Source organism: Apus apus, chromosome 2 (assembly GCF_020740795.1).
Source record: "Apus apus isolate bApuApu2 chromosome 2, bApuApu2.pri.cur, whole genome shotgun sequence".
NCBI classification, from domain to species: domain Eukaryota; kingdom Metazoa; phylum Chordata; class Aves; order Apodiformes; family Apodidae; genus Apus; species Apus apus.
Window position 1 is genome coordinate 123,056,834 of NC_067283.1, and position 288,358 is coordinate 123,345,191.

At 39.2% G+C, this 288,358-nt stretch overlaps 1 protein-coding gene across 9 annotated transcripts; it reads right to left on the bottom strand.

Moving 5' to 3' along the window:
* Positions 1-87,791: 87,791 nt before the first annotated feature.
* On the bottom strand, positions 87,792-235,445 carry EYA1 (EYA transcriptional coactivator and phosphatase 1). 9 transcript variants are annotated; one of them, XM_051611626.1, is made up of 19 exons: positions 234,948-235,445; positions 171,909-171,958; positions 170,484-170,611; positions 168,557-168,619; positions 157,943-158,023; positions 155,977-156,046; positions 155,462-155,604; positions 151,143-151,265; positions 144,581-144,663; positions 143,973-144,159; positions 132,716-132,858; positions 131,565-131,648; positions 125,497-125,586; positions 101,355-101,413; positions 101,009-101,169; positions 100,684-100,798; positions 100,273-100,394; positions 98,210-98,310; positions 87,792-89,998 (listed from the first exon to the last, which is right to left on the bottom strand). In XM_051611626.1, the coding sequence occupies exons 1-19, from the start codon at positions 234,978-234,980 to the stop codon at positions 89,918-89,920; spliced, it is 1,917 nt and encodes a 638-aa protein (XP_051467586.1). In that variant the 5' UTR covers positions 234,981-235,445; the 3' UTR covers positions 87,792-89,917. The 9 variants fall into 9 exon arrangements, with proteins under 9 accessions (XP_051467586.1, XP_051467584.1, XP_051467585.1 ...); XM_051611624.1 differs by having other exon boundaries at positions 151,143-151,280; XM_051611625.1 differs by having other exon boundaries at positions 155,462-155,607.
* Between the last annotated feature and the right edge of the window lie 52,913 nt (positions 235,446-288,358).

Sequence of the window (288,358 nt, forward strand, 5' to 3'; positions counted from 1 at the left end):
CATGCATCTCCCATTTGGCTGTTTGTTACAGTCTTTGTTTTCCAATCCTTACACTCTGGGGTGAGATATGCTGCTCCCATACCCTTTAATTTGCTCTGTTTCTCTTCACATCCTTTCTTGCTATCATCCCAGCCTCCTGCTTCCACCTGATCCCTGTTCAACCCCAGACCCCATATTTCCTTGCACAACCTCCCAGACTCACTTTCACACTGCTTCTTCAGCGTCCCTGGGATTTCCCCAGCTTGTATCCTTACATGCCTTTCAATGATTTCCTCACTCTAAGCAATTTTGTACCTAATTTGAATGTTTTTATATTACTAAGTAGCCTGCTTTCAAAGAGAAGAGAAATCACTTTCTATAGCTGTAGATACGAGTTCACAGATGTGATCTAGATGTGAATTCAATGATGTTCAATCTCTCTCTTGCCTCTCAGGCTTTTTATTAGCTCAAAGGTGTAACATGAATGATACATGGCTTCTGCATGAGTGGCATTCATGCCTTCTGGCACAGTTTCTGATTATTTCAGGTGAATTGTGGTAGGAGAAACTCTTTACACATCCAGAAAAATGCAAGAATCAGAATATAGCTACTGTGGAAAAGGTTGCCTTACAGGGAAGTCTGCAGTCCACTTAAGGTGTGCAATTCACTGTGGCAACTTGATTCCCAATATTCCATGTATCTTGTTGGAAAAAATTATTGCTTACATTTGGTTTATTAGCTTGGAGCTCTCATGCAAAAATTTATCATCCAACAATTTAATCACATGTTCTTCCTTTTCTTTATCCTAAACCATCCTGGTGGTGGAGTGGCTCTCTTCCTCAGTCTTCATTAACTCATGATGTGCTGGAGTAGATGTAGCTTTTCTGGCAACTTAGGTGGCAGATTTAGTGTTGGTGTGAATGATGAACTCTTGCATAGCTGTGCTTTCTGATCTACCACAAAATTCTTGCTGAAAATCACAGAATCAGAGAATGTTTTGGATTGGATGGGACCTTAAAGATCACCTAGTTCCAACCCCCCTGCACAGGCAGGGACACCTCCCACTAGATCAGGTTGCTCCAAGCCCTATCTGACTTGGCCTTGAAGACATCCAGGAACAGGGCATCCACAACTTCTCTTGGCAACCTGTGCCTGCGTCTCACCTTCCTTACAGGAAAGAATTTCTTCCTAGTGTCTAATCTAAATCTCCCCTCTTTCAGTTTAAAGCCACTACCCCTTGTCCTATCGCTACATACCCTTGTAAAAAGTCTCTCCCCAGCTTTTTTGTAGGTCCCTTCATGTATAGCAAAGCCACCACAATGACTGACTTAAGAGGACTAAACAAAAAAGCATTAATTTAAAGTATTTCCATTGGATGCTTTGTAATCTAGGTACTGTCTTATGGTTCCTTCCACAGATTTATTTGGAAAGGCAGAAGAGAGGGAATGGGTAAAGTTAATGCTAGGGTATTTCAAGAGGTGTGATTATAGTTTTGGGTGCTAGTCTTGTGTGCAAGGTTTCCCTTAGTAGTTTGTACCAGCTTTGTATAAATCACTCAAAGAAAAAATAAGTTGGATATTGGGAACTGAACTGCAGGAACAAGCCACAGCTCTTTGTATCTGCAATTATAATAGCAGTGTCAAGTAAAGAGCATGACTGCAGCCAGGAAAGTAAAAGGATGTTTTGCATGTCTGAGCAAATTTATCTTCTGTAGCTAAAGGGCTTCAGAAAACCTGTTATAGCTAGAATATGGAGTTGAGTAGTCTCAATATGAAAGATATTATAAATTTTGCGTTAGAAATCCTGATTCTCTTCTGTGTCCTGAAAAGTATACATGTTTGAAACATCAGCATGGACTACTGTCATATTTTGGACTGCTTTTAACATAACTCAGTAACATAACATGAATCACAGAAGTAATGTCTTTGGTTGTGCATATCATTGTCATTCAGCCAGAAAGATTTCAGTGGACTAAATGGATGCTTTATGTGTGACACTCTGAAGAATTATGAATCAGTCAAGCTTAACCTTGGGGGCCCAGGAAGATACAGAAACATTGTCTTACAGAAAACAAAATGGTAAGCAATAAAGTAATGAGAAGCAGTAATAAAAAATAATGAATAATAAAATTATATGAAGCAGTCAGAACAGATTGCCAAAAGCAGATTGAACCAAAGCTAGCTCCAAATCTAATTTTCTTCCTTGTTGAATAAGTAGTGTGATGGATAGGCAGGAAACAATAATAGTGACATATTTTGCCTTTAGGAAAGTTTTAAAAATACAGTCTCCATGTGCTATATCCATAAAGAATGGGAAAATAGTATTTTGACTATCCTAGGTCAAAGCTAGGTCAGGATCAGGAGATGCAGAATTGCTTGAAAATGTGTACTCAAACAGTAATTGTTTCTGATTTTCTCTAAGTAGGGTTCTGCAAGAATTGTCTCCAGCCGGTATCATTCAACACTTTCAGTATAGACTCGGCTGGTAGATTAGAGAACAAGTTTCCAAAATATGCAGATAGCAAAAAGCTGTGAAGGGTTTCCAGCAGACCAGCAGAAAGGATCAGCATTTGAAAGGATGAGAAAGTTAGAAATAAATTAGTTGGACTGATTGAATTCCATATGCAAAGAATGCAAAGAAAAGAAAAAAATAAGATCTCTTCTAGGTGCAGAATGATTGGTTGAGCCAGTAATAAACAAGCAAGCAAAATAAGAGCCAAAGGGAACTGTGGTTCTGTTGTTAATGTCAAAAACATTCTAGCTAGAACTTAAGAAAAGATATTTTATTTGGGTTTTATAAGGCTTCATCTGGATCCTTGTTTCTGTATTAGCATACCTCCTTCCAAAAAGGTGCACAAAAATTAGAGACAGTCAAAAATGGAAACGGCAAAAGAACTGTATAAAACATAACCCACAGGAGACAATAAGTTGATTAACAAAGATGTATCAAGGAGGTATGAAAAGATTAACTACATCTATAGAAGCCCAAGTGTCACCTGCTGGGGCTAGTCTAGATGTAAATTTGAACCTGCTCCACAGTAGTAGTTGCTAGACAATATCTGGGGCTCCTCCATTTCTGTGTTACACAGTTATGGAGAAGGAATTGATTCAATTTAAAGCAGCATTTCTCATGTTTTCCTTCTTCATGCTCTCTGAGCTGTGGATTCAAGAACCTGGGGGCAGGTCTAGGCATGCATTAGAGTTAATGGATGTTTACATTAAGAGTTATGTCTTTGCACTTGAGGTATTCAAAAACAGATGAAATCAGAAAAAGGGCCCCAGTGGTGCTAAAGGAATTTGGATGCATGTCTGTGTCCTGTAAAAGCAGCCAGATCTTCCCTAAAAAGCCAAAACCATAAGTTAGGGCTACTATTCAGCCGTAACTAGTCTATTAAGTGTTGAAAATTGTTACCTTGCCCACATTGCTGTGGGTTTTGGCACTTTCAGAAGAAAAGAACATCATTCTCAATTAATGGCCTGATGCACAGAGAATCTAGCAGTAGGTCAAGCTGTTGCAAGACTCATCTGTATTCCTGTGGAGGAGAGATGGACTGAGATGTGTTTTTACAGTTTCTGTAGTCATTGGAAACACAGCTGCTGTTTAGATGTGTGTACAGTGTGGTGTGGACTTACTGGACAGGCTGAAAAGTTGTGGGTCACATGAAGTTAGTTTGGTCAGAAGTGCCTGTGAGGTGAGTTGGTAGGAAGTGCAGAACCATGGAAACCACAGCATTTCCAGCATGCTGTGATTGCTCTTTCGCTGTGCTCGTGTGTATGGGCCGCTAGCAAAATGAACCTGATTTTTTTTTGAGGATGAAGGAAGGTAGTTGTTGGATACTGCGTCTGACATTTGGCTTGGAGTCCTCAGGGAGGTCTTGGGAGAATCTTTTCTGAATTACGGGTTCTGTGATGAAGACCATGTATCTCCTTAATACCTCATTTGTGATGGTGGAGAGCACAGGGCAAGTAGCACAAAAGAAAGACAGAACTGTGACCTGATTCTTAAACTGATTTTCTTGTCTGTTGTCACTGCATATCTTGATGGATGGACAAAAGAAGCCTTGTCCAGTTTGGTCCTGTATAAAGGAAATACACAATATAGCATTTGTGTGGCTGCAGGAAAACTAGGCTTTGATTTCTAATTGTAGTTAGTTTGATACCTTTTTTCTTTTTAATTAAAAAAACCCAAGTGTAACAATCAAAAAGATAAGCATGTGGTATTACATTTTATTAGTGTTAATGAATTTTTCCATGAAGTCAGTAATTTCACTAATGATGAAAATACTCACCAGCCCTTGTTAGATCACTATTGAGAACAAAGTATTAATAGATCAAATGATTGCCAGAGAATGCACATTCATTTTCAAGCAAAATATTATGCTTCCCCTCTGCCTTATTCAGAGTGTAAAGTAGTGAGATGTACAGACAAAAAGTTTGATTGTGGTTGTTATTCGTCACTCTACTAATTTTGATTCAGAAGTGAAAATTGCAGTGTTACTTCATTAACTTACAGCTTGTGCTGGGATAACCTAATGCCAGCTACCCGGGTGATCTTGTCTTCGTGTGTCACTGAAGAGTACAAATAGAACAGATCAGGTCTTTTGCAATATGTTCAAAGGTTTATATCCCTTCAATTCTATTTTTTTTTTCCTTTTTTTTTTCCTTGCTGAAGTCCAGGTGTCCTTGTCCCATCAGCCAGAAATTGCTGTTCAGTGCAGGCATATTTGGCTCACACTCACCCTGCTGTCTACATGTCTCTGACACAATCCCCTCCCCTCCCACACACAGTCCCTCCACACTCTGCAGCAACTGCAAAGCCTCTAGTACAAAAATTCCCAAAGCTTTAAAAGCTTTAAAAACTACCATGTGCTCTTGAAAGAGATCAGGAGTCACTGAGAATTTTGTCAATGCACCAGGCGGTTCTTAGTGGAAAGGAATTTGTAAAATGAAGTTATCTGTGAAGATAATTTCCTAGGATAATTCCTCAGAGTTGCCCCCATTTCCAGAGAAACGCAAACTCCCTTTCCCTGCATAATCCTCAGTAGTCTCTGCCAATCCCATTTAAGCAAAAAGTCTTTAAAATTTAGTTGTCCCTTTCCCAAAGATTTTGTGTTCAGGTAGTAAGTAATGTCTCTGCTACTAGTGCTTAGTTTTATCAACATAATACTAGCACAGTTGCAACTGTGCAGACTTCACTCTTCTTTTCACTCCATGTACCTGATGAAGCATTTAACCATAGGCAGTAATTGGTTGCATTAATGCACTAGGCAGGATCCTCAATGAAGTGTGAAATAGATTCCTGTGACAAGTTACATTTCAGTGTGACAAAAAATAAAAAAATCATAAAGATTTGTGAATAAAATAATAAGTAATTTTGGAGAGACAAGATGGCACATTGTACAGGGGCCTAATTTATAAATCATCTTGGTATGTCCTAAGCTAATCTTGGCTTTCAGTGTCTCTCAAGATTTGCCTTTTACTTAAAATTTCTCAAGTTTTACCATTTCCTTACGATTTTTTTGAGTTTTACCTGTTACTTATAATTTCCAGATGGGTGCCTACAGTGAGTCCAAGTCTTCAAAATCATGCTTCTTATGTCCTCCACATCCCATTCCCTTCAAAATGGTAAGCGTGTTTTGCATAAAACAGATGCTTTCCTTTTTAAAAAAGTTTGTTAGAAGAGAATAGACCTCAGGATCAAGGGAATTAGGTAAGCTGTGCAATTACCAGAAAATACATGCTCCAGTGCAACTGGAAAGCACCATCTGGGATGTTTCAGACTGTAACAGTTATGCAAAAATCCACTTGTTGAAAGAAACAGACACTGCGTGGGCATTTAATCATCTCACTTTCTTATATAAAAGGAAATCCCTGAACTCTTTTAGAATATCAGCTTTGGGTATAATTAGCCTGGTGATGATAATGTGCTTCACAAATAGTAGTGGGTTTTTTGAAAGATTTCAAGTATCTGAGAAGCACATTTATGAGCTGATGTTATCTCTCGCCACCGTCACTCAGTGACTTCAGCAAAATGGACCTGCAGAGACAATTTCACCTTAGCTACTCTGTAAGTTATCAAAAGCAAAGCACAAGACTGGTCAGAGTGTCTCTAAGATGCATCAGAAAGTTTAATTTGGGCCATGTTTTTTTATTTTGTACTACAATGCCTACCTGCAGAGTCCTGATCCCATGCTACAGGACATTCTGCTCTAGTTCATGGAACAAACTTTAGCAGAGGTATTTTCAGTAGCGTGTGGAAACAGCTGCAAGATATACCCATATCTTCACAATGAAAGCAGCATCTCACCACACCCTGATCAGGTGTCAGCCCAGTTTCCTGCTGCACTTTTTTGAAGGAAAATTAATTTTCTTATGGATACTCTTTTTCATGGGCTCATTGTTCCTCAGACCGGGAGCCCAAGCAGAGCCTTAAGTGCTATGATGTTGCTGTTCACTTTAATTGCCACATAGCACGTAGCAGGGGCTGAGCATGCACGGAGGTTTGAGAGTCTGGCTGTAGCACAGGGGCTATATTGAAGACACTGAACTGATACGGCACATGTTCTTACACTGTACTGAAGGCAGACATGAACTAATGCTGTTTTAGAAGTTATGTAATGGTTGAGCTCTCCTAGTATGTCCTAGATTCAGCTGGTTTTGGGTCTGTGCTAACATGGCCCCATAGCAAGCTTATTTTGGCCACTGTACCCTGTAGACATCTATATTACTATGGTGGCAACATTTCTGAGGGCAGAGTCATTAATCAACCTATTTTTTACTCACAGATTATCAACATCTCTCCAGAAAAAGTTTCTTCAGGTGTCAAAAATGGTTCATGGAATAAGTTGTGACGCTTCCACTCACATGCAATGCAAAATTTCGGACATCGAGATGCTGCGCATGTACAACAGTTAGCATTGTTTGAAGTCCTCTTCATTCTAAGGCCCTTCCAAACCTGAACCATGGTGGTACAAGTTAACTGGAAACCTAAACCAACCAGTATCTAACCAGTACCAGAAGGAAGCCTTTACCACAGGCACAGGCTTGCTGACGGGAATATTGTCTTGTTCCTCAGAAATAAAACTTTTAAAACAGTCCATGAAGGCACAAGAAGGTGTTTGAAATGTGTCTATATATACCTCTAAGCTCTCCACCATTTCTGCTCTAACACCTCCTTTGATATAAAATTTGCCCTAATGTGACTGTGGTCATTTGCGATGCAGTTACCAGCACAATTACATCCACATTAGGAGAAGCTTGAATACCAGTAAGGAAATCCCAATGTGCTCATTGCCTAAATCTCACTCATGCAATATAAACTGAAGTCTAAAGTTTCTATTGCATTATTGTGGAGTAAGGACAGTAGCTGGCATAATATCTTTTAGTGGTTGAACATAAAAGGGAATTTACACAACCAGTTCAGGCAGCCTGGGTCCCCCTTTTCAGGTGTGAAACATGAATCTAAAGCATATGAGCAGCTAGAGCAAAGGCAGCTTGTTACACAATGTCTGTCTTTGTTAGAAACACAAGCCAGTCTTACTGGAACCTGAAGTTTTGCCATCTAGATGACTTTAATCAAACCAACAGATGTTAATCAGCTGGCACTGCTTTGTTCACATGGTGTGTTATGTGCTGCTTCTGGGGAAAAGGACTTAAAAGAGAAAGCAAATCACAGATGTCCTAAGCTCTAAACCCTGGGAGCAGATAATGAACTACACTGGAACTGCTTGTATGCGTGTCCCTTACAAAATGCTCAGAAATTAGTGTGCCTCCCTTTTGCTTATCGCACAAGCCACAAGCCATGCTGTTGTGTGTGATTACTCTCACAGCGCCATCCCACCTAAACTCAACTCCTAGTCCAAAAGGTATTCTGCTGTTTCTGAACAGGTCTTATTTTACTGGTGTGTGTAAAACTGCACACTTCCTTGGAAGCCAATAAATATTGAGTCTTTTAAGTCACAGGAGTAATGTTGCCTGCCCTCTGTTATTCATTAGACTCTCTTGCTGCAGTGGGACTTTCGAAACCCAGCTAAAAGTTTAGCTACCCAACATTGCTGAAATGGAAAGAAATTTTCATTAATATTTTTACTTGCTTTGGAAAAAAAAAATGGAGCTTGTTTTTTGAAGCAGGAGATTACAGGAGGATTGCCTTCTGGCAATAATGATACTTTTCTTTGGCAAGATAATATTATCCTTTTCTGCTACTTTTGTATTTCAGTTTTTGAATTTTGTACACCATTATTTATTGCTATGTAAGAAGAGAAAGAAGAGTGAAGTTTGACATGATCAAAGAGTCCTGACTCAGCACAGCGCATGCAAGCCATTTCTGTTCAAGTATTCAGTCATTAATTATCACAAGACTAGACTGGTCCATCTAGAACAAGAGAAAAAATCAGAGGAATCATGGATAAAAAGGAAGCATTGATTAAAAATGCAGTTACAGCACAACTAGAAGGCACATCACTCATTTGAGAGCTCATGTGAGAGAGTGAAGAATGGTTGAGTGTGCAGACTGAGATAATCTGCTAGGGCATGGTTTCCTTGGCTTTTCCCTGATTCAGCTGTCGTGATATCTGACGGACTTTGATATTAGCAGTACTGTTGACCCACCAAATGCTCTGTCTTACTGAGATCTGGAATTGATTCTAACCAGGAAACACTGCATGGTCTCCAGAGAAATGGATCTTGTCTTGGGGTATTCCAGGCTCCCTTGCACGAGGAGCTAGGTTGGAAGCAAGTATTCACAGGATGTAGTGAACAAAATTGTTTGCTATGTATGTGACTGAACCTACGGAGCCTTTCTATCACAGTGCAAAACTCAATCTAAAAAGCTATATGAAGATGTAAGAAATATTGGAAGAGTCTAATAGAAATGTAACTTGAATCAACATTAGACCATGTCAAACTTCAAGATATTGTAAGGACCTACTCTGAATCAGCTTCAGTATTTGACCCACTACAAAACAACAGGCTATGCTTGTCCTTAGCAAGGAGGACCAGAGAGTAGTTTAGTACTAATTATGCCTCATGTTTCAGATTTTACATAAGAGCTCAGAGTTTGCAAGAATTCTGGCAAACATATGGTTGGAGGTGTCTTGACAGGACAAGTCTCCAACCGAAGTCCTGGGAAGGTGTCTAGCAGAGACTCACGAGTTGTCGAGTAACAGCATTTCACTGCAGCATCTTTTTATAAGGCTGATTGGCTTGTCCAGAGGTAACACTTTACACACTGACAGGAAAGGCCAACAGGGGAAAAAGGAGCTCACAAGTGGTATCTGTGGGCAGAGTAGCATTCCTCATTTATGTCCAGGAGTATTTTGCCTCTCTCTAAATTGAAGTACTTAACTGGTAAATCTAAACCAGGATGTTTGCCTAACTCTAGCTGCATAACCACTGGGCAAAGATTTCCAGTGTCTGTCCTCCATCCACTCTTTGGGCAACCTAATACTTTAGATGTTTAATGTTAGGTAGCTTAAACTTCCCAGTAATAACTGGTGTTGTTTTAATAATTATTTTTTTTTTCTCAGGAACAAAGAAAGCAGAAATATGGGCAAATATGTTTCTCAAGCACTGAACACAGTCATCCTAAGTATCATAATTCTGAACAGCTGGTTTAACAAAAGAAAGTCTTACATGTCTGGGTCAAAGTGGGGGTTTCTGACTTTTGTACAGTTTTTGCCAAGATCAAAAAGTTAGTTCACCTGTCATGCCAGTTTTACCTTTCTGAGTGTAACATTCTGTTTGGAGCTGGTTAACAAACCACTGTTTGTTAACCACTGGTTAACAAACCCACTCAGAACTGCTGGGATGTCTGACACTGACCTTCCAACACTTAATTCATAATCACAGCAGCAGAATTAAAGGATGGGATGTTGCTGGGAGACTTCCATTGGATCCAGACTCAAGAGAAAAAAGTTACGCAGGCAAAATTTGTGGCTATACAGGTGCATTTATTTTTGGAGGTTGCCTTTCTTCCCAAATTATCCAACAACCACAAGAGCACATGAATCAAGTTCTTTTGGTTGCCTATTCACAGTTTAGTGTCATTTCTGGTATCAGAGTTACTGACTTGTCAAAGTAACTTAATGGAAAATTAACAGGGATTCCAGCTCTTGCTGTGGCTCTGGCTCTAGCTTATGAACAACGCAATCCAAACCACGGCAAACAACCACTAGTCACTTCTTATTACAGAGAGTAGACATTTAAGTTGCAGAAATCTTACATCTTGTGGTGCTGTCTGGAAAGCAGAGACCATGATTTGTGGGACAATCCCGAGAAAAAGTGAAGATTGTGGGATCTACTACTGTGCATGTTATTTGAGAGTTAGTTCAGGAGAAGAATTAAAAACTGAGAAGATTACAGCCCTCCAACCCTTATGTCTGGCTCTTCTTCTCTGTCATATATCTCAAGAGAGAAAAAAGAAAAGAGAGAATATAAGGGAACAGCTGGCTTGGCAGTCCCACCTTGGCTTCTGCCGTGTTGTATTTTGCATTTTAGATTGGCTTCTGTGCTAGGAGATCACATCTGTTATTTGTATTCTAATGAATATTTTTGTTCCTTCCTGAGCATATGTTTTATCTTCTGTTCCCTCATTCGTTTTATCAGTTTTATAATAAAAACAAAACCTAAAACAATAATAAACATCTGAAATTGCATATGATGTACATAATGTACATATAGAGATTGATTTCTGTTTTTCATCTTTCTTTTATGCAAAGGAAGCTTGAGGATTTTGTCAGAAATAGCTTTTCCTCCATTATTTTTTAAATCAACAGTTTAGATCCAGTTCTCTTTTCCCTGAAAATCTGAACAGTAATTTCTAAATCTTTAAACAGATCTGGACAATGGAATTAACTGAAGCCATTGGATATTTTTGTTAAGATGACAGAAACAAAATTATGATTTTTTAATAAATAATTTGACAAAATTACTTGCAAGAAAAAAATACTTAAAACCCCCCACCTTACTCCTTCAGTTCAGTAATGAAAAGATTCATGACAATAGTAATAAGCGTGTTTGAGTTAATTAGAAATTATTTTTGATTCACAGCACTTGAATGTCTTTTTCTGCTCACTTTTCATATTCACCCCTGTAACTACTCTAGTTCTTACTGAAGTCCATGGGAAAATAATTTTCAATCTGTGCCAAAGTTAGTGAAGTAAATTAAGTACAAAAATCTCTGGGGCAGCAGAATTTTTGTCAAAATTTATCATTAATGTTAAGAAACCTATCAACTGCTTCTGGCAATTGAAGGCATGACTGAGATAGTGTAGGTCGCTGTTGCTTGAATTGCCTTCAGCCCAGCTGCACTTCTTTAACAGATCTTTTTCCTCTTTGTTTTTATTTTTCTCTTCATTGTGCGGCTGATGCTTAGAAACTCAGCATGAAAGATCCTAAAGAGGTCTGACCCTGCTTTCCCACAAAGACCATGCACATTCATATATACTACAATAATAATTTCTCTTTCACAATGAACCCTGCTGAAGGACAAATTAACACAAAAGGAAAAAATAAACCCAAGATCCAATATAATAATTATGAGAATGAATCACCAGAGGAATTAGGCACAGACATGTTTTGCAGAATCAACCTAGATATTGGAGATCTGAAAAGGCAAATACAATATTCACACACAGAGTAGAGAAGGTGAGCTCCTGTGTGGCCACACTTTAAGAGAGCTGGAGTGATGCAATCCAGAGCTGTTCCTATGACGATCTTGAATTTGCAACAAATCTTTGTAACCAGTTGCACTGCGAATCAACAGCTGGTGATGGATTAATGGAATATTTTCTCAATGGTTTTCTCTTCTTTTTGCCTAGATTGAAAACTATACCATACAGATGGCCTATATACAGAACTCCTTCACACAGACATATTGTCTCTCCCTCCTATGGCAAAAAAAAGCAACCTACATCCTACACATTAAGCAAAACCACTGGCAAAAAAACTAGCTAATTGTTCTGGCAATTTCATAGCCTTCCTCCAAATGACAACATAAGTGCCTGTAGGGTAAAAGGAAATCTAACTTTGAAGGCAATGTGGTCCCTCAGTAATTTCCTCACTCATTTACTATTCATCTTCCTATTTTGAAACCTGACATAGCATGGATCTCAAAGTAGAGCTTTATACCTCTGTATCGAGAGTCACTATTATATTAGGTGGTATCCTGGCAGCAACCTGCTGTCTCAATTTTCTGCCATTTAGGTGGAAAATCTCAGCCCCAAGTAGATTGACTCTTTTTTTAGCAAAGCAGGACTTTATAGAATAGAATCATAGAATGCATTGGATCTCTAAAGGTCATCTAATCCAACCACCCTGCAGTAAGCAGGGACCTCTTTAACAAGGGAGATTATACATCTACCTAGAGCAGAGGTATCAGTTCTAGAGGTACAGCGGTAGGTTTGTGGGCTGGGAAAGATGATGGGGGAAGGGTTTTTTCTAACCACATGTAAGCCAGCTATGCAAAAATTACATTGAGAAGGAAAAAATGCATCTGGAAAATTGCAGCAATTTAAAGCACAGTATTTTAGTGCAAGTTCAGGGGGATAGCACGGGTATAGTGACATTTATCAATAGTTACAACATAGAGTTCCAAGAAGAAGAAAAGGAACAATCTAATCTCTGTCCTTGGCATGATAATTTGCCTTTTACTTTCTGCATTTTCATATATTAGTTTGAAAAGCAGAGGACCAAAACAATCAGCAACAGATGTTCCGTACAATCAACATGGTACATGAATTCAGTTAGCATGCAAATTGTCATCCCTGAGCTATTCATGTGGATTGCTGGGAAAACAGGCAGCCTGTCTTGCACAAATAGATAGAAGGGTTTTGATTAAAATGTCTGTATTCAATCACATATTTAATCACCATCCCCTTTTTTATCTCAGCTAGGATGACTGGTAGCTATTATGACAAAAATTTGAAAATGTGCATGATGCACAGTGGCACCCAGGAGCCTGATAGGTGGTCTGTGCTTGATCAAAGTGATCAAAGCTTTGTCCTGTGTCTCCCTCTGCTCCACCTCACCACAACAACTTCAAATACACAAAATACGACTTATGGGAGGGTATGCTATACTTTCTCGCTCTTAGGCTAGTGTGTTACAAACTGCACCATAGTTTTTCAGTGAAACCAATAAATTATGTTTTTTTCTCCTTATAAGTAACAACAGATGACTGTGTTGTCTACTCAGAAATGGGTTCTCAGGGGTATTCAGAAGAACAGAGACTTCTAACCACATAAATGGTGGGTGAATCCTAAGAAAAAATTGAATGTGTCCTAAAAAGAGCTTATTCAAACCATTCTGAATCCTAAGAGTCAGATAACAGTCATCCTTGCACTATCCTGGCACTCGCTTTCTATTTGTGGGTGGCTGACAGAAGGACAGAGAAAAGTAGTAGGAAAAACTATAATTGTTATTTCTTCTTTTAAAATCTTAGAAGTGAGTTAGTTAGAATTTTGGCCAGGATATATATTGCTTATTCAATGAATGAGGTACAGCACAGTACTAAAATGATGAAGAAAGAAAAGCAAGCTTAGTTTAAAGAAAATTTCAGGACGTGACCAAACTGAGATTATTTACAAATATGGCCAATATAAGCAGAATTTTTCTAAGTCTAGAGAAATTAGCAACCAGACCCAAAAGGTTAATATAGGGGCTTGTGAATATTCACCCTATCAAAGCAGAGGAGAAAATAATCAGAAAAAGACAATTAACTGAAGAAACCTGGGTAGCAGAAATGTCAAGGAACAGACCTGAAGTAAAAGGAAGTGGTTCTGCATCTGCTGAAACCTGCACAAGTGAACACAAGGTCACAATACTGGCTATACTCAGGCCATGTTTAGAAATATGCAAAATGGGAAGATTAACAAGGATTCATAGTTTTGAGAAACAAATGGTGTCTGAGATTATCATCCTTCACTGGGGTTCTGTGCTGACCTTGATTAGCTCTGCTTCTGCTGAAATACGCTTTCATAGGCAAAGGGGCAAGAGAGGTACAGTGAATTTTACTTTCAGAGGATGAAGCTGGGTGGATGGCTTTTGAGAATTAAGCCTTTTCAAATAGAACATCTGATAATTCCTGTGTCCTTTCAATGTGCCTTGAGCTATGACAACCCAGTCTCTCTCTGGAGTACCAAAACAATACCCATGTGTCTTCCATTACAGAACACTAAGTGACAGAAAACTTCAAATATGGGATAAAGAAGAGAGATGGCAAGTAAATAAATGAAGAATCATGACAGTGCCCACTAGATGTGCTATTACACAGCTGATGTTCTATAAAGACAGTGTTCACTCTGGTTTTGTAACAGCTCTGTTGGCAATGGGAGGCTCATGTTGTTACTTAGAAATGAAAGGCTGTAGCTGAGCCATTTAGATTAAGAAGAAAGGCCAAGTGCCATAACAAGAAAGGCAGCATATGTCAGTGGATCAGATGCAATTTGTATATTTTAACATTGAAACATTCTGTCCTGATTAAAGCTTAATTGGCCAAAACACTGACTCCGCAGACTTCTTGGCTACAATGAACACAAATATTTTAAAGCACAGTTCTTGATTAAAACAGTGACTGTGTACCATGACTAAAAGCACTAATATTTAAACAATAAGGAAAGGAATGAAGATATAAAATGTTCCCAAGTTACCCAACTAGAATTGCAATGATAATGATTCTGCAATTGGTCACTTTAAGTTAAAAAAGAAAATAAAAAAATCCTTCATTAAAACAAGGAGAATTTAAGCACTCATATTTTTTGGTTTTAAATTGGTTGTCAGGTGGCCTTGTTGCTTTTGAAAGCCACTTCTAAATTTATTTTTCATTCTTTTTATTTTTCAGGCAATTTCTATAGCTGCCTGTGTCTTCCAATATTGGGGGACAACTTTCTGGAGAACAAAACTGAAGAACGAAATCTCAGCTGCTGACAAAATGTCTTGGAGAAGAAAAAATTGCCTTTACTTCCTCGAAGTATAGCTTTAGAAAGCATTATGTTGTTCATTTACCCACATGACCAACCCTCTACTACTCCTACATTTGGTACAGGGCATTTTGGACTACATGGTAGAAGGCAGAGACAGGAGGCTAACAGAGAAGCTAGCAGCCATTACTCACAAAAGCTAGTCAATTTTCTAAGCCTTTCCATCTATTTCCATCAAGAACTGTGTTAGCAGCCTTTTCCCCCCAAGTGGTATGGCAGGACTTAGCAGTTTCTCCCAGAGGCCCAGAAAATGATGCAATCTACATTCTAATTTGAGTCTTATTCACAAGAATGAGTCACAATGTTAATTTCAGATTATATGTGAAGTTTTGCATCCTCCTTTTTCCAGAAGAATTGCTCATTTTGCAGGAGAAGGTCTCATTTTCTGGCAGGTCCCTGTAGTAGAGAGCTACATGGCTGTTGGCCTGAAGTGTCGATACCACTGAAGTAGCTCTCGTAGCACAGAAATTCAAAAGTAAGTCTGCCTAGTCACATATGTAATATGTGAAAGACAAAAGTTGTTGCTAGATATTTCATGAAAAAGAACTAATAGTAAAGAAGCATTGCAGCCTGCTGACCATTCACAGAATCATAGAATGGTTTGGGTTGGAAGGGATCTTGAATATCACCTAGTTCCAACTCCCTTGCACGTTCAGGGACACCTCCCACTAGACCAGGTTGCTCAAAGCCCAGTACAACCTACCCTTGAACACCTCCAAGGAGGTGTTACAACATACCTAGTCTAAGGCAATAGCTCTTCATTAATCCTTTGATTTTTTTACATCTAAATTCCAGGCAGAACCCAAGACACGTATAGTAGCAATTAAGTTGCAGGAACAGAATATAATTAATCTCTTTGCTGGGTCAAGAAACCTTGCTGCCATTTTCACAAAGTACATTGGACAGTCATATGTTATTGTAAGTACTTTCTTCTAGTTTGGGTAGAAGAAAAGAAGAAAATAAATACTCATTTATACAAAAGCATGATTGGAAAGTAAGAAAAACTTCTACACAGCCCAGGAATTTGCAAATGCATTCTAAAATGCATTAAAAAAAGAAATAAAAATCTTCCTCCAAAGTCTCCAAAGCCTAATTCTGCAATTTCCATTGTTCAGAATTTGAAATAAAAGATGTTAACACATACTCCATTGTTAGATTAAAATGGCAACAACTCATTTTCAAAGCAGTAAGTTTGAATGTGATACCATGGCTTGTAAAGGTTTTTGAGTAACCATTTCATCTACAAAAACACAAATCCCCAAAACCAAACCATTGTAGACAGGAACTTTCTATAAAAGTAATATTTGACAACTACTGAACAAAAATGCTTACCATGAGACACTACCATCTGTTTACTATGTTAAACATACAGTTCTCTGTGTTTTTTATTAGATTTTTCCTTTAACAAGGCAGACAGAGGAGCTGACATATACAGCAAACCCTTTTACTGCAAAAAAACGTGTACATGATGCAGGAAAGGAATGGCATGATATTTGGGGAAGATTACAAATTCTTTCTCTTGGTGCTGCTCAGAGACAGTACAGTTATATTTGCTCCAATCCTGTGGCAGTGGATGTAAAAGTCCTAGGAGTTGGCTGTGCTTGCCTACAGTAATCTGTTACATTTCTGGCCTGGCACAGGTTCCATCTGTCTCACCACAGCAAACTGTCTATCAGTCCAGAGCCAGCAGAATAGATGTCTAGAAGCTATACTGCACTTTTCCTCCACAGTGCTAATTCCCTTTGTGTTGTCAGTAGCTCGTGGCAATTACAGCAGATCAGAGTCTCTGCTGGGGAAGGGGCTGGCACTCTGTGATCTCAAATAGAGAGAATATAAAAGGTATTACCAAAGCTCTCTTAAAGTGCAATTTTCAGCTGCAGATGCTGACGTAGGCCTTGACTTTTATTGTTGCCTATTCTGCAGTTATTCTTGCATCCAACAGCTGGAGCAGCCCTAAGCAAACACACAGCATGGGGGCAGAGCTCATGTCAGCTGACAAAAACCATTGCTGGGAATAGGTTCAACTGACAGCATCAGCCCTGCTCTTCTCAGCAGTTGCTCCTTCATCACTTACAGGAGCATGTTTGCTGTATCCTCAAAGACCCAAATACAGACTGGCTCTTTACTCTCCACCACAATGTGCAATGACCCCTGTGTTCTCATCAGCTCAGTATAGACCGCATTAATTTGTTTGCTTACTAGTAGAAAGGGAAGGAAAGCTCATACTGTCCAAGACAATCATTGAAGGATCACTGCATTTAGTAAGTTAAAGATAGAAGGTTTTTACTTTCATCTACTGCCATATCTAGTGTAATTATATTTGCACAAGTCTGATTTACTGTTTGCTGTGTCCCTCAAATATCTCTTATTAGTATCATGTTTGCTGCATTGCTCTGTAGTGCCTCATGCATATGTCATCTTCCTCCTTTGCTTTCTACTTGTTTTGAAGAGACTTGAGTAGGCTTCTTTCAGCGCTGGTAATATGTTATCAACACAGAAATACTGTTTGGAAGCAGAACTCCCCTCAAGCTCTACATTTCTTATGCCAAATCCAGAAAACAGCATGTAATTAGCACTCTTCCTGGTCTCATTAATCCTCTGGGCTTGACTCCCACATACATTATACCTGAACCAAAACCCACCTTCTGTCACCAGCTTTAAATCCTAGTGGCATATGAGTTCTTTGGTCAATATATATCTCAGGCAACATGAAGCCTTCTGAAACCAGCACAAGTTTCTTCAAGATCCACTGCACAACATTACCATTACCCAAGCAAGACTAGCTTACTGGTGGGTATTTTAGACAGGCTATTTCTATTTCAGAAGTATTTATAAGGAAGTTATCAAGTCCAAAGTGTTGGAACATCCTGGATTTCCTCAGAGTCAAAAGGATTTCTTGGCAAAAGTTCAGAAATTATGATGCAAAATCCCAAGAGATCTGTAAATAAATAACTTAAGATTCTTTCATCTGTTTGTTCCTGGTCTTTTAAAGGTATGCTTGGAATACATCTCAGAGACAGTCTTTAAAGCCATAAAGGTTCAAAAGTCACTGCTTCTTTTAAACAATGGTTGAGAGTCTCAAATCATCATCTGACCTAATAAGCAGAGCACTGTAAAAAGGGACACAGGTTGTCACAAAGAGAAAGAAACCCACAGAATTTAGCAACTACATAGTGAATTAAAATATTAGCTTAATTTGGTTTGAATGGGGAAAATATAGATTAATCTGATTGCCAGTTTTCATTCATTGGTAGCTGATTATTTATGCACTTAGAGTATCTGAACTTCAAGTAACTATAGTTTAAATAATGATAACATATTCATTTAGCTGGAAAATGTGACTAAAGTTTTCTTCCAGTATACAGAGCCTGTGTTCTCTAATTTTTCTAGCATTAAGGAGCTCTTTTGTCTTTTGTGATGCACTGAAACATACGTTAAAAGCCTGTGTCATCCATTTTTAATTTTCTGTAAAATAGGGACTTTCAGTTATAGGTCCTCAAAAGCTGCAAAGAAAAAATAGTTTATTGGTGTTGACTTTTCATATCTCAATTAAGTAATAAAACACTGTTTCAGGGCACAATGTGATACCATTTCCCCTGGCTGCTTATTGCATTTCTGTAGCTGGTCAACTCTTTACATTTTACCTCCTTAATCACTTATCTTCTTTATGGTGTGGTCAGAAGAATTACACTGTTTTTCAGATGTTTTAAAATGTGTGTTGATAGGCTCCAAATAGCGATTTAGGTGGAAAACATTCACTAATTGACCTGTTACAAGCTTCCTCCTCAGCTCCCCTTGGTCTGGAGACTGAAGGGCAGAGTGCATCTTAAAAAGCTGCATTTTTATGACATGCTAAATCAGCATTTGGCAAATGGGGTCCTTACTCTGTACCTTCAATGTGGAAAGGTCGCAGTACAGTGCTGCTGCTGATTTATGCCGTGGCTCCATGGACAGCAACAACTTCTTATCACAAAGCAGGAACATGATCTCTGCTGGGTGTTCAAAAATATGTCTCATTTGGATGACTATGGGAGTGTCAATCAGTCTCCCTTTTTGCTTGTCCTTCTAAAGATTTTTTGCACATCTTGTGGATGTATTAGAAAGAGAGTTTACAGTAAACTTGATCTATTAGTAGGATTAGGCCAGGTCGGTATTCCTAGGATCTTTCTGTCTACCCTTTTTAAAAATGGGTATAACATTTCCCATTTTCCAGTCAACAGGAACTTTGCCTGACTGCCATGACTTTTCAGACATCATGGAGAGTGGCTTGGCAACTACATCAGCCAAATCCCTCAGGACTCTGGGATGCATCTCATTGGGTCCCATGGACTTATGTATATTCAGGTTCTTCAGGTGGTCCTGAAACTTATCTTCACTTACAGTGGGAGGGACTTCCTCCCCCTGGTGCCTGTCCCTAGGTCCTTAAACTCAGGAGGTGTGAAGAGAGGGATAGCCAGTGAAGACCAAGGCAAAAAAGTCATTGAGAACCTTAGCCTTCTCCTCATCTGTTGTTACTAGTTTGCCATCTGTGCTCATCAGTGGGGGACACTTTCTTTACCCTTCCTTTTCTGATACTTGTAGAAGCCTTTTTTGCTATTATTTGTATCCCTTGCCAAGTTCAGCTGCAGCCACACCTTGGCCTTCCTGACTCCCCACCTGCAGGACCAGGCAGTATCCCTGTACTCTTCCCAAGATACCGGTCCCTGTCTGAACTGCTTGTGCAGTTCCTTCTTCCTTTTTAATTTGGCCAGCAGGTCTTGACTCAGCCATGCTGGTCTCTTCCCTCCCTTACTTGATTTCTTGCAACTGGGGATTGAGAGCTCTTGTGCTCTATGGAAGCAACCTTAAAGGTCTGCCAGCTGTATTCTGCTCCCTTGTCCCTGAGCACTGTTTCCCAAGAGGTCCTACTGACTAGCTCCTTGAAGAGGTGGAAGTTTGATTTCCTAAAATTCAGAGTCCTGACTACACTCCTCATCTGACTCATATCTCTGTGGACTGTCCACTCCACCACTCCACCAGTGCATGGTCACTGCAGCCCAGGCTGCCTCCTATCTTGACATCCCTGATGAGCATTTGTGCATTGGTGACCATCAGGTCCAGTGCTGCATCATCTTGGGTAGGGCTATCTATTTCCTGGCTTAGAAATTGTCCTCAAGGCACTCCAGGAGTCTCCTGGGCTGCCTACAGCTTGCCATGTTACTTTTCCAGCAGATGTTGGGGTGGTTAAAATCTGCCATCAGGACAAGAGCCTATGAGCATGATGCCTCCTGGAGCTGGAGTAATAATGCTTCATTGATAGGCTCCCCTTGGTCAGGTGGCCTGTAGTAGACACCAACCACAAGGGTCCCCTTGTTGTTTTGGTCCCTGATTCTTACGCACAAGCTTTTGAATTCCTCTTGGCTATTATTTAGGGACATCTCCTCACACTTGATTCATTTCTTGACACAGAGGGCAACACCTTTGCCCCTCCTTCCTCACCTGTCCCTTCTGAACAGCTTGTAGCAATCGATAGCCACACTTCAGTCTCAGGAGTCATCCCACCAAGTTTCAGTAATGGCCACTAAGTCATAGCCTTCCAGCAACGTGGTAGCTTCCAACTCCCCTAATTTGTTCCCCATGCTTTGCATTTGTGTAAAGGCACTTCAGATGGGCTGTTGACCTTGTCATCTTTTTAGAGGAACACCCCTTAGTTTCCTTGAGGTGTTTCATTTCCCTGTGTGCTTTTGAGGGCTGCTAGGCCACCTGATTTTCAAAAATACTAGCACTTTGCCCTGCAGGTCCTGAGATATTACACCCCATCACCTCTCTAACAAGCCCAGTTACATCCCCACCCCCCTTCTAATCTAGATCAAAGCCCTCTCGATGGACCTTGCTAACTCTCGCCCTCTTGTCACCCCAAGGCTCATCTATAGTGGGCCTGGTTTTATCCTCTTTCCCTTCAAACCTAGCTAGTATGTTGGCATTTGTATTAGTTTTGTTGTTTCAGTATATTTGTTTTCATTTCAACCCATGGGACTCCTCTCTTTTTCCTGATTCTGCTTCTCAGCTGGAGAGGAATCACTTGGTAATATAGCAATGGCTGCAGTTTAGCCCCAGACACAAGCTCAGTGTAGACACACACCCACATGCCCTTCCAGCAAAGCAATGACTTATCTGAGCAATGACCAGAAGACACCAGTTGTACCAGCAATCACAATGTGTTAGAAATGGAAACAGTAGACCTGTGCAGGAAGGACTAAGGTAGCTGTAGCTAATGGGCCATTTGTGAAGTGCAGTGATACTTGCTTAGTGGTGGACACATTTTTTTTTATTATTTTCCTGGAAAACCAGTTGCTTCCGGCATTCCAATCCTTTTGTCTCACTGTTATTAAGGCTCCTTGCACAAAAGGCAATGGCCTACTGGCCAAGTCCCTTGCACAGCTTCCGCAGCAGCCTGCCCTATGCACCAGTGTGTACGACCAGGGCTTGGGCAGAAGAGATGGTGGTGGCATACAAAACTCCTTCCAACATTTTTGCCTCTGCTAGGAATGTCTTGCTGATATCCATACTGGTATCATGTTTGTGTGCAGACACGATTAAGCTGAGATAAATGCAAGGATGTGTCTATAACTCTTTGCCTATCTGGCGAAGATATCACTAGACCAGATCCTATTCCTAATCAAATAGCCAGCAAAAATTTGAAGTGCACGGGCAACCTAATCTTCTACAAAAGACTGCAATGTCACTGACCTTGTTCTTTTGTGTGACCAAGCTAAACATAGGAAGGCTGAATTAAGACAAAATATAAGTTTCTGTGTAACTTGTTACATCTGATTGACAACGTCTCTTTAAAATAATAACTTTAGCTCCACTGGTATGATTTTTTTTTTTTTTTTTTTTCCCTGCATGGAAGATCTAAGTTTTAGCTGCTGCAGTTTCTGGGACAGAGAAGAGAGCTCTTCAGAACTTAAAAGGTTGCATTTAAATTTATTTCTTACTTCACACTGTGGTTACCTGGCTTGAATCTTCTTTTATTAATTTTTGCTAAGGGCAATTAGCTTCCATTCTGTCATTCTTAAATAAGCATATTCAGAGCACATGAAAAATCTCTGCTCAGTTCCAAGCTTTCCAAATGTGAGAGTGCTCAGATCTAGGGATTTGACTTTGTGCACATTTCTAGGGTATAGAGTGGTATTTATTACCAAAAGCTTTTATTGCAAAACTTCTTTCTAGTATTTTATCTATAAAGCAAAGTATCTGTGATTTAAAAGCAATATTTCCACAGTTTTTTCATCTGGGAGACCTAAAAAATTTTGGCTGAATAAGAAGAGAACCACCAGACAAGGTGTATAAAAGAGAAAATTGCTTTATTTAGAGAAAGGACTGGTTTATATTAGTCAGCTCTGAGAGTAAAAAATTATAATTTCCTACATAAAATAAGTAGAGTTCCTCCTTTGTGTTCTGTTATACCCACTGTTGTCTCTTCAGTGTTATTGGAAAGATCTCTCTAAGCACTGTGGCTGCTACAGAGCTGCCTCCTTTTCCTAAAATACCTTCCAGATCACTTAGAAGTGCATCATGCAATCAAAATAGATGTACTTACCCTGTGCTTGCAGATTTTTCCATTTAAAAGGAAAATGTCCCCGTATGTATGCATGCTCAAAGTCAGAGACTAAAAAGCCTGGCTCCTGTCTTAAGAACCCTTAAGGTAAATAGTTGTTATTTTTAAACAGACCTGGCCTTCGTAGAGACTGCTGAATTCCCAAAGAAAACTCATTAAAACCTCTGCCAAAGCTTTTTTGTGACCTCTAGCTGCTTCCTGAATCACCTCAGACTCTGCTAACACATGGGGTATTATCTGCCTCTCTAGCAGATTTGTAAAAAGCATCACTTTTTCTCTTATTCAATGCTGATCACAAGACTGAGTACAAAAAATAAGAGATAACCAGTAAAACTGAACACCTATTACTCTTTCTTCTCTCCTCAGATACTGCTCTCTCATTCTGACTGAGCTGTATTTCCAGTGAGCCAACACAGAACTCTTTGGTCAAGTTGGTAGAATGGACTTAAGAAAAAACATCAAAACCTATATTAATAATCCTCTTTGTTTCAGCTCATTTCCTTTGAGGTCAGAAGTTAGTAAGAGATCCAAGAAGCTGGCTTAGACAGTCTTTAAAGGTTTAAAGGTTCCCCAAATTACTTTAATTGGGTCAATTTCAGTTTGTTGTCAGCCAGGAAAAAACCAAACAAGACCCAAAGACCAGAATATGACAACTAGAGATTCATGTAAAGACAACTGGCTGAGGATGACAGAAACATGAATTTCAAAATAATGATGGTGAAAGACTTAATTTTTTTTATTTTCCTTTTTATTTTCTTCTTCCCCCCCCCCCCCCCGAAATAAAATAAGCTAATGGAAGAGTGAGGTAAGTTCTTGGCCAGATTTTAGGTTCAAATTTTCTCCTTATATAGCTGAAGCTTATGAAACCACACATCTGTCTTTGGGTAATGGGGTAAAATAAGTGTACACTGAATGCTGACAAAGCCAGGTTAGTTTATTTTCACAAAATATTATGTGAGACTGCTCTTGCTTGTATGGAAATGTCAGTAAATAACCTTCCTGCAAGTTTTATACTTTCTTCCTATTCTCCTTAAAATAAAAGTACTTTCAAGGTTCTGCCTTTCAAATTCTTTAATATTATCACATCAAAATAACATGCCAAGAAATTTATATTGTCCCCAATTTTGAGTAGCAAACGAGGCAATATTTATTACCTGATACATTTGTTATTCTGTCCATCTGCTCTTGCACATATAAACTAGCCATAAAAATCAAGTAGATTTTCTAAGGTGAATGGAAGATTTTAAGGCCTGCTTACCCTCATACACCTTTAAAAAATTATTTATTTCCAGAGTTCCAAACATAAAAATCCTAATTAAAATCCAGTCTCCAAAAACACAACTGCCAAGGTGGCAATGACAAGCAGAATGAAGTGGGAATAAAAGTTACAATGAGATTAAATACTGCATAAGAAAAAGGCAGGGGGAAAGGTATTTCTAAGTGCCAAAGTACCTGCCAAGTAACAGAGTATCCCTCAGCTGTGTTGAATTTGAACTATTTCCCATTGTATCACATCATCCATTTCTAGGCCACCTATAATTTTTGAGTTGGCTTGTGAAATAAAACACACAACAACAATTCAGTAAAATTGAGTAATTCCATGGAAACATTTTCAGTTCCTTTCCTCTTCCTTTTCCCTCCCTGTTCTCCCTTAGAAAACAGGGAAACAAAATAAATTTAGAACTGTGTTTTCCAGCAAAATGGTTTAGCAATGAATATCAGGTTTTAAAGACCTGTCACCTGCATTTCTTTCTTTAGGTTCACAGAATTATATTTACCACAGTAGTTGCAATAGTTGCCATTTGAAGCCCAAAAAAATCACAGTAGAATCAGATTGCAGAGCATTAAACCCATAGGCTTTTAAAGGTGGTCAGCACAGAGGGCTGAATGCTGAAATATTTATTACCAGCAAAACTTCGTATCTACTAAAGTATTTTTGTTAGATTTGAAGTATTTTTCAATTTTTATGGTGAACAAAAGGATTATTTCTACGACTTGTTCCTTCTATTCCTTTTACCCTTGTTTGGGTCTTTATGTATTCTCATAATAATAGCTCTGGAGGCTGAATTACTTCCAGTGGCTGTGGACTGCAGATAATTCAACAGAAGTGTTGAAAGAGGTTAAATGCTGAGAACCATACAAGTGGGAAAAGAAAGAAAAACATTTCTTCTTTGGGAGCCTGTAATTAGCTCTCCTTTAATAGGTGCTCACCTGATAGTTATTCTGATGGTTTGGCACTACTGTTTGAGAAGCTACAGGGCAGTGATTTGTTTCAGTCTGGGGAGATTTTAGCCTGGAAAGCAGTGAGTCATGGGATGGTGGAGAGAGGGTGGAAGGGAATTTGTTCTTACACTAGTATCAGAGTGCAGTGCTTTCTGGTCATGCTCTTATCTGGAAGCATGACTATATGGCAGAGGCTCAGCTCAGAGCCATGAAAACCTTCACACACATTTGGAGTGTGGGTTGAAGAGGGAGCTGATGCACAGTGCTGCTGCTGTGATCTTCCAGCTGAACAGCCCCCATGCATGCCGTTCCTAGATAGCTCTCATCCTGCTGGGCTATTATCTGCCTGTAACTTAATACACACATTAGTGAGAGATGAGTTTTCAGGAGGGACTTGAAGGAAGGGAAAGGTTACAGGCTTGAAGGGACTTCCCAGGCATAAGGTCTGGCACTGGCCCTCTGGTTCATTGCTCTTTGTACCTGCAGCAGACATGCACAGAGGCTGGAAAACGGAGATGGAGAACTTTTTTGTCAGATGAAGAAAAGATGTACATCAGTGAATCACTATGGCTGTCTTTTCAGCAGCAGCTCCTGGCTCCTGCTCCACCAAGGCTGGACTGAAATTGCTCCCAGCCTCTCTGCACCTTGATAGCATTTCCTGAGTGTGAGTAGCAACTCAGTTGAGCTCACCTTCAAGTAGGCATAGACTGGCAGAGTAGTACAGATGGGCAAAATAAATGGCATCAGGTGAAAACAGGCTATTGTCCACTCTAGAAAAGACTGATTTTTGGATTCCCAGTCATTGCAGGGTGTTGCAAGTTGAGTGGCGCATCTCACCTATACTACTGCAATCTCAACGGGGCCAGTGCCTTTGTTGTGGGCAGGGAAAGCAAGCCCCTCCAATCTTATATTACTTTAAGTGCCTGAGTAATTGCTATTTGTTTGGGCCAAGAGGAATCATAATTCGGAACAGAGCAACTGTCTTGTTACTATTAGTTTTCTCTCTCTTTTTGTTGTTGTTGTTTTCAACTAAAAAAGCGTTTGCACAGAAAGTGGCATGTGTAAGAGTCGTGGCTGCCAACCAAAGGAGGGAAAGAAGGGTGTACCTATGCAATTCTTGACAGCACTGAAATAGAAATAGCTAATCACACCTTTTTGTTTGTTTGAGTGCTTTTTTGTTTGTTTGTTTGTTTTGTTTGTTTGTTTGTTTTGTTAAATGTATAACTGAGTCATACAGCTTCTTAGCTGCAACCAGCCCACATTAAGGAACTAAGTATTTTACTGCTGTCTCTTTGTTTCAGATTGTTTCATTTATCCCCATCTCCTTTCTTCCCCCAACACAGGGTGCAGCTCATGAGAACATTCAAAGACTGGAAGGGAGGAAACCAGCACCGAAAACATAACTGTCCCATTAACAGGAGCAATGTAATAAGGACACTAAGTGTTTGGGAAAGGCTGAATTTATTATCCTACACTATCATTTCCCTTTTCCAGAAAGGAATCTCCAAGGATCACACTGGAATCGTTGGCAGTTTACTGGATTTTTGTGTCTGTTTTAATGTAAAAAAAAAAAAAAAAAAAAAAAAGTTAAATAAATACTTTTATTCTGCATTTGCTCTAGTTTTTGATTAATTGGTGAGGCATTTATATTTGCTAACTTGATTAGGCTTACTGTCCTGACCAGGAGAAACTAGAGCTTGGGGCTGGAAGGATGGTGTCTATCCAGCTCAGGCTGATCCATTAAAAAAAAAAAAAGAAAAAAAAATCTTCTGCTCTACTTAAAATGAGAAAGCTCCAAGATGTTGAAAAGCATTTTTTTTTTTCAAATAATCAAAAGATATTTTGCTGTACTGTTTCTCATTTCACAGAAGCATGACATAGTAATGAAAGAATTTTGTCAGTTACAGTATTTTTTAAAAATATAGTTATTTTATTAATAATATGCAATTATTTGGGAAAAAATATAAAGAAAACTCTTTAGTTTTTACTAAAAACATAAAATATAATTGAATTCCTGTATTTAATTTAAAGTTATTGTGTGAATTGAAACACTTTGGGAAATTATTATTAATAATATCTTAAAAGCTTACTAATAATACTTCTACACAACACTGGAGTGGAGGTCAGGTAGTTTCAATATTCTCCATATTTGAATAATGCCATGAGGGTAGAAGGATGAGCTCTTGATACAGACAACTTCATGGAGAAAGGTGATTTCCCAAAATATGAATCCAAATCCCTTTTTTGCAACCAACAACTGGACAATACAGGCTGTACTAGTAACATGCAAAATACAGTAACCTGAGGGAAAATGTATTAGGCTTTAAATTGCCAGTTCTTGTCAAGGCAGTGTAAACTGTATACTAAAACAAAAATAACACTTGCAATTTAGATCGTGAATATCAATTTAATTACTTTAACTTAGCTGTTTTTCAAAGGTAATATCACTTCCACTGGTTGAGGATAAGATTAATATCCATGCAGCTGTTTGATTTCAGAAATTTACTATAGGCATATAACTATTTAGTATTAAACAGGATCATTTTGGGAATAGAGATTATGGCATGTGGGGTCAAGGAGCAAGAGAATCTGAACCTGAACTCTACTTCTGCAGTTAGAAGTCAGGAAGAAAATGGAATCCAGGGTTTTAATACAAAGCACTAATGCCTCAATAGTTTTTAAAACTGCAAATGCAATTTTTAATTCTTGGATGGACATTGCATGTTATGTTAAAGCAATTTACCCTTACACACCATGCTCTATATTGTCACTTGATGCATCTTTATTGGTTCTCCAGGTATTAAAGGGTACAATATGTTTTCATTTCATTAATCTTCTCTCAGGGGGCAGTGACGAGTTCATCCAACTCTTTGCTCTCAAGACTAAAAATTCTTTTCAATTAAGAAATCATCTCCATGGATGGTGCTGGCATTAGCAGCAGCCCATTCTGTCTACAGCAACAAATATTGAGATATTTCAGGAATTACTCTATAAATCACTGAACATGGAATGATCTGCAGGATTTAAAAAAAAAAAAAAAAAAAAAAAAGGCTACCAAAAGTTAAGATGATGAGAATCTGGCCCATATGGTTTATTGTCTTTTCAATGTATCAGTTTCATCAGTGTGTCTGGACAATTTAATTGCACGTTAAGGTGAAATATAGTGAAAAATTTAACAAAGCTATCGACTGTAAATATGTTATCCAAAACATGGTGATAATAGAAATGGTTTAAACTCAGTGAAAATTCACTGTTAAAGGGGATTAAAGAGACCATTTATTGAATAGGATGGATTTCTTCCAACCCCCTATGTTCAGAAAGCATGCAATGCGTGAATAATTCATCCAGAAATTCTATCGTGAAGTTGTATCAGTTTCCACAGTAAAACCTGGCTGTGGAGGAGGAAAATACATCAACATCTGTGACAGGCCCTATGAAGAGACAGTTGCAAAGCCTTTCAGGCACCAGGAGCAAACCAAAATATAATAAATTCACCAAGTGTCAAATTTGTGTCGGCTGAATAATGACACCATATGTCTGGGTTGCTGTGTCACTGCAGGCTGCCCCACAAAAGCAGCCCCTACGCGTCCCATTCTCACCAGCCCCCTCCCCAGGCCTCCCCCCCAGCTTTATAAAGTGTGCGTCGGCAAGGGAAGTGCTCCAGCTACTGTTTTCCACCCAGAAGATGGATAGAGAACCACTTGATAAATATGGCTCTTGGCTGTCCTTTTAAAGAGGAGCTCAACCATGTTTCTTCAACCTCATCTTGAGCTAGGTGAAATGGTTACTTCCAGTCCAAATCCAGCTCTCTAATTTATTGTGCAATGAAACAGAGGCATCCATCCCCACCAGGATGGCTCCAGAAGAGGCAGGCTTTTCTCAGCCTGAAGGGCATGAAACAAAGCTTAAAACTGCAGCCAGAGCTGGCTGATTGGGCTGGTGGCAAATCATTGCTCCCCTGCAGGAGAGGCTCTTTCTTGGATGTAGTGATCTTCCCTGCAGTGAATAAAGCAAATAAATTCTGGTCGGGTGCTTGTGCCCCAGAAAAAGGTGCTGACTGCACTGTTCCTACTGTCTGATCCCTGCTGGCAACTGCTAGACAAATAAAATGGGAAAGGAAAGGGGTGGGGGTGGAGGGAACAGAAAGTTTTATGTGTTAATTTGGGTTTGCTCTACATTGAAAAGCGGAGACAAAGAGAGAGGGTTCAGTATTTCCATGGACTGTCAGTGCTGATAGGTGAAATCACTCCACATGACATATTTGACTCAAATCTGTGTAAAAGCACCTGAACATGTCTCCAAGTTCTGGTTCAAAATTCAGTTTTTACAAACTACCTCACAAGCTGCTAACTCGTGTTTTGTTTCAGAAAGCTCTAGTTTTGTCATCAAGAGCCTCCCTACTCTAACACTGTGATTGCTGTTCCTGTTCCCACAGCCAGCTCACGCTTGCTGGTAGCTTTTGCAATTTTGTGTTTCTTAAAATTCATTTTAAGAGCTGGAATTAAAAGATTTTTTCAAGCATTGTGAAGATGATCCAGAGAAAACAATTAGAGACCTCATTATTGCAGAACAGCTAGCATATTACATAGGCTGATGACAGAGATGGTTATGAGCTCTTCAGAGGATATCAACAAGTCTTATCCTCTCTTGCAAAATAGAAGAATATTAAACAAATAAAATGTGAGGCAGTTAGAATCAAACTTTAACTTCAGCAAAACTAAATAAGTGTAAACCTGTGCAGCAGGAAAGAGAAAAGCTAATAGGAAATTTTGCTGCCCAGCAAAATTCTGTATTTTCTGACATCTGGTCAATAAAAAATGATACATAAATCCCTAAAATACACTTGTTCTGAAGAAAAGGAAACAAAGTAGAAAAAAGCAAAAAAGAAACACCCACTAGAACCAGTGAATTCTACTGTGGGTTGTTCAGTTACAGACATCTATCTGTCATCATTTCTTTTATGAACATCAGAAACAGTGACAAGTCTGTCAAGAAAAGGAGAGGAAAATGAAACCGTGTCCTTAAAATAGAGGGAAAATAGATCATATAAGTATATCTGCCTTTGTATATTTTTATCTGCAAGCTGTCAAGCTAACATACACATGGAAAATGAAAACCAGAATGCCCTCTAAGGGGGTCATTGAAATGGGGCAGACAAAGTCATACCAGAATTGTTTTGGGTTGTACTTTTTACTCATTTAATGAAGAACTAGAGAGATCTCAAAAATTTCTGGCTGCAAAAAAACAAAGAGAGATTTTATATTTTGTTGAAGATGAAATTATAATTTGCAATGAATAACATTTTGGACAAAATAGACTCTTGCTGGTTATTGAAGGAATGGCAGATTGCTATTTGCTTTTGTTGACTTTTTTTTTTTTTAATATGACTAATCAGAGACAATAAAGAACTATCTTACTAAGAAACTATTGGACCAATTTCCTTTATAAATAATTAAATGGAATTCTTGTAAAAATTTTCTGGGATGTCCTGTAGAAAAAGTGCTAAGTTTAGGAGACAGAAGGTGAAGAGGTATGGTTAGTGAATTCTAGCAAGTTACAAACCACTCTGCTCTGTACCCAGCAGGCCATTTGAATGACGTACCTCTTAGAAATGTGAGTAAATGTCAGGTTGAATAGTGAAAGACTAAACCAGTGTATTTTATAATCTCATTTTCACAGAGCAGTTGTGTGGATATGTAAAAAGAGATGTCAGGTTTTGTCACAGTGATTTGAAATACTGCAGGTGAGGCATCATGAATATCTATACACTTGAAGAATCAATTTGATCTGTGTAAGCTTTACTACAGGCAGGGCTTACAGCTTGATTTCATTAAGTCATTCTCTCTGTAAAACTTGACTATGAAATGGACACAGTAGCAGTTTTGAATACAAATAGTTAATGTTTCAGCTTGAACCAATTTAACGCCTGATAATTTTGGGTTTGACACCAGAAGTAGTGATTTCTTCTTAGACCCTTCATCTGTCTTCTGCAAGCCTCACTCAGCTGTACCTGGTCCTTTCCTGCTCCCTTGATTTGCTTCTTTCTCTTTTTTTAGCTCTCACCTCAGTTCCTACAAGAACTTCTAATTTTTTTCTCCTAGTGCTTCTGCTCACACTGAGATGTTGAAGGTTAACAGCTTCTCCCAGACCACCTCATTATTGTCCCTCTCCTCCTTGGCTTGGTCTCCAGAGAAGGTAAAGCCTCAGCTGCAACAACAGCATCAAGGTTCATTCGGTGTCTGCAGTGCTGGGGTCCTGAGCATGACAGAAGCCTTTAGAGTAACATGTAACATATTTCAAAGGAGTGGTGAAAACTGAAGAAAAAGCAATACTATTGTCTAACTATAAAAAAAAATCTCAAAATAGCCAAATAGAGTGAGTGTTTCTTCTAAGCTATTGCTACTGAATTTTTTTGAACACAGTCATAAAAGCAGAGCTGGTATGAGGGAACCTGCTGCTCTCTGGTAGAGTAGAAACACTTGGAGATATATGGGGAAATGTATCTGTGAAAGTGACCTTTACCCCTGGAACAAAGTGCTTTTTGATGCGTAAATCTCAAGGAGAGAGAGGCAGAAGGGGCTTTAGCTGCTGGTTGGACTCTTTTTTCAGTAATAGTGGGACCAGACGGTAAAAAAAGCCTGAGAGATGGTTACTTAAGAGGTACTAAAAAGACCTTTGAAGGAGAGAGAGTCCTCAAAAAGGCTGAAGAAATCTCAGGTTGATGACTGGCAGGATCACTATGCTATATTTAGCTGAGGAAAATGACTAACAGATCCACTACATTTGCATCATTATTTATTTATTTATTTGAGAACAGATGTATTCTAACTCCCCCATGACAACAACAGGCTGGTCTGTATCCTTTTCAACTGTTTCTTGGTTTTATACAGCTACAGGGTATTCTGCAGAAACCATGGGAATTTTACAGGGTTGAGATAGAGCTTTGTGAAAGTGCTTATACATCTCCACAAATATTTCAAAATTCAGAACCTCAGGGGACTCACTTTGCATTTAAATCTGATATATGAAATTTTGTGAGCATGAGATTCTGAGTAAAAGTGATCCATTTTCTTCAGTGGGCTGTGTACAAAGAAAAGCCACTGCACACATCTTAGTGGCCCCGGTAGCTGATTGTCTAATTTACAAAGGCTCTTTACTATTGCATCCCCAATCCTTGTGTAACAAATCAGATATAGCTGCAGCTTTCTGGGAACTGCATCATTGCTTTTATTCCCTGTCAAATTCCTCACAGGCTTTCAAAACTGATGCAGACAGTCTTACTCATTTTGACTGCATTGAGGCTTTATTTTTGTGCATGCTCAGATGTTTGCAAAGAGTTAACAGTAGTACTGGAGACATTGGCATTAGCTTCAGTTCACTACTGACTTGCCTGAATGTCTGTTGTGAGGTGGAGGTTCTACATAAATAGACAAGAAAACAAATGAAAATACCAGTAAGTTGAATGCCAGCATTTTTCTTTGCTTGGCACTAAATAAAACGAGCATGGAAATATGATGGTAATGGAATGTATTATGCAGTCATCTCAAGTGAAATATAAGAGTTCCCTGGCTATATAAGTCAAGGGAATTACAGAAGTTAGTGGCCTAGAGCAAAGGGGTTTAATCCAGCCAGAGAGGCTTTAGACCCTTGATGCCACAGATGATTGTCTGGACACTATCTTCCACCTTAAAAAGTCATGTAAATGGAATGTGAAAATACTCTAAATTTTTCAGTAAATCAAACATTGAGCTCCAAATTAATAAACCATCTTGTATACCCTTGCCTATCAGAAATTCTTCCTGAGCTTTTGTTAGAGTATTTCCTGGTTTTGCTTCTGTATACTTCCCTGAGGTTTTTGTTTCTTGCTTTGTCCTAAATTGCAATTTGCCTCATAGAATCATAAAATCATTTAGATTGGAAAAGATACTTAAGAGCATCTTGTTGCTCTTCAAGTTTATTCCACTTTTCAGTCTAGATTGTAAATATTACCCTCCCATCTCCAGATTATTGGATTACTCATAGGGAGTGTCAATGAACTATTACAGACTTTATAAGCTAAACAACAAAAAATCAGGTTTTTAAACCTATTCTCATTATTACATGTCAAGAAAGCCAAGATTATGTTTACATGAATATGTAATGATATTATTACAAAAAATAAGCAGAGTGTATGTATATTGAACTTACAGATGCCATATTAGTGAATCTAAATAACTTAAAATAAATATTCAGAGCACTGTCCAGCTGAACACCTCCCCGCCAAACTTTTTCCTTGTATATTGTCAAAGAAATCCAAATATCTTTCAAGGATCTTCCACAAATTAGACTTTACTTTTTGGTTTTAAGTAGATGTTTTAAGTCTTTGATGAAGAGTTGACCTCTGTTTTACCTGTAGCAAGAACACAAAACCTGTGTGGACCAGAATTCACCTCTAGGCATCAAACCTGTAGCCTCAAAAACCACTAAATGAGCTTCTTTTTCTTTCACACATCCCTTCTACATAGCAAAATATTTAAAGTGATGCCAGAAACATAAAGAAGATGAGCTACCTCATAAACTCTTGGCTACCAGTGCTCACCCTGGAGTCACAAGCCCATTGTTTACCTTTTCTTTTGAAGCCTGGGAAAAAATATATCAAAGTATTTCAGGCTGCCAGAATTTTGCACACACAGACACTGGCATTGTGACAGGAAACCCAGATGAGAAAAGATGTCTAGGCTTAAATATCACACTCTCCCCTGAGCTCTTCTTGGGAACTTGAAAGCTAACCTGTTTCAGGGTAATGATTATAAAATCTTGCACAGAAATGGAAGTACTGTAGGAAGTAACCTACCCTTATATTTTTTTTTTTTCTGTGAACCTGCTGGTCCTGACAGCACCTGGCATTTCATCACCCAAACTGCAATGGGAGAAGACCTGAAATGGGCTATTTTGCTTTCCTGTCCATGTTCATTTCTTCCTTATGGTCTGCAATTGTCCAGTGGAGGAGACACCATCAGTTTGCAGCATATATTTTGCTCCATAGCAGGGAAAGTGAGTAATTTTCTGGGGTCATGTATTGATTTGCCAAATAGGCACAGATCCATTTGATATGGAAAGTTGTGGTACAACTCATAACAAACTGTATAGCTCTGCTAACATCAGTTCTAGCTATAGCAATGTAATTTTTTTCAGGATGACATTTCCTTTTCCTCTAACCTACCAAATACTGCTTTTTGCTCTCTTCTCTTTTGCCTGTCCCCAATTAAATATTCCACTTTTCTGGGGGAAACCTTCTGCTGCAAGTAAGTGCCTTTTGATCCCATAGAACTTGTGCATTTCAGAGAGTACATCACATGCCTTCAGATACTCATGCATATAACAGTCTTGTACTCCAGCCCTCCTGCAGGATTAGAAAAGCTAATTATGTAGTTCAAGTCAACAATTAAACAACTCCTTTTTCCCAGTGTAAATAATGGCAAAAGAAGACAAGCTCCCTGAAATAAAAATGCAGTATTTCCTGTACCAGTTTCATGTATCAGAAGTTTTCCACTGGATGACAATGTTGAGATGTCCAAGACATAAATAATAGCTGAGTTTAATCCTTTGTATGTTCCAAGTACATGTGGTGTGTCATCTGGCTGAATGGAGGAACAATTCTGGCTTATTTTGAAAATTATTCTACCACAGCTTAGAAATACCCTTGTACAGAAGAGGAAAGAAAAAGGCATCCCACCAACTCACACATTTCTGTTCCAAAGCACCAATCCTTTATCTCAGCAGGTTCCTTCACAAATACGGGAACTGGGCAGTGGCTCTAGCTTCCTCAGGTTGGCTTCCAAGGATATTTCAGTTGTTGCCCTTTTTTTTAAAAGCTGACTGACACAATTCACTTGGCTCTTTCTTATATAGGCTATGTAGTCTTTGGGCACCAGAAAAGTTGCAGCCACATAGGGAAACAATAGCAAAATAAAAGGATAAGGCATAACAAGGTAATAATAACCTTCCACGTCATGCATATCGCATTCATTTGCCCTGAAGCCTGCCTTAACATTTCTTCAGGACATCACCCTGTCATGCTGTATAATAAGGTGATACCTTCTCCCATCATTCCATGGGATTTCTTTTTACTTAAACAATATAGCATCTTTATATTCCAGTTGTTCCCACCGAAACCCATTTCAATAGTATATTGGAGATTAAACTGTTCCAAGATGTTGGCAAGTACCAACCAAAATTCCAGTAACGCAGTTTTATCATCAAGATCCTCTGTTTGAGCAATCTCTTTGCTCCGGGCTATATTCCAGCAACACCCTTCTCCGTTGTCCTAGTAGCAGAAATAGAAACTGTGAACATGAAAAACCCCTGGAGACCAAGTCCCTCTGAGCAACCAGTTCCTTGTTCTATAAGGAATCAGTGTTTGCAGATGTTGTTCCTGTGAGGACACCTGTACAAATTGCATATGTCTCCTCATACCCATTGATCTGCCTGTGAAGGTGTATCCCAGCCACAAACAAGGGTTTTTTTTATTTTATTATGAAGAACCCTTGTAAAAACATGTATCATTTTTATTAGAATTTGATCTGATACAGGTACATTTTGTCTGATACAGGTAAAAATAAATCTACAGGTAGCTGCAAAGGACTATTATTTCTGCTAGCCCATAATTTTTTTGTGTGTCAGAGACTGATTCATCTTGCTCTTCAGTATTCTTATTTCCAGCATCCCTCCACTTCTGCTTCAAATATGAGCTGAGTTTCAAAGTGCAGTTCAAGTAACTGTTGTGCCATTTTAGAACCATTTTTATTTTTACAGGTTCTCAACACAGTCAGGGAGTAAATCCTGTTTTCCTCTTCTATCCCAAACCTCATAATAGTTTTGGTAACATGGAAATAGACCTCTGTAGTATAGCCCCGTAGAACTTAAAGTTTGAGTTTGAGTGTAGGGTTAACCAAGTCTACAGTGCTCACATTTTCTCTTGTCATGTGGAAATGTGGAAATTCCCTCTATGTTGAACATGCACCTGAGGGAGGTGAACTCTTTCTGAAAGAGCTCACATTTCTTTGGATCTCATTTGCAACTGACAAGCTTAGTGTTATCACAACTATCTATGAGGTCATCAGTTCATACTGGAAGTGGTCAGTGTGCACCGAAGTCTCAGCACACACATATGCATGGAGGAGACACTGGGAAATAACTTTGCTGTTACTGTTGTAGAGGTCCTAGGAGAATCACACAAGCTAAACCCAGAACTCTCACCTTGACAACGCTCCTGTTTCCAAATTTTTTATCCAGTTCCACCTGCTAAAAGACATCTTTAAGAACATGTTTGAAAATATGTAGGTGAAGCTGTTAACTCTCAGCCTAACTCACCTAGGTGACAACAGGTAGGATCTTTAAGATACGCTGAGTTATTTAAAAGCCAACCAGTTCTGGTCTTGGTTTAAGAGGGTTTTTTTGGATAAATGGCACTGCTAGTGAGACCAAAAAACTGGTTAAAAGCACAGTTGTGCTTGTTTAATACCAAAAAATTTGTTCTTCAAAATGGTAACCACAAAGATGTCTATATGATTGTACCTGATCTTGCTTTAACCCACCAAATAAAACCCACATCTCTGTAGTGTTTGGAGAACAGTCTCCTTTTCCTCATGCTTTCAAATATTTTTATTGCACTCCATTTAAATGTACAGCAATGCCTGAAACTGCTCCAATAAAAACTCAGAGTCTACAATCTCTCCTTATCCTGTAGCGTTTTCCTGGAGCCAACAGTTACTGGAATTACACATCTTGCCACCGTAGACCTGGTTTTTATCTGTTGCTGTTTTTTTAGAAATATTTATTCACTGAGCACAAAGTAGACCCTACTTCAAGCCCACAGCAGTGCTAGCTGCTAGAAATTCCATCCACATTTGTTTACTTCCAAGCTGTTACTCTGGTGCAATGGAAAGGATAACTGCATTCAGCATCAACCAGACAAGCTCCTGTGTGCAATTCAACTTCAGCAAAGCGGTTATTCCAACCAAACTACATGGTTTTGGGGTTCTCATAGTGCTTTTATCAGCAGAAGTTACAAAACTACATATGTGATTAAAAGAGTTTCCTAAAGAATTTAAGGTTTAATTTACGAATATGCCTCAACCTTGACTGAATTTTAGTGAATGGTTTAGTAATATTGCCAAGTTAAACTTTGTATTATTTGCATATTTACCTATTCCATTGATGTTCAGAAAAACTTTACTTCAAATTATCCCAATTTACACCCTTTTTTCCTCACTTGTTCTCAACATATCTTGGTGTAGCTTTTATCTACCTATGTCCATCATGGAAACAATATGGACCATGCTCAAACCCTATTATTAGAATTATTATTAGATTTGTTCTCTTTCTTTTGCAGTATTTAGCAAAAGCAACAAAGTAATCTCTGAATAAAAATGGTTAAAGGGCCCTTTCCTGGCTCAGGAAATATTTGAACTTGCTGAGCTAATAGCTCACAATGATTGAGCTATAACAAAACCACTTCATCCCTGAGACAACAGAAATTTTGAGATAAACTCTGGAAACAAATCAAGGATTTTTGTGGGGAAACTGATGTGGTCCTGTGGAGCAAGAAGACTTGTAGGAAATGTCTTTGAAATCAAAGTTTATGAATCACTAGTGTCTATAAAAATTGCATGCAGATGTTATAAAGTGCTCTTTCTGTTTTTATTGCCAAGAAGGTAAACTGGAAACACAGTAGATGTAAAACAAAGGCACAAAAGGCTGATCAGTGTTATATATGCAGAGGAGAAGACCTGTTATTTTTATTATCCATATTTTGTGTTGATGCACCTGCAGCTGCTATCAAGATACAGATAGAACAAGCTACCTCCTGATTCAGGTTAACCCCTTGGCGTATGTGCTGTGCTCTACCATTTGCTCATATATACAATTAAAAAAAGTTCCCATCAGCATCTCCTGATCCTCTCCAAAACATCAATCTACTTTGTTAGAACAGCATTGAAACCTCTTAAATGTTTACACTGCTTTGTGACTTTCTCCGATTGGTAATTTTGCCTCCTTACAATTAAGTACTTCCCCATGTTTGGGAAAACTGTACCACATTCTTTTAGCCTTTTCCTGGAAACAAAAGCCAAGCAGTAAAAACTTTAAGAAATCATTACAGAAGGCAGGGATCATGCCTGTTTTCCAGCCGTGCCTCTACCACTTATACGGAGATTGAAACACAATGGAGAAGTCCTTATCTAGGTATAGCAATACTTAAACCCTAAGTTACCTGGCAACACTAAGTTTGGGAGTGCTGAAGCAGTGCAATGAGTCTGCAATATGCACCTCTGTTGCCATTTGCTAGACGAGCTGGCAGTTATGGAGTGCCAGGAACATTGATATTGTCCACAAATGTCAGAAAATGTCTTTCTATAAAATCTAATTCTCCAGAGCTAGTCTAGCATCCCTGCCTGATTACTTTAAGCAAGCCTAAAGATATTTCTTCAGTTGGCTATAACAGATCTTAACTTTTCTCAGTTTTCTGGGCCACTTATTTTCTCCTGAGATCTTGACTTTGAGTTTAAAAAAAACCATGGGAACATATTTTTCATGACAACATCACTGAGAACAAAGGCATATTGGTTTCATAGTCACAAAAAGTATTTTTCTACAGCAGAAAGGAGGAAGGGGAGGAGAGGTGTGTTTGCTTTGCTTTGCCCCTCACATGGATGGTTGGGTACATCTGAAAACAAAATCTTACTGGGAAATAATTCACTGAGTTTAAGTAAGTGATGAAACAGCATGATGTATAGACTTAAACAAATTGTTAAGGCATGTGAGCATAATGCTTCAAATATGTAACAGGACATTAAGAAATCTGGACTTCTTACCAAATAAAAAATATGGTATATATTACTAAACCACTCCCCTGAGCATCTGTAACAAAGATATTGCTTTAAGACTCTCATTTTGACTGACGCCACTGAATGTTGTGCTATACAAAGGCGAAGAAGTTAAGCTCAGCATTTCCTGTCCTCAGTTATTTTTAGAAAACTGAGGTGCTGCATACATCTGTGGAACTGCTGTGTCTATACAAGGGACTTTGTGCCAGCCTGCTGTAATACTGCCTTCAGAGGGAGCTGAAGGCAAGGGTCAAAGCAGGTGGTGGTGTCAGAGAGGCCTCCAGCTGGCATGAAGTGTGAGTGAAGAGTGCACAGGGTGACGGCAGCAATGGTGGTCATGCAGAACCCAGGAGCACAGACCCTTTTTTTCTTTGTTGGTCTTCGTTTCCACTGACTGAAGAAGCAGAGTTTGGAAGAGCCTGGGCTGTTTTCCAAGACCATTTTAGTGAACTGTGTGAAACAGTAATAGTTTCACATTTGCTTTGCTTGCACTATCTACTTCATCTTCTTAATGCTGAAACATGGTGCTAAATTTGGAAATAAAAGACAGGGCACAAAAAGAAGTACTATAGCATGAGTCAAACTGGAACAAATTGCCTCAGCTTTAAGAAAAGGTCACCTACCATATAAAGTTCATTATGATTGTAGAAGGAAATAATTTACAGAGCAACAAGTGAGACAAAGGTCTCTGGGACTTGGAGTCTAAAGAAAGATATACCTCTCACAGTGAGGGATAGCAGCTACCCTATGGGTGTAAAAATATAGTGTCCATACAGGCTGAAGTACACATGGGTTTCATTCTCATCTCACCAGGTATGATTCTACCTATTTTCTACAGCTTTTCCACCCCTGTGACTCTTTATGGCTGAACTTGTGAGGCTTGTGATTCCTTTAACCTGCACCCCATCACCAAGTTGTCATAACTACTTGAAATGAAGTTACCCTGATTGGTTTTCATCCATAACCTGAGGCATGATACTTTTCCCACCCTCAGTTAAGAGGCAGATTTTCCATGTGTGATGGAAGACAATGACTGCTAACACAATCAGCCTAACAACCCCTGCACTGAACACTTACCTAAACAACTCATTTTACTCTTCAGTTTACAGTGGTTCACCACTATTTTCCAAAAAAGCTGTCAAAATAGACCTGCAGCCCTATTTGTTTTGCACAATAGAGCATATAATTTTCTTATTTCACACAATATGGTTGCTTTGTTTGTCTGGGTCTTCCTAGTATGCTCCAAGAACTACATGTATACTCTTACACATGACCAGTTTTGTTCCTGAATCCTGGTTACATGAATGTGTGCTGAAAATTAGCCCCTCCGAAGATGTAAATCTTCCTGCTAATTCTTTTGATTTCTTCTTGTTATAGTCAGAGCCCAAGAATTAATTTCTGCTATTACAGTGTGTCACCTTCAGCTACAGTTTGAATCCAACGAAAGGCTCTACAAAATGTATTGAGAAGGGATTTTCCTTCCATAGAGGAAAAAGGTAAGTCATTCCCAAACTCCAGTCATGACTACATTATCTGGTGTTGGCAGTGACTCAGAGACAATCTACAAACAAAATTATAATCACTGCACCTTCAGTTTCCATAGGTCTGACCAGAAAGGATTTTTCTCCCAGACCTTATCTCATTTAATCTTGCTTCCTTTGTCTTCATCTTTTCACTGTCTACTTCATACTTAATTTCTCACGCTTCTTTCTGATTCATTTTCTCAATCACTGCTTTGGTTTCCCATTCCAATTACTATCCACCTGTTAATAACAGTAGGTGCAAGAAAATTCCAAGTGAATCAGACTTGGCTCAGATTTTAGGATTTTTTTCCTCCTCTTCTAAATAAAGCTTAAATAGTAATTGGAGTCTGAAGTACAGCTACTAAAATCTGAGTGAATGAATTTTGGCTCTTACATCTGTATTTTGGCATCTAAATAAAAGTGGTTATTCAATGTTTTTAATGTCTGCAGCTGAAGTGTTAGGTGTTGCATGTAGACATTCATTTATACAATATTTTTACCCACAAAATGTAGACATTTATGGTGGTTACAGTCTTCTATAAAGGACAACTAATCTTGTCTAGAAATAAATGCATCATACCAGTAAAGTTTATGTTCTAGGCTGATCTTTCTTTCCTTTCCACCAACATAATAAATATTTTTTAAAATAATTCCAGTGTTTTTTTAGAAATTCCAATGCTGATATTTGAGGCTAAAATGAACCTGTATCTTCAGTTAAGAATCAGACACTATTTGAAGAAACCCCCGTGACAGTCTGAATCAGATTGCTGCCAACATAGACATATTCCAGAACAAAGCTACCACAATCTCCTGGAGTCTTGGACCCATCCAAGCTTGGTCATGGTATGTTAGCAAATGCCTAAGAAAGTTGATGTAAATCAGTGTGCAGAGAAAGATGCCTGGACTCCAAACATGTTTGGGTCTTCCTTCCTTTATTACTGTTTGTTTGAGAAGGAAGGAGAAGTGAAGACCATGGCCACCTAGCAGAGACCAGAGTCACTGCAGAGGCTGACCTCATGATTTAATGGCAGATTCATAAGATCGAGACCTACTGACTCGTGCCACCATTCTGCTGCAGAGTGGATCTTGCTCCTCCTAAACCTCCACTGTGCTCTTACCCCTATAACTTCAGCTTGAGAGCATTTGGTCCACAGTGTCAGCTACTTGCCTTTGTCTCTTTTTATCCCCAGGATGAGAGGAATTTAAACAGAAACAATGGAGGTCTAGTGATTTAAGGAAAAGGTTGCAAAGAACGTTCAATTTCTTTGCATTTTTAACATTTCTTAAAGACTTCAGCATAGGTACACATGCAGCCGTAGCCTGAAAAATAATCTCAATAATGCCACATTTCTCATGTTTAATTAAGGTGTTTCTTAGTCAAGATAGTGACATAAGAGTTCAAAAGGAGCTGCAAGATCCTAATCAATAATAATCCCCATTCCAAAGAGTATACAGAAATTTTGGAAATTACTATGAAGAGAACTATTGGTCTTTCTAATCCATCCTTTTTCTTTGGACTGCTGTTCATTAGACATGCCCTAAAGTGTTCTCCACTCATTGCTGTTCCACTCCACACTGTTTGAATCTTCATCTTTTGTTAGACTTTTCAATATCCTAATTATGTCTTTAAGTGAAAAATCTCTCACTAAACCCCAACTTAACCTCCTTCTCATTTCTCATTTCAAGTCACAGTGGAAAGAAGACAATGACCATTACAGAGTTTGCCCTTTATTATATGACATTTACTACATTTAAGTTTTCCTGTCAGCACCATTTTTCAGACTACAGACATTCAATCTCTGCAAAAGAAGCAATGGATGTAATATAGCCAAAGGCAATCACAGTGAGGGAGCTTCAACAAGCATCTTCAGAGAAGCTATACATCTGGAATTTTCTTTATCTCAAAGCTAATTATTTATTTATTAATTATTTTATTCTTTTAGACCAGCTAGAGGAAAAAGAAAAACAAAAACATAATTAGTACCAATGTCTATGTGGGTTTTGTAGCGCTATTTGTGAACTGGGAGTTTTGGTTCCTAGATACAATATCTATCTTTGAACTCTGGGTCAAGATATTGGGGGGGGGGAAGGTAGACAAATTGCTTTTTTCCCCCTTAAAAATGATGAAGAACTTCCTTATACAATTTAAATGGCATGTACATGCTGGTATGTGAAAGATTGTCTCCCCACATGCGTTTTTATTTGTAAACCTCCTGTCAGCATGCTTCAATGAATTCTGAATGGTCTTATCTCTGCCTCAAGGGGAAAAAGTCAGTTGTCTTTATAATCCTGTGTTTTAGGATGTTTTAAAGGCTGATCTAGTCTATGAGGAAGAAGCATTCTGTGGCATTTACCTTAGTCTGAGCCCCAGTGATGGCTGCATTGATAGTAGATGTTGGAAATTGATGGAGATCCTTTTTGGGCTCAGCACCTGTGAAAAGCTGGGTATGAGAAGAAGGCTAATATCTACTCAGGTCTTCTCCTGAAATGGGTTTGCAACATGCAGCCAAAAATATTCAGACCATGGAAAAGCATAGCATTTAAAATGTTAATGGCTGGAAGCAGGAACGTTGAACACTTCCAAAAAACATGTTGCATTTGAAACAAAGAACTGCCTCTCTACAGCTCTACTGGCAAGGGACTAACCTTCAGTACTTTTCTCTTTTGTGCATGCCATCAGATGCAAAGTGTAGACAAGGGATTGGTAGGTGACAGCCTCAAGAATATTTAAATGAAATAGGGAAGGATCAATTAAATTCCTAAATGCTATGAGATGCCAGTTTAATCAGTTTCCTTAGAACACTGCACCACAAAATGCTACAATCAAATCACTTTTTCATCACTACTATCAGTATTTTGACAGCTGTAACCTCTTTAATTGTCTGGACTTATTTTGAGCAGGGGTCTGGCTGACATGGACACTACTCTTAATGAAGTAAATATGTTACCCTGTGCTGAGAAAACCTCATCATTCTGCATATTTACATAGACCTCTTGTCCATGTAGTCAGTCCATGTTAGATCCTGTGCACTTACTTAGGCCCTGGACGAGGTGTATGGTTATATTGTATTTTTGCTTTTATAGAAACCATGGTTTCTGAAACAGCAGATGTAAGCTGATAGGTACATTCCCCAGCTGGCATACTTAGATGATGTTCCATCTCACAAGTTCATCTTAGGACCAGCTCTAATATCTAACAGTATAAAAATCTTAAACCATCATACAAAACTAGACGACAAATGCTTGGTCTTCTTCCACAAGCTGGCAAAGGGAAAGATGCAGCTTTCTAAGCAGTCTGTCCTGGATATCTCACCAGTCTGGACATTTCCCAAGCATGTTACGCAAGCTAAAAACATTTGTTCTTGCTCTGTTCTGATCCTTATGATGTAAATGTATCATAAGCCTCTTACTAGATCCCAGGAGAGAAACTCTTTCTGTTTCCCAAAACCAGGAGAGGAGCCTTTCTTTAAAGAGCAGCCAGCAGACAAGCCACATGGGACTTGAGCAGGTGACCTCTTATGTGCTTTGGCAAACACAGCCTCCTAGCATCCTTCCCCATACAGGGCTAAAAGCTCTTAGGATGGTTAAGTGTTTTGAAAGACGTGTCTGTGACTCTCTCTGTTGTAACAATACTAGGCTAATAAGATAGGTGTAACTAAAACATTAGAAAGTTTTAACCATTGTCCAAGAAAAAGCTGTGTGGGTTCAGAAGCCCAAGTGGTGCACTGAGGCTTAAGTAACTCTGACTGCCTTAAGATGACTGGCCTTGATGAATGGCATCCTTAGTAATTTGCCCTAATTTTTATTGTAGGTTGTTTTAAAAAGAGTAATACGAAATCATAATAAGAGCAAATATCTGTTGCTTAATACTTAAAATAAGAAATGTTTTTACTATTTGTTGTCTTTGAAGGATGGAGTTGTATGTGGTCACAGGCAACAAAATCTGAAAGATGCCCAAATAGATAGGCTCAATATGCCCTCAGTGTTTGAACATACTCAGATTTTTGAAAGGCAATACAGAGAAACAAAAGTACAGTCTTATTTGAGACACAGACATCTGAACTCAACAGTCATTCTCAAAGGTGGCTTTCGCACCCCTCCTTGATACCACAGAACCAACCAAACTGTCAGTGGGGCCCCAGAAAAGTAGTTCATGTTGGTTTAGTTTGTCACGGACAAAGACAATGTAGCCCTGACATGACCCACAGCCCAAAGTGACCCAGGGAGGTGATGGAAGAAGGCAGAAGTAGGACAACTGCCCTGTACAGCAGGATGGCCACAGTTTTCTCATAGCACAGGTGCAATTATCCCTGCCACACTCCATCACAAGAAACAGGCACATGGCCCCCTGTCAGCTCATATGCTGGGCCACAGCCAAAAAGACATGCATGGTGTTGGGCTAGAGCCCAGCACCACAGCCAGCCTCTGGCTCCTGAAGCTCACAGACCTGGTGCAGTTGATGGAAAGAAGGTCCAGATGTGTGAGCTGGATGCATAAAATGTGTGAGCTGCCATGTTTCCAAGGTCCCAGCCCTATTAATCCACACTGTGTAAATACCTCAGTAAATCCACCCCAACCATGGTAGTCCAAACCTTCTTCCATTAGCACTGATTGCCCCAGATCTTGGCTGCCCTGGCAGCACGGGCAAGCTTTTAGGTGCTGACTGCACCACACACTCACCTCATCCTCCCTGCATGTCAATTGGAAGCAGCTCCCAGGGAGAAGTTCAGCCACCACATCCTTGGACCATCGAGCTGCCTCTGCATGCAGCCCTGCTTGAATTTGTTCTGTACCTGTGACCATGCTGAGCTCACTTCAGTCAAGCAGTTAGAGGACCCATCCATGGTCTTGGAAAACAAAAGTGACCTACATATCTCTTGAGGACAGCATGGAGTTGAGTTCTTAACCAAAAAACATGAGCATAACTTCTGCCCGTCAAAACCTCTTGATATTAATCCTAAACACAAATAATATTCAAACAGAAGTTTTAACTTTGTCTCAGGAACCAGCAAATCCTGTACTTTAATCCTACCATCCTATTCAGTTGTTAGATGACTCTGGTACACTCTACTAATAAAATACAGAAAATACATGTTTTATTTTCCTAACTAGTAAAATCACAAGGGTTATTTTCTAATGTTTATAGATTTATTTATACTATATAAAGGTGATTAAACTCACACATTTATGTCTCTCTTTGAAGTCAATTTTGCTGCTAACTTAGGGGAAGGATTATGTCATAAAGAAACTTTATTTTTATGTATTTAGATTGCCAGCAGATAAACAATAGTGTGTATTTGGACTTTTTATATGTATTACTATTTTTTTAAATTAAAATCTGCAGGTTAGAAAATGGTTTTTCTTCTGAAAGCTTCTCTGTCTGTTGTCATAGATCTGTCCTGCTATTTTTTATGCAGCAATAGCTATACTGTCACACAAAATCACACATTTAAAATACACAATATAGATTTTTCTTTATATTACTGTATATTATATTCTCTTCATTATAGCAATACATCTCTTCCTCCCATGACTCTCAAGAGAATGTGAACTGTGTGTTGTGATCTGAAAGACTTGCATAATACATTTGCCTGGAGCTTTCATTATTAATACACCTCTTAGATAACTGACATTCATTTGAGACCACTGGATTCTGAAACTTCCATGACCTTGCAGCATTAACTCAAGATTCATGGTCTCCAATCAAATGGATCCATCAAATAAAATATTTTTATTATGAGGTCTCAAAAGTTACTAAGCTGACAGCAAAACGGACACAACAAAATTAGATTGAAATACGTCTCTCTAGAAAAATAAGCTTTTATACACCGGTTTACAATATTATTTTTTTAATTTCAATTAATGCGAAACAATGATTTAAGTTCTCTGCAATTAAAGCTTCTGGCATAGTGCTAGTATTGTAAAATAAAAAATAAGTATTAGCTTAATTATATTGTAATTGTAGTCAAATTTGCCTAGGATTTTCAGGAGTATTTGAACAATCAAACTAAGATCACAGGTTTTTTACAGTAGCATTGGTCTTTGACAGCTATAATACGTCAGTCAGTACAACTGTTACATGAGACTCTGGTAGGGATAAGTATTGGATTTGTTTTATGTCAAGGCTTTCTTCAGATTTTTCCATAGACTATCTGCTGAATGGTTTTTCTTTTTAACCTGTCCCAAAATTCTCCTGTGTTTTGAGTCACTTACTCTAAGCTCTTTGTTCCTCTGTTTCTGCCATCTGGAGAAGCAAAATCTGAGAGGAAGAGATGCTTGCAGAAAAATCTCAGCCCCACTGCAGACAATGCCAGAACCCCCTTGGTTTTTGGGGTCCAGAACATAACCCTCAGCAATGTGCAGCTGACAGCAAGTTTGGAAAACTGCCCATTGGTGTTCTTTCCACCACTGAAGTAAATGTTTGTACCACAAAGCATGCTACTAGGGAGGGTGTTTCTTGAACCCTCCTAAGATACTCAAGTATCTGTAGTACACGATATAGGTAAGAGACCCCGAGTTAATTCCTCTTGGCATAGCTGCATTTTGAACTGTCTAAGCCTCATCCCCTTGCCCTCATGACCAACTTGTCCCTCACAGAGTTTCTACTAATTGAGGAGAGCATGAAGTCCTACTCAGAGCCCTGGGAGAATTTCATCCGTGAAAGTTCCATACGTGTGTGATAAATCAGAACAGCTGATGAAAAGCACAGATGTTTTTGCCATGTAGTTAAGAGGAGATCTTAGGGAATAGAATAGGGAACAGAGCCTTTAGGCCAACACAGTGCGGACATACTGGTTCACAGGAGCTCTTTTAAAAAGCTGTGCTAGTAGAAGATGCATAAACTCCAGACCATGTCCCAGCTACATGGCTAGTCCTGAAATCCTTGCAGTGGTGTCATATTGCCCTCTCTGAAGGATGTATTTCTGTTTGAGGGAGGTGATGTAGCATGTTTTCAGAAAAACAAGTTCATAATTTTTTTTTCAATACACTATTTTTAATATTAGGCAAAGGTTAACGTTTAGACTGATCAAGGTACTGCAAAATACAGACTACTCACAGAGATATTTGTGTACATAAGCTCTCTGAATTTTCCTTTGAAAGCAAATCACCCCCCTCAAATGCAAATAAGAAGGTTTCATCTGATGGGTCAATTTAGGAACCTAATTTAAGTGATTTGAATATATGCCTGGGAGTATCTTTTTCCACTGACTACAGAAAAAGTCCAGGGTAATTGTCTGGGATAAATTATTCACTAAAGTTAGGTTCCTGAACTTAGATAGTATGAGTGTCTCTATTGCCCATCTTTTATCTTAGCCTACCAAAGGTGGGCAGCCAACAGCTGGGGATGCACAAACTTAAACAACCACATATGTTCAGAGTGAAAAAAGCAAGCCAAAATATTTACAAAGGACATGATCATATTTTAAATAAAAATTCTTTTAAAAACATTTTGAATATTTGCTCTACTGGGAATTATTTCTTCACACTCCCTAGAGAAGAACATTGCTTTTAGAAACTGTACTTATTTCGACTTAGTCAGGACAGAAAATAGCTTGGGATTAACCCAAAACAGGATGACACCTGAGAAGGTTTAATGTGTTCTTGAATGTCTGGAAACCCTTCAAAAGAGTTAGGGTACTATCGAAGCAACACAGAAATACTGAGGAAGAACAACACCAGCTCCTTCTCAGGGGTGTTTGTGGTGAATGACAGATCTGTGTGTGGTCACTGGTGGCCCCTCTGCCACAGAGGCTGAGATGCCACGGCTTACAGCTGTCACGGAGGCTCAGGCTAAGGAGTGAGGGTGCAAAGAAATGTCAGGTATCATTCACAGTCCTGGACACACCATTCCTGAAAACTGCAGGCTGTGGCACTGATCTGAGGGTGCTGACCAGGATGGGATATAAAGGGCCTCTTCTTGTTCCAGTGGAGAATAAACTACCAGGCCTATTTGCCTAACTTTGGAGAAGAGCCAGGGCTTTATCCCATGGGAAATAAATTATACGCATAAAATATGAGGCATTGGGTAACGTAATTAGCTCAATTTAGATGCACTATTGACATGACACTAGTGCTTATTACTAATGAATACGCTACTAGTGAATCATTAATAATGGGAGTATCTAGCTACCGTGCTTATGAATGCTTTATTGTGGAAAGGTGGAAAGTTCATTTAAGCTGTTGGATTTTGTGAGCCAGTTGTTTGCTTCACTTTTGACCTTTTCAATCGGCTGTTCTGAACTAGCTTTGGGAACAAAAGGAAAGAACGTGAATTGAGTTCTGAAGGAAATTGGGTGTCAAGGGTAATGACCATGTTTTAAACACCTTCACAGGATTTTTCTGTACCACACTTCCAGTTAAGTGCCAGGGAAGGTGGGCAGAGGGCACAGAAATCTGGAAATAACTATGAGTAAGAAACAAATCAGCCATGAGCAGACCTAGCAGAAGTTATGCTGGAAGGAGAACATTTAGAGTGGAGAAGGAGACATTTTCAGAAGGGATTTGCAAAGGTGCAAAGCTGCAGAGGTGTGGAAGTATGAAATAAGATGGCTCTAGGGATTTGCCTGGCTACATGGGCCATATCCCAAGCTTCACTAAGGCTCTCATCCTAGATACTGTATCTACACAAACAGCTGCACTTGTAGGAATGGGGACTTTGAGCTGGGACACTCCAAGGGCGAGCTGACTAACTTTGGGTGTAAGGAAGGGCTCAGGCTTGTCCACACCTTGAGCAAGTTCGTTAAAATTCAGCTGTGATTTCTGGCACCAGAGGGTTAATTGCAATCCTTGGCCTGGCACACTAGTGGCTTTGGGGCAGCTCTAGTTTGTAAGGCAGAGCTCAGGAAGAGCTAGAAGCCTTCACAGCAGTGCCTGGTGCAGGGCAGACAAAATAGCTCCAGCTTGTCTCAGGAGAGCACCAGCACCACCAGCAAACCTGATCCATCACAGCCTGATGTTTCACTGCTCACCATAGACCAGATAGACCCACATCGCTAGATTTGGGGAGTGATCCATGTTCCAAGCATCTCTCAGGACTTGCTGCTATATCCCAGATTAGCTGCTACTATATGAAATAAATCAGGGGCTCCAGGTGCATCAAAACTGCATGGATAACAAGCTTTCTATTGGACACATTAGCTGGAGCTTCACCCAAACAGAAATATTTTACAACCTGTTTGGAATCTGAGAAGTAGGATGCAGAGATCTGGTATCTCATGACAAACTGGCTCAGCTTCGGGTTTTGAAGCAATTCAACAGATGAGATTTTGCAAACCTTGCATCACCCCTTGTTGTGCCCTTGCTAACTGCCTGAAGCTTTGCTAGTATCAGTATTTCCCATGCAAAAAAAGAAAAAAATTGTTTGCCTTATAGAAAATAAATATTTGAATCAAAAGTTTAATTAAAATTTGCAATTAGAAAAAAAAAGAAGGTATAATTTCTCTGAATTTTTGGGGTATTTAATGTTATTGTATCAGTTCAGAGCCCGGGGCACTGAACAAGCACCCACAGAGACTCTTCACATGTGACCACATTGCAGCCTCCTAGAGCAATTCAGCATTTTCAATCCAGTCCCAAAATCTATCCTGGATTTCCCAGTTCTATTTTCCTAGGTACTTCCATAGCACTCAAGACAAAGTTTCCTGTGAATAGGTCTCAAGTAGAATGTCAGAGGAATAGAAATTGTATAAATAACATCTTAAAAAGAAGAGCTGTTTCCCACAGCTACTTACTTAATGGAAAATCTCCCTTTGACAGGGATGCCCTAGGCACAATAGCTCTGAGCAAGATGCCTTGTAGAAGCTTTTGTTTTACATAGCTCCACATTTTCTTAAATTTCCAGCTGAAAAGCAAACAACTCTGTCATGAAGGCAAAATTTACATTTATCTTTCAATATGTGCCTTGTTTTTTCCCCTGAGACTCACCAATTTAAAACTAAATCACATTTGTTTGGGGATAAACACTTTATGAGTTTGCAGTCACATTTTGTTCTGAATTCCTAAGTATGGATCTAATTTTTGCAAGTAGGATTGTGTCTCTGCTGTCAACTCACCACCCAAAAGGACAAACTGGTCAGTATGTTTCATGACCTTGACATTCACCTCTGAACTCACTTCACTAGTCTGCAGAATCAAACCCAAAATAAAAGTATTCAGAATTGCTTGGCCTTTTCTGCTCACACCCTGCCCAGCCCCTTTTGCATCAGTTTTTCTTCTATTTCTTAATCCAGATTACTCATAATCTGGATTAGTGAGCCATAAGAATCCACTAACCCCTGATGCACCAGATTGTATTGAACTATTTTGATAAAGGTGTCAGGCTTTTAAACACAGTGGACTCAAAAATCACACAGTATTTATGATTTATGCACTGAGAATGGTTCCTCTTGTAGAGATCATTTGCTTATGAGTAAAACAACTTCTAGAAAGACTATCCTGTTAAAAAAAAAAATGGAACCAGAAGAGAACATGCGCTGTATTGTTATTCACACATTATGTATTAGTTTGGCACAATGTATGAATTTGTAAAGCAAAATAAATAGACTTTAGGAAGCAAGCATTACTTGTAAACTAGACGATTTCTATGTGTGCTCTCCTGGGCCGTCTTTCTTTCTTGAATTACAGTATCTTGGAGGACGCTGCAAGTGATTCCCAGCTCAAAAGACAGCCACAGAGGGTACAGTAATTCTCCTGGAAGTCAGAATTTAGTTTTTTTTGTGGCATACTGTACATCAGGCAGAGTTGCAATATGGACTGCAGCTGATAAAAATGGGAGTCTTCCTTTCCCTATAAACTGTATGAGTATTTGCTAGCACTTGGTATGGCTTTCCTTAGCAGACTATTCCTGTGTGAACATGCAAGAAAATGTCCCAAGTCTCCAATCAGATAAGGGTGTATGGAGTCTGAAACCCAACAAGGCTCTGCACTAACTACAGCCCAGTATCCACCCCACAGTGGCTCAGATTTCAGAATCAATGCTCTAATTATCCCAAACTTGAAAAGTATGCTAAAAAAATGTTTTTTGCCAAACAGAAGAGAAGGAAATGGAAAAGCCATTTCCAGTGTGAACAGACATGTCTATGCCATAAAGACAATTGGAGTTAGTTTCAACAGAGTTGTCAACTGTCACTGTCAGCCCTGGGAGTGTTTAATCATTGCAGTAGTGATATATCCTTCAGTATGGGAGGTGCTATTAAGGTGTTGTATTTCCTTCTAAAAGCTTCTAACAATCTCCTTTCTCAGAATGACTGCCCTGGTATTATATAGTCAGTAGTTAGGAGCAAGCACAGCATTTACCATCCAGTGTTCAGATTTTCAGTGGATATTTTGTGCCACTTGGGTCATGGAAAGGTTTGACACACAAGGAAGCCTGTGTGTCCCTGATTTTGCCCGAGTGTTTTTTTCCAGACATCTTGCCTTCCTAATTTCGGTTCTTATTTATCCAAGTTCTGCTGCCTACATGCCAAATATTTCCACCTCATGCACACAGATGAGCTGCACAGCATGTGCACAGTAAATCCAATACTTCTGTGTCACAGTAGACCTACTGCACATGTGCACATACTATATGTATACTAAATGTGCAGAGGGTCTGGTGCTTATTTAAAACAGTGTGGTCCTGTAGGCAGCACTTTGCAGCCCATGCACATATATTTCTTCATGGTCAGCTCTTGACTAGGGTATGCCTTCCTCCTTCTCTCATCCTGCTGTCAACAGGGGGACAATTTTCGTAAAAGCTGGTTCCATTCTGGAGCCCCATGGAGGATGGTCTGTTGTATGCTGATCTCTTGTGACAGCCCAGCTACAAATACAGCTTGGAAGGGCTGTGGAGACTGTTTTGGACTTCTATAAAAACTTGGGTGTCTGAACATGAGCTTCAGAAAAATCTGGGCCCAACAGCAGATCTGGAAGCATTTGAAAATCTGGATTGCATTGTGTGTTCTTCCATCTGCTCAGCAATATGCTTTGAACTGAAAACTAAATAATAGTATTGGAATTGGATTGATTTCAGACCACATTTCAGCTCTTAAACAGCACCAGCTGAGCAGTCACCTGGGGGAGGTGACTCTCCTGGATTGCCACCTTGCCACGACAATACCTGTTGCATGGCATCGATGGCTTTGTAGAAAGTCCTACAGTATCACCCGACTCATCTTTGCAGACCCCCTTATCTCTAGCAATTAATCTCTAGCAAAAGAAAAGAGTATTTAAATAATTTGGATATATATAACTGTACAGTAATTATGTAGAGGAGCTGAGAAATATCCACCAAACTGACAAATGCAATGAACATCAAAGCTCAGTTTACTAAATTTGGAAAATAATTGACTACTGGCTGATTTCAGAGCTGTGCTCATCATGTTAAATTTCAGTACAAGGCACATAAATGTTCACACCTCTCCATAAAAATCTTCAGGTTTTGTAACCATATGCTGAAAGGTGGACCAGGCTACTGACAGCAGAATTTGTTTGCAGCCATAAGTAGTTCTAAAAGGTTTCCTATAGGAGACAGTTTACTACCCACAACACCTGTACAAATCACAGACACGTATTTTTCAATTGTTCCCTGAATATCTCACATACTGCAGAATCCAGTGTCTGTATTGAGGATACAGTAAGTTGTAAATTAGTACTTAATAATCTTGTGAAAAGAGAAAGACTTCCCCTCTCACATTTTTGGGAAGTCTTTTGTAGCTGGTTACTGTGGTGGTGATAGTATAAAATTCTATGCATGCAAATAAATACATTAATATATTTTGAGAGGCAGCTGCAATTATTCAGTAGATTTCTCATTTAGATTTGCATTGGTGAATATTCTTAATATAGTGAAAGGTGAATATTAAGGCAGGTAAGTGTCTCAGAGTTTTATATTTGAGAACTTTTATAGATTTATTCATAACTTCAAAAATCTAGGAAGTTTCATGAACCTTCCATCCTCTCACTTGCCCCTCATCTTTGCCAACATCTTGTGCTGTTTACCACTCATGGTAATTCACCCCCAGTGGACGAGATGGATTCCTAACTAAGAGGAAGCCTATGTCATGGTTTTTGCAATAGAATAACATTCTTCCAGTCTTCAGAAAAACACAGGTGAACTCACAGAGTTTAGTGAGGTCTATTTCTGCAGTGACTGGTTAATAATGCAATTGCTCTCCGGCTTATTTTTCTTGTGGTGTAGCCTAGCTCCATGGGAAACACAGTCTTCAATCAACTGAAGCTGACTTACAGCCTAATTTATAGCAACTTTCTTATTGTCAGTATTCACTATTCCCTCTGCTCTTCATCCCTCTCTTATTTTAAGCACTCCTCAGCAACTGAAAAATTGCGTAATATTTGTCTTTAAGCTAAACTCTCAAACATTTCATGTTCAAATGGATTTGAATTAGGGGAAAATGAGTTCATACAGGCCAGTAAACACGGCTGCCCTGCAGAAGTGCCTGCAATTACCCATGATAATTGTTTGCATACTATCTCTACTGTAACTCTACAGTGATATATTTACTGCCTGTTCTGGCAGAGATACAACAGTGCTATGTGGGCAAGTACATGACAGACATTCCTGTGTTTGCAATTATGGTTACTTGCACATACCAGATAAGCTGAAGCATGGCACAAGTGCCTGTGTGTGTCTTCAGTCTAAATCTGTACACTTGCTCTAAACTTTCACCAGTCTGGCAGGAGAATTTCTTGCATTCACCCTTTCCTCTTCAGCATGTAGAGTTTTATTAAATGACAAAAGTGATGAAATGTGGAGAACATCTTCTGCACATCTCATACAAATCAAGAGGCCAAATTTTTACCCATGTGAGCAGTTCAATTAATTTCAATGAGATAACTTTTATGGGCATAGTTGAAAAATATTAGAAAAAAAAGAGACTTGAGTATTTTATTGCATTTGTTATGAATGAATATGACATGGCTGCAAAACTGGGAAGTGAACTTAGTGAAACTGTTAAGTACCAAAAAGGATACTCCTATGGAAATCTTGGTTCCAATGAAATTAATGGGAAACCTGATGTATAGGACAAGCATCAGAAAAATGGTGTATAACCACAAGAATTTTCAGGCATATGCTCCTAGTTAAACAGTTGAGAAATTTTACTTCTTACATAAAATCTCTTCTTAAGAATATTTGTGTCAGTTTAGAACTCAAATAATTTGAAGAGCTCTTCATTTCAACAGATCACCTTTCACATGATGGGTTCTCTTATTTGTGGTGGAATACTAAAATTTGTTTACACTTCAGAACATAATTGTGTTCTGTGTGAAGCATTGTAGGTGAATTGGGAGTATGTGGTATTTTTTTCTAATTAAAGCCAGACTTTTGCTTAATTGCTTCTGAGTAAGGATTTTAAAACTTGGGTCTGACAGATTTTGCATTCATGATAATTTTATTGTGGCAAAGAAATTAGATTCAGTCTTATGAAGCTACATTCACTGCAACATGGGAAAACAAAACTAGGCCAAGACAACTTCATCTTTGCAACTGCTGGAAACCTCTTGTGAAACTTAGTTGTCTCGGGAACATTTTGAAATAATCTCTGAATGCCTGTTTCCAGGCTGAGCTGGAAGCTGGAATGGTGGATCAGAGTTGCTCCTGGATTTTCCAGCTATATCCCTTGTCTTCAACTGGGGCCTCTGCAGAAAGGGATTTGGTTTAGGAAAAACATGTGATATTCATATGTGTTAGAGTCTATAGAAAAAAAAGAAAAAAGAAAAAAGACTGCCATGCTTTTTATGTATAAATGCATTCCGAAAAGTGTTTGAGTTCTCCTTTCAATAACCAGCTAGAAAATATTTACAATTATTTCAAGTTTCCCGTACTCTAAACAAATTCACTCATTAAAACCAACTGAGTAATAAAAACAAACATTTCCAACCATGTAAACCAAATGCAAAAATCTGCCTGTCATTTGTGAAAATGGTTTTGATTTGTGTATATCTAAATTAGTGGAGTTATTATTTTCCCTCAGTACCACTGATGTGGTTTTACATAAAGAGTTTAATAAAATAGGTGGCATAGCAAAATGCAAAATAATGTTTCAGGGATGTTATTTTCACCTAACAATATTGAGAGAAATAGGCAGTAGGCACTGTGGACTATTTTGAAGATATGCTCTGTACCATCTTTTATGAGAAGAAATCCAGGGGTACAGTGATAAATGCTTGGTGACAAATGTTTAATTACATAAATAACATAAACTGTGGTCTGATACTCTGCCTTTTTGAAGTTCTGGCACAGCTTCATAGTGATAGAAAAGGGCTGTCAGCCCATTCATGGACTTCTGCTCTCCCTGGCCAAACAAACATTCTCCCTTTCCAGAGCAGCTTCGCTTCCAGGGACAGAGGGGAAACACCAGTGAGCAGGATTTGCTCCAATTCTGCTATCTTGATCCAAATTAAAATTACAGTTTAGAGGACAGCCTCTGATTGCCTCTTTATAGACTAGAATGTATTTATCTGTGATTATATTTACTGTGCTTTGAAGGAGACTTACATATGGTTTCTGCTACAAAAAAGTGTTTTTGGAAAATGTGTAAAATATCATAGCCTGTGAGACGAGCAAATCCTTTTCTCCTTCCACAGCACCAGAGACTTCCAGCCAAGTTAATACCCAATTGCATATGTCTGCAGTAAATCTTCACCTTCTTCAACACCTCCACATGATTTGCTGTCTCTGGGTGTACTGACACCTTTTCTCATGTGAGAACTTTATGGCTTGATAACCATAAAGGGACAGCTGGCTCAGCAGAGTGGTTACTACTTACTCTCACCTCCTAGTTAGTAGAAGTTTAAATATATAGAGAAGCATGTACAATTCTCACTTGTAAACTGATCTGTGGGAAATGTTTCTTTATGTATAAGCTTATTACTTTGGGGATACGTGTCTTACATCAGCAGTGGCTTTGTATGTCCCATTGTAATAAAATAGCTATTAACAATGACTCAGTCTGAACACCCCTGAATTCTGAAAGAGGCTGGGTGTCACCTTCAACCTGAACCAATGAGTCAGGCCTGTTTCCAGCTTCAGTTGCCTCTGTGCATGCTGTACAGAAAAATCAAAGGCATAGGTAATTATTTGGAAAAAACATCTAAACTGCCTGCGTTGGAAGTACTTTCATGGTTGCTTTTATAAATGAGGGAAAGATCAAGGCATTAAAAAGTTCCCTTCATTTTTCTCTCCTCCTTTGTCAGTGATGTGCTGATGATTAATTTTGGAGGTGATGTGTTAAGAGCTCCATTGGTGTGGGGCTGGGATTCCCTGTAGTTTCCTGTCTGCAGGAGCAGCAAGTCTGTCTCGTACTTTACGGACCAGGCAGACCTGCAAGGACAGTGACTAATTACCTTCATTTATCATGATTCCAGGCACCCTTTCAGGTAATCTGATTGAAATCTCCTACTTGTCAGTGGCTCAGGAGTCATCAGTTCAAAGGACAAGCACAGAAAATTACCGAGGTTTTGGTACCCATTATTGCTCTGGATGTTGAGGCACTTAATTACTATAACACAGAGGGAATAAACTGCATATGTGTCAATTGTTAATGGAACATAAGTCCTCAGCATTGCCTTTAGAAATCCTAAATTCAACAATAAATTCGGCTTTGTGTTTCCTGCTCCCTCATGTCCCTGGGATGGGAAAGAATAGACACTACAGGAGAACTGTTTCCAGGTTGCTGGGAAAAGATAAGAGAGTAAGCAAGAGCACCAGCATGTCTGACCTGGGCAACCTGTTGCTTTTGCACTACTTTCCTTTAGCTTTCCAGCATCATTAAGGCACCCCATGTATTGCCTTTCCCACAGGGGAAGAAGTGGGGACCAGACACTGCCTCTTGTCAATGAGTTGCTGCCAGAGCTTTTTCTTCCCACACATTGCTGAAGAGACGTCCTGGCCACAAGGAAGGTGTTTAGTAGGGCCATAAAAATTGCCCTTCCTCTCCTCTGGTGAGGAGCACCTGCAACACATGCAGAGGACAGAGACAGTGGCTGGAGAGCATCCACTATGGCTTCCTTGGCATAAGAAAGGCTTTTCCCTGTTGCTTTCAGCTGACTGAAATCTGGAGAATCTTTTAGGAAAAAAAGAGTTGGCAGTAATGAGATGGAATACCTAGAAGTGGCAGCTGCCTTGTTTCTCAGAAGTCAGAAATCCCACCACCTGTATCTGCAACTGCAAGGACATCCCATAGTACGATGACAAAAACCTGACTTTGCTTGACAGTTTCTATGATAAAAATTCCTTGCCTGTCTTGACATTGTTTTGAGAAGTTTCTCAAAGATTACCTTTTTCTGCCAAATTAGTGGTACCTCTCGAAGCTCTTGCCAGCATGTTTTCTCTTCAGTTCAAGATGTGAAAATATTATTCTTTACTTTTACACACTGCTTTATTGAATTCTCCCCAATTCACGGGGTGTGCCTTAAGTTATGTAATAAGAAATGCCCAATTATTTCACTAAAATTTTAAGCCTCATGCTCCTCCTTTGTTAAAAGTCGCAATGCTCTACCCAGACCCATGGACTCCTTAGTAGGTTTTTTTCCCCTAACTGAATGAAACGTTACCTTGCAATTCCAAACACTTAAGAAACATGTTTATGTACTTTATGAGAGACCAGATTCACTTGTGCAGGAGACACCTTCCCTTCCTCTGTTCTTAACACCTTTGTTACCATTTTCAAAATTTACCCAAGACATAAGTTAATCTTCAGTTAGGGAGAGTTGCATTTTATTGTGCTCATTGTCTCTACCATTTATCAGAAATTTTCCTCTTGAAATCCCGTATTTTGGGCACAAAAATGTTATTCATGGAAAGATGCCAGTTTTCAGGCATGAAAATGAAACAGTACAAAATATTTTTTCCCAATTTCAATATTCCACAAGAGAAAAAAATCTCAATACAATTAATTATTGTTTAGACAGAGATTTTATTTTCCTATTGGGTAAATTCCTGGAACAGAAAATAATGAATTGGTCCACTGACTTAAGATCCAAAATTTCCTTCATTTAATGTTCTAGAGCTCTGCTAAATGTATTTTCAGCCAGATCAGTAGCAGTGTAAGTCTCTGGTTTTGCTAGTCATATGCTGTATGGTATTCTGTTACCTCAATGATATATTTTGAATCCCACACACATTCGTTACTGTACAGTGGGCAAGCACTTTCCTTTTGGCTTTGCTCGCTTAGATATTTCCTTACACTTGACTGATATCCTCAAATACTCTGTTTGTTAAATACATATATATAATTTAATAATACATTCCAAGAATAATTTCTTAAAGCATCAGGTACTTGGAAATTTTGCAGAGCAAAGCCAGTGCATACTTGCACACATTTCATGACCATTTGCCAACATATATTGTATTTTCCTTGACCCATTCCTTGCTTTTACAGCTTAAAGCAGAGCTTTCCTGAAATAACAGTTTCCTTTCAGGATCATCTCATATTTTGGAATGTAATCACTTGAACTACTGCAGAGTTCTGTACCTACAATCAGAACATGAGTCCAGTCAAGAATCAGAGCTCAGAGTCTCCCAAACTCTGGGTCTTACACTTCGCAGATTTTCCGTTCACTGAGTGGATAGGAAGTGTTATTGTCAATACAGTCCAACATTCCCTTGCAATTATTCTAATCTAATGCAATTTATATTAAGACTTTACAGTTCCTAAGCTTTTATATAAGAAAGAAAAATTGCAACATCATTCACACTACTGATACGCCTCAGAATGCTGACAGGAATGTAACATCAATAGAAACCAATGAAAAAATTCAGAGTGAGAAAGCCTGTGGTGTGTAATTAATTCTACAATTTATTTAGAGAGATATTTTACTATGATCTGTTCTGCTTTCTCTTCGATACAGATATAACTCCTAAAAAAATCTTGAAGTGAGATGATCAGTAACAAGGAAAAATAATCAATGTGCAACATGAGACTGTAGTAAAAGTCTTTTCCAAACCTGTGCTTTACCTAACTTAATTAACTTTTCTTGAATGTCACTAGAATATCTACAGTTTCTGGACTATACATTTATAATAGTATGCAGTAGGAACAGAAAGTAGAAGGCTTTTTGGGTGATTTTATGGACTACTAGAAGTTTCTTTGATTTTAAAAGGCACTCAGATCCTGCTAACCTCCTTGTCATTTCAGAAACTGTTCCATATAATTGTGTGACATCTCATGCACAGTGTTATCCCCCAGTTGCATCAAGGAAGCTTTATACTGGATATTAGGAAACATTAATTCACTGAAATAGCTATCAAGCATTGAAACAGGCTGCCCAGGAAAGTGGTGGAGTCATCATCCCTTGAAGTATTTAACAGATGTGTAGATGTGGAGCTTAGGGTTGCGGTTGGTTGGTGGACTTGGCAGTGCTGGGTTAATGGTTGGAATTGATGATCTTAAACGTCTTTTCTAACAGAAGTTATTCTATTATCCTATGCTCAGTGGGGTAACAGGTCTTTTGCTTATCTGGCTATGCAGGAAAGTTCAGCTCTGGAAGGAGAGATGCCTTAAAACTGAATCACTACTGCTGCTTGTAGACATGATTCTTAAAGTGAATACATTTAGTCTGATTTCAGAGTCCTAACAGGCAGAAAGGGAAGGTGAACTCATGGCTTTCATGTAAGAAAATGCCTGTAGTAGTGCTATTCAGGGCTTGGGTGGAGGTCAAAGAGGCAAGGCTGAGGTTTTATTTATATTTTTTTAGCAGAGGCCCAGGGCAGTTTTCCTGAAGGATGCTCAGCAAGAAGAATTGTGTCTATTGTAGCTAGGATGACCCAGGTGAGTGCCACATTTTGTTTTCCTGGCAAGAAACAGTGATAGCTCATCACATGTGCTGCCCCAGGAAGGATAAGAGGCACAGGTTGGGAAGGTGGGAGGCAGCATGTGCCCAGGTCTGGGATGCAGCCTGAGAATCCCACTCAGGGACCACCAACTATGCAGCTCTGGCAGGCAGCAAGGTAAAATATCCTGGAGACACAGACAGTCACTGACAGTTTGGTTTAGATTCATCTGTCTGGATGATCTTTTGGGCAATTAGCTGTGCCTCATGAGTAATCCACAAATATACCTCTTATAACCCAGGGGCCTGTGATTAAAAACTATAAAATTATTTCTTCAGGCTGGAAAAGGAAAGCTTGAAGCCATATGAACATCTGCAGAGACTGTGTTTCAGGGCACAGATCACGTTAGTAATCATTGATGTGTTACCTTTAGGTATCGCAAGAACATTTTCCATAATAGAGAAAAAAGAGCAAGGTTAACTTTTTAGTGCTGGGAAATCATCAAGAAAAAAAATAAATCAGCAAATACCTGTAAACACTCCTAGTCTGCAAGTGAGATATCCCAAAGCCACCTGTTGGATGTAAAAAAGCACAGCTATGAGAGAGTTCCACTCAAATTACAGTGTAAAAAATAAAGTATGAGTCTGTGACTGACTGTACCCTTTTACCATTGCCAAACAGCCCCTGAAAAGTAAATTTATTTGACATGACAGTATGATATGTGCTGTTATTCAAACACATCCTTTTTTCTTGCTGAGAATATTTTTTCAAGAGGTTGTTCATCCAGTTGAAATGATTTTAAGATTATGAACCATGAGCCATCTCTAGGTTAACAGCAGATTTATGATTGTGACAGGCAAATAAAGCTTTCAGTGCATCCTACTATCCCTGAAACCAGTCTGCAACTGAGATGGTCCCTTCACTGCAGTGGAGCAATGCTGGAGCAGACTTTCATCAGCAACTCCTGTTGCTCAGCCTCTGTGGCTATGTAGGTCCCCACTGATGTAGTGGGGACTCCGTGATGGTGGGCTGATCCCAAGGAGTTACTGCTGCAGGAAGCAGACCTCCTAATATAACAAGTACAGTCTGAGCAATTCCTTGGGAGAGTTCTTAGCACTCCTTTAGCTTCTGGTAAATTTTTTAAGGGTTCACAGAACAGTTGAGGTTGGAAGCGACGTCTATAGAGATCACCAAGTCCAACCCTTGCCCTACACATGTAGTCAGACTTCGCTTTAGCTTTCTGTATATATCTGCTTTGAGATGCTTTGAATCAAATAATATAGAAGAAATATATAACAGCTATTAAAATCAACCAAAAGTGTTAAATATCTGCTCTGAGATGCTTTGGTTCACCAGCTGAACAGCTCACCCACCGTAAACAAATGACAATTCATTATACATTTTGGGAACTCAAGATGATCTGAAAGACTTGACTTTTAGTTTTTGCAGGCATGAAGAACATATACACTCAGAAGAAGACTGGCTTCTTTCATGGAAGAAGGTCATTGAGGCCTGAGGCAAAGATACACCAAAGCATGGGCAGGACATCAAATACAGGAGCACTTCCAATGACTTCAGTGGGACTGCTCCTAAGCAGAAGGTAAAACCAACAGTTAAATGCTTTCCTGGGTTTGGGCTTTACCTCACACAGATTTTTAAGGCATGATTTCAGAGATATGGTTCATTTTTTTAAGCATTAAACAATACTTCATGCTATTGCAGGCTAACGCAACAAGACAGGTTCACTTTATACACTAAATTAAAAAATAAATCTGTCCTCAGTTTTCACCTGAAGTTGACATTTTCCTTGCTCTCTTTGTGTATAAATTGCAAAGTGGTAGCCTAAGGGAGGGCGTTTGAAGAATTCTGTGTTTATAAATGGTATATATTATATTTTATATATGTAGGCAGCAGCTATAGTCTCCATTCTTAGGCCTGAGGGGAAGGCAATGATTTCCTGCATCATGGAGCCACAGCTCCTGTCTGTAAGCAGGTACACAAAGCTCCCTTTAACTGGCTCGAAAGGAGCGGTGAGATGAAACATGCCCACTGATGGTTAACAGATCTGTCCCTCAAGACTCCTTTTCTCCAAACATGGCATTTGTTTACACTCAGCTAAAGCTTTTAGCATTTTTGGGCCTATAAGAGGATTTGGCTGGTAGCCCTGCTGTTGATTGTCATATTCCCTAGCTAGAAATGTCAGTTACTACTTCTCTTTCTTCTTCCCTTCATTAAACTTTTTGTATGTTTTCTCTACCATTCCCAGGAATTAGCGATGACATCTGCCATTTACATATTACTGTAGTTCTTCCAGGGGATGCAAGTGCACACAGAGCTCACAGCTTTTAACCCACTAGGGATTCAGGGGAGCAGGAGTGATGTAATATCATCTGAATATTATTTGTGGTATATTGTGTATAGAAAAATCTAGTGTGAAAATAAGAGCTGTTCAGCTGGAACTGAATACACACATAGCTTTTCTTTCATGAGCTACCACTTGGCATTTTCCCTGCAGAAGACAGAAAGATATTTCTGGAAATCTGTCACAGTATGACTAACTGGAATGTCTTGCAGTTAAAATTGTTTAATCCACTCTTTTATTACCATGTGGCACTGAGTTGTCAATGTGGACACACAGCTGATTTCTCAGATTTGTCATTGCGGGACCCTCATGAGGTCATCACTTCATGCTTACTGTCTGAGAAACTACCATGGGCTTTCTCTGTGTTTTTCCTGTGCTAACATACAGGAGAGAAACCCTCTCCCCTTTTCTTTAGGAAAGAAGTCCTCAGTAATATACAGAACACTCTGTTGTGCAGGGCCACGGCAGAGTTCTCAAGCCCATAGAATGAAAGTTTCAGTCATGGTCAGATGATGTAGCCCAGCTGGAGCTGATTGACATCTGATGCTTTCTACCCAGCATCACTCTGTCCAGCCATTTTTTCCCCCTAGCTAATTCACAAACCCAAAGTAAAGTTCACTGACAACTAGCTACTCTAACAGAACTGAGGAAGCAACAGCCTCAGGGAGGAGGGTAGGAGCAAGCGGTTGGGCATAAGTGGCATTTTACTTAGTTCACTTATCACAGCTGCCTTCAGCTTGTTGCAGCAATGAGCTGGAGGAAGGAAGTTCATCTGTCTGAGGTGGTTTCAGAGCAACTCATCTGACTCTGCCTCCCTGGGTGATGGTGAAAGTCTGGATTAGGGCAACCAGGCTATATGGATTGGTCTAAAATATCCAGGTGTTCAAGCCATTATTTTGTCCAGATTTTAGTAACACCGGGGAACATCCTCCAATGGTTTCAGGTAGGATGTGTCTTCCTCCTTGTTATGAGCCTTAGACCCCTTTATTCACTTCAAATGTGCAACGGGACAGGAAACTTTCTGCCCATTGTGCTCCCTGACATGTTTGCTATTCCCATTATAGCCATTAATCCTGTGTTTAAAGGCCAGCTGCCCTATCCCAGATGACTAGACTATCTTTCTAATCTCAGATGGTTGAAACTGGGGAAATTAATTGCATTTTTAAAGGATAAATATGGCTGGTTTTAAGCTGGTTGGCTCAGAGAATGTTAGCAAGTAGCTACAGCAGCAGGGAGCTCAGCTCAGGCTGCAATATTTGCCTTTATAAAAATTTTGTTCAATACTAAGGCCAACACTCAATTCAAGCAAGGCTGCTTACACAGCAGTATCCAGGAGCTACTCAAAACCTAAAGCTGTATTACACATTTTACCTGTGTAGTAATGAAACATGCATGATCTTATTCCCTGTCAGCCCCAAATGAGATTCCAGATAGTCTTTGACAAAGATCCTGCCCTAGAAGGCTGACATTTATTAAAAGACCCACAGTAATCCCAGTTGAATTTGAGGCTAGCACTTGGTTTCTATGTATCATGAATTAGAAACTGGGATGGTTCCTCCTGACACTACAGGTTTCATTTTACTCTTTGTAGAGAAATTCCTTCTTTTCAACCCACAGACCTGAAAAGTATTTCAAAGCCTGGCCTGTTCATGTGATAGTTTGGTAACTCCTCAAGAACTGGTGAATTTTAAAAGTGACACTGTTCCACACTTTCAATTCCTGAAGTATATTTCAGAGCCACTCTGATTGTTTCCATTTTGCGCCACTTCTGGAATTTCAGAGATAATTTATTTGATCTTACCTGGTAAAACCATGTAACTATATTTCTAATAATTTAACCAGGTCAGCTGAACATCTTCTGTGTCAGCATGAACACTACAAAGGGAAAATCCTTCTGACAAAGTCTTTATAGAAAATGTCCTACAGGAACTTGCACAAACTGTAAGTAAATGCTTACTTTTCTCCAACACATTTGTGTATTCCTGGTGATTTTGTTGTTGGTTTGGCTTTGTTGTTGTGCTTGTTGTTTTTCAGCAAAGCAGTCCCTTTAAGAAAAATTCTATAACTGATTTTGAATTGCAAACTGTAATGTACGTGCCAGGCTGTACATCCTTCTGTTATCCTCTGGATAGTCCAGTGAAATCTCTGCTAGACACTGTGTGCAGCACAGCCCAGCTGCTGTGGGATTCGGTTTCATTAGCTACTTCCTTCTTCTCTGTGCTGCTGCTGGGACCCTCAGCTACCCTCCTTCCCTTCCTTCAGTTCACTCCCCCCTCGTTTATTCTCAATAGAGTCATATACTGTAAGGTACATCAGCTCTGGTGTCTTTTCTAAACAGTTTTCTAAAGAACTGGTACCCTATAAGCAGGCACAGATGAATGTATCTAGTTTCACAAAAGTATACATAAATTGATTGGGAAGGGGGAAAATTTAGACAATAGTCTCAGGGCCAGCAGGTAGCAGGGCTGCATTTGTAGCTTGCACATCAGGAAATTATTTACATGGCCTGAAAGTGCAGAAGAGCACTGACAGAGAAGAGAAGGGACTGCCATAATTTTGAAGCATGGATGCACTTTCTATGAAAATAAGGGCATATGCTGAAAGAAAGGCTTATCCTGCTCTCTGAGATGCTCTGCAAAGGTTATAAGTTGTATTGTTTCAAAGATTGTAATTTGGCTTCCTGTACATCCAACAGTAAGCTGTTTGTGGATATTTGCCAACTTGAGGTAAGGGTGTTGCACTCTTACCTGTTTAGAGCAGAGGCTCTTCAGTGCAGATGGTCTTTCTTCATGATTGTACAGTATTAAATCCAATGGAAGTGGGTGGCTTGTCAATGCTATATTATAAGAACAGTAATGTTACAGATATAACAGCTTACAGCTGACTAGGAATTTTGTCCTTTTACATTATTACTATTGTTCTTAAAATGTCACCTTTCAAGCTAGATTAGACTCCTGAAGGAGTGTTCAATTTTGTTTTGCAGTAGCTCATTTGTTCTTTTCTCATTAGTTTACAAAACACGATATATTAATTTTTAATTGCACAAAATAGTTTTTGGTTTTATAACAAATATTAACACTTCTTTCTTTTTTCCAATACCTGTAATTTCTAAGTGTTTATTGGATAAAGATTTTAATTTGACACACAAATAGTTCCATGGTCTGAAATATTCCAGCATTTCTACAACCCAGTTAAAGTCCATTTTCTTTTGTCCTGATTATCACAGTTAAGTATATGCAGCTTTTGCAGAAAGCACAAAGTGACTGTTCTCCTCAGTCTGCCTCTCAATTTTCTCCTGCTTCTGTGTGTGCTTGTGTAAGTAACCTGAGATGAGTATTCAGCCTCTGAGGCTACAACCATTCTAGCAAATTAAAAAGTGGCAAGGAATGTTCCCAGGTACTGGGCTTCAATTGTCTGTACTTCTAAATTTTTAAAAAGGTCCCAGGAATAGTTTTGGCTCATGTCAAACAGCACTCTCCTGGACAATACCCAGGCCTGGTCTGAGGGCTAGCCAGGTAAAGAAAGTCTTCCTAGTGGGCAACCTGAATGATGGGACCCTGATTTGGAGGGCAAGACTGTGATGTTGTGAACCCAAATGCCAGTTGCACTCGCTGCCAGGGAGTGGTGGTTCCAAGCACATCTAGTTTATTAGTTCAGGAACAATCTGAGTGGTATTAGAGTACCTCTACCTCTTTGTTATTTGAAGGGACATACAAAATATCCCTCTCGTTTCAAAGGAACTGTTCATGGAGCCACAGAAACTTTGATGTACCAAGATACTTAACCAAGTAAGTAGTTCTGTGACAGTCATCAGTGTAACTCATATGCCTGAGATCAGCTCCATCCTCATCACATCTCTGGGTTGAAGCCTAAAGTATGTGAGCTTTGAGCTGTCTGGCCTCAGTGAATTTGGTCTCTTGTTACATCATGAGAAGTATCTGAGGAGAAACAAGACAAATTCAACCCAAATTCAGAAAGAAGACTTTTTTTAGTACAAGACCTCTCTTATACTGAAATAATCAGTTTCTGGCCACTTGTACAGCTGCTTTAGATCCAACTTGCACAGTGTAGAAACAAAAAAGGCATCAGGTGATGCCTTATGTCACCTGTCTCAGTAGACTGATGAGACTACCCATATTGTCTTCCAAAATAGCATCTTCAAAATTGCTTAGGGATGCGGCCCAAATAGATAAAGGTTAACATGGCTAACTCAAAAGTGACAGGTGTCATTCACATCTTAAATGAGAAAACAGAAAATTTAGTACATTTGTCACTGATGACAATAAAGCTTTTTTTCACTTAATTTTAATCACCTGAATGCTAGATCTCTGATTTAACCTGCTTAGGTTTTCTTTGCGAAACTATTCTAAAGAGAAGTTTGAGTAGCTCAAAGAGTAATCTTAAAATGAAAGATTTCTGAACGTGCCTTGAGGCTGTTGTCCATTAAGGATGTGATTTTTACATAGCTAGAAATTAATCTTACTTTAAATCCTTACATGAGGATTTGGATATCTTTCTGAAAAACAGATGCATTTCAGTTAGAAACAAAGGCTCTGGAGTTACTCTGTGAAACTCTGTGTTCTCTGCTCATATTAGAGGAACTTAAACAGTACCTCTGAGTTTAAAAGTTATTTGTCAATGAAATTTTGCAAAGAGATGGCATGCATGGAGTGAAACAAGCAAGACATATAAGTAGGCATACCATACACACAGATGGCTCCGCATGTTTGTGTCTAAGAGAATCCAAAGACACATATTCAGCTTTTGATGGGGTATCATTCAGGATTGGACAGCCCTTGAGCCAAACGGTTCAGCTGACAATGTTGTTGTGAATGTGGGTTGTGGTTGCCTTTGTTGCTGCTTGTAAGAAGTGTCAGCAGAAACTTTGCCATAATGCAAAGGGATTCCTGGGTAGATAATTGAGCTTTGACGGTAATTTATTCACATGGAAGTCTGGACATGGTGACAACTCTTGCAGACTCAGGGTAGCCAAATAGTCACTGCAATAAGTAAGCAATAAAGCTTTGACCAAGAAATAGGATTAATTAGAAACATGTATGAGAAAACTGACATAAGATTTAAAAAGATAAACATTTTTTTTTACCACCTTTGCCATTTATCAACAATGACAAATCTCGAAAAGTGAACTGTAAATCTTCAGTGTCGCCAGAAGTGGAGACATGAAATCCAGGGAAACAAACCTGTATAACCTATAGGGCAGTCTGTTGGTCAGGGCCAAAGGCAAAAGGCTGCTATGCAGGGAGGGCAGAAGGAATACTTATGTCAGGAAAAAACAGCTAAGAAAATACTAGTTTGGCTTTTTATTGAGACAAGAGGAAGCATAAATTGTCGCGGGCTAATGTGACACCCTTGTGAGGACCAGGTTGGTGGCCAGCCTCAGCACCATGCAGCTTGTCTTCTGATGTTCTTCCATTGTGTGTACCTGCAACAGTTCCCATAACACTAGTTAGGACAGGAAAGGACTTGGTAGGATGCACAGAGGTTGCTGGAATTACCCTTCAGAGTAACAGGATAATCAGTCTCGTCTGATACAGTAACAAGTGGACAGAAAATAGTCTGAGCGTGAAAGAACAGCCCTGCCAGAGCTGTATAGCTTGTTTATAAATAGCCAGACACATGGACTTCTAGTACTTACAAAGACATTTTATGTCTCCTTCTGCTTTGGATGAAAAACCTGCAACTTTTTAGAAAAACAGACCAGTGTTTCAGTCAGAAGAGAATTTCCTAAATGCAGAGAGCACAACAGCCTCAAAGTGTGAAACATGAAAGTTAGTTGCTGCTTCTCTTCTAGCCCTTCCCCTGACAATTTGTCATGTCTGATTGAGGCTGGCTGATTTTATAGTGCAGATGACAGGTCTAGGCAGGCAGCGCTGCTTGTACAGTAGGACGAGGAGGGAAGCCCAGGCAAATCTGTGCCAGCTCATGAAGTTAAAACAATTTTGCATATAAAAAGGAAACCATAACTAATTAACACCAGGCAGGTGGTCCAGCTAGCAAACTAAAATCCACACTAGGTCACAAGGGAATACAGGACTTGGCAGATGAAAATGTAACTGAAATAATCTCCTGAGGCCAGCCGAGTGAGAGCAGAGCCAACTACCCTCATGAAAAAAATATGCCTGTGCCAGTCGTTTCTGGGAAAAACAAGCCAAGGACAAATGACTGCAGCTCTCAGAATGAACATGATTGCATTTAGTCTTCAGGGCTTTTTTTTCTAAAGGGTTCTTTTGTTTAACTCCAATCTTATTTGGTCAGATTCACAGCAAGGTGAAAATCAGAGCTCATGCTGCTTTAAGAATATCAGCAGGGAAGAAGATTTTGGGGGATATCAAATATTAAAATGAACAGGAGGGTGTGAAAATTTATGTTAAATTTAGGTGGGACTTGGAGGAAGCAATAGACACTGCTGAGTTACAAAAGCAAAAAGCAGATACCAGCAAAGTACAGAGCTGGCTATATATCAACTACAGTATCAGGGATCGTGGCTGTTTCCAAAAAGTGTTTGAGGGGGAGGTTTTGTTTGGAGGAAAGAAATTAAGAAAGTGAGATTTGTGAGGTAAAAGCCTCTGCTCTTACACTGAAAAGAAGGACTGATCAAATACAGGTACAATGCCTTAAACCTTACCATGAGTAGCATATGGACTTTGAGAAACTAAACACCCAGATCACATTTTCAGCTGGTGACCCTTAGGGATACAGAAATTATTCCCTCCCCTCAAGATCCTGAAATGTAATTTTGTGACATACCTAAACATAAGAGCAGACTGATGGGGATTTATCTGCACACTAGAGAAATATTTGATAGGTTTTGACTTTTAAAAGCTTATGAAAGCTTGCAAATATATAATGTAACAGTATGTGCAAAGCCCCAGCTTTCTCTGCTGTTGCAGGTAGATGATTCCAGCTAGTTCACTATACTCGTCGTAAGAGTATGTGCAGCTCTCATGAGAAAAACTTCAGCTGTGCATTTAATGCATACTAAAATATAGCCTGTAAGGTCAATTGACTGTAGTTGAATGGAGTCTTTTGGCAAGCAATTCAATGAAGAGCTAATTGTAATCAGTGAGCAGGAAAAGCAGCTCTTTAGCTTTAATCAGCCTCATAGTGCCATTTATGCCTATTACTATAAACACTATTATGGTAATTCTAGAACAATTCATGTTCATACTTTACTAAGATTGTGATTGTTCTCCTTTACACTGTAATGCTCATGTGCAGTCCCTGACATATGTATACCATTATACATGTCTAAAATTCAAATGGCCAAGCCTTTAGCTCATCAATACTGGTGTAACCTACTGATGCCAGGTGAAGCTCATATACTTGCATGGTTGATGAGAAGCTTAACATGAGCCCTCAATGTGTGCTTGCATCCCAGAAAGCCAACTGCATCCTGGGCTGCATCAAAAGAAGGTTGGCCAGCAGGTCGAGGAAGGCAATTCTCTCCTTCTGTTCCACTCTTGTGAGACACCACCTGGAGTACTGTGTCCTGTTCTGGAGTCCCCAACACAGGAAAGACATGGAATGGTTGGGGGGAGTCCAGGGAAGGGACAATGATCAGAGGGCCTGAGCACCTCTCTTACTAAAACAGGCTGAGAGAGTTGGGGTTTTTCAGCCTGGAGAAGAGAAGGCTCCAAGGAGACCTTATAGTGGTCTTCCAGTACCCGAAGGGACTTACAGGAAAGCTGGGGAAGGACTTTTTACAAGGGCATGTAGTGATAGGACAAGGGGCAATGGCTTCAAACTGAAAGAGGGGAGATTTAGATTAGACATTAGGAAGAAATTCTTCACTGTGAAGGTGGTGAGACACCAAAAAAGGTTGTCTGGGGCAGTTATGGATTCCCACTCCTTGGCATCCAGGTTGGCCAGGGATAGGTCCAGGTTGGATGGGGCACTGGGCAATTTATTCTAGTGGGAAGTAATCCTGCCTATGGCAGTTGCGCTGGAACTAGATGACTTTAAGGTCACTTCCAACCCAAATCATTCCATGATCCTAAATCCCCGCCTTACAAATTTTTTTACAGCCCTATTTAAATATGTATAAGGAATAGGCTTCCCAGGGAGGTGGTTAAATCTCTATTCCTGGAAGTGTTTAAGAGATGTATAGGTGTGGTGCTTAGGAATGTGGTGTAAGCAATGGACTTGGTAGAGTTCGCTTAATGGTTGGTAAAGCTAGGTTATGGTTGGACTTGATGATCTTAAAGGTCTTTTCCAACCAGAAAGATTCTGTGATTCTGTGTGTGTGATTCTGTGAAGGCATAAAATACTAAGATACTAAGGTTTGCTTGTAAAGAATGTTTGGAGCTTGTAATGATGTCTTCTGCCAAACAAACTGGAGCACTTGAAGACCTAACTGTCCTTGTTTCTTCTTTGCTTGCTCACTGGACCTTCTCCCAGCCTTCAGATCCACATTATAAAGGGTAAATGCAGCCAGAGAAACTTTCAGATGCATCAGCATGGTTTGGGCTAATCCATTAACCCTGTGCTGAGGCCTATTAGAACACATTTATCATGCTTATTGCTGAGGCTATATTGGTATAGCAAACATCTGTCAGGGTGAGCAACACCTTCTGGTACCACCAGGTTTGCAAGGCAAATGTGTCATGCATAAGAGAAATGTGCCCAGTTATAACAACTAGTTCTTCCCTTAAGGAAACAGAAAGAAGTGATGTGTCACAAAAGGCATAGGAAATTATTTCATCCAGAAAACAGCAGAATGGATGAGAAAAAAACCCATAAGATTGGAAGGGCATGAAAAGTGTTAATGCCAGAAGCTGGAGTGGCTGCATGAGAATACATTTTATAGCACTAAATGCACGAGAAGAGCTGTCAAGCTTCAGTGCCAGGCTGGGAATAGACCATGCAGACGCTTGCATCCATTTCTTCAAGACAAAAGTAGAGTTTAATCTCCCTTTCATATCATGCTCTCACTAATTAACTGCTGCCAAGACAGTGCCCGGCTAACTGCTTTTCTTGTGTCCCTCCAAAAGTCTTCAGTTCTTAAAAAACCCCTATTAAAAAAACAAAGCAAAACAATCTGAAAATGGTGCAGTCAGCATCTCTTTTCTTTCCATGTTCTGCTTTAAGCAAAACACTGTCTTTCCAATCGGCAAAAATCCTCACTGCATGGGAGCTAAAGCAGCTGAGTACCATTGTTTTACAGCTCTGTACCATCACTGACCTGCTGCAGGAAACTACTCAAATCATTTGGGAGCCTTCTACAGTTTGTGCACAGAGGAATGATGGGCTAATTTATCCAGCAATCATAATCTCTATAGGAACACTTCTAATTGTCTTGAGGGAAACAACTGAATTTGTAAGAACTTTTATTGCTTATATTAAAATTATTCTCTTGGACAATTATCATACCTGTTGACTTGGGCATTCGGCTGAAACCAAGCTATTATAAAACCACCCTGGGGTGATCTTTGTAAAATTTTTAATTATTGAGTTAAATAAAACATCAGTTGCCTTTTAATGAAATATGTCACTGCATTCACCTTCTCCCTTGGGTTTACCAAGTGTGTTCAGACAAACACTTAAGAGACAGCTCTGCTATTATCATCATTACATTTATAGTGCCAGATAAGTGCCTGTTGTATTCTAGAGAGAGACAAATAGTAGTCTAACTGTGCTTGGACCATTAAGCAATGTTAATGAAAATCACAGGAAAAGAGGTTCTAGGAGAATGAAATAGAAGAAGGCCAGTATTTGGCTTCATAGAGCAAAGCTGATAGTCCATATTACAAACCAACATTGCAAAGCCACAGAAAAAGCCAGGTGCTTTAATAAGAATGTTAATTAATGTGTTTATCTTGGGTGACATAGCCAAATGTTATTCTCTGACCAATTTCACAGAGGTGCAAATGCTCCCAAAGTATAGAAAAGGAATGCCCAGGGCTGGACTGTCCTTCTGCCAGGAAACATCTGCTGTTCATATGGCACTGAGCCCAGGCACACTGCGAATCCCATTATGGCTTTGTTGTGCATGAAGTCTAAGGGAAGAGATTGTCCAAAGTGGCCTGAGAATCACATTATGGAACTCAGTGAGGTTTGCCTGGAGGCCTTAGATGCTCCCATCCCTGTCAGGGCATATGCTGGTTGTGTACATTCACAGCCCTGACCCGTAACAGAGACAGAGCCTACACTTAGAGACAGCCCCTGCTTTGTGAAGCAGGAGTGGCCCTTGGCAGGGTGAAGTGCTTCACTGATGTGAAGCATCTTCATTGGCTTTAACCAGCAGCACAGTGAGAGGGTAACATCTTCGCTATCAAAGTGCTGCTGTTTTGTAACCACTTAAAACAATGGTAACCCTGTAAAAGAAGCAATATATGCTTAGATAATACATATGCTACTGCTGGACTTGACTCAAATCACCTTTTGGGTGAAATCAGAGTCATCCCATTGGCTTCCCTGGGATTTGGATGATGCCATTTTGGGTCCCTGACTGCCAGGCACATTTTGGCTCCCTGACCACCAGGCACAGTTTGTACTGTTAATGCAAATTATATTGTTATCCTTTTCAACATGATAAGCTGTGCCAAAAAACTGGAAGCTTGAAGGTTATTCTTTTTAAGAACAAAAATTGATGATGCAGTTGAGTAGCTTGTATGCAGTTCTCTCTGCCTGCAAGTCCTGTATTCTTGAACCCAGGTAGCATTAAGCAATGGGAGACAACTTTGTTTAAAGCAGCAAAACTTTTAGAGCAGCTTGCCCGCCAAAGCTCTTTTTCCTCTTGATGACTCTGATGGATCAAGCCGTTCCTCAACTTCCTTTCTACTTATATGCCTCCTGCTACTGCATCTGCACAGCCTTTTCTACAAGGAGCAAAAGCACACTAGCACAAATGCATAGGCACAGATCCAACTATATCCCTCTTAATGTAGGGTCAAAGCCCTTCAGCCCAAATTGTTTACATTTTTGAGCAGGATCTTGCATCCCTTTGACTGGAAGCATAGGTTTGTGTTCCAGTTTAGGAGGCGTCTATCATTTCACCTACATAAGTCCAGAGAGGCACTTAATAGCCTTTTCCAGCCCTTATAAGTGAAGGGTGCCAGCTTAGTCCACTTCCTTCAGTGAATTAGTGACCAGCCTGTTTCAGACTGTCTGTTTCACTGTAGCTGTTCCTCAGACTGCATGATCATCTCTACACTCCGCTCTCTCATTTGGTATTGGATTTTCTGCACGTTTTGTGTATTTTATGCACTATGAAAATAATTAAAACAGATTTAAAAATGAAATGTTAATGAATAACAATGGAGAAACTGCAGCTGTTTCATTTTAAGATGCTTTTAATCTCCACTACTATAGCCAAGAGCATGCTCTTGAACAACAATAGTTACCAAGACAGACATACTGTCCTCATCACTAACAATAAATTGCTGAAAAACCTACTCGGCTGCAGCTTTGCTGTCAACAATGGAAGTCCATTCAATGAAGCTCCTCCATCAAAATCAAGGAGTCTCTGTGCAGGATTGGTTTTAAATGCCCAGATCCATGGAATTGTTCCAGGAAGTGACTGAACCAGTGCAGCCCAGGTTCTCTCCATGTCTGCTTCTCTGCCTAGGGACACGGGAAAGTTAAGGCAAACCACCTCAAGGTGGGAAGTCAATGCACATAAATTACAACATGTTAATCCCTTCCACAGATGCTCTCATTTGGATGTATAATGGTTTAAGTTTATTGAAGTTCCTTGCCACCCTTGGCAGGATCTATTTACATTTCCTGTAGGAGTCTGCGGTTTGATGTTAAAAAAGGCCAACAGAGATACCAGCTTAAGAAAAATTTTCCCAGTTAAAAAAAAACCCCAAAACCAAAACATGGTAAAAAAAAAAAAAAGTTTTTATTTAATTTGATTTTGCATCCAGATCAGTTCACTGATGTTATTCACAATGAAGTCACAGAAATAACACACTGTATAGCTCTCCTTTTTTAGCTTAAAGTTTGTTCAGGATACATTGAGGTTTTGTGTCTATGTTTTACTTGAAGTAGTTGAGGGTAGTCCCATTGCAATCAATCTTGTTCAGTTTTGCCCTACTTACTAGCAGAGTAATTGTAAAAGTAATTTCTAATGAAAGTCCTAATTAGCTACATATGTACAGGCATAATTAAGGCAGAAACAAAACAATGTCCATTCACAAGTTTTCCTCATCAACCTGTACTTCCGCCAGCCCTTTAAGTACTTGTACAGTTGCAGTGAAGCCTAATTCAGAATCAGTGAATAATACGAAGTCAGTGCTATCTTCTTGGTTAGTGGGGTATAATTAATGAATTATAAAGCTCACCTTACTGAGATTGGTGTATTAGATCAGTAGGTACCTTGGACTTGTAACACCTCAGAAATAACCTGGGATTGCAAGTCTCAGCACTCAGTCTTCTAGCTTAGAGACCCATGTGGAGACAAGAAAGCGGGGGACAGGGAAAGAGTTGGAACCAGAGTGTGAGTGAGTACAAAGTGGAAGGGAGTTTCATGAAAGACTAGTTTAGAGTGGTAGCACTTTAACCCCCTCTAGGAGCTTCAGGAAACAGGCCAGGGTTTGGCAATCTCAGGAATTAGACATGAAGGTGATCCCGTGAAATAGGGTTGAACTGGAGCTTCTTCCTGCTGTAGGGAAAACCTTTTCAACTCTACAACACAGGAGAAACTATTGAGCTGGTACTGCCTGACCAAGCAAGAAGCGATGACCTTTATTCTGCACTTTGCTGTGACTGGACACACTGGATGAATACTAGGAAATCTTCCATGAAGATGTATGAGACTACTCAGGAATAATAATCTCCTTTGCTAAAGAATGGGTCAACACAATGCCAGTGTTTCTGAAAATGTTTGAAACTATTTAAAAATGCCCTTTCGCTAAAGCTATTACCTGTTTAGGGTTATCTTAACATTAGTCAGTAACATTCTTTGAATAATCAACTCGTGTCCAGCTTCCTGGCAAAACTCACCTTGATCTGTATTATCATTTAGACTCCACCTGAAAACATCATTAATTTAAATAAGCAATAGAGACTGAAATAAAATTCCATTCATGCTTAACTCTCCAATGTGGTTTTGAAAAACCTTTCTTCTTTAGCCAGTCTAATGTTACATGCTGGATGGTCTTTGCTTTGACCACCTCATAAAAAAAGGCTCATAAATACTTTTCATGTGTTATTTAAACTAGCGGTACTCCCTGAGGCACCATGCTTTTATTTTTAAAAATCCTTTGTGTATTCCTAAAACATTTCTAAAGCAGTAGCAGAGGTAAATGTGCATTTTAACCCAGGAAAGCCATGTTCTATCAATACCAGACCACAAATTTTCTTACTCCATGCTGATAAGAAGAAAACATTTCTAGCAATTTCCACTTGATTTATATGCTTTTCTTCTAAAAATCATCAATTTTTGAGTATGTGTGAAAGTAACTGAAATGATTTTGCCTTACTAGATGCTTTCCAAAACTAAAAACACATTCTTCATATGCTACCACAAGCAACAGACCAAGAGCCTTTCTCCCTGCTGCTGCCTGGGAATCTCAGAAGCATAAAATAATTTAAGATCATCGACTCTGACTGTTAACCTAACACTGCCAAGTCCACCACCCACCCAGGTCCCTAAGTGCCACACCTACAAGTTTTTAAAATACTTCCAGGGATGGTGACTCAACCACTTCCCTGGGCAGTGCCTGATAACCCTTTCAGTAAAGAAATTTTTCCTAGTATCCAATCTAAGGCTCCCCTGGTGCAACTTGAGGCCATTTGTTCTTCTGTCACTTGTAACTTGGGAGAAGAGACCAATCTCCTCACCTCACTACAACCTCCTTTCAGGTAGTTGTAGAGAGCAATAAGGTCTCCCTTCAGCCCCCTCTTCTCCAGGATAAACAATCCCAGTTCCTTCATCATAAGACTTGTGCTGTAGACCCTTCACCAGCTTTGTTGCCCTTCTCTTGGTCCAGCACCTCAGTGTTCTTCTTGCAGTGAAGAGCCCAAAACAACAGAGTACTCAAGGTGTGGTCTCACCAGTGCCAAGCACTGGGGGACAATCACTTCCCTAGTCCTGCTGGCCACACTATTTCCCCACTGGCTTGTCTTTCAGCACATGGGGACAACCTGCTCCTGAAGCTTTGAGACTTCCTTCTTGAAGAACATCCAGCTTTCCTGGACTCCTTTGCCCTTCAGGACTGCCTCCCAAGGGACTATGTTAACTAGTCTCTGAAACATGCTGAATTCTACCTTCTAGAAGTCCAAGGTAGTAGAAGGGAATGCTCTGAAGGAAGAAGGGATGCATGAAAGCAGCACCTGGGAAGGGCAAGAGCTAACATGGAGAAGAGTGAAACTACTACAGGTGTGGTGGATAGTGACCATAGGTGTGTAGAGCAGGCAGGTAGAATGCAATGCAAAATTTCACCTGGCAGAAGAGGCTTCTGGTATTCCCCAGCTGGCAAATATAGATAGCAGTAGAATTAAGTTGTACTGCAAGCAGAAGAGCCTAGACTCACAAAGTGTAGGAAAAAAAAATCTGTAGCTATATTGATGGAATATTATGTTCAACAAAATCAAATGTAAAGTAGGATTTAAACCAAAAAGATTTAAACTAGATAGGCAGAATAACTATTAGACAACTGGATAAACCCAGGTATTACACCAAATCTAGAGTGGTTCTTCTATGTTCTAGTCTTGCTCCTCATTTACCTTTCAGCAGAGAAAAAAAACCCCAACAAAACCCTTTTTGGACTGCAGCCTGAACATATTCTTCTTGATGATTTTTAACATGGGAACCAGTTGTATTATCAGGAATTCAGCCATAAATTACATCCTCCTGAATGAGACAGTTGTTCTCCCAATTGCCTTGAAAGACACAGGCTGTTGTGCCCACAAAAAGTCCTGACAATAAAGCCAAGAGAGAGAAGAGAGGATTTCTAAGGTAAATCTTTTCCTTAGACACTGACGCTGCATCAGGGATTCCTTTGGCACATGGAGGTCAGCTGGTAGAAGGGGTAACGTCTCTTTTGATCATGGAGTTTATAATCTCTGCCAGCACCTGACAGGCCTTCAAAGGTTCACATTTCATTAACGGATAAATCCCTATTAAACAATTTTCCATGCTCCAGAAGAACTGCAGAGCCCTAGCTCTTCCCGAGATATATTTCTAAGACCTACTTACAGCTTTAGATGTAGGTGACTTGCTACACACTGTATTTTAGAACAAATATTTGAGAACACTCTTTACAAATTGTTTTTTAAAGTCGTTTCATCAAATAAACATATTGTCAATAGTTTCTTTCCATATATCCTCACATTCTAAAAATGGAGGAAAACAAAATTAATTGACTCCCCCACTCCTTGCTCAGGCATCTCTATTACTGGGTAGCCAATCAGGCCTGAAAATATGGGGGAAAAAAAAGAGAATAATGAAGAGTTTAGGATTAGTTTTGGTTAGCTAGGGAGAAAGTGACATCAGAACTGATCTAATAACACTGGAATTGAAGCAGCTTTTCCAGTATATCTTCTTCCATCTGTGACACTCAGATTTTTCCCTTCAGACAAAAGCAGATCTTTCACAACACCCTCACTGTTTAGCTGATGCAGTAGCTCTAGGATTCAATTCCAGTTCAAATATCATGAAATGTGAAGGGCTGCTGGCCTGTAATTATATTGCACACACCTTGACAGCAGCCAGCGTGGGAGCCATGACCTGGGACAGAAGTGAAGTTATAGACTCTGCTTGTAGGATAAATTCTTCTTCAAATAGCTTATCAAATTCTACAAGAGATGAGATTCCTCCCTGCAGAGTCACCAGCCCTGAACTTAGAGGGGTGGGAGAACAGAAAGTGTCATCTCCATATGCTTTTGCTGTGTGGCCACCAAGGATGACTGTTTTCTATATCTTTTATTCCACCCTACACACCACATGGAAAGACAGATGTGAGCCACAATGGCACACTCTCAAGGGACATGGACATTCAGCAGGAGGAGGAGGAAGAGGAGGATAAGAAAAAGGAGGTGGAGTGTCTCAGAAATATCAGGACATCTGGATGATCCACTGGGATCATGGGACTAAAGAAAATAAACAATTGAAACAGAAATTACTCACAATTAAAATGGAAATGTACATACAATTAAATATTGACATCACTGGAAACATTTGACCTTATTTGTATTTCCCACTAGAGCACAATGTCTCATAACTGTAGCCATGCCAGCGTCCTCACCGCTATTTTGTATATGATATTTTCTTTACTAAGAGATAATAGATGTTACACAGAGTCAATAAGTCATTTATTTAGCATGACATGGGGAATTAGAGGGTACAATCCAGCCATCCTGGATATTGGAGCTACACTGGTCCTTGTTCTCCTTCCAATATGCAACTCACAAAAGATATCAGCTGGAATTAAGTGTCTTTCCATGATGTGCATGGTTGGAAGGCAACAGTTGATATGGATAGGGGCTTTTTGCTGCTGGTCATGTTCATACTTCACCTTCCTATGGGACCTAGGGAAGTGTTCAGGGACACCTATACTGTGTATATATACACACCCTGCACAGTGTCCAGTATTTTAGCTCTAGCTCTGAAGGGGTTTAGGTGTCCCTGCAACTGCAGCAGAGGCACAAGCAAAGATTTTTGATTCAGGAGAGGGTCGTATGTGGCCGCACTGCTGTCAGATGAGCCTGACTGCTTCTGCCATGGAGCACTGTCTCCTCTCCTTCCTGCTCTGAAGGGAGATGGGTTAAGCCCCAGCCAAACTATTATATTTCAGTTAATATGACTCTGAACTTAACCACAGGTGTTGGCGTGGCATGCAACATGCTCTTTATCCAAATAATTTCTCCTAGCCTGGCTGATCCTTTCTCCCAAACTGCTGCCCATCTTTTTGTTTCTGGGAGCTGAGCAATTATTGCTGTCTTTCCATCAGTAATGTTGTTCAACCAAAACCATTTATTTATTTTGCTACTTTTATTCCTATCCTGTCCTGCCCTATTCTACCCTATGCTCTTTTTTAAAAAAATATTTTTAAAGATCCAGAATGGTCATTATCTACCAAGCAACCACAACAACACTTAAATGAAGGAATATCAGAATATTTGCAGACTGATGTAGTCAGCATCCAGCAAGTTGAAATGCTGTGGCAAAGTTGCAGAGACCATAAGCTAGGTTTGTGGGCAGAGGCTTTTGCCATTATCCTATTGGATTCTTTGTGTCTATGGTCTTTTTTCAGCAGCTGGACCAATTAGTATTCCTAAAACACAGTTCTTTAGGATTTACTGTTTGTGCTACAGAGCTGAAGCTTGGGGAATTCTGGCAGAAGACATTGGTGTTGATGGATAAATAAAATTACACAGTTGCATGGGTTCAACTTTTAGCTGAGTAATTTCATATCATGGCTGTGCCTTTCATTTTTTAAATTTGTTGCCTTCCTTTTGGCAGCAGAGAGAACTACAAACCACTGTAGGTTTACAAGAATATATGAGGATGTCAGAGTTAGTTATAGTCTGACCACTACTGCTACGTAATTTATTTTTCATGGGTTACATCACTAACAGCATGCTTAATCTTTGTTTTGGAGAACAAATTACTAATTTTATTTATACACTTAATGCATTGCTTAGACAGGCTTAAATTTTGCTTACTCTTTTTAAGAAGTATTATAGTGACTTTGAAAAAAAAGCCTTTCTTCTAGTCATAGATATGAATACATGCTATTTTTTTATTTATTGTTATTTTAAACAAGTCACCTTTGGAAAACACTGAACCTGAAGATGAAACAGAATATTCTCTTTCAAGTGAAGACAGAAAAGGAATGAGACATGAGGACCCAACATGTGACTCAGTGACTTAAGTTGAACTTAATAAGCAGGAATCCAACCTGTGTAGAAGAGCCAATATGCCAAGACAACAAGCCACAGCTCTGCTGTTTCACAGTTCACATTCTTACAGTGTTACTACACTGACTGTGAACACAGGGAATTAGTAGTAACTAATAGCAAACGACCAAGTGCAATGGAGCTGAGTAATGTACTCTGCAGTAAGACTAATAGGGCTGTTTATGGAATAACCTGAACTCAGCCATGGCACAGCACTCCCTGCAGGTACGGTGTTGAGGCTGTTCATGAGAAAGGTGAGCAAGGACACATATGCTGCTGCTTCTGCTTCCTGACTTGTCACGTCCCACCATTGAGATAACACAAGAAGAAGGTAATTGGTGGCTAAATTACTGATTTCTGCATAAGTGCAGGTTCACCATAGACTCTATCTGAAGATGGGTGGGAAGGACACGTGGTGGCCCTGGGTCGATTTGGGAACTCCTCATATCCGCACTGATGCTAACTGTGCAGCTGATGCTGGAAGTGAAATCCGAGTGGCTGGCAATGGAAACACATGGGTTAGAGATCTAGGCCATACTTATTACACATATTTTCACAAGTTCAAGTACTAGTCCAGCCGCAAGCATAGTGAATCTTGGTTAGCTTTTCTCACTTAGTTACCCTCTAATAGATAGAAAGCGAAGTCATTTGGATATTTAGGTAAATTAGTAAATCAAAGGGCGAAAATCCAAATCTCAGTCTCATGACTGAATTGAGGGAATAATTTGGTTTAACCTCAGACTGCAGCTGTCCCTAACTTTTTATTCAAAGTATGACTGAAGGTCTACTTTTCTTTTCCAGTTACAAAGCAGTGGATTAAATGATTTTTTCCATCTATGAGAGCCAAAATCTCCCTATGCTTTATGCCTCTGAATGAACAAAACCCCCCAAATCTCACCTACAAGTCCAATAAAGTCTAACTAACAGGCTGATTTGGAAGCAGCACTTGTAGCTCAACTTCATATTTATGTTACACAATGAAGCATTCTACAATAGTCCTCTTTTACATTACAATTAGGTCATAATTTCAAATAAGATTTTTATTTCTAAAAAATTATTGGCAATTAGTTTGTCATCTGGATAGTAAAACCATCTGTCCAGAACTATTCCCACCAGGAAACTGGGAGTTTAGAAACCCCATGTACTTCCACACTTCAGAATGATACCACAAATATTCAGCAGAAAGCCACAGTCTAAGAATCAAACCAGTGTCTTGTGGAACTGAATCCTTTTCCAGCATGTTTTCAAAATAACAAGAATGGCTTTTAGAAGCTTGACCAGAGACAACATAACCATTCTAAGTCCTGCCAGAGACCTACACAAGGTTTGAACATCACTCTATATTTAGTGCAGATGAAAGAGTAATTAGAAGCCTAAGGAAAATATTAGTATCTGAACTGTAACTTTTTCTGCACATTTCATGTACAGTACTCTCCATCTCAGCACAAAAGGAAATGTATTATATACTATTATGGAAGTATTAACTAGCTTCTGTCTCAGATGTCAATATTTAAAACATTGGAGTATCATTGAATATGGAGGAGGACATTGCACCCAGTAGGAAGAAATTAGCAAGGCAAGAACAGGCTCACAGAAGAACAGTTCTTCATAAACAAATGTGGATGAAAAGGTGGTCAAAACAAAACAAACAACGAAACCCAAACTAAACCAAAATAAAACAAAACAAAAACCAAACCAACCAAACCAAAACCAACAAACAAAAATCCCAACTGACCAACCAACCAAAAAAACCCCAACCAACTAAAAAAAATAATTTTTTTTAATTTTTTTTTTTTTTTTTAAAAGGTACATGAGGTCACTATGTTCTCTCATAACCCACAGCCCGGCTCAGGCTTTGGATTGCTCAGTAGGAAAGAGGAAATAACATCAAACCACATTCCCAAGCAAAATAAGGTTCAAGAATCAAATGAAAGTTTTTAAAAAAAGCTCTGGCTTGGGGTTGCCATAGAAATCATCAGGTTTGTCTAGTTTCTCTTCCTAGTGGGGAAAAACGAGTAAATATTAAGCAAAAATGCAAATAAGCATTCAGGGTCTGCTGTATTTACAGATCTGTAGATGCCCATAGCTTTTGTAGAAGCCAAAGGGTAACCCAGTGTCTGGGATTTGTATTAGTTTACATTTTGGTTTTGGTGGAAATTTAGTCTTTTTACTTCAATGGAAGTAAAATTATAGCCACTGTAAATGAATTCCAATCCTGTTTAGATGTAAGAAATAAAATTACAAAAAATAGTTCAGAAACTGAACTTCTCAGCTGTTCTTTAGCAGGCAAACACATTAGCCTGTTTCATATCTTAAGCAAGAACAACTAATAGTAACAAGAGCACCTTCACTCCCAAGAGGATATTAACCTTGTCTTCTGCAGGAAATGCCCGAAGACCATCAGTAAAGTCATCAGACCTGCTCACACAGCAACTGGAACCATGGGGAGAGGAATCAAGTGGCATAAGCAAATATTTGAGAAATGTTGGACCAAAAGATGAGAGAAGGATGGATTTCACCTGGATTGTAAGAACGTAGAAGAGGATTGCTAACATTCACAAGAGTTTCTTTTTTTTCCGTACATTTGCCATGTAAAAGGAATATTGTAACCTTGATTACTCGATTTATTTATTTATTTATTTATTTATTTTGGGTGAGCTTTGCTTGTTTTCTAGAGAACTAAGTATACAGTTTCAGGGTTTTTTTTTTCAATTCTTATTCATATACTTTCTGTTTTAAAACAAAAGAGCTCCTGGAAGGCTGTTACTGAGAATAAATCTGAGCCTTTAAAACTGAATTTCAAAGTCTCATTTTCTAAGAAGATAGCAGGAGCCGTCCTAGAGGATCCACATTCTGTGTAATGGAGATATTAGTAGACTAACTTCTGGGACTAATGTCCTGTGACACCAAAATAATGACAAATACTAAGTGACATGTAAATGGTGAGGCTGCATATGGAATATTGTGTCCAGTTCTGGGCCCCTCAGGTAAAGAAGGACAGGAAACTGCTTGAAAGAGTCCAGCACAGAGCCACAAAGATGATTAAGGGAGTGGAACAACTCCCTTAGGAGCAAAGGCTGAGGGGTTAGTAATCCCTTCTGTCATGATAGCATTTATGGAGGCAAAAGGGAAGGTCATGGTTTTGTTTCTATTCAGACCCTCACCTTTGTACTGAGAACTGTATTTGTTTACTCCAGAGGGGAGGGAAAACATGTATTGTCACCCCCTCCTGCTGAATCTGTTTCAGTCCACCCGATGGATTTTGCTGAGAAGAGCAAAGGGCATGACTGTAATTCAGAGGTGTAAGCACATCTCAAAAGAGGGAGCCCCACGATATGTGCCAGCTCCTGGGACCTCCTGGTTTTTGCATTAAGCAGCCACACAGAAGCAAAGCGCTCCTGCTCTGCAAACACCATCCTTGTCTGCTTCTCTGAGAGCCTGCACGCTTACTGGCTCCCTCTCTCCTGTCTTCTTCCTCTCCCACAAAAATCCTTTGACTCTCCATGTATATTAACAGCAGGCAGCCTCTCAGGCATACAGGACATAGAATTGCATAGGATTGAAAGTGGGCTTGGATTGAAGTCACTTCTATCCTGTGTGAGTGTTCTCTATTCAGTAAGGTTCTGCAGAGAAGGTGAGCAACGGGAGCCACGCGAGACATGGGGCACATCCCACAGTGTGCCTCAGCATGGGCAGCTTCCACTCCTGCACGGGAAAGGGCCCCCAGCTGTCGGTCAAGGGCTGAGATGTAGTGTCCAAGCTCCCAGCGAGGACATAATTTTGTGCACAGCTCTGGTGCTGGGAGCTGGCTTCAGCAGCTCCTAACTGAGACTCCCATCTCTCTCCATGGAGCTCACACATGCCCAGCTGAAGCTCTTGGTACCCCATTGGTGACCAGCCACAGTGACACTTAGCTTTGCTGCATCTGAGCCTTTTCTGGGCTGAGGCCCGATACCTGGGTCGTTTTGTGGCAGAGCCAATACATCAAACTTGCTTTCCTAAATGTAAAGTTAATTCACTCCATGCCAGACAATTCATCATTCTTCCTACTCCTTGTTTTAGATTATTTCTCTCCAGATACATTATATCACATTTTTCAAATCAAATTTTTTTTTTTTCTTTCTCTTTCTAACCACAATCCACCTCATCTGCATGGTATCTCCTGTCTCTGCATTCCCAGTCACTCAGTTTAATGCAATCTCTAGATCTCACCTCACTTCTATATCAAATCTGACATGAGTTGGCAACGAAGAAAATGAAGCAGACTGGGCCTTCCTTCACAAGTGCTTCAGTTCCCACTTTGGAAAATAATGCTGCATCTATACATAAAACTGGAAACAGCACAGGCTGTTTCAAAGGCCAGCCTGCAGTAGTCAGCAGTCCACACAAAAGATTTCTAAGAGTGGGTGAGAAACAAAACCCAAACCACAAGCACCTCTGCCCACAAAATAACTGCCGGTAGTGGTGAAGCAATGGAAAGGGCAGATTGCTAATAACATACTTACTTGTGCCTTGGGCTGACCTACACAAGGTGCTAGTTCGCAACATCGTGTGGCAAAGGAGAATTTCTAACAATATTTTATTGGCTCTCATTGCAAGCATTTTTGAGGCAAAGATACTACTCACTGAGCCTGCTTTGCCGTAATGAATGACATTAATAATAATAATCACTATACTTACTTTTACTTTCTTTGTACTACCTCAGTTACATAGCTCTAATTATTTTCAAGTGTTTTACTCTTAGAACTAAAGCTATAACTGCTAAACATTGTTATCAGTGAGCATCTAAGAAATTGAAACTTCAAGCAGTACTGACAAGGTCCAAAAAGCAGACCTCAAGCATATGAGCTACCTACATCATGTGATGTTCTTCACTCTACAGGAATCCCTGCTTTCTTACAAGGTTTCTATTTAAATAGGGTCTTCTGATTTTCCTTATAAAGAATCAACTTTCTGACCATTGAGAGGTTCAGAAAAGGAAGCCACTGATTTCAGAGGGATTTAAATGCCTATTGCAGCAGACTAGCACCATGGGTGCTTTGCAGAAACCATACAGACATAATTTAACTCTGGGCATCCAACTTCCATGGGGGTGCCAAATATACAGAAGTAGTTCCTTGGTTGGTTTTATTTGTGCTTGCATTTATTAGGTTTTCAGCTTTAAAAGACAGGGATGGAAATACAACCAAAAAGCTCAATTTAATCTTCACATTATAAGTAAAAGTTTGTAAACTGTTCCTGTGATTTGTCACTGTAAACCCAATGCTCTAATGGATTACAGGTGAATAATATATTGCATCTGGATTATTTTGCCTCAAAACCAGCAAAAATTTAAAATAAATGAGAGACCTGAGGCAACATTTTTCAATATATGTGTACTCACGTACCAAAGGAGTTGATTCACAGTGTAGAATATTGAGGCTTTATAGCCTCCATGGATAATATTTCAGCTACAGGCCTTCCAACATTTTGGAAGCAAATATTTGGAGCTAAGCAACACTTGCAATTTCATGTCCTTGGTTTAAGACTACTCTGAGATCACAAACAATGATGAAAGAGGATGCCTTTAAAACATTGTGATCATCCACCAGCCTAAACACCAAAACCTCCAAAATTAGTTCAATAGAACAGCCTGTGCATTGTCATGGGCAGAAAAGGAGCACACCTGAGCACTGCATTCAGTGCATTGTGGGGAGTAATAGCTTTAGGAATAGCTTTTTTAAAGCATGGCCAGCTGGCAAGCGGCTTTCAATCTCCAAAAGGTTTCTGTCCTAGTAAGAACCAGAAACAGCAAATGTTGGAGGCTTTGTTTATCATTTGCAGAAGTAAATTGCAAAACCTTGTGGAATTACAGTCACTATGCTTGTTCCAGAGTTCTACTGTTTGGAAGAATTTGTTCCATTCTTCTGAAACAAGAGAAAAATGCACTTTGAGCCTTCTGAGGGTAAGTAATTTTGTAAGGGAAGATAATTTCTGGCACCTGGTGGCATAGTAGAACTCAAGTACTTCACACACAGTGGGACTGCAGACCTTGCAACAAGCATTGCCGAAGAACAGGCAACAGCAGAGCAATACTCAGGTAAACATTTGGAGGTGGAAAGGCAAAAGTGCAGAAGATACAAGAAAGAAATTATATTTGGCACATGGAGGCTGGTAATAAAACAGTCTAGTTTGTTTCCCATAACCTTTTATGCAGGCTACTTTCCCCTTCCATGGGACTGAGGGAGATATTAAAAGCTAGGTACAGAAAGAAATCAGGTTATCTAAAGTGAGATTTAGGCAGTCTTTACAATAAAACTATCCTCCTGTTCCTCACCTGAAATAATCAGATATTTCCATTTATTTGTTTCACCTCTTTACATGTCCAGTCTTGCTTCTCAGCTCACTCCCAGGGCCATCAGAAAGTTGGAATGTAGGCATATCTTCTCCTGAAACTCCTAAGGACCTGATTTGCCAGACACTTCCAGCACCTCAGATGCCAGTAAGATCAAGTTGCTCAGAAAACACGGCAGACGTCAGTTAATTTTGTGCTGTGCAGGAAATGAATGTGATGCACTCCTTTTGGTGACTACTGCTATAACTGGACAATTAGTTAATAAAGAAGTTATACTGACTTAATCCCTTTTCTCTCTAAGAAGACACACACCCATACTTGACTAAGTAATGTCTTCCTTAGCTTGCAGCACTGTTCACCTCTCCTTTGGAAGCTGTTCCACAACGCAGCAACAAAACTCAGGTCTCACTAGACCAGAAAGTGAGCACAAGTGCCCACCAGCCTCCATTCTAGGTTCTCACTCATGGGCAGAGGAGCAAAGAGGGCTCTTCAGTATCTACTGTAAAACAACCATACATGGTTGATAGAGACATTTTCTTCTCCTGGCTGATCCTCCTTTTCCCTTCAGTGCAGCCTTACTCGCTCTTTGGTTCACTGACTTCTTTTCTGCAGTTTTTGGCTCAGCTAATCCCTTTGTGCAGGGTGACACAGGAGTACCAGGAGGAGTGCACCATGCTTCTTGGCCAGATTAACCTAAAAGTTGTTAATTAAGGTAAACTTGTGGAAGGTGAGATGTGGGTTTGGCCATGCCCCTCCCTCTCCTTAGAAAAGCGAACAAACCCACACCCTGGACCAATACTTCATGAGTCTACAAAAAAGCCCCTGCTATGAAGTGGTCGGCACCGTCACTCTTCCCCTGATTATAAGGGTGGCCCTGCTCTGTGCTTGCAAAAGACAAATACCAGTCCTGAATTCCCAGGGACATTCAGACCTGTAGATCCTCAGAGGATGGGAGGCTTGCTGCAGCCCTGACGGAGATGTCTGACCAATAGGACTCATCCATTCAGCCCACAGATTGCTTTCAGTGACGCCCAGGACAGTGGCACCTAAAGCTCAGGCTCCAAGTCCCTCTTATGCACTGACCTTCTCCAGCTCCTGCCAAGCAAAACAACTGCTGCCCATCTAACTGAGCCTTCTGTCGACTAGATGAAATTTTTAAATCCTATTTAACATCTCAGCTTGCCACAAGCAGGTGAACAACTTCTGCCTTCTGATGGCAAAGAGATGAGAGATGTCTCTTTGTTCCCAACCCAGAGGGCAGAAATATCATAGAATTGCATACAACTGTTAAATACTTTCACAAATCAATTTTATTAATTTAAAACAAAATTAATGAAGAAAAACTCTGTACAGAATTGTGGACACAACACACTTTTTGTACAATAAGGCCCAGATAAACTGTTTTTTTTAGTCCATGAGTGACTAAAAATTGAGAAGAGCCAAAAAAACCCAAAAACCCCAACAAAAAAAAAGACAACCAACCCTCCCATCACTGTCTACTTTGCTTGAGGAAAAAAAAAGGCTAATTATAGTCTCAATTCTAAAAACTACCCACAACGTGCTTTATGTATGCATGTGAGTACTGCTTCAGTTCCAGCACTCACTCTGGGTAAAGCACATTTGCAAGTCTTGGTAGGATAAATGCCTCTCTGATGGTAATAAAGCAATCCACAAACATTGAATTCTAGCAGCAATATGATTTCTCCAATAGAGAAAGGTGTTGGTGTGTAGCTACATTGGTGCTCTGTACCTTTGCAGGTAGCTGTTTCAAGGCTGGTGTTTTTAGCAAAAGAAAAAAAGAAGGGAAGCAGGAGAATGAACCAACAAAGCTAAGGCTTCTTTTTAATGAAGAGATTTAAATCGCGTGAAGGGAATTGGTAGATTTCAAGCCGAAAAGTTAGACTAACAGTTTATCTGACCAAGTAGCTCATGGCCTTCAAGATTAGAAAAGTCACAAGTCACAGACAGACACAGTAGGTTTGTCCTGTAAATGGGTATAGACAAAAGCAAATTTTTAACTCCTTGGCGATTACTATTTCAGTATTTCCATTGCCGGCAATGGATGCTATATCTTAGGAAAATCTGACTCCTGGTGGAAGAGGATTAAAAAACTTAAATGTATAATTGTTCAATTTCTCCAAAATATTCCCATTTCTAATATCTAAAAATAATGATGATGATAGTTTCCTTCATTTTTTATGAGACAAAAAACTATTCCAAGATTCCAGTTTAAGTCATGTCTTAAAATATATTTGTGTTCTCTCTTTTTGTTACTTTCTGGAACGAATCTGCTAATTCATATTTCAATACTTTAAAAAGGGTTAATATGTTGACTGTAAAAGAGGGAACAGAAGACAGCAAAGAACTCCTCTTCAATGGTGTTTTATCTGTATTTACTTTGTGAGGGGAAATAAATCAGTCTTTTCAAAATAAGAGTAGGTGAGAGAAGAAAAAGGTAGAGAAACAGCTGAGAAGAACAAAACCCAATTCGTATTGACACTTGACATCCATGCTTTTGGTCTTGACAAATTTATCTAAAAAAATCCATTATCTACATATTTATATCCAACACATTGATAAGGCACTGCACAACAGTTTGTGCACACGTGGCCTCATTCTTCACCAACAAGGCATTACTATCTCTCAATAGCATTTACCTTCACAATATGTAAAAGAATCATTCATTATTACAAATTTACACCAAAAAAATTCTTCCTGTACATGATTGTCTCAGTGATGTACCTATTAGTTTAAATTAGACATAATTAGACACTACTCTGTAATGTGCTAAAATCAAAAGTAGTTACTGTACCATAAGGCAAAGGCTTATAATAGCCTTTAATCCTATTATACATATCCTCAGTTACATGATGTCAAAATATAGTCTGTTCATAAATAAGTAAAGATGTACAGAGTACCCTGGGTATGAGAAACCAAAAAGTAAACCTTCTTTACAAGAAAATTACTCTACTGGCATTTTGAAAAATCTCAGTCTTCATTGTGCAATCAAGTTTGCTGTGTTGAAGAAATGGTGTGTGTCACATTGAAGAGTCCAGAAACTATGAAGCATTTGCAGGTCCATTTTTATCTTCACAGGTATGAACCTTTTATTTCCTTTTCCTTTTTTTTTTTTTTTTGTCCTTCTCTATTTCTTTTTGGTAGCAAATACGGGAAAGATGAGTTGTTCAAACATTTGCATGGCTTATTTTCGTTGGACTCCCAGTACCAGAGTCAACAGCTGTTCTGAAGAAAAAGACATGCTCCTCCATTTACTGAAAGGGCAAGGGTTAAGACCAATTGCAGCTGTACGTCAACATGTTGAAATCACAAAGTTCTGTAGTCCAACGCTGACACAAGACACAGGCATCCCGTCCACGGGCAGAAGGAGGCTCTGGGGTTTCAAAGTGCTGTTGAGCTGCTACAAGTACTCCAGTTCCAAGGCATGGTGAAGGGCCATAAGGTCAGAGTGGCTTGAGATCCTCCAAAATGGCATAGCATGCTGTGAACAGCACAGACAACATGTAAAAATAACCACAAGCATTCTGGTATTTGGACCCACCCATTGTCTTTTGCAAGGATAAGGGCAGACTGTAAGGAGAGAAAAAGACCTCTTAAAACTTCGAGCCCTTCATGTTTCTTTCTGGTTTCTCTGACCCACCCCCTCAACATAAATTACCAGTAATATCAATTCTATTTACCAACTGGAAAAAAAGACAAACATGTCAGCAGATCATAAGGAAGGGAGGGGTTTATCATCTCTTTATAAGAAAAAAATATTTCACCACACTGCAGAGGAAAAGTATTATTTCTAGAAAAAAAATAAGAAAAAGAACCTATACATGAAGCATGTGGGTAGTTTAGGGAAGGGAACAGAACTTGATGAAAAATAAACAACAACAAAAATACCGACAAACAACAAATAGAGGGAGTAAAAGTATTATTTTCTATCAAAATGTGTTTGTTCCTTGTGGATCTATCCCTGGCAGGTGAGTTAACAAAATAACCATGATGATTCAGAATAGCTCATGTGTTGCTCACATCGCTTTGAAAGGAATTTTATCCCAGTGGTTTGTATAATATCACTCATTGTTAGCACTGATCTTAAAATATCTTTTCCATATTGGACCAATTTTAAAATAAGTACATGTTTTATTTCCTATTAGCTGTAATAAAATCTGTCTGGAGCACAAATACATTTGCAAAGAACCTGAATAAACCAAAAATACCAATACCAGGAAAAAGCACACATTACCTCATTCATGGAGGGTAAAAATCTGATTAAGAGCTATCTTTTACTTTAAAGCAGAGATTATAGTGTCAGCAAGAACTTTTGCATAAATAATAATATAAAAGGTAACCATCAGCTTTCATCAGGAAAGTATTCTATAAATCCCATGGGAAAATTGTTTAAATTCAACAATGTTCTGAAGGCTTACATGATCATGTTCACCTTGTCATTGGGTCATCTTGTCTCCTGGCATCTCTAGGAGGCACACAATCTATTTTCACAATAGCTTCTGAATTACCCAAGCATTTTATCTACCACTTCTCAGAGAGGCTTTCTTCATCCTTCTTCAACACTTCCTGAGTAAATTCTTAATTCTACTGAAATCAGTGGCAAAACTCCATCTCTTCTGATCACCACCTCTATTCTGACCTCTTTAATTCACATCTTCTCCTCAAATTTTAAGTTAGAGAACAATTTTTAAAACTATGAGAAACTCTGTTTCCAAGTGCTTGTTTACTGTAAACCCTGTAGTTTTACCTTCTGCTTATCTCAGAAGGCAAGCACCTTAGGAAAAAGCCTATCATAAATTTGTCTTTAGAAGCTCAGGTAAACATCTGTCTATTTTTAGAAGAATGCTGCTTCAATCCAGAGAATGATGTGATGATGAATTGGGTTGAATTGACAGGATAAAGCAGAGATTTTTAGAAGAAATGTAACCATGCAAATAGCAAGCGTCTCTGAAGTCAAAAGTGAAGGAACAATCAACTGCTGCTCGTGTGAGAGTCAGAGAAGATAATACTGAATTAATTAATATGAATAAGCAAGACTAAAGAGTCATACTTGATCAGGAAGGGAGCACTGTAAGGAATTTAGACAACACACACCCAATGAAGGACAAGTGTAAGCAAGTGGAGCTGCATGATTAGAGGGACTGGAGAGCAAAGGAGGTGGCGTGGAGCACCCAGGGCCCGTGCTTCAGGGCTTGCACTTCAGAACAGCTCTAGTCTGCCATTGAGAAAAAAGTGTCCATTACCAGGTAAGCACCTGGACAATATATTGTTCTTTAGTTCTATTCCAAAGAAATGTGTTTGGTTTTGTGTTTTTGTTTTGTTTTGGGGTTTTGTTTGTTTGTTGTTTGTTTGTTTGTTTTCCCCCCAAAAAAATCTAGAGCAGGATGTTAATCAAAGCATAGTGAGAGGGGATGCCTAGAAGCTTTGTTTCAATATGACACTCTTGATCTGAATCACAATGTAATATGAATCCATCAGCACATGCCAGCATTCAGCTTTTAGAGCAAAGAAATTTCTTTAGGAAGGAAACAAAATGGCCCACAAGGAAGCATCACTGGAAGAGCTTCTGTTCTGCTCAGCTCTACTCTAGATCATTACAAAGCCTTGAGAAACAGCTGACTAAATCTCAGCTTGAAGACAAATGCATGAGTGATAGCTGCTTAGGAAGAGAAAAAAAAAAAAAACACAAAATAATTCAGTGACAACTGAGATGTTGTTGGAAAAAACCTTTATGATATTACCAGAACACTTTTACAGATGAATTCTCTCCTTAAGAAGGAAGTCTTATACACTGACTATAACACCTATTATTTATACATATCCAATCTAGACTTCCATTGTACTCTCTCTGTGCTGCATCAGCAACAGAAATCAGATGCAATTAGCTCACTCAGTTCCAAATCCATGGCCCAGTGTCTTCCCTGTTACATTACACAGAGAGCCTATCCTCTGCACTCTGTCAGCTCTGATGCTGCTGCTTTCCAACTCAGATCTTTCCTAAAGATTCGTTTCTTGTATCACGTTCAGGAAATGAACCCACAAGGGCAAAACAAAATTAAAAATCCTAAGTATGCAGTTCTCCAGACTCTCCAAAAGCTTTTGTGAACCTATCTTTTATTTAGGCTGTGACATCTTCCTGGCAGAATTTATAAAATCTGATAGGGGTATGACATCAAGGGCAAACGGGCACACGTTTGTGCCTGCAGCCGGTCTGTGCAGTATTTGCCAGCTGAGTGGGCAGTGGTGGGCAGTGATCAGCAGTGCTGTCTCCCTTTCTGGTGCAGTCCAGTTTCCCTCTTCTCTCACCAGCCCCATGCTAGGTAGGACCTACCTGCTGTCCCTGCCAGCCAGCCACAGCTCCCTGCTTCTCTCGGTCAGCTTGGCAGCAGTTCTGCCACAACCACCTGGTCAGGGAAGTGTAAATAGCAAGAGGTGGCATGGCAAAGAGTTTGGTGGACACCTGCCTTTGCATAGTGTCTCTGCAGAAGCCAAGACTCAATGACATGGACACCCTCCAAGGTCATGCAGCAAACTAATGAATAGGGAAAACTGTAGTAATAAATTCTTGGCTTCCAGCTCCCACTTTATGCAGTTCCAGCATTATACTGCTTCCCTAGTAACAATCTCAGCATCACAGAGTGTACACACACCAGGCAGCAAGGGCAGTTAAAGACTCTGATTGATTTAACAGAAGGTTTAGCTTCTGCTAAATCAAATCACAGCGATTCTTGCTAGATGCTCATATGCAATATCAAGTTTTGGATTACCTTCAGCTGTTTATGGTCAGATTTTAAACCAAAACTTTAAGTGTCCATTATTTTGGCTATATCTTATATCTTTCTCTTTCGACTTAAGTGCTCTCTGTTGTTTGTGTTTTTTTTAATGTCTGTCTGTGAAAGGAGTATACCTCCCTTTACTTCATGCAGTTACAGCAGTGAGGTCTGCAATGATTCTGGAGGGTCCTGTGAAAATAAAGCAGTTGTGTAAACCTCAGGATGATAATTATTCTCAGCTCGCCTGCATATAGGTCAAAAGACCAGCAGCACACTCCCCTGAAATGAAGCACGCCCGGAACGCAGCGGCTGCACGGGGCTGGAATCTGCACTGGCGCTCTCTGCACGGCTGAATGCGGCCGACTCAGATCTCTATCAGTCTGACCCTACAGCACAGCCTTCATAGCTAAGAGGAGGGGAAGCAAAGCTGATACAGATCTCTCTGTCTATATATATACCTATATGTATGTGTTTGTGTATGTTTATACAGTCTCACACACGTGTCCATATATGTGCATGGGTGTTCATAGCGCATATATACAGTAATTTCCATCTTATCTGAGGTAACAAATGATTGTACAAAACTAAAACACTCAAAGTAACAAAATTACCATACAGAATCTTCCACATTATTCCTGTATCAACATGCCCCATTTATCCACAACTATTCAGCCCAGTCCAAAGTAGCAACGCACCCATGAGACAGAAATCAATTATTTCTTACCAAACAACCAGGTAACAGGTTTTTTTGTATATGCATTTACTACATACTCTCCTTAGAAAGCCACCCCTGTAAACACTTAGCACACATGTCCTGTATAACATGTATCTTCTATTCTAAGCACCCTGAAAAAAACTAGTATCTCATTTGCTGCTGTGGGAGAATGGATGACAAATGCTAACTGCTAATTAAGAGGCAGTGTAACTGGATGCATCAGTATCTAATGAAACTACAAGAAAGCTGTTCTTGCACCTAGACTGCTAGTAAAACAATAAGTTTGTGTGCTATTTCAATATCTTCCAAGTAAACATGAAACTTTTTCTTTAAAAAAACATTGTTTTGTACATGGTATTTGGTAGTAAATACATTAATGAAGTTTTTAATGATTTAATGTTGATGACATTTTGAAATGAAATATGGTGGCAAAAGTTTGAATTTGGCTTTGCTATAAAAAACACAAAAAGTGAAATTATTAATTTAGTAAACCTAGTCATTACACTATCATTAAATAATCTATAATGTTAAGGTCTTTTATTTCTGAAATAGAAGGGAAATTATTTTCCAGCCTGTACAGAACTTCAGCTATTTTATTCAACAAAGTACAGTGTTTCTATTAACACATGTGCAAAGCAAAGTCGAGGGCAACACCGAAAAGTGCAGACTATCCTCCTTCCCTTAAATGGGTACATATTTATACAAAAACTTACTCCTGAGATTTGTGACAGATTTGAATAGAAAACTCATGATTTTCTGTCATCTTTCACAGTATTTTTGTTGTGTTCCTGCCAGATTTGCTAAGAGATCGTCTTTACTTCCTACTCCAAATCTGACCAGCACAGTGTGACTGTGAGCTTAAAAGCACTGGCACATTGGATATCCATTTATATTCTATTTATTGCTCCACAAAGATTTATGATTTTTCCTCCCAATTTCCCTCCGAGGCAGCATGACTGTTTTGGAGACAATGGGAGAAGTCAATTTGCTCAGACTCTCCCGAATCACCTGATGAAAAATCCAGCTCCTCAGTGCAGAGAGCCTCCTCCTTTGTCTCCTCTCGCAAATTAGAAATCCATTGGAGGATTCTCCTAAGTAGAAAAACTCAGGAGGTGGATATTTTTCGGCCTTAGAAATATTTCCTGACTGTGTCAGCAAAGGCAAGAGATGAGCTCAACCAAAGTAAACAAAACGAAAATACAACAAAATAAAAACAAAGCACAAAACCAAACAAAGCACAACAAAATGCCCAGACAATGGAGTCTCTGGCAGAAAACCCCAGATACTTTTTGTGCGAATAGCTGTGTCACTGCAGGGGCACTCGGATGTGGCAGCTCTAACCCTCCGGCCGTCCTGAGCACCCTCCAGCTCTCACACCAGCTCCTCTCTCCCCTCCTCTCCCTCTTTTCCCAGGGAAGCTGATCCAAAGGTAGCAACCTCCACGTGAACCCTGGTATTACAGCCACCCTGACTGTGTGCTGAACTGATCCAGGAGGGTAAAATTATTCCGCAGTCTGCAATGCAAATGTCCCGAGAATTTTAATTGTCTTATAAAATATTTTGCTGGAAGTGACAGCTACACAAAGGTGTTGATACCATGGCTCGTCCCATGCCACGTGAAACACCAGAGTGTGCAGTTTCCTCAGTGTATTGTATTTATTTTCATCAATCAAAGGAGGCATTTTATGAAAAAAACAGTATATCCTCTAAATGTTTCTCAAAAGAGGAATGATTTTTTAAATGGTACTAAAACTTTTCCATTATTGACTTTATAGAACTAAGATGATAATAATTAAAAGTTTTTAATTGTGTCCTTTATTTTTCCCATTGTTGTATTGACTCAGGATTTTCTGTGAAAGGACATAAATTAAAATCTTGCTTTATGATGAAGAAATTGATAAATTATTGGTAAATTATTTTTAATTACAAAACTTAAATTTCTTTCCTCTTAAGCTGGATGTTCAGCTCTTTTCACTAAATGAATACAGGACAAAAAAATCTGTCAAATTAAATAGGTTTGAATTTATATGCTCACTTAAAAATACTCAGTATAGTTTACATGTAATCAATGAAGTGCTATTTAAAGACAGGTGTATTGTTAATGCTCTAACTAGTGTAAAGAAACATACATATACTAAGGGCTTCACCACAGGCCAAAGTCTTTCAGCAAAGTGCTGTGCAAAGGCATAACACAAAACCTGTCCCTGCCCTGAGAATATCAGAAAACCCAACACGCTGATGCGAAGGAAAGTAGGAAAGAACCAGCTAACAAGGTCCAGGGGATAAGCAAGCCAAAGGCATCATAGGAGAGTTATGCCACTTTTCATTGATGGGCTTTGGGTGTTTTTGTGGGGGTAAGTCTTCTCCTGTTTGCTTTGCACACTCTCCAGAGAAGGACTAAGCTTTTACTATTTTCTAACACCATGATACTATTTATTCCTTAGACAGAGCATGTGTCTTAAACTGAAGCACAGTATACACTAGGGTGCATTCCCATGCTTGCTCCTCCTAATAACCCTAAAAAAAACTTGAGGAGCAGATACTAAAAAAGTCACCATCTGAGTTGGGAGCAGCTCCTCGCACCATGAGGCACTGTTCTTGCTCTTGCATAGGGCCAAAACTTAAGGGAAATCTTGCTTTCACAGTGTGAAATGATTATTTCTTTTCTGGTGGAGTAAGAAGCAGGACAAGAATCACAGAAGCATTTTCCTTAATCAAATTAATAGTTTCTGCAGAAAGGCAGGCTGCTGGTCTACTTATTGACTTCTCTGGCATTGCTGCAGCAGATAATTTAATCCAGAGCATCTAGTATGCTTTGAATCTGAAAATTCCTTCCACTGAGACAGAATACACAGAAGTAATGGTATAAAGGAACTTTCTATACTGCTACTCCTCTTAGTGACTGGAAAGGCTTTTTCTTATGCTTTTCTGAATCATGTTTCTTGTTGAAAAAAGCATTGAATTAGATAATGTTACCGAAAGGACTACTCCTGCCATTATCATATACAACACTACTTCACCGAGCAACAGAAAAGGAACAAAAAGAAGAATTTTTTTTCCCCCATGATCTTAAATGCAGCTTTTAAAAAGTAATCATTTACAGCGGGAAAACATTTCTCTGCAAAGATGAAAGGCATTTCTGAAGGAGAAAGGAGCAAACTGTTCCCGTCAGTCCGCCAAAGGGATATATGAAACTGAGACTCTGCGAAATGCCAGGACAAGCTGGGAACCTACCCACCACGCTTTGGGGGCTCAAAACATAGATTTCATGAAGCAACACCAGTCAATGGTTGTTAAAACACCATGCAGACTAATTAGTTTCACTTCTCCAGTTTAGAAAGTTACAGTGGAAACAGATCTAAAGGTACCACAGACAGTTTCATGGTGAAAAAGCAGCTGCGTTAAAAGCAATATACCTCTAAGAGGAAGCAAAACCAGAAAGCCCCATTTTCCTACTCTTTCTCCTATTGTTCAAATAGCCAATATTATGCCTTGTTCCTTCAGGCAAAGACTCCTGATCTGCTGTACTTGTGTAGAATAGCAAAACTAGGAATACTGCCGCTGTCAGTATTGCCTTTCATGGAGCTTACTCTACACTGGGGAAAAAAAATATGTAATCTTTTCCCCTTCTTCCCAGAGGAACACAAAAATTAATATAGGCATAATCAAATAGTGATTAGTTAACTAAAGTTATGAATGTAGGACAAGCCACAAGCAGTTACCTGAACAAAGAATCCAAATTATGGATGCACAAGAATACTGAAATGTATGAATACATACTCCAGTCCTATACACTTTTTCAACATGTGACATATACATATTTCACATAGTCAAATAGCACATGTCTTTGATCAGCAAGAATTGCAGATCTTTTTGCTTATATTCATAACATCCTATGTGGTATTTTGGGATGCCAATGAAAACAGAACTATTAGCTCTTGGCACAAAAGCCAGGGTCCATTTTCTGGCTCCTTTTTGAAATACATCAAACATACTTAGCCAGCTTAGTGTGTCTTTTGGATATCAGCAGGGCATATTATTATCTACAGTTTTATGCAGCTTTCTACTAGATACGGTCAAAACATACTGCATATGGATACAAAACCCAAATGTCAATGCATATTGTTCCATTTTGAAGAAAAGACGATTTTGCTTTCATTAGACTCTTGAAATCAACCCCTTTTGGTTGAAAAAGGGTCATTACCTTTTTTGCACCTTGTTCTTCTTCAACACCATCCCCTATAACAACATACACTACTTTTCTTCCAAATCTTTGAATTATTCGCTCAAAACAACTTTCTTTTCCTGAAAGAAAAAGATCAGACTATTCAGGATAGGTGAGGATGAGATGACACCAAATAAATAGTTTTTTAGCCTGGTTCTCCTCAGCACTTTGCATACATAATTAGAGCTATTGGGAAAGAAGAGCCTCTCCTGTAGGATGGTGTATCAAGGCTGATTGCAACTGACAGACAGCCTTAAAATCTGCTCCGTTAGGTCCTTCAGTAAACTCACCATGGTAGACATGGTGGACGAGAGGTCTGCAATATCACCTTTCTTGTCTCCTTCCCTAATCTGAGGCAGATTTTGGTGGGAATTTCTCTACCAGGAGAATTCTCCATTGTCTATTTATGGTAGATATCCTAAATTGAGCAAACTGATTGACGCTGAGTTGAAATTCTAGCTTTTTCCCCACAATCTGTGACAAGATTGATCACAGCTCCTGAAACAGTAGTATCCTGATTTAGGAGGTCATGTAGAAGATTTAGATTTAAATACCTATAATCCAATACATGGGCAAAGTCCTTGATCCTGCACTGGGATCCATTAACGTGCCTCATTGCTTCATTGCAGAGACCTATGGACATGATCCCAGTGCTCCAGTCCTACATGTAGGTACTGATGCTGAGAAGCTTCAGGTACTGATAGTGGGAAGCTAGAAAGAATGCTTATAGTTGAGTTTTCTCAAATGTCCCCATTCTGAAAGATCACTTCAGTCATGGTCATGGTACATGCTTGCCTGTGTGTCTACAGCAACTGACAGGAAAAACTGTGTTTTTCAAAATAGTTATTTCAGCTACAGAACAACACCAGCATAAGAACAAATAGGCTGGAAAGATCTGGCAGAAAAGCCAAACTACGCAGTGACACCCTTAAGACTAGTGCCAAGTATAAGAAACCTCTAACACTAACTAGATAGAAATGGTGCTTGAAAACAATTAATCGTATCACGTTACAAAAAACCTCATGATTTCCTGTGACAGTCAGTGACTGAATGCAGTTTTTCAAAAATACCCTTCTGTCCTGTGCATGTGAAGTTAACAGTGAATATTTATTAAAACATGTTTTAATTAAAATATGTATTTGAAGCATTATGATTAAAACTTTTAATTTACTTCACAGTTTTGACAGATGGTACCATAACATTTCTATCCAGGAAACAGTTTTAAATCTTTTATCATGATGCTTTTGAATTTCTACATAAAACTCTCAACGATGTTGTTTTTTTTAAAACAAACAAACAAACAAACAAAAAAACCACAATTTTTTTCTCAGCCATTTGAGCTTCCTGTACTATAGATACTTAAGGACACATAAAAAAATGTTTTCATGTAGCCCACAATTTTGAAGGAATCTGAGACAGAACAGATATGTCATAATCATGTTAAAAACTACAAGCACCATTGCCATCTGGTCCTGTGTACTTCTACATACTCAGAATAACATCTTTTATATTGAACCAGAAAACAGAAATAAACATTTCCTGGCTGAAGCTTATTAAAGTCAGTATGAATGAACTTAAATAATTATATTCTGCAGCAAAACATTCTTGCTTCTGGTAAATTGTTTAGCAAAATTTGCTCCAGAGCCCATGAAAATAAATGGAGCCAGAGCATACCTTAACAGAATTTTTTCTGCTAATCTAGGGAGACTTCAGCATTCTGTACTCACTGCCTACTAAAAAGCCTTCTCAACTGCTACATAGCCTCAAGGCTTTGAGAAATGGTGACAAAAAAGCAATTATATTTCCTCCTAACAGAGGCTGCAGGGGTGTTACTAAAGCTATGTGAAGCTGGATTTCTATGCCAGATCATGACAAACATTTGGAAAGCACTTTAAGGATGTCTTAGCATGAAAAGTGTTTAACAAGATCAGGTACTACAAATCTCTATATTTACTGCAGTGAATGCATATAGGAAATAGACAATACCTTTTTATTTAGAATTACAGCTTCAAATGTATCAAAATATTATAAAAATAGCTCACCTATTTTAGTTGCACTGTAAATATTCTCTATGGGAAACACAACCCCTAGTCCATACAACAAGACTTTTGCCAGAGCTGGAATTAGCTGAGTAGTTGTTACGAGAATGTTCACACAGTTTGTCCTATAGAAGAGAAAATGCAAACATCCTTTTTTTTTAACAAAGCAAACCAGACCAAGGTAAACCTTTTCCCTCCCATTAGAACCCCTCACAATTACTGCCACATACAAAGAAAGGGGATGTCTCCAGCTTACAGGAGAGCAAAGTACAGAGGAGCACAGTCAGACCAGAACAAGGAATATGAATAATGTTCCACAGGTTCAGCATTTTGCCCACCAGAGCAGGTGGCCTCTTCTAGATCATCAGCAGGCATTCTGAAGTTTCCTAACTACCCGGTAGTCTTCTTACTCACCTTGAATGAATAAGGGTGAGTGCTTTCAGTGCAAGCGTTAACCAAGAATCCGTCAAAGCTTCAATTTCTGCTCTTAACTGTAACCAAGCCTCTCTTTTTGCTGGACCAAGAAGACCTGTGGAGTAGATAAGGGCATGTCTGCACCAAAATTAAGTAACATTCTGTCATTTTCCTTTGCTTTTCATTAGCTCAGAGACAAACTTCCACACACTGCAAACCAAACAGCTCACTGAACACTACCATGTTAAAAAAGGAACAGAATCCAAAAGTTCCTCCTTTTTACTACTTCTCATCTGTATTTGTTACACGCTTCAGAGTCACTTGCCTCCAACATTATTTTTGTAGGTGTTGTATATTTCTTTTACTCGTCTGTAGCGGAAAGCCAGCTTTCGCATCCAGTCCACTCCTCCGCGCACCCCTGTCGCGAGGCACAGATTTGCACTGGTGGCGGCTGCAGGGAAGCCATCTGTTCCGAAGTTATAGGTGCTAGTCAGAGACAAGAAAACCCCCAGATTAACAAAAGGCAACCAGCTACATTCAACCACCAGCTGCTCACTTTGCTGGGTTGCAAAGGCTAAAGCAGCTAAAAAGGCAGTGGGCTATTGTAAGCGTTAGGGCAGCTCACGGCTCTCCCAGGAAAGAACGTTTTAGCTTGCTCAGTTCTCTTGTACCTTAAGTCTTGTCCATTGTCGTCTGAAGACACGTCATCAATGTGAACCTGGTCGCATTCCTAAGGCAACAGAAAGACTTTAGAATTTTCTTGGTCTTGCAAATCTTGAAAATAAAGCTATAAAAAAGCTATAAACAATCTACTCATCAGAGATATTTTTGACTGTAGAAATCAGTAGATGGCAGCCTTGTTAAAACAACTGTTTTACCTGTTCCTTGTGCTCACTTTTTAGAATAAATGCACAACATCATTAACTACTACTGCTAAATAGCTTTCCAAAAACACATTTTTGTGTTTAGAAAGGAAAGTGGTTAAAAACAATTAGCATGTGTGTTCCATAAACCTCCTTGTAGCCTTTCAGGTACCTTAAAACATCATGCTGCTCAAAGCTGATTCAGTCAGTGCATAAGTGTAACTGAAACCAGACATTTTGGTAAATGTAACATATTAGAAAAATTAAACCTGATGCTAACCGCCAATGAAATTATGACCTCTGATTGCTGTTGAGCCACACACCAACACAGCCTGAGGCCAGTGTTTCAGAGGAGCGCAGACGAAAAATCTGTTCCTAGTTTGCCATTCATTTGAGAGTTGTGAGTTTCCTTCTCTCTCTTTGGTCTTAGTGCATGAAAGCAGCATGTAAAGATGAAGAAAATCTGAACAGAAATAGCCAAACCAAAGCATCTTTCTTCAGTGACTGGTATGCAAACTAACGCAACACATTCATAATTAGCTTTGTCCATCACTGAATTAAAAATCATAATGCATATTGTTTATCCACCAAAAAACCCATTAGAACATTACTATTAACAATTTAACTTTTGGCATGAAAACAAACAAACCCTTGGCTCTCTAGATCAATTTCAATTAAATGCTTGAAACAATAATGAATTTCAATTATTTTAATAATTTCCTCTACTCTCTCTTAATGTGAAGTTCTATTACAAACATAATTTATTTTAAACATTAAAATACTGCAGACCTTTATTTTTGTGTTACTGCTTTCCTCTGAACAAATTTTTCTCTCTCCATGGATTTGTGAGGAAGGGAGGGAAGATAGAAGTGGAAAGAAACTCAAACCAGCTGTTGCCTAACAGAATTAAAATCATGACCCTCAACCCTTTTTCTAAAACATCTATTTTCCAGCCAACCCTCTCCCAGCAAGCAGCAAGCTCCAAGGAGGAAAAGACTTTGACCCTGTAACCTTCTCCTCCTCTCCTGAGGTCAGCAACCTCAGATAAGAAAAAAGCTGAAGAAGTCTAGTTGGCCTCACATGATGGCTGTGGATTCTAGATTTTTAAAAGTACAGATCTTTGAAAAATACCTCAGAAACTTTTCAAATACTTTGAAGAACAAGGTGTGGTCTTTTGCTCTTGTACGACATGTACTTACTCTTACTGTAAAAGGTACCCCTCTGTTTTCTACACTTAGGTACCTTGTGGTAGAGAGAGGAGTAAGAGAAACAACCAGCACAGGAAAAACAATACTACATTTGCTCATATTTAATCACCATACAGTGAATTTTCTTCTCAGGCAGACAAAATGTATTAGATGTACAGACACAGCTGAAACTACAAGAGTGAGCACATGTTGCCAGGCTTTGAAAATCAACCAAGCTAAAAAAAAAAAAAAGCCTAAACCTTCTTCAGCAAGTTATCAAATACACACAAAAAAATTTTCATTGTTTAAAACTAAAGGGAACTGTTCATCCAAATACCTATTCAAAGGTACTCAATGATTCAAATAGTGCAAGCTAATGAAGGGACACTCTCCTGAATTCACAAGTTCCCTGTTGTAGTTACTCTTCCACTGCTCAGTGACTTCTCAAAGTGTCCGTGAATAGAAAACTTAAGCTTGAGTTGTCAACATAGCAGTGAAAATCATCAGGTCAATAGCCTCCTCCCCCAGCTTGGAAACTAGAAATGGCAACTGGTACAAGTTGCTGGAGAAGAGGATTCAAAATAGAAATCTGGGAAAAAGAAACAATTTTTTTAGAAACCACAAAATTAAAGGAAGGAGTACAAGATCAGCTTCTCACAGAAGCTGTTGAAAGAAGGAATAACTCATCAAACTTCCAAATTCAGTTCTCCCAGGAAAAAGACCGAGACAGGAAAGATGACACTGCTATATCCTAGAACTCACAGTTAGAGAGGATCTAAGGACTTGTAATTTTAATTTACGCTGCAAGGTCTTGGGACCAACACAAGCCCCAGGACATCACAGACATTCTCCCATTTTGCCTAACCTTGGTAGGTAGAAAGTGAGAAATGAAACTATGCATTAGAAATAAAAATCATAGTATTGAAAGAGACAGAGATTTTGGAGAGAAAAACCCAGAAAAGAAATCAGAGACTACAAAGTATCAGAATAAATGTATGGAAACATTGTCAAGAAGGTAAGCAAAACTAAGAAAAGATCACAAACATCCTAAATTTCAGGTGAAATACTGAATTTAACGGAGAAAGATAGTGTCCTCTTTTGTCAGGAATCAAAGAAGTCAGGAATGTAATGAAGCAAAATTAAAGCACAAGAGATGCATGTTATAATTTGGAAAGGATTAAATACCAATGTGATTGACACTGTGTTACAGGAAAAGGAAGGTCACAAACAGTGCACGACTGTTTTGTTCCTGTTGAGTGGCAGGACACAGCTTTGAGGCTAAATGTGAGCTTTGAGTGCCAGGTATTTTTTCACGCTGTCTAGCTGACTCGGACTTTGGGCTAATGAGTGATGGGTGCATTTTTCAACTCCTGAACACGGGATGGAAAAACATTGTTAGCAATTGCTCTTTTAGCAGTAAAGTTATTTAGGAATGCCTCTTCAAAGAAGTCAGTTACCTGCCCACCATGAACTGATTGGGTCCAACCTTCCATCAGAACACCTTGTATTTGTTTTCACCTGCTTGTTTTGTGTGGAGCATTTTGTTCATACACAAATACCACCTGAGACACTGTCCATTCTCCTAATTAGTTATAACCATGCACCCACACAGTCAACATTTTAAAAGAGCAGTTAACTTGACACCATCCAATAAAGTATGCACTTCCAATCAGTACATTTTTGTAAAGATATATATTTTAATAAAAATACAAAGACTCATAAAATTCTCAAGTACTTCCCAAAAAAGCTTCTGTGACAGGAATCAACTTAGAGCTAAACAGCCATTCAGGAAAAAAAAAACAACAAAACAAACAAACAAAAAACCAGACAAACAAAAAACAAAACAAAACACAAACTGGTTTGTTTGCAGAATACTATTTAAAAGTTTTATAGATATATTTGACATTTTTGTTAAATTTTCATAGGAAATACAATGCTAGTATTCTCCCCCTAATTTGTCTGGCAAAGTGACATCTGAAAATAATATTGAAAGTCCTGGTAGAAACTCTATGAATACATGTTATTTATGAAGATGTATTTTATTATGATAGAATCAGTTTAACAGTCAGCTCCAAAGCAGAACAAATACAGTTGTTGGATTCTTTTTTAAAATAGTCTGAATTGGCAAGTAAGGAGCAAAATATCCCATGGCTTATGCATAAAGATTATGCTGCAAGCTGCGTTTTGCTCCTAAAGGTGTTGACCTTGCAACTTCAGTGTACCCAGTTTGAAATCTTCATGAGGGACTACAAGTGATGACATGTTTGTACTGAAGGTTTGGATTTCAGTCAGACAGGCTGAGATGCAGCTCTGCACTTTGGAATCAATCCCTGGAAAGCAAAATGCACTTGGCATAGTTCAGAGAGAATACTTTCTAAAGAGCAAGGCATCTTTGGCATCTAAATCCTATTCTCACGTAGGCCTTCTAAACTGCACTGATTTTAGTATAACCTTTGCCAAAGTGCTTAATTTACATTTGAAAATGAGACTTGGGCTACTAAAACATATAGAAACTCTAGATTACGTTGTTTATGGTGCCACATGCACGCTCTGTGTATGAGGGGCAGACACAGGATAGGACAGGTATTCACAAAGGGTAATTTAGTCTGGGGGCTGCAGATCCCTTGCAGTCTTTGCCGGCAATCATAGGGCAAGTTGGTGAGAAATCTGGAGAAGCGGTTTTTCCTTGGTTAGTTTTCAGTGCGATCAGCACACAAACTTGATGGCTGCTGTGGGAAATGGCAGGAGAATGGGGCTGGGTGGTGGGAGCTGGTCTTCCTGGCAGCAGCCTGGCAGCTGCCCAAGGCAGCATTCTCAGAGCTACATCAAATATGTACCATCTGGAAGCTGGGGAGGTTTGTTCAAAAGTTTTCAACAAGAATTACTTTTAAAGAAAGAATATGAGGCGGGGAGAAAAACTAATTTTCTGTGAAGAGAGAGAGAAAGCCTTTCAGTTCAGGAATGGCAGCATGGAAGACAGTTACCTGTGAAATGCAAGAGGATTTAAAAGCCTGTAGGAGGGAGATCCCAGCAAAAGCTAGTGTCAAGGGAGAGAAAGGAGACATTTCCTATATACCTTTAAAGTGTAAGCTTGGATGAGGGAGGACACTGGCTAAGTGCTACAAAACTTCAGGAACGTGCTCAAAGAACGCTCAAAGAAATGATGTTAATTATGTGTTGGGGGTTGCCTATGGACTTTCCAATTAGCCTAACAGAAAATTAGAGTGTCAGCATGTGTAACTTAGCAAATCTACCTATGGTAGTTTAAGAAGTTACTGTTCATGCTGTCCTCTGCTGTTCTTCCATCCAGCTGGCTTGCATGGATCTATGTGTTTGTGTTCTTCAGACCTTCCAGTGCCACAACCTGTAGCTTAGTTTGAAACAAATCTGCTGCAGCAGCTCAATTACACCAACAGATGTTGCATGGAGTAACTGAAACTTGTTTCTACGTTCCCCTCCATCAGCTCTGCTTTGAGACTTGAAGCAGCAGCAGATATGTGCTTGCAGGAGCTCTGTAAAACTGCAGCAATCATTTGCTAAGTGAAAATACGTCTCCAATGAAATGCAGCAAGCCAAAGAAAAGTAACAGTTGAAAATTAATGACTAGATGAGTCTAGCCTAAGACTTGTACATGGAAAGCTTGTGTCTTCCACCTCCTCCATTCCCAAAGTATTTGCTAACTCCTTCCTGCTCACTTTTCCTCCTTCTCTTTTCTGTTTTTGTATGACAAGCCAAAAACTCCCAGAGATGCTCCACAGTCATCATTCACAGCTCTTAAAATGCCTGGACCTATGTAGTCTTCTGGAATGATGCCTTTAAACTAACTTAGGATCTTTATAAAGATTCATATGCAAAACATTAAGTTATGGCAGAAATGTTCTGCAAATATTTATATTCCTTTGCCCCTTTGCTACCACCTGTCAAGTAGTGCACTTCTGCCATAATTATGTAAAATATGTCTCCCTACTCAATTTACTGCAGGAAAATTAATGATAATAATAAAAAAAAGAGATTAAGGCTGTTACAGGAGTTCCTCTTATCTCTGCCAATACTCCATGCCAAGGGGAGTGATGCAATGGCTAGCATGCTGATCATCTACATTTCTGTGTTATAAAACTAACAAAAATAAATCTAATAATTCTGCTGTCTTTGAACAAACACTGAGTGTAAGATAATTCTGGGCAAGTTTGCACATTATTAAAAGGACTAATGTGAACAATATTATGAACATAACCTCAGAGGATGCTGATGTATTGCAGTCCCAAATCTGCTGATTATAGTTAAAATACATTTCCACATTTGGTTAATCTTCTTAATTCACCGTGAGAAAACTAACACCACGCTGTCAACTAATTGTTTCAATATCTTAGTCTGCAAAGTCAAACGAGAGAGGGGGAAAAAAAAAAAAACAACAACTACCCTTCAGAACAAGTTATTTTCATTTTGCCTTTACATCAGCGTGCCCATTGAGACGGCCTGGAAGCTGGCCAACTCACAGGAAATGATTGCTGGGATTCTCTGTTCCTCTCATATCTGTCATTACGCAATTATATCCACTGCTTCATTTTCCCTACTGAACAGTAGAGAAATTTGGTCATGTACATGTGAGAATAGATCTGGCAAAACAAGTTAAAGCTGCAATCCTTTATAAATGTGATGTATCTGAAAAAAAAAAGTAATTTAAAAAAAAAATCCTCTAGTGTGCACTGCTGTGTTTTTCATGCAGTTTTTTACAGCAGCAGTATCTCTGTTTCTGTCTTTTCCAGAAATAAGATACATATCCTTTAAGTTATATACCCTTTGAGATTATATACCTGCTCCACAAACACTCATCACTTTTATAAGCCATCACAATGTGCTTCTTTAGGAAACACAGGCTTACAGATTGCTTGGAATATTTTTCCAAGGAAGCAAACTAGCTTTTTCCAAAGCTAGTTAGTGAATGAGCACTTTTGCTTATACATCTGTTGGATTCTAAACCTTTTTACTTACAGCTGTGATTATCTTCCAGCAAAATAAAAAGTAGATTGTTCCAACTAGTCTCTATTCTAATTTTAGAAAAATAATGTGGGAGGATACCAACATTATTTAATAATAGTCATTAAACTCAACAAGTAAATCTGTTTTTTACCTGACTAGAAGGACAGCAAAATCTCTAGTATGCATGCAGTTTAGAAAATGGGTATTACATAGAACAGCACACCTATATCCCATATATATGTGTATGGCCTGTGCCAGATGCTGTCTACCGTACTTGCTAAATACACAAAACCCTCTGCACTTCCTTTAAACCTAAGGCAACAAATGCCGAAGTGCTGAACTTCCTAACCCAACACCATGGAGTGCCTGTTAACATACAGCACAAACCCATGTGAAAAAGCAGAGACTGTGGTTCGCAGGTTCTCAATACTGGCACTCAACTGGCAGGACCTGTCATCTCTGTCTAGCCTGCACTTTGTGACCCTAACATTTTCTCTTCTTTCCCACCACAATTATTCAGCGCTGAAGAAAAAAGGTGCAGATTACCTGTGGGTCAGGCACAGGATATGAAGAACAAAGGGAGTTCTTGAAATCCACTTCATTCTGTCTGACAATTTGTGGATGAACAGTCAAGGAATTAAATCAGGCTGTGAAAGCTTTCAGAACTCGCCCATTTTAAACTTAAGAACATAAAGAGATGCTTATAGTGTAAAAACAAAACAAAACAAAAAAAGAAGATGAAAATCACAACGTAAACCTAAACCCCACCTTTTAAAATTAAAATAGCACATCAAAACAAAGAAACAGATTTGAGACTACTAGCTATACAAAATACTAGCTATTATAAACACTGAGGACTAAGAACTGAAGTTATTTAACAAACTTATTTTCATAGCCAATGACGTAGGAGTGCTCTCCCGCACTGAATATGTAACTTTCAGAATGCACAATGGATGCCATTCTTTTCTAATAGAAAAAGTGATTAAAATCCTATTTTGCTACATGAACAAGTAAGTTTGGATTAAATACGATACTCCTAAAGTAAACTGTGTTTGTTCCAAAATAAATACAGATCTTATTCTGCAACTTGTGTTTACTGAAGGAGCTACATTAAAATCAAGGTTTACATTTTCATTTCAGCTGCACCTTGTAACTGGAAGAATCCAATTGAAAATAAAACATGACCTAGAGACTTATCTATACAGCAACTGTAACATGAAAGTTATATTACCACACTAAGAGAAAACTCTATTTTGCTAGTTCCCTTTACCTCATAAGTGTAATAAAGCAGATAATTCAAGAATTGATAGTGTCTTGGTATATATTACTCAATACATTGAAATCTTTCTATTGAAAAGGAAGGCCAAAATGTAAACATATATCTCTAGCAAAATAAGTGCAGTCCTCCAAACCCTAGAGCTTTTCCTCCACTTTAGGGTGTAGATTTGTTGTTCAGCTTCCAGTTCAGAGATACTCCCTATCATTCTTAATTACATTCTTACATTCCAGTTGTTCAGAAAAGATAAAATATAAAACTATTCTATTTCTGTAATATATGATATTACTCAGGGAAGTGTTTTGGAGTGTCTCTTGAACAATTAATTCTTGCTACAACTCTCACAAAATAATTTGTTATTCTATTTCTGTATATTTTTCAGGAAAATAGAGGGTAAGAAGAGGGTGTCAGAGAAAGAATTTATCCATAGACAGAAACAACTCAATACCATTCACATTTATTTCTTTAAAGAGTCTGTGTCACTCTTGGAACTGACAGCGTTAAGTTCAAAATGTCAAATTCATTTTATTTTAAAAGTTCAGCACTTCACATTGCAAATACCTTCTTTACAACATGATTCATGTTATCTGTGGTAATATACCTTTGTAAAAGAAAAAAATTCTATGACTAATGAAAACCAGTGAATATAGAATATGAATGTGTTTAAACAAGTAACAGAAGCCATGAACCTGGTCAGCATGTCATGAATTATTCCCAAACGTATTAACTTTAAGGTATACTTTTAAAAACATAAACATTTATTTAAACTATATACTAAAGGTTGTTCAAAGATATTTAGATTTTAAACTATTTGGCAAAACTAAACTTATGAAAAGAATAATTTTTCCATAAATGCCTGAGAACGATGGCTCATATCTCAGGAAATGAGAGGGCTCTCATGGTTCACATGGAAATTTTCACAAAAAGATGTAAGGTATCTCTTTCAGTCCTGCTCAATCAATTAATTGAAATTTGCTGTGCGTTGGTACTGCTGACCATCTCCTAAATGCATGTGTTTGAATGAAAGCTACAAGGCTTTGGACTAGCAAGTCCTCCATCCTTGTAGTTATCTGCTAATGGGACAAAGACTGGGAATAAAATTCTCTCTGCTAACTTTGCCAGTACAGACAGCTAAAACTTTTGCTCCCATGGGCAGCCTGAAGTCCTTTGCACAACACTTTGCATTTTTCTCCTTTCTTTTTCTTTTCCCCCTGAGGGGGGGATATTTTCCCCATCTGAGGGGCAGATGTTGATCCCTATGCCACTGCTCAGTGGCAGAATTAGGGGTGAGCTGAGGCAGCATTGCCTTGCCCAGCTGGAGCAGAAAATGACCATTTGCTTTGCCAGAGCTCTACAATTGCCAGCTGTACAGGCACAAGGTTTTGTGCCAGAGAAGCAACAGAAGGTAAATAGAGATAAAGTGATGCTATGAGCTTTGTAGGCTCCTGTGTATTTCAGCTGAGCTTTATGAGTGCCAAGTTCACTCCACCTGATTTTCTTGAGAACGGAAATCATATAAGGTCTATTTTCAATGGCACCTAGTCTGAAGGTACCCATCACTGACCACATGAAAGAAGTGGTTAGTGTGTTGCATAAGCCTATAGGAATGATCTACTCAAGTAAGCTAAGGAGGTATTTGTTATTCTTAGTTCTAACACTCATGAACCACAGCAGCACATTCCACAACAGCCAGGAATCATGGGTTTCAGATGGGTCAAAGCTTTTAGCTGGGTTTGCACACACCAGCAAAGCCACAGTTCTGCCTATGAATAAAGACTTTGTTTTGCATTTCTGTTCATTTACCTACAGCTACATGTGTGGTGTAATTTAGGCCCACATTCATGAAGTGGAACTGCATGAGCCTTCTGAGAGTCACCCAGGGTTGTAGCATCATATAGACAAGTAACTATTTTCACTCATACCCTCATGTACATATTAGGGAAAATTCCTTACCATGATTTGTATTTCTTTTCTTTTTTTTCCTTCCTTCCTTCCTTCCTTCCTTCCTTCCTTCCTTCCTTCCTTCCTTCCTTCCTTCCTTCCTTCCTTCCTTCCTTCCTTCCTTCCTTCCTTCCTTCCTTCCTTCCTTCCTTCCTTCCTTCCTTCCTTCCTTCCTTCCTTCCTTCCTTCCTCCCTTCCTTCCTTCCTTCCTTCCTTCCTTCTCTTCCCTACTTCCTCCAATGAAACTAACCATTTCCTGGATCGCTACTGTGCAAAACTGAATGAAAGTGATGGGCTTTGTGTCTCAGTCTGTGCAAAGAGAACTGCTGTGATGCCTGCTGGAAGGGAGTCCACAATTGTTGACAGGTTCATTAGAAAATGAACTCTCCTACTCTTAATAGGACTTAAAAGTACCTTAAAAATTAGGTTTATATTGACAAATAAATGTATTGCTGTAAAAACAAAAAAGATCTACTGAAGCTTTTGGAATAATCACATTTGGCTTTCCCAGAACACCCTATTGCTGAAGGCAAACAACTAGAAGTTGAATCAAGGGCTTCTCATAAAGCATACCTAGCCACAGTCTGGTTGGGAGGTTTCCATTACAGACATTACAAACATCAGGATGAAGTGCTTTCTCATTTCAGCCTGATAAGAAAAGGCATTTTTTAATAGATATTCCTCTATAGGGCCCTGGATGACTCTACTCTCAGTGACAACGGATTAGTCCAGCTGCGATCCTTTTGGTATCTGGGGGTGGGAGAAAATTCAGCCAACTCTGAAGTTTTCCTCTTCTTACAGCCAACCCTTGTCTCTTACCAGGAATAAGGTTTATTCAACAGTCTTTCCTGTAATTGCCTTTTTTTTTTTTTTCCAGTTTGATGGCCCAGAAATGTGGTCTACAGTTTTTCTACCTGTTTTTAGAAGTGACTGCAGTTGTTTCTTATTCAACATCCAGCTAACCAATCAGGAAGTAAGAGGCCAAAGGTTTGCTAAGACTTTCCAGGTTCCATCCTCCAATCACAGTCAAATTGGACTAAGTCAGCCAAAATAAGATAGGTGCCTCAAGGAAACAGCTATTTCACAGATTGCATTTTAATTATTTCTAGTGAAGAAATATTTCTTAGAATATTAAAGAATAGACGTGCTATTTTTCTGGTTTGAGAGAATGTAAAATGTACTGTTCTTAAGAAATTTATTTTCTTTGACACCACCTTAGTCAATATTCACCTTTGGGCCAGTAAATCCACCCCTTTTCCTCAACAGAGGCTGACCTCCACCTGTCAATGACACTGTTGTTCTGTACTGGATAAACGATTGTTTTCCTGACACTGACACAGCTAGGTTGATCTTCTTCCTTACTGGTACATCATTGGTGATCCCAGTGCAACAAAGGAAATTCATGCCATAATGCTACAGCAAGATCTTCCAGTGCTCTGAGACAAGTTTGCAAATAAAAGGTTTTAAATAGAACTGGGGTAATTGTGCATGAGGAAAACAAAGAGCAGGAAGCACTCAAAGCTGCTATGTTTACCTCTTGAACAGCTGCTACCTATTGCTTAAAAAAAAATCCCAACCAAAATAGAAATAAATCCCTCCATCCCCTAAAAACTTCCTTTATGAATGATTGAACAATTAAAACCCAGAAAGTTGCTATATGATTTGGGGATAATCATTAAACTCTACGTAAGTCCTGGTCTTGAAAGGAAGATAATACCAGCTCTAACAGTGGTGCTGTTAACCAGTGCTTTAATCTTGGAAGCATTCAGAAAGCTTATTGCAAATGTTAATACCAACTAAGTTCATTAATATATTAACACATTGTCAATCACACTTTCCTTCTAACAATATTATTTCAAAAAACATAAAAGTAAAAATACACAACTTACGCTAAGAAGTAATAAAATTATAAATATAACTAATAATTACAAAATCATATTCAAATTTAATCAAAGGAGAAAAAGTTTCTCTTTCCCCTGAATGACTTGAATTCATACCTATCAATATTTTATCTTATCTCATGGACAATGGTAAAACTCTTAAGTAATTTTATTGATTTCTGAAGCATTATTTCATATTTGCAACTGAAAGCCTATAATTCTCACTTGCTTTATAGACAAGAGAAATGGGAGCTATTAAACAATACATACAATCACAAGTAACTTGTTTTGGAACAGCAGTACTTAGAGGAGCAAGACTGATTTACTGTTGTTCTGATTTCTTCCTCTTCAATGGATTGTCCCATCATTTTGTAAACATAATTTGTCACCAACACCAGCCAGAGCTCTCTGTAACTACTTTTTGCCTTTCTTTCAGATCTGTTATCCCTGCTGAGAGACTCTACTAAAGAAGAATTTTTCATACTGACACCAACTGTAGTCTTGCTGTGAATAACCACATTCCCATAAAAATCATTCCATTTATTGCAAAGTTGTTGGCAGACCATAGGAATAATAGTCAACTCAGGAAACCTTTTATCCTGAAATCACATAGCTTAACCCTTTGCATGATCATATGCAGTTTACACATAAAAGCTATATTACCACACTGCTGATTTAGTGCTTTAGTAAAATAATTTTTATTGTTGGTAAATTTTAAACATTATTTTTTCACAGTAGTTCTTGTAACTAAAAAGAAAAAAAAAAGACTGAATTAGAATCAGTCAAGCACCATTCAATATTTTTTCTTAATATAGTGTTGCATTTAAAATTACAGACTCTTTCCCAATAAATTAAATAACACACTAGCATAGATGTTAGAGTGTAGGTTTGATTATAATCTAAAAATTCAGTCATATGAAACTTTTTTCCTCTCTATTTTTCCTACCTTCCTATGGTAAGGAAAGCTGTATGAATTTACAATATAATGAAACAATTAGAAAAAAAGCCTGCTTGCTTTATGATCTTTTGTGAAATATACTTTTATTAGTCATGATATTTGCTTTATTAAATACATAACTAGTGGAGTTTAGATTCAGGAAAGAGATGTTAATTTTGTCAGTCAGTCCTCTTGACAGTTTGGGAGTCAGAGGTTGCTTGTATTAAAATTTCTATCTGAATTTATTACAGTGATGGAACAAAAAAAGCCAGTGTATGTTTTCACTGCCTTTACTGGTCTGTTCGTCAACCCTTATTTGTAGATAGTTACGGCTCAGTATGTGCTTTACTCATTTGGCCAAGACCATAAGGGGATCCTTGGACTTGTAAATACACCTTCAAGAAAAATATACACATTTTGTTAAAATAAATGAATTGAAATATGACTTACATTTTTAAACTTTTCTTAGAAAACGTCTTCCTTGAGTTAGAACTGCTCCAATTGGCTCTGCCCCTTGCCTACCACTGTTAGAGCAGGTGTTACTCCCCTGTGTATCCATACTCTATATTTGCAGTGCGAGTCACACAAATATGCCGAAGGAAAAGAGGAGATCTCTTGACTGATAGAAGTGATTTTCTACAGTTCAAAAAGGATCACTTGCTTAGATATAACTGATCTTTCTTGTGACAATAATACTTCAGCTGAGCTCAGTATTCATGACAGCAGTCTGTACTCTGCTGTCAGTGAATATGTAAGAACTATTTTCTCCTGACTGCACAGTACTGCAGGTAACATTCAGAAAGTGCCTTGACTGCCCTGTTCTGACTGGACAAGGACAGAACAACACAACCAAATACTCCATTCCTTCAATACCTCCTTGTTTCTTTTGTTCAGCTTTTCATTTACATTTTTTTAAATCCTCATTAAATCCTCACACTTTAACAGCACATACTAAGATCGCTTTATGCCACTACAGAATCACCCAGCTTCTTAACCACATCTAAACTACATTTAAAAAAAATACATTTAACAGCAGTCAAGTTTTACTTTAAAACAGAAAAAATAAAAGTGATACTGCAACAACTGAAGGGAATAATCCCCTCCCCCTTTCTTTAAAGTTTCATTAGACCATTGAACTGGATGAAATTCAGATAGAGGCCTTATTGTAACCACACTGAAACAGTAGAAATCTCCTGAGACTGTGAAACTCAAACATTTTGGGAACCAACTTCAAGCACTCCTTTCGTGCTTTTAAAACAAAATGAAAGACACTTCTTAATTTTTCTCCCTGTAGCAACATTTTAATATGGTTCCTGCAAAAACCTGAGCACAATTAGATCTGTTTAAAATCCATCTGCATGCATATTTTCTTAAAATTTAAATTACAGTTACAGCAGTCACATGTAATCATGCCAGCAAAAAATGCATGATGGCTCCTAAGACACCAGGTAACTGGTCTGATAATATTGTGTATTTGTGATAAAATGAAACCTAGGCTGAAGAGGCTGATAGAAACTACCTACCATGTATACTGCTAAGACACTTATTCTGTGATTTAGGATCTGCAATTAAGTGAGGATTGGCTGCTGTGCTGTCATCCTGCAAAAATGGCAGGTAAGGATGACACTTAGTTTCACCTAGCTTTATTAAGTTAAAAGGTACATAATTTTCAGAGACTAATCTGCTTAAAACACCAACCTGAATAATGTAAATCCAAGGTTTGGAGTTAGGGTGGTACATAAACCAACAAGATGAACTTTTTTAAGGTGACTACTATGCTTTCTTTAGTTTATCTTCTGGGGTTTGCATTCCAAGAGTTCAGTGAGGAAAAAAAAATGGTTTGTCTTGAAGTTGTGGAATCAGCACAAAATAACTGTATTACGTGAACAGAAAGGGCGGGCTGGGAAAGATATTTGAGTGCAAATTAATGTTGATCTTAGCTGGAATAACTTGCACTCCAGCATCTGCAGCTGCTCCAGGGACTTGACTGGCTGTATGAGACTTTACACATCTGTCAGCTTAATCAGAGACCAAAACACAAAATCTACTGCTGAGGAATGTTATTTGAATTTGTGAAACTTTTAAGATGTTCAGGTTATGAACTAATAATGGATTACTTAGGAAACTTATGAATGTGTTATTAAGGAGTCATAACTAGAGTATTGACATACGTAGTAGCAGATAGGCTTTTGTTCAGTGGTATTTGTAATATTTAAAGAAAATGTAAAAAAAAAATTGTTCATATCAGTTCTGTAAAATATTAAAGGCACAAAGAAGCCTTTCTATGCAAGATTAAATAGAAAGCAATACATTAATTAATAGCAATATTAACTGCTTTACAGTTAGTATAAATTATTCATTCATTTGGCATCACTGTTCTATTATTTCAGATTTTTGGCATAATTTAAATAATAAGAAGAGCCTATTGAAATCTGAAATTACAATTCTGACACTAAGAGGACTTCAGGATAAACTACAACATTACCTAGTTTTGGATCTAACACACTGAACTATGAAGCAGTGTATCGTATCTGTGCTTAGGGCATGATCTGCTTTGGAAGAAGAGCACTATGGGAAATATCAGGGATTTTGCAACCCCTCAAAAGTAAAAAATCATTATGGGCAGGTGTTTACATGTGTCAGAAATCTAATATAAGCCAGTGCTTTGAAATGTGCTAATGGGCTGACAGCAAAAGCAAGAAATTGGACTGCAAAATTCTCAGTCTGTTACATTTCTTATAGTGAGTTTTGCATCCCTAAATTTCCATCAAGCCTTAGACAGGTTTTTAGAAGAAATATATTCTTTCATTAATAGTTATAAGAGAATTTTCAAAGAGCTCTTTCACGTCATTCGTTATATAGCAATATTTATTATACCCTTCAGAGCCTGCCACTGCAGCACAACACCAAGGTTTCTGTTGCAATTAAAGCTGCCATACCTGGGGTAGATCTGTGATCCCAGTAACAGACAGAACCTGTCTATATACTGCTTTGATGCAGATGTTACAATGACTTCCAGGAACCTTATCACTGCCCTTCAATGCACTATCTCCTGTACTGGCCAGTCCTTAAATCTGATATTTCAGGCTCTGCAGAACCCAGCTGTAATGGGCAGGTACAAATGTTACCATGAATAGCATGTCAGCATTTTGGTAATTTATTTCCTGGGATGGGAGACAAGAACTGTAATTCTGTCACTGGAAGAAACACCTTTGAAAGTGAAGTTTGGGAGAGTACATAGACAAAACATGTCTTGTTATCTATCAGAATTACTTTAGGATACCATATTGGAGATATGTTTGATACCACTAAAAGTTAGCTTGCTGCCTATCACAAACCTTTTTTCACTAGCATGTATACCACTGACAAATGGGATGCCATCCAGAGGGAACCTGACAGGCTTGAGGAGTGGGTCAATGAAGTTCATACAATAAAGCAAAAGGTCCTGCACCCAGGTTGGGACAACCTGCCTGGGTTGCCTGAATTGATTGAGAGCAGATCTGCAGAGAAGGACTTGGAGATACTGGTGGACAAAATAATTGGACACGAGCAGTAGTGTGTGCTTACAGCCCAGAAAGGCAACCATATCCTGGTCTGAATAAAAACCATGGCCAAGAGTTTAAAGGAGGTGATTTTCCCCTTCTACTGTGCTCTCATGAGACCCCAGCTAGAGTATTGCACCCAGCTCTGGAGTCCTTAACACAAGAATAATGTGGGTCTGTTGGAGTGGGTCCAGAGGAGGGGCACAAAAATGATTAGAGGGCTGGAGCACCTCTCCTCTAAAGACAGCCTAAGAGAGTTGAGCTTTTTCAGCTTGGAGACTTGAAGCCTCTGGGAAAACCTTATTATGGCTTTTCAATATATAAAGGGGGCTTATAAGAAAGATGAGTTTAGACTTTTTACTAAGGCCTGTAGTGACAGGACAAGAGGTAAGAAGCAACAGTTTTAAACTGAACGATATACTTACATAAGATATTAGATAAAGGAAAACATTCTTTATTGTGAGGGTGGTGAGACACTGGCACAGGTTGCCCACGGGAGTTGTGGATGCCCCATCCTCCCTGGAAGTGTTCAAGGCCAGGTTGGATGGGGCTTTGAGCACCCTGGTCTAGTGGGAGGTGTCCCTGCCCATGGCAGAGGGGTTGGACTAGATGACCTTTAAGGTCCATTCCAAACCAAACCATTCTATGAGGTTATATAATGCTCTTTACTATACTGGGCAATTTGCATGTCAGTGTATTCCTTCACAAAGCATGTCTGCCTACTCTTTAGCTCATTTGTACTGCAGCACAATCTAGGTACCACAAACAGAAGCCTTGATACCAAACAGTAGAATACACGGAGTTTATACTGCTCACTAGCTCGTAAGTACAGACATCTGAAACACTGCAGTGATCTGTGACAACTGCTGCCCTTCTGCTCTAAATGATGGGGTGGGTTTTTAACCTGTGGTTTTAAAAAACAGACTTCACTTGAAATGTATGAATAACTCAAATTGAAACAATTGCAACTTAAAAAAAAAATCCAAAATAAAAACAATAGAAAACAAATTAACAAATACAATGAAAACCAGAAGTTTTCTCAGATGCCTATTTTCATGGGCTTTTGTCTTTTTTTTTTTTTTTTAAATTGTTTCAATACACACATTTTCTAATTGTGTCAGCAGAGAGAGCATTTGTGCCAGGATATGCCCAAGGAGTAAGACATTAAAGAGATCAAGCTGAAGCATTGTTCGAAAGCCAACTACAGCTGCACACAATCACAAATACTATAATCACCACACTCAGCTCTTTTCCTTCTTGAGTCCTTTATGACAGAATTACCATCCTTGTATCTGTAGATATCATCCTTAAAGCCATTATGTTCCCTATCTCTAGATGAGGAGAGTAAGGTACAGTCATCAGGAATTAAAAAGTAGTGACAACCACAAAAACAGACCTTTTGTCACTTCATTCTATACAAATACTTAGTAAAATGTGTGCACCAGACAGCTGATTAGTACATAATGCCAACAAAGGCTTATAGTGTAAATGTTCAGAGTTTGGAGCATGGCTTCAGACACAAAATGGTCTTGATCTGATTTTTCTATGCAGAGAATTTGAGCAAGCTTTTCTCTCTGGGAATCATGTTTTTACTATTTTCCTTCTCCAGTTCCTTGGTCTGCTTGGCTATGTCTCTGCAGCTGCTCCAGCTTCCATCATTGACTGTGAACCTCTGTACAACTTGAATCTGGGCAGCATCATACCCATCATGTCTGCTCAAAGCTGGCTCTATGACAATTCCACAAGGTGTGAGAGGATAAATTATGGACTTCCACACTGCTCACAGTGGCCAACCTGCTCTCCCTGCTTGCTCTGGAGCTTGCTCAAAGCCTGTACTTAAGGGCTGGCTTGCATCCAAGCAGTTTAGTTGTTAGATTACTTGACTCTAGGACCAGATGTGCTAAAATGCTTTCAGAAAGAGGAGCATTTTACACTACAGTGGTCATGGTTCTTTGAGATGTGCAGTAACCTGCACACATTAAGTCTGCTGAATGTTATTATTCAATAATGTGTATTATCATAATGCCCACAATCCCAAATCATGCTTCAGAGTGCTACTGTGCTAAAAGTTACCAGCCTGAGTCTGTGGCATATTAAAGTATCAAGGTCTGAAGGGAAATAGTTTCCCCTTCTCCTTCAGATTAAAGAAACAGAACATATGGCTGTATTGCTTCAAAGGCATTCCTACAGGGCACTGCATGGTACGCTGGGGACACAGCCGAGTGCATGGTCACTGAAGGACCTGGGAGAAAAGTCACTTAGTCTCCTGCAGTGTTACTGAGACCTACAAAGGAGAAAATGCTCAGGCTGATGAAAAGAAGAATATATGTCCCTGTCATGAAGAAAAGGCCTCCTTGAGGCCCAGAAGTGATTTATATGGTGCATTTGCTTCCAGCAGCAGGGAGGCAGCCTAGTTTCACCTGTAAGAATGAAGGCAAAGGCCAAAGACGAACTAACTCTGCAGAAGTTTTGCTCTCTGATCAGGCTTCACGGTTGCTGTGCTGGGTTTCTGTTGTTCCTTTTCTTAGGCCTGACTCCTCACTGCAATCTATCTGGAGCATCTGTTCTTGGAACAATCCCTTCAGTGCCCACCGTCAGTACAGAAGGTATTACTATCTTCTTTAGTACCATGAGAGTCTGTATTGCAATGTGGGTCTTAGAGGTCCTTTACATTTCTTTAGGGAACAGAAGAGCTCTACATACTACTGGGTGTCAGACATCCCAGTTACACTGCAAACAGAAAAGGTTCTCTTCACACAGCCTTGAGCTTCCAAAGGAATATGAGGGAAAGGTAGAATTGAGAATTCTGACGACCAGAAGGTACCAGCAAAGAGAGTAGGCACATCCACATAGCAAATAATGCAGAAAACAATCCACAGAGGACAGTTTTCATAAAAACTACCTGGCAGTTAGTTTCTCCCAATCAGCTTCTAGATCTCAGTAAATCCAAGCTAGCAGCTACAGATTAACAGGATATAAATGCTGTTTATTCTTTCTTTGCTTTCAACTACCTAAGTCAGGATCTCAGTGCTTCATGGGAGCTGGGTATGTTCTCATATGTGTAAAGTGTAGGATTTATCAAATATTCCTGTATTGGTTTAACTTTATTTAAGGGAGTGAAGAGGCAGGACAGTCACAGAAGCACAGACAGCTGCTCATGTGCCACTCCCGGGCGTGGGAGGACCAGCCAAAGCTGTGGGCGGCTGGTGGGCAGGACAGGGGAGCAAAGGTGCTGCCCAGTAGCTGGAGGTGGGACAGGAACACCACGGCCCCCTCTGCTCAGGCTGCTGCTCCAGCCAGCCCTGGCTCCTGACAGAACTGGATCTCTTGGAAATTGCATGCAACTCTTAACGCAGGCAGCTTTCCAGAGGCGTTTGTGTGTGCTAACATGCTAATGAGATGCCTTAAAGGTTCATAATCTGGAGTAATACCATAACACCATACTTGTAATCATAAAGCTCTTACGCAGGTTTTTTTGACACGGAAAGGAGACTATGGTCTGCATTTTCATCAGGAACACATAAATATACAGCCATGTGGATTTTTAAGTAAGAATCTAAGGAGAAATGAATCAAGGTTAGCATTCCTAATTGTTTGAACACAACTATTTGTTTGTTTTTTTTTTCCCAAAGAATGCAAGTTAATACCTTATGTGAGTACCTGATAGCTTTCCTTCATCTTTTAACATTAAGAGAAATACATCAACTAATGTAGCTGAAAAACTCAACATACTGCCATTCCTTAGAAATTACTCTCATATGCATATCATTACTTTGCATACAGACACTCCTGAAACAAAAGTGAATTGTGAAGCCATAAGCACGCATTACATATCCTTCACTGATGGAAGAAAAATGAATGTTAATAATCATTACTGTGCCCTTATACATTATTGCATTTATCAGATGTGTCAACATTTTTTTAATAGCATCATAATATATATAACCTTTTCTGAAACCCCCCATGACATTTTCAGCTTCAGTAAATACCTCTAATGGAACAGATCTAATGAGATGGTGCCATTTTAGAATAGACTTTGCAAAGCACGAATAACTTTTTAAAATAAGACGTTTACAATCATTCACTACCGGTAATTATTCCCTTAACAGACGTAGTTATACTGTGCATCTGATATGCCAAAGAGATCAATAAACTAATCTTTTAAGAGGATCAGTATAAACACATACATTTATAAATTTTTTAAAGACGCATATAGGTAGATGTCACATTTCAAACCTATCATGAAGTTGCTAGGTCCCCTAAAACACTGGTGCATACTTCCTAAAATACCTAACCTGTAATTGCTCCATATATACCATTAAAATATTATCCCTTATTATCACTATCACAACATAATCAGCATGTAAAATCACACATTCTCTTCTGATTAGGTAAATTTGGTTCTCTTGAGAGCGCTACAGCAATGTAGTTACTCCCTCCTGCTTGCAATTAAAATTCTACTATAGAATAGGGCATGAGATATTCAACAGAAAATTTTCAATACTGAAAATCTGAACTTATTTTGAAGTCCAAATGCAGATTTTTTTAATCTAAATTTTGAGACCATTGCACTATTTTCTACTGTCTGGCCTAGTATACTTCTAGAATATCATTATAAAATTACTATTAAGCAATAAAGGATTGCTTATGATAGTACTTAGATCAAACTACACATTAGTAAACATTAATATTTTTCTTTCAGTGTGTTTAAAACCTTGTCATACTCCTTTAACATGCTGTTTAAGAAATGTTCCTTCAAGATTTGAAATTATTTGCTATTATATCAATTTGGAATGAGTTGCTCCAAATGAAACTGTGCAAAGTGAAAGAAATAAGCTATCTCTCTTACTTTTTCTCAAAGCAATAAACTAAACTCACACAAACTGGGGTGCAGTAAATAATGGTAAACCTAAGCGCAGCTCACCCATTCATAACCAGAATACTGACTTCAGAGCGAGGTGGTGAGATCTGATTTATTTAATTGAGTTTGAAAAATGCCTATTATTATTACTATTAGTATTACATAAAGAGATACATATAGAAAATGAGATTATTCCTTTACCTGGCTGTATCCCATACTAAATTGGGATGGGTAAACTAGTTTGCAACTGATACACATTGACATTGATTCACTTCATATTGACTACAAAAATAACTGCTGAAGTTTAGAATGTAACTTAATAACATGAAATAAATCCTTAAGTTGAGCTTCAAAAAGCCAGTTAGGTCACACACAAATCAAGCAAAGCTTCGGAGATCGAATGCAACTCTGCCCTTTGCATTCAAAATGTTAAATCCACCTTAAGCAGTTTATAAGAAGACAAAATACTTTCACTCTAACTTGGATAACAGGAGAGTTGTTCTGATTAGAACTTTCTGGAACACATCAGATGAAAAGTAGATTTATATTAAAAAACATTAACTTGTGGTATCTGGAAAAATGTGTATCACAAGCCAAAGTTATGACAGATGATTGCCTGCCCGTAAACCCAGCCTCTTGTATGCCAGGAAGGGTTCTCTCTGAGCCTGGGTGAGACAGACAGCATCATCTTTCAGGTTCCCACTTTAAATTATGCCTAGACCCAAAGACATGTCTACACTGTGGGTTAGACATGTTCCAAATCCAACTCTGACTGCCTTCATACTCTTTCTGGGCAAGGATGCCCAAGCTCTGCGGCTCACTGGCATTGCTACCTGCAAAATTCTCAATTCTTAATAGCCCAGATGCTTATTCACATGAGTTGGAAAGTTTAGGCCTGAGCAGGGTCACCACTAGATCTTCCAGACTCAGTCCTTCATCAGCAAGAACAGATGCTTTGAGCCTGAGGCACAGCCAAGTCAAATTGCCCACAGTTTTTATGGAAGCCTGTCAAGCTGTAGAACAGCCTGAACTTCCAAACCACCAAGGACAGACCTTGTGTTTCTGAGATGGATGCGAAAAATTTGCCCCAAGGTCACAGGCCTTGGGAACCAAAAAGGCCCTGCTAATAATGGTCACGGCTCACAAGAATGTGAGCCATTCTGTGAGCCAACTGTGGCTCCAAGAGGACACCTTCCTTCAAAAACACCACCTGTCTGCAACATGTTTCAAAAAACCTGAAATTTCTGGTGAACTGAAAGCCTCAGTCCATGGCCAGGTGTAGTCCTTACGTACTGCTTCCCACAAAGAACAGGGTCTCTTATGCCCCCTCCCTGTGTACTTCTCTGAAGACTCCATGGCAATTCACAGGCATAAACCCACTCCCCTTTACTGCTGAACATGCTCTTCTCTCCCTTTGATGGGCCACAGTGTTTCAGATTGGAGCACATGTTGCCTAGAAATGAGGGTTTATAGCTCATGTACAAGGACATGAACACAGCTGCTCACTCCTAAGTGCCTCTGTGAAGAGGATGGAGTAGGGTATAGACACCGACTGTTACACTTGTGTTTGGAGACACAAGATAAATTGGCTTGTTATGAGGGAGATGCAGAGAATCAAGCTCATGCAGTGGGCTCTTCTGCTTCTGTGAACCACCTGGATCAGTATTTTTTCATAAACAGCTTCAAAATTCTTCAGCGAATAAGCCACTCTGTTGTACTGTAAAGGCTGTAACATGCTAATTAGCAGAAGATAATCTGCTATCCCTAAAATGCAGCTGATTAACTTTCATTAAAGTCAGTGAGGCTGACGAACATGTATGAAGAAGTAGCTACAAGTCTAAGTATCTGGCTACGCATAACAAATGAAAACAAACCGAACTTTATTGAATATCGTGGTAAGATACAGTAGTACTTTCTCCTTCTGCTCTGGATAAAATGAAATATAACCAGAAATCAGAAACAGATTTGGAAAATAACTAGCATTGTTATAATTTTCTACAAATCTGAAAAAACAGTCCTATGCATGCAACACATTAATGGTGTTTCTTATATCCAAAGCAATCACATCTTTACACACAGATACCTTAATGAAAGAAACCACTACTTTACAATTTAAATATCTCATTTATATTATTGTAAATATAAAAAATGTATACTCCACTAAGGAATGGAAGAAAAAATAAAGCACATTTAAATAATTTCATTACATTCTAAGATGCCAAATCATCTGTGAGTGGTTTCTTTTTAGATGAAAAGAAATCAAAATATAGGACAGATGTTGGACAAACCACATTTGAGGTCTATCACACACTGGCATTTTTCAAATTATTTTGGCTCATCTATTAAATAAGGTGTATTTTGCTTGATTTTGAAAAGGGAAACATCAGGAAATATTTAAAGGCCAATTGCTGCCAATTAACTTTGATCAGCAAAAGTTGCATTTGAATCTTTCAGATTCTTTTGCCTGTCTGGAATAACACACTATTCTAAAATCTAGCAAAACAACAACTTGATGATTAATGTGTGTTGGCAGCCCCACCACAAGCTTGCTTAACAGTTGGATTTTAAATAAACAGCTGTCCTCATTATGATGGGAAAGAAATCTGGCTGTTTTCATGTTTTCGTGTTATTAAAATATGATCAGAAATCGCTTTTTTCCCTTTTAAGATGAAACAGCCAGGCATTTTGGTGACAGTCTCTTTCAGCAGTTCGGATAGTTTTAGAAGGATCTCACAAGCGCCGCCAAACCGTAGCCTACGTAGGCTGAACAAGCCCTTGGCAGCCCCACACCAGCTCCTCGCCGCGTGCCGCGGGGAGAGGCAGAGAAACCCCAGCACGTAACAAGTCATACCTGCAGCCAGGGAAGGCAGAGGAGCCCCTGAGGAACAGGCCACTGAGACTGACAGCATATGCAACATTAATGATTTCCCCCGGGTTTAAGGTAATACTTGTCCACAGTGGGATGTAAGTGAGAAATCTGTACCCAGCCATTAACTGTTTATAGAAACTGGAGTTTAATATTTAATGGCCTGGGCAGACTATTGAATTTTAATGTTTACGGACACTTTTGGTATATCCACTTCTAAAACTTGTTTGCTGTGGTCATAAATACTAAGATCTGTAAGGTCAAAACCCTACTATTTAAACTCTTGTAATCTTTGAATGCCAATGCAGACATTTAGTGTAGATATTATTATATACCCTAATGACTACATTATACAGATATTTTCTAAACACTTCCATATTAAAACAGTGAAACAAAAAAAAAATTGTCAAACCACTATATAACACACAAAAAGACAAATACTAAATCATGTCTATGGGTTTCCAAAGGGTGAATACTTACTTCTAAATCGTTAAAGAATAGATGTGTGTCTGCCAAATTGAAAATCATCTCTTCCATTCGAAGTCCAAGAGATACAGAGGTGGGTGGATCCTTAAAGAAAAAATCAGGCAAGTACACCATCAATACCACGCCTAACAAATACTAGAATACAAAGTGGAGGAATAGCTTTTCAAGAGAGATTACTTGACGTATTAAATGCAACATCCACTTGTTCAGTTTAACTTGAGCAACTCTCTAATCCTATACTATAACACTTACCACTACACTAAAAAAATACGACTAACTCAACCAACACTGTAATTCTGCAGCAGGACCCCTGTGGTCAAGTTTTATGATCAACTGGGGGTACGATAATGCTATTGTTACTCAAAATAAACTCTCACTGGTGACAAGTGAAAGGATTCGGTCCTGGGAATACCTAGTGAGTTTAAAGCAAATCACTGTTTATGTTTTATTTTTAAAACCACTCCTTGATTCTCCAGAAAACCATGCTTTAATTACGCTTTCAGTTTGGCCCACCCATGCAGAGTGAACAAATCTATTGTTTGTTATTAATACATAACACACTTTAACTTCTCTACAGAAATTACCATAACAACTTATTCCTTACTGAGCTTATAAACTCAAAAAGCATGTTCAGCATTGTGGTTACCAAATGCATTACAGATGTTTGTCTTGTTCTGATTTTTTGTGTTTTATATATTTTCAATATGAAAAATTGAAAAGAAAGCCTAATATATACATCTGATATAGAGTTTCTCATTTATAATACCAAGTATATCCAAGTGCACAGAAGCATGAGTTTGAAGGAACGTGTTATATTATCTCATGACACCCTCTATTAACAATGTTAGTTTGTTAGGAATTGTATTTTAAATAGAATTGCAGAAATGACAACCCATATTTTGCTTAAAATAAGTTAACATTCTAAACCTGATGACAACTCAAAGTTAAAAACCAAGAGATGCAGTCGTTAGTTTCTTTTTCCACCTCTCAATCAAAGTAATAGGTACTTCAACATGATCTCTGAACTTTCAAACATTTTTCTATAACTACTGGTTAAAAGGCAAAATGTGTCAGTAGCAACGAGTTGGAAAAGAAAGGTGATTTGGCAGCTTGTTTGCCTTCTGGAAGTGCTAAAACTTACCTTAAAAAAAACCACAAACAAAACAACAAAACAAAATAAAATAAAAACAAACCAGAAAAAGAATTTTGGAAAGACCCATATAGAAACAAAACTAGAACAGACAAAATATCTATTCTTGAACTGACATATGTTAAGAGTAAATAAGTTTTCTAGTACAAAAAAAATAGCCCTTACAAAAGGGAAAGAAAAATTGCATCATGCTAGTCTGACGAACTTTGCCCTTAAAAATAAGCCTTCTATTTAAACTGGCACTGCCAAAAAATATTTTTTAAAAAATTATATTTGGCTTCTTAATTCAAATGGAAAGACTTTAAAACATGAACAAAAGTATTATTTCTCTTTTAATATTGCTCTATTTGTAGACCTATGTCTTCCTGTATTTTACTTTTTTAGGCATGTGAGGTGGAAAGTAGGTGATATTTTTTCTCTAACTAGGCCTGAGGCTACTTCTTCCTCTGACATTCTTGCTTATCTTTGTGCCCAGTTACCTCCCCACCATCCTTCATAGCTCATTACCTTTTTTTTTTTTTTTTAAACCAGACAAGGATTTCTGTTGTGCTTGAGCACTAATAGAAGTTGCCCCACAGAAGTCTCTGCTACAGTTATTAAAAGGAGTTAGATGGACTAAGGGTCTAAGATGCAAATGAAGATCACTAGCTACATCTCAATTATCAACTGCTAATGTAACAGTGCAGAACTAATCCCATTCTGAGCTTCCATCCACAAATAGGACCATAATTCTGAAAAGCAGAATAAATTGGCAGAGAGAATGTGATGTTGGTTATGAATCCATACGGTTAATTTTAAAGAAATGTCTGTGAATATATATTTTAAGTTTCAATGTTTGCATGACTTAAATTAAACAATTTTACGAAACTTTTATCACACTTCTGAGTCTGAAAAAATAGATTTTTGGAAATCTTTCTGTGAACCATTTCACTCCAAGGTATTTTTAAATGGCAGACAAAACAGAATGGAGATTTCTCTAAAGTAAAATTAGGTTAATTTAATTAGGAGAAAAACAAGTAAGAAAATCATCGGCACCTACTGAAAATGTCAGATTAAATACCATAAAAGCTAACAGAAGAAACAAAACAGGTTGCTTTTCAAAGAAACCTTAATTCCTTGACTAAACACAATTTTTTACTATAGAAAGTTCCACTTAGTATAAAAATTGCTTTAAGCTGCAGCTCTAGATACACCCATATATTTAAAACCAAAAGCCTTATCTGCATTAGGGTTTTAAACATCTGTATAGTCACAATCTTGCAACTGCTCTAGTAAAAAGCACAAGAGCCTTGGTTTAAGGCACTGCAGTAGATTAAACTCTCATGTCAGACATTATGGGAGGGGTTGAAAACATTAAAAAAAGAGAAGGCTAGCATAAGGGTTTTGTTTTTTTAAAATAAGTCCATATCCAACCCTCTTTTGCAATCTTAAGCCACTAATTGCTAACTAATTATCATGAGGTGTCACACAATAACAAGGAAAGCTAACAATCTGTTCTTGTTGATTGGGATTTGCAGGTTCAGCTGGAGTGTCTTTTCAGGTATGGTCAAAATCAGGTACAAATCTCTGAGGGAGGTACAGTTTAGCTAAAGAAAAGAAATACCAATGTCAAACTGCTTAAGCAGGCCTCTTGTTTTGAATACTGGTATTGGAGCCAAAACATTGTCTGTATGTCATTTCTAAATTCTACCCACTTGATTTCTTTGTTTTGTGGAGAAACAAGAAGCTGAAAAACAGGAAAGTTCACTTTGGGTACAAGGCTTATTTTCCACTTAAGCCTACAGGTCACAAATGAAGGGTTAAGTGAAACCAGGCTTTGTTTTTCTCAATCTTTAAAATATATTAAACCACATAAAAATAGCTTTTAATTTAAAGGAAAATTCCCTTAAAGCCTCTGAATATAAATACTTTCATGGAGAATGGAAATGTAAGTAAAGACCACAGTATTCTAGTGCGAATACTGAGATGTATTTCCACCTGCTTCAAAGTACTAAAGAAGGGCTCCATCTTTTTCCAAATTCCAAAACTTAATCAGTTTACATCTGGTTTAAAACCTAAGTTGTGAAGTGTCAGAAGCCCTAATGTCAATAAAGTAACTGATAACTTGATATTTGATCAATAGATCTCCTTCTGTACATATTACAAAAACATTGCCCAAAACAAATGAAATGTTTTGTTTTGTCTCTTTTTCTTCTCTTCTGGAAGTATGAATCTTTTTCTTATTCAAGTTTCATACATTTCCATGAAATTCACAAAATTCAAATCACCCTTAAATAAATATGTAGCAGTTTATGCAATGACTGCACAAACTGAAAAACAAGGGTATTATTTGTTCCAACAAAGCTGAAGGACAAAAGCAGGGAGAAAGCAGAGCCCAACAGAAGCAAATGGAGAGCAGGTGATAGAAACAGATGAGAAAGAAAGAACATATAGAAAAGGGTGGCATAAGCAAGAAGTTATGAGGAAGGACATAGAGAATAAGGAAAAGAAAGTCAATCCCTTCAGCAGCAGGGCTGCTCAACAATTCATAGCCATTCACCATGAAACTCACTCAGGCATTATGAAAAAAGCTGAATGCCAAGTTGCCAAATCCTCTACTATTTAATTAGGATATTTTTGTTTGCTTGAAGATCCAGCTTTTGTATTTTAATGATTATGTAAGCAGCTTAGATTTAATTTTTTGAAAGGGCATTTCTAACCCTCACCACAGTGCAGAAACATATGAGAACAGAATGTTAGATCACTCAAAAAGCAGAACAGAGGTTAAAAGTACAAAAATTCACCTCGACAATTTTATTTTTCAGATTGAACTATGATCTGGATTTCTGATTTTAAAGGCCAGAGATCATTAGGAATCACTCTTAAAAAAGATACATAGCTTCCACTGCTGCAAATAAACCCTATAATTCTCATATGACAAATACATGTTTTATCATGTTTACTTTGAACATTTGACACTATCTTCCTCTCATGTCTACGGAAATTGTTGACAGTTGTCTGAAGCTGTCAATAAGCTAGGAGAAATTATGACATGAATGAAAATTCAAGAAAACAAAACAAGAATGGCACACTTTCATGACTGCCTCTGAGAGCCAAGGACATACACATTGCTCTCCAAAAGACCAAAAAAGGGGTTTCCTGCCCCCACAGCATAGGCATTAATGCCATCTCCCCTCTTAACATCAACGGTTGGTTGTTGTTCAGCAATGCAGAAGTATTCTGCCACATGCCATGCAACCAGAGCTGGCCAGGCAAAAGCTCAAATAAACAGTGCCAACACTGGTGGAGCTGCCATCAGGAGTCACCCACCTCCTTCAGCATACAGACTTGTATCTCTTTGGAGCTGAATACTAGCCACTGTCCTCAACCTCAATCGTCCACCAAGAAAGGTGTTTATGTTCAGGCCTCAATTAATGAAACCACTATAGGGAACTAGTAACAAATGGAAAAAATGTGCTTGTAAAGTACCTCTATGGTAATGACTAATTAGGCTTTTCCAGCCCTGCTCTTGCTGCCCAAATGCAAATGGTCAGATTCTGTTGGCACCAAGGTCTTTTTGTGAGCACTGAGATTTTTTCTTGTCTTTCTGAGCTTTGGCAATACTGGGGTGCCATGCAAAAGCTGGATTTGGAGGGAGTTTCTTGTATGTTCACAGAAGGCTGAGAAATGGAAAACTTTTGGTAAATGTTTAATACTCTTTAATGCTACTGTCTATATGTATCCATAAGATAATTGTCAAAACATTAAAACTTTAGTGTTTTTTTACTACCTAAATAGAAACTACTAACATGTAGGAAACGAAGGCTGCTGAATTAACTTGCTTTTCTGACACCTAACGAAAAAACTAATCATAATCCTACAACAGGTGAGTTCCTATTACAGCAAACACTTCTGAAAATGCACCACACCTGAACAAGCAAGAAAAGTTGCAACGAAGGACCGTATTAGATTATTATAATACAAAAATGCTATTAGGAGGAATTCAAAACCTGATCCAGGCATGGACTGAATCAGTAGTAGCTTTGCCCTTCACTCAATTGGATATGGAGGATAACCTTTAGTGATAAATATAAACTTTACAAGAAGACAGGCTGATTACATTATGTCAGATAAAACTATCTAGTTGTTCTTTATACGAAGAATTTTTAAGGCTACCAAAAATCACATTCTAGTTATACCTCATATGAGGTGCATATGAAATGGCACAACAGATTTTAGCACAAGCAGAGACATCAGTTTTCAAATACAACCCTAAAAAACAAAGTTTGATCTCACAAGCGCATTCCATTCATGAACTGTTCTTATTCACCTAAGACTGTTTCTCTTCTGAGAATTACCAATGAAACCCACAGCCTGTAGACATATTCATCAGTTCAGTTATGATTTATAGACTGTGCATAACAGAAAGTTTTGACTCAGAAGCAGACTTTCAAAAACATCAGTCAGTATGTAGACTAAAACAAGTTACAGCAAAGAACTTCAGACTAATCTGTCTGTGTCCAAAAGTATTCTTCCTCTTGCCTTCTCAATACAGAGCACAGTCCACTGCTGATCACTCAGAAGTAAAATATTATTTTAGCAATCACTCCTGGAAAGTTCTTCACTCTGAGGAAAGCTGAATCTTTGCAGATTTTAACGATATCAACAGGTTTCAGACACTCTGTAGCTACAAATCAAACCTCAAGCGGTCAAAGTATTACTCCCAATGCTACTTAGTTATTTACTGAATATAAGAGCTCAGGGAGTCCAAAGAATGGACGTGTGAAACGGCTTTACTCCTTGATTCTGTATATCTTGAAACACCAGTATAATTTTGCCATTGGAAAATCAACTCATGTTGTGGTCTTCCTTGTGTAGCAAACATAAACCAGCAAATATTACTGAAAATTTTCATCAGTTTGTTGACACTTACCCTTCCATATCTGTTGGCATAGGACCCTGTAAGCAAGGAATGGAAAATGATGATTGTCTCATCCAAATCCCAAATGAATACTCTCTGTAAAAAGAGAATCAAATCAATGTGTTCCTTTGTGAAGCTGATACTTGAAATGGAAAGTAAAAATTTGAATCAGTAAGTGCACAAATGAGAAAATTTTATTGAAATGGTCATGTATTAAAGCCATAGTTTCTTTGCCATATATTGTCAGAACTAACAAGTTTTTTTCCAAAATAGGGTAATACAATCTGTTAGCTTTTCACTACAATTGCTACTATATCAAATGATTCTATTCAAATAAAATTATTATTTTCAAATACACACAAAAAATGAGATATATGACATATTATTTTAAAGTCAGATGTGAGATATAAACTGAAATAAATTAAGAGATGCCTTTGAAAATTAAATCTAGGTTTGAAGTCTTACAAAACTAAGTTCATATAACTGCTCTTGAAAATGACATCTAAAACCAAAATAAAGCTAATTGATGCTAAGTACGTAGATCCTCCTAATCTATGTTAATTTTTCGTTGATTTTAGGCACCTGAAGAATTAAAATTATAAATTTAGATGTTGCATGTGTAAGAATTAATGGCATCAGTAAATAATTCTTTTGCTTAGAGCGAATGGAAAATATGTTTTTTAAATTTGTCCTCTGACCACACACAAAATGATATTTTAATGAAAAATAAAGTGTTCAAACACAAGTGTTTCAAATCCTACTAAGATTGTATTTCCCATTACGAGAAATGGGCTATGCTTTTGGAAAGGAAAAGTAATACAGTGTGGACACTTGTAACTCTGGTGTGTCACTAGAGATGTGCTCTCAATACAAAGTGTGAGCCACTAAGGGGAAAGAGAACATAGCACGAGAGAAAAAAAAACACTATTATGCTGGACATATCTCCTGTCCAAACCCAAACCTTTCTTTGACTTGGGAAAAGCCTGTTTTTTTGGGTTTGGCTGGTTTTTTTAGTTAGTTTGTTTGTTTTAATCAAAAGGAGAAATAACCCCCCAATATTTTTCAGAGATAGAACACTTTATAATTAATGTGTAAATTGTAATTCTCTCTGCAAAATAGTGTTAAGAGTCTGTAACAGCTCAACAACATATAATATAATGTACCTCTAGATCAGAGTCAGGTGGTGGTGAAGGATTATTGTTTCTTCTCCCACGTCCACGTGATTTCCCATCTGAACTACGACGCAATCTATCTGAATCTGAATCTTTAATGGGTGTTGATGGACTGTGGATTGTACTGTATTCAGCTGCAGTAAAGAAATGACATTTTTACCTTTCAGTTTAAACTTTAAATGTTCAACTTACTTGCTTTTTACATTTGACATTAAAATCAGGATGTTCACTAAACTGTTTCAACTAAAATAACTAAATCTACAATGGTAAGTGGCAGTACTGATACATAGATTAATTAAAATGAGTTCAAGTTATATGTGAAAACAGAGAGATAAAATATTTCAGTAAATAAATTAAAAAGGAGTAAGTAAAAAACAAAAATAAATCTTCATTCCTTCAAATAATAGTCAAGATCGTGTTACTTCATAGACAAGATTAAACTCTAAATGAACAACTGTAAGGAATATGAGCTTTTTTAAAAGAATTCTAAGTTTTCAAACACACTTTAAGATAACCATTATGATGACTGGTAAGAAATAAAAACATCCAGATGTGAAAAAGAATTGAAGAGAAATTGATTTTTTGTCTGAATTGCCTGGTTGCAGACACTTTACTTCTAGATTGCTAGGTCTGAGCCAGATGAATAGAATTCTTTCTAAATATGGCCTAGAGTTCTTAATTTCCCAGGGTAAGTTTAATTAATAAGTTTTGAACACACATAGACTACAAAGATGAAATTTATAGTCTTCTTCAAAGGCTTTCTCAACACTGAACTTTTCCAATGAGTACCTTCAAGACAGGATACAATTCTTTACAAACAGTACTGTATGCAAATTGTTATCCTTCAGCAAAATCTGTTTACTAAAATAGTTATTGTTGTTGAATTGGTAAAAAATAATGAGGATTTACATATGTAGGAATAATGTTTTTCCTGAAAACATGCTAGGTGGAAGAAGTTTTGCTGTTCTTAGCATCCATAAGCTCAGTAACATTGCTTGAACATTAACAAAGCAGAGACACTCAGCATAAATTAACCTTCCTAACTCATTTAACTAGAAGAACCATACTCCTCAGAAATACAACAACACGTTTAAAAATCTTTTTTCCAGACTCCCTTTCACAGTGTTAAATTCACAGAGAAAATACTTTTATTTTGACACTTAGCTTTTGGTTGTTTTTTTTTTTTTTTTCCCTAAAATCCCCTATTTTAGTGAAGCTAAATTTTCAGCATACAATATATTTATAAATTTCCCTTCTCAATTAACATTAACTATTCTTTCAAGTTCAGCATACATGGATATTTGTATCAGTATTACTTTATTGTTTAATCAGCCTAGACCATGGCATTAGAGTTTGAACAGACAGGCATACTTCTTACACAAGCAGCTCTTTCTCCTAAAAACATCCTGGTGAGGTCAAAGGTTAGATTAAGGAAGAGATTCTGGACATCTGTGTAACACCACATATTTACAATTAGTCAAAATAATAATGACCGTTTGTGCTGAATTAAAGGAAAAGGTCTTGAAGTTCTTATGTTCAGCCTTCAAATCTACACTTAATGGAATTTAGTATATATTCTATATTACACATTATACTTTTACCAGAGTAGATCAGGCTACATTAATCAAAGCGGAACAACAAGTTAAGATGTAACTCAACGTATAACAAAGAACCTTCAAAAAGGACTTCACCTATACCTAAAAGAGTGATTGTGTATATGTGCCAAACAACAAAAAATCATCCAGTTACAGCAGTCTACATAACTAAAGACAGAGGTTTAAATGTTGAAAATTGTGTACATTCAAAAAATACACCTATTTTCCAATGACAATGTACATTTCAGAACTTTTATTTAAACTAATACTTTGCATGCTGATTGCTCTTTCACTCACTGGAGTAAAACATAAGTAAGAAATCGTAACTCAAATAGTACAAATTTCCCCAACCTTTTAAACGTAAATGATTTTATCTGCTATACATTATTTTTTAAATTAAAATATTTAATTAAAAAATATAAAGAAAACATTGCACAAAATCTTTGAAATATATTATAACTCAGTAAAATTAAACAAATTGGAATTTCTTCAACAGGTATATTGGTCAGTGATGTTCTAAATATGTGCTCTAAAATTCAGATGCAATTAAAAATTGCATTTTCTATTGACCAATGGAAAATAGGGTTGCTCTTTGTCTCTGACACTATTTTTAGGAGTTGGGCTTTAGATCTCAGTTTTAAAAATTCTTCTCACGGATGCGATATGCATAAGAATTTTAAGTATTAAACTTGGAGAAGTAATAATAATAATATGAATACTACTAAATAATATAGGGAGCAGATAGCCTGGAAAAAGTCTAAACACTTATAAAAGTATAAACAACACTTCATGACAAATAAAATCAAGTAAACCTAAAAGAGTGAGCACACAGAGCAGAGGGAAGAAAGTCTGTAAGAGCCGTCCAGCTTTCCACTTTCACAAACACCTTTATTTAAGTATCCTGCTTTCAAAATTTCAAACACAGGGCTGCAAATTTGCATGGAGGCTCATTTTCATCTCCCCTTCTCAGGTGCAAGTCTGAATGGGCCAGACCCCTTACCTGACAGAAAGACTCCCAATCCTACCTCAGGACCCCCAGACTGGCTAGGCACATTATATAGCCCACCCTTCAGGGGCCCACTGTACTTGCACTACTCTCAAGAGAGATTTGTCTGTCTTGCTCTTACAGATCTCTCCAGGCAATCTACTCTGCTGCTTTAACACCCGTACCTTTAGAAACAAAACATGCAAGTTCAGCATTAATTACAGCAATTTCAGTTCCATCTGTGAAACAGGGAAAAAAATTATTCCCTTCATGGTATTTGCACGTATTTGAAGACTGTTCCCAGATCCCCTTTATTGTTCACCTAAGCTTCCCCAATGACCCTGTTTCCCAGACTTTGATTATTGCTGTTTTCTCTCCAAACTGGACATAGTAATCTAAAGCAAAGTTAAGCAAAGCTTTACTTCCCATGTCCAACAGGCTACCCTCCCCTGGACAACACTTGGACAATTTGCATTTTCTGCAATATTTTCAAGAAATGTTACTTTAAGGAACCCTCAATCATCTTCCTAACTGGTCATTTCCCAAGGACCTGGCCAAGTATTGCAGGTGAACTGAATACACAGCAATGCTAATACCTGAAGCTTCTGAGCCTACTCAGGAGACCAGTTAGCTGTGAACAGTGTGACAGATGGCAGTAACCAATGAGGGGAAACGTGACATAGTGTGTAAGAAACTTATTCCATGTATGTAAAGGGAAACCATAGCATGTACTGTTTGGATTAAGACTGCTCAACAGGGCAGCCTCCATGTGCATGGCTTGGTTATCAGGTCACTGTCCAACGGTTGCTCTCAGGTCCTCATAAGGAAACCCAATTAAAGAATCCGATATCCAGCTGAGCCCTGAGCCTTGACAAGCCCAAGCCCTGACAAATTCTGAAGCAAGAAAAACAACAGTGGCTGTGGGTACTTGGTGTGCCACTAATATTTGGAGTACTGAGAGCAGTCTGCAGGGAAAGGTAGAGCCTGGAAGGGGCTGCCAACATTCCCCATCCCACATTTGTGCAGTTCATCATTCCTGCCTAAATGTATACCTCACACCTGCTCCTATTCAGATCACATCTCCATTTTTTGAGTTCTCATCCCGTCTCCAAAGAACTTGCAGCCCCTTTCAGCATGGTGTCATCTACATATTTAATAGGCAAACACATTCTGTCCCGTCATCTAAATGATTAATGAAAATGCTGGGCCCAAGGCAGACACTGAGGAATGCTGCTGTAGCCATCCTTCTATTTTAACAGCAAGCTCTCACTCACTTCTCTCTGGGCACTGTTTTCTAAACAACTTTATATCATTCTGCTGTAGTTCCTGCTAGACTTCTTTAGCCTAGCTTGCTTATAAGACTGTTAAGTGAAAGATTTAACTGTCAGGGCAGCAAAAGCCTTGCTGAAGTCAAGATGTATAGCCACAACACACGTTATTGTTATACCCATTACTCTACATTCGTTGATTGAAGGAGGTTAATTTGTTTAACCTCAGCTAACTTCATAGTAACTGGCACACTTCAGTATGAGCCAAGGGGCATTATCCTGTTTCTAAAGCACCAAATTAAATTTTATCCTGTTCCTGAGCATCAGAAATGCAGGAAAGTGCAGAGGAAAACACAGCCCTCTACATGAGTTGAAGAGGGATGAAGATCAGCTCTACACTGCCTGTCCCAGTACTAAAGCAAGACCATCACAATAAGCTGGCAGCAGCCACGTTAAGCATAAGGAAGAGTTCAGATAAAAGAATCATAGAATGCATCAGGTTGGAAGGGACCTTTAAAGGTTATATAGTCCAACCTCCCTGCAGTGAGCAGGGACATCTTCAACTAGATCAGGTTACTCAGGGCCCCATCCAACCTGACTTTGAATGTTCCCAGGGATGGGGCATCTACCACCTCTCTGGGCAATGTATTCTAGTGTTTCACCACTCTCACTGTAAAAAATTTCTTCCTTATATCTAGTCTGTTTCTGGGAGGTCATTTCATTTTAGATCCAGCCTGACCTGGTGTTCTGAGCATCCTCAACAGGTGCTGGAGAGCACCTTCCAGCTTAGTTTTGTCTGGAGGAACTCCAGCTGGGTGCTCTAGGACCAGCCTGTTCAGTCAAAGCTGTTTGCTTCAAAACAGACTCCTGCTCCAAATTAAAACGCTAATGTGGGCACACCCTAAACATACAAACAACAGCAGCTTTGGAAATCCCCTGAGATGAAAATATCTGGAAGCTGTAAAAGTGCTTAGGGCAAGACTTATACAAGCTTAGTCTGTCCTTGCTGCTCCCTGGGTGCCTGTGGCTGGCCACTGTGACAGAGAGTATAGGGCCAGTTGATCCATCAGACTGGACCACTAAGGCCATTTCTGTGTGTTGCCTATGGCTTCATAAAATTATAACAACTTTGTAGTAAAAATTATTCTTCTGTACCTGTTAGCAGACAAATATTTTTTTGTTTCTCTGCTACGGCACCTCTCTGCACTCTGCCCTAGGCTGTCTGACACCACATTATGGGTTGTTTCTGCTTCACACACAGAATTCCATCTTCCAAACACTGACCAAGTGTAATAGACCAAATCTCGACTTCTCTAGTCAGTAAGGAAAACATTCTTAACCCAGGTTCTCCAAACTATACCTCCTTTTCCAACATACACATAATTGTGAAGAATAAAATACATTTTCATTCTGTTTTACCTAATATTTATGAACCATACTCTAGCAGACTTTCCCCTGTGCTACAGGGAACCATATTATTGCAACAAGACATGACATATCGTAAGAATATACTTCCCTGTGATACATCATCATGGGCAGTTTTGTTGGTATTGTCACACAGGACAATATTCCATCATCTCATAAATAAACTTCAATTATTTACGGATAGAAAATACAGCCACAAAAAGACCATTTGCAACACTGCATTCTGTAATTCCTTTCTCTTTCTTATGGAAATGCTGCTAAGTAATTGCTGTGTTTTCTTACTATTGATTTCAACATAATATACAGAAATAGCATCACATGACATATTTGGGGGAAACTAGCTGTACCAGAAATCCCAAAACCCAGTTTACCTCTAGGTAAATTTGACTGGCAAGTGTCTGGGTAGAGCTCTTGCTGTTGACGAAGGCATTGCAAATTTTATCATACTTTTCCCCTACTACACTGAAAGGGTATGCAAAAAGGAGTAAACACAAATTATCAAAGTAATCATATCTCATGTCACAATGTAAATCACATAGATGAGATGGGTCTAGGATAGTTGCTTTAGTCAAATGTCTCTGCAAACAGGTATGTACAAAATTTTTTATTTAGATTGCACCCAGATTAATAGTTTCCCCCCAGATCTTACACTTAATTTCAAATAAAGACCTGAAATCCTCAGGCCAGTGTTATTTCAACTCCTGTATACCAGAATAAAAATAAAAGATACAGGTAGTTTTAATATGTCAGTCTCAGCTATGATTTTCTTACTTTTGCATAAATAAAATTAAACATAAAATTTCACTCTACAAACTTCTTGCTTTGCTGCTTACATAAAACTGGACCAGGGTCAAACAATGCAGCTGAATCACATAGGTATTTGAGGAATTTTTTTTTAACTTCTCTTTTAAAAAAATACCACTACTATTGTAGTAAGTAAGTAAAAGTACTCAGTATGTATTGCAAGAAATACAGTAATGCCTGCTGACAGGATCATGGAAAGATGTCTTTAGTGCAGTTTTGACAAAATATCAAAATCTTCCTCTAAAAAATGAATCTAATGTTTGTCTACTGAGGGCTACTAGCACACTATTATGAATTTGACAGAAACCTTCCACAATTAAAAAAAAATACTGGCAGAAAGACCAATTTATTTCAAGACTTGGGTGACTTAGGATTGCATATTCAAAATAATTATAAAATATAATATTGTGTATATTATGTAAACCAGTATACATTAGGTACATATGACAACTATACTAGCAAGCCCTGGAGTGCTGCAGATTTTTTTTCTTCATCTTTCACTGTTGGAAAAAAAAAAAGATTAAGCAATCTCATAATGGGCAGATAGCACCACTCTCCATTGTAGGCCTTTCTTCCTTACTCATTATGGTTTTCAACAATTTGAAATTATTATTAATTTTAACCCTACTAAAACCAATTATGAACATCCTATTTATCTGCTAAAAAATCAACTGAGAAGTGCATCAAGTTCTCAGGGTCAGCGTATCTTATGACGGTGAGTCAGGCTACATATTGTTGAATGCAATACAAAGGAGTTAAAATTTGTACATTGTTAACATAAAAACAGAAGAACAGCAATTACCAGAAAAGCAAAACCAGTGCCATACATTGCCATTCATAATTGCATTCAATCTCATTTCTGTTTTTACAGATTTTTCATTGTGTTTCCTTCCTATATATACTCTATATATATACTCTAGATTTACTCTTCATTTCTAGTTATGTAAAAGAGCAATTATTAGAACACCAGGTAATGTACTGTGAATATGGCAGTATTTCTTTCCACACAGGTATTAGTGAAAAACTGCCTATATAGTCTGTTTGCTGTGTTTCACTTTCCTGTCTCTTAATTTATTGTTATGAAATATGATCAGGAGAAAGTGTAAAAGTAGCTTTCCCTTCTGCAATACTAAATGTGATATAGTGTTTAATGAAAAAGAAGTTTAGTCTTTAAGAGCAAACGGGTGACCTGTGGTTGAGAACAGTATTTTTTGGCTAGCACAGCCCCTGTGGGGTTTTTAATCTGCATTGTGAAGTATGTGAGCAATATGAAAAAAACAACTTCTAGTAATATTTTAAACACACTTGTTGCAAAATCCAAGAAAACTGAGACGAAATCTCAAGAACAATACAAGTCCCTTTTATGAGAAACACTGTTTACTAAATTACAGATACAGCATAATATGAAATAGAAGGATAAATACAGCTTTGTTGACTGCATTTTTAAAGAAAAAATTGTACAAATCAAGAATTTTGTTACCAGCTGTGATGATGGAGTTGAAATATTGCAAAATAAAATTCCTAAAGCTTTAGAAGAAGTAGTTATTTGCTATATTAACTCTTAGAAATACCTGTTATAAATGTTCCTCTAATTATTTTAGAATATCAGGGTAGGCATAATGAATGAGGCCTAATTCCATCTGTCCAGGATTAATTTCAACACTGGCCAAAAGAAGGTGACTAGGAAAGACAGCATAAAAAAGACAGATACAAAGTCAATGCTAATTCACTCACTGTCCCCAGTGATCTTTTTGTGTCAAGAATTTCTAGAACTGAATTTGGTATCTGTGTAAATCCAATCTTTTGTTTGTCTAAGCAATAAACTTGTTGCATTCACAACATCCTGCAGCAGGAGCTGCACAGCTTACCTATATGCAGCAAAAATAAATACTTCTTTTGGTTCACTCTGAACCTACTTCAATGAATTTCAACATTGGGAGAGTGAATTTCTGCTCACTAGTCTACTTTTATTATTTTTTAACATTTCAAATTATTATTCCTTCTCTTAAATACTACAGACTACATGAAAAATCAGCAACTTGCTGTTCATACCTAGGATAATCTACTCACACGTGGATTAAAAGCTCATCCCAGAAGGAACTTAATATTCTGTTGTTATTCTGATGAAAAACATTTTATTCTGTACAGAGAAAGTTAAAATTCCACAAGCAGAAAAACAACTTTGAAAATTTTTACTTTTGAACTCAAGCAAAATTTACAATGAAGTCTGAAGCAAAACACACATTAAAAATCTGAAGTGTCATACTGAGATTTATTGCTCTGTTTAATAATTTTATGATTATGTCACTAGCAAAAATACAGCCTTCTGTTCACAAGAAGGTAACAATAATATGTATGTCTGATTTCCAGAGTCAGGGACTACCAATCTCTGTGCAATCAATGACTGACACAGAAGAAATGTTTCCGATCCACCAAAGGAAGAGAAAGAAGAAATATTGGAAAATACTGGAAAATCTCAGGTTCTGCAAGAATACTTGGACATCCTGGACTGCATGCCAAAAACTTGCATATTTACTAGGAACTGTGGAAAACCATAAAAGGATCACTTTCTATTTGGACAAGGAATTAAACATCTTTTAAGTGAAATTAGCTGAGCTTTCTGACTCTGCAAAGCTCTACTAAAAATATCACAAAAGCACATAATTACTTTCTCTCTTTTCACATGTTTCTTACCAGACTCTTCTGCTTCACTTACTGCCCCAAATTCATAGGAACCACATGTCTGTCAAATTATTTTGGTGCCTCTGTATAGTCTGAAGGCCATTCTGTGCTTGTCCTGGCATAGTTCAGAACTGCACAGATTACGTGTCTTTTCAAATACACAAGGTATCTAGGGATATCAACATCCAGTAAGAACAACTGCAATCCAGCAGCTGAAGCCCATTCTAATAAAGGGGTACAGCAGCCTAATGTGATGGCTCTAAACTGCACCCAACCACCCCTCACATGCAGCATTCCAGTTGTGGTAAAGAATCAACAGCTCAGCTTGACCAGAAATCTGACTCACTGTAAATAAAATCTGACTTTTTTGCTCCTTTGTTTTCTGTGTTTTTCACCCAACTGTGAGTTTTCTTCTCTCTAACTTGTTTTTCACTTTTCCCCACTCCACCAGAATTCCCTTCCTCCATGCTGATACTTCTTTTCTTTGACATCAGCCTTGCTTTATCTTCAAATCTCAGTCTAGCCCTATACCTTCAACTGACTGTGACCATGTTGGTGAACAGGAACAGAAAGATAGATTTCATTAGCTCCTCCTAATAGAGAGTGGCCAACAGCAGACTCTTGCCTAAACATGTCCCTGCCTGGTACAGGCAGCCACCTCAAGATAACCCCACACCTACTTAAAGACTTGTTATTTGCAAAGCATTTGAAGGAACTTCTTCAGAATTGTTAAATCAGTAACATAAATGTCTCAGGGCAAGAGACAGTAGTCCTGGCAGTGCCTGAGGAGGTGTGCACATGAGCAAGGAACATGTCTGAGGGAGAGTAGTAGGTCACTTGTGGATGTACAGCTTTCCATAGATGAAAGCATAAACTAGGAGAGGGCTTAGGTGCAGGACCCACCCATAAGAACAATTTATTTCAAATATCTAGACAAAACTTTCTTAACAAGAGTCCAGAAGATCTGAGGGAGAAACTTCCTAAAAAGGAACAGATAAATTCTGTCCAGGCTTATAGAGCACAGAAAACTAGTTAAACAGAAATACAGCCTTTAAGCCACAAAGGTTGAGCTTGGGAAAATTATACCTCCCCTCCCTGCATATTTGTTTACTGTTCATTTTAGGAAGTATAAACCACTTAAAAAATACATACGCAAAGATTTTGCAGAAGATTAAGACACATGATACAACAATTCCATTTTAGTACCTTGATAAAATCTAAAACTTGATCACATTTGTTTTTTGGGTTTAGAGGAAGTTACAGCTTCCAACTAAAAACAAACAAACAAACAAGAACAAGGCAAAAAAACTCACACAAGAAAACTAAACTAAAAAATTTACAACAAAGTGAAAAGCAGTGTAATTATGCAGACTCCAGTATGCATCCATACACTCGAAAAGCTGCAGACTCCAATATGCATTCATATATTTAGAAAGATTCTTTTCTCAAATACATTGCACACACGTGTATATAAACAAAGAAACCAGCTGTATTTTCTTCTCTACTTACTTTCAACTAAGATATCAAAAGAGACAACACTGTATACATTTTTTTCAGGTACACACTTGCAGAAAAGCAAGAGTGCTAGCAAATTATATTAAAGCTCACATTGCACATGCAAGATCAGTTCCATCAAGTACTTCAAGAAAAAAAAACCACAAAAACCTCTCTCAACAAAACTCCAAAACAAAACCTGATGATAACACGCAATGATAACATTGCTAAATCATAGCTGCTGCTATTGCATTACTGAGAAACATATCTGCAACCTTGGATTTTCTCTCTGACAGATTTCAAACTTCTGCCATCTACTAACTACTAACATGTTTGAACTGTTAGAATTTTTGCATTTTTTTTTTAATAACAGTAAAAGTATTTTTCACCTCTTATTTCCAAAGACAGCTGGAGCAGTTTGGCATAAATGTTCAAAAAACATCTCAGCTAGTAAAGGAATGCCAAATTCCAACAAGAAAGGTAAAACGACTGGGAAGAAGGACAAACCACTGAAAATCTTTTCTTAAAATGGAAACACTTGTGGAATTTCACTTCCCTATTACAAGCATTAGTATGTCCTCCAAAAGTGAAAAACACAAAAGTTCTCTTTCAAGTGGACAGTTGTGCTATGGTCTGAAGGCCCCTCAATATCAGTCTTAGGAAAAATCAAATAAGCTTATCTTAATGAAGACAGAGCTCAAAAGCATCAAGTTCTGTTTTGGTGTAAAGACCTTTCCATATCTTGTAATTTTTAACTCAAGCATTTTAAAAATAAAAAAAAAAAACAACTACTTGTATTTTGCACAAGCTTTAAACTTTAATTCATCTCAGTTTTTCTTTAGTCTATTTTATGTGAGAATTTGTGCAAGATGTGCCACAGGCTCAGGATTAAGGAATAATAAAAAAAAATCGACTGCACAAAAAAAACCCCAATTCAACCCCCTTTCAACTTACAAAAGCGTGCTTCATAGGGACCATAAAATCCCTGTAATTACCTGCTGCAGGATCTGTAACTGCTTGACTGGTGATGCCAGATGGTGGTTCTTGAAGCTGGTATGTTGCATTTGTGGAGGGTGTCGTTGGGCTGGTGTTGCTGTTTGTCATGTAATGTGATGGATATGGTGAGCTATTATAATACTGTGCGTATTGGCCCTGGCCAAAACTGGGATAAGAGGGATATTCCTGCAAGACAAAAAAGCAACTGAATAGTCCATCAAAGTTTTGCTACTTTTTAGTATAAATTCCAAAATATAACTACAAACACATGTCAGACTTTCAGCACGTATGCTTCCTGGACTAGATGCTGTGGGACCTAAAGCTGTGAGGCAGTAAAACAAAATCTAAATTACACATAATTTAGTATGTCTTCTCATACAAATAGTTTATTACGCACAGTACTGAAGACGTGTGAATATGAACATCAAACCCAGGCAATTAGTTCTATTATTGGAAGAGGATAAATTGGAGACAAACATTTATAAACATTAGTTTCACATGAAATGAGACTAATTTAATTCAAAAAGCTACTTAAGGGTTACACTTTTTTAGTGGATGATAATTCTAAGTTTGCCAAAGTTTCCTTGACTCATGTTTACAAATTTACCTGCTGTGAACTATTAAATCCAGTAGAATTTGTGAGAGAATTATTTCCTGCATATATTCCTGATGATGTTGTAAAACTGCTGCCTGAAATAAAAAGAAAAATTATGTGAATTACTAAAACACAGTATCTGAAAATAACTTCCATCACACTATTATACCATACGGATATGGTATATTCATAATATTTCCCACATGTTGACCGATTTGGTTGTCATCAGCTCTGTAACATGTTAATACAAGGAAAGTGATAATTCATCATTCCCACACCCTGTGTTTCATTATTGTAATAAAAACTTGAAATTTAGAAAGGAATTTGGAGCCACCTTGGGTCTGACGTTAGGCTGTCCCACCCCTCTGAATAATCCCCAGTGTTGTGGAAGTAATGAGTGCTTCTTCACTTTCAGGTTTTGTTGAACATTAACTATGAGCCTGGTCCCAAGATAGGCCATCTCCCCTCAGTGAAGCCCACAGGTTCTGTTTCTCCTACCACCTTCAAGATCTGGGTCCTTTCCCCTCCCTGAACCTCAGTGCCCAAAGAGGCAGCAAAAGCTGTAATTCTTACCAGCTCAGCCCAACTGCAAAGCCATTAGGATTTGCTAATCAATCATACACAGCCTTAGGCCACAAACTCTTTTTTTTTCTTTTTTTTTTCTAGAGTCTACCAGGCATGACAAAAAGGAAAAAAAAAAAAAAAAAAAGTACCTCTCTGAGAAGAGAGACCCAGGATTGAATTCAGCCTGGAGACTGAATTACTGCCTTTACCTCCCTCCTCCCCTCATAAGCCACCACAATTTGACAGATGGGGCTCTTGTTTAAAACCTAACCTGAGAAGCTGTTCCACTAAAAGGGCAGCAACCCCCTTTCAGCTGTTTTGCCCTCACTGGTTATAACCTGGGAGCAACACAGCCACCAGCTGAGACATATGGATGCACAGGGTGAAGCTACATAAGCCACCAGAAAGTCTGTAATGAGGCAACCTATTGAACTCATCCAGCAGGAGAGCACCAGCCAGCGAGGAGCTTGCATGAAAGTGCACGGGTTGTTTACAGCCTCCCTTGCCACTGAAACCTGCTTTAGTGCAAAGATATATCAACACCTTGGGAGCAAAAGCTTGCAGGTAGCAAAGGAGGCAAGGAGGGATGGAAATCAACAGGGAGCCAGGCATACAAATGCACTGATCCTCTGATCTACCCGACACAACTCAATTAACCAAATCCTACACAGTGGTTACTCACAGGGGAAAGTGACATTTCTTGCAACTCCAAAACAGCAAGGAATGCGGGCAGGGCATGCTTAGTGCTACCCCTAAAGGGTTATTTGTGAGCTATTTACTTTCTTAAGCAAAAAAACCCAATCAGTAAATATTCTAGATAAAAAGTCAGGCACAAAATATTTAAATGCTTTGATTGCAAAAGTTAGTAAATAGACTTCATAAGTTAAGCCTCACAATAGATGTGATGTCCAACAGCAGCAGGAGTAAAAGATGAAACTTAAAGTGTGATAATGACTGTAAACACTTCTCTTGTATTTGCTATTAGTGCAAAAAACCTGTGGTTGTTGATAGATGCTACTAAACCTGTGAACTAAAATCATATTGCTCGAGCAGAAGAGTTGACATCCAAGTTTAGCAGATAGTGCAGATAAACAGTACTAATGAGAAAAACACGTTCTTTTAAATTTAATTTAAAATTGGAAAACAGATGTGATTTTTATTATAACAAACCCCAGAGCCAAAATACAGCTGAAAAATATTTTAAATTGCAAAACTTTGAAATGCTATTTTATTTCTAAGAGTGCTTTGGCTGAAGAATGTAAGTCACTGTGTCTCTTTTTATTTCTGTAGTTACTTCTGAGTGATGCAGTAATACATTAAAACACAAGTTTTATAGGTGCATGTTTTGAACCATTCTGAAAAGATATAAAAGGCCTCTCATAGATATAGAAAAACAAAACAAAACTTTTTTTGGAGGAATATATTATCTTTCCACAGAAATTTTGGCAAATAATTTGCAAGAGCAAATGAGAAAAGTAATTACATGCCAGCCAGTATCTCTCCCTTTCAGACAAAGGCACACACATACTAACACGCAAATCTCTCTCTTTCATCTCATGGTCAGCACTGGCTCCTATGGAGGAGGGGTAGGGGTCTCCTAGACCGTAACAAACATGAAGCAGGTTTCTCAGAAACAGCTCTTGGGCCACCCAGAACTACTGGTCTAAAGTTTTTTTGTAAATACTCCAATTTTGCCATTTGTTTTTTAAATATTTGGCAGTGGCACAGCATAGAGCTGCTGTTCCTGCCTTAGTTGAACAAACACAAAAATAAGAATCTCTCAGAAATCCATGAGCTTTACTGCCCCAAGTTGGCCAGCTACATACCTTTAAAATGTGATAAAAGCTGTAAATTGCAGGTCAAAGGTCTATTTTGCAAAGAGCATGGACCCACACTAAATCTGGGAAGCCCGGTCAGTGTCGGAAGACTGCCAGACCCTGCTGGGACCAGGGCGCGGGCTCCAGGAGCGGGGCTGGCCCCCAGGCTGCCACAAGGAGCAAGATGTGGTCCTCCCCTGTGCATCTGCCACAGAAGTCCATTTGCTTTCCTAGCTCAATCTCCTTGCCATGGGCTATGTCTATCATCAGGGTACTATGTATGTGGCAGAAGTTTAGTGCAGCTCTCCTGGGAAAGCCTAAGACAGTCAGATGGGCTATTTAAACTCAAGGTTTCTTCCGTTTGCTTACAGTGTTCAAAAATCCTTGGCAAACTCCCCCTCGTTGTCCTAGTAACTGCTTAGCCATCCAGCACAATATTTTCATACTGTATAATAATAACTGAATACCTTAACGTTTACTTTTTTATGGCTGAATTCCCAAACCAATTTGGTTAGTATATTCTCAGACTTCACAGTCTTGGTAACTAAAACAATGCTGGTGCTCATCACAGGTCTAGTGCCCTTCCAGCAGTAGGATGCTTCAGTGCAGGGTAAAAGCCATGCTTTTATCACAACCAAAAAGGATACTCAAGAAGACAGTTAGAAATTGAGTTCTTTCCTTGACATTTCCCCGAGCCCTTCTCCACTCCATTTATCCTCACTGAGCAATCCTTATAACAGTGCCAATATAGGAACAACGGCCTATTCCCACAGCCATTAGTCATGTAAGTGGTCTTTTGACATCTATGAAGCAACTTACATGAAATACAGCTTAAGGAACATACTTATTAAGGTGAGGGTTGGGGGGATGGGGAGACAGGACGGCAGAACGGCCTAGGTCCTCTTCTCACCCTCTCCCCTCCACATTCCCACTACAGGGATAATAAATCTGCAATAAACAAAAATCCAGCAAGGAGTCACAGGCAGCAATTTTCCTCATAATTTTCAAAAGTTGGCAGTCTCTCCCTCTGCTATCATTTGGTGACTAATCACGCTGTAATTTTAGCAGGGTCAGGAAAAGCCCTGGGTTTAATTGGCTGCACACGCATCTTGAGGCAGCACCTTTACATTGCAGGAAGACATTTGCCCCAGGGAGAGGAACCAGAATAACTCCAATACTTTCAAATGTGAGGTAACCTCAGTCAGGGAGCACAAGCAAGGTAACTGCAAGACTGTAGGGAATCCCCTTCGCTGCAAGCAAGAAGGCCAGCAGGGCCCCAAGCACGCTGTCCTGTGAAGTTTGGTTGTGAAGTAGGTTGTGGGTCCATTATCTCCATTTAGCAGCTCAGTAGCCGCATACAGGAGGTGAAGAACTGCTGTTGCAGGCTATGATAAGGCTGAGGCTGTGGCCTGTCCATATACTGCTAGAGGGGAAAGGGAGAATAAACTCTTTTCTCTCTCTGGAGTTTCCTGCACAAACAACTGAACACCAGCAGCACTACCCCCGTCTTCTGTCAAGAGGATCAATTCTGCCCTTAAATAACAGCTGAAACTATGAATAGGTTCTCCTTTCAAAATTAAATGAGGAAAAGGAAATGAATGTTTCTGTTTACCTTTAACATCTGTTCAATCAAAAGGAAGAATTAAGTCAATTTAAAGTTGTTTCAAATTCAAAGCTTAGCCTAATGAAAACATTAAAACGACACTTATTTTCATGCATAGTATAGATACATACTGTCAAAACTGAATTGCAAGAAAGACATGTTCAGCAATATGATTCTTTTCTACTTAGCTTCTAACAACTCCACCAATATTTTAATATGAAACATTCTCCTTCTTTCCATTCCTATGGTCTGTCAAGTTTCTGTAAGAGACCAGTCCTTCCTTCATCCACACACTGTGCTGCACAAAATACATTACATACACACACACTCACCCCCTCTGACCTGTGGCTTCCACCCAAGCCAGCCTGCCAGTGATCTGCTACCTTTCACAGGTAGGCAGCTCTCAAACCAAGGACAGCACAGCTGCAGCAGGACCCAAGTTCAGACCTCCTCCTCCCTCAGCTTGCAGACAACACTATCGTGAAATCAGTGCCTCTGACCATCCTCTCATTAGAGCTTCACAACTGGGTCATCTTTAACAAATCTTTTGCAGAATATTTTTAGATCCTTCCTGTTCAATGTGTACAGCTGAAAGAACTGCCAAGATCTTTCTGTTCCATCTCTTGACAACCACCACCCTTTCATGACTTTTGACAATTCTGATCTAGTACACAGTTTACATATCACAGAAAACAAAGCAATACCCTATACAACAGACCTCTACGTAGTCCATTGACTGAGCCCTAGCTTTGCTCTACTAATGCCAGAAGTCATTACTTTCAAAATTTTGCAACAAGCACTTTCTCATATTCTCCCACGCTGCTCCCCCTTTTCTCCCCCTATCAAATGAGTTTCCCACAGACATCTGCAAAACTACTTCATTGTCCTCCCTAAAAAACTTTTTTATTGACATCTCTTTGCTCTGTATCTTCCCAAAACTCCCACCTTTAGAGCTGTTAGATAAACATGGGGTTATCTAACATGGGGTCACATATGGGGTGACAACTGTTTATTATGCCTAAACTGTGTCAGCTGTATTGTTATATTAGGCTCCAATAAGCCTGTGTTTTTTATTTTACCCTCCAACTTCTATGGGGACTATATTTTAATTTGACTGTATAAGTTAGCACAACAGGATCCCAGTACATGACTGTGGCATGAAGTCACTACTGCAATAGAAATTATAGGCAATACAGACATGATTTTTCAATAACTCTATTTCCTAGTAACTACGAAGTATCAGTTCCTTAAAAGCTAGAATGTTGATCCAGGAGTTCTTTGCAGCTGCTGCTGGCAAGGGTTTTGAGCTCTCTTCTACAGAGAGGTAGGGTTTCTTTGAGAGGAGGGTCACGTGTGTTTGGATTTTTTAGTATGACTATCTGCAGAAAGCAAAACCAGAAACCTGTTTATCGTTGTATTTACTCTGATGAGTAGAAGATCACCACTAGCCATCGTGTAGATGAAAATCTGCATACTACTCTTACACTGTCTTCCTCCTACTTGTCAGAGCACACTACAGGTAAGCAATACTTGAGATGTCAATGGTTGCTTCTGCCCCATGGAGCTACTCAACACAATTCAGAAGAGGATGTAAAAAAAACAACTCGAAAACATTTATCTTGTCTCTGAGCGAAGGATTGGATCAATATACTCTCAAAACTGTGGAACAAAAGCAAAACCTCAGTCATTTGGTCTCTGAAAGTACTTCCGCCTCAAGACATTTCATGGAGCATTTACGTGATGGCACAGAGTTTAAATGATAATAACAAAAAGAAGTGGTAAACTTTTAAGAAAGGTGGTCCAATTCTGTGAGTGATCGCTTCTTTCAACAGTTCTAAAATATGAAACACACCTGATTTTGACTGTCAAATTCAGGGATGAAAAGTCCTGCAGCAGACATCCAAAATTAGCTACTTGCCGTAAACAAAGAATTTTAAAAATATCCCTTAAAGATATTCAAACTTGGGAACAGACTTGGGAAGACCCAGTGACTTCCCAATACAGAAGGGGAAAAAGGAATTGGGAGAACAAGGTGGAAAGGTATTAAATAAACTAAACAGGCAAGTAAAGCTACAAAATATAATTGATAATAATAGCCCACACATACAAAGACTTACAGCTTTTAAATAGACTTCAAAGAAACAGACTTCAATCACTACTTAGCTACTTCCACAGCTGCATTAGGTATTTTTATCTTCTCCCTCTCCAAACACACTCAGGTGTCAAATTATATTTGGCACTTCCTAAATTCATAATCCTGACACGTTTTCCAGGACTTGCTTTGTCACATTCACTATTTGTTAAACTATTGCTATCCGGAGATACATTTTTACTGTAGTAACACTACAACACCTCACTATTTAAAAATTAATGAAGTCATTAAATGAGGGATCTTCCAAACTGCTGAGAGCTGGCCTGTCACTGCTCTCAGCAAAGGCAACCATCATTTCAGCTTCAACTGCAGTAACATCAGAGGTAAGTGCTCGAGCAAACATTCATTTTTATCCTAGGAATGTAAGGAAACAAGGGAGAAAAAAAACTCGACAGCATCAACTACATGTAGTTAATGGTAATTTCTGTTTATACAGACCTTGCATCTGGTAGCTATAGGGAGCCTGTCCAGGTTGAGGTGTGCTAAAGCTGGCACCGTAGCTTAGAAATCCTGTCTGTCCAGGTGACTGTGACTGTGCCAGTCCACCTTCTGTCTTGATGCCTGCCCACAATGCACCTAAATCAGTTAGTGACAGCAAATCTATTTGTTCATATTCAAACAGGGATGGAAAACAAAATCACTTAATTATCAGCACTTTAAACATATACCTACTATTCATGCATGAGAGAACAAATACTGAGAGCATGCACAAATGAATAGGCTAAGGGCAGTCTAAAAGCACACATAAAACTGAAGTTCACCAGGGATAGGTTAAATTCAAAACTGTGCTTCCAATAACTGCAAAAGAAATTTATACATTAATAGGAAGTCACATTATTCCTTTTTTCCTTTCCTGCCAGAGGCTAACTTTTCCATATATTCATGACATTTCACAGAGGTAGATTAGCGACTATATATGATTTTAATGAAGCATAGCAGAGCCAAAGTCTCCTGCCATCCACCCAGTAATGACATAACTAAGATTTGCATTGTGTAATATTTCTACATGAAAATTACATGGCTCTGAGTGCACTGGCTTTCTAAAGAATTAGAAGTGGATAAAGAGAACTAGGAGCATTAAGTGTAATGATGATTTTCAAAGCTAATTAAGCACTATAGGAGGCACTCAGTCTTTTAACAAATAAACACCTAATAGACTGGAACTACTCCTGAAGGAATCTCTCAAACTGGGAAAAAAAACAGTGGAATAATTAATCTGCACTGACAGTGAAATCCATTACATATCACATTGCCCTCTAATTTCCAAAGTTAGTAATAAAAGAAACCTAAGTCAAATTAAATAAATGAGTTGCCTCCCAATTTCAGTGATTCTTCTTCCAATTTGTAAGGTAACAAGCAAGTAAATGTCAACAAGTGAAACACTGAGGAAATGCACACAATTCAGTCTCTGTCTCTTAGTTTTAATTACAAGGTTGTCCCAACATGAACTACCATTTAAAAATAATTATAGCCAAAGCAATGGAAAAGTAATGCAATACCCTTAGGTTTCATTGCAGAGTTTAGTGATACCTCATTGATCAGAAAACATCATTATTTGAACTGAATTAACTAAGTGTGAATTAGTAATATTCCTTTGAAGATTATGGTTAATCTCAGTCCATTTTCTGGTTGGATTTTTTTTTTAAACAATATCATCAATGTTTGAAGGTAGGAGAGACTTGAGTAGTTACTATGTTTGCAAAACATCAGTATCTCCCTATATATAAATGGCAGCATATTTTCTTCTGCCATTTAAATAATTATTTTTCAACTGCTGTCATTAATTACCCTTAATTCCTTCTGCCAGACCTCATAATTGCCAGACTAACCCTGTTTGCTTGTTTTTCCCTGATTCTTACTTGCTGCTTCTGTTTCATGTTACAACTGAACAATCCCGATGATAAATCCGACACCTCATTTCCAAGGGGAAACTCCTGCTATGGATGTTTTGGTATCAATGACCCCTATTTGTTGTCTGTTTAAAGACTTCTGAAATGCTGATTAAATGTTGCTTAGAGAAAGTTTAACTCAATCAAACGTTTCATTTCTCGACCAGCTTTAATGGCCTCATTCAACTCTCCATCTCAGACGAAGCAGGAGGAGATGATTAAAGGCAGCAGCAGGAGGATGCCACTTGAGTGAAGACAGCTTGGCACTGACGTGCCCTTTTGCAAACCTCCACACTATGAAGAACCTTTCATCTCCTGGGACCTACTCTTCCCACCTGCTCTCATCCAGAAGGCCTTCACTCATCAAACCTTGATGCTCCCTTCTCCTTCTCCCAAGTCTAATGTATGCAAGGAAGTGGGAAGGGATAGTGAGAAAACATAAGGGGACTTCCAGTATCTGGAAAGAAAAGAAGTTGGTAAGCGAAGTGTTTGCTAGATACTGGTACCAGAGCAGGCAGGAGGAGGGAGCTTCAGGAAATTCTCCAGCCTCCTCAGGGGCTCTGCAGATGAAGCACAGCCAGGAGCCCCAGGGAGGCAGCTGTCAGTGGCATTCCCCTCCACCCCCCTTCCTGCCTGCACGGCTGCAGCATGGTGGAGGTGGGGGAGTGGAAAAATTAATAGGCTAGAGGTGCATTCGAGACAGCACCTTCTCTGCCCTAGAGAGAAAACTTGAGGAACTTTGATATGTGAATCTACAGATACTTTTGCTTTCAGTAAGCCCTCGAGTAAAGAAACAAAGCACTCCCCCCCCCAACCCCCCCCCCAGTTTTTCCTTTCACATAAGTCTCCTCTCTTTATACCTGCTAGAAGCTCTGCCTGGATGAGAGAAAGACAAGGAAGATTGTGGGATCTAAGCTGCAGACCCAAGAGGAGAATTTTGGCTCTAAACAAGGCTTTGGGTTTTGCCTATTGCAAATGAGCATGCCAGTTTTCCTTATGTAATTTATTTTGTGAACACGGATTACATGATGTGCCTTAAATATGCAAAAATACATATGGTGTTAGGTCCCAAAACTTTTTAATATTATTTGCTTTTACATATTAGTGCTATAAAGTATATCACCAAGGAGCACACTAGCTCCAGTCACGAGGCACTGTCTGAAAAAACGTTAAAATCCACTTGGCTCAGAAGCCAGGGGGTTCAGTGGTCAAAAACAGCTCTATAATGTAAAATGTCAGGCAAAATCATCTGAAGACCTAGGCATACGGAATGGTCTGGGCAAAAAAAACAAACCAAAACAAAGGAGCAGGCAGGCATGTTAACCCCTGATGAGCAGTTGCCAAGTAAAGCAACTCTCAATTACAGCTCCGACAACAGCGAGACAACTAAACTCAAGTAGTGAAATCAAGGTCTTGCTGAAGTCAGTGGGAGTTTTATAGTTGACTTTGGTGAGGTCAGGATTTTATCCAGAGGAACTAAGTGAAAAACAAAAAAGCCAGTGTTTGGGCTGCCTAAGCCACTGCAGCCAGCCAAGTATGAACACGAGGTATCTGCAGGAGAAACGGGTCAAGAAGAGCGCGGTGGGGAAAGGGGTCATGTGTTATCACACCACCTGAGTCAGATGGAAATAGCAGAAAAGCTCTCATCAGCAACATGAGCTTGGGGGTGGGGGAGGAGAGAAATCATCCCCACCTCTCTAGTCTTGAATAAGTACTTTAAATATCCTTAAAATATTTTGTTTGTGCAAGTTTAAAACATTTGGAATGGAAATGAAACTGAAACTTCCTACTCATGTTTATAACCATAGTTTTGGCAGTAAGTAATCAAGTCTGTTGCCACAAGAAGCTTCCTTGGATGATAATTATTTATGATATATTAAAGAAACACAGTTTTTAAACTAAGAGGAATTAATAATCTGTTTCTTATACCTAGTATTCACAATAATCTGCTGTAAGATATACTTGAGACCCAATGGATCCCAACTTGCAGATTTCAGGATGAAAGATTCACCAGTTTTGCACTAATGATTTTAAGGGACACAGCTTGTACAGTGAGTTCTGTCCTTTTGCTATACAATTTGTATTACCTGAATGTATCTTTACACAATATACTGGTAAAAGCATGTGGATTGTATATTTTTAATGTATTCCCCCAAAGGAGTATAAGACCTATTTTCTAATAACACATCCGCAGTGCAGAACTGCTATGCGGTCTGCCAGCAGACAGTTTGGCAGCAAAATGGTCTCACCCACAGAAGTTTGTTTTTAAATTAATTTTTTTTTTTAATATGTGCTACTTAGTACTATCTCCTTCATCAGGCAGACAGAGCTTTAGTGGCAATTTACCTCAATTTTCACTTCCTGGGAATGTGAACACACTGAAAGTGGGATTTTTTTGGTGGGAGTCTTTTTGAATCAGTTTTTCACCTGCTGAAAATCAGTGCAGCTTCACTGACTCACTTGGGTTCCAGTAATCCAGATCAGCTGAAATTCAGACCTTTAGGTACTGACTTACCCTACTGCTTTGCTGAAGAGCTGAGCTCCTCAGCAAGTCACCAGGAGCTGTGTCTGTGTAATGGAGGTTCCTAGATCTCTTTTTCCATTTCATTGCTGTTTTTTTTATATCACCAATAAAAACCTAATGAATCTCTCTCCTTGATCCTAAAACAGAGTCATTCTCTTAAGTAGCTTCTTAACTCTTCAATACATAACTTTGCATCACTCAATCCAATGCGGCAATTACCAGTCTTCCACAAGAAATGCTCAAGAGCACAGCTGTCCCACTAAGCACTGACACAAGTGTCATGCATTCTTGTTCTAAAAAAGTATTTACCTCTAGAACAAAGTAACACAGACATAATTTCTTACCATATGAAGGGATTCCGTAGGGTTGACCGGGCTGGGGGTAGGTGGCATAAGCTGTAGTTTGTTGCATCCCAGTTGTAAACTGTGTCTGCCCATATGCAGCCATCGTTTGTGAAGAGGGTGTAGGAAGAATATGTGGGTATGGTCTGCTATTGATTACAAATGACAGAAAATAGGACAGACGCTGCATTAGACAGAGGTGTGTACTTATTTTTAGCCTTATTTTAATCCTGCTGTTTCATTAACACATAATCATAGGCTGTGCTAGACAACAGAAACTGTAAGACAAAGGCAAAATGACAATAGGAAATCAATAGTAAAAGAAAAAGTAAAATAAGGATTTCCCAAATATTTTTCAAATACATTCTTAGGATTTTTTTTTTTTTCCCTAGAAGCTGCTGTGGTTTAAACTATGACTTAACAGATGGACCCAATTATTATTTTAAATGAGGTTAAAATCTGCCTATTTCAGTTATTATTACTACTACTACTATTATTATTTTTAAAAGATATCATACTTGGAAGGGTAAATCTGTGGTGGGGAGAACTGGTGTGTTTGTCTTGGGCTGAAACCACTGCTTCCAATTGCTGCACCAAGGAGAAAAGAAAGCACACAGAAGTGTAAATACACACACCAAAGATAAATATTATTTTTCCTAATAGAATTTCAGAGTATTAACAAGGTTTTAATTAAATTCAAATATCATTGATACCTTAGATAGAAAATAATACTTTATCAGGAACTATACAAGAATGCTTAACATAAAAATCTTGATTACAAATTTCAAATACTAAATTGCCCCTTTGTACAACTCGAGCAATAGTTAATTCTTTGCTCGCACACGGACAACATTTTCAATGCAAACAATCTATTTCCTAATGGAAACATTTCCCTTCATATTTTCAAAGGATTACTGATATCTCAAGTGCAACATTTTATTAACTTTTCAAATTTTTAAGACCTACATTTTATGAAGGAGCTTTATGCATGCCTCGATTGAAAACATATGGCCATCTTCAGAGCACGTGCCTCTTTTTAAAAAAATAATTTCATAAAATAGATGATGTATTACCATCTTACACTTCCAGCTCCCCCCTCCCATCTTATCTACTTTCTAAAATGTTTTCAGACCTTCAAAACAGCCACCATGGCATAAAGATGTCTATACCAATGTGCAAATGTTCTTAGTGAAACACTTCAGGCTTGGAGGCTGAACAGTGAGCGTCTCCCCAGCTGCCCCGCCACTGCTGACACACAACTTAATGCCAACCCGCCCAATTTCTTTTGGTATTTTTGGGTGCTGCTGAGAGCGTGGCAGATGTGCCGGTGTGCTCTGCCCTCAGCATTACTTTTGGGAGCCCTTTCCTCTCTAGTTACCATTTGGGTGCCATTTCTTCCCTAGGCCCCCAGGCCGGTTTTGAAGCCTTTGCCAGAAAGGGGTCAGCGGCAGGTTATGAGACTACTGTAAAATCAGACAGCCGGAGAAACAACAGGCCCTATTGCTAAGTACTTGGAAATAAACAAGGCACGGATAATTACCCTTCGCCAGCTACCCCTTTCCTGGCCAACTACAGGGAAAATCCATCATCTTTACACTCCAAGAGCTCTTGCGAAGCATGGTGGGAAGCAGGGAATCTCTTTCTGTGCCTTCCACACCTGATAGTTTCTCTTTTTGTGGCCTGTTTGGCTGCAGATATGCCAAATGTTACAGTCTGACCTTTAGTCAGATCAACACTACTATTAAACACACTACCCTTTTCTTATTTTAGAGATTTAAAATACCCTGGAAATTATTTTTTGGCTTTCAAAATTGATACTTCCATACTTAACAGCATGCACAGAAAATGGAGGCCGTGACAAGACCAGAAAAGGACTGGCTACTTGAAGCCTGACTGGTTGCAAGATGTCAAATTTTGCTACTCTGGAAACATAATACCACAACATAGTATTAGATCCTTTTTTATTTTATTTGCACCATAAAAACCAAGTGCTAGAAATACCACAGTTAATCCACAGGTATGCAAACCTGTACAAACATCTTAGGATTTTCTCAGTGTTTATCCCCCGTATGTTAGAAGCGAAGAGGCTTCCAGGAAGAAAAAAAGCCTGACAAAAGAACGAATGCCTTGATAATAATAAATTACAATAAATGAGGAAAACCTACCCCTCAATTACAACACTAATCACAGAGCTAGGTATGTTTACTCACAGAAAACAGAAGAGTAATTACTCTGGGCCAGAATACTCCCTAGTCAGATTCCCACCGAAGACACCAATGGACATTAATAAGCCTGATGCTGTAATGATCCTTACTCGGGGAAAACTCCTATTGACTTACACTGTCTCAGTAAGATGAACAGAAATAGGCATTAGCTGCAAAGCTCACAAGGCTTTTTAACAGCTGTGCACTGGTTTAGACCCCATGGGATAAGAAAATATTAAATGAAAAAATGCTGAGCTTAAAACCTTTGTTTATTCCTTACCTGATCCTGAGAAATTGTCTAAAGACCCGTCTGTGGTAGTAGTAGTAGCAATCTCACTGCTGCTCATTGGTTCTGTTTTAACTATAGAAATATAAATCAAATATATTCTATATGCACCTAATATTCTTGCACACGCATGCACACACAGTCACTACAGCCACAAATTCAACAAAACAAAAATCTGCCAAAAATGTTAGAAATCATGGCTATCAATATTTTGCATTTTATGTATTTGTGTATACAAACAATGCAAAGTACTGGCAGCTATGATTTACACATACATATAAAATGATCAAGAGGGTTATTTCTGTCCCCCAGGAATAACAGCCACTGTAACAAACCAGAAGTCCCCATGCAACTCTCTGCACCTGCCCTGATTCCTCTTAATCCTGCAGACCCAACAATAAGGGTCTACATTTAGATCAGGTCACACAGACATTTACAGCCTTGCAAGACAGCAATTTGAACAAGACAAAAAAGGAAGTATTTTTAAATGGGTTTTTCTGAGTTCTACTCAATTTTTTTTTCATCCAAACAACTCTTCAGAGGAAAAATGAGAATTTGTGATGAAGTAAAACACTTTTCTCATGGTGGATTTCTCCCCTCAAAATGAAAACCAATCCGACTTTATATTCAGCAAGCCTGAATAAACAAAGGGGACACAGTCCTCACTAGATACTCCAAAGAATGCTTTTTACGTTTTATTCCCTCTGCACCCACAACCCAACATGGCTGTCAGAGAGTAAAAAACAATGATAGTAAGAAAGATTCTCTCCTGGCTCAGGCTGCTTCATAATTAATTGTTCATAACTTTTAATGAAGCCTCAAGTAAATAAATGAATTTCCCTTTCTGATACTCCTGTGCAATCTCAGCAACAACAGAATTCCGATCCATGGAGCAAGGATGGGGCTGACCTGGCAAACAGGCACAACAGCTACCCTCTGCAAGTTACCAGCTCAGTATGGCAATCTCTCAAATGCATTTTTACACATCTCACTTTTGGAGTTACAGCACACCAAAAGCAACCCAGGAGGATGTTTCAGAAAACAACGGAGCTGATCTTAGGACCAACGTGCCACTGCTTTTGCTCTTGTTGACACACACAGTCACCGCTTCCCACGCACCAGTGCTGGTGCATACCTGACCTTTCAGCGAGGCAGTTCAGTCACACTGCAAAAGGTGAATCCAAGAAAACCCAGGCAAAGTGCACCCTACTTGATGTGTAATGCCCAGATGTCATCTTGACTTGGGTGTGCCTGTATATATGTGCTCAGGAATTGTGGCCATCACTAGCAGAAACTCTTCTGGGGCCAGGTTTGCAAAGGGTGAGGAAGAAGCACTTTGCCTTTATGACAAAGGACCATACCTTTCCTTGCCAATCCAAATTCTTATTTCCACATACCTCACTATTTCTTTCACTTGATTTCACTCACAGGATTTACATACAACCTCTGAAGATGTTAATATTTGGCCACTACCATTTTCTGATTTTTACACAGGATGCACATGCTAGCTTGGGAGATCAATACTAGCTCCACACAAACCTCTACCACATTTGCATTAGCAAGCAGTGCAGCCCAGTAAGAAAAATTTAATTGAGTGAAATGGTTGGTGCAGAAGGTCCACAATTTAGGTATTTGAGGTGGAGGGGTTATTCATGCTAGGTTTAGTCTTGTCCCAGGGAGGGAGTGCCCATTATAGGCTGGAGAACATTAACTGTACTCCTGCAGAGCAAGCATCTTTTTTGAAAGAACTGAAATCCAGGAGGTGAACTGACATGTAGTAAGAAAGGGTGGCCAAGGGGTTCACTTCAAGAGTGCACTCATGATCTGAACTACAACTCTAATGCAAATTATTTCTTAAAAACACAACATATAACATATCCAGTATCAATTTTATAACTAAATGCTTAAACTCTAACGCACAGATGTAACAAAATATTTGTTGCAAGGTGTCTATCCAAAGTAATTTTCCAGAAACTATCAGATTTTTACGGCAAGTTCTACAGTTTGTTAATCTAGCTATCAAGAATTATAGCATCTTCATTATGTTCTGCTTTTTCTTAGAAGTTTATCACAAACTAGATTTTACAGTCGGACTAATGTTTTCTTCAAAAATTACTCCAGCTTTCCCCAAAACTTGCAAGCGTTCACATATCTAATTTCTGTAATGCAATTATACTTTTGGTAATAACAGTGAAAGACAATTTTCTCTATAACTGACTGCTGTGTGGGAGGAAAAGAGAGGAAGATGAGGCAGATCAACCTAGCTTGGGGTAAAGAGTGCAAGATTTCAGTATACGCTTTCTGCAAACTCTTCCCTCTTCTCTAATGAAGAAACAATTTTTCTATATTCCTTACAAAATAATGTGACATTGCTTGAATGACCACAAACTAGCAGCCCAAGGACCACGCTGAACTATACAGAGACCTACAGCATCATTTGCTTTATTAGATAAAGATTTTTAGGATAATTTCTTTCTAAGTGGATGTAAATGCCTCCCTCGCTGTTGGTTTAAAAGCCTTCTTCATGTGCACTGATTTGTATCTCAGATCTTGTTAGGGATACCATTTGGGGAAAAACCTCATCAAAACGGAATTTTTGTCTGTATGATTCATGAGCAATAGTTCAGTGCAACAATGTTTATAACTGAATGCTGTTTACTAAACATTCTACTTTTGAAGATACAGGAAAACATATACGAAACATACGGCAGCAACTTTTTCATGGAAATTTCTAATTGATGAATGAGGTGCTTACAGGTTTTTCATAACAACTGTTCCTTATGTCTCCCCTCTCAGCTGTTGTATTTCCTGCCTATATGAAAAAAATGGGATAAGAAAGGCTGTTCCCTGATTGTGATACCCATTAGTAAGGTGATAACAAATAAGCCCCATCATGCCATCTTTAGGAACAACTGTGACCTTAACAGATCTTTGAGCCACAGCTAGTTGTGAATTTAATAAAGATGGATAGGAATTGAAAAGGCTCCCATTACCCAAGTATTTTAATGAAAATGCCAGGAAATGACTGGGAATTACTTTCATTCAAGGGAATGAAAGCTTGCTGTATGAAGAAAAAAAATGAGAAGAAACAGTCATGGTTTCACCAGTTGGAAAGATTCACCAAGTGAAGGTCACTACTTGGGAAGGTCTTTCATTTGCCCAAGGCAAAAACTGACCTGCAATGGGGCATGCTTCCCCCCAGAATGAAGGTAAAAAAAGATTCAGAAGGGATTTCCTAAGCCTACAACTCTGCCACTCTATCACAGTAGGACATCAGTAATCCATGTCTATCATGAGAGACGTATGGAGCTGTCCAAGGAAGCAAGGCTATGGAAGGGCACAGACCTGGCCCTGTGGCCTGCTCCTTAACCACGCTCTGGATTTCAGGTCTTCACATTTTCCATGGCAATTAACATGTCTGCAATGTATCCTTTCACAGGAGGATGCTGGGCAACCAGAGGGAATATCACCACCTCTACAACATGCTGCAAGCTTGCCAGTAACCTCCAACAGCCTGCTCAGTCGTGGCAGAAACCACAGAGCGCAAAACAGGAGAGTTCCCATTTCTGCTGCTCCTTTGTCAAAATAGACCTTTACAGAGGTGCAGAATTATCAGACTTGCATTATAGAGGCAGACTCTATTTAGCGACAGGCTACTACATTTTAGTGCCAGCAAAATCACTCATGTAATAAAACAGATTATCAACAAATTGTTCAGGAAGAAACTTGATGTATTCCTAATCTGCTGCCAAAATTCAACTATTATTTAGAATTACTGATATTGATTTCATTTATATACCAAGGAATTTGAGAAGCTACATCAACAGAGAGACATTTTTCTTCCTTATTTTAATTTTCTAGTAATTTATGAGATTCTAAAGACAATATTAAAACAACAACAACAAAAAAACCTGCATAAGAAAACAACACAATAGAAAAAAATACCAGTAGCAGATACTAACATACATACTAGCCTTAGGGGGAAAAAAAAAAAAAAAAAAGTACTAAAATTCTGAGATAGTTTAACTGTTAATCTAATGTTCCACTGATTGTCAAGATATTTATTCTTAAGACACTCAGATGCTCTAAGTGCAAGATGCCCTCTTTGGTCAGGCATATTACAAAAGGCAGTTAAAAATTACTTATGTGGCAGTTCCTGAACTCCACTAAGAGACAGAACTTCAGATCAGAACCCACAAGTTCATGTGGTTCATTAGCCAAGTAACAATTTTCTGAGTTCACAGCTTGTCACACAGTCACTGGCATATACAACAGTAAAGACTGCTAAGAGGAATGAGATGTTGTCCTTTTAAAACATGGATTCAGAAACCTAACATTTAGCCACATGAAAATAATATTAAAACATTATAAAGATTGCACCTTCAAGCAAGCAAAAAGAAAAGCTTTAAAATAGATTTTAAAAATTACTTTGCAGATCTAGAATACATATAAGGCTTGCTCTACTGAACTAGTCTTTGTTAACAGCTAAGCCATATACATTAAACCAGAAAAGAAATATTGTAAACATGGCTAACTTAATAAATCAGTTTTAATTTTATAGTTTTAAGACAGAATTGTTGTTAATAATATTCTATTATTTGTATTATATGAGTAAGTGGGCAAAATGAAATAATTCCTGGCTGACAGTTCACAGTGTTCATGGGGCACAGAGAGTCTCAACAAAGCAAGCAAGGCTGTTAGTTTATAGATGTAAATACAATCTCTAGCCCTACTTTTGTTTGTCTCAAGGTGACATCTTCAAACAATGTTAGCAGCTAAACACCAGGCAGATATCTTAATAATTTCATGTATCCGTTACTATCCATACACTATTTTACTTGATACCATCCTTCTTCTGTTCCCACTAGAAGCCCAAAGTTTACCTAAAAACTCAAAGATAATTGTAATTAACAGGAGAAAAAATCTATTTTGACTCTCCAAGATGATTATATTTTCCGTTATTTTATTCAATATCTCCTCTGTTTGTCATGAAAAATCTTGAAATTATAAACAGCTTACTAAAGCTTACAGGTCACTTACAAATAAGTTATTCAATCATGTTAATTGCTATCCAGGACATTATTCTCTCTTTTTATCACAGACTATGCAATCATCAGCTCCTTACCAAGAAGCCCGATAAATTTACTTGCTCCTGTTTCTCAAAGCAAAGGACTCTTCCTGAAACTCGTCTGGAAATTACCAGAAAGTAATTACTACAAGGTAATTTCCAGCCTAAATTTATGTTTAGCTTTCAAAGAAAGTCCCTGCTCAAAGCAGCACATTCTAGTTCAAGCCCAGACTGTTTCCTGCTCTCCCCTCCTCTGATGTTGGAAGGGTTCAAAACTCACACAGTGTTTGGGCTGCAGCTCACATCCAGCTTTCACTGCTTGCATGGTTCCCCCATGACCCTCACCCCCCTCTTACCTTATGCATTACAACTGAAAGACTTGCCACTGTAGCTGCTCATGCAGCTTACAATTACAAAGAAGTGGCATTGCTATTACAGTGCAAAATCAGAAAATTGAAAACCATCTGGGTGGAGACAAGTTTTGATAGAATTTGGGGCTGGTAATCAAGATTTAACCTGGATATTGACCTGACAAGTACAGTCATGGGTTAAAACAGTCTGATTCACTGTAGTTTGGAGACAAGAATATCTAAATCAAACTAACATTCTTTCCCCTTCACATTCACGTGTCGATTTCTACCAAATTATTGAATCTCTCCTGTACAAATGGAGGCAGCATATATACAGAAACAATCCTTTTAGAGGTGTTATGGCTTATTTTTTCGTGTAATATGTGTAACAGTTTGCACCACATTTGTGTAAAATATCTGTGCTCTTCAACCAAGGCCAAACAGAATGACCATACAGTGTCACAGCCTCTGTTCTAATGGCAAAGAATGCTGACTTCAGCAACTTTCTGGGAGCATGGAGGGCTTCAGGTGAACAGAGAGCATCATGGAGAAATGAAACCTGCTCTGCCTTCCAGGTGTAAGACACAAGGCTGAGACATGAAGTCAGGAGAAGAATGGCAAAGCAGGTGGGACCTTTCACATGTGGGAAACAATATCCTCTACTTTTGGCCAGGGTCTGAACTCCAGGACTGCCAGACTGAAAGGCAAATACACCTGGACTAAGACAGATAATGCCAGCCTGCATGCCCCTCCACCTAGCAGTAGCAGAAAACTCCCCAGCTTGTCTCATCAAACCTGGTGGCACAGGTACTTCACTCACTGACCAGGGATCAGATGATCAAGCTACCCCTGCAGTGTAACTAAGTTTTATGGTTTTTTATCTATCTATGGTAAGCAAGCCCCCTCAGAAGACTACAAGATGCAAATGGAAGTCCTAAATCATCTGAAGGGTCACAAGTCTCTGAAGTTGCTTCTTCAAATATCACCCTATCGTCTACTAAGGTAGACTAGATTTAGATGTCCTACTCCTGTTCCCCAGAGTTTCTTCTGGTGCATGCTGGCAGCAGGGCTGGATTTCCTTCTTGTCTGTTTTACTGGCCAGGAATGTGAGATTTCTGTTTGATGCTGTGCAATCACACAAATGCACACAGGCAGATCACGCCTAAGAGGCTGGTCCCACTGGAGTGATGCTGCACCTAGCACAAGTTCCAGTTTTTGGTGGAGTAGAGTACTATAAGAGGTTCTTGACATCCTGTGCCAGCGGGGCTCTAGGACCCTCAGGCACACTCAGAGGGAAATGTCACAGCACCATGCTCCAACCACAGAGTGGCATGGCACATGCTTCAAAAAAATTCATGAGAAGCTTGCAAAAAATAAACTATATTAAAATAATGGTACCTCCAAGATGTTCCTTTTTTTTTTTTCTTTTTTTTTTTTTTTTCTTAAAGTCCTTTGTAATTTAGAGTATGTTATTTTCCTCAGACATCTGTGGGAACCAGCATTGCTATTGACTTTTCACTTAAATGAGGTCCTTTATTTCAGGAAAATGTTATAGAGGAAAACAAAATTGTGAAGTTTTCACAAACAAATGCACATATATACATAAAAGACAATGAATATGTAAATATTTATTAGGCAGTCTCCTCCTCAAGACCTTGCAACAGGAGTTGGACTGAACCAACAGAGAAACAGGCACATTATTTCATTGGCCAAAAACCTGTGAAAGAGGAATAACAGGGCATTATGCTACATGTGCTTAGAACAGATGGAAGGACTCTTAGGGAAGCAAGATAATAAAAGCATAGATAAGGTGAAGAGTCTGGAAGGAAGCCAATGGGAGAAGAAAACAGTGAAGAGCTGAAAAGAAAAGATAGTCCAAGTCAGCCCCTTGCCTTGACATAAATGGGCAGAGTGATGTGTATTGGCTTTTATCCTCCAGAAGTGGCGGCAGGTTGAAGACCATGATCAGTCCCTACAGACCCCCAGGCTGGTTTTGCCAGTCTGGGGCCTGGGACCCTGATGGTCTTTGCCTCTGGCCACACAACTGTCCTCTTGTGCAGTTAGCATCAATAGCCCTTGATACTAGCACCCTACTGAAACGCAAAGATTAAATTCACCTTTACCAGGCTATTATTTCAGGATGCCTAAATACGGAGGTATCCCTTCCTCAACTACAAGTTTCATACAAGCTAATCATCACAAATACAGGGCTAGAAACTTCAGCATACATAACTGGCAGAAACTACAGAAATGAGCAATCAAAAGATACCAGAACCGAAACATCTCCCAAAGGAGGATCATTTTGTCTGATTGCTATCACCTACCACAACTTTGCAGGCCAAAGTACCCAAAATTATTAATAACTATTAAAAATATTAATAACACACAAAATTAAGAATTATTGATAGCCAATGTGCAGGCTTGACTGCAATACTGAAAGACTATTTTGAGTGCTACAAAGTATTGTTACCATTACAAAAAATACTTCTACTTAAAAAAAATCTACATCGTGTGCCGAAACAATGGCCAGCTCATGGCTATGGATTTCAACATCTTACTCCACCATCACTTCAGAAAATACTCAAAATAACTTTCTCTCAATTGTATAATATTGCAGCTCAACAGCAAATATACTACACAGCGCTGCCTTTTGAACCCCTGAAGATGGATTTACATTCACCAGATTTATAACAACGTTTCTAATGGCCACACATCAGATAGACACATAGTGGGGAGCTTTGAATGCCTTTGTGTGGGATCTCATTCTCATGTTGCAGCAGGTACTTATAGAGTGAGAATCTTTTTTTTTCCAAAGGAATTTTGATGTGCAATTCCCTTTGAAGCCTCCCTTCCTATGTATCTTTGAAAATCTGATCTTCAATTTGTTACCCATTTTTCCTTCCTGCTTGATATGAAAATGCCTTCTCTTTTTCCTCCTAAACACTGAGAAATGAGGGCAGAGGCAGCTCCATACTCCTAACATGAATGAAGTGTAGTTGCTTGGTAAACCATGGCTCCTTCTCCCAATCTTCTATTCTTTTCCATTCCAGTTGCATAAAACATCATCATGATGGGCCACAGGCTTCTGTTTCTCACTCTATGTAATCCATCAGAAGTGATTTACATCCTTGAGATAAAAGTAAAGATCATTGTAGGCAGAAACTGGATGCAGTTGTCTGCTATGGAAAATAGCTTTGCTGCTCCTCTCAGATTGAATCTATATACCAAAGTGGGCACTGTTGTTGGAAAAGCCACTAGCTGTCTGATAAAACGTAACAAATGGCAATTTTATTAGCTTCTGTTGTTATTGTTTCTTTAACTCCTTCAGTATCGCCTCACCACAGCAATTTGCTGACAAAGGAAGATTAGAGATAAGGCACAACTATGAACATTGTGATCCCTACTTCAATTCCCTCTCTTTTTTTTTAACATTCTCTTAGGCAAGTCATACAAGGCCAAAATTTTAATGGTGTCCAGCACCTGCTGCTCCCTACAACAGAGGGTGTTTTGTAGAAAAACACTTAAAGAGATCACAGAAAACTCAAATACTCCTGTATTTATATCATCAGCACCACCTTGGCATGCCAAGACTGATTTTTCTGAGTGCCTTTAACCAGACATTTTAGTGTTAGTCCTCTGCATTTGATCCTGGGAAATTTCTGACTGGTCAAGGTCTATAATTTCCTCGTTACTTCCCCATCACTGGTTAGAAGACCATACTTGCCCAGAGAAGAGTAAGGTAAAAACCTAATGCCAGCATTGTAACTACTTCTTATTTGCTATGATTTTTTTTTTAATCAAGATGTTAAGGAAATGGTACTTCCCCTCTCACCACACATACATCCAGAACTATGAAGACTAGCTCATGTTCTTCAACAAACTTAAAAGGATACTGTTTGTTCTACAGACATCACTGATCTCTAAAAGAATTCTGTAGAGAAATTGCTGAGACAAGAATTAGTAAATCTGACCTGTTTAAAAACATTTAGCTAGAAGGAAATACATAGCAGTTACCCAAAACTCCCTGTTTTTTCTTCAGCTTCAGCCCTCAGCCAGCACTACCTAGTCAGTTCTGCACTACTGTAATTTTGCTCTACCAAAGTGAAATTAAGCACACAAAGAATTACTACATAAAAGCTGCATGCAGAGATTAGATTCAAACTCAATGAAACAACTAAAATCCCCATTCACTGCTTTGAAATTTACCACTAGTGTGAAGCTAAAAATATTAGCTAATAACAGTGGGGTATCTTTCAACCACATCCTCTTGTAGAACAACACCAATAAGAGACAAGTCTGAAAATCTGCCTTAGAGCAATTAATGAGCATTTGTTTGAAACAGTGCCATTTCATTTCCAGACAGGTTTGGGTTTTTTCCCTCACCCTCTTCTAGTGCACATATCCTGGATTCAGGGTATGGAAAGCTGCCGAAATCACACCCATTGTCAAATCAAATTTAACATATCTTTACAAGATATTTATAACATGCAAATACCTAGAGGCCCTGTTTCTCATTCACATGAAGGTCCCTTATGCCAGAAAAGCAGGGCTCTTTCATGCTAGTGAGAACAAGTGCGTAGTAGATTAGAAGCTGCTTTCATATATTATATGTAATGTGAAGGTTCAACAACCCACATCTCCACTCCACATGCAACAAGCAAGCAAACCACACTGCAGCATTTTAAGAAAGGTGTTTGGCAAGCCCTTACGACTGCATCCTTACAATCTGCCACTTGTGTCTCAGCAGGATTCTGCTTCAAGAATCTCAGAAAAAAATCATTTTACTTCACCCTTCATTAAAAAAAAAATATCAAATCCTTGCTTCATTCACTCAATTATTTTTTTTTTCTTAAGCCTGTTTAGCAGCTCAAGGAACTCAAACAAAACATTTCCTCAAGATAAAACAGATTCACAGTAAAAATTCCACCTTCAGATTCTTAGGCATCTGCTTCACTCACAAATTTTGTCTCTAAGCACACATCTAAATCAGAAATAAATGATTCAGTTCTGTTTCTTTCGCAAACTTTTCCTTATTTGTCACTTAAGAGAAATCAGAGACAGGAATTTTCAATTTGGAAAGTTTGGACCAGAATCGCCAAGCACAAGCTGTTTCTCAGGACACTTTTTGGACAAGATCTGAAATCGCATGCTGAGTGCCCACGCTGCTGCGCCCACCGCAGCCCCCCAAACCTGCGGGGCTCTGTGTGCTAGGGCTTAGCAACCAGTCTGCAGTGCTGAGGAGGGTCATGTCACCTGAGGGAAAATTGCAAACAAAAGAAAACCATTTGGCTTCATCTCAGAAGGTAAACACGTATTGCAAGTTAGAGCTTTCTGGGTAGAATTCACCCAAAATTAATAAGCCTGAACTTGAAAATTCTAGTTTCATATAAATAAGTTACTGTGGTTTAATTTATTTTCTTCAATAAACTCTGATACCTACCTAGAAGTTGGGATACTGTTCCAAAATTACTTTCTACCTGAGGTAAGTGCATGTACAGGTACAATATACAACTAATTTCCTGATACAGTAATATTAAGCACCCCTTTTTTCAGAGTGTATGCCTGCATACAACTACTTAGAACAATAAGTCGAGCCAGATGGTGAGGATCTTTCAGTCTTTCAGGGAACACTCCCTATTTTTGTGCTACTAAAGAATCTTCAAGTTACAGAGAAGGTACAAAAGCTGGTGAAGTTTACTGCAAAGGCTTTTGTGAGCTAGAGGAATTTTAATTTGAGAGGATTGAGCAATTTTATCCTGTACCAAAACTGGTATATATATCTGATAATAGGATGCAAAAATATAATAATATACTTGGGTATTTAAAAGGAAGAAGATTCATCTGTGGCCATTAAATATTTTTCTGCTTTAACATTAGCATATTAAGCATTTTATTTATTCTTTAAAAAGCTACTTTTTCTTTTTTCTTTCTTTTCTTTTCCTTTTTTTCTTTTCTTCCCCCCCCCCCTCCCCCCCCAATGGCTTAAAATCGTATTGCAGCAATACTTTTACAGCAATAGCAAAAAGTAAATTATACACAACTCTGGCACAAATGCCTGTTAATCTGATAACCCATAAACCCTCCCCACTACAGAGGACTTCAATTAGAATGAATAACAGAGATGTTTAGGGAATTGAGGGGGGACGACATCTGTTTGATTGGCATGTGCCTTTCCTGGAAGAATGCAATGCATGTCCATAATCCTAAACAGTCTGACAGCACTAATATGACCCAGTTCTTAGGGAAAAAAAGGCATATATTTGCTACAACAGTGGTATAACTATGCATTTAAATTGAAAAGCAATGAAGCTGTGTGACTCTTTTCTAGTAATGCATTAAAAATCTCTGTCACATAGCTAGCCAAATGTCAAGTACAATCTTTCCTACTACTGCCATAGAAATGAAAGAGTATTTTTTGCTGCTTATTATATAAAACCTTCTGTGTTTCATTATATGCATTATTATATGCATCACATATGTGCTATATTCCCGGTAAAGCTGTTAGGTTGTTCTGCTGTTAGTATTATACTGAGAACAAACATAACTTATCAACTGCCTGACTGCTTCTTGAAAAATAGGTATCAGTTTACCCCATTGAATTACTACACCTGTTTGAATTTTGGCCACTCCATAAGAGCAGCAAGCTTGCCTAAGGAAATTTCAACACTCAGTTTTATTAGCCTACTTGACAAAACTTTCATAGCCTCAGGAGCTTGCAAAAAGTGAGAACATAAAGAAATATGAAAATAGTAAAAAAGACTGAAAGATTGTGTTTTGTAGTACGGCAATAGTAAACATGTTCTTTTATTCTCATCTATTAACTACCCTTTCAGGTTTTCGTTGTGTTGTCTTTTATTTTAAGCTCTACAAACGCTACCTGCTCAGTCCATTCAGACTCCATGAAAGGAATATAAAACTGGAATAAAAGCTATTGCTGAAACTTGATAATAGTAACTACTGATAAACATTGAACATGGGCCCTCCACACCGTATTACATAAACACGGAACACCTAAAATAGTAAAACAATTTCTCTTTATAGCTTACTGACTGCAAGAAAATCCAATGCAACTAGGAGAAAAAACAAACCATGAAAGGATAAAAAAATGGTGGCTCACCTTCCGTGCCATTGGGTGTCATGGAGTTATTATTTATATGGGAGTTATCAAGTTTTGGACCACTGGGGGATTCACTACTACCACTGAGTCGGCTATGTGGGCTGGCTAGATCCTGCATTTCCATAGACCTGAAAACAAGATGCAATTAGTTTTACAACATATTCAACATGCATTACCGAGGAATTGCCTATATGAGAGACAGCCCACTATTAAACAGCATCTCAAAAACACCTAGTAAAAAAATGAACAGCTTCTCCCAGCTTCATCTTTTCTAGTCCTACACTCCCTTTGTAGCCGCACACGAATGACTGAAGAGCTACCACTGCAATTATTTTTGCAGCTTCTAAGACACAAAGTACTGCACTTTAAACATTCATGCCACAGAGGCATATATTCTCTTAACAACAAATTAACACTCTCCTTTTTCAAGATCTACCACTCAGTGGCAAGATAATGGGCCTCCAAACCAAATAAAACACTTGAAACAATTGTGGAAACCTATCATCTCCTGACAGGGAATGAGATATTCCTGATGTATGTGTTTACTCGGGCAAAATACTTAATTGTTCCCCTGTTTCCGTTGAAACAAATGCAGCATTAAAACATTATTATGCCTGCTCACTTGTTTGCTTTGTGGATTACATAAAGCGTGCCCAATTGAAAAGGGATATGACCAACATACAGTGAATCCATACAGGTGTTAGTCTGCCTTAGCACTCTGCTGTATCTCAGCAGCTGTCACTTAGTCAAAATAATAAGAGAAGTCAATTCTAACTCAAAGCAAAAATTAAATGTCTATACAGCACACAAGCAGATGAATATTTCCAATTTGCATTTTTAATAGCCTTACATAAAAAGGTCATCAGCAGTCACCACCATGACATATCCCTTGGTTGATGCTGGGGAAGCTTACGATTGAAGTGTCCCATCGTTCTGTTTCTTTATACTTAAAGCTTCTGATTATGTTTTTTGATGTACTCAGTTTAAGTAATTGCTCCCAGTAGAAATTTTGTAGGTTACTGTGCCTCCAAGGCATTTAAACCAGTAATTTTTCTGTTTAAAATAAATGCTTAAGCTCTTTTAAAGACTATTAAAATTATATTAAAAATTCCTCCCACAGTAACGGTATGAATATCCTGAAAGCATAAGCGTTATTGCAGCTATGAAGTTTTCACATTTTAAATGAGATCTTACACAAGCGTAATGAGCTTGAAATACAGCGATGATATAAAGTCAAACAACTTAGTGAAAAAGTGTACATGCTCATAATTTGCAGACTTGGTTGCACGCACGTAAAAGCGATGCTCCAGCACTTACTCATCCGCTTAATGTGGAAAACAAGACTAAATGTTTACTCCTTACCTGAAGTGAAAAAAATAAATAAAAGGCTTCTAGAAAAATAGCAATTTTCAATCAAATCCTTACCTGTAGCCTGAGGAAGCAGCAACATCTGAACCAGTTTGGGGCTTCTGCACCTGTAGACCAGGGAAACAAACAGAAGCCTCTATTACTCTGCTTTATGATGAGGCCTTAATTTAAAGAAAGGGTATCACTGCGGATGACAATTCTGTCCTATAAACCCAAAAGGAGAGGAGGAGGGCGCGGTGCCGGTGAAAGGCATATTGTCTTTAAATTGAAGGCTCAACTCTTGCTTCCTCGGCAGGTCTCTCTCCCTCCTCCCCGCGCCGGGGGACGGCGGCCAAGTGACGGGATAGTGATTCATCAGGGGCCCATGACAGCTGCAGAGGGGCTCACTCCTCCCACGGCCCCGCACGGCACGGGGCCACGCACCGCGTGAAGGTAACCCCGCTGTGCCGCCCCCCAAGGGCAGCAGGAGCCGCCGAAGCCACTCCAGCCCCCAGCCCCCCAGCATCCTCCACCCCTCTTGATATCTCTGGCTGGGTTATCTCTCCCTCCCATCCCCCTAATTCTTGACAGCATCTTGCCCTCATCACATTGGCTTTCCTCCTCTTCCACTCTTCGCCATCCTTCCCGCATACCTGGGCAGTGGGGTGGCTGTAAGTCAGCTCACTCCCAAGGCCAGGAGAGAGGGAAGCTGAAGAGGCTGACACTAGTTATTTTTGGTGACAAGGGGCAGGTCTGCCTAGGGTAAAGATCTTCGATATATGCCCAACAGTATTACACAACTACCTCAAAACCCACCTCCAACTAGAGCGAATAAAGTAAAAACCCCAGACATTACTGCACAAGGACTTACTTGTAAAAATTCCAGTCACTAATGAGATTTCTGATAAAATTACTTAAAAGAACACTTCTGGCTAAATAAATAGGAGGAAGTTGTAGCATTTACTTCTGAGGTCACTCATCAAGAAAAAGAATCTGGTTCCACTGAGTTTCTAGTTTAATAAAATTACTCCTTTTAAAACTCTGGTGAGCAACAGATTTTCATATCTATTGGAAACACACTGTTGCTTTGCTAACAGACTTTTCTCTGTAGCCAATAACAATTGTCAGCAGATGATAAAATTCAGGTGAAGATACGTTGCTAGACACTGTTACCTTAAAAGCACACAAAGGCTTCTCCGAGTAAGGTATATACCCTCTTAATGTCTGCATTGAGAATCCTTTATGTGCATTTGCATTCAACCTGAACTGACATCTCTTAAATGATCACAGAGTTAAGACAAGAGAGATGAGGCATTTAAAGCGCCATAAAAATCATCCACGCAAAACCTACTTATGCGCCTGTAGGATTTTTTTTGTTGTTATTTTTAATCTCAGGCAGAATTACTACTAGCAAAAGTAAACAACTGCTAGGAGCAACCAGGCAATGTAGAACACTACAAATGACGTCAAGAAGCATGCAATAATGCATACTGAAAAACATCAATCTTTTTATAACTGGGTACTTAAAGTACTGCATAGCATGCTTTTCAATACATTGTCGCATGCCAAATCAAACTAGATGAACAGATACATTCAAAACTGTGCATTTTGTTTTAATTTTTATTTTAAGTTCTTTACCCCAGAAACTGCAGCAGACTGCCTTAGGATATGTTTCTGCTATTACTTCTAAACACCTGGAAAAAATTATAGGTGAGAACTAAGTTTGCTTACAGAGCTATCTTCACTCCCTCTTGCTCAGGATATTTTAAAACATATCTTTTATAACAGAAAAAAACTTCCTTTTTCAAATAGATGCTTTAATTAAATAATATTTTATAAAGTGCCCTACAGTATTATGCATATGTCATTAAACTGTAAAATACAATGAATCCCCACTATTTTATTTACACAAATTAAACAAATAATAACTTCTGAACACTTACAAATGTACACATATACATGCATGTGTGCAGGGAATGAGAGAGATTTCATTTAAGAATTCATGGGAGAGGGGGGAAAAAAAAAATCCACCTCATTCATAGTGGATTAAATATATACTTTATATGTCCTGTAACACTCTATGATTTGTGAAAGTTCATATCCACAATCTTCATTTTCTTTAGACATACTTTATATATATTCCTTTGTGTCTCAAGGATTATTTAAACCATGTGTTGCACGTTACCATATTTAAAAATGACTCTTTAATCAAAATAACTTTAAAACAACTAATCCTCACTTAGGCTGGTCAGCTGAATCCACAGAGTGGTCCAGGAAAAATAAATCTACTCTCAAGAATGCGATTGCAGACAACAATTAGACACAGATGTGAGTGAAATTAGTTACAGTTTACAAAATGCTACACTTCACATGCTTTCAGTTTTTTATGTGTAGTACAAAATTACAACATAGTAACAAACCACACTTATGACGACCAGTTCGTCGAATAAAAACATTTCTGGGTGGCGTGTGCTTGCACTCATACATTCTCCCATTTTGCCAACAGATTTCTGGATAATTGAAGTTCTGCAACATAACTCACATATCAAACAAAAAGTGGGGCGGAAAAAAAAAATAAAATAAAAATGCAATGGTTTTACCCAGCCAGTCAAAGGGGCACACCAAAAAACAACAACAACAACAACAAAATCACAAAGAGAAAAAAGGAGCTGTCACTCACCCTTCAGACTCGGCACTCTGTTAAAACTAAAAATGTCTCATATGGTAAATGACACACACATTCTCCTTAATACCTCAGAAATATTACTGTGTATCATTTGATTGTTGTCAGTAACTTTCACATCTCTCTAATACGAATTGGAGATCTGAACACTATATAGAACATGGCAAGAAAAAAAAAAGTGACAATGATAGCTTAAAATTCGTCCATTTAAGAATCTTAAATCAGGAACATCAAATTCTGATTAGTTAATGAGGTCTTTTAAGTTTGCCTTTTTTCTAATTAAATTTATAATTCTTCGCAGATGTAGGTTTTGTTGATGTTCAATTTGTCTCTCTCATTTTGTTAAAACTCACATAGTACTCCACCAATCCATTGAATAGCCACATTAAATCTGTTAATACCATGCTCTTCAACCCCAGAAATTATTTCCAGAAGGCAAACTTGCTTTGAGAGATCATCAAACAAGACTTAAGGTACACATTTTATCACATTTTCCCTACCACAGAGCTCAGGATGCGGAGGAAAATTCATGACTTTTGCACTGTTTATTATACTTTGCTAAATTACAAATCAAAAGCATCTGACAGAAGATCATGTATGAAGCCAAAAAGTTAATAATGTTCTGTGAAAAGTAAACTGTAAATGGGAAGGGATTCTAAATTTCAGCAGCACAGAACAAATGAAATGTAGGTACTTGTCTAAATTACAGGTTTTCCACAGTATTTTTGCTTGCTAGGGGCAATTTTTATTATTTTTTTTTAATGGCTATAATTTAAAACATTTTCCAGCTGAAAAGAAATTTTCTAAGTCAAAATAAGAAGTTAACCCAGAATACTACAGCCAGCACACACACTCTTTCTTAAAACACAGTTCTACGTTAAAGAAGCTAATTTCAAAGACAATGGCAGTTTTCAAATCAGTGTTTCTCCTTAGGGAAGAAAACAAAAACAAACCTGCACTTTTAGCAGGGGGGGAGGGAGAGAAAAGGACTTTTCCCCCAGCAGCACCCTCTGCCTCCTTAAAAGCCCTATGCAATAGGTATCTGCAGACAAAATGGCTTCAGCAGCCAAAATGTTACAAAACTAAAAAGCAAATTGGCTACAAAAAGGCACCTTGCTGGCAACACATGAAAACTGGTAATACTTTCACTCCTCCAATAATCATATTGCTGGGCTCTAAGTGAAGAGGTAGGGCTTTTTCACTAGATACTCACATCAAAGACAAATTGCACTTATTAAACCAGAATCAGGTAATTACCGTTATTTAATTTTTAATTACTAGTTTAAATTATTCTAATAGTACTGTCCTGTGTTCTCATTGCATACGCTTATGAATGAAACGTTTTGATTCTCCAACACTTTCTTCCCTTTAAGAAAGAAGTACTACAATGTGACAATGCTCCCATTATGACCAGCCATTTAAGAATGTCTTTCTGCTTTTCCAAGATTTTTTTGGCTCCCGAGAAATATTTCATACTTATTGCAATTCAAATAAAATGATTACTCATTCTTTTCCCCCCCCCCCCCACCCCCGCTCTCCAAAGGCGAAGCGTGACTCAAGCCGCCTGTCACTGCGCAGAACTGCTGAGAGGGGATGGCTGCTCATTTCCAGACCTTACCAGGCCTTGGGGAAACTCCGACAGCAACGAGGTGCTTGGTTAAATACTGCCTGTCATGGGTTCGTGAGCAGCACGGAAAACGCTCATACATGTTTGTATTAATAAAAGCATGTAACGTGTACACAGGGAGGCAAACATGTATCTGCAGCGACACATACATGTTATTTTTTTAGTTATTTGACACATCAGCGGTCTCTGTTCTGGCAGATGCTTTGCCAGCCATCTCAGCATGGGATGGAAAGGAAAATATTCTTTATAAGTGGTATAAAATTAGAAAAACTTCCACTGATACACTACACAACATTTCCACTTCTTACCCCAAACTTATCTCTGTGATAATTTTTAAATTTATACAAACTACATGAAATACACTATTCTCCCCCCCCTTTCTTTTTTTTTCCTGAAAGCTTTTATCTGTTCTGCTTACCTCAATTTTAAGTGTTTACTGACCAAAAAAAAAAAACAAAACAAACAAAAAAAACAAACCACCAAAACCCAATTGTCTTCTAAGCAATACTTTAAAATGCACTTACACCTTTTCCATAATAAACCTTTCACTGCACAGGGCACTCTTTCCTCTCATTGATGTTTGTCAGAAACACCGAGAGAAATACATAGTTGGGAATGTTTTGGGGGTCTCGGTTGCTCAAAAGCGAGATGTACATTCAAGGAGACTTCAAAAGGTCTTTAACTTTCTCATTCTAAGTTCATCGTTCCAAATAAACCACCTAAAATGTCAATAAACGTCAAGTCTTTCAGTTGTGTAGATGTTTATTCTGTCATCTTGAAAAGTTCTCCTATGGGGATCCCTGTGTTTTCCTTGGTGTTTGGAAATTTTAAACATACGACGCAAAAGGATTTCCTGCTTCAGAAAGCGCTGTCAAAAACTCTGTCAGGCATTCTTCCTTCCAATTTTTTTTTATTATTTTTCTCACGCTCTCGGGTCTCTTCCAGCACGGTCTGCAGGTCTCCTATATTACGTGCCTATTCTCACCTCCAATTTAACATCTCCCCACCACGTTACTCCCGTCCGCCGAACCATTAGCACTCTAGGAAATCAAACAGGAGAATCCCCAAACCTGGCTGATCACAATAAACAGAGCCGCCTCACAGCAGCTTTGTGGGAAGCCTACAAACCCCTGCCTGAAACCCGGCCAGAACTCACTGCTTGCACCTAGCCATCTAGAACTGAGCGCTGCTCTTCTCCGCACGGGCAGAAAGCCGCCCCGCAACTCCGCGCACGGGCAATTCCCGCCGCCGCCGCCGCACCCCGCGCGGCTCCAGCGCCGGGCTCTTGCCGTCGCCCCCTTTCCCTGCTCCTTCCCTCCCGCTCCGGCTGCCCCCGCTGCCCGCCCCGCCGACAGCCGCTGTCAGCGCCCGCGCCGCCCGCCTGCTACTCACGGTGCCGGGGCGCGCCGTCTCCGCGGGCGCGCAGCCTCCGCGATGGCGGGCTCAGAGCGCGGCGGCGGCTCCCATGTGTCGGCGGGGCAGCCCCGGGGCGCAGGGGCGCGGGCCGGGGCCGGGGCCGGGGCGGGCAGACAAAGCCGCGGCAGAGGCTGCCGCCAGCCCCGCCGCCTGTTTGCTCAGCCGTGTGGGTCTGCCCAGGCAGTGCCTGGGGGCAACGCTGCCGCTCCCGCGCCCTCTCTCCTCCTCGCTCCCCCTTTTCGCCTTTTTTTTCTTCTTTTTTTTTTCTTTTTTTTTTTTTTTTCCCTCCCCCTAATTCCCCCCCCCCCCACCCCCACCCCCCTTTGGGTTTTGTTTTTGTTTTTGTAATGCAAACCGCAGCTATTCTCTTGTCCCAACCTTATTGGTTTAAAAACGCCAACTGCAATGAGGCTTGCGCGGGCTGAAGTCAACCTTCCCGCTTGGGCGAAAGGCAGCCGGGGATGCCACGCTCCGCCGGCGTCCAGCTGCGCGGAAGCAGCGCGGGGGCTGCGCGCCCCTGACCGGCGGCCGCCCCTCCGCGCCCAGCCCGCCCGCCAGAGCCCCCTTTTCTTGCACCTTCTGCAGCCTCACCGCAGAGCGAGCAATGAATCCCTCGGGTCCCTCCTCATTTAAAAAGTTTAATTGTGTGTAGATGCATCCCCTCTCGTAAACTGGGCTTAAACAAAAGCCGCACTAATAGAATAACTGGAATTAAACCAACATCATATCAACGAGGGAAGCTAAATACGGATACTCACAGGGGCTCTTAGGCATACAACCAGCATGCACGTCTGGACATGCCGTTTTGATTGGATATGTAACAGATTTGTTCTCAAATATCTGAGATTCTTGCAACCTTGTAAAGAAAAGGTCTGCTAAAACTATTTAAGCCAGCCTTCTCCAATTTAAAGGTATTTATTAAATAAAGGACCTAGAACTTTTAAAATGGTTTAAACCATGTAGATATGTGAAATGTTCATACCTTTAAAAGCAATTGTAAATGTAGTCAAATTTGTATTTTATGTTATTGCGACTCACCTACTAGTTGTAAAATGGAAAATTTTAAAAAACCTACTAAAGTTTTGAAATTGAAAACTGTGTAAAGGCCCTTTCCATAGACCGTACAAATATTTCCAAAGGACAGAGAAATTGAATTTGTGCAGTAAGTAACAGTGACTCTTTAAAGCTTTGCTTTTACCAATCAATAAGTAATTAAGTAATTTAATTATTAAGCCATTAAACTGAAATGGGCTTATGATACATTTCTATTACAGCACTTTTAGTAGCTCATAATTAAAAAAAACAACAACAAACCTCTTTTGAAAATATATACATTATGTTAAATAACATTATAATGTATACAATAACTAAATTTGACCAGGGTTCTCTGGAGCATTTCCACTTTGTAGACAGTATCTTTCAATTCATATAACACTTGTTTTTCTACGCTGTTCTAGTACATGTAATCCAAATATGATGAGGAAAACAGCGTAATGCTTTGCAGTACTAAAAAAACAACCCCAAAAGTCTTAATAGTATGCCAGGTCCACAGCACTAAATAAAAATAATAATAATTAAGAATTAAAAAAAAAACAACAAAAGAAAACAAAAAACAGCTTCATATAGTACAAATAGATTGAAACAGAACTCTTTTTTTTTCTTTAAAAAAATCTGTGGTTATTCACTGCTAATATATCCTTACCTTCAATTATCTAATCTGTGAATGAAAGCGATACTTCTAGAGGAGAAATGTCTTCTGGCTACTACATCCCAGTAAGCGAGACATTATTTTGTAGCAAGTACATTGGGAATACTGCAGGAAGGCAGATCGGTTTGCAAAGCTACAAGTCAAACTCGAGCTGGAAAGGCACCTAGGATTTCATTTTGTTTAGCGGAGAAAAGGGATCTCTGGACAGTCACACACCATATATGGGAACCCAGGTCAAAATAAGCAGCTTTCGATTGGGCCCGTCGGCGTAGCCAGCACAAACACAATCCCTTTACTTCTTTATAGTCACAAAGCAGATCTCACGCCAAGAAAACTATTTATGATGTTCTATATTAAACGGTGAAAGAAATACAAATTACTTATTAGAGAGACATGCCGTTTTGTGGGGTAAATTCACTGAAACCCTGACATACAGGGCTCTGCAATCATTCTGAATTGTGTGCTTTTTGTAACAGCCATGGTCCTCTGAAAAATGCTTACCACTGAAGCCTTTATCAGTGTTAATAACATCATTTTTTTAAAACCTTACCCAATCCTATATAGAGTTTAAGATACGTCTTGCTTCACTGTCTCTAGGAGCTCCATCCACTACATGAAAAAGATCAGGCACATACTTTCAGGAAGCAGAAACTCATTTGTTTTTTTGGAAAAAAAAACACCTCAAAAATATCGGGTTCTGAGGTACCATCTGACACTGGAAAATGTAACTCAAAACCCTTTCTAAAAAATAGTGATACTTAAATGTTGCTATGGAAATAAAAAAAATGTTAAAAAAAGAAAGACTGAGACTTCCAGTGATGCATTTCATTCCATATTCGAAATAAAAAAGTTAAAAATAATAAAAAAGTAGGAAAAATACACAAATAAATTTTACTCTTTTAAATGTAAAGCTTACTGAAACAGGTTTACTGTTGGTTAGAGTTTGTAGTCCCTAATGGGAGTTTTGTCTAAGTAATAACTTTAGGAGTGTGCCCAATCTCTGCATTTAATTAAACTAAAGACAGACCCCCCTTACACACATACAGAGCTTGATGATGTGATGATAAACACGGGATAAATTATACCAAGGCTAAAACGATCAGAGAAAGGGTGTTGATGATGCACTGCAAGAAAAGAACAGGCTTTGAATTTTTAATCTCTTCTGCAGCATGGCGTGTAGGCAGTATGGGAACTGAAGCCATATAAATGATCTAGATGGGGGGATATAAGATAAAGTCGGGTCCTCTGTGTTTATACAGCCATTAAACTGTGCCTTAAAGTTCTTTATCTGATGTCTGAAGATTGGACTTCAGATTAGTGTATATCATTACCCCACAGTATGGTCTAACCTATGAACTTATCCTAGAGCTGATACCACGGACCAGATCCTCATTTGGTTTAAGTAAGTGCAGGGTTGGTTTTGTTTTGTTTTGTTTTTATTTCAATAGCTAATCTAATTATGCCACCTATTTGAAACCTTATCAAAAGAGGTTTGTTTGCTTGGCTTTTTGGTTGTTCCTCCAACTAACTGCATACCAAATCAGTGCAGGCTGGGTTGTTGATCACTGGCAGCCAACATCAATTTTAAAACCACAATTGCACTAACACTTGATTTGGGACAGAGGTTTCAGTGGCATCTGTATAAGTTTACATCATGCCTGAATTTGCCTTGATTCTGCATTCCTGCTGATGCAGCTGGCATCTCAAGAGTCATAAGAAGTAAAGGACCTATTACATAATAGCAAATGCACAACAAGCTATTTGGTGTATTTTATAACTATTACTCATGCAACATGGTTTTAACTCCATATGCAGCATCACACACTTGTCTTAGCAGAAGTAAAGCACATCCTTCAGGATCACAGTATTTACTGGGTGTTTAGGTGTCACAATTACAGAAATGATGATAATTAAGAAAAATTAGATATAAGATGGCTATGGAACAGCGGGATGTTCACATCTTTACCTCTGAGTAGGAAATACTACTGAAATATTTAATATTAGAAATAGGCCCAGGAAGACCACACTTCACTAAAGCAGAAGACACATCCCATTGCTCCCCAAAGCTGCTGGTCTGGCTCTTCCCATAACAACTGCAATGCAAGGACAGAAGCCTCTGAAGCAAATCTCTCCTATGTCTCCATACAAGTTTTATCTTACACATGGCAGCTGTTGCCTAGAGACGCCTTGGCTGGAGCAGAAGTTTGCAGAACTTGACAGGAGCCCTTATTGTCTCATGCTCCTCACATGAGTAGCAGTAGAAAGACCTTGGTAAATACAAACAACAACAACAACAAAAGTGACTGAAATCAACCATTTTCAGTGCTCTGTTCAAAAATTATCAGTGTGTTTAAGAAGGACAGTTTCACTATATTCTTTAAGGATACACTGAATAAAATTAGCAATGAATTAAGGACCTGTTATAAGAAAAGGGGTGTGCTGCTAACCAGTGTCCTCAGTCAAAAAGTGTATGAACGGCTGGCCCCAATGACATCTTTGCTACGTTGCATGCAATTGTACTAATTTTTGATCAGCAACTTCAGGATGAAGTACAGGATCATTCTGTATAATTTAAAATAGGAAACAATAGTTTTTATTGATCTTAAGTAGATACTGCTTTAGCTTTTTGAATGAATGCATGACTTTGTATGATTCTGAAGTAGTTCTTGACAACTATGATATAAATTAATGCGGAGATTTTCCACAGAATAAGTGGTTGGTCAAAGTCTAGTTTGATAGCCACCGCCTCGATGTTTTTCAATTTTTCACTTTCCAAAATCAATATATGCATATTTTTTCAATAGATTCATTGTGTATTAAAAGCATTAGATAAGAGAGGAAAAATATATAGTGCATATATATATTTCTAGACACAAACAGTGTAAACTATACATACGGTCAGTACTCTAACTGCAAAATAAGTATGTAGTTTGGCAGGGTGAAGGGAAGATTTCCTCCATAAAGGTAAGTTTTAGATACATCTGTTACTGTCATCTTCCTTTGGTACTTGATAACGCTGAACTGAAAGCTTCCCACATCACCTTTCTCCTCTAGAAATCTCATTAAGGTAATTCTGATTGTTGTATCAAAATACTCGTAAGTTTTGGTCTCCAGATCCTCCGAAGCAGATGCAAAAGTGATGACACTACTTTGCCCTAAAGACTGAGACACCAGCTTTGTGACACTGAGAGCAGAGCTTCAAGATCTACTCCTGATTTAAGAGTAATGCTGTAGCTTTTGCAACTACAACAGCTTTCATTTAAGCAATGTCTTATCTATTAACCTATTACTGGAATAGGTTGGCTAGGGAGGTTGTTAATGCCCCCTCTCTGGAGGTGTTTAAGGCCAGGTTGGATGAGGCTTTGTGCCGTCTGGTTTAGTGTGACGTGACCGTGCTCATAACAGGGACACTGGAACCTGATGATCTTAAGGTCCCTTTCAACCGTAACCATTTTATTCTAACGTAATTCTACTGTGATTCTACTGTGATTCTAACGTGAACTACTGAAAATTACTTTCCATTTTCCAATAAAGCTCAACAGCTTTACATGGAGATTTTTAATACTGTCAGTGAGAACGCCACTTATTTTTTTTTTCCGGAAAAACCTCAGCTCAAAAGATACATAAGATAGTAACTCTTTATAAAAGTAGTCCTGATGAAGGTAATGCAATTGTCTTTGAACAAAGTTTCTTGGAGAATTACCTGTTTGCAATATAGGGAGTGACATGAAAGGAATAAATCAAAACCTGAGAGAATCCTTGAGAAAGAGCTGATTTTTCTAATTTACGTTCAGTCTTTTACTCCAACGCAGCACAGAAACATAGCTGCCTAAAAAATTGAAAGTAATCATCCTTCCCTCTGATGTGTGAATAATAATTTGCTTTAAAAAATGAACAAGTCAAATCAAATGCACCAGTGATGATGACGAGGAACAGCTTGCTAGCACTCTAATGGGCGACAGAAGATATACTCAGTAGTTCCTCAAAAGACCAAATTGCAAAAAGAACACAGTGCAAATGAAACACTGCCAGTGAACTGACAAAATAATCAAGTCCCGTTGTTCTGTAAATACTATAAAACACATCATTTCACAGACATGCCATTTTCCCGTAGTTTGTCCTCCCACAACTATTTAAGGCTTCCTCATCTTTAATTTAGTGCTACTAGAAAAGTCAGAATTTACAAACCATTGCAATTTTTTTTTTCACAGCTACAACTTCCATTTTTTTCTAGTGATATAAATGCAGAGCTCTTTATAACAAGAGTCAGCACAGTAATGCTAAACTGTCTTTTCTCCAACTATTTTCCAGTAACATGAACAAAATCCGTTTTGTCAGCACCTCCTATAAGGTGAAAAGGGAGATGGAAAGTTCCTCTTTGTTTTCCAGCTCTGAATTAAAGTCGTACTCAGAATTCTTAAATCTGCAAGAAAATTATGTTTGTTCACTGACCACAGAAACAATAGGTTTATTTGTTGCAAATTCCTTTTGTTATTACTTCCTAAATGCGTTCCGTATTTTTTCCCTGAAGCATCACTCATGTCACTGCTCAACAGTAGATGGAGCAGTGGATCATTACAGTATTTTAGTTATTTGTGTCAATTATTGCATAATTTTCCAGATGCTGACATGTAAGACTGGACAAGCAAATAAATAAATAAATAAAAAACACAGAAAGAAAATCCTTGTTAATTAAAGTATTTTAAATTACGAATATAATTGAAACAACAGCAATCCAAGCTCACTTTGACAAAATATTAAGACAAGCCTGCATTTATGAGTAATATAAGTGATTCACAAACACATATTCAAACCACAAACCTTGTGTTAGTTGAATACAGTAAACATGTACGTCCTTAACCTTGAAACATTCAATCACACATATTTTTCTTACGACGATCAGGAAGGATGCAGTATCTTCTAGTTTCAGTTATGAACTGAAGTTCATAAATATTCCACATTTTGGGCCTTGCAATGAAAAGGAAAAAGTGGAAGTCTAAGTTAAAATAATCATTATGAGGGCAGTTTATCTTACACTTGCATCAACTGATTTTTCCTGTAAAATGTTTCACAGAAATTCACCACAATAAATTATTTTGAACCTTACAGTAATTATGCCATGACGCGCATTTGTTCAGCAGAGGTTAGACCTTCTCTGAACTGTAACCACCTAAAATTAAGCATTTAGCTTAAGATGACACCCCAACCTTCATCTTCAGTGAAGAGAGACAGACACTTCCAGTCGATGTGTCTAGGGGAGACTCAGTTTTGAGGTTTTCCCTCCCCATGGACACAGATGGGGCTTAAGTTAGCCCTCAGGTTTTGATGGCTACAGGCCCCCAAGAATCCAGACTTGTCGAACCCAAAAGTATAATCTCCCTTAAAATCTATTTGGTCTCAATAGTAATAGTATTCACAGAAACTTCAATTGCCACATGTTCTATTTTGAAACTTTGTGTAATTACTCAGAGTCAGACTGCCAATATTTGTTGTTACAAATCAAGGCCAGAGGAAAACTTCTCAGATGGCTTCAAAGTCCCTGTTCTCATCTCCAAGCGCAGCTCCCTCCCCCGCTTCCTTCCAGCAGCATTAACTTTTTCTCTGCAATCTCACAAATCGGAAAAAGAGTAACCTCTAAAGCTGTTTTAGACTGAAGGTCAGAATTCAAAGGACTGGTAACTTTATCCACAGAGACCTGCAATCACATTGCTATTGGAAACACACCCAGAAGCACCAGCACCCGAGATGTTTTTATTAAGCAATGTCAATAGGTACAAAATTTGAAGGTTGGTTGCTTTCTTTCCATACTGTAAGATTTATCAAGACTCATATTTGCAAGAGATCAAGTTGCTTTCTGCCCCCGAATTTTAGTTTAATGTTCTCCGAGGTAAGAAAACTGGGCTCTGTGTCACATACTAATGAAAACAGCAGCTTTGGTTTGTTTACCTAAATACTTAAAGAGAGGCACCTCTTGCAGCCAAAATGTAAACAAAGCTTAAACTCCTTCTAATGCTTCGATACTTCCAGGCTATTAATACAGATTATTTTTTTTTTAATTAAGTGTATTATACACATTTTCTACATATATTTCCTGCTTAATAATCTACCTTTTCAAAGAAATATTTAATTCCTAAACCAATTATTCATAATTACAGCTATATTTCCAGCCCACAAACATAAGGTGACAGATCCCTTTCAAACCTAGGCTTAAGAGGAAAAAAAAATCACCAAAGGCAGTTAGTATTGTTGTCCCTGCAAACCTGTCATTAATTAAGAGGAAAACAGACTAAAATAAGGATTTCAAGAGGGTTTCAACAGAGTTAAGAAAACACAAAAGTTTTACTTCAATATCTAAAAAACAAATTAATAGACCTTGCCCCTCTGTCTTGTACTACATTTGCATACTCAAAGGACTGAAGCATTGATATTCAGCCGAGTGATTCACCTGACAATGTTCTGAAAATGTGTCTTTAAGGATGCCTTGCCTTTCATAATTGAGGAATATCCATACACAACGACCTTCATTAAATAATGTTGCCCAGCTAGACACAGACAAATGAAAATACCCCTTGTGCTGGATGCCAGTTTATATGCAGAAAGTCTCGGCATGGGTACTGCACGCTAGGCAGAGGCAAATGCTTCTCATGCAGCAATATCAGAAAAATGTAATAACATAAGGAGAAGAGGGCATGAAGATACACACAGCAGAACAAAACTGTATGAAGATCTTGAAACAAAGGTGGATGAGCAGAGATAAAGAGTTTTTAACTCATACAATTTTATATTTTTTTTTAAAAAATCACAATTTGGCAGTTATTAGTGTAAGAAATGTGTTGAGTGCAACTTAAAAAGGCTTATTTATCTTTGGTGCCTCTGGTGCCACTTTCCTTATGTCCATAAGCAGGTTACCTTTGGATACCTAGGCTGGCTTTTAAAAGGCCTCCTGGAAAGCAGCAAATCCTAAATTAGAGACACCTAGGAAAATTTAGTAAATTTAGTAGCGCTAAAAATGCACTAGTTTGAACCTTACTCCACCAACATATTCTGCCACAGATGACCACTTATTGAGATAAGTCAAAATTGCACTGCTGGAGACTGAATTCTTCAAGTGATGCCTGCATGCTTGGGACACAAACAAGGGCTCCATAACCCCGCTGAGAACATCAGTGGTGTTGCTGCCTGCTCCACCAAGCCCCAACAGGCTGTGGCCATCTGGGAAAGCATCCTCAGCCTCCTGCAGCCACTGATTCATTGCTTGCCCACTCCTCACTGCAAAGGAAAACAAGTATCCAGAATGAAGACTTCCCCTCCTCAAACTTAATCCATATCTGGAAGGGGTTTTGAATTCAGAAGGAATCTCAAGAACCTCATGTTCCCTACAGTTGGGAAGGGGGAAATCCAAGGGATGGAGAGCAGCTGCCCCTCAGCGGGGTACAGCTTGGGCACTGTAGGGCTCTCATTCCTCTACAAGATCCAAAAAAGTTGGCACAAATCAGCAATGAAAGCCCTACAAAGCATTTATCTTTCCCTTCTGTCTCCCTTCTTATAAAATCCTTTTTACTTTTAGTTCTAAACTTTCTTAAATAAGAAAACACTATTCATGCTTTTACCTCCAAAATACTACAAGATACCGTGTATGCATCCTAAAGCCTGAATTAAAATAGGAACAACTTCATGTTAAGTTTCTTTTTATGGAATTGGCCTCAGACATGTGTGGTATACCAAGCACAGCAGGAGCTTTATACAAATCTTTCTCTATGAGTTGATGAATTCCAGAATTTGGCTCTTGTTTTTTCTGGTCACTAAGTAAATAATAGTAAATAGTTATGCAGTATGCATCATAAAGTAACAACTGGTAGGTCAAATATTTTTTAATTGTAATCTAGTATGGGGATGCCTAAAATTGTTTTTACCATCTGATGAATGTGCAGGATGAAATACATTTCAGCAGCTCCTTTGTTAGGAGGCTCCCATCAACCAATGCTGGAATCTGCTTCAGCCCAAGCCACCGTCCAGCAGTCCACTCCAAAGATGGACTGTGGTACCCATTAACAGTCCTCCTGACCTCAAAAGGGCTGTGTACCAGTGTTGGAGTCTACCCTCACAGCCCAGGTTGCAGGATCTAGGTCTAGTTATCTCTTTGTGTTCGGATGCCCTGAAGTCAGCCAAGGCACCAATTTCTCAAAAAGTGAATGGGTACCATAAATGACTTGAAGTGAACGGCAATGAAAAAATAGCTGAAAGTTAATATGCAGTAAAAATGTTTCCTATTAATTTAGTAAGAGAAATGGACTTTAGAGACCCCGAATAAGAGGTCTGAAGACTGCTGTTTACATTTGGTTTATGACTATGAATAAAAAAATAATAAATCACAGTGATTTAAGAGATTGGTTTAAGACACTGATTTGATAAATCTTTACACTCACTTAAGATTGCTTGTAACATTGCAAGCATAAGTTCCTTTGTTTTACTAAAACTACACAAAACAGCTTAAAGACACTTGCCACATTTCCAACTTTGGCTCTTTTTAAGCACATACATGGCTTTTCTCTTGCTAGAACAATCCATGTATAATAGCAATAAATCTTCCTTCAAATAGCTGAGAACTAATAGCAATGCAAACTATTAGCAATCAGAAAGCACTGAGGTCATTTAACACAGTAGAACATGTGCAGACACCAATGGAAATGTGATAAACTAATAAATAACAAAACCAGCGATATCCAGACTTTATAAATTTTCCACATATCAACACGCTAAAAGCACAGAGATGTCATTTGCTCAAGGCAATGACTAATTCATTTAACATCTCCTTTTAGTGTTTCTTTCCTCCCACCTTAGAAGAACTAATAAGCCACAGCATCCTGACATCATGTGCATAATAAGCCTGACATCAAATGTCATTACGTCTAAATTAACATCTTGTTAGATGTTTAGTGGATTCTATTGAAAGAATTAAATCCAGTAAATTTTCTTCATTTTAGTAGATCTTGGGTTAGCTCCATGATTTGAAAATCCCAAAGAATTTACTCCTTACTCTACTTGCTTTCTGAAATGTGCAAATGGATTAAAAAATAAAATTAAAAAAGAATAAATTTTGAAACATTATTTTGTGAAAACTTGAGAGAAACAAGTATGCTTTGAAATGTTCAAACTGATGTTCAGCCTTTAAAATAGATTTATAATACCTGCACTCAGGTTTTCCAATCACAGATGGAATATGAAGTAAAGTTTAGGATCTTACTAATGACTGTTGGTTAACAGCTACAATGAAAAATAAAACTTGAGACAAGCTACTAGTATTATGAGTAATTATACTGGATAAATATGAATTGGATTAACAAAGGGAATGAAATATTTTTCTTGCTTACCAGAAAAAAAACAAATCCCCCCTAACTGCTCTCAGCTCCATGAATTGCTCTTAGCTTTCAACCTAATTTACAAAGCAATGGATATCTCTGAAGAAAAATTAAGTAGTCAACAATGTCAGGTAGGAACTGGTGCTTAAATTGTGCTCCTGAGCATACTGAGAGCCATTTGTCCCCTTGCAGAGGTGAGCACTGTGCTTAGGCTACCATTCTCTGCTGCCTAACGCCTGCCACAATTCAGAGAACATCCCAGCACCCAAATCCTTGTGCAAATACAGTTTATTAGGGCCAGACGCTGCATCTCTTGCAGCACAGCAGAGTAGCTCAGCTCAGTGGTGAAAATAAACCCCAACTCAGTGGGGTTTAGGGAACCCTTCTGCCCTTAAAAGGGCTAGTCAAAAAAGAGTGTTTTCAAAATTTCCTGTAATTTTTTTTTTTTTAAGTTTGGGCTGAAAAAAACAAAACTTTGTCTTCCTGAAAGTCTAGAAAACATAATTACTCGTTTTCAATTTAAAAATCTGTTCAGTTTCCTCATCTGCCTGCAATCACAACCCTGACTTCATTAGCTAAAATCTGCTTTATGCACACCAATAATCTTTTCATAACTTCACTCTGAAAGAGTCTTTTATTTCTTCAGTCTTGATCACCTTATCTGATTATTTCTCCATTTACATAATTCCTTGTTAGCTCCAGAAATTACTTTCCAGAAAACATTTATCAGAGGAGTCAACATGTTGTCCAGCACTCTGGTGTCTCTCGCCCCTACCCACATTACAAATACTTCCGAGGCGTCCGTTCTCCCACGCAGGGGTGACTGCCTTATTGAGTGTTGAAGCTTATTTCCCTTCTCTTGACTTTGAAGATGAGAGAAAGGACTGAATGTATGTATGAGATCTCTTTTGTGTTCACTCAATCAACTCTCTTGATCTGAACCACTGAAATAGAAATTGCAGATATTCTGAATTATATTGGCATCAGGGCGATATGAACCAGCTGGCATTCTTCCCTAGCAGGTTTTGCTATCCAGATGTTCACAAGCTGCCATCCACATCTGGAGATGCCCTATTTGTTCTACACTTCTTGAACCATTCCTAGGCTGGGTCTTGCTAGGAAGGGTACGACTGGCTCAGTCCTACTGGGGATGCGACTGTTTTCTTTTTCAGTCTGGGGTCCTGAGATGGAATTTCACTGCTTCACAACTTCAGGAGAGGAGGATGTTTGGGTTAAGGCACTGCTATACAAAGACAAAGCATAACATTGATTTTCTCTTGATCTTTCTTTGGTATCCAGTATTCAGTCCATAGGGCAGAGAAGTTAGGATAAACTGACAAAGCCTATGACAGACTAATTGGCAATGGAATTATTTGGCGGAAGATTGTTGCTCAGCTTGACAAGACTTCAAAATGTAGAAACTACTTGGCAGATAGGGAAGTGCAGAGAGACCTGCAGAGTATCTGCTTTTCCTGGCAGTTTTTTCAAAGGTTATGCATTGCCACTCTTTGGCCTGTTGCATCTATCTTGGGAAAGTAAAGGTGATACAATGATTTCAACAGCTGAAATTAGTTCTGGGGGTCTTGAGCTTTGGATGGAGTGTACACACCATGTGATAATATTTTTTCAGGCATAACTGCTTCATCTTTCATTCTTTCCCTGAATGAAATGATAATCAGGAACCATAAACCCTGCTAGTTACCTTGCTTTGGATTTATGCTGTTGAATAAAAGATCAGTGGATAATAAAATTGACACCACTTATGACTTAATTAAAGATAAGCACTCTGTGTCTTTTAGTAAGCCAGCAGTCAAAGGACACTGTAGATAGATGGGTTCTTAAGCAAATGCATGCATACCCCTGTCCTTTTGCCACCTGCACCTTTCTCATCTTATCCTTCAGTGCTGGTACAGTCTTCAGAATACAAAGTACTAGTTTAACCCAATGTTGAGATCAAATTAAGGATCTTGGTACACGTACAGAAGGCTGGTTGATATCTGGTGGTCAAACTGACATAAGCCTCTCGAGTGATGCAGTCATCTGTCTTATTTTCTTTCCAAAACATCCCCAAAAACTGGACTACAGGTTTTAAATATATTTGTTAAAAGAGCAAGCAGATTTAGTGACTTCTTTAAAAACTAAAACCAAAAAGTATTTCCTTTTAAAGCAATTGCTGAAATTTTTATTTTGTGTTTAACTACTTTCGTCATTCATATGCATTTTTTTATTACTGGACAAAAGTGGCATTTATGTCAATAATTAAAAACATGTAAATGATACAATCACTTTGTATTTACACTGGCTTTTGCTTCATTGTCTGCATTTTATTCCTGATTGCATAAATATTCATAGAGAAACAACCAGGGAAATTTTCAAAGTGGTGCACAGAGATTACACTACGCAGTTCCTATTAATTTTAATGAGTCACATGGTTACATTCTCACACTCTAACTTGAAAATTTCCCTCCTTCTTTCCACCATCTAAAATAACTGTCTAATTCCAAGTATGTACTGTCTGCATCTCCCACTCTACAATCTATAAATACAGAAGGGACGTGCAGTCTTTTCATAGATACTTCAGGATGCTCCAGTGGCATTTTAAACCCAAAGGAAAAAGTCCCCAGCCTAATCAGTTACTGAACTCTTCATGCTGCTCCTAATCCTCATCTCTAAAGACATTTCCACTAATTCCTTTGCTGAAATGCCTATTTAGATACATAGAAAATTAATATCCTGGGAACCTCTGTCATAATTAAAAGTACAATCACCAAAAAAGTGGGCTCAGAAGAACCACTAAAACCAGAATAAGACATAATCAACATGGTAACCCATCAAACAGTCCCAGAAACTGTGTTTTGACATTCCTCCCCCTGAAGCTAATGACAGCAAGTTATAAATGAAAGATTTTTTGCCATTTGACTATAATTGAGCTTTCCCCACAATGTGCCAGGAAGGTCAGCCAGGGTATTTCAGAGCAAGGCTGTGAGCAGAGAGAATTACAGGCTTAGAGTTACTTAGAGTGTCTTGCCAGAGATTACCTCTGTTTTATAGCTCATAGGCTTCACTTTTCACAGTTGCTGCTTCTAACCAGCTTTTTTACATCTCCTGGAAACTAAGAGTGGGGGAAGGAAGAACTTTTTTCCCCACACAGATGGGAACCAAGAGGTTCAGTGGCCTTGGAGGCAGGGGCAGTGAGCACAGGCAGGCAGTGGGAGCACAGCAAGCTCAAAGCAGCACCTTAAAACAGGCTGAAATCTAGTGGTGAGGCAGCTGAAATGGGTTTGAAGGCTCCATGTTGGGAAACTTAAAAGAGAGATCATAGGGGAGCTTAAGTGAAGGGAATCAAGAGCCAGGGAAGAAGTAAAAGTTTGCTGATGAGATTAGTGTAGGTTCTAATAGGAAAGGGTTTGGCTTTTGGGATGGAAGTTGCTTGAAAATGCAATTTCTGGCCTTGGGAGCGCTGAGGGTGTATGGCTCAGGGTTGACACAGACCAACCACACAGCTCTTACCAAAACCCTGGTCTTGGGAGAGGGTCACACGATGAGCTGTGCCCAACAGCAGCACCCCCAGGGCCAAAAGGCAGCTACACTGTACCAAAGACCTGCACACCTCTAACCTTTCCATCATCAGTACATCGCAGCCCTATTCTACAAATTGACGTGTTCACTGAAAGACACACTTGTCTTTAGCCTTTCAGCAGCCAAGGACATCTACAGACATTCTCCACAGTCCATCTGCCTTTTTCATAAAACTCAAAGGAGTGTGATATTTTTGAGGTTGCTAGCTCTGTGTCAGACCAGGCTGAGACTTCCAAACAAATTGAGAAGTTATTATTAGCAGACATGCAGCCAAACAGACAAGTAAAAGAATGCAGTCACAAAAGCTTTTTTTATTTAGGAAACCAGGTTATGGCAAGAAACTGCCTAATCTCCATTTACAGTTCTGTTCAGTTATTTTAATGAACTTCTTCGTTTTGCTGACAGAGCAACTTCATTTTACATAGAAAGACAGTTCCCCAGAGGGTGAGATCTGTCAGTTGTCACAGGAAATACTTTCAGTCCCTACCAATACATGCAAAGCTGTATCTCAAGCAATCAGGTTCGTCCTATAGAGCTGCTGAGGAAGGAAAACAATGCTACAGAGACAAAATCCTTCCCCAATTTAGTTGTGTATTGCCTGCTCTCAGGGTCCAGCTATGGCTGCAGTCAAGAAGTCGCTTCTATATTAGGGATCACTCAAACTTTTTTTCAGTCTCAGCCCCGATGCTGCACTGTACAGCTGGACTGTCTCAAACGTAGGCCAGATTGACTTTGTCTTCTTCAGAACGCAGCAGCAGGTCCTGAGTAAGAGTGGTTCCAGTGAAAAGGATCACCCATTAATTCAGTCTGCTTTGATGAATGCCAGAAAATAAAATCAAAGGCAGCACAGGAATATAGCAAAGGATGAGACCACTAAAAAAGAAGTAAAAGCCACAAGAACAGACACCATGTATGAGCTCATGATGGACCTGATTTTACATCAAGTAGGTCTTGAAAGGGCTTTGTTACACAGACTGCTGGAAAGCCTTAGGCTGTCAGCTTGTTTCAAAGAAAATGGGAAGAGTGTTGGTTGGCAACCTGAGAGCCTAAAATGATGGGAAAAAGTTTTGCATCAGGGATAGGGGAGACAAGAGTCTTTCTCCCTGGCTTAATGACCTGATGCCTTGACAGTCTCCAGCTATGATTATCTGTATTGGGAAAATTCTCAGTATTCTATTGAAAAGGAATATTCTCCTAAGACAAGCCAATCTCAAATCAGAAGTTTTTTCACTCAAACTAAATAAAGTCTCACTTGTCTAAAAATATTTTAAAAGCTGTAAGAACAAAAAAGAGGAAAGGTCTTTGCATTTGAAGTGTTCTAAAAATTTTACTGTATCCTGCAATTTTCTGAAAACTCACATTTCCCTCCACTTTTAACAAGTTTTTTTTCTTTTCAATATAGTTTTCCTGAAACAACATTAATTTTAATCCTATCTTAATTCCTCTGCAGAAACCTGTTTCTAGTTAAACAGTTATGGAAGGGAAAAGCAATAAACAAGCAACAAAGGTGGAAACTCCATGCATTTAAGTATTATTATTATTAAACTTGATATTTTTCTTGTAAAACATTTTAAAATTCTATTAATTCAGAGCCATACTAAGTTCATGCTGTTCTTTATTAATAAAGACATGAGACCAAAGATTGCAACATGCTAGATTAGGTCACATGGTGTATTTTCACCATCAGTGTTACAAATAAAGGTTGAAAATGTACATAGCTGAAATTAGTAGCTTTTTAACATAGTGATATGTATGGATTAATAGGGTATGAAGTATCCTATTAATTGTTGTCTTTATTAAACAGCAAAGCAAAAAGATGCTGATGAATGTTAACAAACTGTTAGCAAGCTGTAAATGAAAAGCTTGCTTACAAGTTTTTGATACCAATAATGAAATAATTTCTGCCATTCTATTTTTCCTCATAGATCAGGTCTCTGCCCAGGTGAAACTGTCAAAACTTGTATCCAAAGTATTGAAAAGCTGTATGCAAAATAACCTGCTCCACAACATAAGCTGGATGTACTGTTTAATATTTCAACATCTGTAGCTCTTAGAAGGCTCACCTTTCTTGTACCACTTGGAAAGAAAAAAAAAAAAAAGTTATCCCATGTAAAAGGATGAAAGGAGTATATGGAGACTTGCAACCAATTTGCAAACACTGCAACCTTTATGTAATATAGGTGTAAAAACTGAGTACACGTACCAGTGCATCTGGCCTGGCTGGATAGCTACAATTTAAGCAGGTGGCTAACAGATGTCAAGTCTCAAGAATGCTTTTTCATGTTCATTTTCATTTTAATCTCATTTTCATGTCTCAAGTAGGCATAAAATTATTTGCTAACATATTGTAGTATGTAGCCTATATGATGCTTAAAGATTTCAAAGCAGAGTTCAAAGCTGCCAACTGATTATACATTGGAAAAAAATGAGAGTAACCAATGCCAGTTTACCAGCCCCCAACACAGATTAAGATGGGCTGTTCCACAGCTAACTGAAGCACCAAGGTTTCAGAATACAGCAAAATACAGCAATTGCCACATTTGCCATGGTTAAAATTAATTTTTGCTGTAACCATCTGAGAAATGCATTAGAATGCTGCTTTTAGGCCGAGGAGGTGTCACATGTAACTCACTCCTTCACCATTCAAGAGTTTGCAAATGGTAACATCAATGCACTGTAATGTTGCACAGGTTTTGGTCTAGATACTAGATACAGAACATATCTGTCCAGGTGGAAGATGGGTGGCTATTCTGCAACATGAGAGCCAGAACCTTGGCTGGGAAAAGGAGCATACAAAAAGTAAACTTCAGTTCTGAATATCATCTGGAGAGCTCTCCTAATGACTGTAATCTCCCTCACAGGAATAAAACAATCCTATCAAGCCCACTAGGGTACACTGAGATTTAATTAACAGTCCTGACTTTCAGGAAGAAAGTACCGAATAATAACAACCAGCAACGTTGATAAAGTCGCAAGTACGAAATATGACTGTTTTGCCAAATGCAAGCAATAATCCTTTGTTTTTATTAACAGATGCAGCATGTCTCATTCCTTCAAGATGAGGATTGAAGTACTCTATAGTAATTTCTGTGAACTTTGGGGCACATTTACTTAAATCCTTTAAAATATGCAGTCTATTTGTCCAGTGAATTTCAAAGTTAATAAAGCAAACATCCTCTTACATGCATAAGTGAGGGAAAAAAGGACATAAATCTTTCTATTTGACCCCCATTCACATCTGAACATGAAACACGAGCACTTTAAAACATGGCAGAATTTTGTAATGTATTAAAAGCATCTGCTAAAAATTACTGCTACTAAAAAACCTACTGCTCCTCACCTTATCACTGTACTGCATGTACCACCTCCCAAATGTCTATGAGCTTTTATACACATGCTATTTCAAAATGTGAAGAAAAACAAAAAATAGGAAAAAAGTAAAAGCAATCTTATGATGATTTTGCAACTTATAAAAGAAAGCTCTTTGAAATGCTGCCCTCAGCCACATAGAACTCCAGTTGAATAATTAATTACATATTGACAAGGTCTTATAAAAGTGAAACTCAGAGCTGTATTGACGTTTATATCTGCTTCTTAACACTAATCAGAAAATGTCATTCTGCTTGAAACAATTATTGGTAGCTTATAAGTTTTTGTCTTCATATCCAAATTCTTATCAAGAAGATATATGACTGATGATGTTTTATGGCTGTATGCATTAACAATTTGACTAAAATTAAATATTTATCCATTATTATATTAAGAGAATATTCTTATCTTTCATAAATTGATAAGAAATTCTTTCATGTACATAGCTACAAGCCACAGAGTGCTACAATTATTTCTTTGAACTGTTCTAATTAGGCATTACATCTGAATTTTTGTGCAATTAGGAACCATTAACATGCAAAATACAACCAAAACCCATGAATTAAAATGCCTGTCCATGAGCCTTACTAAGTAGGTTGTCAAAAGGAGATGCACCAAATAATTGCAAAAAGTGCAATTCTGTCAGAGTGCTATATTTCAAAAGGAGAGAGAATAAATTATCCTATTTCTGTTTTCCTATTGCATTTGCAATTAATTGAACTAGGATGGCATCCACATTTCTGCTAAAGCTCTTCTGTTACAGTACTTCAGATGCACTTAATAAATTGCACCTTCCATGAAAAGAAAAGGTGATGGATTGAAAAATGTTTAGCACAACCATGCATAATTGATAGGTTCCCTAGTGCAAATAAGTGTCTAATAAATAATTAAATTTAATCTCATTATAAGAGTTTTCATAATGGGATAATTTAATTAAATGAAAGCCAAAGGGTTTCTAGGGGTTGAAAGATGCTGCTGTTGCTATATTTGGCTAATGGTCTGGGGATAGTGTAGTGAAGAAGGGTAATTCACATGGGTGCATGCATTATTTAATGAATCCCTATGAGATGGAGGAAAGGACAGATCAATGATAACTTGTCATTTTATCATTGCTTACAATGCACATTTAAACAACCTGGAAAATGTTCAAAACAGAGAGGATCTTGGTACCCTTAACAATGCATCAGGCCCTTCTCTGCCAGACTCATAGTGAACACTGCCTTTTGCAATACAGTTTCACTCTCATCTAACATCATTAATTTTTTTCCTTCTTTCAGACCAAAAATAAGAACAAAGCCTTACAAGCTCCTGTACAGTTAGGGCAAGCCTGCCCCTAAGTGAAAGTTATAATGGATACAGCATGTATATCTGATACTAAAAAATTGATAGCTGTGTCATGTGGGACCCATTAACAAGCTTTTTGAGTGGGCTGAGTTTTGAGCTTTAAGTCTCCAGCAGCACTTAGCTAGGCTAGGACACTAAAACCATACAAGTCTAAGTAGTTAGCTCATTTGCAGGTGATCAGTTATGAATTAATCTGAATGGTGAAGGCTATATCTTTTCAGATAAGACAAAAGTGTCATCTTGCACACAGTAAATGTGCAAGACCCAAAAGCTAAATGGAGTGGTTTTGCAACCTGAACTTCGGTTTTCTAATGACCTGTACATGCACAAGCATTTTCTCATTTAGAAACTTTTATCTTTATTGGAGAACTCTGAACACAATGGGTGCTGCACCACTACAGCCCCGTGGTTTGCCCCTTCCAGAGGGTCACCCAGCTGATGGTACCAGACACTTTTGTCAGACAGATGTTGATTGCTCTTCTAGAACAACAACAGAGGGATACAATTGCCCAAGGTTTTGCCTTCTGAAGCATAAGGGTTATGTGACATTAAAAAAAAAATATCTATTCCTCTTGTCATCTGTATTATCCTTGTTAATAACCATTTAAATCTTTCGGAACTTTAAAAGGCATTTGTCTTTTATGGATATCACAGGCTTATTACTTGTACTTATTACTTGTAATTACATATTACTTTTACTTGTAGTATCAATGTAACCATTTTAATTTTTTATTGGTGCCATGCTCTGAGCAGAAGTGGCAATGAGCTGCAGCTTGAATCTCTCTAGGAGCTCTGGCTACAGCAGCTCATATAGTCCTTGTAAATAGTTTGCATCACATTTGCCAGTTATGTCAGGTCCCACAGGAGTTCTTCAGCCTTTCTTAATCTCCCTCACCTAAATTATCTTGTCTTAAAATTGCCATGCCTCCACTCCTATTTTTGGTTGATTAGTAAGTGTACTTATCAAAGAACTTGTAGTATAGATGCTGCATGATCCTGTTTCTATTTTTTCTTTATTTTCCCTGATACTTTTCAATCCACACAGAAGTTTAGCAGTAACATGCTTCTTCAATTACTTCATGTGAGAATCTAAAGCTTTTTTGAAAATCAAAATATGCTGTTTCTGTCCGGTTTTTGTTCACCTTCTCAGTGACTCACATGAAGAATGCAGAAGCCTCACTGTGACTCCCATGTGTCCTCCGAGGGATTTACACCTCCACACTCACTGGTTACCTCATAGAAAAATATGTCTCGGCACTTTCCAGTATTCTGAATTTTTTTACCCAAACCCTTCTTAAGCTGAACAAACACAATGCCATCTGTCTTTCTTGCTGCTGTTCCCTTGTTTGGGTTAGCGCCTCCTTCAGCATTGAAAACACAAACAGTTCCTCAACTTTTTAAACAAAAGTAGGTGTTTAATTTTACACTAACATAAATGAATCCTTCATGAGTCCTTATAGAGGTACAGTGCCCCTTCCCTTCTTGACTACTATATTTAGTTTCTTACAGTTTAATAGCCTGACTGATTAATGCTTTGGTTTTTACAAAATTCATAATTGGATGCTTTTTATTCTAGTGGAAATTAGTAAAAGAATTCTAAGCAAAATCAACACAAATTATTTTTTGATATTTATAAGTTAACCCTTCCACCTATTTCTCTACAAGCAAATCCTCCAAAATTATGCATGTCTTGGCAAAATACAAGGTGCTGTATTTTGTTACTTGGGTGCCCAGAATTCAGTAGCTTGATTTCTAGGAGAGTTCAATATTTTTAATGTCTATGAAATGAGTTTCAGATACAGTAGACTGAAATGAAGCTGTTCTTTTTTATAATTCAACTTCCTCAGGCACATTCATCTAGTTAAATCTCTGGGAGGATTTGTGTACATTTTATTACAGCTTATTTAATTCAAACAGCTGGGAGGTAAGATCTCTGCTGATTATTCAATAATCTGTTCTGTCCTTCAAGAAGTAATGAAGTTCTCGATCAACATCTCTGCTTCTCTAAGGAGAATGCCAGTGAACCAAGCTGAAATATGAGTCATTATAAAATGAAGACTTTGCCTGCTTTACATAAAATACAGGACAAATATAAAAAGACAATTATTTCTTCCTCTTTTAGGTTGCATATTCAAATGGTTTAATGGAGTACAACTTTAATTCTGAATTACTTAAGGGGCTAGGGCAGAAGGATTTTGCTTGTTTAAGAGTGGGACCTTTTATTTATTTTTCCTATTAAGTTACAAACTCCATTTCCCCTCCCAGGAACTAGTATTCTTATTCTAAAACCTCGGCAAACAGCTATATCCAGCATTGCAATAGCGACCATACCATAGGTTTAAAATATAATCTGTGATTTCTGCTCCCTGTTACAATGCTTTCCCACACCATAAGACAAAATTCCAGTAAGTCATAAAAGGGGAAAAAAGACTCAAATAAGAAAATAACATGGAGAAATTTGGGTGGGATATCAGAGGTACATATACACAATATAACTCACTTTTTCATGGTTTCTTTTTTTAATGAGAATTGCTGTCAGCCACCTTCAACTCCAAACTTTGGCAGTCAGAGGTTTCATGCAATACTTTAGTATATACAAAATGTAACACCATTATGTGGCTGAATAGTGGCTCTGTGTATTCTAAAACAGTGAAATAACCACGATACAGTATGGAAACAGCATAACTTCGGCTTGCAAGTACACCCTGTTGTAACTAGCAATTCTGCATGTTAACATCTTCCAACAAAGAGTCTGTATCTGGCACTGATGAGCACACCACTTAATGCTTTCATAAAACTGCTTTTTGCGTACATGTGTTACTGAACCTCAATGCACAGGAACTAGGAGGAAACAGAAGAAACACATGTAATATTTGCCCTGTTAAATGTATCCCAAACCTCATATTTAAAACTGCATTTCTACCAAAGTTACTGTGCATCTGGGGCTTATTTGGTTTGTCCAATATTTCTTTCGAAATCTATTTCTGTAAATATAACTTTGTTGTACTACTATCACTTAAAGCAGGAATTAATTTATTTTATGATGATGTTGGGATAAACTTTGCAAGACCTATTCCAAATATATTAATTAAACTTGCAAATGACTTCCCAAATCAGTATATGTTTTACTATTTCCACAAATCACATCAATCAGTATCCCAGCCTGACTTTTATGTAGAACAGCAAGCAATGGCACATGAATTTACACTTTTCATTGCTAAAGCTTGAAATACAGGAATGACTCCAAATTTATTTTTTTTTCTCAGTGTGCCAATACATATCTTGTAAGTTTGCTCACTGAAACATAAATTTAATAAGCCTCAATAACCAAATGAAAAACCACAGTTTTACTGCCATTTCTGGACTCCTTCCTGCTGCTGTGAAGTCCTTCCCCAGCCGATTTCCATGACCTCAGTTCTCCATGAGACATACTAGTTGGCATAATGAACAAAAAAACTTCAGTTACACTGAAGAAAAAGTCTACTTAAAATAGAAAGAAACCAAAACATTAGTATTTTTCCTGCTTGCAGCGCAGGGGGGATGCTCTGATAGAACCGGTCAAAATCTGTAGGACTTGGACTGGGTACATCTCACTAACTAAAACCTTCCCAATGCACTGCAGGGATGCTAGCAAACAAAAGTCAGTAACTATCTGCTCAAAGAGCAAGCTGTCTGCCTATCCATTTGTAGGTACTGCTCACCGGTATCTATCACCAAATCTAAATGATCACTGCTTCTGATATTCAGAAGGAGCTGGTGATCTGCTCTCTGCCCTTCCGATACCTTTCTATCCATTCATCTAGTACCTCTCCACAGTCCCATGGAACACTAAATCTCATATAAGTCTTCTGAGGATGAGAACAAAATGCTAAACTTCCACTCATTTCCATAAAGGCCAAAATCAAAAAGAATAGCTTACCACTTCTAGCCAAAGTAAATGTGGTCTCTATAGTGGAAATACTACATATTGTGGAAAAAAATTCTCCAAATACCAGTTATAAAACTATCAGAGAATCTCAAGGAATTCCTCCTGTTTCCTGCCAACAGTTTGTGATCCAAAAGATATACTTCACTAAGGCTTTGTCAGCTCCACGCAATCTGCAGCTCCCTTACAAGGACAGGAACACTGAGAGCCAAGCATAAAGTTGTGACAGATGAGCAAGGCTCCAAAAATATCTATGAAACTGGTCTTTCCAACATTTTACACGCAGTAATTCCTGGTATGCTGTAATTGCTGTGTGCACTCCTTAATCCAGCTCTACAAGTCGGTTCTGCATTTTTTAACTACTGGCCGGTCACTAAGAGATTTTCAGTTTTATCTCTAGGTATACACAGGATCTCTTCTTCCAACTGGAAAATATAAAAAATAGGATTGATATAGATAATGGTTCTTTTTGGTCAATTTTGGCATTTGACTTTGAAACAAATCTAAGACACACCCTTGAATTCCCTTTGAAGACGCATGCGAATGTCCCCACCTACTCCCTCCAGTCCAGTCTCAATCCAGCAGAAGGAACAAAACAATTTTTTGAAGGCAAAGTAATGGACACAGCTAATGGCAACTTTGAAACACATTTTCAGGAAGATGAGATTCACTCATTTGTAAAAAAGAAACCGTTCATAAAAATAGATTAACCACTTTTCATAGTGTGAACATTTTCAGACATCTCGTGTTGAAAATTAAATATGCTAAAGAAATGCACAACAAACCAGATAACAATTGAAGAAAAGCATCAGATGTTCTAAGAGTTTTATGAAAACCACTTAGTAGGATAAATGGCATAATCTGTTGAAGATAAGTCAAACAGAAATTCTCTGAACCTGGTGTTTCCAGTAGCTTTGTGGGCCCTGACTTTCACTGTGGAGTTTAAAACCCTTGGAAAAGGACAGAAAGGAAGAAGGATGCAAAGAGGGTATGTCCTCCTGAATAGATTAAGAGGAACACAAGAAAGGAGCAATCCACTGACCCTTGGAGGAACCTTGTGTGACTAATGTAAATAGCAGATTACTCCTATTATGTGAAGAGGCACTCAAAACCAAAACCCTTCTGCAGCTGACAGTGAGCACCAAGTATCCACAACCTAACCATCCCCCTCAGCATTTTAGTTCTCCCCACGACCGTCTGGCCACAACGTGTAGAACAGCTCCCTGGTGTCCAGACCAACACTGGTGCGGAGAGGCATGGTACTAACAGACAAAGAAGAGGGAAAGAAGTCTGAACACGTGCTAACAGTGAGCTGTCAGGAGGTGTTTAAAGGTTAAAAAGTAGTCTCTGTTCCTCAAAATACCATGTGACTTGGCCTACGGATTAAATCAGGAAACTCTACCAAGTTGAGCAGGTGTAAGGGGAATGTAATAGCAGCCTTCCAGCACCTGCAAGGAAGTCATCAAGAAGATAAGAGCTAGGCTCTTTACAGTGATGCATGGTGGGGGGTGAGGGACAATAGCCATAAGTTTCAGAGTGAATAATAGGAAAGCTTTTTTTAGCCTGAGGTGAAAATCTTGGAGGGTATTCGAGATTGGACTAGATAGAGAGCAACAATGTCTGACCTTAGAGGCGATCTTGCTTGAGTTTGGACTAGGGACTGCTGGGGCGCTTCCAAACTGAATTCCATAATCCTAACATCCTGAGTTATTAACCACCTCAACAGATAACTGGTTAAATAATTAAATATTAATTACAGAAGAATTAATGCACAAGGAACTTGTAGCTGTAGTATATTGCTTAACATTATCCACTGCATGCTGGTCTTTCAGATCTCCTGCATCACTTATTATATAACAAGTGCCTTGATAACCCTTATGAAGCATATATTAAAAGCTCAAAAGAAAATGGTCACAAATTTTGGTCAATCAGCTATAAATCAAATTCTCTCCAATTAGATCTTGGCATGATACACTATACTTCCATTCAGTAGGCCTTGACGTGGCAGATTGTAATAATTCATATTGTATTAGTAACTCATGAAAAAATACAGTACACATAATCTTAAAACTATGTTCAGACATAGTGGAGATGGGCAGCTACAAGAAGCTGGCTATTCCTTCCCTTTCCTCACCTTCAGCTAAAACAACCAGGACCCAACCTGTACTTCTACTAACACAGCCCAATGAAAAAACACACAACAGTTAGTTCCACCATGACCATGTCTCTGCCCCCCAGTTCCACTTCTCCTAACAGGAAAGGGGACAGATGGTACAGGAAAATTATCAGTATCCTTTCTGGGGCAGAGACAGAATTTTCATTATCTACCAAGGCTTCAGCTGGCCGCATACCATAGACTGCAGAAAGCCTGATGATATGGTGAAATCAGTGCTAAAGCAAAATTTTATAGGTATCCATAATCAGTTCTGAACACCTCTCCTTAAAGACTGAAGAGACAATTAACCATTGTTAGGCTCCAGCAGTGTCCCTGAAGTTTGCAGCAGGATTGCAGGTCTAGGGGGGTAACCAGAGGAGGGCAACCAAAAGGATAAGAGGGCTGAAGCACCTCTCTTATGAAGACAGGCTGAGGGAGTTGGGGTTGTTCAGTCTGGAGAAGAGAAGGCTCTGGGGGGACCTTATAGCAACCTTCCAATACCTGAAAGGGGCCTATAAGAAGGCTGGGCAAGACCTGTTCACAAGGGCATATAACAGTAGGACAAGGGGTAATGGTTTCAAGCTAGAGAAGAGTAGATTTAGGTTGGATATTAGAGGAAAGGTCTTTAATATGAGGGTGGTGGATCACTGGAACAGGTTGCCTAGAGAGGTGGTGGGGGCCCCATGCCTGGAGATATTCAAGGTCAGGCTTGATGGGGCTTTGAGCAATCTGTTCTAGTTGGAGATGTCCCTGCTTATTGTAGGGGAGTTGGACTAGATGACCTTTAGAGGTCCCGTCCAACTCAAAACATTCTATGATTCTAACTGGAACATCTAATACCTGACTTAGCTGCTGTAGGTGCTCTACAAGCCAAGATGTTTTTAAGGTCTAGAGTTTATATACAATGCTATATATCTCTGAACGTCTAGGTAAGTACTGATATAGATACACATATGCACATAAATACTGTGACTAATTCTCCCAGGAATCTTTCGTTTCCTGTCAGTGGTTGGCTTGCCAGACCTAGGCAGTCCCACTAGAACTTGGGGAATGAATAGCTAAAACCCGGTATTTATGATCTATTAAATCAAAAGTATGCTGAAAATCAAACTCTATTTACAGCATCATTTTATTTGCAGTATTCCTTCTGGTGCAATGAAATGGTAAGGAAATAGTACTTTTTTTGTAGTTTTTCAGTAGTTATTTTGCAGAAATATTTTCCATTTGCTAAGCAAATTGTGTTACAGGGCTTTTCTTAAAGAACTGTACTGTTCAAACCATAAAATTACGGCGCCATGGGTTTTTATTTGTATCAGTGATGTTAAATATGCCATAAAGGCTCAGAAAGGTACAGAAACATACTTCTGCAGGATTATCTATTAAACATATGAAAAATATGCATTGTTATTGTTGGAAAGAGCTCTCCTTGTTCTCTGTCCTTGATGAAGGTACAGTTTCCTCAATCGGAACAGAGGGCTTACCACTGAAGTTAACAAAGAACATCTGGTTTTCATTTGAGGTGCATTCAAGTGTTCATTAAAGTGTCCTTGCTGGTCATTTTCAGCCTTTTTTTCCCTGCTTCACAATGGTTTGTCTCCTAACACTGTGGCAATTACAGCCTGTTAGTAATAAACGGTCATTGTCATTGTAGCATTTCCTTTGAAAAATAGCAAGAGAAACATGAAAGTGAAGCAAATGTGGATCTCATCTGATTTTGGTGTAAGAGCAGCTTCTATAGTTCACCTTGTTCATACTTCCTAGGGGTGTTTATTTTCTGCAATTATTCATCTAGGCTCCACTGAACTTGAATACTAATAAATTTTAAGAAGTGAAACAAGAAGCCTTCATACTGTCTGCAGGGAGGCCTCGGAAAACTCTGCGTTAGGCTGAGTTATTAGTGTTAGCACTTTTGTTACTTGCCACAGCAAGCTAGATCAGGTAAAAAACATTTGAAAAAGAAACCTTTACAGGTTTTCTCTGAATACATTACCATCCTTACATGTCCAATTTAAGCATTCACTACCATCTGTAAATATTTTACTTAGATTTGTGTTGTGGTGTACTATAAAGCTAGTAAATGCATTTTCTAGAAACCAGAAGTTTTAAAAAAATCTTTTATACTAGCTGTTTTAGTAGCTTGTAACTAAATTTTTTGAAAATTATTCATTATTTCCTTACACAAAAGTGTCTGCAATATTTATATTCAAAACTTAAATTTAAGTAAACTACATCTGCAGTTTAAGTTAGGTTTGTTGTCTCAGTGTTAAGGTAAAAAAAATTGAGCAGTGTGCTGTGACTGCATCTTAAGGAAGTTAACTGGTACAGATAGCAAAACTATAAGCAGTCATGACACTTCACAAGCAAGTATAAAGACAAGATTGCCTTAAGCACTCATAAATCTGGAGTTAGACTGAAAACACTCTGAAATGTGCAGCAAAAATTAAGAGGATGTAAAAGTGAGCTTTAAACACATGCTGGATGTACATTCTTACTGTTTTCCCTGAAATGAAATAAATTTTAATAGTTGCATAGGTTATACGGAGGTGGTTCTGATAGTCAGTAGGTGTAATCTAAGCTTTCCTCAAGTGACCTGGAATATAAAAACACATACAAGCCTTGCAGCCTGAGAACAAAAAAGCAGCAAGGCAGTTGCAGAAGAAATGGCTTTTCAGCTTACTTTCCAGCTTGGCTGGCAGAGGCCTAAAACACATGAATGTACACGAGCTTTAACATGTTCTACAGTAAAACCCAAGCAAAGATCTGAAAAAACAGAGCTATAATGAAACAAAAGCTTTTACCCACTACAGAAGAAATGTCTGTTACTGCATGTTATGTTCCACACAAGTTTTTAGGGCTTTTTTTCAATTTTGAATTAGCAAATAAATAAAACTAACTTCTAGATAGATAAGACAGCATTCCTGTCAGACCCACCCACTTAGATATACCACTTTAGGTGTTTACAGATTCCCCAATACCAAGCTGATCAATGTCACCTCTGGCAACACTTCAATCAAAATTGTTCAGTCATTTCTGAGGACAATAAAACAAAAAAAAAATATTCCAACCATATTCACAATTTTTAATTACTTTTGTTTTTCAAAGAAGAAATCAGGAACACAAAATTTGTTTCAAGGCAGTGATTGTTAACTTACCTATGAATCTGGTAAAAAGTAAGAACTAAACTCCCCCACAACAGGGGACTTTGAACTAGATGATCTTTAAGGTCCATTCCAACCCAAACAATTCTGTGATCCTGTGAGCCTTGGAAAACTGCAGGTCATGGTAAAGACTTGATAACATATCCCATTTTTGCAGGTCCATACCTGGCATGCTCTGGGGAATTCTGGGTGGGCTGTGCCATAATATTAGGTCAGAAATGTTTTTTTATCTTTTTTTTAAACGATCTCTTCCTTCCCTTGCTTAGAGTCTCTTTATGTAGTAAAGATTAGCATATAATAATTTAGTATTGTTCACTGCAATTACATTAACTAAGTCAAGTGTAACTGTTAAAGCTGATCCTGAAAGCCTGAGTTTTCTGTTCCCCTAAAAATGAAAGCCATGGTTGCTGTGGACACTAAGAACGTCACAGACCAAGCTTGTGATTAAGCAAAAATCTCTAAATACCACCATTTTTTACTAAACCAAACTGAAATATATTTTTAAATGAGCTTCTAGCTCTTACAAATCCTATGTAATCCAAATATTTAATTCCTGTTTCACATGTGATTCATGTAATAAGCTCCAGTACTGTGCCATTTACTACAAACAGAAGAATAATTTGTTTAGCTATATAATCAGCAGAGAGGCAGCACACAATAAAAGAAAGCATTCTAGCTTTAAAATGAATAAAAATTGATTGTGTCCTTATAAAAACTAAATTGGCAGAGTGTTAATTGCATTTCACATAAACATCTGTAGCAGTCGGTGACTCGTTACTGCGCTGTAATGCAATACAGGACACTCAGGAATAAATGCATCCTCTAGATGAGTTCATAGAGATTTTCTAAAAGCGCCTGATGAGATTGTAAAAATCTGATTAGTCAGAACTGCTAATGACACTTAAAACAAAGGGAAATCTTTAAATACAATTATTTTGCTTTTCTTTTCTCTTGATAAATTATATGCAAATTACTGTTGATTGAAAAATGCCTGCCTTGAAGGAAAATGCATCCTAATGAAGGAAAGGTTATCAGACAACAAAAGTAGTTGTTAAACCAATCTGCAGGCACTTGAAAATTTGGAAGAAACTGGTTTTCTTTGTGTATAGTAGTATGCTGCAGTAAAGAAAATATACCCATTCTTCATATTATTTGTTGTTATTATAATGCATGAGACACTCCCCAGGGAGGAAAGCAGACTGAGTTGCTACCCTGAAGAGCTCAAAGACTCAGTACTCAGAAGATGTAAACACATGTTCAAATGTATGCCCTGCAAGCAGTCCCCTCAACTTCAGCCACATTAATTACATGCAAATGTATGTCTGCAAGAACATGGTCTAGGAAAGCACTGCTGTGGGACATAATAAAAACCAACAGTTTAAGTCAAAGCATCTGACCAAAAAATACTAATGAATTTACAGAAGTTAAATGTTCTTCCAAGACTTCCAGTAAAAATTCAAGAAAAAGGGACTGATAATATATTTACAGAACCCTGACAGTAAAAAAATGCAGAATGAGGAATTTCAATGTAGTTGTGTTATAGCTCTAACTTAATGTGTACAATATATTTATTTCAAGAACAGTGAGGATAAAATATAAAAAAAACAGTGAGATAAAAGGAGGAGTTGGAATTAAAGATGCTCACAGAAAGTTTCTAGAACTCCCTTCACTGTCAGGTGAAAATATTGAGCCTCTATTTTTAGTTCCTTTTAATTATAATAAACTAAAATTATACTTAACGTGTAAAAAAACTGCAACATCTAAACAGGCAGCAGCACAGATACGAGAAAGCAACTATAGCATAAGTAGCAACTCTGGAGAAAGGGGTTTGGAGCAGATTACAAATCAAGTCTAGGTAATCTGTGTGAAAAAAAGTGTTCATCCTATTGTGACAAATAAACTGCAATGTCAAATGCAAGACAAGCAAAGTAATCCTCCCACACATCTCTACTCCAACACAGCATCAGATTCTTCAGTGTAACTCACCACAAAAAAATGTGAAACAGCAGGTGAACATTGCAAGGAGCAACAGAGACAAGTTTGTCTCTGGACATGATAAATCACTACCGATTCCTGAAAGTGCCTCAAAAAGAGGAGAGTGAATTACCTTCTGTAAACTAGGAATGGAGCAAACTCCAGCACCAGAGGTTTCAAAGAACATACTAGATAAGCATCCACTAGTACAAAGTAAGGAAGGATTTTAATCCTGCTTCAGAGTTGGTGATAGATGAAACAATTTATTAAGTTCTCTCTCATTTATGTTTCTATTAATATTGTTCACTTTACAGTTAGCATATTTAAATGTTATGGTGATATGTAATGCCATAAAAATGTCATTAGGAAAGAAAAAGACAATTAAAAGTCTAAAAAGGTCTGATGTTATTCTTATTCACAGATTAATGAAAATTAGTCTCAAATGGGCTTCAAATATATATATGTATAGGAAATGTCCTTTATGGATAAATGGGAAAGCAATTGTTGATAACAAGAGTGGGAATTGTATCAGGTTTAGTATTACCACTTAGATTACTGTATCAACCAAGAATGGACTTTGTCTCTTTGGATTTCTACAAAACAGAGTAGTCCTGCCCCTGGTAGGTGTCTCTGAAAAACACTCTATAAAAATAGTAACTCATGGGTTCGAGCATTGGTTTTAACAGAATAAACTCCCAGAAATTTTGCAGAAGAAATAAGCTGTGATCCTTGAATGGAGAATAAAGGACTTTCACATGAAATAAACATGTTTACCTTCAGTGTTATGTGGATTATATCTTCTCAAATGAACAGGGCTTGTGTCGTACCTCACTACCTACTGTATATATATCTCAAACAGACTATAAAAATGTGCTGTAAAGCAGCTTGGTCTGAACTGGGGCTGGTGCAGTACCTTTCAATAAATGAAAAATTAGTGAGCACATGAAAGCACTAGAATCCACTCTCTTAATCTATTGATGGAAGGTCCTAAATCATGAACCATAAGTTTAGCCTGTTGGTAGCTGTGCTGATTATTTTGAGACCATTGACTCTTCAGGTTAATGCTTAAGCTCATTCCAATTCTGAAAGCGATCAGATAAGGCTGGCCAAAATGTGGAGCTAGACAGAAGTAGATTTTCAAAAGGATTTCCCTATAGCAAAGCTAAATAGAAAGGCCGGCTGCAAGGTTTTATTTAGTTGGGCTGCCAGGTAATCTGTATTGCTAGCAAGGTTCAGCGTGCCAAAGATGTCATCCCTCAGTGCCTTTCGGACTCAGAAGCAAGAGAAGTTGGCTCAATGGAGCAGAAGGACTCTTCTGTCACTTCTTAAGGGAAATCACACTCCTCCTATCCTTGATTCTCCTAAGTATGCAATGGACCCCAATAAATTTTTATCCACAACAATTTTAGAAGGGGCTTCTACAGTGGCTTGTCCACTTCTGGTTTCAAATTTGCAGCCCTGCTGAATGAAATTAAATTAAGTATTTGGAGTTCACCTCCAAGTCCTCACCAGCCTACCTGTAAGGGACTCAACTCAGTTGTTTCCTCAAAGACATCAGGAAGTACAGGACACACAGAATTCTTGTTGTTTTCCCTTAATGAAACTGCTACAATTGCTGTGGCACACAAATGAACAATCTCTAAAACGTTCTCTCATAATAAAGCCTCTCCCCTAAAATCTCAGCACAATATCTGTGATTTTATTTAAATCACCGATTACAAAGCATGCCAAGAACTGCAATGGAGTACTTCCAATTGACATTACTGTTTTCTGTGCATGTATTTGAAATAAGTAAATACAGTTAAAGCAACTTTTGCAGCAAAATTTGTATATGTTATACAATTACTGATTGTGTGCATCTTGATTAGGGAATTCACTTTTTTTTCCAGCATGCATGAGTCCTTTGAAATGGTAAGTTCTAGATGCAACAACAAAATACTAATGCTTTTATATATGAATATAGGCAATTGGATATACATTTATGTTTCCTTCTCTAGGAAAACAAAAGCTAATGTTTCCCTAGTAGCTACAGAAGGAAGATCACTAGAAGGCAGCTCTGGCAAGTAACCTTTTTGAAAAAGGAACTGAAGAAAGGAAAAGGGCTGGTTCTCCAAGCACTAACTGTGGTACTTTGGTCTGACACATGGCAAAGTATTTTTCAGACTCAGGTTTTTAAAAACCAATAAAGGTACCTTTATGACAGATCAGAAATGTTTCTGTATTTACTGATAGCAGATGATTTCTGTTCTTTAAACTCTATGAGACAGACAATCTGTCAAAAACCCTTCTGAGACTGTGTGCTGTAGCAGTCTGGTATTACTACTTACTGAAATACTTTCAGTGCATCATAAAATTAAATTATGTGTTCCAGCTCATTGGCTCCTAATTGAGATAAAACAGTAAGATCTGAATTTGTAAGGCTGGTTGGTCTGTAAGGGGCCCCCTGTAAGGGACTGTATATTAGGCTATTAAGACTTTAATTTTATCCAGGCTGTAGTTATGTCATATGCTTGAAGTGAAAATATGATTGAACATTTTGAGGGAAAAAACAAAAGGTCAATGGGGTGCTTATATGAGCATTTATGAGGAAAGCATTTAGACTTGGTGTTTATGCAGACTGTAAACAATTTCTAATTACATCCACAATGTCTTCCCTATGAATAGATCATGCTTTCTTCTTTTTACAGATGAGAGCATTTAGATAAGAAGGACAGAATTGGTGTGGGGTTAAACATAATTTCAAATAAGCATCAGATTTAAACTGAAAGATAGAGTTAATTGCTTCTCCCTTGTATGTAACTGAATCATCATCTTCTTCTCTGGATGGAATAAATCTGAGCATATCTCTTCCATGGCAGCAATTTTCCATTTTGTACAACCATTCACTCCTCTCCGTTACATTTTAAATAAGTTCAGTGAGTGAAGAGTCTACCACAGAGAGTTCATTTTTACAGAGTGTTAGTTCAGCTGCAACTTCTCCTGAATGATTTAATACATATAGCTATTATGTAACTCAGATTGTCTTCCCATGTTTTAATTTATTCAGTCATTTCCTTTTTAAAACATGTGCTATAGGGTATAGCATACCTCCTGGTTGTGATTTTGAAAGCTTTAAATTTATTAGTTACATTTCTGACACTAAAATATTTAGTTATAAAAATGTAAAGATTTAGAACAGTTGGAAACCACTGTTTTCATATTTTACCCCAGTCTTGCATTAAGGGCTTTTGTCCCAGGGTGAATGTGGTAACGAAGTAGATTTGATTTGGATAAGCCCTAGATAAGGTATTTTTTCCAGAAACACAAAGTGAGAAGTTAGTTGGGATAAAAAGTTATGAGAATAAGAGTGTCCCAAAAAGGATTAAAGGAAGGAAACTTGGAGCTACCTCTCTTCTGGTGTTCAAGTATGAAGTCGTCCAACTCATTAGTTATCTTATTCAACCTTGACATTCATTATACGGAGGACAAGGCTACAAATGACTTTAGCAGGCATCCTGAGTCTCTTCTTGAAAGGAATATATTTTGGAAGAAAACAGTAGTCATTTTACAGTAACTTGCAAGGGGAACGTGGTCTCTGTTAGGAGCTTATCTCAAGACCTGAATGATTTGTTTCCCCTAATAAACATCCTATTACACTGGCTACTATGTTTAGGCTCAAGATTGACAAGGCAGTCTTGCATAGCAAAGATTTAGCTACTGTCTCATGGTGCTGCAGACCAAATGCTGAAAAATCTCGTCTCACACAGAGTTGTTTTAATATTTGTGTAGCAGCCAGGCAGGCGAGTTTCCTGTATAAAAAGAACATTTGAACTTCAGGCGTCAACACTAGAAGAATTCACGTTCTTTAATTAGGTCACTGATCTCTCTATATTTCTATGTCTTGACTAGACATAGAAACTTTTTCTGGTCGTCAAGACAGTCAGCTTGTCCCCTCTGGTTCGTTTGAAATAGGATGGTTAAAACTATCTTCCAGGCACATTCATCTAAGTCCTCTTGACTTCGCACTGTCATTTACCTACACAGAGAGTGTTTAAAAAAAATATCAAATCCTGTAAAAATAAAATCAATCATGTTTTATAATCCTTTTCATGGAGGTATGTGACAGAACACGGCACCTGGCAAGTGAGAATATGGCCCACAAATACCTGGATAAGGTGTGATGAGTTTTAGTTATCTCAGAGTTATAGATAATTGCAGAGTACTTTAAAAAGTCTATTGGTCTATTAGCACTGTTTACTATAACAAAAATGGAAATAGATATTAAAAGACATATCAAAAGTTTTACAGTTCTGTATAATTTTTGTGTTGGTCAGGAACTGCTGTTTGGTGGTTTTGTTGTTTGTTTTAAATTATGAATAATTGTGATTTTAGCCACTCTTCAGTCAGTGAACATCAAGACATTTCATCTACTATTAAAGCTCATGGTTACATAGGTATTTCACTCCCAGAGGATGGTGTGGTGCCCATAAGAGAACTACAGGAGTTGCTACTAAACCACGTAGGACACAGAAGCCAAACAGTAGAGATAACACTTGCCTGTTAAGCTTCTTCACACTCCCCATCTCACTTCTTCCAGGATCTTAACTACCAATTGCTTCCCTGAGATATGCTACCCAGGTTATCAATTTTATAACCAGACTGTGTAAAAAATTTGAAATCTTATTTTAACGTGCGATCTGACATTTTAAAAGATCCTGTGGAATGCTACTTCACATCTAATTTCATTTACTAGAAAGCACATTTTCAACACAGGAAGAAGCTTAGGAAATTGCCTTGCACAACGACATACCTGTTACTTATACTGAATGAGAGAAAGGTGAAGATATATTTAAAACTCACTTTTTTTTCATTTTGCCTTTTAAAAAAAAAAAATCCACAGCAAACAAAAATCCAATTTCACATCAGAATAAAAAACACCAGGTATTTTACTGCTGTGCAGGCCATGTGTCTCTCATTCTTTGTTTGGCAACATTTGAAACTGGCAGACAGAGGACAACTTCTACAGTGCTAAGGGACAGCGAAGCCTAACTAGAAGAGTGATCCTGATTAGCACTTGCCCATAAAGGGAAAGGTTGCCTCATAACCTCAGTCAGATTTTAGATAATAGGAAAGCCACACAGGAGACAGCTATTGAAAAATGAGCTTCATGAATTTCAACAAAGATCTACTTTTAAGCTGATGTAATTCAAAATAATAGTGTTTGCAATGCACAATGGACTAATAGACTAATCCACTATAGACTAATTATCAGCTGGCAGAAACTGGCAGTTATAAAAAGGGAGGAATTTGGGCCATGCAATTATCCCAAGTAAGAAAAAATGACACTTGCAAAAAAATTGGGAGGCTAGTCCCCCTGACATCACTGGTAAACCTCTTGCTGAGTTCAACGTGGTCATAGTTTCTCTCAGGATCTTTGCATTAGGTCCAATAATTAAAAATAATTATGCATTTCATCATTCACTTAGGAACACGGAGTCTGTGATTAGGTGCCTAGACACTACAGTGAACTATTTATATGCTGCCTTTATTATGACAAACTAATAATAGTTCATAAATATAGAAACATAAGGTTTGCAAAAGCACTGTTTGTTGGTAGGGCTAATTACAGTAACACTGAAATGTTCTACTTACACTAGGTTCATACTCAAGATCTTCCTTGTAAGCATGAACTCTCACAACCAAAAATCAACCAAAAATGGAAAATCAAACAGCGTGACAAATTACCTGCCTAACTATCACTTTGGCCAGGTTTCAGAAGTTCAGTCACCTTAAAAATGAGTGTTGGCACTAGCGGAGTTTTCTCAATACTTTTCTTTCAATCAGATACCTAGAAAAGTTAAGTATAAAATTCCCTCTTTCAAGTCCCCTTTTGGGAGATGTGATCTAATAAATCAAGACTTAGAGATTTCTAGTGATTGTAATACTTCACTTCTGCAGAGATTAAGAGACAAATACAGAAGGAATGAAAGCAAGTGATTCAGTATAAACATTTCAAAAATTCAATTAGCATTTAGAACAAAATTTGCTTTAATAGATCATTTTTCATGTATGTAAACTTGAGATCCATTCACTTATACTTACAGTACTACTGAGAAGCTTGCCACACATTTTCCCAGTTCACTTAACCCAGGTATAAGCATAATATACTTATATATATATATATGTACACAACATGAATATATATGTAATTACCTGATATGTATGCTTTAGTCAGGTTGTTTTTACAGAAAAAGACTTATCACTGGCATGAAGTTTAAAATTAACTGCATCATGTCTGTTACTACTGAACTACTGTGTTCATCAGAGCAGAAAACGACTGAACTAATATTCAGCTATGTGCCTCATTTACCCTTTTTCTGAATACTTGTATAAATCTCCTTATTAAGAAACTCACAGCTGTAAGGGATGCAAAAATGATTTGGGCATAACATTTTTAAATTAAAAAACATCAATAGTACCCTTTTGTATCTTAACTAGTCTTTTAAGATCTGCCCATTTATTAAGGTTTTTAGGTTGCTTGATGGGGTTTCAAATACCATGCCCACACTGAGGAAGTCTAGCTCCTATCATTAAAGGATCAAGAAAAGATGACTTTTCTGACCTTTTTTATGATCATTATTTTGTGCACATTTTAAAAAAGAAGAAAAAGTTACTTTGATACTTAGCATCTAGGTTCAACAAATATCTGTGACAGTCCCAGTTTAGTCCCTAGATAACATAAGCTTCGTTATAAAACTATGATTTCATAATTCAGTGCAAACAGCATTTTGTGTCAGGGATATCCCCAGGCTTAAGGTCAGCAGGGCAGAAGATTACTTGCCAGAAACGTGACTGCGAGTCGGAAGAGACTACAGGATTTAAAGTGTTTTTTGGTAATTGTTCTGGAACTCTCCTTAGCAATTTTAAAATTAACTGTGTCACCCTTAGCACTCAGTAGCATAAACTGGCTGACGTGGAAAAAGCAGAAGAGCTGCTAACATTTTAACATCTATATCTATATAACTCAATCTCTTTAACGTTCAACCTCTTCTTCTCCCAATCAGAAACTTAATAGTGTATTCCTCATCACAACCTTATTTCATGATATGTGCTTACAAAAGTCCACTGACAGCAACTGAAGAGTTACAGCTATTTTGTAAACTTATCAGTAAATTTACTCATTTAGTGATTCTTGCGCTTCTCTGCAGACAGGGCAATAAATGGAGCACTTATAAAAATCTAGAGAATGAAAGGCAGAGAACTGTAAGCATTCCAGGAAGAAGGGAAAAGCATTGTTTTAATATTGCAGGCATTTAATTTGTTTTGTACATTACATAATGGGAAAATACTTGGGCCTTGGAGTTTAGCTGCATTAAATAGTTTCTGTGGTTATCAAATTTTGTAGCCCAGTTTCAGCTTTTAAAAGTTGCCACAAAGGGGTTTTCTGTTTTGTACACTGTACAGGCATAAACATTATCAATTAGATAAAAGGACAAAAAAGTGCTGGTCATTCAAAAGCAAGAACTTCCCCCAGGAATTGATAAAATACTATCAGGCTCTCAGAAGTCCAGGGCTGTGTTTATGCCATAAGCATTACACAGAAGCAACTGTCATTCAAAATACTGTAATTACTTTGCATTTTTCTGTAGAGAGGGGAAAAAAAATAAGCACACAAATAAATTTCCTCTTTCAACCCAATAAACCATGGTTTAAATCCACAATCCACACTCATCTTTTACTATTTGATTTCTTTTTTATTTAAATGGTCATTCAGCCCACTTTAAATATTGCCAATTTCTAGGCAAATGCCCACTTATTTAAAGCTATTGCCTTTGAAGCTTACGGATAAAAATGACCTTGAAAAATTGTTCCCATATCTTGAGAGAAAAGAATATCACTCAAATCCATTAGCAGCACAGGGATAAGGCTGCCATTGGAAGCTTCCTTCAGCAGCAGCCCTGACAGAGTCAGCAATGGGCACCACAAACTGACGGGCGAGATCAAAAATCCAGCAAGGCCACGTTCCTGCCACTGTGACTGTTCAGATGGTCTGTGTCTCACTTGTCTGCCTTTGATTCTGCAGGGATCCCCAACCCCTCCAAACTGTAGTGCTACCCATCTGCTCCCTCCTAGTCACACCTCTCCAGCTGATCAGTGCAGGCTGACATAACCAGCGTCCACAAGTCTCCTATAGTAGTATCCTTTCAGACTAATAAGTTGAAAATAAGGTGGGTGGAATATTAGCTGAACTTCTGGGTTCAGAGGTTTGGGATCATCCATATAAAGGCCAGCTGGCAGCTAGTTGCCAGTGTCATCTCTCAGGCACTGATAAGGCAAATACTGTTTAGTATCTTTACTATCAAGCAGGGAGATTGATGGCGTGTACTATCAACAAGTCTGTTGATTGCAAAGTTTGCAAGTTTGAAACCCTGCCCTCCCAAACTGGGAAGGCAGGGCTGCTATTCATCGGAGGGGCTTGGATAGGCTGAAGATATGGGCCTACAGGATCCTCATGGAGTGCAACAAAGGAACATGTCCAGTCCCATGCCTGGACAGAACAGCCCCATGCAACAGTGCAAGCAGAAAGTAGAAAGCAGGTTTACAGAAAAGGACGGGGGTACCTGGCAGAGCATTTGAACATGAGCTAGCAAAATTTAAAAAGGCCTAAGCATATAGGGCTGTATTAGCAAAAGTGCAAGCAGCAGACCAGAGAAAGTTATTTTTCTGCTCTATTTCACAGTTGGAATACTGGATCTGGAGTACTGTGTCTAGTTCTGGACTTCCCCATAAAACAGAGACATTGCCATGCTGGAATCAGCCCAGCACAAGGCTGTGAAGAAGATCAGAGGGCACATGTCATGTGAGAAGAGGCTGAAGGAACTGGGTGTGATCAGCCTGAAGAAGAGAAGGCTAATATGAAAGCATTGATCTTTACAGGTACGTAGCAGGGAGCTAAGGAGAAGATGAAGCCTGATTCCTCTTAGACATGTGCAGTGACAGGGGAAGAGACAATAAACACCATGCTCAACATGGAAAATTACACACAAGGGGGGAAAAAAATCACCATAAGAGTAGTGCAGCACCAGTTTTCAGTATGCTAATCATTATATAGAATGAAGAAATCAATCCCATAAGTTTAAACTGCTAATGCAAGTAGTAATCTACAGCTAGATGAAAGAAAGCACTGGCTAGCTGGAAAGCCCATTCAGAAAAGGCAGAACTTGCTGAAACTCAGAGTAAGTACTGTATCAGTGTAAAATATGTCTACTGGTTGTCACTTGGTTCTTTTGACAAACTGAACACAATTTATCAGGGGTACAAATGAATTTGTCAATACCCTTTTTTTATTTGAAATTATATACGTCAAGACTGGCATAGCAAACCTTGGTCTCATCCTATAAATGTTTTTTATGTGCATGAAGATCTCTGTTCCAACAAAATGTCGCTTTCCTCATAGCTTAATTACTGAACATAAATTATACAGTAAAATAAATAACTTTCAATAGGAACATCAAAATACAAGTGTCTACACAACCAGACATGTTTCTATTTAACACATCTGATGTAAGGAAGCTATTAATTTTCTAAATGCATGGCCAAACTTCTTCGTAACACCTGACACAGCATTTTGCTAGGGTAATAAAAGAAAGCCTGACAGCTGCTATTTTCTAGAAATATGGATTAAGCCTTTCACTATGCTCTTGGGAAAGTTTTCTCTTCTATAAGCTACCATAATTTGTTTTAAAATGGCTTGCTTCTGATCATTCAGACCCAGAGTTGTCCCTCATCCACTCCAGCTACAACTTACATTTTGTCATGCACATATCAAAGCACTGAAAAACAAACTTATATTCTTCTACATTTTATCTCTGACCGTGCTTTTAAAACTATTTTGTTTAAAACATTTATTTCAGGTACTCATAGCACTTAAGATTACAGTAAAAACCACACTGATAGCCTTGAACAACACTTTGAAAAAAACCAGCCACAAATTATATTAACTGAAGGTGAACATTGCAGTGAAAGTAGCTGGCATCCCTCTCTGAGAACGAGACGCACTGGTGCCTTGTGCTGTCTGGTGACAGGAACTAAATATATTATCTGCATTCTCCATGACATTCCACTTTGAACTTAACATGCCAGTCATGGTACAAGTGAATGGACAGCTGCCATGAGGAAGGCATTTAATGTTTGAAACAAAGATTAATAGAGGAACCACAGCTAAATATAAAATAAATATAAGATATGCATGTGGCGACTACTTTTATATGTATTATTTAAGAATATTTGTTCTAAAATTTGCATTAGTTAAAAACCCATTGAGTTACAAGATAATAGATTCTTGCTACTATTAAAATTAAAATTGCATCACGTAGGTCTCTGTTCACGTAGTATCATTTGTGCACATTAGCAACAGCAGATATCTAGAAGTAAGTCTACTAACTTTGTTTAAATTTAAAAACACCTAGAGAAAACATTAAAAGTTTTCTTTATTTATCCTGACATTTACTTCATTTTTCTCTCAGTACCACTTTGTATTAATTAAGCAAACTACTCAGTAGACTAACTACTAAATGTATTCTATAATGTAATCACAAAATATTCCCATACTGTATTCTGACCAGATGAGAACAAAGAATGTGAAAGCATTGAACCATGTCATTTAAATATGTGCTCAGTATTTTTAAATGTCAATGTCTGCTATAGAAAATAATTGCTCTAGAAATTAAACCGTTCAAAATAATACAATTTTTTTTCAAAGAGTGTGTAACAGTCATGATAAAATGTGTGTGCGACAGAGGAAGAAACTACACATACAAATACGCTTTAAGAGAAATTACTGAATTTACAGACCATAGGAGAAAATCCTGGATCAAATTGAGGGCGTTAGCAGTCCACACATAACTCCCACTCCCCCCACAGGAACAGATTATACAGCGTTCAAACCTAGACTTCAGATCTTTAGCACTGCAAAAGTATAAGGGTCAGTCCCTGTGTGGTTTGGATTTGCACACTGGAATATAGTTGCTACAAGCATCTACAAGGAGATGTTCATAGGAATAATATTTTGAGCTTCATAATTTTCATTACTGAAAGCAAAAGCTTAGAGCAGTTCAACTTTAATGTCTGGCACCTTCTCACTTGACTTTCAAAAGGAAAAACAAATTTAATACTCAGGACTGCAAGACACAGTGCTTAGTGCAACTTCTATGTTTAACACAAGTTTACTACAATGAGCTCAAATTAATTAGTCTATTATGATGAGAGGGAAAGCATAACTACCTCATTTTGCAGAGACAGACTAGCATCACTACAGTCATACAATGGGTTTGCAGGGCAATCATGGGGAAGATTCATATATCCCAACACCAGGTCAATGTCTTTATCGCAAAACCCTCCTTGCCACCTAAACATTACATCCAATTCAACAAGGATATCTCAAAGCAGAGAAATTTAATGTCTTCTTCACTGAAGTCTTAGAACTTTAAAAAGTGTCAGCAGAGCACTCATGAAACCTCTCGTGTGAGTTCAGGCACGCCAGGCAAACAAAAAGATTTTGGATTACACTCATGGGATGTTACAGCCCACTAACCTAGTCCTTCAGTTTTGACAGATTCAGAACTGCTAAACATTCTGAAGTTTTAAAACTCCTTTATGAACATTAAACTGAGAGGCTGTAGAGAATGAAGAACAGCCCCGGCTCAGAAGCCCGGCACCTGCACTCCCAACGATCAGCCTGTTTGTGGTCCTGATGTGACCTGTTTAGAGATCCTCCAAGAGCCTCTACAGCTCTGCTGACACCACTGTCACACACTTCATCACTGCTATGTTTATTTTTGTTGGCAGACCTACACAGGTCCTGTGTACCACTTCTCAGCACTTAATTCACTCAAATGTTACTTTTATGCCTACCAAGGACTCTCAGAAAACAGCTGAAGTACAAAATACACTGGGTTTGTCAGCACTGCTTGTTTCTGGCAATTATCTTTGACCGATAAATTGAACTCTCAATATTTCTCAGGGGCATGCAAGACTTCAAGGCATAATAATAACACCCTCTAAACTAGTATCTCACAAGGATCGGGGTTAAAGATACTTCAGTGTGGAATATTTGCCGAGTCACCCCGTAAAAAGAAAAAATACTAAGGAAAGGACTCTGACAGTAAATGTGATCTGTAATAGAAAGCATGGCGAAAGTTTATAATCCCTTCTAGGTAACAGCAGTAACAACTACCCAAAGTCTCCCACCGAGGAGTCAGTTTGACACGCTCTATCCACAACTGCTCAGCAAAACCAAGAAGGACGTGACTTCTATTTCTAGCAGCTGTCTCTAATGCTGAATGCCCTGTGCATGCTTTGGAGAGAGTAACATTTTATTTCTTAGCTGTTGACAATGGGAAACTAGAGTGGCACAAAACATCAGTGGTTGAATAAGATGAGGGAAAAAAATTCAAAATCCCCAAAAGAGCACTGGCCTTCCGACAAAAACAGCTGAGATCCACAGATTATTATTAGCTCAAGCTGACAGTGAATGGGAAGAAAGCCAAAGGTGTACCAGAGCTTAAGGAAAGGACTCAGGATGACCTAAAAAGCATTGGTGTAAATCTGGCATTAGTGTGAAGTAAGCAAATAGTCACAACGCTTGTCAGCAGAAGACATGCATATAACTTATACCCTCAAGTCACACTGGCAAAATGTTTAACATGCATTTTTAATTTCCTCGCAGGTCATATAAGACTTGAAAGCTCAGAGGCACACATAACTTTTCAGGCATAAGCTGGTATGATCTTTGGTCATGTGTTAAATTAAACTGGAAAAAACTGCTGTTCTGTGCCGGTAAACGTGAAAACAAAGATGAGAAGTCAAAGGCTGGGAAAGGCAGGTGTGTGGAAAGAGCTGTCACCAGGAGGCAAAAGGAGGGAGCAAATGACTTGTCCTTCTTCTTACAAACTTTCTTGCCTCTTGTACAGTTCAGAGTAATCATTCACAACATTTTACTACCACTGATGCATTACCCCATGCTTTGCAGTTCCCACCTTCCTTCTCACCTTCAATTTGCTCACCACAGCCTCCTCCTGCACATCACACCAAATGCCATAACATGTGGACAACAGCTGTAAAACATCGGAGAATGGCCATGCTCTCTATGGGAGGTTTCTTGAAATTGTGTTAGATATGGTATATCTGAAGGACTAAGAAGGCCAGGGAGTCAAAGGCATTAACGTGACCCTTCTCACTACACAGTGACAAGCAGTCAATACACCTTGGCATTGCAAGGACAGAGAAGCCATCACACTCCCTCCTTGACAGTGATCCCCACACAGACTGTCTAAACTATTTATAAAGAAGCACACTTAACACTTTCAAAATATTAAGGTACATACAGCTTTGCTTTTGATAACACTCCTTACTCTCTTCCCATTTATATGTCAAAACATTTAATGATGGAGGTCAAGAATGGGACTGAAATCACATCTTTCAGAGTTGTAACTCATGCCAGCACCCCAGTTTCTGTTCTTTTGGTCAAAACCATTCACCCCAATTCAGCACAAATTCACAAAGAGTTTCAATTTCAAAGGTATTCTTTTTTAAAATAGAATAAATTCAGTGGGAAAGGTTCTGACTGTTTTTGCACCTAAAGTTAATTTATTTTTCCAACCTCTTATTCTGTCATTTTGATCTTACAGGAAGATGTTTTTTCCCTGGCAAATCTTACTCCTTTACCTCTTTAGTTCATCACAGCTATATCAACACTTCTACTGCTTACTGTAATGAGCTCTGCTATTTAGCTCATGCACCAAATGTGCTGCATACTGTGTGAAAAGCAAATTTTTTTCAGCTCAGTTCTCAGCTGGAGAAGGGAGTCCTTTTTGGTAACAGTCTGTTCAGCTAAAGTGTTCAAACAACTCTTCTAAAAACAACAAAAAGCTTTACTCAGATCTCACCCTAGTGCTGTACTGTCACAACTGAACAGATTATAAAACCTCTCACTGTAAAAGTTACTGTGGGATAGTAAGTTCTGTTCTCAGTCATTGGCACATAATACAAAAGCTTTACACATCATCACAGGGCACTTTGGTCTCATGGGGAACACTTCTGAGAAACAAAAAAAAACAACCCCAAACTAGAAAATCTCACACAGATAAAGGAGATTCATAACAAGAACCTGTTGTTTCAAATAATAACAAATAATATACTTTGCTTGTTTTGCAGCTTCATTTCCGTGGTTATTTATGCTGCAAGGAAATGGCTTTAAAAATGCTGTCTACATACCATAGTTTTGTGACCTAATTTTCCCTGATGTAGTTTGGAGAGTTCACCTTCAACAAAACAGGCAGGAGGATAAAATTCAAAGAATTACTCATACTGGATATTTAAAAATGCTTCAGGGTTTTTGAAATATCCTGTTGTTGTTGTTTCAGCTTTGACAGAAAGCAGTCCCACTCCTCTGTGGCTCAGTTTTCTGTTTCAAAGCAGTGAGAAGGCAGCAGCAGAGCATCTGCCTGGGCAGGGGACATCACCACTTTCTCTGCCTTAGGCATGAACAAGACTATGGCTGCCCACCTACAGGAACCAAATCTCTAAAATCTTTCAAGAGCATGTTAGGCAAACTAAAGGTGTTTCTAGGCTTCTATTTAAATTTTTTGTAAGACCATGTGGGAGATGACTTTACGAAACACACAACTAAACAACAAAAAAATAATTAGACCAATACTTACATTAGGATGGCTTGGAATATCAGGACTCCTGCAGCATATAAACCAGGAAAAGTTACCAACCAGCTAGTATATTCTAACACTAGGAATATCTTTTCATTTCCTAAGAAATAAGAGGAGGTTCCAAAAGTGCAAGCATGCATTCTGTTACACTACCAGACATGCTCACAGCATGGACAGTTGGCATGGTAGGTATGTTTCAAAGATGTAATGTCTCAAAAGTTATGAAGCTTGTGCTTTATAACTGTACCACCAAGAAGTCAACATGCAATTAATCCCCCATGTTTTCTGGTTTTGTATTCTTATACATAACACATGCAATCTGTAGATCTCACTTAACCACGGATTTATATATACAAAGTAGCCAGCAACAGTTGGAAGAGGTGAATGACCTGCAACAGTACATTCACTCTATACTCTGCAAAGATAACAAGAGCACAAAAAGACAAAACTACTAAACAGGAGAAGACTAATAAAATAAAAAGTCACTGCAAGCAATTCTGATGCCCAGAGAAAGCCTCTAGTGCTATTTTAGATGTCCTAGACACCAGTATAGGACCTGTGCAGAGCTGCAAAAGACTCAGGCTTCACCTGAGCAGGTGCTGAAGGTCTGAAGATATTACACAGGCTGAGTGCCATACATGACAGCTGAATACCTGAAACTGAAAAAGGGCTTAAGTTCTGTAGATTCAAATGCAAACCCAGAAGAATGTAGGGGGGGAAAAAAAAACCAACAAAAAAAAACAAACAACAAAAAAACCCACCACAACAAAACTAAACCCTGAAGAACCATTTGCTTTTGGCTCAGATTAATGTAAAAACTTCATGAAAAGCATGTGAAAAGCCAACGTTTGCCTATGGTAATAAAGGAATGCTCAATCAAGACAAGACCATTGCAGTAAAGCCAAAGTAATTATTTGCATGATACTCACTATGCAAGAAGAGAAGACTTTAACAACTGTAAACCAAAGTATTAGCAGAGGAGACTTTGGGGCAGGTTAACAAAATGAAGAGGCAGAAAACACCCAGACCCAAGAGTTTACCCAACAGCACTAAAACAGTGGAAGCATGATCAAATCAGCTGCTATAATAAACAGCATAATGAGTAGACACACAGGAACATGATGTAATGGGGAGAGAAAGCATGGCTTTGTAAAAACAAGTCACAACTTCAAGACTACTAGCATTTCTGTAAGGAGTTAATGATTATTTGGGTAAGGATGATTTGGTTCATGTAATATATTTAGATTTCTGAAAAGTTCTCACAAGTCAAAAGCTCTTAAACAAATGGTCAAAAAGTAAAATAAAAGGTTTTTCATTAATTACTTTTTCAAAGATGGAAGAGAACAAGCGAGCAGTTTTCACAAAGTTACTAGTGGAATTCCACTATTAAAAGTGGAATTACTCTATTAAACATAAATACCTTGGAAAAGATGGCAAACAAGCAAGGTTATAAATTTGCAAAACTACTTAGTCCAGCTCAAAGCCAAGCTGCCTAAGGAGAACTGCCATCATGGTGACTACACACTACAACAGCCAGTGAAATTCTTTGTTGATAGAAAAAGAGATCTCAAAATGAGGCTGAGCAAGGATAAGTTCTAAATTAACTCCTGTTCGCAAGAAAGTGATCTTGGAGTTGTTGCCAATAATTTTCTGAAAACAGCTCAGTGGCCAGTGGCAGTCAAAAGAGTGAATGTAATGTTAAAAAATATTAGGAAGGAAATATAGAGTAAAGCAGAAAACACCATAAAGGCAGAGTGCTCCTATCTTGAAGCTCTCACACAATGCCCATCCCCAGCCTCAGGAAAAACCAAGGCTCTTCAGCTTGGAAGAGGGAGCTCGGTGCCGTGAAAACAACAGAAGTCTACAGAATCAGGAATGACTCTCCAGGAAGTGAAGACATATTGAGAACTCATTATTTCTCATGTCAGGAAAACTTAACACCCCCATATTTTTTGCTGCATTTATTAGCCAGCAAGTGTAAAATGACAAAAAAGACTTTCTGAGAAAACACATCATTAACTTGTGTAACTCATCACTACAGAGGCTCGAAACATAAACATGTCCAATCAAAAGCAAGTTCACAAGGGACAGCATTAGTTTAATGGTTTGGATGTAGTCTCCACCCTATCAAAAGCAGGGTTTGCTCTTTTTCTCCTACTCTCTTTAAATGTCTGATGCCAGTCCCTGTTGAAGGCAGAACAGTGAGCTAAGTTATGTTGTTTAGCCCAATGTAGTGGCACTTAACATACCTCTTGCTCTTCTCTGCCAGGGCAAATCTGAAATGTTCTTCAAGCTGAAACACAAGGCTCCTGTTTTCCTGTCCAGCCCCTGAAGTCTGAGTAGCTATTGTCTTCAACTCTCCTTAGTCAGACCAAAATACTGCCAGATTAATTACACTCACCGGATGCAATTATTTTATATGAAATTGCAGATGGAGAAGAAATTGAGAAGATGGAGAGCCCAGCTACCAGTGCAAGATGCTCCTTGGTCCTGACGATCAAAAGCAGATGCAGTGCTGGCAAATAAGACAGTCTTTGAGCAACAATAAACAAGACAAGCTACGAACAGAAAGAGCTGGTGTCCAGTGCTGCAAGGATTTGGCAGTGTGCTTCTCTTCTCTTTATAGAAAGCATAATGGCAGCCCTTCCAGGGACTGAGCAGAGGATTTATGCACTGTCTGCACTATATAAACCTGCTTGATGTGCCACTTTGCTTTTACAGTGACTTACTAAAACCAGAGAAAAACATAGATCTTACATGTTCTCCCGTTCCAAAATATTGTCGCAAATTACACAAACCTGATGTACCTATCAACATACCACTAAATACACCTTGTTTCCAAAAACACTAATGCTTCCAACTAGATTATAAATATAGAAGTAAAATAGGACATCCCTAAATTTAGATTCTTTTCTCATGTGCAAATAACTGAAGGTGAAAGCAAGGCATATAAGCATTTAACTAGCTGATTCTGAACACAGAGATACTTTTAGATCTTTTAAATTATTTACAAGCCTAAAAGGATGGTCAAACATGAAGAATATGTCCAATTATTAAGAAGAAAAATAAAATAAAAAATAGATTGTGCTTACTTTCCTAAAAATATCTACAGTACTAAACACACATTCATCAAGAGCAGAAGTTTGAATCTACAAGCACTGCTTACTCTAAAAGATATATCTTCTTTTAATCCCCTTTCATTTTACCCAAATGTAACTTTTAGATTATATTTTTAAATTACTCTGCTGCATAAGGACAGCATGAAAGTCGGCCCGAAATTACTTTGTCTCTTACTTCCTCCTTTTAAAATAGACTGAGAAAAAAAAAAGCATAATTTTTATCTTCAAGCAATTTCATTCATTGACTCATGACCATTAACAACTTTTATAGCTCTGTAAATTATAATTAGGATAATGAAATCCTGTGCTCCAGGGTATGAGCTGATCACCACAGGAGCTCAGAAGAAATTTTCTCCCATCTGCTGCACTGCACAGTTGTATAGGTGCATTGTTGGTACAATGGAAAGTTCACCATATGAGAATGCTTGTGGCAGAATATAAGGCTTTGAATGCCAAAAATGTCAAAATGACAAATTCTATGTTATTCATGAGAAACCCCAATGAAGCCTCCCCACTTACTGCCAGGCTCTGCTGCTGTGCTATGCATGAGGACCACAAGACCAGTGAGTCTGTGACTTCAAGGGATGTCTAGACAACACAGCTAAAGCAAGGCAGACAGAAATAGAGAAGCATCTCTTTCCTACAAACTCTGACTTTTAAGTTCTCCTGCTGTAAACAGGTCCTTGACTGACTAATCTTATGCCTAGAAAATATAATTTGATTTTACTGTAGCAATATATGTAAACATAATATGAGAAAATCTTGGCATTAACATTATTAACTACTAACAAAATTATATTCTTCAAGTAAAAGCTGGAACATAACTTAATTTAATGTAATACATTCCATGCACACAGACACACACACAGACACACATAAATACACTCACACCAAAAAAGCATTAATTTAAACATCATGTTTCTGAAATCCACTAATCTGAGGTCAGTATATATAAGATTGAAAACTGCACTTAAACAGGATTTCTCTGTCTTTCTATCGTATTTGTCTGTTACCATAGGACCATGCTAAGCAGAAATGTTTCAGAGAAATTTGGAATTGGGAAGGACTTATATTTCAGTATCCCATGTAAAATAATAAACTAAAACTAGGAGTTTGCTGTGTATGTAGGAGTGATACCAGCAATAGCCATAGCCCAACCAAGTACCATAGAGCTTTAACTGTCAACTTTAAAATGCCAGCTTAAAATTGCCATCCACAAAGTTATCACCACACACACGTGAGCCCTTCAGCAATGCTCTGCAGACCCCGAAACTTGTAATCGTACTGTGAGAGTTCAGGAGATGGCATTTACCCTCTCCTTTAACTATGAGCATTATAGCTGTACAGCTCCCAAGAACGACCAAAGATGTCAGAAGGAAAAGGGTGAGTTGGTGGTGGCAAATATCCTTGCCAATACTGTTTTAAGGAAACACACTTCTATTAAGCATGGGTGGAGAAGCTTCACTACTGGCTTAGTGATTCCTCCTTACAGACAACACTCTTTATGCTAAGAAACTCCATCTTACCTGTGAGTCCGTGTCATGGGGACAAAGCTGAGAGCTGGAGTTGGTCTGTGTCATTAGTGTTGCTAAATACGGGGTTGGACCTATTACATAAATCTGAATGGTCAACTTGAGACAAAATTTATGTGTGTCTCTAAAGAAATTGCTCAAATCCATGAGATTGCATCACACATTCAGGCAGCTGGACATGAAGTTACTGCATGTTTCAATTTTATTCCTAAATATTCACGTTATTTCTATCTCCCTGTAACTGTTCATAGAAAATTGTGTTTATGTACGTATCAAAATATTTCCCCTTTGCATCTGCAAGACTACTGTAGACTAGAAAACTCGCTTAAAATTATATTAATTTCTGCATTTACTTGAATGGCAGCAGGACAGGGTGTCTGAGAAAACAGGTACATCATGGAAGTCTTGACATCTGAGTATCTGTTTTTGAAGAAGCAACAGGAACACATCCTTCAAATTAAAAATTATTGTTTAAAGAAAAACCATATGAACTTAAGAACAGCATTTAAGGTAGTTCATGTAATATTGCATATATACTCTGTACTAAAGTTTTGTTATGAAAGTTACATTCAAAAAACAGTTTAGGCATGTGGATATGTAAGTAAAGCAGTGTGTGTATGTGTGGGTGTGTAAATACTATACACCCAGATGCAAACCCTCAATATATTGTGTAAACTTCAGCTCTATACCTTCATACTCAATTCTGAGTCTGGTTACCTTCCGGATTGCTAAGTCTTTCTAAATTAGAACAAGCAATTTCTCTTTGTTTTACCTAATATTTGAAAATGGCAAAAAAGTCCCATGGGTCACTGAAAATTATCCCTTCATTCCTGCCGCCTGTTTCAAGTCAGTCAAAACATTCCAGACTTCAAAAGGGGGCTTTGCCTGCTTAGGCCATTTTGGTGTCCTTCTACAGTTGGCCTATGAGGGATTGGTTATTTGGATAAATTAGTTTGTGGAGCCTGCTGGCCTTCTAGAAGACCTCAGTGTCTGACTGCAAATTAGTTCTACTGAACACGTAGAAATCCCTGGGCAGACGAGGAGAAATAAATGGTGATAAAATCTAATACTACAATGTTTGTAATGTGATTTTATTCTGCTCTGTAGCTTGTAAGCAAAGCTAATGTTGAATTAAAAAATTTTGAAATATAAAAATGTCCATGAAAGCACAAAATCAGATCAGTATCCTAGTCAAAGCAGAGAAGGCTGGATGCCAACTTTAAAGCTAAGCTTCCAGCAGGAATCTTTTACAAGAACAAACACAAAACCTCCTGGTTTTCCACAAAATCAAGTAGGTATTTACATTACGGATGCACCCCTGCTTAAGCCAGGAAGTCACACAGTTGAATTCTGCTGGAGCTTGGGCTGTGAATAAACTGCTATGCAGTCTTCTAGTGCATAGTTGCACAACTGCCTAAGGAGAGTTTATCCTTAAGGAAGAAAAGTCAGAGAGCCAAAACTAACAAACATGGTTCCTCGAGCGGAACAATGGTCCAGAAAACCTAGTAAAAAAGAAAATAAACTTCACTGGCAGTTTGCTTTTTACTGTTAAGGGCTAAGCTACAACTTCATCAAGTCTTTCAAGATGAGACTTCAAGCAGAACAGTATGTATACAGTGCACGTATATAGCAGCTGGAAGGAGTCAGATTGTGTATTTTTTATATACCCATATATATACCCACCTTTTATAAGACAATCTAAAAATGCCTCACACCATAATAAAGACAAAGATCCAGCTCTCTGGGGAAGAGAGGGTTTGTAGCTGAGATCCGTGGTGGTATCTGTGGACAGACCCCAACTAAATCCCTGCAAGGTCTCTGCCCCGTGCCTAAAGCCAGGACTGTAAGGTCAGTGCTGATGTGCATGTACGGGAAATACACCAGGAAGTACACTGGTGGCAGTATTAGTTTCTGGTATCATTGGCAGAAAATTATAAATGCTCGTGAAAAATACAAGCCACAATGAATGAAATTTAGGCTCCAGTTCTGCAGAGACTTATGAACAGGTCCAACACTATGAACTGTGTGTAGAAGTACTTCTGTGAGTGCTGCAAGCATCATTGCCTAAGGCACTGCAGGGTTTCTGCCACCAATTAAGAAAAGTACTTTTTAAGCAACAAGGGTTCCTCCATGGTGTTACTGCACACACAATTGAATTAATAGTTTGCAATGTATAAGGTTTGCTCTTCAAACAGTTCACAAACAGCTTACAATTTTCAGGAGGTTTTTTGCTAAAATGTTTTTAAACAAAAAATTCTACCAACAGTCACTGAGTGAACAGTTACCATAGACTGCCTAACAGCAGCTCATTTCAATTTGAGGAAATAAAATACATCAGCTAGTTCTGGCTGTTCATGATTTTTGACACTTACCAAGTGTTGTAAGTGGGTTTTGTGCTTTATGTTTCCAATATGCTACTAATACCAGATACAGAGGGGAAGAGGAGTGGGAAGGGTGCAGGCGATTACATTTTATAGGCTCAGTTACAGACTGCAATTGCATGGTGCTTGTTGGTTATTGCCTCGCAGAGCTTTCCCAGAGGAAGTGTGTTACACATTTCTTCACAATAGGAAAGGAAAGCAGAAGAGAGCACAGTGCTGTGCTAGCCTTTGAGAGAAACTGAGGTAGCATCAATGCCATGATTTTCACAGGTGACGATGCTGTGAGTTTTCAAACAAAGATAAAATACTTCTACCTTCACTCATTTGCCTCATTGATTTTGCTCCCCAAAGTGACAAACAGGTCACAGCAAACTTGCCATTGATGGTGGTATTGAAACCCAGAGGTCAAGCCTGGCTGTCACTAGCCAGGCCTGCAAGCATGGCCATGCCACTACTGCAGCGATGGCCTCTGGAGCCACACCACCAAATCGCAGCTTGCCGCGATACAAAATGAACTTTCTAGCCCTTCTGGTAGTGAAGATAACCTTGAAAATGTGAAGAGAGTGTAATCTGATGCCTCAGTAAGACTGGAACGAGCTTGAAACAAAGACGGAGAGATGTGAACTGCCCCAGCCATCTCTGTCTGGGCCCCATGGACTCAGCATTTCTGTGGTCGTGGAGCCTGGCGTTTTTCCAAGATTCCACAGAATCTCGCATGTTTGCTGCAAAATTCATTATTTTGCTGCAGCCAGGTGCTGAATGTTTTTTGGTTTGGTTTTTCCACCATCCCCCACCCCCGCTTTTTGTTGCTGAAACCAGCTCCTTGCTCTGCATCTTGCCCTTAGCAGAGGTTTGAGGCGAATTTTCGGTGCAAGTGCCATTCCCCGCTACATGGCACAGGGTAAGAAGGAGCGCGGTGTCCGGTGATCAGCAGGGAAGAGAAAGAAGTTGGAAGTATGCAGCCAGGCTGCCCAGAGCACTGACCCAAAACTGAGGTTTGGGGGCTGTGGGGGGAATTGGAGAAGACTAACTGCTGAAGCAGACTACTAGCACCTCCTTTCTTGGCTCGTTGGGTACACACTGTTTGGATCTAACTTGACTGCTGAGGGCCTTAGAGTCTTTGCTCTGTTTTCCAGATGGGCAAAGTCCATCATCAAAAATACTCAATGCTGAAAAGTACTTCTTGGTGTATAATTTTGTAACAAGAATTTTCAACTGTGAGACTGGACAGGGTAAGAATGAAAAGTATTTTATGCTATATAACAACCTAACATTGCTACCAAAGAGAGGCTCATGGGGAAGAAATACCCTCCAAAATTCAGGGATAACCAAAAGTTAAAGCACATTGTTAAGGGCATTGTCCAAATGCTTCCTAAACACTGGCAGACTTGGTGCATCAATCACCATTCTAGAAAGCTTGTTCTAGCATTTGATCACCCATCCTCTTGATAAATAAATGCTTCCTAATATCCAGTCTAAACCTCCCCTGGTGCAGCTTTGAACCATTCCTGTGAGTCTTATTACCGGATTCCGGCGAGAGTAGCTCAGTACCTTCCTTTCTTCTTCCCTCCTCCACTCCAATGAAGTTGCCCCTCAGCCTCCTACTCTCCAAACTAGACAAGCCCAAAGTCCTCAGCTGCTCCTCACAGAACATTCCTTCCAGCCCTTTCACCAGCTTTGTTGCCTGCCTCTGGAGGCATTCAAGAACCTTCGCATCCTTCTGAAATTGTGGGGCCCAGAACGGAACACAATATCCCAGGTGAGGCGGCACCAATGCTGGATACAATGGGATGATCAAATATTTTTTACCAGCTGGTAACGCCATGTTTCATATACCCCAGGATGGGGTTTGCCCTTTTGGCTGCCAGGGCTCACAGCTGACTCATGTTGAGCCTGCTGGGACCAACACCCCCCAGATCCCTTTTTGCAGGGCTGCTCTCCTGCCACTCCTCTCCCCATTTATACTTGTACCCAGCTTTACACTGTCCTATGTGCAGCATCCAGCATATAGACTTTTCAAATTTAATCCTGTTAATCACTGCCCAATGCTCTTATCTATCTAGATCCCTCTGCAAGGCCTCCTGTCCCTCAAGAGAGTCAACAGCACCTCCCAGTTTATCCCTGAGATGTCTGCTTCACTGACAAATTGGTCTGAAATCAACAACCAATTTATTAACACAAAGATGCAAATTAGAATAACCCACATCTTACAAAGATTCAAGAATTCTTGTATTAGCTTGAAAAAACATGATTGAACATCTTTAATAGGTGCATATATCATTAGCAAACAAGCTTGAAGGCCTTTTTCGGGCTCAGAAAGAAAGAAACTGAACACTGGTGACTTTTCCAGGCAAGGTAATACATATATACCCTCTTGTCTAGAAAGCCTCAGATTTGTGTTATGCTTCTGCCTCAGGCACATTGTAAAAGAAAGGCAGGGCATATGTAGCATCCAAGTTTACAAGCACAAGTTTACACATCTGTTCATACAGAACACGAACCAAACACACGACAATACCATTAGGACCATTTCTCCAGGTGATGAAACTGTTGTTCAGATGCTAAAATCCCCCCTCAGCTGTATGAACATACTAGAGAGCAGAAGTTGGCCTACCAGGCCTATTATGGTATCCTCTATGTATGTTAACACTGATGGGCTGCATTCCCATGTGAAACACCAACCTCTTTCTCAACAGAGAAATCCGGGAAAAAAAAAAAAAAAGGCAAAGTACCTACCCCTCTACTCTCCTGTACTGTTGTCTGGTAAACTTTTTTTTTTTCATTTTCCTTTCCTTTCTTCTTCTCCTGATACTTCCCCCATTGTCCATCTAACTCTGCTTTTCTGAAACATTATATATCTTCAACTCTCACTTGCTGAATAAAGCTCCTCCCTTGCCCACGTGCACTTGAAATAAATTGCCTCCACAGCATGGTTTGCATTGGCCAGTTCAAAAATTAAAGTACATTTCAACTGGTGCGTGTCAGAAAGTTTTCTTCTTTTCCTATGGACAATGACCAGGTTTTAGCAGTCACTACATCTGTTTGGCACCTTAAATTCCAAACAGCTTTTGGTTTCTGTGTTGTAATTGTCGAGTGTTAATCTAGCCCTCACCATCTCTTTCTTTCTTTCTTGTATGCACACACACAGAGCAGAATAAACAAAACCAGTGTTCATGCCATATTCTTTATTTTCACTGAGCCTATTTTTCCTTTCAACGACTGCTTTTAAAAAACTCTGTGTTGGTCAACTGACTGATGGAACCACCACAGCCTATCTAATCAAGAATTAAATAAAGAGAGCACTAATTGCAGGACCTAATTCACCAGTTTACTCCCCCAAGTTTTAAACTTATCCACTGATACAGGAATCAGAAGAGTCCCACCCCACAGTGGCACTTCTGCCCTGTGTCACCTACCGCCGGGCTGTCCAGACCTCACCATTACAGAAGCCTGAGTGCTTGTTGATGCTGCAAGTGTACCCAGCAGTTACTGGTTTAGATTTTGATAATCCTGATAGCAACCATGACTACCATCCACTTGGGTAATGTGAAGGGAAATTCTGAGCAGATGAACCATTTAACAGGCTCTCTGGACTAAGTGGTGAAAAGAAGGAATGGAATTAATAACCCCAACAGGAGTGCTGGTGGTGCCAAGCCATGAATAAATATTTCCCTTAATACTCCTGTTAAGTGACAGTTACATTTGTCATTACACACAGCTCCAGAGTACAATTACCCAGCCCAAACCCACTGCAGCACATGAAGCTCAGGTTATGCTGGGCATACAGAAAAGCAGTATAGCCGTGGAAGCCACAGAAAATCCCAACAGCCTCAGGGAAAGGATTTTCATGCATAGAGGAAATCCTGATGCCAAAGAGAGCAAGGACTGGGCTTGGGTGGTGCTGAAAGCTCTGGGACTGCAACTGGAAAGAGGACCATCCCTGTTTAGCACCAGTCAGTAACCCTGGCCACTCCTTTCTCTCAGAGTTAATTGGTCCTTTTCACACATTGCTGTAGCAGCAATGGATAAATACTCCAATGTACACATAGAGACAGGCTGTGGAACAAATGAACATTGGAAAATAATCAAAGCCATATTGCTCCAGACAGTAAAAATCACACTAGGCAAGAAGTGTCACAAAAACACAAAACACGATAGGCTTATTATTTAGGTGGCTCAGTCCTTTCCTCTCTGTTGCTATGTAAAAAACTAACACAGGCATGAGGGTAACTGGCTATACAAGGGGAAGAGTGAGATGATACAGAGAACTGTCAAATGTAGAAAATAAGCAAACCACAAAAAATGTGAAAATTAATCAAATTTACTAAACAGTACTTTTGCAGTTCTTTTACAACAGGTAAAAATAAGGCAATTTCAATGTGCATCACTTTTGTTAAAACAGTCCAGAATAAAAACATTTATGTAGCATTCTGATGTTCACTGAGGGGCAAGAGTGATATCACAAACTAAACTAACAAATCCTAACACACACTAATCATTTGACTGTGCATAAAATACTGTTTTAAAACATTATTACCTATGTCTGATGGTTTTCAAAATTTCTTACTAGTGTCACTTTATAAACAGGCTTTTAAAAGAAACAACAATGCGGCTAAAGATTATTTTTTAGAAACAAACTTCGCCATCGTTCACAAGATTTTGCAGCTAGGAACTGCACCCACTCCTCCCAGAAGCAATATTTGCATATATTCTCACAGGCAAAGAGAAGTGATTTCAAATAACGGGATGAAAACTCTAACAGACTGAAATATCAACAATATAAATGCAGTAAGCTAAATATTTCTTAAATAAAGCAACAACCGTCATTTTATAATTTAAGTCATTGAAGACAAATATGTTTAAATCTATACTTCTTTTCTGTAGCTTTAGTATAAGCCTCCACCTCTCAATGAACTTCAGCATTCAGTGCTTCCAATCACTAAGAGTGCATGTAGCTTTCAAGCATACTATGTGCACATAGTTCTATGTGCAAACTTCCCAGCCACTTGGATGCAACAAAAATAATTACCAGTTTAAAAGCTTTTTTTTTTTTTTTTTTCCCCTCAGGACTGACAAGTTGTTTACTTACTGACTTCCCATTTATTCCCTGGGGGTCTTCCATTGAAGATTTCTTCTTCCAAATTATATACGGGCCATTAGTTCCCGTGAGGTTCAGTCAGTCCTAGTACACACACACACGCACCTGTGGAAAAGACAGCACCGCAGTGCCGTGTTAATTTGTTGGCACGAAATGAAGAGCTGATCTTTACATCTGTGACTTTCCATTCACTAGCAAGTATTCACAAGTTGGGAGCAGTTATCTTTGATGAACTGAATTGATCTTGAAAATAAATACATAGTCGAGCTGTTTATGGCAAATCCACACGAGCCAAAAGCAGGCAGCGAGAGCCCTGTTGTGCTCGCTGTCGGCAGACGAATAAAAGGCAGCCAGGAACTCTTCTACCGTTGCTATTTCTGTGCCAACAACACATCTTTTTTCTTCTTTTTTTTTTTTTCTTTTTTGTGGAGTACAGCCTCTCCCCGATATCTATCAATGTCAATTGTACTTTAATGCTAAGAGGAAATAATAACAAAGAAATATGATTGTAGATTGAGCCAGGATAAAAAAGAAAATCCACAAAGTTTTAAAAATGTTGCCCTCAAGCGAAGGATATTTTTATACTAAATCTCTTCAAGTTTACATTAGGTCACAGTCCTAGTCCTTCTAAATTAATAGTATGGGATGCTTTGTGTTCTCTCACCTTTGGAAATTGTGTTCTTTGATGTTAAAAATAACAGTGAAGCACTGAGATGAATTAACAGAGGCTTACCTCCCAAACAGACATCAATTAAAAATTTGGTTTCCTTACAGAGCCAATTTTTCTTTGGAATAAAATGATGTGACCTTCTTAAAATTTAGAATCAATCATCTGAATAATTCAAACAAACCCAACTAAAATCCTCATTAGAAAATTTGGGTTGCTTTTTTTTTTTTTAATGACATGGGGCAAATACAGTCTGCTAAAGAATAAGCAAAATGTAAATCAGATCTTTTTAAGTGTGTGTGTATATATACCTTATATATACAGAAATGTGAATAGAGCTTTGCTTATCTGTGACAAGCAAACATCCAACGGTCTGAAGATATTCAATTTGTCCTAAAACGCCTCTGTATATGAAACATGTAAATTTATTATGAGGATCCAAAAATCTTATTCTGCATCTTTTACCTGAATGGGATTCTTGCAAGAAAAAAAATAAATCCCTTCAAGCTCAGTTGTGCAGTGCACAATAAATCTGACTGGACACTACTCATTACCCACACTCAGCTACTTCTATAAAATCTAAGCATTAAGAAAGTGTTAACAGGTCCACTCCACACCCTAAGGAAGATGCTAATATGAACCATGCTTCTGTAATGCATCCACTCCCTTCTTTCTGGTTCACAATTGAGAGATCAAATCCAGTTCTGCTCCTGCTGAGAACAATGGCCAGTCTGAAATATTTCTATGAAACTTGGGTTTGGTGCTCATATTTGTTCTGACAGCAGATTATAGGTTAGAAAATTATTCAAGGCTTTTAAAAGTAACAATTAAAGTTAGGGAGGGGAAGGACAAGAATTTCTCCTAACATAAAAAAACCAAAATAAAATAGCTAAGAACACAAAAACAGTTCTGTCACAATGCCCCACTACTAAGCAATGACTGACATCTGTTTCAGAAACTCTTTTATTGCAAAATTCAATAAATGGAAAAACCGCACAAGCTGAAAGTCTGCCACTTCGGCAAGGGAATAAAATGGAGTCTTTTCTAATGGAAAAATATTCAAAAGTCAATTGATGTAATGCTGGTATGTGGATGACCTGACAGCTTTTCAGATCAGCAGGGTTCTCTTTACTAATGGAAAGAAAACTTTACTGCAACTGGTAACCGTCTACATTTAAAAAGCATTTTCTATTAAAGCCCATAAGGAAAAAGCATATATGTTTTAGTGTGTATCATAGTTCAACCATAATTAGGTGACCTAGCTTGCAGAAACTGCTGCAGCGAACATTTTGTCTCTTTGGGAGAGGTTCCTGCAATACCCCAGTGTCAAAAGACCCCACTACTGCATATTCTGCTCTGACGTATTCTCCCCTCCAAGTCACTGCAAAAGAGATTTAAGAAAAGGTCCTATATATACACACTCTGTTAGAGGCACAGACTAGTCTTTCTCAGCAGCCACCAGAGACCTCTGGCAGCAGAATCAAGCTAGAAGTAAGATGAGGGCTTAGATATTCATACAGAACAGCTGATTTACAATGTAATTAAGTCATCTTAATTTTGAAAAATTCAACTTTTAAACAATAGCAACTCAGTAATCCTTATTATAATTGTCATCTTAGGTTATTTTTAACTTTCAGTTAAGCTTTACAAATCCTAATTAAATTCCCTTGAGTTGTTAACATATCAAAAATTACATCTAAATTACATGGAGTATCTATTACAGAGAAGTTGTTATATGCAAAATATGCCATTGAATTTGAGGGAAAATGCCTCAAATTATTGAAAAAGGCACGATCTAAATTGAAGGGAAGTAATGAAAGTACATATCCCCTTTTATTTTTCTCTACTACTTCTGAAGCAATTTGCTTGGTTAAATAGTATTATTAGACACACGATGGTAGCAGCTAAAGAAGTACCATTGTACCAGGCATGGTAAATGGCAGCTCCCTTTTCCAAACAGCTATTACCATTTTAAAGGGAATAAAAAACAAACACTAAGAGCAAAAAGGTACAGAAAGTGGTTTAAGGGGGATTTTATTCCCTTCTTTCTGAAATGTTATCCAACACTCTGCAATTTTCCCCGCACACATGGACCTGAGCGGGAGCCAGCAGCTCCCCAGCCAGGCAGCAGAGGTGGCCAGGAGCTTCAATAAGCTCCTTGTCATGTCATGTCCCCGTCTGAGTGCCCACCTGAAAGCCTGACCAAAGTAAGTGGCCAAATAAATGAGAAACAGATGTTAAATGCAGTCAGGGACACTGAAATAGTCTCCTACAGCTGGAAGGTACCAGTGGAGGGTGAGCTCTTGCATAGACAGCACCAAACACAAAGGTGACCAAAAAGCAACTGGCCACAGCTGACCCCCAGCACTTACAGACACCAACATTCAAGGACAAGGAACATGATTTCTTACGCTCGCCGAGCTGTTCTTCATGAAAGCTTTGCATTTCCTACCCAAGCCCTACTCTGCTACTAACAGACACATCTCAGAGCCATCCCAGAGCTGCCACAACATCCATTCAGCTGCAGTGAGCCCCTGCCAAAGCTTGCTGCGATCAGAAGCAGCAGGAACACAATACCTTGGGCTACCTTCCCTTTCCCACCACCAAAGAGAAGGGATTAAACAGTTTTTCCTGTTCCTGTACCACCAATGATCCACCGTAACTTAGGACATCCTGGCTGATTACAGCACTGCAAAGTCTACAATATGAGGTCACATTCAGTGTCATCAGTGGTGCTTTGCTCTTATTTTCTTTAAAAAAAAAAAAAAGTAAGAAAATAAAGTTTGCCAGATTGATCCCGCTTTCTTAGGAACCAGTAGGATTTTTTTAATAACACCTAGACAAAATCTAATCTTTCCCAAACCATACCCATTCCTTAGAAGACAAAAAGGTAATATAAAATCCACACATGCTCTATCATTTGGTAGAGAAATAACAAGGTTATAAGGCTGGGCAAAATGATTTTATTTTTTTTTACCATGTAGATGATAGTGTGTGATATTTCACGGTTAATGTTCGAGAACTCTGTGGTTTTTATTTTAGGTGTTATACTTGGGACTTGGGAAATTTCCTTTTTAGCATTTGGTAAAGGTTCGCAACATTCACTCCATTCCCAGGTAGGTCTCTCGTCCCCCATCTCCTGCTTCCTTCTAAGGTGTTAAATTTGGCAGATAACCTGGGTAGCGTTTAGAAAACAATTATTTCCAAATGCTAGGAAAGAAACTCGCCAAGTGTAACAGCCAAAACCAAAAAGAAAGAAAAAAATAAGAGAGGAAGGAAATAAAAAGGAAGAGGGAAAGATTTTTTTTTTTTTTAAATGAAATTTAGTCAGGAACTTTCAGCAGCTTTATAAACAATTAACTCCAGCACTGTGACTGAAGCCCACCTCTGATTCAGCCCGGAATGCCAGCAGTACAGCACCCTGACTTCCAGCAAGCCTCAGGGATGCCCATAAAAGGGACAGGTGACCAGGTGTGGATGACTTAACATGCACATCTGCTGGAAGACATCCCACACCAACTACAGTGCTGACACTGACCTAAACACAGCCTCTGGGCCAGCTCCAAATCCCTCTACAGGTATGTAGCCCACAGGTAACACACTCTGCACAAGAGCACAGGAGGTGGGTCACTGCATTTGCACCCCCATAAAACATCCACCTTTTTTTTTTCCCCCAGTACTGCTGCCTAGAAATGCATGGAGTGTCAGGACTTGTGGGGAGGAGGGATGAAAAACTTCAGTTTTATTGGTTTATTGGTAAGCTCTCCTTTATAAATATAGAACAAGCTCTCTGGTGTCCTGGACAGGAATCTATAAAACCCATGGCACTTATAGAATTGTAGAATAATTTTCGCTGGAAAAGACCTGAAAATCGTCAGGTCCAATCATTATGTTCACTGTAGTGCCAAGGTTAGCACCAAAGTAATCTCATTCTTTTTAAATCATCAATACAAATGAAATATCTAGGGGTTTTGGTTGTTTTCTTTTTCATTGTTGTTTGTTGTGGTTTTTTTCCCTTTCTGGGCAAACTCTTCTAATTTGAAAATAAAGAGAAAAAAATAAGCTATTAAAAACTAAAATTATGTTGTTTCCTAAATATTTTTAATCTCATTGAAAACTAACATTTCTGGTAAGGAAATATGAGGTCTCATCTACCTTCACAGAAATCTCAGTGGATGCTGGACCAGATTAAGAGAGGGGACACAAGGGCAAAAGGAAGAAAGACAGAAGGAAAGGACTATAAACACAAAGAACACACCATAAGCAAATTATATTAATGACAGCCTGTGCAATATATCCATACTACATTTTGAGTCCTGATAGTATTTATAAAACTGTTTCAATACTGTAAGTCTAAGTATGTCTTGAAGAAGCCATTCGAAAGTCGAGTTTGTGTCACATTTCTCCTATATATGATTAAATCCAGCAAGAAAAAAGGGGTGTTGAGAACACAAGGACAATGCTGGTTCAGGCCAACAATCCCCCTGGTGCTGCCTCCAACAACAGCCGTAACTGAGCACAAAAGAGCAAGAACAGAACAAGCACATGCCATTTCCCCAGTATTTTCCCAGCTTCCTGCCATTCCTGTTCAGAGGATTTCCTGAGCCTGGTGGAGTTCATCTGGCTAGTGGCCTCACTACTGGTCTTTGAAATACTTGTCCATTTTCCTCTTAAACCCACAAAAACTTTTTTAATTCCTAATAATCCTGAACATTCACTTTTGGGAAGCATTGCTGAGCACTGAAAAATTTTCTTGGAATTATCTTTGATGCCTCAATCTCACTGCTGAGTCATAAGAGTCACCTCAGGGTCCATCACTTTCCACATAGAGCTACAACTATTTAGCCCAGGGTGACAACATAGTGGCCAAAACTCCCAGAGCACCTGGGAAGGGGAAAGGCTTAAGACGGGAGAAATGCAAAAAACAGGTGAACAATTTGCTATTATTTTACAAGTTTCAAAATATTGGTAAAGTCTCTGTGTTGCTTCCTTCATCTACCACAGTCAAGAGCAGCTTAAATTGCAAATAGGAATGAGGCTCTGGGGAGTACATGCATCAGGTACCAAAATCTGGTCCCAGCAATGGCAGAATTGCCCAGTGCATTTCCCTGGCAGGGGCACCCAAGAGGAGGCCTGTGGAAGGAAGCTCCACAAAGGGCCAAAGTGGGAGACACACATACATATATAATGTTTTTCAAAAAGCAGAGCTCTCAAAATATTTTATTTTTCATTGAATCCTACATACAAATGAAAGTCAAACTGTAAAACAATGTTGAAATTATACTGGCACCTTGCTTGCCAGATTTTTTTTTTAAATTACTTAGAAATTAATGTTTAAACTACCCAGTGGGATCAACTTTATTTGTATCTGAAATGTAGGTTGAAACTGTTGGGCAAGAAACACACTAACAATTTAGGACAGGAAATAAAGAGTATTCTTAAGATGAAAACATAAGGGAAACTTGAAAAAAATCATAAAATGACCCTTTACAACATGAATTCTGTGCCTCAAGCAGGATTAAATAGCTTTTTTCTTAGTATTGTATGGGATCTTTGTTATCAGAGAGTGACAGGATTCTCTGCTTTACCTTGGTTTTATTGATTTATCACCAACAGAAAGAATAAAAAGAGAACAGAACAGCCAATTCCTTCATCATGAGTTCTTTGAGCAATACATCCATTTTCTGCTTTTTATTTGTCAAACACACTACAAAAGGTGAGGAGGTCCAGAGATTAACATTGACTATTAGACTAAGTGTCATGGCTAATAAAGAACATGAAATACAACCGAGAAAAATGCTGAGCTATAAACCATAATATGCAACTGAAATACTTACTTAGTTCAGGAAAGAAGTGTGAGATGCTTTACAAACAAAGCTTACTTTCAACCTGTGTGGTTCTGTACAATGTTTCTAATGAGTAATATTTATATACTTGCTCTAGGAAGCTTTTCTATATCTATTATAAATTTAGATTAGAGATCAGGCACTATTATTTTACATGGGCTTTTAAAGTAGTTTGTAAAATATATGCAGTCTATAAAAGTTTGTGGCCTAACAACAAACAACTGTACTGCTTCTGCACAACTAAGTGCAAACAAGTCAAGGTTTGCTAATTATAATTAATACAAGTCACATGTAAAGATGTTAGGGTTTACACAGGGCATTTAAAAGTAATTTTCCTCTAGGTGAAATAATGTTTGTTTAAATTATTTTTCTTACCTTTTATCAAGGTTTTTTTAATTAAACAGATATATTTGAGTCTGAAATTGTAACAACCTACATTAAAGCCCAGGCTTTCCCCAAGCTAGTGAAACCATTCAAGAAAGAAACACTACCAGCAGTATTTTCAGCAGGAGAAGCCACAGTATCCCAGAGAGCAGAAAAATATACCCAACTAGGATGGGCTAACAAAAGCATGACTGTGAGTGAGTTGTCCTGGCTATGGAAAGCTAACAGTCAATTGGGAAACTCACAGGCTAAAGCCAGGGCAGCTCCCAGTGCAAGGGGACCTAAGCATTGGATCAAGGTAGGCTGAGGCCCTGTGCTATGTAAGAACCACCAAATTGCCTCTGGACTCACCCTGCATTTGGGAGCAGCATAGCTGCACTCCCATGGCACAGAGCCACAGCTCCAGTGTCTCTGCATGAGTGGTACTTCCAGTATCCACACTGGATATTATATGTCTGTCATCAAGGTTAAACTGAATGTGCTTCCTCATGTCTTCATCAGTAAAGCTAAGGATGCTGCTTTGCTATTTATCTACCACACAATGAGAAAACTTCCCTGTCTCTCCAGTTCAACAAAGATTTTCTTTGGTCAGAGACAACATTCACACAGTACAAGTAGCATCTTATTTTCAATCTTTACAACAGATCAAATGTGAGAGCTCACACTTTGCAACTACAAATACTTCTCAGCATGCAGTAAAGGTACCTATTTGCAGTAGGTGTGAGTTTCAGTAGTGGGGTAAGTCAGTTTTCTTTATTTGGACTCATCTTTGACAATGGAAAAGGGAAGGAAGTCCTTTCTTTTCCCAATTTCAGTCTCTGTTTATGTCCAAGTGAAATCAAAAGACTGAGAAAATCTGAAGGCTGTATCAGTGAACTGTCAAAGTTGCCAATGTGATGTTCAGAGGGATATTTAAAGGCACCACATAGAGTCACAGAATCATATAATGTATTGGGTTGGAAGGGACCTCTAAAGGCCATCTAGTCCAACCCCCCCCCTACAATAAGCAGGGACATCTCCAACTAGAACAGATTGCTCAGGGCCCCATCAAGCCTGACCTTGAATATCTCCAGGCATGGGGCCCCCACCACCTCTCTAGGCAACCTGCTCCAGTGATCCACCACCCTCATATTAAAGACCTTTCCTCTAATATCCAACCTAAATCTACCTTTCTCTAGCTTGAAACCATTACCCCTTGTCCTACTGTTATATGCCCTTGTGAACAGGTCTTGCCCAGCCTTCTTATAGGCCCCTTTCAGGTATTGGAAGGTTGCTGTAAGGTCTCCCCAGAGCCTTCTCTTCTCCAGACTGAACAACCCCAACTTCCTCAGCCTGTCTTCATAAGAGAGGTGCTCCAGTCCTCTGATCATTTTCATTGCCCTCCTCTGGACACGCTCCAACAGGTCCATGTCCTTCTTGTGTTGGGGGCTCCAGAGCTGGATGCAGCACTCCAGGTGAGGTCTCACTATGGCAGAGTAGAGGGGCAGAATCACCTCTCTTGATCTGCTGGCTTAAGAACATCAGGGAAAGCATCTACAGCCATTTACAATTGGGAATTTGTTTGTTTGTTTATACTGCAGACACCCTTATAAATTACAGCACCCAGCTGCACATTTAGTCACCTAAATACCTTTGGAAGTATGACCCATGTTGACCAGAAATACCAACAATTCACCAACTGAACATTAATTTTAAAACAGAAATGATACTGTATTTTCCTAGCAATGATACCTGCTTTCCTTCACGTTTTTGTTCTACACCCGCGAGCTCTTGCTTCTTGGGGAGCAATCCCAGAAACGTTGCTGCCCAGCTCCCTGCTGTTCCCACTCCTTAATGGCTCAAGGGAGTAGGCACTAACTAGGACCTCTCTCCTCTAGCCAGCAGTCACTCCTTATGAAACTAAAACCTCACCAATAAATCTCCACCAAATTTGAACAATTGGTGTGAATACTGCAGGGGAGGAGAAGGAAATTATTCTAAGAGCATTTGTAGGGCACTCAGTTCCTTAGAAAAAAATTGTAAAACATTTTTAAATGCTGGTTGATTCAACTCTGTCACATCTCTTGCTTGACAGATGACATTATTGTCCTCCAATTTCTGCCAGACTGTGTTTTAATGAAAAAGAATTCAATAACTCATCATTTTTAACATAATAAAAACTGAAAACTTAGTGATCTGGAACCTTGATAAATAGGCTCTGCTTACACAACTACATAAGGATGCATTACGTGTTCTTTGTCAGCAAAAAATGTACCCAGTTTAGTCAAACAGTAGTATTTTGTTTGAGTTCTCCATGTCTCCAAACTGTATCCGCCAATGAGAATGAATTTTATATAAATATATGAAGAAATAAAACACACAAGTGCAAAACATCATCAAAGTTATTTAAGTCATTAGTGCAACCTGTCCTCTGGCAAAAAAAATATTTATCACAAGTATGTTTATGCTAATACTCTTGATATCATTTTCACCATCACAGCTAAAGATAAAAATGCAATTATGGTTATATATTACTGACTATAGCAATATATTAAGTGTGAAAAAAATGTCAACAGTTGTTATCCATACAACATTATCTTTCAGGTTTTTGTTTAAAAGATTAATTATTTATTCATCTATCAAATAACATTATAACTAAGCAGTCAATAATATTTAATAACAAAGGAGAAAATTAAGAACCTACTATACATATGCTGAACATAATGTTTCACTTTCCAGTAAGACCCATAGAACCTAAAACCTAAAATTTTATTCACACAAAACCATGCAATCCTCTTCAATATCCAAATGATAAAGAGCTCAAGCTATTGAGTTGAAAAATTAAAATTCAGAAATTTTAGGAATTAGGCCAACTGCCTAAAGTGGCCGTAAGTGTAACTCGCTATGGAAACAGCATAGGAAAGGACAGAGAAACAACTTCGAGTTAGAAAAACTTTAAAAAGCATATGAAGTACCCAGCTGTGGCCTCCTTGATTTTAAGGACTTTACACACAATTTCCGTTCTTATACATAAAAAGAACTTTCTCCTAGCTCACTTCATTATAAGGAGAGCTGCAAAAATGCAGACCCACCTCAGAGGGTGGAAGTTCACGCCTGTGATTTTTCCAGCCAGCCTGGCATGGTGGGGGCCCTGGGAAGGCTGGGGTGGGAGCGTTTGCTGCCCACAGACCCACCCGCTGCCCAGGGCTTAGAACTTGATGGTCAATTCACATTTTACTTTCTCTGGCCATGCAGTAGGATACGCACTCTCGAGACAGAGGGAGAAGAGATGCTGTGTCACAAGGATGTGAAAAAAAAAAAAAAAGAAAGATAAAAAGATTTAAAATGTCCAGATATTTGACAAATCATTACCTTGTGATGTATGATGCATCAGATTAGACATTCAAAGATAAGAAGAGTAAAAATGAAAGGCAGGAGGGAAAAATCAAACCTGTTAATTAAATTTCATCTCCTAAATTTCCTCCTCTTTCTCTAAATCTAGACGGAAAAGTTATTTTGAGCAATCATATTTATAGATTCTATAATTAAGTAATTGCATTAAAGAAAAAGAGAAAATAACCTGACATTTTCTAAATGCACATGATGCAAGAGGCCTCCAGTTTCCAGATGACTTGAAGAAACTGTTCAAATGACCTTAGAAGACTTAAAAATTCTCCTGCCAGAGGAGTCCATCCCAACCTTGTCCACAGTGGTGGGATTCTCAGACCATGAAGAGAGCCATGAACAAGTGAAAAAGTAACTTACTTCCTCCTTTCTCTTTCTACCCTTTTAATGATTGAGTTTATGTGGGAAGATGCAGCTAATGGAGAAAATCAGGAATGAAACACCAGGCCTGGAATAAATAACACAGCTGTTGGGAACCAGTGCCCTAATGTCTACTTAGATGGGTTGAAAACACATTGATGCTATTACTAATTCTACAATTCTGAAGATGACTGAACTATTCATAAAGACTACTCTATACATTTTAAAATTTTGCTCAAGGACACAGGTACTTGTAGGTTACCTTACACCAGCATTTATGATGGAATAAGATGTTTGTGAGGTAGGACAAAGGTCTGGGTGGGGGATGTATCCAGACTAGCCTTTAGAAGATATGCCAGCTACCTCCATGAGCAGCAGCCCTCACTTTTGGGGCATTTCCATTCATGTTGCCTTCTGCCTCTGATTTTTTGGTGCAGACAGACTACCTGCTCCATGACTACTCTGTGATCCTACAACCACCCTCATTATGGTTCATGCTTACACAGCTTTTGGCAGAGAACAAACAACTCTAAGCTGGGAATTGTTTCACAGGGACTTTCCACACACCACACTCTCCTTTTAAAGAGCTTCTCACAACACTGAACGACTGATTTCTCTTCTTATAACCCTATTTTTTATTTTTTTAAAGAAGATATTTTTTATGGAATGTGCAAGTCTTCAAATGTAGCAACTGTCCAGTGCTGCTATTCATACTGGATTTTGCTAGAGCATACGTAACCATGAAAGTGTTTTGCTACCAAAAGACAATGTTAACTACTCTTATCTTTGCAATTTAAATGCAGCACCATTCTCCTCACAGCCTAAGGAAAAAAAATAGAAACCCTAATGTTATATTTTCATAATTTAAGAAAACTCTTATCGTTGTAACAGAAAAAAGCTGCCCATTTAATTACGGTTTTGGAGAACAGAGTATTTCCAGAAAAGCAAGCTTTGCCTCCAAGACCAGCAGCACAGCCAAAAATAATCTCATAACTCGCCATATCTAACAATCTTTCGAAGGGCTTAGGTGACGACGGGCAAAGCGAACCTCCCCCCGAAGGAGAGCTGAGGACGGGAACACCTCTGGGTACCCACCCCTCCCGGCCGCCGATGCTCGGCACTCTCCTCATCCCCAACAGGCTACTGAGATGCGCGGGGAGGGGAGAGGCGAGCATCCCCCTCTTCCCTCCTGCCTCCCCCCCACCCCCCGGAGGCAGGGAGGCTGCGGGCTCCCAGTGGGGAGACGCCGGCCCCAGCGGCGCCGTGGCCGGGACACCGCGCAGCGCGGGCGCGGTGGGATCGCCGCCGGTGTCCCGGCATCGGCCGCCTGTCCCCGTCCGTCGGAGGAGGAGCGGCCCGCTCCCCGCTGGGCGCCTGGACACCTCCCCTAACACTTGCAGTGCTCGCAGCCGGCAGGCCCCAGGACAAGAAGCGAGGGCAGACGCGCTGATCTCGGCAAAGCGCCCGCAGCTTTTTCCCCATTGCCACCTTCAGCGGAGCCGGCGCGCCGAGACCCCCGCGGAAGCGCCGCAGCGCCCGGCGACCCTCGGCCGGCAGCGGGCGACCCCAGCTTTGCCACCCCTTCCCATCCCTTTCCATCCCCGCGGCTCCGGAGCCTCGCCCCTCCCTCCTCGCCACAAGCTCCGCGCCCGCATCGCCACCACCCTGGGCAGTGCAATTGCCGGGGCTGCGCCGGCGCGTCCCGCCCGCCCCCCGCCGCGCACACGTGCCCAGCTCCCCGCGCCGCGCCGGCTCCGGGGGGCGGGCTGCCACGGCCCCGCCGCGCCGGGCCCGGCTCCGCACCGCTCCGCACGGCGCGCACTTACTCCGCGGGGCCTCCGGGGCGGCGGCGCGGGCCCGGCGGCTCCCCAGGAGCGGCGCCCGGCGGTAAGTTGCGAGGAGCCGCGCTGGGCGGGGAGGGGTTTCGGGGCGGCGGCAGCGAGGAAACTTCCCCGGAGCGGCTCGACCGCCCGCCCGCCTCCTCCTCCTCCTCCTCCGCCTCCTCCTGCCGCCGCCTCGCCCGGCGGCAGCACCGCGCCTGCCCGGCCGTGCCGCCCGCTGCCGCCGCGGTCCGCTCGCTTGGGCGCACCGAGAGCACCCCCCGCCTGTCTTCCCCCTTAACCCCCTCCGCTTTTCTTTTTTAAATTCTTATTATTTTTAAGAAGGAAGGGGAAGGATGTGCCCCGAGAGATGCCGGCTTCCTGCAGTGCTGCGGGGTCGTAAGGGATGGCTGCAGGTTTAAACACCCCCAACCCCGGCTGGCAGCTCCTGCGTCTTCTTGGCAGCGCGGGGGCTACAGGGCGGGCAGTCAAGAGGGTACCTGCAGCATCCCTGGGCTGCGGGAGCTTATTGACACCACGCCTCACCGCGCTGGGAAATCCGTCGCTGCCCTTGACGGAGAAGGCAATGACTCAAAGCATCAAGGACAGCATGGGAACGAGCAGTGCTCTGGGAGAAGCTGTGCTGCGCATGTGGCACCTGATCCCATGGACCGCGGATTATCCCCAAAGTCAGAGCCGGTGCACATCATCCCCTCCTCATTAGCTATGAAGAGAGAAAGCATGACTTCGGTTCCTTGTGTCTTATACTTCAGGTACGAAGTCAGTGCAAAAGTGCAGTAGAACATTCTTTTTGCTTGTCCATCCTGGGAGTATGAACTTAGATGCTGCATGAAGCGTGATGCACTGGTGTCCGAGTCTAACCCAAATTAGTAAATGGATGCCCCACTCAGTTTTTCAGGCTCGTCCACGTGAAAGCAGCACGGCTGCTCATTTTACCTTTTTTTTTTTTTTTTTTTTTTTACTGTACTGTAAAGATATACATTACAGTCTGGGCCTCCTCCTCTCATTCTTTCTTAAACCAGAAGGTGTGCTCCCCTAGATAAGCAAAACAAAAAAGTTGGCACTGCTTCAAGGTCTCCTCTCTTTAATTCAGACACTTCTTTGTCTTCATGATGTACTTTTCTGCTACTTTCCCTTTCCAGCTCTTCACAGTCAGGCTGTGTGCTGATTTCAGGAAGTACAAAACATGTCTCTGCCTTTACAGAAATTGAAAGTAGATTCCCTCAAGCATTTATGATCTTCCTTACCTGTATTTACACAAACAATGCAATTTAATCACTCGAATCCCTAAATGTTTGTCCTGAAAGATCCAGATCACTTGAAACCCATTTATATTTTTTTTACATTTTGAAGGGGTTTTTTCCTCCACTTGTTTCTTCTCCACTGTAACAGTCCTGTAAATTAAAGAGTTAAATAAAATGTCAAGCACGGGGCCATGGACAAACATACTGACAAACTGAGGTGGAATCCACATTCTTCTGAAGCTAAGTTAATCCATTAGACCTTGTTTGATTTAGCAAATATGGGATATTTGTATGTGTATTATTTTTAAAATTTTCATTAAACCATTTCTAGTTCAAAACAATTCTCAGATGTTTAAGATGTTAGAACTTTAATTCCCATTAAATTCATTAGCCAGACTGCCTTGAACCACAATAATGGGAAGTAATGGCTTATACTACCTCAGCTGAGCATTTTTAGACTACAGGGAAACAGATTAAATTATCCTAACATGCCTGAGGGGAGAATATGATCTATGTGTTGTAAAAATTGTGGTCCACAGATTGTAAGAAAGACTCAAATGAGATAAAGTCACAGGTCCATTTGCTCTTGTCTACTGGAATATGAAATGGAGAAGAGATGTGGATCCAGAAAAATCTCTGGAAGCAAAGAGGAAAACAGGATCTCTTGCAACATACTTTCTGCTGGACTCGTGGAATAGACATGTGCAGTCTAAATTCTACATTGTACAGAGCAGTTTCTTCAAAAGTTCATTATCTTTGACTAACAGGTGGCTGAATATCCATTCTGTGATGAAGCCTTTCTTCAAAGTCAAGTGTAGGACTAAGCATAGGTCCAAATTCTTTTTTCACCTATAAATCTTGCCTGGTGAAAAAATATTTCTATTTCTTAGGTACTGACTGATTTAGAGCAAGTAGTATGCAAAAACCGTACTCATATCCCAAATATTTAATAGGTCTCTGCCAGAGCATGTGTAGGACACCAGTAATGTTCTTTTTTTTTTTTCTATGGAATACCTCAGAATAAATATTAATGTCCGCTGCAGCATGAGAGTAAATGTTGCATAGACTTGTGAAAATGCTGGCAACACAGCTCCAAGGAGGACCTTGCTCTTGTGGCAGCCCTGAGCCTACTCGTAGAAGAATAGACTTCTTTCCTATAGGAAGCCCTGGGTGTTACGGTGAATATTTGGTTTGTCTTAGATTTGACTTTGCAATGTTTCTGCTGGCTTATCCCTAAAGCAGGGTTTTGAGCTGTTGATGTGAGAAGAATCAAGTGAAGCCTATATAACATACAGGCACTGATCAAAACATCAACATAATTACCATTCACAATAGGTGATTGGTAAACGTGGCTTATAGATCCAAATGACTGCCATCCTCCTTCCTAGAGTTCAGTCTCACAAGCTGTTGAGCATCTGCTGTTGCCACTGGAGTTAAATCAAGTTGTGAAAGGTCCCTTCTGCCCCAAGACCTGTCAGGTCACCTGCTGCCATAATCCCCTTATCTGCAGTAGAAACCTCTGAAGTAACGTTAAGTGGGTCTTCCTTATATAGCTAATACATTTCAAGAGGAATAGTAAGAAAGCATATTAGGACCAACATCTCGAAGTCCTGACATTTGGAAGACCAGTGCCTTTGAGAACTGACAGTAGCTCCCAAGAAATATTTCTTTTCTGTTACTATTTGATTTCTCAGGACAGGTACCTTGCCAGATCTGAGAGTTCGTGGCAGGTTTGATGAATGGCAAATCCTAATGAAGGCTACAGTTTGGCCAGAAGTGTTAGGACTTAGTACACTGTACAAATTCTCATCTGAAATAGGAGTATCAGGAGCCAATTTCTTGAACATAATTTATTCCAGACACTAGCTGGAATAAACAGCATTCTGTAACATCCTCAGATATTTTGCCAGTAGGGAGCTGTCTTTACACTTCTTTCAACTAAGTTAGTGATCCAAATACAAAATTCATCACTCAAGAATACAATGTGGTTTTACAGAGTCAGGGATTTGAGTTCTTTACCAGAGATGTTGTTGTGCCCTGTCTGTATGTTTTTTCCTTCTGTGTCAGGTCTACTGTAGCATGCTGAGTGCCTTGCCCTGATCAGGAAAAAACAACAACCCAGCCCTCAGCTGAAACTGCGGTTTGACTTTCTAGAAGCAACTCAAGCACACATTCAGTTTCTAAAATAGTCAGTTTTACTTAAGTGAAGTTTCATACTAGAGAGGGAGTATAAACCAGGACCTCCTTAGTAAGCAAACGTCCTCTTGTCTGCCTCAGAGTCTTTTTTGTTTCCTTCAGTAACAGAAAGGCATTTTTTATGCTGTTGCTACTAGTCCCATGCATGATGTATGCTGTCATGTCAGATGAGCTAGGTGTTGCTCTGGCAAGGCCATTATGAACAAACATACTGCCATGAATATATGTCTGACTTATGCAATGAAGGACAAATAAAACTGATCTTGTCAGTTCCAGAGTTGGATGCTGTCCTAAGCTAGATGCAGTTAAAAGCAAATTTTTTTATTAATAATAATAAATAATTTTAAAAAAATAATAATTAAAGGGAGAAATTCCAGTAATGCTTTCTAATGAAACTTGGAAACATTTCTGAAGAAGATGCTACTGGGATCCAGTATAACCTGGCACCTTTAATGCCCTGTTGTTGAGCCACATGTGGCAACAGAGCGTCACTTACTCCTTCAGAGGATCCCACAAGAAGGCAAGTAACACATTGTCCACTCAAAAGTGAATCTGTTTACTCTAACTCTTGGTTGTTTTCTTTTACTCCCCCAAAGAAACAGTTTTCATCTGTAGTGCTTATGTGTTCACTACCTCAAATGTTTTTGTTATTCTCTACATGTTTTGCTGATTTAGAAAATAAAACTTGAAGTATCTCTCCCTCTGCTGTGCTGCTTATCTTTCCCCCCGATACTCTGTTAGTTTGTCAATATGTCTTCGATAGGGAGTTATCTAAAACTGATGAAGGTGGAGGGGGATGGGAAAAGCAGCAACTTAACACCGCGTGGAGTAGCTAAAAGAGTCTTCCGGCTCCATAATCTGGTAATTGTGTCACTGCAGATAGAAACTTCCCACAGCGCCCCAGGTCGGTGGTAGAATTCCCTCCAATTTCCATTGAGTTTTAAGCAGTTTTCTTCAGCATCCGTAAATTCATCTCTAATGCTTTCTAAGATCTATAACACTGTGAACACTTCTGTTTGTAATTCTAATTAAACTACTCACAGAGCTATTTATGAATGCATGCATTTACAGAAGTTTCCTGCATGAAATACTTGGCTAAAACCAGATTCTAAAGTAGATTAGCAATGGAAACCTATTTTATATTTTACATTTTTATTGTGTCTTTGTTTATTAAGATCTTCAAACTGAATACTCCATGTGAGATGGAATAATATCCTTAGCTTTGGTCTCTTTACACTTCTAAACAAGGTTCTTCAAGAGCAAAGGCCTGAAATCAGAAGCCTGTGTACACAACACAGGTATTAAGGGGAGGGTGAACCACTCAGAATGACAATCCAGTTGTTTAAGGTCAGATTCTGCAAACATGGACTTCTGTAGCACTTTTGCTTGAGACCACTTGTGGAAGTAGTTAAGCACAGAGTGACTATTGCAAATTTGGAACAGCAGCTTATCAGGCATCGGAGTTTAATCAAAGGTGTCTTGTTTTGGGAACTTGGAAAACTTGTGTATATTTAACATTCCTAATTTTCCTGAGGACATTGTGGCTTGATTTAACTCCTAACATTCTGAGAGGCTGGTCCGTGTAATTTAATAATTTTGTTGACAGTGCAAGTCTTTCTTAATCTGTCCTTATTATGTCTTCATAAAGATCATAAAATAAAACCTCTTGGTATATTCTAGAAAACTGTTTGTAACAGGATGTCCAAATGCTTTTGAAGAAAATTTAACTCACGAGGCAAATATTTATTGTAGTGATGAGAAAATAAGAGTATTCTTTTAATGAACAAAAGGATATAAAGACATTGCAACACATTTCTGACAGGTTACTAGGAAAAAAACCCACAAACCCAGCCTTAGATATTTATGGGAAAATGCTTGGATTTAAGATTAACTTCTCCAAGTTTGTTCAGGCCTCTTCTAACCACATCTGGAAATATTCCAGAGAGCGAATTTTTTTTGTCAAGATACATAACGAAACTGCGAATTTTAAGTAAATAATTATTATTAGAAATTATCCCACGACCAAATTTGACCATGCAAACGTGCTAAGAACAAACCAGGGGGAGGGAAAAGCAGTGCCACCGGCTGCAGCTGCCCCGGCCGCGCCGCGCTCACAGCCTGCCCCGCTGTGCAGCTGCGCAGCCGCTCCCGCGGACGTGGAGCTGCGCGGAGCCGGGCTGCGGATGCCGACCCCGGCCAGCACTCCTGTGTTTCGAACACTCCCCTCCCTGCCTACTTTGACGGGACTTCCCAGGCCGAAGGTCCCACCGGGCACACAAGGCCAGAGAGTGATGCTCCCAGGGACGTGGCAGGGACCTATCCCGGGGCTCCGCCGCCTTCTCCCTCCGCAGCCAGGTTTTGGGGAACCCGATGGGAGAGACCGGGGTGCAAACCCAGGTATAGGCGTGAAATCATCCCCTTTAGTCCACGAGGGGTCGACCCCGTTGTCCCACAGTGGGACCTTCTGCAGCACCTTCAGGGGTGGGTGCTCCTCCAACACTGCCGTCAGTCACTCGAGTGGCTTCCTACGGCCAAGAGAGAAAACTGGGAGATCAAATGAGGGCGGAAACAAAACCGAAAACCTATTCGGCTGAACATCGTTTCACTGCTCCTGCTTAATCACGTCCTAAACACCAGGAGCTAACGCCTCGCTGATCCCTTTGGCTGCTGGCAGCGCTCGAGCGCAGCCATCGCCGGTAGTCACGTACGGGCTTTGAAGTTATGAAAATCGACTTCGCAGGCATTAGTCGGTCTTTTAATAGGTCTCATTCTGGCTCGCTTGCTAAAAGATGTAAGCCAGCCAAAAATACAACACTCTTTCGGGGCATCTAAAACTTCAGGACCCTCCTCCGAGAGGGATTTCGATGTGAGGCCAAGCGCGAAGCGATGAGTGAGCGCATATGTTCAAAATTACATTTTCGACAGAAATTTAGATCTACCGGGTGGTGTTTAAATGGAAAATGGAATAGAAGTGGGGGTGGGGAGGTTCAGTGTGCAGGAAACATCACTGGGAAACCTGGAATGTAACAGCCAAGATCAAAAGTTACTGGCCTATTTGATGTGAAAAGTGAGCTGCGGACGCAGGCAAGCGGCAGCGAAAAGCGGCGGCCAGACGCACGCAGGGTGCCCGCACCGCACCGCCCCAGCCCCGCGCAAATGGCTAAGCCAAAAATACAGCGCAGGTAGGAGGCTTCTCTGTCGGTTTAGTATTTAATCCGGTGGGTTTAACCTCCTGAGCGGGGCGGCGGCGTGGCTGAGCCGGCCCCGGCTACGCAGGAGATGCTCTCCGCGCCCGACATCGGCTGCCCCTGCACACCCGCGTACCAGCCCGCCACCGTCTGCAGCGTAAAGCTCGGACAGGCTCCGCGGCCTTCCGCCTTCTCTTTGCCCGCAGCAGCGCAGGCGACGAAGTGAGCGCCGGGCTCCCCAGGACCTGCAAGTGGAGCTGCGCGGGGCTCTGCGCGGGGCAAAGTCTGGCGCTGTTACTCCTGCCCGCAGATCCCCCGTGCTCGCCCCGCCTGCGCCAGGCGATGCCGGTGCTGAGGAAAACGGAGAGTTATGTCTGCTCCTAATTTAGATTTACAGGGAAACGCTCCGGAGGAGATAGTGTGCTCCTCTGCATCGGCAAGCCACGGTCGTAGCTCACAAAAATTACTGACCGTCCTCACACACCTTATCGAGCCATCTCGTTGTCTATAAAGCTAAGAAAAAAATACTAGCCTCTGGTACAGTAAAAATATCTCAGCCTTGCCAACGTGTTTAATATTTTTCTAAAAGCAACGCTCTTCCTTGTGCCGCTTAATTTCTTCGGCTTTAGCATACGCTTTGAATTAAAACTGTTGACAAGATTGTAACGAAAATACTGATTGATGTAAACACGGCCTGAAACGAATCCACACCTGATTCTGGTTCTCTGACAATGCTGATTAAAGCCAACCCCCGCCTTCCCCCGGGTCCGGCCAGGGTCTCCAGCTTCCCGATAAACTCCCTGCCAGGGGCGTAACGGTGACAAAGAGCACGCGCCCAGAGAGGTGCCCAGAAATGCGGGGTGTGAAGAGCTTGGGGCTCCCCACGTAGGTCTGAAGAGGCACCAAGACAAGTACATTTAATACAGTCATTTTCTCCCTCCCTGGTCTTATCCCAACCACCAGATATGTTCAACTGTTGAGAGAAATCTGAAGTCAGCCCATTGCCAGCGCTTGAATGAAAAGGCTAAGGGAAGCCAAAAATGCCTGTGGTCTCCGTGAGCTACAAGAAATCACAAGGGGGGTGGGGGCTATATTGAGGCAGATAATGAAGCGCGTAAAATAGTAGATAAAAATCAGTTGCTCTGGACTGCCTAGGATTTCGTGTCTTTTTATTAATTTTCACAGGAGATTTGAAGATTTACGTGATCTCCCCGGTATAAGCGGAGCCCACCCTCCAGACGGAGCCTGGCCCGTTTGCAGCTGCCTCCCAGCCGCAGCCCCCACCCCCGCCTCTCCTCTCCCTACCTGGGCCCGGAGCAGCCCTGCCCCGGCCCTGCCGCTTTGCATAAGCGGTTTGCGCTGTGAATGGAGCCCAGGGAGGCCTGAGCCGCGGGGTAGAGGGGGACGAGGACCGGGAGTCGCAGCAGAGCCCTGGTGCCTTCCTCGGCTGCAGGTCAGCTCTGCAGGGGCACCTGAGGGGTCTGGCCTCCTGGCAGGGTTCAAGGAGCTCAGGGCGGAGGGAGGATGCTGCCGCCGCCGCGAAGCAGCACTGTCCCCCGGGGCCTAGCTGAGCAGGACAAGCCCAGTCCTTGCAGCCTTCCTGTCTCCTAGCTCACCGCTCCCACCATCTCTTGCCGTCCATCGTACATACACCCCCCCGCCCCCGCTCCTCCTTTCCCCTCCCAAGGGCGCCGGCACCAGCGGTAGCTCTAGCAGGAGCCACCGGGGCCGGGTAAACAGGAAAGTCTTGCTGGATGCCCGGGTAGGTCTTCTCCACCCGGGAGGAGGAGCGGCCGAGGAGGGAGCGCAGCACGGAGCGGTAGGTGGCCGCTCTCCTCCCACCCACCGCGGAGCGCGGAAGCGGTGGGAACCTCCGCGGTCCTCCCGCACTTCCAAGGGGGAAGACGGATCCTACAGCATGCGAGCTGTCCACTGGGATCTGTATTCCTTCTTTCTATTTGTTGTTGTTGTTTGTTTGTTGTTTTGTTTGTCTGTTTGGGGTTTTTTACGGGTTTAAAAAAAATCATGTTATCTTCAGTGAAATCACTGGCACTGGAAATGTGTGACCGCAGAGCCAGGAAAGCCTGTTTACACGGGCGGGATCTGCAGTGGCGCACGTTCCCGCAACGGCGTGCGCCTAAACCACCAACCAAAATTTCAAATGCCCTAACGATCCCATCACCGACACCTGGTAGCTTCTCCACCCCTTCCCCCGAGGGACCACAGCCTCTCCCGGCCTCGCCAGCGTTGTAGGGGTGCAGACAACCCGTGTGCCCTCGGGGGCTGTGCTGCAGGCAGCGCTTCGGGGGGGCTGCGCGGAGCTGGCAGCGCGGGGAGTCCGGCGGGGCGAGCAGGTGCTCTGCCGGGCCGGCGTGACTCTGCGGGCTTCGCCGTCTGTGTTTATCATCTGGGGTTTGGTTTTGGTTTGTTTGGGTTTGCTTGTGTGTGTGTTCTTTTTTGGTTGGGTGGGTTTTTTTGGTTTTGCTTTTGTTTTCCCTTTTTTTGCCTGGTTTGACAGATTTCCACGCAGCGCTGACAGCGGTGCTATACCTCATGCTTCACCCCACGCCCAGACTTCAGCTACCTGCCGCTCACAGCCTGAATTCCTTTGCGCTACTTTTAGTGCTGATTCTTCCTTATAGTCTCTCTTTTTTTTTTTTTAATATATATATTCCCCACGGGAATATAAACACACAGATATACACAGTGGGATGGCCAACGACCAGGATTTCAGATCGGTTAGCCTTCTTTGTTGGGAGAAGCGGCATCATTAGTTAGTTCCCCATGAGCTGGGTTAGCGTCACTGCGCACGTCATCAGCCCAAACGCCAGCATTTTCTCTGTCGTCGTTGCCTTGCACTTCTCCCCGACGTGATCTTGGCGGGCAGCACCTGGGATCTATCCCGCCAATGCGAGAACTGACAGCGCACCTAAGGGTGTCATATCGTGTCGCTATTCAATGTCAGAACGCTGGTTGGTGGTGGGGATACCGGCCAGATGAACAAATGGAGGGTTGGATCCAAACCTGTCCTCCCCAGATGAAAAGGCACAAGCAGCTCAGGTGGCTCCTGGGCTGCAGTTCACCTCTACCGCTTTATGGGAACTAGTAGCAGCACGAATTTTAACAGCAGCCCCCCCAGTCTTCTGTGCATGCGTTGGTTTCTATTGCACGTTGCTCGAACAAAGGAAGAATAGAAAAGACGCTCTCTGTATCAAGGTGTAAGAACGGTATCAAATTGTCATTTGGGACAGGAGCAGGTATAAATTCAGGGACGGGAGCTTTGCTTGCCGGGAACTCGGAAGTGTCAAAAAAACCCCAACACCCAGAAAAAACCCCACAACAAACAAGCAAACAACCCCCCCCCACACACACGAAAAAATCAACACAATAAACACACCCCCCCCAACAAAAACAACCCCCAAACCAAACAAAAACAGACCAACAGCAAAAGCAAACACCCACCCCCTAAAGAAACAGCAGTAGCACTAAACCCCAAATACCAATAAAATAAAATAAAATAAAATAAAATAAAATAAAATAAAATAAAATCCATACAGTTTAAGATCTATATGGAGCACAGAAGAGCAGCTGCTGCACACAGAAGCAGATCTGTTCTGGTCTCCGACCCACGGACAAACGTTTCTTTTCGTACAAGAGCAAGGGGAGAAAATCGTGCCGAAAACGTGCTCGTCAAACTTCAAACCTATGGCAAACTCCTCAGGTCCCGACTTCTCGGGGTAACAAATATGCGTCTCCAAGTGCCCGAACAACACTCGACATCCCGGCTATGCAGGTAAAAGAGCGGAGCATTTAATCGCTGTAGTTATTCCTAGGTTAATACCAGGGAAGAGGAGGATTATCTCTCTCAGCCTCAAGACGCTAAATTACAGATTCCTCCTTTCCGGACCCCGATCTGTCACCCACAAGTGACTTGAATGTGTGAGTGCGTCTGCACCCTAGAATATGCCAGCGTGGAAAATGCATTATTTCCTGAAATAATAAACAATCAGCCTGTTCAAAAAATCCAGCTTTCCCTGTGTTTTGTGAGTGGAGGAGTGCCTACCTCAACTCTTCTCAAGTTTCCCGAGCATAAAAAGTCTGTAAACATTGCAAATCATCTAGAAGTGTTGGGTTAAATTCTAAAATCTAGAAACAGGCACGTACTGCCATTTTATAAGGAAAAAAAATTAGCAGAACAAGCTGTTAAAAAATACGGTGAAGGGGAAAATAAGTGAAAAGAAATTTAAATGGTATTGGAAGAGTCTTGGCCCTGGTAAGCAAGGCAACAGTCTCCTTTCAGCGTCACTTGATGAGACCATAAAGTGTCTTGTGCTTCTTTTTCTCATTTTTTTTCAATATCCCACACACGTATTACGCTGGCAAGTTTCGACAGCTATTGCCAGGGCTCGAGTTGGTTTCCCTCAAGTGAAGAAATGCATCTGTAAGTGGGAAATCTGCCACTGGCTAACCACAGTCAGAGATGTCTGCTGGGATAAACAACATTGTTAATTCCTTCAAGCTCCATCTGTGGAAATGATAAAGTGCAGCCATTATGGAAGACTGCAAGGTTAAATTAATTAGGTTCCTCCATTATGCTGCAGTCTTCCGAAGATGACTGCTATTTCCCTCTTAAATGCCATTATTCCTAGATCTGTCGAGTAGCTGATGCAATTAAAATGAACATAATGTAAATTTAACAACACAAATAACACCTCCCCCCACGTATGTTTGAATGGGGGATGCAAGGGCTGAATGGCAAGCTCCCACTTTCCTCCGTACACATCTGATATAACCTAAAAAAAATAAATTAAAAAATTCCAACAAACCAGTGTGTATTTAAATACTTTTCTTCTGCGAACTCTTGGATCAATACTTTTGCTTCATGTTTTCATGTTCTCAGTAATGTTAAGGGATCCAGTTACAAACTCTTGCCAGTAAGAAAGAAAATACGCCCCGCTGTGCACCCTACTAAACACTTCTAAGAAATAGTGTTTTCTTTTCATTTGGAATGACAATTTTGTTTGCCTGCTCTGCCCCGGCGAGCAAGACTACAGATTATTAGTAGACACATTTAATTCCGCACCATAACGCAGGCGGCTGCTCCCAGGCCCGACACACACCCTCCCGGCGTGGCTGGACCGGGCGGGGGGCAAGGGCACCTGGGGGGACCACGGGCAGGGCCGCCGGGGCCGGAGCCCACCGGGACCGGGCCGCTGTCGTCCTCCCTCCTTCCCTCCCTCCTCCGGGAGCCTTGGCTTCGCCGTCCGCCACCCCCCCCCCCCCCCCCGCCCCGCGCCGTGCTCCACTCCGACTTTTGGTTTTATTTTATTTTGTTTTGTTTTATTTTATTTTATTTCATAATGATTTCTTTCTTTAAGGAAGAAGCGCGTTTTTCTCTTAAGTCTTTGCAATCCTTCACGGGTCATTATGGCTTAATGCAATTAACGTAACCTTTTGTAACCCAATATCGAGTACTTCCAGGACAAATCTTTAAACAGAACACTAATCGTAAAACAAGTTGTGGTGTCTGGAAGTAAAAACTAAGCTATTTGCTATTCCCGCTGATACTTTCAAGCTTCTCCTCTTCCCTTTTCGATACCTCTCGCAACCCGGGTTTATGAGGTTTGCTGAAACGCTGCTTGATGTTAATCTTAGCCCCCCCTCCCGCCCCTCCCTTTATCTATCTATCTATCTATCTATCTATCTATCTATCTATCTATCTATCTATCTATCTATCTATCTATCTATCTATCTATCTATCTATCTATCTATCTATCTATCTATCTATCTATCTGTCTGTCTGTCTGTCTGTCTGTCTGTCTGTCTGTCTGTCTAAACGCTCTGTATTTAGACTCTAGAGATCCAGCATTGGGGTTTTACAGCTTTCGTTACCAAGGGTGACGGGAATACCTTGCAGGAGGAAAAAAAGCCGTCGAGGAGCCGGGCGTTTGAAGGTGAGCATTCCCGGCTGGGCCAACCCCTTAACGCCCCCTCCGTCGCCCCCCGCCAGCTCCCGCCACGCAGCCGCTCCTGTGGCCCGACGTGCGGCGGGGCCGGGGGAAGCGGGCCGGGGCCGCGGGGGCCTCCTGCGACGACGGAACATCCATCAGCAGCATCCATTGGGCGGGGGGCCAGCTCCCGCCCTAACTGTTGGGGCTTTTCTTTCAACAGGCCCCGGGGCTGCCCCGCTCCCTGGGTTGAAATTGGGCAGGGGAGCCCTAGGCTGGGGGAGGTAAAAGAGAAGCCGTAAAACATGTCGCTACATTCACATATATATGTGTGTATATATATATATATATATATATATATATATATATATAAAATGTTTTCTCCCCCTTGTAAAGCTTTCTGCAGCAAGCATGACGAAAACAGGTTTGGCTGAGAAGTTTATGTTTCATTTAATGACAAATGGCACTTTCTGGCCTGCTCCTTGGTTCCTGCTGTGCAGTTTGGGAGTGAATCCAGGTGGGACACTGAAATTTGGTTCAAACATCACATGGATCATGTATAGATGGTTCAAGGTACAAGTAGATCTTTACCCCAAATGTAGGTGTATTGTTGCATGTCTATGCTTATATTTCTCTAGGTGAGTGTCATGTACAGCATCCTTGTGCAACCTACACCAAAAGAGGCCCAGTTTGGTGCTGTGATAGCCAATGAAAAAAATTAAATGAAAAAAATCTGGAAGCAAATCATACAGGAATTCTGGTTCAGAGGAATGACATCCTAGTACTGAAACTATTGGGTTCTGTTTGGATAGATTATTTAATCTGCCACACATCATCTCTATGCTTTAATTTTCCTGGTCATATATGTGAAATTGGTCTTGTCCCAATTTCAGTTTCACAGATGAGTTTTTGTTTGTATTCCTGAGGATAGAGAATCTCTTCAGGAACCTGCCAAAGAAGTAAAACGACTTGCAATGTCACAAGGTACTTGCGCATTATGTTACATTTTATGCAGAAATCCTTAAAATGTGTCATCTTTTACTGTTTTGCATTGGACCTTTGTATGTCAGGATCAGGAATTAGCTCTACACATTTATTTTGACAATGTATTTTCCAGTGGGGATGTAACAAAGATAATATGTAAAAGATCCCAATTGCATGTTTTTGAGGCAGAAAAAAGAATCACTGTAGCCTGTCTGTTTTTGGAGAGGCTGACAGGTTTTCAAAGAAATCCTGCAGAATGCACAATGCATTCACCTTGTCTAGTTTAATAGAGGCAGAAAATGATTAGAGCATGTTTTAATACTTGCTGTATATATGATGTAGGAAGCCAAGCCTCAGAACAGTTTAAATGTTGATATACCCAGCTTGAAAAAGCTTGTCAAATAAATCAAACCGTTCTGGGGGCAACCCCATGTTGTTTTTAAACCACAGAGTGGGGCAGTGGGCGTGGTTACTCCCATGGTTGAATGGTGAATGTCTAGGTTTAAAATACATTTTGCCACACTGGTTTCCAGAGGATTGTTTTGGCCTCATGTTCCAATACCATGAGCCAAAACTCTGGTCAATGTTTTGACAACAGAGCCAGGAAAAACAAAAAAGGCTTAGCCTGTGAAAAAGAAATGAAGATGTAGTGAAGGAAAACAGTAGTCTCTCTGCCACTGCCTTACTCAATCCATATGTGGACTTAAACACAGGAAATACCCACCATTCACCGCAATCAAGCCAAGGGCTTGTGCATCAGAAAGTGCCTTGTGGAACTAATTGGACTCTATTAAGATTGTCATTGACATACAAAAGCATTTCAAAATTTGAAATCAGAACATTTAAAGAATACAGGAAAAGATAATCTGCTGCAGAAGTGTTAATTTTTAAAAAAATACCGCACGACAATCTTACGATGCGCTTTTAATTTGGCTTTTTGCTTAAACGAGTTATTGTTTTGTGATGCTTGTGTTCTTAAACTCCTTGTGCTTACTTTTCATCTGAAGTATTTCCAATGCAGACTACACTCTGGGATCATTTCAGAGTGCAACAAAATCCAACCTTCACTGATTTAAAATTATAATAAACAAAGTGCATGGTAACTTTCGTACATACAAAGTCTACAGAGAAAACACAGATACAAATAATAGGTCCTAGAGATTTATTTTTTTTCCATTTTATAGACTTGAATCAAAACATCAACATTTGTCCTCGCCAACAAGTATTTGGCAAAGTGGTTTTTTTAGCACTTCCATGCCAGATATCTCTTTGTGAGGTTTTGGTGATGCTTTTCCTGACCACATGTTTTGTTTTGGTTTATGGTACAGTTGCATTTAGATTTTTAGCTCAGTGAGTCACTATGGCCTGACAAAACTATGTTGTGATTGCCAATTAGATTCAACCTCTGGGCAATTTTCACTGAATTCACACTCCTATGATCTTCGCCTGTTTGATTTATCTCTCTAGAGAATTTTGCATCAAATCAGGGAGACCATTTGTGCTTCAGATGGTACAGGCTCTTTAGTACACTGCTGTGCTGTGAGTTAAGTCCCTTGGCCTTCCAGATAGACTGGGGAGTGTCTGGGGGGGGTGACATGTTTTCCACTGTTTTTAAGTCAGCAAACAGGGCTGCAGTAGAGCTGTCTAATAAAAACATAAATTCATCCACATTAGCCACACGAGGTACTGTGGAATTTAAGTGTTTTGGATTCTGTCTGTACCTGAAATAATGCATTTTTTTTTGTTTTAATTTTTTGCCTCTTTGATCCCCTTTTGCATCTAAATCGTATTTCATCCAAATTTCCTGAAAAAAATCCTCTTTAAAGATTCCTGTCTTTGAAACACTTGCAAGAGCAGACCCATTTACACAGAACATTAATTGCAGTCATGATTTCCACGTGTTGAAACCCAGCTGATTGACATTTGGAGTACAGGCAGCAGAACTTCTGTGCCTGAAGCTGCATGTCCACATTTGCCCATAGTGATTTTAACCTACTGTCTATGAAAAACATAATGGCAGTAGAAGTTTCCTTTTTTGATGTGTCTAATAATAGCCTGGTTTTCCTTGCCTGGTCCACAGCCTAGAATGAGACTCGGGATGCCAGAGGGTCACCATTGAGTTTTCTCCTGTTTCTAGTGCTAAAATGCACAGCATGTACCCCAGCCCTTCCTCCAGAGTTGGTCCACAGATTACCACCTCCTCATTCCCACTGCCAGTTATTCTTCTAGCTTAAGCAGCAGCCTTATCCTGACATTTTTTAACTTTTGCAGATTTTACTTCAAAATTTATGTACCATTCCTTGCATTTTATGTGGTCTGTTGAGGGAAAGAGGGGAGAAAACCTGTATGTAAACACATAAAATGGGATGACATTACAGGCATGAGTCAAGTCTGATTGTAATGTAAACACAACTGATTATTCTGTTTGTAGATGTCTGCAAAGTGAATTTGGAGTACAACAGCCCATATGATATATTCAGAAAGCAGCTGAATGTGTAATAAATTAAGAACAGACAAAACAGTTATTTCCCTATAAATAAAACAGTTCATTCTCCATACATATGATTCTTTTTTTTTTTTTTTAATGTGAAACGGTATATATGTAAAAAGCTGATAGGAACAAAACTCTCAACCACATCCATGTATCCACCAACATTCCTGTGGGAACAAAAAAAAAAAAAAAGAAAAAAAAGTTTGGCATTTTGAGATCTGGGCTATGGACAAATGCATTGTCACTAATTTTTCAAATGAGAAGAAGGGTCTGTAGGCACTAAGATCATATTGTAGTGTTGCTGGCTTTGGAGTCACGGCAAGTAAAAATCACCCCTGAAGGTAAATATGTGCATTGGAGGCAGTAGAATTTAAGTTCTGGCTGACTTTGCAGCAGTATTTCCGTGGTCATTGCCTATTAGAGTTCTCTGCAAAGTGAATGTTTACATCAATCCATTTTCTTTTGCTTTTTTCACTGTAGAAATCTAAACTTATAAAATGGTGCTGTTCTTGAAGGAAACAAGATCAACAGAACAGTAGAGAGATACTGAGACAGAAAAAAATGTAAATAAATGAAGGTGGGGGGGTCAGAGCAAAGTCAGAGATAAATGTATATGCATGTAAACCTGTTTCCTTTGAGTGACGCTAGATGAAACCTATAAATTACAACATACATAACAGCAAAGCCTTCACTACATGCATCTGCATCTCATCCACCACATGCTGATCTGGTGTCTTGCACCTCTGTAGCATTTAATTGGATGCCATGGAGATAGGCAAGGAAAAGAGAAGAGAGATTTGAAATTAAGATGCAGTAAGCCAAATTGAAACTGGTGTGAAAATATGAACTTGAGCGAGGATAACCATCTCAAAAATAATAATTTATATTTATCCATGACATCAGAATGCCAAAAAGAGTAGTGGTTGTCCTGTACTTACCATGTCTGGTTGCTGGCATTAGTGTGTAGGACTTGGATTTCATTCTACCCTTCTGACAATGTCAGTTATGCCTGTGGACCAGCCTTTGAGCTTGCTTACTTTAAATAAAGCTTTTTAACTTATCAAAATCATAAACATTTTTACTGGTGAGTTGTGTGAACACAATGGCATTGACTTAAACACATTCCCTTTAATTTGTTAATACATAGCAACAATTATACCTTGGGTATAAAATTAGGTAAGACTACTGAAGACAATAAGATTTCTCTTATGGGCCATTGTAGAGTTCTTAAAATAACCATGTAATCTAGTATTAAGTCCAAATCAGTTAGGCTGTCTTGGGAAACATACTACTATAGATCAGTAATAGATCCACAGCTGATGTAAACAGATGTGGTTCTATCAATAAGCTTCTCACACAGCTGTGGGCTTATCTCTGTAATAATCCACACACTGGAAAGTGATCTTTCCCCCACTGGCCAAATGACTTCCTACTACGTTTTCTGCACTTTTGGGAGACGAAAAATACAGAGCTCAAAGTGTATGTACTAGCAATTGAAGAAAATACAGCTGTCAATGTGTATGAAAGTGTGTTACTGGATCAAAATAAAAAGAATAAATTTATGTCTGTTACTCTGAGTCTTTAGTGAAAAAAAAAAAAGTATTATTTTACACATTACATTTTGCAATATTCCAGGATAAATCAAAATGTTATTTTTAGCCCTGTTTTCTCTCTCACCCTCTCCTTTTCCTCCCCTACCCCCTCCTGTCCCCACAAAAATTCAGGCCAATTCCAACCACGTTTGAGAGAAGAGAACCTCTAATACTGTTAAGTTCAAATAACTGCTACGAAAAATTGTGGTTGGATGGAAGAGAAAAAATATATTGTTCTTCCAGGTAACTTGGCCCCTGCTCAGCAGAGCCAGCTTTGCTTCTGCATGGCAAGGGCCAGCTGCAGGAGGGATGCTCATGGCCACGGATCAGCCCAGTAAACCCATGGCTCTGGGCTGGCTTCAGGCTGTGCTCTCACTTGCCAAAAGGGATTATCAAGTAGGGGCGTGAGAGATGAAGAGAGTTAATACAGCAGTAATGTATAGAGGATGTAAGAGACAAACACACAGGGTAGCAGGCTCTGTTAGCTACTCAGAGAACGGCTTTTTAAAATATAACTAAGGCAGTTATTACATTTTTCCTAGCCATTAAGTCTCATGTTTATGAACTATAATCCTTGGATAATTTATCACTTTCAATAAATAGTAGCATTTGATCTTTATGCTATGGTTCTTTCAATGAAGTAATTTAATTGAAACAGGATCTATGGTGCTTCTGCACCAACGCATGCAACATTAACTTCTTTTAGAGGACAAAACATTAAACTTCTGTTCACATTCTTCACTGCAGAGTGCATGCCTTAGCTTTACAATTCTTCCTATTATTTTGCACATGCATTCTAAACTTTGCTCAAGTTTACAAGCAATTGATGTACACAACATTTTTAATTACAGTGAAAAGTGTTTAGGAAATGACCCATTTGAGAAAGTAAAAGCGGAAGAAAGTACTTTGGTAGGCATACAGGGTTAAGCTTTTAACTTCTCTTTACCTATAGCTTTTGCTTTCAGTGTAAGAAATCTAGAGCTGGCTTGGGAGACTTAGTGGTGAAACACTGCCCCATTGGGGACTGGACTCCTTAGGTCCTTTTTACAGACCAAGAAGAGGGAAGTCAAGACAAGAAGCTCGTGTTAGGAGCCCTGAATTGCTGCCTGGAGCAACTCCTCTTCAGCTGACTGGGAGCTGGAGACACCTAAGCCTTAGCTTAGGCATTGCATTCAAATGCCTTCAGATGGATGGTGTAAACAGCCTAAGCATAGGAGGAAATTATTCAGACCTTGCAGGAGATCAATAGCCACAACAACAGAAGAAAAGGTTTCTTTCCCCCTCAGGCTGGGCCTAAAGAAATGTCATTTCCCTGTGAAGGAACATGTTAGGGCCCTTGGCTACATAACAGCAATCTGCCAACACTTCTCTGCCCAGCCCATATCAGAGGGGCAGAGGTGGGAGGGATGACCATGCACGGAGCAGACAGCAAGGTTCCCTCATGGGCTCTGTCCACCTTCTCTTCACTCTCTGACTCAAGAGCTACCCTTTCATATGCCATTCCCTGCACCAGACTTCCTGCAGTGCTTTCACTGAGGCTCTTGCCACCTTCTCCAAATGGATTTATTGCTTCTTCTCCATCACTGGTCTACTGTGGTCACTCATCCCTTGGCAACTTAATTCATTTTCATGGCTTTTTTTTTAAACCATCTCTATGAGGGTGGCTACCAGGTCTGTTTCTTCACCTGATAACATCCTTCTTTTTCGTCTCTGGGATTCTCAGATTTCACTCCTCAAGTCTATCCAATGTGCAATTGCCAACATTTTCTGGCTAGCTTTCATTGCAAGTTTCTCACTATTTAAATGAAAAAAAAAAAAGAAAAAAAAAAAAAAGAAAAAAGGCAGACCTAGAGTGTAGAGTGTCCTTTCTCAAGAATAGAAAGGGGATTTTCTATTGGTGGAGTAGCAGATATTAAAGATAAACAAGAGTGCATACTATATTATATATATTTATATGTAGCTGCTAGGGTGGTATTTACAATAAATCATTATTGTTCATGTGGAATAATCTGTCAAACATGCAAGGATTAAAATATTTTACTGTTAGAAATTACCTGTGCTTTTCTTAGTTTTATGTTGAAAATTCCACATAGTTCTTAAAACAATATTTCCTCCCCCAGAGTGTGTTTTCCAAACCTGTAATTGTAAATTGCTATAAATGATCATAATTTGTGTGGGAGAGAAGAATGGCAACAGGGATGCTCACTCCTCTTGAGCAGCCTTTGTTTGAACAGGCAGAAGACAACTGAGATCCTTCTGCCATGTGGGTTGTGCAGAAGGATAGAGAAGAGGCAGAGAAGTCTCTCTGTCCAGTGGTGATTTGGCTTTAAGAAGAGTCTTGCTAGGCTGAAACTAGGAAGGTGACTCCTGTCCAGGGAGTAACTGAAAATAGTTCTGTCCAGTTTCATGGTTAGTGATGAGACATGTGCAGGATGGATAGGTCAGGAGTAGGAAAGAGGAGAGACAGATAGAGGGGACAAGCAGACAGCATGAACAAAACAGTTGTCATTTTGCTACTGATGATGGGAACAGTCTATTGGCTCCAAAATGAAACAGCTGCATTTATTTATTTGGTATGTTGGACACCAAACTAGATAATGGAAACTGTCCCTCTAATGTGAAAGAGCATGAGTTTCTACACAAAGATCATACTAATTTATAGATCTGATGACCTTTTGTTACAGTGTCAATTTCTGGATGTGTACAGCTTAACGAGAGAGTAAAGGGACGCCACACACCATGTCCTCTTGTGGTGCCAGAAAGATGACCAAAGAAGCAAAAGATGACAAATCTATCCATGAATAAAGATGAGGAGGCTAAAATTAGAGCACACACTTCATTGGCATTAAGGTACAGACAGAAGTATTTTACTTTTTGTGTTGTATTTTGTCCTTTGGATGAGTACCAGAAACAACAATTCTTTAGTTTGAATTCAAAGCTCTTATTTCCAGCTGCTCCAAATCCAAGATTTTCTTTAAAAAAATCTCAGAGACCTGAAAACAATAAATGTTCTGTTGCCTCCAATCCAGTGATGGAGAGATGACATGCCAAAGTCATCCTTCTATTCAGTAAACATTTCTGCAGTGTTTGTCTTCCAATTAGGGAGGTCTGTAGAACTGAATGTGTATTATAAGACATACTTCACACATTTGTTTCAAAGCTGAATTAATAATATTTAGCATCTCCTGGAAAACCTTGAAAACACAATGGACTAATTTTTGGCCATGCATACCAAGTCTGTACCTAATCTAGCAATGTAGGAATCAATTTTCTAGCTGTTTTGTGTAGTTGAAAGGCTACCTTTCCTGCATATCCTCCATAAAGCAGGCCCAAGGACAACTGGAACAGAGGATGGAGTGAGGACTGTGGTTTTTGCAGTATGTATATATCGCCATTACATTTAGCCAGGGTAGCAGAGCACAATGACTTCATCCATCCTGGCGTTCCTGAAGCGTGACCTCAGCTCACTTTGGCTTCAGTTTGTGTTGAAGGTTCCTAGCAGGTGCTGGCAGCTCCGTGGATGTGACACAACATATATAGCTCTCTCTGCATCCAAGAGCCAGGATCAGTTTCATGCTGACCCTGCAAATTACATTTGCACTATGCAAAGTTTGTCCTGTTGTTGTTGTAGCCTGGCTGATCTAAGTTTACAACCAAGTCAAGGCTTGTTAAGGAGAGCTGGTATATTTTACTAGACTTAACTGAAGCAAAATAGCAGAAAAGCAAGCCATGAGCTTCCAGAAACAAAGGTCTGTCTCATCCCTCTCTAATGGCAAATCAGAAATACTGAAGGGCCTGTGTCACTAGCCAGTGATGTGCCATCACCTCCTACTTTATCATTATATGTGTCATTTTTTTTCTCAGTAGTTTTCCCATGCATTTTTAAGAGGTATTTCCCTGTGACGGACACAGGGCACTGATTTGAACTAGAATCTTTTCTTTTGCTCAGTCGCTCTTACAAATGTCTGTTGTAATGATAAGTGACAGCTGTGATGGGAAGTAGCATCATACAGCAAACAATCCTGAGTGGGAGCGTCAGGGCTTCCTCTGTATGTCTACCAAGACGCTTTGCTTCAGTTGAAGCTCTGTTGAGCAGCAAACCAGCCGTTCAGCATGCAGTGCTTCTGTTTGTGCCAGGAGATCTTAATCTGCTCTGAAATCCACCACTATGTTTTTATTCACATAAACATCCTTCCATATGGCAAAATTAGTGCTGGTCACAAAAGCTATGCACACAGTAGCAGGTAGCAGAGGCTTGTACGAGTGTATTGGAGCAAATTTGTTGTTGCTGAGGACAAGGCATGTGTCAGAGGGGTTTGCTTTGGGCTAGTTTGTGCCTTGGTCTGGGACCTGTTAGCTACCTGTCAGTTTTTGGAGTGCATTAAGTGCAGTCCTGGAGCATATCTGGCTTAGTTTCATCCAACAAATGTTTATTGAATGTGCTCTTAGACCAAATTGTGCCATGAAAAAATGGATAGTGAATGGGAACAACAAGGAGATTTGTTCAGAAATGCACTTCTGGTGTGATCTAAAACACTGCTGTGGATTCCGCTGGTGCACACTGTGCTATATAGCATGGCTCATCAGAAGGGCCATGTCCTTCATGGTGCAACAGCACATCTTCAGTTTGACATTGTATTTCCTTTTCTCAAGGTGGCACATATTCCTCCAGGAGGCTTGGGATGTGGATAGATACTTTTGCTTCTGACATTAAAATAACAATATTAAAAACAAACAACAAAAAAGTTGTATAATTCAGCTTCTAATTAAATATTCTAGCAAATTTTACCCCTGAGCTTGGGTTACAATGCCATAGGTCATCTATGAGTGTACATGCAAGAAACCTGACTAAACTCGGAGGTACTTTTTAGGGGGAAGTCCAAGTTAGGCTTAATATTTTAGCATCTGTACAAAAGGAAATAACCTATTTTTAGTGTCTGGTCATGTAACCATAAGCTTTTAATAACAAACAAATGGGTGTGATGCATTTGCTAGAATGCCCCCCCAAAAAACAACGAACAAATCAATTCTAAAAAACTCAGTAACCCCTCCACAAAAAAAAAAAAAAGAGAAAGAAAAAAAAAAAAGAAGAAAACAAAAAGGAGCCTTTTAGAGGCCTGTATTTGTATGTTCAAGATAAGGGAGTGAGAAACAGTGCTATGAAACATAAGGCTGACCATACTTAGCCTAATGAGAAATGTTTTCATTTTTGTAGTGGAAGCAGTGTGCCTTAAAAGGCTAAGATGTTTAATCATCTCATCTTTTCTAGAATGTTTTAATCAGCAGCCTAAATGAAAAATACAGAAAGTACTAGAAGTTCAGTTGCTCCAATAATGTGGAGGTAGAACTAAGTGCCAAGAAATACATTAAGACTTCTTTTTATTTGTTTACACTGCTACAATTAAGAGCATGTATCTGTCACTCTTGCTTTGCTGAAGTCTTTCCTCTGAAAGTAGTCCCATTGTGGCAAGAAGATGCTGCTGTTTTCCAGCATGTGGCTTTATTCAGACACTTTTGTAAAATGGATGTAAAACTTAGCAAAAGGGAATTACCTTGGAAAGCATTATAATATTTTATTATTAATATTATTTTGGGTGATATTTGATCCTATTTGCTGATTCCACCTTAGGGGCTTATAAGCAAGCCTGCAGAAGAAATTTTTCAAAGATTGTGATGATTTTGCACTAATTTGAATAAAATTCTGAAGGCCTTCCCCACGCTCTTCAGTTTCAGCTGTGCCCTGACTATGCTGAATTGCAGGACTTGGATTTACGTCTGGTTTGAACTATAGGAAGGTTTGGAGCAGGCAGAAAAAATGACAATGCGTGCCTGAGCAGATTGTAAAATAAGTAATGTAAACTATGAAAATGGAAGAAGAAAACAGAAGGGGGATTTCCAGTGTCTTCATAAACCATAAAATATTTCCTATAAGTAAAATAAAATTCTTTGTCTATGCCAAACATTACTCCATGGTAATTTTTCATTTCTCTGTATCCATTTGCATGAGCGACTAACTCCTGTTTGTAGTCATCCAGTAGTCTAGACAGACAAATCTTTGGAGATCTATTCTTTTTGATGGATTTATCAGATCTCCAGCCCCATTTCCCCCTTCTTTCTAACTTCTGTTCTCTCCTCGCTGCTGTGCTGGCTGCAGCGGGTTGCTGAGGTAGGTCCCCATAACTAATCCTGTGGCATCAGGGCGAGCAGCTCACTTACTTGCCTTCTCTTTCTTTTAGTCTTGTTTGAAGTGACCCCCCACCTCGTTCTTATTAATATATGGGTGCTAGCTGTCTCTGAAGTAAATTAAAGCCTATATGGTACACACAATATGCTACCACTGAGGAGCACAGAAAAATAACGCCTTCAAGCTCCTGAGCTCCAGCTCCCTTAATACAATGCATGTTCTTGCTGCACCCGCTTTTGTACATCATGTACGTTGTGTATCCAGCAAGCTTCATATTGCAGTCTATGAAAAGACTTTGTTGATATAAGATTGCTAAAAAGGGCTTTAATAAAGCTGTTTTCTGACACGGTAGTTTTTGTTTATTTTCAGAGTTCAAGAGCACAGTGCTTTGGTAGTTCTGCAGTCCCGGATGTGTAAGATATTTAAAAATCAATTCCAGAAACCAAAGCAGTTCTATCCAAGGTACATCAAGGGCTAGATTCCAGCCACACATTCAGTATAAATAATGTAAAGCCATCAGTCACATTTTATAGTGAGCAAAGTAAAATTGAAGGAGTAAAAACAAGCTAATAACATAATTAATATTAGTGGAAAATAACTGGTATACAGTAACAAATAAGTTTCTGTAGACATAACACTTAACTCTAAAAAAATGTATACATACATATATGATGGCTACAAATGAGCTTGTGATTTTCTTCCAAAAGTATTTGAGCAGGAAGTAAAACATTTTCCCAGTGGATGAAATAACATTCATTTTTGCCAATCTAAGCAAGGCAGATTTAAATTTTATGTGTGTCCAACTGCTTGTTCCCCCTCAGCTAATAACCTGCCTGCTGGAAGCATTTCAAATGAAAAGGAGTTCACAGTTCCTAAACCCAGCTCTGAATATATCTGCCATGCATGTAAACAAGTAAACCATTATGTTTCTTGTTGAGATAAAGAATACCATGATAAGTGGGGACTTTTACAAAACAAAGGGCTTCCTATTGCGAGTGTGGATAATCTTCCAGAAAACCCTGTGTTTTGGCAAATCACACCAGATTAATCTATTAGGCATCTCCTTTCATCATCAAATTTCCGCTGCCTATCACAGTGGCTGCCTTATCAAGCACCCTTTTCTCAATAGCCTGCCCATTCCTAGGATTTCAGGTGCTGGCCTTCCATGCTCAGAAAACAGGTGTCCCCACTGTTTTCAGGCAGGAAAGGTCCCTGCACAGAAGCCTGGGAAAGGGCAGGGGTATCAGCCGCTGTTCTACCTGAAGGAACAGGTAACAGGAAACTGTTGATTCAATGCGCTGAACTTAATTGGCACGCATTAGTCAGCACTGTGTGTTTTTTGTGAATTAAAAATCCTCATAAGAATTCTTTCCGACAAAAGTTTTCAAAGAGGGGAAGATATGTGCCCAGAGATGCCCTCTCAGGAGCAGCCAGTTCTTGTAACTCTATTTTAAGTGCTGCATTTTCTCAGTGTATTCCAGAAAACAAGAGCTAGGAGTGGAGGGCAAAGTGTCAAGCTTTACGTGGTTATGTATAGTGCCTGAGCTGTTAGGCAAATTGCCTATATTCACGAGGAAATGGATTTCAAATCTCAACTAAAGGCTAATATTCCAAACCAATTAGTATGATGGATCAGGTTTTCGAGCAGTCAGTGCTTCCCCTGGCCAGGCTTTTTTTTTTTTTTTCTTCGAGTTAATGAAACTAGGCATATGGTTTCTGACCAGACTATTCATCTATGAAACAGGGCCATCCAGTTGGTCACCCAGAAACAGAACAATATGGAGCACAGACAGAGCTGGGGATATGAGGAATGACATTTTAAAGCTGACAGAGAAATGTGTTTTACAGGAGCCAGTAAATCCTTGCTCCTCTTATTCAACTTTCAGTGCTTATCTCTTCTCATCAAGGCATCAAGCAGCTCTTGTCCTGGTGGGTGTCTCAGTGCCTGACTGCCTTCTCCAGCAGAAAGGCCTTCATTCTCCACTCCTGAAAAATTGGCTTGTGCAGACTTTACTGTAATAAAACCAAGGCAGGCATGAAGGCTGACACAGTGACAGCAGGAAGAGCCAGTCTGCTCTCAGCTCCTTGCTTTGACAGCAGGGCTGCTCAGGGGCACTGGGATGAGCTCCCAGCTCTGCTCAGTGGGTAGGAAGTGTTTGATAAGCACATGCTTGCCCTTCCGGGACTCCACAGCACAGGCTTTGTTTCATCTACAGATGATTAAATGGTCTACGGGGCAATTACCAACCGAAGGAAGGAATAGCGGCTCTCTCCAGGTTTCCTCAATCAGCACGATTGAATTTCTCAAAGGAAGAGAGCAGTAGCACTGGCAGGCTCAATGACTTTTCCTGAAAAATGTTCTCCAGTTTAGGATTGAGCTTTCATTTAACTACTTGCTGTTTCATTTTATTAAGTGCAAATTGTGGCTTAATAGATTTACAGTTGCCATAAACTTCGGCATCATGAAAGCTGTCAGTGGCCAGTTGCACAGCATATTACTCGTATGATGCTAGAAAGGGTGACCTGGACAAGCCAGGCACCAAGAAAGTCTGTGGAGTGTTTTAATGGGTCTGTGCATGGCTTTCTGAGAGGCAGACAGAGCTGAAACACAAGCAGTCGCTCACAATAGTTCCCTTTTGTTCCTCTCTTTTCTAGGAATTAGAGTGGAGGTGGAAGATTTCAGAAGGCAAATGAAAAATAGCATATTTTGCCTTTTCAAACACAAATTTTGTAAATTAACTCTGCTAGACAGTGGTTAACCCAGTCCAAAGACACAGGGCTTTTTTTTTTTTTTCCTGTGTGCCTATTACACTGTAGCTCTGTTCTGCCCTCATTACACTGTTTAGTTGAGATACATACCAGCAAAAAATGTAGACATACTGGAGAGAGTTCAGAGGGAAACATCAAGGCTGATTAAAGGGCAGGAGGGACAGACTCCTGTGAGAAGATTAAAAAAAAAATATTAAATATAAATGGTTTGGTTAAGCAATGATAGGGCAGTGGGCATGAGAGCTACCTACAGATATTTTCCCTAGGACCAAGACTGCAGGCTGTGTGATTTTTACCTATGCTGCTCCAGTTAGCCTCCCTTTTGATTTACCACGGATGAAAGGAAGAGCTGCTTACCTTCCCCAAAACAAACGGAGTGAGAAGAGCTAATGAGAGGAAGAGAAGATGTGTTTTCATTCTATTTGTGGGGGATTTTTCCCTTTCTTAAAAAACTCTCCTTTGGGAGGCTATTGATTTCGGAAGTCGGCAGCTTTTCCCACCAACCTTAGTTTTTTTGGCAAAAATGCTTGGAACCCCTCTGTGTGTTGCTGAAGAGTTGGTGTGTTTGCTGCAGACAGCAGATGTAGGGATCTGGATTACCCCCCACCCAGATGTGTACGAAGTTATCTCAGAGGTCTTCAGGGAAGTTTGGTGCTAGAATAAAGCAAGACTGCTACAGCTCTACCCTGTTTCATTCCCTGAGTAAAGAATTCTCCCATGGAAGAGTATCAATGTGGAGAAAAAAAAGAGTTGGTGTCCTCTGCAGGAAAAACATTTTCCCTCTGTGCACACATGGGGATATTTCACATCCTTTGCTTACATCAGCTAATGTCTTCATATAAAAAATTGCACCCCGTGAAGAGGTAGAAAGCAAAGCTGTAAGTCAAAGGGGGAACCTACATTTGCTATGTCACTTTATTCTGAAAAGTGTTTGCTTTCATGGCCAAATATTCTGAGAAGTACTGAAATGTGCTGAGTGACAACAACTGTACTAGAGGACAATATATCAGAGGACCTAATTAGTATAAAAGAGTTTCTTGGTATAATGATCCCACATGAAACAAGACATTTTATTTTAAAACAAACTTGATGGGCAAATGATTGTACAGTGACTATACTGAGAGAGTTAAATCACCCACAGAGTGTGTGTTCATACCATTTTATGATGATGTGTAAACAGGCATGGCCCTGCCAACAGAGATTGAAAAGACTTTTGCCCTTCTGTTCCACCAGCACAGCTAACGAGCCCGCAGCTTGCAAGGCCACGGTACCCTTACAGCCTATTCCCACTCCTTTCCTGTCAACAGCCCTGCCCCATCCCATAATGTGGTGCGTAGATCACAGCAGAGGAACTGGAACAGAATTACAATGTGTTGGGGTATGTTCAGAGGTGCACAAATCATTACCAATAAAACCCAAACTGCCTCCGATAAACGGAAGTTTATTTTCTACACCTTCTTGTGGTCTAGCTGTTAAATCATACTTTGAGGGAACCAAATAATGCTTTTAAGGCAATTTGTAGTTAACTTTGCAGTATTGTCAGTCTGTGAAATGCAACCTATTCCTTCAATATAAAGCTAAAGTGTGTGCTTTGCTTGTCTTTAAACTAGAAAACACAGCTTAATAGGCACAACCAACAAGATTTTTTCCCCCCTGCAGTTACTTCATGTGCAAATCAAATTAATTTATTTCTGTAAACCAGTTTTTACCATATGAATAAAATATACTGGTTTTTAAGGCTCTCAGTCCACTCGGCTAACTGCAGTATAAAGCATTCCGCATGTTTGTTGCAAGGCTCAGATATCTCAGAAAGTTGCCTAAATCATCTTCACTTCATTTGCAAATGTCACATGTGCAGATCTTCAGAGGCCTTCATGCTGACCACGCTAACAGACAGCGGCCAGCACGCTGTGGTGAGCGAGGCCATTTGTAATTCTCATTAACAGTTCTACCATTTTCGGTGGTATGAAAAGTGATAACACACTGATCTAACAGTCATTAAGAACTTTTTCTTACTCCTTTAGGATTAATTTGCACTGACCCAGAATTCTCTATTTGCTTAACACAAGCAGTGGGCCACTTTGATGTTATCTGCTTCTATAAACAATAGCGTACAGTTCTCTCCTGGGCTAAAACAGCTCTTATTCTACTGAGAATTAGCTGTATTAATCATTCTGAAGTCCAAGAGTGCATGATCATAAATTGTGTGCAGGGACCTCACTTAGCAACTCCCAAGACTCTCATTTATCAACATTTTTTTTCCTTCCTGGATATTTAGTATGTAGGGAGTAATTTATTTCTGAGCCGGTGCTTTGTGATGTCTTTCATGTTGAAGTAAAGTTGGAAAACTTTCTGCAACAAATATAATTTTTCTTACTTCCTTAGTGTAAAAACAAAAATTATGGACCACAGCTACAGACTGATTCCCTCAAGTGGCCAGAACAGAAAACACAGGCCAAGCTTCCAGTCACTGAGCTCTGAACTGGATGAACCAGGCAACAGTAACTAAAAATGAGGCAAGTTGCACACTAACCATGCCTTTTCTTAGTTATACATTTAGAGCTTTAAAAATGTGGGCATCTTTAAAGCTGATAACCCGCCTAAATTTTTCTTACCTTTTTCAAACTAAGTTGCAAAATCATAGTTAAGGTGTAATTAAAGCAGGATTAAATCTTCAGAGAACGTTAGTTTAGTTGATATTTTCCAGAAAAGACTTGGATGCCAACGAATGATGTTTTTGTCTTTACTATTCCTTGGTTGTTTTCCCACCACCAGAACGCTATACAAATCTCCTAGAAATGTACAGAAGACAAATGCTGCTCTATATCAGCTCAGAGCTGATATGATATAATGTCTTTCGTATTTTTAGTGTGGACAGTAAGATACAGTTATTTAAAGCCTCTCCTCACTTACAAAACCCCTTGCAAAAGGATATGAAGTCAGAGCATACAGAAATCAAGGATGGAGGCAACAAAAGCATTTTGAGTGAAGGGATGAAAACATTCAGACCTAGATGACTGCCTTTTATTCACATGGCTCAATTTCTTCAGCTTTTGGGATTTTCCATTACTGAAACCAAAAGTGGGAACAGAGGCCCTGATTCTGCTTTTCTTAAGAGGAGCATACATGAAGTATCTTCACTCATTTATTGGGGTAAGTCCAGATTTAAGTAGTTTTTGATGAGAAAAGACTTTCGGCCCCATTTGGGCAGAATCAAACTCACGAGCACAGAAACCTTTCAAACTTTTTGCCTAGTTTCATCCTGGGCTTAACTTCAATTTCAAAGCTCTCACTGTTTTATTGTAAACATGTGGTTTTTAAAGTACTGCACTGCTCCAAAGTTATCTGCATGTGAGTTTATTTTATATTAACTATTTCAAAAAATGTCTGAACTTAAAATGCCAACAGAAACAACAAAAATATAAATAAATCACCACATCCAGCAGAAATGCTTTAATTCAGAATGTAATAAAGACAGTCAAGGTTTAAAAAGTTTATGCCAGAGTGTAAACTGAAGGAATTAGTAATTTATTTTTCCTGTAGACAGTTTTGCTGCTGCAGCCAAAAGATCCTCAAAGGTTGTTAAAAATATAAAGAAAAAAAAAAAAGACAGTGGAAAAATGTTTATTTCCCCTCAAGAAATTCTGGCTTCTGCAATTTGGCAACTTTCACAGCCATTGAGAACATTTATTTTAGCAGCGGCCAAGCAGTGCTGTTATATTCACAGATTCTCCCTCTCCTCCCATAAATAAGTGTTCAGGAGCTGTGAGCTATCCTCACCTAGAGCTGTACAGTTGCACTGATGTCCGTAAAAGTGCGAGGGCAGCTGCTGTGAAAGCTGCTCAGACTTTAGAAGTTGCCCTAATTCTTCCTGGATTTGTAGTTACAGAAGAGAATTTGCTTCCAAATTGAGGGGGCAAAATTCTGCCAGCAGTGATGTGAGGCACCCTGGCTGATTTTGACCCAGTAAAACTACTGGGAACTACCTGTAGAAGAATTTTTCTTTAGGACTATGGACACATGTTGCACATCTACAGCAGCTAACGACTACATGATGGGATGCAGACGTGCCTGGGCCAGACCTACCTCTGTGTTACAAAATTCTGGGCATCCTGGTTCACTAAATTGGGTGATGTGTCATTTCATGGGAGTAATGACTTGTTTTTTTCCTGCCTCAGGAAACACTGCCCCTCACTCCACACAACACTGCAGACATGCTTACAGTGCAGTTAATCTCTAGCACATCAGCTCATCTGTGCTTAAAATGCTGTGGATGGACACTTGATGCAGTCCTAGAGAGCTATTTTGCCTCACCCATACACGGAGAACTGTACCCCTGGCTGAAACAAGGGTAAATAGGGGCTTTCAAGTGCCTCCTCTTCAATGCATGGTCAGCATGCTTCTGACTGCTTATTCTCTTCTCCTTTGTATACTGCTGCTGCAGTGAGATTTGATCTGGTCTTATGCCTTCAGCATTACCTACTGGATCCTGTGTCTGTAGCCTGAGAGAATGAAACTATCTGCTTAGTTTAAGATCCATTTTAAGAACTTACAGCACTTTCACTGGCCTCACCACTCACTCTTGCATTGACATATCTCTGAAGAACTTCACATTTTGAGTACAGATAGTAATTTATGAAAGTCTTGCTATTGTTATTATTAACTCTCCTGAGACCTAATACCTTATATTAATTTTGCACTTTCCATTAGCTGTCACAGTATATTAATTTGTATTTATAGGAAGTCTATCTTTTGTTCTGAAAGCATGTCCCCAAAATTTGCAATGCTGAAATACATTTTCTGTTATGAGGTCCATATTACAGTCTCATCTAAATGTGAGGGTATAAACAAAAAATTCTGTTTACTGGTGATATTACAAATAACAAACAGTAAGTTACAATGTTAATTTCAGTCCTCCCTTCTGTGGCTGTATTTGGTGGCTCACTTGCATTAATAATTTCATGAGAGGATGGGAGAGGCCCTGTAGACCCAAACATCTATCATTGAGAACTCCCCTGATTCTAGTCACCAAATATCTCTATGAGGGCTGTTGTGCTAATAGGTAAAAGTTGAGGTGTCTGTAGATGCCTATAGAAGTCTTCTTCATATGCATTATCTCACTGGCAAAAGAATTTGACATCTCCATCCAAGAGAGTTTAAGGCTACTTCACTTCACTTCACTTGTGGAAAACCTTCTTTTAAAGAAATGCCAGCTATGTGTTTAGACTTAAAAACATAGGTAGTTGAAATGGCATCACAGCCATGTTCTCTGTAATGATTTACAAATGGGGTTATGCAGTGCCTGGCTTTTGCAATGGCTGTCTTTCCAGTTGGTGTTCCCTCATGTTCTGGATCCCTGCTGAAGGCACACGCAGCTCTTTAAGTAGGATTTCTTTTAAAAGCTTAAGAAGGGGCTGAAAGGAGAACAGCTGCATTCAATTACTAAAAGCATTTATCTGCTGGTCAAGAAGAAAGAGTGGCTGCTCTGCTTGGACAGAACAGTTCCCTGTTCTTTAGAAGCAAACTCTGGCAGCTCAAAAATATGCTGTATTTTATTTTGGTGAGAACACTGGTTTGAATAAGTAAGACAGAAAAAGACCTCTGAAGCACCTACTTGTTGTGATGGTCCCTCTAAAATAAACAACCAGAATCTTCCAAAATTCATTTTCTCCTTATAAATTGTTTCTGCTGTAGTTTGGGGGTTGGGGTAGGAAGGAAACAGTCTTTGATCAAGGTTTGTCTTGAACCTATAAAAATGAATAGACAAAACTTGATGGTCTGTGTGGATAATTTGCTCCCCAAACAACCTCTCCTAATGGTTCCCTTCTGGTACTTTGCTCCCTGGAAGTTTGGTTTCTTTCAAAGGGGAATATCAAAGTGATAGATGAGGACTTGAGGAAGAGATCACTTGATGGGAGGATGCATCCAGATTTTAGTAATGGAGGCAATGTCAAAAGCTTCATTTACGATCCAGTTGTATGTTGAACAGCAGGAAGTGAGGAATCTGCTCCCTGTCAGCAGGTGCTCGACAGACCCAAAGTGAAAACTCAGATGAAACCATTTGGGCAGATATTCTATTCCTCAAACATTGGCTCTGATTTTGACATGGTGTATCAGATTATTCAAGGGGGTGGAAAGGAGAGGTTGAATGTGGGAGGGCTTCAAGAGCAGACCACAAATACACTGCTCATGACACAAAATGAAGAGGCAGGTTTTACCTCATGTCATTTTTTTAAAAATGCCTTGACTAAGTAGATGACTACTTAAAATACAGGATTGTAGAAGACCACCAGATGACACTGAGTTTAATAGAGCTCTGAAAGTGAACTTGAAAAAAATATACAGATTTTAGGCTGTTAAATTGGAAAGTAGCCAACGTTGTTCTTAGGATTTAGGTGATCTTGGATGTTATAGCATTTAATATTTGATTTGTGTACATACTCCAGTTCATTTACTGTGGGAAAGGAAGGAAGGAAGGAAGGAAGGAAGGAAGGAAGGAAGGAAGGAAGGAAGGAAGGAAGGAAGGAAGGAAGGAAGGAAGGAAGGAAGGAAATGAAATCCAGAATATAGAGTTGAAGGATTTTAAAAGTAAGTGGAGGAAAGAGAATATTATACTATGCTTAATCCTACAATTTCCTGACTGCTAATGAGTTATGGGAGGATATACAATTGTTCTAGCTTCTGAACTGTGAAGGGCAAACAGGAATACAGGTTCTTTTGCCCTGAAGCAGATCTGGTAATTCTATCCTCAGAATGTTCCTTGTGAAATGCCTTCTGACTAGGAGTTCATTAAACACCTCCTTTCCAGAAGGTGTGAGGGTCTTGAAACAACTCCATATGAAAAAGAGACACAATTTTTTCTACTAGATCTGCAGTTACTTTGGCTTTAGAAATTTTGTGTCATTATGTACAGATAATCCATCCCTGGTGATGATATCATCAGGCAGCACAAACAGGAGATTGTGGAGCTGATCCAGACTCTGATACTATTGAGAAGACATATGCTTCTGCTCGCTGAATGGAACTGGTTGGAGGCTGTGCTATGTGGTGATGCAGGAGAGTGTTAGGGGAACAGGCTGGGAACATGATGGTCAGCAGCAGCAGTGACAGCTGGAGCTATGCTGCTGCGTAGATAGATGGATTATTTAGCACAGAGGAGCAGAGTGCTTGCATTGAGCTCCGCAAGAGTCAGTGTTGTTTATATCCAGAGTCTGAGGTAAAGTTAAGAAATGGCTTCTGATATCGAAGGAGAAACATTTTTTATAACCAGAGAGTTATAGTAAAGAAAACATGTCCCTTGCTATTCCTGTGCTGTACCAGAGGAGAAAATTGCTGTCGGTGCTTTGGTGGAGAAGGAAGGGACAGACAAGACAGAAGGTGGACTGTTTGTTTTTTTTTTTCTTGGCCCACTTTGGCCAAGAAAAGCATGAATGTGATGCTCATGACAGAAGATGAATAAACATCTTACTACTTTTGTGCATTGTGCCTGGAGTCAGCTATCCTTGGATGCCAAGTTTGTTCCCCTGGCACTGGTACTTGCAGGCTATGCTCTTATACCACATGAAGATGTTTCAGCCATACTGTTGTGCAGTCATTTAGACAAGGACTGAACCTGCTTCTTGGAACTGCATATCACCAATGATTGTAATTTTTTTAAGATAAGCAATCAATTATAATTAGTTCAATGCACTCTTTTTTTTTTTTTTTTTTTTAATCAGCTGCTTGGAACATGCCCCTTCTGCTTCACATCTGTTTCAAGATATGCAGTTAGCTTCTGTTTCCTTGTTATTCCATCTACAATTTCATAGCTGCATGTGTCCTACATGCTGCTGTTTTGTTCATTGACAGCATTTAGATTAAGTTATTATTTCTTCCTATAGTCACCATTCTGATAGATGTACGTGTCTTTTCAAACCCACCTAGGGATCAGGATTGAAATTGTATCTACTTCAGTATAATCTGCAGCCACAAAGGAAAGGCAAACTGTATTTTTGCTTTTGAACCAGAGTTTTATGTATTTTTATTTTAAGTTAATTCTCATCTCTGAGAGGTGATGGTGGTATTCAGTTTCTTTATACCAGTGGCCTAAAAATGCTTTCAGTCTTTCAATATCCAGTGCTGGTTTCAGGGACTGTGTGGCTGAAGGAAGAGAGTGCCAAAGTTTTTCTCCAAGTAGAGATGTTTTGACCATTTTAGCAGACATGGCAATATCTCAGACATTATTGTTTTGTCATATCACAGCTCAAACCCAAAGTATTCTGTAGGCTCCCAGAACTCAACAAAACCAACACTAGCTATCAGATCTGGTCTGTGAGAGACATTCACTCACTTGAATAAAATAAAGGAAAATGAAGAGATTTTATAATTCTTGGACCTAAGGGCGCTGTTGCCATTTGAAGTGCTGATCTAACTTTAAGCCCCTCTTTGATATTCTTACTTGATGAGAGTACATGATGGCCATAAATCCAAGTTGGCAATGATTCTGAAAGGTCACCTGTGGATATTGTTTTTCATGGTGTTAAACAGACTGTAATGGTCTCATTATTTCTCCAGAAGGACAAGTGAAAGTCCCTTTGGTCTTCTTGCTGTCTCATAAATAATTAACAGCCTCTTTTAACTGGGTGTAACCTTTGTACAGAGTGGCTCAACTTCACTGCATAGCAGAGGTAAAAGAGATTCAGAAAAATATCATCCATCCTTGATGTTACTAAACTATTTAGGTAACCTAGGAGTAAAAATAAAAGACTAATATTCTAGTGGTCATCAAGCAGTTTTCTAGACAACAAGAGGAATTATTTTTCTGTATAAATCTGAACATGTTTAGCATCCTCCACAATACAAGTTATTATTATTCATTTTTCTTACATCTTCCCACATGACCACTCAGTTCACTTCCAACATGGGAAACTTGAGTAACTGTGGAATACATGAGAAAAAGTTCAGAAAGTTCTTAAAAAAGAAGGATAAAAGAAGGACCAGGTTCCTTTCATTACCAATATAAAACTCAAAGCTTTCAAGTGGGGATGACTAAAATAAAATCCTTCATTGGAATATTGCAATTATTTCTTGTTTATATAACAAGAACCTCTTCAACATTCCATTTTGAGCACCTTCAAAAAATATCAGGGTCTAAAACTTGCAGTACATCCAGTATCTAAAACAATGCTGCCACGTTTCACTTGGACACTCCCTAGTTTTTTTGGTAACAGCAGCTGGTTTTGGCAATGAAGAGCCTGGTCCGAGTTTACAGAAGATGTTTCATCATGACAAAGTGAGAGCGGGTAAAAATAATATGCTTGTTATTGGATAGAGGAAAGATTGTCTGGAAAAGAAATGCTAAATTCCAGCCACGGAATAGGAAAAAAAACAAAAGAGAGAGAGCGAGAAAGAGATCATCAGTCTCCCAAATGTTTCAGTCTTACAGAAAGTCAGACACAGGTAGTCACAGCTCTGTTTGTCTTTCTAAATGAACCTAAAATCTTCAAATCTGAACAACCCTACTCTCTGTTTGGAAACAAACAAACCAAATCCTGTGCCAAGTATTTAAGAGTGATGCAATACTCTTTGGCTTTGATGAGAAGATTGAGAAGTTACTGTCTCTGAAGTAACTATTTCCTTTCTGTTCTGTTTTTAAACTGAAACAGAAAAAAATGAACTGCATGTTTCCACTGCGACCATTCCCTTTTCTCCTTTGTTCTGCATTTTAGGAAATGAAAATATCTTGCATACAAGTCATTGCAAGTTCATATAGATAAAAAATTGTTTAACAATTTTGCTTCTGAAGTTCACTTCTGTGTAATTGTATTCTCTCTTTGGGACTTATAGTCTTGGACTGATGAGTACATGATACTTGGATGAGAAAGAAACCTCTAAACACCCATCATAGGAGATGTAGGAAAGATTGCTCTTGAACGTGTGCCCTCTTCCAAGATGCTTGTAGCAGCTCCACAAAGCAAAGAGCCTGAGATGGGGAGAGGAGGGAATATTTTAAAGCAGGAGTAGCAGGAAACTCCAACACCATCTCTCAGGTGATTGATGGGAATATCAGCTCCTATTCCAAGCCACTAGCTGCTGGTGGCAGCATGTCTCCGAGGAAAGCCATCACACCAACAGTCAGGGGAGTCTGGCAGCTTTTCATGTGATGGCGAGGGGATGTTTCGAGCTGCTTTGCCCTACTGATCCCTGAACTTCATGGGTGTTAGAGGACTTGCTCTCCTGCCCTTTCTGCCAAGAAAACAATCCCCAGCTTAAAGAAAAAAAAACCAAAACATTAAAAAAAAAAAATCCCAACAGGGGAGATTCTTATGTATCTTTCTGGAAACTCTTCCCTGGGAAGCTCCTTGAAGTCTTATTGTCAGCATCTTTACAGCATCTTCTCTATTTTTACCAATTTTTTACATTTTCCAACTAATTTATGAGAAGACAGTAAAAGCAGAAAGACAGTGTTTGGGCAATTTTATGAAGCAGCTGCAATGGGTGGTAGTTGCTAGTTGCACACCACAGAGACTCAGCTGTACTGCTCAAGATGTCTGTGAGGTGAAGGGGGACTACTTGGGGAGATTTATTAGGTTCTTAACCTCAAGTTAAAAAGGAAAGATAAATAGAGGGTAGTGTCCTCCCAGCAGACCTCAATTCCTCACAAATAGTCAGAAGACACATTGAAAACCTTATTTTTTTTTACCCCAAGCTTCATTACTCTTTATGTAACTTAGAGTTGAACTGAGGAATTATCTTCAGATGGAAGTGCAGAGCTCATGCACCTTGAAGTAAAAACAAAACAAAAACAAATGTCAGGAACATATCTACCTGCTTGCCAGCCACCTGCATGTACACACATATACACGCGGTCTCCTGGATGTGGAGATGTCCACATATGTAAGCCTTTATGCTCTGCCCTCCTATTTAAAAGTCTTTGTGCACTCAATGGGCAGATTCGAAGCTTCATAAAAACAAAGTCCTTCTAACTAACTTCAGGAGGTCAAGCCTGATATATAAACAAGTTGAGAAAAGAGAAACAAAAGTCTGTTAGTACTTGCTGATGTGTTTTGTGGCCTAGAAAATATTGGAAGTTTCCATCCATTCCATGTTAAAATGGGAGCACAGAAACCTAAAGGTGACAACTCGACTTTCAGCAGCAGCAGCCCAGTGGCAAACATCAGCACTTAGTGATCATGGCTCGGTGTTAACTAATGCAGTTTCTGAGCAACCTGAGGGCATAACTATGGGCTGTTTGCAATATCCCAAATTTCCCCTATGGTCTTTCATGTTTACTTAAACCCTAGAAACTGAGATGTGGATTTTCATTAATTTTCGCTTAGAAAATATTGTGCTCTTACTGACTGTTACTATTGTCTACTGAATGAAGTCATGGGATGGAAAGCAAACAAACCCTGAAGATGCAGGTGTGTGATGTGTTGAAATCTGATTCCTCTCGCTGCCTGTAAGTAAAATAAACAGAATTGACTTAAATTAACTTAAGTGTTGACTGTAACCTCAAAGTCATTTTTTCCTTTTATCTCTTAAATATATATATTTTGGTGACATTTAAAAACCCTAGGTCTTAATTAATTTTCAGAGGGAGTTCTTCCTAAACACACAGGACAGATTCTGATCTTTAGTGTTTGGTGGGGTGTAATGACAGAGGAACATTGTCCTGTTTCATCACTGGCTTCCAGGGATTTTACAAAATTTCCCTGTGTTATTACACTTGTATAAAACGAAACGTGGATCTGTCTTCTTACTGCCAGATTGCAATCATCACAGAAACTTTAAAACAAACAAAGAGCCAGAGGCTACCTGTTCCTTTGCACAGTGACTGCGAGCTGCCAAGGCTGGACCAAAGCCAGCCTTTGGGTCAGGTTTACATTATTGCCGGCAAGGAAGAAAAATCAGGTCCTGGAAAAAAAAAAAAAAGGTACTGTAGTTAATAAGAAATTGAAAAAATCTGATTATCACATCTGTGATTAATCAAAGCCATCACAAATAATTCAGTGAAATGTAACTCTTTGCCGAAATCTATTTTGACTCCGTTTACAACAGCCTGACCAATTGTGCTCCCCTTCAGAAAAACAAACAAACAATTCCTCAGTATTATGTTAACCCCACATGGGATGACAGCTTTTTTGTGTGCTTATTGCTGGGAGACACAGTACCTAGCACATTGGACATTTCTCTGTACAACTACAGTAGATGTTTCTGTTTCTTAACATCACGGACTGAGAGCCTGAAAGACTGAATGAAATAAAGGTGTGTTTGGTTTGCTAAGCACCTGGATGAGAGGCTGCCAAGGGAAGTTTGAGGACTGTTGGAAATGTTGTACATAATACAGTCCACTTTCTCTGGGCTCTGTGTTTAATCAAAACTCCTGTGTGGTTTCATGAGAAGCTGTGTCCATAAGGAAATCTCATTTTAATTTAATTTTTGTTTTATTTTATTTGAATATAAAACCGAAGCTCTGACAGCTTATTTTAAATCTTAAAGATCACTTGCAGCTTTTCATAAGAAACTATTGCATCTATAATGATGATCTGGCTTCCTGAATTTCCTTTGCAGTTTTCTTGGATTCATTTTTTTTCCCTCTCCAGGAGTTGTAACCTGGCTCTGTTGTGCAGAATGTATGCCCCTGGGATTTTGGTGGGGAGCAAGCCATCTCTGAGAACCCAGAGGCCATGATCCTATGCAGCACTGAAAGGGGAAACTAGAAGCCTCAGAGATGTAGTAACAGCACTCTGATCCTCATCTGTCTAGCAACAGCAGGAGCTAGAGCAGCAGGCGGTCTCCTCCAGCTACTGCTACAAACGGAACGTTAGCATAACCAAAATGGTTACATGAAACCCAGTTTTGTTTCCTGCATCTTTCATTGCTCCTACTGGAGCCTACACTTGAGATCTGCCCCTTCACCTCTCTACTTCCACATCAGGTCAGCAACTTGACTGTGTCTCCACCTGGAAAATTCTCCATGACGGAGCTCTGTCATACAGACCCAAAGAATGGAGTCTGTATGAAAAGGAAGCACCGCTTAGGTAATTGAGAGACCATGTTCATACATATAAAAAGTCGTGAAATTCCAACTGGTTCCAAACAAATGTCCAGCTCTGCCTCCTCTTCTTTTTAATATCTATCTCATGGCAGAAATGGGATTTTCAATACATACATGTTGATACGTTCCAACCTACTCTTGAACTCTAAAGATGCAAATACAACTCCTTTAGCTAGCACACAGTGGTCTGTCTTGGCTCTTCACTTGCTTTTTTCCTTCTCTATTTATTTTTTTTCCTTTCTATTTATTTTTGTCACATCATAATTTAATGTGTAGTCCTGCAAGCTGCTGCAAATCAAAGTGTACAAAGGGCTGTAGAATAGTGCCCCAAAAGTGCAAATTCTTGTGGGAAAGGCCTATGCTTTTCACATCTAGAAAGTATCTCAAACACTAATGTCATTGTACAAAGATAGAAAGGCCAATAATAAACAGGGCGGTGAAGAATAAGTGGATGTATCTTATAGTATTAGTTTCACAGAACACATTGGAGTACCCTTAGGATGACTTTTATGCACCATAATAGCAGATTTATCTTATCTTAGCCAAAGTGTAAACAAACAAGACAAAATACAACAGAACTCTTAGTATGTTGTTAATTTGAATGATGGAGTGCAATAAAATTGGGTAAAGTGTTGTTATACTTCTACCACCACAGCTTCAGATGTTGTACAAGACTGGGAAACAGAACTGCTCTGTGGATAATAAAATAATGTGAACAATTGAAATTTCATCCGAACTTTGGTGGACAATTGTTATTAGAGATGTGGATATTCCCAGGAAGGAAGCCTTTATTATTGCTTATGGATACATTCTGCAACTTTTTTTTTATATATTGCTGGCAAAAAGGATAGGTTGGAAAATCATAGGCAATTCACATCAAGTAAAATACATGGGCCAGGAGTTTTGCATTAACGTATCCTCTAGGCTACAGTGAATTTATAACCCCTTAAAGCAGTACAAAGGGTTTTAGTATTGGATATAAATTATGTATAAAACACTCAGCATGAACTGTTGTCCCTGTATTAAGGTGGGTACACCAGGCATAAAAAATAAATGACAAAATCTACATTAAGGTTAAGAGATCAACTTTAAACTGACAAAATCAAGGAAATGCAGAATTACTGCTGAATCCACCTGTCACTCAGTTTACCCCCTGCTCGGTTCACACTAGGTCATCCTACTTCCTTCTGAGCCAGAGCAAAGCCTCTGCTAACACAGAAGGAGCAAGCAGGAGTCACTGGCTTGAGTACACATGGGGCAGGTGACAACAGGGGGCCACTGCTAC

What these genes read in the sequence shown, in the direction of transcription:
- EYA1 (XM_051611623.1), bottom strand. Translation starts at nt 234,980, where the DNA reads ATGGAAGACCCCCAGGGAATAAATGGGAAGTCA. An exon ending in AGGGAATAAATGGGAAGTCA is followed by an intron (nt 171,959 to 234,947) that starts GTAAGTAAACAA and finishes CCTGGTCTACAG; the next exon opens with GTGCAGAAGCCCCAAACTGG. An exon ending in AGACAATTTCTCAGGATCAG is followed by an intron (nt 156,047 to 157,942) that starts GTAAGGAATAAA and finishes TCCTTGGTGCAG; the next exon opens with CAATTGGAAGCAGTGGTTTC.